Below are 286,193 nucleotides of genomic sequence, written 5' to 3'. Positions count from 1 at the left end.
GACATGGTGGCCATGGACTCTGAAAGGACAGGCTTCCCAATGGGAAGATGACAGGCTGGCAGCGCAAAACTCCCTGCAGCGACCTTCCAGCTCCGCCAAAACAGAGCAGGTTCCTGTTGATGTCAGCATGGCAGGAAGGTCTCCTGACGTCCTGAGGTGATTGCTTTGGGAGTGATTAAGCAGAGGACAAAACCACCACCTGCCTCTGAGCTTCTCATCCTTGGTGAACCCAACTGTTTTGTTTACTGGTGTACAAAGAAGAAACCAGTATTGGTACGAAGGGACACCTCAGCTGCTCATCCTACATGGCATGGTTATCTGCAGCTTAGAGTGGGCAGAGGATGCCATGGTTGGATGGTGCACAGGGCCTTCCCTTGGACCCTTCCTACAGCGTTTTCAGGGTGCGATGCGTTTATAACTGATCGGTCATTGCCTTAATTTCAGCCTGTGTCACATCAGCTTTTCAGTGTCAAACTTGTTGCTGCTGCAGCTCGTGCATCTCAAGTTTTCAGTTGTGCTTTCTCAAAAATTGGATGAGTACCAACAAGCAAATAACGACAACAAGGTACCACCCTACCACAAAAATACACCGCAATTTTGGGACCAGGTTTGGTAGGATTCTGTCAACAGCTCTGAGTTGAATTTTGCTCATTGTGAGAGCTAGTTGTTGGGGCTCGTTTCCTGTCTTTTTCCCTTTCTTGTTTGTTTATTTTTTTTTGTGGTGTGAACAAAAGTCTGTGAAGCGTAACTTTAGAAATGGGTTAGGACTTTACTGAACCATGCTTGGATGTTTTAAAGGCATTTTGGAGAACATCTTCTTGTATCATTCACTGAAAAAATGTAGTGAACTTAGTAAAATGTAGTTAAAATTCAGATGACTAAGCTTGTCTAGATATTAATCTAACAAGTCTTTGTGGGTAATACCTTATACCAACACATGCTTTCTGAATTTGTATACATGTATACAGGTGAAGGAGCTGTTTTCATCGCTGGAAGGGGAAAATATGACCTTTGTGAAATTCTGGAACTTCCCCTTGCTTTCTCAAAATAGAAAAAAATCCAATGAAGATGACTCTGAGAGATTTCTTTTGCAGATTAGGAAGGGATCTTTTCAGCTACAGTCAAGGGAAGCTCAAACTGTCTTCTGCGTGACTCCTCCGTAGTCCCTGCGGCAGGTGACAAATGATCCCTGGATGAGGTCTGAGGACTCAGCAGGACTCTGCAGTCAGGGTATGGGCCGCAAAATGATGAGGTTTTAAAACTTGTGAGCTCCTCCTGTTTGCCTCCTTGTTTCAGAGACTTAAAGGGTCAAAAAGACATTTTCAAACTTGCTCTTGCTCCCCTTGGTGTTAGAAACATAACGTTTTTCTTACCGACAGCTGAGATTTTTAGCTGGACTGCGTGGCTTCAGGCTGAGATTTTAGGAAACAGAGCAAATCCCCTGGCAGCCACTGGCTCTTGGCTAAAGCAGTGGAAATTTAGGGTGTGTCACGTCCTTCTCCAGGCACTGCCATGTGTGGCGCTTGGATCTTGAGATTTTGGGCAAGTTTGGTTGTGGTTGGGCTGGTACCTGAGCATCGTTGACATGAGTACTCATTCTGCTTGCACACCAGTTGGGGCTCACTGGGACGGATGTAGAGCAGCGTTGCAAGCAGGGAGCACCAGCCAAGCGGTGCAGCAGCCCAGCCTGGGCTCCTGCCATGTCCATGGGGCTGGCCACCCCCATGGTGCTGAAGTCGTGACTTTTTGGGAGTCTGCTGGTGTCACCTGAACCAACCAGCTGGCCCCAGGAACATCCTGTGGCTCTCTAGCCATGCCGCTGCAGGTGCCGTGAAGGTGAACCGGCCAGCTCATCTCACAACTGCTGTCATCGCAGTGCGGCGTTGGGAAACGAAGTGGTGCAGCGATAGAGATCAGAGGTGCTCGTGCTCCATGCCGCGCACCGCGAGAGGTGGGTGAGGAGTGGTTACTCCGCTCTGCAGCACCGGTTGCGACTACAAACATGTTCCTGCTATGGGCTGCGATGGAAACGTGGCTTTCTGACATTTCTCATGAGAGGTGAGACTCGCCCCTTCCAGCCCTTGGCGTGGCCGGTAGCCAGGCCGGCTCTTGCCGCTGCACCCGTGCTCTCTCCTGCCTCTCTCCACCCACCCCGGAGCAGATGCTCCTCATATGGTCCTTCCCCACATTCCCTGGGAGACTCCACACTTTCCAAAGTACAGTAATGTTGCCAAACACTCCAAAATAGAGTAATTAGGAGTTTTTCATTTGGCTCCACCTGGCCTGGTCTTGCTAAAATAGAAAGTCCTGATTTTGCATGTTTCCCCCATTTAAGAGCACGGCTGCTGCCATGCTCCTCCAACCTCAGATTGCTGCTGTGGCCAACTGTGCCACCACCTGTCTCTGGATGATGGCAATGCAGGGGCTGATGCCACGACCTACTGCAGAGCTGAGCTTCATTTTTACCTGTAAAATCAACCACACTTGTTTTTCTGCCTAGACAGGACTTATGAAGAGGTGGAATTAGCTAGTGAGGTACATCCCATTGGTGGAGGTGCTGTAAAATGTTACCCTCAACAGAGGAGAGGAGTGAGGGAAGAAGAAAGGGATGTTTAGTTTGCAGTGAAGCACCTCTTTGTTCATATGGACTTGAGCTGAAACGAGTCTGTAAGCTCTCCATGGCTGCAGAGATCTGCCTTAGCTGCTCATTTCCAAGCCCTGCTATGGCCCGTGAGAGCTCTGCTCCTGTGAGGACAGAGGTGTTTTGGGACCATTGACCCCTGTAGCACCTGTAGACACACCTGGAAGGGCTGGCAGGAGCCCCTCACTCTTTTTATGAGCAAAAGATGAGTCGGGTTGGTTGGGCATGCCCAAGCATCTGCCCTGCTCTGCTCCCGTGCAGACATGGGGGCTGTGGCAGGAGGCTCTGTGGCCCATGGTAGGCAGAGAGCAGGACAAGGGTTCCCCTGGCCATGGACACTGCCAGCCCATGAACAAGCCTTATGCTTTCACTGTGTCCCTCAGTAGGCACAGGGCGTGACAGGACGGCTGCTGAGGGGCAGAGACGTTCACTCTGCCTCAGCAGTACTAAAGGGTGGGATTTCCCACGGGTTTCTGTGGGTTTCCACTGGTAACCACAAGCAGGTCACTCTGCTGTCATTGAGAGATGTGTTGGATATGCAGAACAAAGGTTTTGGACCACTTTCCTCTGCCTTGCAATGCCAGGGAGAGCTCCCTGGCACCTGCCTGTGTTTTTTAGTAGCCTCCCCTTCCCCACCTGAGTTGGGGAAGAGGTGCGCAGGACACTGTACCTGCATGTCTCTTGGCCAAGGCTGGCTGAGATACTGCTGCAGACCTTGTGGGAAGTGCCTTTCTCCATAAGAAGGACCATGCAGTGCCCTAAGTAATTTTACTAAGTAATTAGTGGTGGAACACTGTCTGAGGTTGCCCAGAGAGGTGGTGGATGCCCCATCCCTGGAAACATTCAAGGCCAGGTTGGCCGGGGCTCTGAGCAACCTGATCTGGTTGGAGATGTCCCTGCTCCTGGCAGGGGGTTTGCACTGGATGGGCTTTAAAGGGCCCTTCCAACACAAACCATTCTGTGATTTGGGGACCACTGACCAAGCCAACCAGCGCCCACGTGGGAAACCCTCATTGCTCACCAAGGAGAAGGGGCAGAAGGTGACTTTTTCTCAAAAGCCCTGTGAAGACTTTTCCTCTTCCAGTCTTGGTCTTGAGTCTTGTGGCACAGTAAGACCTTTACTGCATTGCCATGGCCTGACACTGGGAAATGCAGTCATGCATCAAAGCTAGGAAACATGAAATAAAAAATGGTGTTTAAAAAATGGCTACTGAGGGAACAAAGCTTCCAGATTTTGTATAACCCCTCTTGTCTGGGCTGGCAGTGAGCTTTGGATCCCTGAACCACCATTTTTAAGTCATAGAAGAAAATGACGCATTACAAAATCAAAATGAAGTAGTGGCCCTTTCTTTGGGAGGGCTTAGCAAGGCCGTGGAGCCTGGGAAGGGGTGGCCGTTTTGCTGTGGAAATGTTTCGCTTTTCTTAGGCGATGTGCCCCAATTTGTCTGTATCACAACCCTTTGGAGAGACCTCATTTAGCGTACCCTCGGTAAGGGGGTCAGTAATAGTTTTGCATTTCCCATCTACGCTGGCCACAGCTGGGAGATGAGTTCCCCTGGGTGCTCCATGGCCCTGGCCCAAGTTCTGCGCAGGAGAGCTGGGCTGCAGCAGAAAAGCAGCCATGGGAAGGGGTCTACAACAGAGATCCCCAAACCTGTGAGGAGTTGGGGTGGAGCTGGGCAGGTAGGACATTGCTTGGCTGAGGGAGCTGTGGTTGGGGTAGGAGCGGTGCTGGCGTGGTTCGGTGAAATCCACGGCTTCCTTGGCAGAGGTCTGTGAAGTTTCCAGCCCTGCTAATAACTCACATGGGTGTGATTATCATGACAAAGGAAATAATTACTTCATTGTGTTTTCTTCTTAAGAAACTCATCTCGTCACACCCCGGTGCCCGTGAGCGGAGCAGCGAGGAGTTTGCAAGTCCGGAGCGTGGGAGTGAGTTCAGACTGATGGAGCACCACCAGCGCAGGAGAGCTACGGGTCCTGCGGGTTGAACGAGGTCATTCAGAAGTCAATGTAGGGCAAAAACCTGTCAGCCCAATCCTACCCGCTGCTCAGGCAGCTCTTCGTTGTGTCACTAATCCCAGATCACCCGCAAGTCAGCCGGCTGCCTGTGGAGACCTGCTGAGCACCCCGGGTCGGTGGGTTTTGGCCCTGAACACCTTTCGAAGCCCTCAGTGGGCCAGCAGTTTCACAGAGCGGGTCTGAGCCTGGCCGCTGTATAAGAAACGGCTTTATTCAGCACGTGTCTGCCTCAGCTCGCCGTTAGAAGGTAAAATCATTCCTTACTGATGGGGAAAAAACACAGCTTTGAAAAAAATGTATCCTGGTGATGGACTGTTTTGCATCCGTTTGTGACAAAAGTGATTAAACTGCTAAATCACAGCTGCTTTTCTCATAAAAAAGACAAAGCATCTTCAGATCCCTACCTCATTTCAAGAGTTGCAGTGAGCTCTAGGTAAACGGGAGTGATTTGATCTCTCTTGGTTTGATCGCTGTATCTCCTACACCCACAGGCTCCCGAGCAGGGTGTATTTGCTGTCTCATGGCTTCCTGTGTTACTCATAACTCAAACACCGAGAGAGAGATAAGGGATTGGGTTTGGTTTGTTTCCTTTAAGAAGAAATGAACATTAATAAATATCTCGTTACCAGAAAGTGTCATAGTGAAAGTACAGAGCTTTCTCCTGTTCCACACTTGGCTCTTTAATTTTCACCCTGGTTAAAGAGCAGCATGAAAACCCTGAAAAATTATCCCCAGGACACTCGGCTGAGTTTCCAATAACTGCTGGATCAGGTAGGGCTGAGCACCTATCGCAGGGGATGGTCAGATAGGGACAGCAAACTGCTGCAGCCTTTGCTCAGCACCGATTATTCCCCGCTGATGTCCGCTGGAACGGTGAAAATTTGCCATCATAGCACCTGTGATCTCTGGTATTTCAGAAAGCTCCTGAGCCCTCAGGCCCTGAGATTGGTCATGAGGAGCCCTGGTCCTGCTATGAACCAGCTCCTGTGGCACCTCCTGTCACAACCATTGCTGCAGCTCCAAAGAGCCGCTGATGAGGGTCCTCTCCACCAACCTCGTCTCAAGGAGAGGGAGACGTTGATACTACAAAAGCATGGGCTGGCTGTGGAGGTGAACAAAGGATCTCGAAGACACTTGAGGTGGCTGTCAGTCCGGTCTCTAATCTTCTGGCCATCAGGCTTCCTTCATGGTTGTCTCACAGGTGGGAGTGAAGATGCCTCTGCTGTGAAGGGCGGCTGAAAAGGGCACCAAGGAAGGCTGCCCAGAAATGAAGCTGGGGGAGGTAGAAAGAGACGGGACCACCAAGATTGGGGTGAGAAGGAGCAATGCAGAGGATGGGAGAGAAATAGTGGGTCAGGACTGACCCCAGCAAGGAAACTGTCTGCTGTCCTGGCTTCAGCCACACTTGGGATGCGAGTCTCTCTACATCTTTTCCCTGGAGTGGAGAATGGGAATCATCACCCAAATCACCCCACAGAGCCTCAAAAGATGGTGTAAGCCAAAGAGCTGTCCTGGATAAACCCCAACAAATCCACTGCTGATTGGAAAAAGCCGGTGACAAAGAGATGCTGGAGAGCATGGGCATCTGCGCTCGGTCCCCCACCGGGGAAGTGCGATACCAAATCCGACACGCAGCTCCACACTGGGCACTGGTGGCAGGGGTGGTTTGATGCCTGGGTGTGTATGACAAATGCTTTCGGGCAAACCATGTTCTCCAGCACCATGAGAACAGGAGAAGCAAATAAGAAGCATTCTGCTTGTCTTTGAAAGGTACAAGTACAGGAGTCGAGAGATCTCAGGGGAACACCAGCTTCCTTTAAAAAATATATATAGCACACAGCCAGGAGCGGGAAGTGGAGAGAAAAGCTTGGAAAATGGGCATGCAATCAAGAAAGGGTCAGAGAGCAGAGAAAGTTCCACCTCCTAAAACTTCTAGAAAGGAAAGATCTCATGACTTTTAGGCCAATCTCCTGACACATGACTCCAGGTTTTAGAACCTGTGGAGTTGGCAATACTGTGGATTATTTGTTACAAATGATTTACAAGGCCCTTCAGAGGGAAATAAATTTCACAAGACAGTGCCTCCAGGGAAAATAATGCATGTTTGGATGGGTGATTCATCATTCTGCGTTAAGCCCATAAGCTCAGCTGACATCGAAGTACACCTGATAATCTCTTATCTAAATAATTTCCCCTTGAAATCCTCCATCTGTGCAACTTTGTGCTGTTGATGTGAGGATAAACTGTTGGGCCAGAACTTCTGCTGGGGGAACTGGTCTTGTAACAGTTGAGATAGAGAGTTGCTGAGTCCTCCACAGAAGACCCCACACCATGTTAGGTTGTGTGGAAGGTACCAGTGGTGCCAGATAGCCACAGAGAGGTGGTGGAGGGTAGGAGTAGAGGCCTAGTCTGCATTTTTTTTTTTAAATCTGGGTCCCTTTAAGGCTTCTGGGGATGACCTACCTGGTCATCTCTTGGCTCATGTTCACCAGAGGAAGACTGACAGCTTTCTGCAGAGCCTTCATCTTGCTTGGCCAACAAGACATTTTCTTTAACTTCATCCTGACACAATTCACCCAATTTCTCCAGTCAGTCTGGGCCATCTTCGTTAGCCATCCTGGGATGAGGTCAGGCCCAAATTCTGAGTTCCCAAATCATCTTCTACAGGTGATGCTGAAAACATCAAACAAAGCCCAGCCCCCAGTAGTCTCCCCCAAACTCCTTTTTTTGCCTTCCTTTCAGCATCCTCTTTTTATTGCTGTGGCAGACACAGGGGTTTCTCCGTCACGGGGCTCCAGGGGCTTTTTTTTTTGTGTGGTATGCTGGCCACGTGTAGGTCGTCATTATTGTGTGCTGTGTGTTGGGGCAGGGCAGCTCCAGCTGTGATGGGAGTAGAGCCTGGAAAAACTGTCATGAGTTTGGAGATCATAGAATCATAGAATGGTTAGAGTTGGAAGGGACCTTCAAAGCCCACCCAGTCCAACCCCCCTGCAAGGAGCAGGGACATCTCCAACCGGATCAGGTTGCTCAGAGCCCTGTCCAACCTGGCCTGGAATGTTTCCAGGGATGGGGCATCCACCACCTCTCTGGGCAACCTGGGCCAGTGCTCCACCACCCTCAGTGTAAAAAATTTTTTCCTAATATCTGATCTAAGTCTACCTCCCTCTATTTTGAAATGATTATCTCTTGTCCTGTCACACCAGACCCTACTGAAGTCTCTCCCCATCTTTCCTGCAGCCCCCTTTAGGCACTGGGAGGCCGCTCTAAGGTCTCCCCGGAGCCTCCTCTGCTCCAGGCTGAACAGCCCCAGCTCTCTCAGATGGGCCCTTCGGAGATCCTCCAGCCCCATAGCACCATCCCATCCTGTGTCTTTACAGCTGTGCTGCAAACCAGAGACACTCACGGTGGGATGTTAAAGATCCAGCGTTTCCTCCGGCCAACCTGGCACGGACGGCTTGGACCTGGCTTGGCAGGGTGAAGTGATGCTTGTGCTACCGAATTCAAGAAATTAGTCACTAATTATAGCAGCCGCCCACAGTGTCCCCAATAATGTAGTATCTGAGAAGGTCGTGAACCTCGTGAATCACCTATGAATCCACGTATAACTGGTAAAATAACAGGAAATATAGGCATACTGAGATGTCACCCCGTTGCTGATTATGCTGATAGTATGTACCGTGCTTGTTCCTTTGCCATGGAAACAGGTTTGGAAGGGACCCAAAAGGGTGAATGCTCTGCAGCTACCTCTCGAGTTTAGGCTGCAGGTTTGCCTCCTCGCCTGGCTTGCAGGCTTAACCAGAGCCCCACAGCTCCCAGCCTGCTGCACCTCCGCGAGCCCTGAGCAGCAGAGAGGACACCCGCAGAAAAATTCCATCCAGCCCCAACAGTCATGGTCAGCACGGAGAGATGGAGGCGTGCAGCTGGGCTCTTCATCCCCATCCCTCTGGCTCGCCATGCGGGGTGGGCAAGGACCCATCCACCCTGGACCAGCTCTGGATGGGGAGCTGGGGAGCAGCTTCCCACAACGCCGGTGGCCGAGTCCCCTTCCCAGCGCGGTTCGCTGTCGCTGACACAGTTTCTGGCTTGGCGTGCGGCAGCAGGGCACGGCTGCCGGTAAGCAGTGTAACTAGAGCCTCTCAGATGTGGTTATTTTGTTTTTCTCCTGCCTTCTCCACAGGGGAAAGCTGCGAGCAGAGCTTGCTGCTGGTAGTTTTGATGCGTCAGGAGAAGGGGGTCACAACTCGGAGTGCGTGTCAAAGTGTCTGCGCAGCGTGGCTGGCGGCAGGGACGGGTCTTCCTCTTCCACCCTGCATCTGTCCTGCAGGTGATGGGCGTAAAAGCTGTGTCTGGCCCCATTTCAGGTGGGGTCCTCTGCCCATCAGCATCCGTGAAGCCTCTGTGCCCTCTCGTGAGCCCCACCACCTACATCCGTGAAGCTGCTCAGCTCCCAGGCTCCTCTCCATCCTTGCTGGGAGCCCTCTCCCAGCTCCTCCTCGTCTCCTCCTCACCATCCACCTGGATCCCCTCACTTTTCCCTCTCTGACTCCTCAGAATCCATCTTGATTCCCCCCATCCTCCCTGCCTCTTGCTCAACCTGTGCATCTCACCGTTAGTACGCAACTCAGCAAACCCAGGGCGTTTTGGAAGGGCTGAAGGGATCTGTGAATTTGCTTTGAATATAGCAACGCGTTTTGGCTAAAGGGAACAGGAGAACATTTTGAAAATGTCAAAATATTTTGTTTAGGCATTTTTTAAACAAAATGTTTCACTTGGAAGTTGACAAAAAATAAAAGAAAAAAAAGGAAAAAAAATTAGTTAAAAATCTCCAAAACAAAGCCTTCCCACTTTTGTTTTGAGATGGCACCTGCATGTCAGAATTCAAACTACAAAGGCACAAAAGCTGTTTTCGGTAGCAGATAATGTCCAGGCACCCATGGGAGTTTCTTTGGTGGAAGTCAAAATGTTTCAAAGGGAGTCAAAACATTTGCTGGTTTTATTTTTTGTCCTGTTTCACTTGGCTGGGAAAAAAAAAAAATCTGTCCTTGCTAGGCCTGGATCAAGGACTCCTGCTAATTTTTATGTTGACTGCTAAGTAGAAATATTTATGACAACACGTGTGGCTTGCTAGGGAGCTCAGAGGGAGGGAGTTAATGCTGAGGCCAGGCCCTCCGCGGTGACCCTCTCTTTCGCTGCCGTTCTACTCTGGCTTCTCAGCCCAGAGGATGGAGAGGCCAGAGAAAATATCTTTTCTCCAAGTCTATGTTTGCTCCAGCCCATGCTCTGCCCTGGAGATTCTGTAGCTTTTTCTCAAGTAAGGCTGCAATTTCTTTGTGTTTTTCAGAGTCTTTCTTATTTCTTAATGTATCTGGATGTCTGGCCCTTGTCATCTTGTCCTTCTCTCCTCTCATCTCTACCAGCTCTCCTTGGGCACCACCAGTGGGAGAGGAGCCCGGGGCCATGGTCTGTCTCCCCCCTCCCAGTGAACCCCTTCTGAAAAGCATTCAGACAACACACGTCCCATTTTTTTTCCCTGGTTTTCTAAGATGACAGCGTGCTGTGGTCGTGCCAGCTGCCTATTTGTCTTTCCACCATCTGTCTGTCAGTCCCCCGCAGAGCTTTTAGAGCCGATGACTAATTTTGAGTAAACTTGCCCGAAGACTCGGAGATGGGAAGTTCCTACAAGCACAGTGACAACCGGGCGCAGGGCTGGGGGCATCAAGTGGGAAGGGGCAATCCCATGGCGTTTTGCCTCCTGGTGGCACCTCCAAGGCTTGGATGGCCCTGCTCACCGTGAGCTGTCAGATGAAAGTATAGATGCAACAGAACTATTCAAAGACAAATATTTTTGGTTAAACAAACTGTCCGGGATCAGTACAAAGAAACTGTGGAGAAGAGGCCTAGGTAAGTCAGCCAGGCTGGTGGGTCTGTCTGTCTTCACACCAGGAGGGTCAAGGCTATGTTTCTGCCCATAATAACATTTTGCTTTTTCACCGCACGGTGGAAGGGTGGAAATCGGCCAGCCATAGGGTGTCCCCCAGCCAAATCCCCCAGCCTTGGGGCCGGGTGGGTGTACGGCTGCGGTGGCTCAGCTTTCTTTTGGAGTGAGAACCCAAGCCTCCGAGCAAAACCCACAGCCCTCCTTGCCTGTGATGTGAGTGCAGTTGTGAGTGTGAACTCCTAGGCATACAGCTCCATCTTTCCTATCTGTCTGTATACTTGATCCTTCGAATTCTTGAATTGCCAGGATTGTCCAGCAAGTCTTCATGATATCCAGTATTTTTCCTGTAGGTGCAGCTCCCGAAGCTGCACTTGTACCAAAAATTCATACACAGTTGGAAAAATATATTCCAGTAGAGCTTGGTGAATGTTTTTTGCGCAAAGCTCTCACGTGGTGAAATTTTCACTTTGTGAGAAGTGCAGCTGTTTTGTGAACCAGAACGGTTTGCTAAAGCAGCAGAGCTGACATGCACCACAAAGGTTCAGTTTTTATTCTGCATCACCTTTGTGTGTCCTGGCGTTTGCAGAGAAAAGTGCAGTGATGTGGATGTAGTTTGAAGGCTGGGAAACCAGAAGATGACCAGAAGAGACCCAAAGGATCTACAAGCATGAGAAATGTTAATGTGCATACCTCTACGCAGAAATCAGAGGTAGACCACATGAAGTTTGCCATAATTTTTGATTAATAAAGATAATTAATTGGCACAATGATATCCAAATAATCTGATGTGCTGTGGTCTGAAATAAATATTTTAATTTCTTAGGCCTGATGTGTGTCACCTCATCCTTAGTTTGGAGGATTTGGAGGGACACCAGTGATGAACTGAATGACACCAAGATCTTCCCTGTCATAGGAGCAGCTTTCAGACTGGGGGAATGATGTCTGCGATGACTGGGAGAGAAGGACTCACTGGGCCAGGACCAGGACTTGCCTGCCTGCTCAGCATCAGCCACATTTATTGCTGTTGGTCATGTCCAGCACCTCAAACCCTCCCTGCAGGCTGATCCCAACCCTGGTGAGCTTTCCTCAGGAGGAGCTGGGCCAAATGTCCAAGGTCAGCCTCAACGTTAGCCTCACCGTCCCCAAGAAGCTCACTCACACCCTTAATCCTGCACCCGCAGAGCGCCGAGCTTTGGCGATTTTTCACTCTCTGCCACTTTTCACACTGGGCCAAAGCAGAGGACAGGATGAGGTGCTCAGAAAACACCATCTCAGCACAGTGAGGAGGTGGCCAGGACACTTGTTAATCTGTGCACAATAACAGGAAGAAAAGTGCAAATGCAGCCCTTGCACCGCGGTGGAGGACCGGATACGGCGATGAAAGTAGAGCCTCCTTTGGTTTTGAAGTTGCGTGAGGAGCGCTACTGTCTTCACGCCAAAGGTAAAGGGAGAAAATGTACAGAGGAAATTTGGCCCAGAGATGATGTCTTCAATTCACATTTCAGGTCGCACAGTCCATGGTTGCAGGAAATAAGCAGTTGTGCCCAAAGCCTCCCTCTTTGCTGTCGTGTCCCTTACTGCAAGCTGGTGTTGAGGTTCGGGTGGGTTTTCCCGTGTGAGGACAGCCTAACAAATATCTGAGAGGGCCTCAGCATCCCTGCAGGAATTGAGCAAAACCATCTTAATGACAAGGAAAAAACTCATGGAAGAGGTTTTGAGATACAAGGTTTAGTACTCAGTGTGAGACCAAGGTCAGTGGGCTTGGAGGTCTTAGCATGACCCTGTCTCTCTGTGGTTTTAAACAGTAAAATACAGCTCAGCAATGGGAGCTCAAGGGTCTTTGTCAATTCAGTGCCATGACAAATGCGTTAGGAGAAGCAAGCCAGGAGCCCTGAGTCTTTCTCTCTGTGCTGAACAGAGGGCAGACCTGGGGGGCTCTGCCCTTGGCCCAACTCTCCTGGAGGTCCTGGATCCTGGCCTTGGTGGTGAAATACCCCAAAAGATTGTCTCCATTAACAAATACGACTGACGGCAGTGCTGGATGCCTGGGCAGAGAGGAGTCTTTGCAGGCTGGACTAGAAGACCCTCAGCAGTCCCTTCTAATCCAAATTATCCTCTCAGTTTATGAGATGGGGCTCAGTCAGCTGTTGGGCAATCAGACTCCCCAAGACCGTATCTCAAGGGTTTCTTCTCCGCGGGCAACACTGGCAGCTTTCCCCACTCACCCTTCTGCCTGCGCACACAGTTGCCAGCAAGAGGCTTTGGACACCCTGATGGAGCCAGTGTTCCCAGTTGTTCTGTGCCAAAACCAACTTTTCTCTGTCCTGAATTTTCAGATAAAAGCTGTTTTTTTTTCATCTTGAAGTCTCAAGCCATTTTTTCCCCCAGTTTTGACAGCCTTATTTCCAGATTTCAGCCAGAAATTGGTCGATTTGTGCCCAGTAGAGCAATCAGTCAACACATAGGGGCCATGGATGGCTTCCCCAAAGCATCACCAGGCCCCAGGGCTTGGCTGTCTTTTAGTTACGCTGCTCAACTTCGCTTCACAGAGAGCTGTTTTGTTTCTGCCAGAAAGGAGCAACAAGGAAACTCACGTAGTTCAAGTGGTGAGAGATTGCCTGCAAGGGTGCGTTGGTGTTGAGGAGGACATAGAGTAGCAGGTCATATATGCGTGTGTATATAAGTACATCAACAAACAGACATGTATATATCCAGTACCCAAAGGGGACCTACAGGAATGGTGGGGAAAAACTCTTCAGCAGGGCCTGTTGTGACAGGACGAGGGGTAATGGTTTTAAAATCGAGGGAGGTAGATTCAGATTAGTTATCAGGAATATTTTTTTTTACACTGAGGGTGGTGGAGCACTGGCCCAGGTTGCCCAGAGAGGTGGTGGATGCCCCATCCCTGGAAACATTCCAGGCCAGGTTGGCCGGGGCTGTGAGCAACCTGATCTGGTTGGAGATGTCCCTGCTCCTGGCAGGGGGGTTGGGCTGGGTGGGCTTTGAAGGTCCCTTCCAACCCAAACCATTCTATGATTCTATGATTCTATGATTCTATATATGTCTGTGTGTGTATTTATATCGACATTACCTGTGTAATTCTTGCTGTCTCCCATCCCTGCAACACAACTCCAGAGTTGATATCACAAAGGGTTTGGCTGTGCACCACTAGAGGCCAGTGTGCACCTTGAATAAGGAGGCCAACGCGCTCGTTAATAACTGCCTGATGGGAGGGCAATGCTTCTTGCAGGATGAGGTCTTGTTGCACAGGGGATGCTGACCAGGCCAGGGGAGGTGGCTGTCCACCACTAACAGCCTCCTGGGATGGGTAAAACTTTCCCACTATGAGCATAATCCTGGCAACTTTTTGCAAAATCCTGTTGGACCATGATGGCTTGAACATGGTCCTGCCCAGGGTGTAACGCAGCTGTTGCGTCCTCTCCTCCAACCCTGTCCAGCCAGGCAGTCACATCCACCGGGAGCCAGCCCTGTCCTCCGTGCTCTTCAGGGACCACTGGGACACGGTGGTGGCAGAACGGGTCCCACAGCTTCCCCTCCCCGTGCCACCGCTGCCCAGCCGCCAAGCTGGTGCAGCAGCAGGGCTCCAGGCTGGAGATAATGGCCTACCTGCTTCTCTGAGCTGCAGACAGTGAGTTTTGGATGGCCCTGAAAAGTGAAATCAATTTCTGAGAAAAAAAAAATGGAAGACCATTGCAACGCCTCATTTAACTAAAGATGGAGTGTTTCATGTTGTTTCACAGAAGTTTTCACCTCGACATCGGCGGCAGCAGCAGCAAATTGAGACGCCTTTCTCCGTACAAGATCGTTTTGACATGATAACAGCAGAACCTTTGTTTAGTGAATGTCAAAATGAAACATGCAGCCTTTTAAAATCTGTTCCAAAATGGGTACATTTTAGCTTAAATTGTTTGCCAGCCCCAGACCCGTGGGAGGGACCCCATTTGCAATGGGGAATGTAGGAGGAGATGGGGGTTGAGCCGGGGAGGGTGGCACTGGGGTGGGAAGCGGTGCAGGAGGGGCAGTGAGGAGGGAGGACTTTGCTGTGTGAGCTCCTCGATAACGCACCTGTATTTTGGGAAGTCTTCAGTTGATGTTGTTTCAAACCTTGTTTATTGCTTGGCTGCTTTTGTCTTTGGGAGATGGAGAACGAGACCAGAGCATTGCGTCGCTGTCCTTTGGCCTTCCTGAGGGAAACAATGAGGTGCAGAAGTTGGCTTCATGTCCTGTTGGAAACCCCAAACCTAATACTCAAACCTAAGTCAATTTTCTTTTTTTTTTTTTCCTGTGGAGCAGGAATAAAGACAAGAAAGAAAAGCAAAGTAATTTTTCCTCCAGAATCCTTCCAAAATCTATTCTTTCTGCCTCTGAGGTATGTACTGGCACCCCTGGTCACAACCTGGAAGAGCTGAGATTTACCTTGATATGACCTAAACCAAGTTAAGGTCCCAGGAATGACCCCCTGGGTTGAGACCGAGGGTCCACCCCAATGCTCCCAGGCAGACACCAAAGAAGCAAGAACGGAACAAGTATACATGATATCCCATCTCAACCTTCCATCTGTTTTCAGATCAGGGGATTCTCCTGCTTAAAAACATGTGTTTTCACTTGCCTCATGCTCCAGAGCAGCTACTGACAGAAAAAAACAGGGACTCGATACAGCCTGGTGCCACCACACCTCGCTCAGCATCACCCTGAGCAGCCTGGGGTCAGAGGAACTGCCAAAACACAGGAGAGCTGTCTCCTTGGAGTTCCCAGGAGGGAGATCTCCCCTCACTGTGTCCCTGGGGTGGTCACAGCCATTGCAGGAAGTGTGGCAGGCTCCAGACTGGCTGAAACATTGAGTTTTGTTGAAGTCTGATGTTGGTCAGAACAGGACAACCCCGCAAGCCAGGCTGGGGGTCGCTGCTGCCTGCAGTTTTGCTTGTTGGAGACCTCGAGGGAGCAGACAGTTTGTTTAACCCGGGACGCTTCAGCTGGGGAATGTCACGCTGAAGGGGCTGTCATGCCCTGTGGGACGTCGCTCCCCATGGCTCCGCTCCAGCGCGACAAGAGGAGGGTTGAGGAGTGAGGAAAGCTGCAGCCCTTAGCTCTGAGCAGCCCAGGGGGTGTGGCACAGCCGTCCTGGCATCCCCACGGCTGGGGTGCAGCATCCTCCTGTCCCTTTCTGGAGCTGGGCGCAGAGCTGCCCTGCCGGCATGGCTGCATCTCTTGAGGAAGCTTTATCGGGCGCCATGCGGGGCTTCTCATGCTGACCGACACAGCTGTGGAGAAGACCTGCAGGGATCTGGGGTCCCAGGGAGATCTGCAGATTTGCTGCACTGGTGTACACCATCTGAAGGCATCACGGTCTGCTGGGCTGGCCTTGCCATCCTGCTCTTCTCCTGGTGCGGAAGGTGCTGTGGTCTCTATCTGGCTGTAGGGCAGGAGCCTGAGGAGCATGTGGAAGATGCGTGTCTCACCTTACTCAATACGCATCCTCTTGCAGGACCTGCCATGGTGACGCTTCTGTGAGCAAAGAGCTCCTGATTATGGCCGTGTCACATGGATGGAACACAGAGCTTCATTGTCACATGAGAACCAGCATGGCAACAGCCTCTTCTTCCTCCTCCGGCGACCTGCCAGGGAAAGATGCCCCATGGCACCACGTGCGATGTGTGGACCACCGCGTTCCCAGTGATCCCTCCAGCCTGGGAGCACCAGAGCCCAGGGCCAGCCCAGCTGGGTGTCTGGAAAAAGCACAGTCACACAGGGGTTAACTGGGATCCTCTCTTCAAGCACCGCTCTCCTGCCAGTCTGCTGTAATCCACTAACAGAACTAGCACTGGAAATTTGTGCACTGTACTATGTTAAAAAAAAAAAAAAGCATGAAATACATTTAATCTCTCATTTCAGAATTGCATTTGACATCTAAGTTAAATAAAATGTTCCTGAGGTCATTAAAAAATCAGAAATAGTACAAGATTTGGGTTTACCATAGTTTCAGAATGAATCAGGTTTCTGAACTTGTTTTAATCTCTATATAATTGCTTTTCTGTATATGGTAACCTTTAGAAAATGAGTTTAATAATTAGTCATCTCAGACTAGTTAAAGACAACATCCTGCCCTCAGTTCAGTTTTATTTTCAACAAGAAACCAATGCCAAAGTAAAGTCTTCACTGTAGCTGGAAACACGGATTCAGGCTACATGTTTGGCAGGTGAAACTGCTTGTGTTGAGCCCCCTAAGAGCACGAAAGTTCAGCAATGCTCATTGTGATGGCTTTTCACTCTCCCTCTGCCAGAAGAACTGGAAGAGAAGTGGAAAACATCTCAAGAAGTGGTGCCAGCCATGGCCAGTCCCTCGGCTCTGCCCCTCCTGGACCCATGTGAGGAGAGGGTTTAACTGGACAGGGAAACAAGAGACCTTGTGTCTGGACCCCTTCTTTTCCCAGGACAGCAGGTCTGGGCAGAGTTTCCAATTCCTCTGGGCCCGTGCCCGGAGTCTGCGCTGCTGGCATGATCCCCACAGCTGGGGTATGCTCAGTGTTCTGGTCCTGGTCACGGCACCGTCTGCCCCGCTCCCTCAGCACCTCGCTCATCTGTATTCAAATCTCATCTGCTTTCCCTCTCCCCGCCACATTTCATGCCATCGTGCCAGTCGGGATCTCTCTTGTGTTAATAAACACTAATAAGTTTCCCAGTGCCCGTATGTTATCCTCCCTGGCGAGTCCCCGTCCTCCAGGTCAGCACCTCAGCGGTGTCGGTGGCCCCTCGGTCCCTCGCCACTCCTGCAGCGCGGGGGACAACCCCACACCTCCGGGACTGCAGTGAAGAACAAGGCAAAGCCCAGCCTGTGCTGACACCATGTGCCCATGTCCCACAGGGCTGTCCCTGCCCTTGGGAGACAGCGTTGCGTCCCAGCACGGCCATCAGCTCTCTGGCTCCTCTTCTGCCTTCCCTTCTGGCAGTCCAGTGCAAATCTGAACCGCAGGTTTCCTTCGCTGTTGCAGAAGGCGATGGAGGAGGAACATCCTCCTCCAGATTCCTTTCTTCATAACACTGGAACAGGCGTTGCAAATACATTCCTCTACATTGACTTGCACTTTGTTTAGTTTAAATTTCTAAAGGAATGAATCTGCCACCATGTCCCTGGAGTGATTATTCCAGTATCTGATAGACCTCACTCTGGGAGAGATTTCCTGCTACTATCTTACATTTTACTTTTCTTAGTTTCATCTCATTATTCCCAGCTCTAAACCCTTGTCTGGTAGCCATCCCTTTCCTTCCTGCTGACAGAGCCTCTGGTTGGATTTCTAGGAATGCTTGGCCAGGTCATTCCCACTGAAGCCAATTGTTTCCATGGTGCACGGGCTAAAGGCAAGTACTCCTGGCTTGGAGAGACCTTCTTGGTCCTCCTGTTCCCCTTGGAGGGACTCTGCTGCCGTCCTGTTCACCAGGTGTCTCCATAAATGGGTGAACCCCACCCTGGGGACCCCAGGTAACCCATCCAGTTCCCGGCCCATTGAAGTCAGTGGAAAAGCTCACATCAGGGCTGGGCTGAAGCTGTAGCCCCAGAAACGTGCTAATCTTTGGATCAGGAGCACTGGGTGCTTAAATGTCTCTCGCAGACGGCTGAGAGTGTGTTTTGCTAAAGCAAACTGCAATTACATTTAGTATCTTCAATTAAGCCTGACATGTTGCCTCTAGAAAGAAGAGATGTCTTGTATTAAGGGTTCAGCAGCACAGACAGTGTCTTTGACCCTCTCCTGTCTCCTCTTGCAGCTCCCCCAGACCCTCTTCCAGGCTGCACGACCAGGCCAGCAGAGATGATGGCAGCAGGCAGCCCTGGCCAGCATGAAGGAGGTATTTCTGTCACAGCGAGGAGCATGGTACAGCACCGACTGAGGAAAAGAAACCAGAGCCTGCGTGGAGGCCAGAGCACATCCAGGAGAAAAGGCCAGTAGGAACCAACTACCTCACTACAGAAACCAGAGAAAGCAGCTCACCAGAGCACAGTGATGGATCGAGGAGTCTTCCCAATCTGAGAGCCCACCTAGCAGTGATGAAGATGGATATGTTTTCACTGTCTTCATGGAGGCAAACACAGCACTTGGCAAGCATCTCCACAGCAGGGTGGCATCAGAGCATGGTTGGCTCCATCTCACACAGCCCCTGCTTTCCTGGAGAGCACTCTCCTGGGGGAGACAACTGGAGTGACAGCTGTCCAACAACAGTTTGGAACATTTCAAACCTGCTCCTCCTCTTAAGACTCAATGGCACAGCAACTGCTTGAAAGCACCATGTCTTACTGAGGTCTCACTGATCCTGCTGGCAAAGCACCCCTCCACCCTCATCCCCAGTCTTTTATATTGATGGTTGGACTTGATGATCTTGAAGGTCTTTTCCAACTTTAAAGATTCTGTGATTCCATGATTCTATATCGCTCTGCTCAGCAAGGCTCAAAGGTGCTTAGATGTGGAGGGTCCACGTGTCCTGGCTGTGACCAGGGCTACAGCAAAGCAACTTGGTGGGAAAATGAATGTGACTGCTGGGAAAGGATGTCTGGGAGAGGTAAGGGGGAAGGAGGAATGCCACTGTCCTTGGACTGTCATCACTCTGTCATCGTGGGCTGATATGTTTAAATAGATGCCGACAGGTTCCAAAGCTGTGGCTGGGATACACCCAGAGGAATTCGTCAAAGTCAGTGTCTAAATAAGGAAATACGGACTTGGAGAGCTGGTCCATGGCGTGTGTGTAAGCAATGTCAGCAGAAGAAGGTCCCTTCCCCCTCCCTCATTGCATTAACATTTGCTTTCATTTTACTGCTGAACAAATGAAGACAACAGCTGTGTTATTTGACAGCGTGCGTTTTACTACCAACAAAGAATGGTCCTTTAAAAGATGCAAAATGCTGTGCGCCATTCCAGGGAAAAGAGGAATTGCAGGTTTGGATGGAGTGACCTAAACAATCAAAGTGCAGCTGGAGCACTAAAAACATAGTTGGTGGCAAGGCTGGCTGGGTTTGGCTTGACTGATCTGGATGGCGATCAAAAGGACAATTATTCTGCTTTAGGAGCAGAGCTGTTTGCCACATATCACAGTAACAGCAAGTCTTCAGGTTTGGTGGGTATTCGAAGAAGTGATCCAGGGTAAAAGCTCATCTCTTTATTGCTACCATTTCCCTAATGGTCATTAAATACCATCACAGTTGCTTCTCAATTAAAACCTTGGATGCAATAAGTGTTGTGACAGGATGAGGGGTAATGGTTTCGAAATAGAGCGAGGTAGATTTAGATTGGATGTTAGGAAAAATTTTCTTACACTGAGGGTGGTAGAACACTGTCCCAGGTTGCCCAGAGAGGTGGTGGATGCCCCATCCCTGGAAACGTTCAAGGCCAGGTTGGCCGGGGCTGTGAGCAACCTGATCTGGTTGGAGATGTCCCTGCTCAGTGCAGGGGGGTTGGGCTGGGTGGGCTTTGAAGGTCCCTTCCAACACAAACCATCCTGTGATTCTATGATTCTATGCCTGAGCTGAGCAAAGGACATGAAAGCAGCTCTTGGGACCTAATCTGAGCTGGCCTGAAAACAGCTACAGTGGTACCAAAAGTGGTGAAACCATGGCAGCACACAACTCTCCAAGTGCTCGGTCAAAATATTTCCCCTGCTTTCAACTTTCTGCTAGGGTTTACCTCTTTGAGCTGCCTTGATCCCAAATTTGTAGCGTAGGCTAGCATTGAGTCTGGGGAAAAGTGAAAATTGAATATTCATGCTGTGATTGCCAGGCAAGTTGTGCAGAGAATAGCTCCCTAACACGAATGACACAACACATCCAACATCTTGTCTGAAGCACTCAGAAATTAAGCTTGAGCGTGCGAGGCGGTTTTGAAACCTAAACGGGAATGTTTGTGTAAGCTCAGGTGGCAGTCAAAGGAGATGTGATGCATCTTTGGGGCTCGTTGGATGCAAATAGGCACTTGAAAAGAAATGTGGTGGTTGGTTGGCCAAAGACAAGCAGTAATGTGTGCTAAAAAAGCTATTGTGTCGATTGAAATGTATCTAGAAAGCATCAGGCTGATGTAAAACATGAGTAATCAGCAGAAGCTAAAGGCTGTTTCATAGAGCTCAAGAACATGTGTTTTTGAACCACCTTCATTAATAAATCAATGAGATGTTCATGTTGGTAGAGGGTTCAAAGCAGCCTTTGGTGAGCTGCTAGAGGAGGTGGCTATATCTCAGGCTGCTGGAGGACGTGGCTGTGCCACCCAAAAGGATGATGGATGCCGGGGTGCGTAAGGACACCAAGGTCTTCACTGGCAAGTGACCAGCAGTCATGGAGGATGGCGGTCCTGGGATCTGTCAGGGAGAGGATGCCACAGAGCACTAATTGCAGAGCGAGGGATCTGCCTGCAGTGCCGGGGCTCAATCCAGACTCAACAATTCCTCCCGAGCTGTCAGACCCTGTAGTGGGGAATCCCTGCCCTCCGTCAGCGCGAAGGAAGATTTCAAAGAGTAAATCCATCACTCTCGTCCTGTATCCAGTGCAAAGGAGATCTCCAGTGGCCTCTTACAGAGGTCTCCGATCCTGGCAGCTCACAGACAGTCAGAGTGATGCTGTGGGTTGTGTGAGACAGAAATTTAGAATCACAGTTCAACCCCCCTGCAAGGAGCAGGGACATCTCCAACCAGATCAGGTTGCTCAGAGCCCCGTCCAGCCTGGCCTTGAACGTTTCCAGGGATGGGGCATCCACCACCTCTCTGGGAACCTGGGCCAGTGTCCTACCAAAGAAAAATTTAGAAGCTAAAAATTTAGCATGCCAGAGAGACCTGTGATGTGGTCCTTAAAAAGAGTATATTTTCTGATAAATAATTGAACTTTCACTGCCTCCTGTTGGTACCTCCATCCACCAGCCCGTCAACACTTCTGCTGCTGCTTACCTGACAGACTGTGTCCATCCGTGGGACCTTCTGTACATCCCAGGGACAGAAGGATGGTTTCCCTGAGTCCTCAAGGATGGACAGGACCCCTTCCTCTCCCCCACGCTGGGACCACACAAAACCCTTGTGAGGTTTCACCTCAGAACTGACAAGCTGCGTCTGTCCCAAGTCATGTGTGGGGTGCAGATCCCCTGCACTGGTGCAGACCCCATGTGATTTTTTTTTTTTTTTTTTTTGCACTGGGAGTGCTCCTCTTTCAGCTATTCCACATCTTTTTTTTTGACCCTGCAGCTTGACTTCTGCTCTCCCCCCACCCAATGAGGTGCCCTCAGAGCTGGCCTGGAGGTCTGTTTTTCCCCCATGGTCTCTTTCTCACTAAGTGATGTGTATAACATCCAACACATCTTTCTAGAGCTGGTTTTGGAGGGAGAGGCCACAAGTGAGTGATGGGACCAACTTCTTCCCCAGGGCATGGCCTACAGATTCATAGATCTTTGTCTGCGCGAGCTGGAAGCGGGGGTGGCCAAGGTCAGAAATAAAGGTGTTTTCTGGCTGCCCTCCCCTCCACAGCACCTACCACTTGCAGAGCAGGGCACCCTCTAAGCACTTCTCCGTGCTGTTGAACAGACCCTGTCCTGGTAGCAGTTTTAGCTACTGCATCCTTCGACTTTTGGGACTTTCAGCCTCTAAATGTGAGTTAAAATATGCAGTGGTGCGAACTGCAGCTCCCTGCTCCTGCGCCTGCCTGCCTGCATCTCCTGGATGCTCAGCTCCGAGGGGATCAAGGCTGGGAGCAGGCTGTGGTGGCGGCTTGAGAGAGGTTCTGGTGCAACAGCAGGGTAAATGGCTTTGGGATCTTGGGAAATATTGCTTTCTCTGTGCTGTTGGGTCATGTAGCATGAGCTGCACTCAAGCCTTCCCCCTCCTGATCGTAATGCAGGCTGATGGCCCTGTCACGGCGAGAGGCGGTGACCCCGGCTGACTTCACCGTGGCCCTGGGGTGTAACCATGCAGTGGGCGTGTGGCATGGCAGGGGTGTCACTGCACCATGACAGTGATGCTGTAGGACAGAGGGTCGTCACGGCAAGACAACGATGGGCTGTGACAGCTCCTTCACAGGGACTGGCAGCAGTGACTGAAGAGCTCTGCGACATGACGCTGATGGGGGAGGAGTGTGATGGCACTGCAGTGTCTGTCATCTGTGGTGGGTAAAGAAATAGATGTACCAGCTGTATTGGGTTGTGAGGACCAATCTCCTCCGTCAACGACCTCTCTGTGTGATCATGGGCACGGCCTCAACGTTCAGCAAATGATGAGGCCATAGGACCATGTCCATGCTGACCTTGCTTGAAGGAGCTTGAGCCACCCACCAAGCCCAGCTCTCCAGCAAAGGGCATAGCATGCATGCCATGCAAAACTCTTACGGCTGTGATCTCCCTGAGTTTGTATTCTAAAGCTTGATTTTCCTAACGATCCTAAAAATTAATGTGTAAATTCCAGTTTGGTGCTCATGGCTTCATGCCTCTGTGGTAAGCACACCATGCACTAAGGACTCGTGTCTGAGCAGAACATCTTTCTCCATGGTTTCATCCAGGCACAAGCCATACTGTCCAACAGAGGAGCCGTCTCCAAGCTCGGTTGGTCTTGGTTCAGTGCCACAGCCCACCTTGGTTTCCTTGAGAGGCGACTTCCCTCAAGAAGTGGTGTCCATGTCCCCGTTCATGGCAAAGACCCGACACCACCACCCCAGAGCACCTGCTGTAAAGGTAAAGCTGAAAACAAAGTTGTCCTGAACACCCACCGCTCCTGGCCAGCTCATGGCTCATTTTTGCACTCCTTGCCCAGGAGGGAACTGGGAGCCAATGGGAGCCCTGGGAGCGAGGTCGTGCCCACGTGCAAAACTCCAGTTTTCTGACATTTTGGACATGGAGAAGTTTAGGAGGGTGTTTTTTTTGGGAAGAGTTGCAGTTCAGTTGCACATGTCATGCCCCTTGCAGAAACCCCAAAAGCAAGATACTGAAAAATGAAGCAACCTGAGAATTCTTGGCCCTCTCCCTCCTTCTATCACCAATTTGTACAAATGGAGGTTTTACTTCAAGAACTATGCATTTTTAATAGATTTTATTTACATAATTTTTCTGTCTAACAATTTTAAATGCATTAACTGCAGCATAGTTCTCTCAGACCTTTGGAGAAAAGAAACGACAATAAAGATTCTTGTCTCCTAATGTTCTGGGTTTCAGGCAAAAATTATACTGTAAGATAGGAAAGCTTGAAAAAAACAGAGTTCCACTGAACAAGAAAATCCAGTTAGAAAAAAACTGCATTGGCAAACATCTATTTGCCCACAAAATAATGTAAAAATAATGAGTCCATATTCCTCTTTGATGTGTGTGGCACATGCTCCTTTAAGGAGAAATTCTGTATTTCAGAGATAGTGTGCATATCGTGGAATGAAACGGTTGTTATGGCAACAACTCTCAAAAGCAAGTACTTAACTGAGAAATGTGTTCCACATAGCCATAGAAAAATGAAAACATGAAAACAGAGACAGGAAGAATGGACAAACAGAAGCAGTATGAGACAGCAAAGCCATTTCTGATTTTCAAGTGCGGGGAGAAGCAGCACTGAGCTAGCTTTTGGGATTTTTATTTTTTTTAATTTAAAGTCAAAGTTAAAACTGCATCTGCTCCTAGAAGGTTTAATATATCTTCTATTTGATGTTGGTGGCCTAATAATTAAAAAGTGCCTTATTGTATTAGTCTACCCTTATTGTTGTGGACCAAAGGACAGGATGCAGTTGGGCTGGTGTTTGTTGCTGCCGTGTTCATCCAGCACACCCAGCCCAGAGGCACGAGGAGCTGGCATCTCCAGGGTCCCCAGGATTGCCGGATCCAACATCCTGTGACTCGGAGCCTGTGGGGCTGGGATCCGTGCTGGACAGGTCGCCCGGGGTGCTGTAACCATCAGCGCTTCACCACCTCACGTGGGCTTGTCGTGGGGCTGAACCCCAGACCCGTGGGCCAAGCCTGGTCCATGCCACGTGTGGCCTATCAAGAGACTGATCTAAAGCACTGTGAAGAAGGATGGAGAAGTGCAAAGTGTTGAATGCCCTTGGTATCGCTGCTGTCTTCTGCCATCCCATTGACGTAGTGTAGAAACCGGACCATTTCCCAGTGCTACAGAGAAATCCCCTCTGGCCTTTCTCTACCTGGGGAAAAAGTCACCCCTGAGCCCAAACCTAGTCATGGGTTTAGCCTAGAACAAGCAAGCAAGGCAGAAGATGCCGTGGCCAGACCCCATTTTATTTTGGTATCCATTTCAGCATTTCCATTATGGAAATTTGGATTCCCTCAGCACTGGCAATACCTCCTAACTTCATACCATCCCCCATTTCATAAGCACACACCTAACTTTTGCATGAAGACCCGGGCTGGTCCCTGAGCAGCGCCGTTCAGTACTGCTCTTAATGCTGGTAACTCGTTCTGTACAGCCTTCCCTTTAACTGGATCCACATCCCCTTTGTAACTCCTGTAACTCCCTCAATTCTTCCCAGAATCTCTACTGAAAGACTGATTTCCCATCAGACTCTGTATGTAATATTTTGTTTAAACCTAGATAGATTAGCTCCTCTGCTCCTCTCTGTTTTCCTATTAAAATGATATTAAATTAGTCTAATGTGATCTACTTTTGATAAAGCCTCCCTGATTTTTTTCCTCTCATTTTGCATTAGCCTCCATGTCCTCAGAGGTCCATGTCTCAGTAAAATTTTCTAGGATGAATGGAAGAGCCTGAAACCAGAGAGTGAAGCAGCACAGAAAAAAAAAAAAAGATTTAAAAACCCTCTAGTATTTGAGGTAACCCAAACTGATTTTCCTGATTTTCTTTAGCTACCCTTTTACACGCTGCTTGTCAGAGCACCTGTGGAAATGACAGAGCCATCGGCTGCGAAGCGAGATGCGTCGGTGCGCTGGGCTGAAGATTTTCACTTTGCGGTTGAGGGGAGCTAAACGCACGAGCAGTGACCGGCTACGCTGCTGCAGCTCAGCTGCTCTCCCTGCGCGCCCGTACCCATCCTTCCTTTACCTGCACAGCTGCCTCTTCCTGGCAAAAGATAAACCCCAGTGGAAGCCTGACTTTCTCGGGGAAAACCTGAGTTTGTGGTCTGCGTGACTTTGCCCAGCCTTGTTCTGGCTTTGCCTGGCCTCAGCTGGGTGTGGGTAGGGTCCAGGGTGGGATCTTGCTGGAGCGGTGTTGGCTGTGGCTGGTTGCTGCTGCACACCCTGCCATGACTGACTGCGCCAAAGCACCCAAGGAGGACGATGGGTCATCACTGGTGGGTGGCATCTTCTGTTTAGCAATGCCAGGTGCACCCACAGCTGGTGGGACCCGACTAGACCCACCTCCGAGAGGAAGAGCAGCAAAAAGACTGGAACAAGTGGGGATGGTATCACCTGGCTTCACCGCTCCCACCCCTCATTGACCTCCTCAGACCAAATTTCTGAAGGCATCGGTGATCCTCAGGTTCACAGCGAGGGCAGGGTGCATCTCACCCAAGCGCTCTCACTGTGCAACCTTTCCTCTGAGCTGCGTGTCCCTCTCCTTTTGCGATCAGTGGGTAGAGGAGGTGTCTCCAGAGCACGGACATCCCATGATGGTGTCTAAACTGGGAGGCTGACACCCCTACAGAGCATCCATCCCTTTCCATTGACTTTTCTGGAGCTCCTTACTAAGCCCAAACTTCATTTGGAGACAGATATAGACTGGCTGGATGAGGATTTATCCTCTGTTGTGTGTGACATGTGAAAAGAAGGATTTCTCAATCTAGCCCAGGTCTGCCAGATCCGTGTTTGCAAGTAAGTCACTTACATGTCCCAAAGGCAAAGCAAGAATTTGTAAATGAAAACTTTTTCAAATAAATCTTTGGTAGGATTTACAAACCTTCTGATCGGATTTGTGACTGCAGACACAGATTTGTATACTTGCTGCGAGATTTGAAGGATTTAAAAATCCATCTCTTGACTTGTGAAACAATCTAACGTTTCAGAAACCAGGTGAGCTAAACCTAAGACTAAAAGCACACAGCACTCGGGCCTGGAGGTTTAGTGACAGGATTTATACATTAGAACAGGGAGATAATGTAACTCAGGTGTATTAAATCCTGATTTATTAACAAACTCAGAAGTAATAGCTTTACAAATAACTCCCAAGACATTTAAAAGAGCTTAACCCTTCGAGTACTAGTATTTGTCAGGCTGCCACATCTGTGAATACCAAGTAATATCTTTAAATATACCAGGGGAAAATTCAACAGCACTGCGGACAAGCCCTGCAGCCCCTCTCCTTGGTGTTTCCCTCTCCCACGGGAGCCGGGAGCAACTCCGGAGGCTGTGAGAAGGGGCTTCCCCAGGCTCTGCAGACACCTCTGGCACGTTCTGGAGTGATTTTCTGTCCTGTTGTGCTCAGACGCTCACAGTAGCTGCATCTCTCTGCGCCGTTACAGCTCTCTCCTGGGATGCCCCGGTGCCACCATGGTCCCTCTGCCTTTGGGGAGGTGATGGTCGGGCTCAGAAACCTCTAACGGGGAGGGGGCTTTGGTGGGCTGTGACATGTGGGGAGAGGGCTGGGAGCGCATGGGGACCAGGATAACTTGTCTCCATTATTGAGGGCTCTCTGAAAAATGACTCCTTCTGGGGATGCTCTCCCTGCATCATCTCTTTCTCCTCTCCAGCAGTCTCAGGTTTTTTCCAGTTACCTCCTATCTAGGCTACCCGGCTTCGAGCTCCTCAGGGGGTGGAGATGGGGGACCTTGACTTTGGGATGATGAGGCAGGATTTCAAGCAGTCTGTAGGCTCTTGTAGATTTAATTCTCCTGGGCTGGGCAATAACCAGAAGCTGATTTCTTCCTGGTTGCAATCAATTCTGCAGTAATTCTCCCTTTGACAAACCTGTTCAAAGAGAAAGGTTTTCACCGCAGAACCAACTCTTCTCCGTCTGTGTTTGTGCCAAATGCACCAGCATCATAAAACGGCATTCCTGGACCAGTTGCAATTTTTAGATAGAAAAACCATAATTACCTGCAGGAGCCTGACAGGGCTGCTAATTCCTCTTTCCCCTTTCCTCTGGTGCCCTATTAGCTTTTGTTTAGCATAATTGAGTTCTCACGGCAGTGGCATGCCCCAGTGAGCAGCGTGTTTCGGGATTGCCCTGGGCATTTGACAAGCTCCACGGGTATCCAAACTCTCGTACGGAGAGAGAAGCCCAGGGTGTTTTCAGCTGGTGAAAGAACTGGATGCTGTTTGTGTCCAAACTTGCTTGGAAAGAAAATGACCATTCACAACAGCTCGCTCTGTTAATGGTATAAAGTGCACTAGAAAATTATTGTGAAAATAATAGCGACTCCTTAACAAGAGAGCCAAGAGCAGCAGGCAAAGGCTGGAGCGCCGCGTGCGGGAGGAACGGGAATGGAAAGGTACTTGACATCTCTCGTGGGTTCAGCCTGCACGAGCAATTAAACATTTTAAAACTTAACTCTTATTCCCTTTGGTGAGCTTTTCTCCCTTTCTTCCTCTTGGCTCTTCCACAAATGGCTGCTCATTATTTTTGGAACATTTTTCTATCCTACTTTGATCAGGACTGATTATACGTAGCACGGGAGCACCCAGAAACCAGCTGCTGAGTAAATGTGCATGAAGTCTTCTCTCCTGCTGAGTTGAATGTGCCAGTGCTCTGCCTGCAGTCACTGCAGCACTCCCAGGGTCTCTTCTTGACCTCTCTATGTTTTTGCAAATGTATTTAAGATCTGAAGTGTGCTAGCGATGAAGTATCTGCTGTGCTTCCCTTGATGTATTTAGCTTTGGCATTTTTCACTTTAGGCACTGAAAATCATCAGGAAAGGTTTTCAGTTTCTCTCCCAAGTTGGCTCAGGTTTGTGGTGGACAAAAGCCCTGGTTCCATAAAGCCTTCAGTCACCAGCTGAACTTTAACCACATCCTTTATCTCAACCTTATTCAGGAAAGCTCTTAAGCATGAGATAAAATCTGAAGAGTTTTCAGCGATTTGGTAAATCTCAAGTGAGGGGGTGTGCTGCTCCTTTGTCCTGCCAAAACGCTCAGCGAAGTTCTCACCAAAGGCAGGACTGGGGTTAGTGTCTCTCTGTGAGTACATTTTTCATGATGGCAGGATGCAGTTCCCAAGGGCACCGCGGTGGCTGATGCCTCACAGTGAGAGAGGAGAGTCTTCTCCTCCATCCATCCATCCATCCATCCATCCGTCCATCCATCCATCCATCCTTGGCCACTCTGTGTTGAGTCCTCCCCTGTACCACACAGACTTGAACACCATGGTTGCATGGGGCAAGCAGAGGGGCAGTTCCTCTAAACATGGCAGCAGGTATGGAGGAAGAAGAAGAGGTGGCGATGGCAATTATGGATTTAACTTGGAGCTGCTGAAGAGCCCTTGGGTGACCATGCACACCCGGCTCCATCTGGACCGTCTCCCAGTGGAGAATGTGCGAACATTTGGGTGGACGCAGTGGCTCTGCTGGGCACTGTCTGTGCTTCAGTCATCCTTCTCATTATTTAGGTGACCACAAGAAGGGAAAGGGTTAAAACCAGAGTAATTAATGTAAGAAGACTGTTCATTACTATAAGACATCTGTGTATCATTAAATTTCATTTGAGCTTTAATTAGACAATTTTTTTTTCATATAAAACTCTTTGTTGTGTCAATTAGTTGATTGACTATCATCTGGTTTCTGGGTTAGTGAAACCTGATCCATTGTGAATGAATTTGTTTATCAGGGCAAAGGGACCAGGGGATGGAAAAAAAATTCAATTAAATGTCAATGTGTGGAGTGACAAGCGGCATTCGATAGGGCTTTTAGTTTAATTGTTTGTATTTCATTAAGAGATGTATTTGTCAAGAGAATTCTTCGTTTTCAAAAGATCTTGAATGTCTTCTTGTTTGCTTCTGGCTTTTTAGGTACTCCTGTAGTGTTCAAAAACATAGATAATTCTTTTATTTTAATTAGAAAAAGCACTTTATTGTGACATATCCCGCCACTAGTACATCACTGACGTGTGGTGACAGCCTTTTGGTGGCATCCACATGTAAATTGCAGGGGACAGGGTGTACCTCCACATCATTTGGAGGGCTATCACCAAAGGTCTGCTGCTCCCTCTGCTCTTCCATGGTCTGTGACCACACTGAAAATGGTGTGTTAATCCCCAAAGTTTGTGTGAGGAGAGAATCATTGAGCTCCCAGCCTTGGGAACATTTTGGAAAGTCTGTTTTAAATCTTTTAAAGACTGTAAATCCCTTTGGGAGGAATGATTTTAATTTGTGTTTTATTTGGATTGCAGCTCATCACTTGTGAGCGATAAATAAAAATGAAACAGCCTTTGGTAGGGGGCTGGCAGGCACCCTCACAGTGCAGCCTGTTTGGCCTGAGCCAGTCTCGTTATCCAGCCTGGAGTATTTACAGTCACACCGGAATAACGTGCGGAGAGCACCGAGGTTTATTTTGATAACTTTCTGTTTATTTCTAATCCAGCCTAAAAACTGTGAGTAGATAAGCATGCAGCTGGGTTTGCTTGAGAAATGGCAACAGGATTCCAACAAAGCTTCCAAAATGTTAAATGAATGGTTATCTTCTTGTATGTCCGGGGAGGAGCGGGGAACCCCCGCTTGCAGGGCATGGCGAAGGGGGCTCACGCCAGCGGGATGCAGATGCGGTGGCACGTGGCCTGTTAGCATAGGACCTCCAGCAACTCTGCTCCAAGGGAGAGACACCAGAACCAAGCTTTACCCTTGTAGAGCACTGGGGACTGGATGAATTGGCCAGCAGCTTTTGTGGAAAGGTACATCTTTTGGCCTGGATGTAGGAAAACACCCAGCCCAGGGCTCAGTCTGTTGGGTATGGAGAACTGGAGCAAAGGAACCCCTGAGACACCCAGTCCTGCCCTCCGCTTGTGCAGGAAACCCTGCTGTGTACCTCTTCCGTAAGGGCACCAAGCTCCTCAACACTCTCTTAATTCCTTGCCCTTAGGAGATTTGCTTTCCCGATACCGAGACTTGGGAGCAGGGAGTCTCTCTCCGTGGATTTGCTCGGTGCCCAGCAGAAATCCTGGCAGGGCCTCTGGAAGCGTCTGTATGATAAGTAGCTCTAATGAGTACTAATTACACCCAGCGCATGGGTTATCAAGCTCTTTTCTGAAATGCCTCAGTACAGTTCAGCATTTTCTGCCATGTCTGTATCCTCTGCCCCCGTTTGCTTGGAAAGTACAGCCAGCACAAGGTCTGTTCTCAGAAACTCATTATTTCCCTTCTTCTGTGATGAAAATTCACTTTCAGAGAATTCAGATAAGATGTTGGGAGGCAACGCATGAAGCAACTGGCAATTATATCCTCCCTGAACATTTTGTCTGCAATGCTACACCAGCATCAAGACAACGACCAGTAAGCCAGGGCTTTTCCGTGAGCAAAACAGAACAGCACCGCACGGAGAAACGCTCCAGGTTGTTCTCTCTGGGGACAAACTATCACTTTACAGCACACTTGGAGAGACCCGAGGTTTGGGCAGAGCAGAGCTGACACGGGCTAAGAGTCTGTATTTCACCTGAACCTACTGAAGAAGGAAAAATAAAAACCAGACCAGCCTTTCCAAGAGGGCTTTGTAGCAGCAGCAGCAGGAGCAGAAGAAGAATAAAAAGAAGAAGAAGAAGAAACTGTACAGAATGAGGCAATACTGTGTGATGTTTGGGAATAATTATGAAGAATCCTGCTCTTCCAATGCTGGATGAGAGCCATGGAAGAGCAATGGGAGCGTGCTGTGAACATCATACACCTGCATCACATACTCCTTTGTGCTTCCAGCTGGGGTGGGATTGGCAAACCTGGCTTCATGTTGAAGGCTGAAGGAAGCATCTCAAGGTCTTCAGCTCTGGCCCTGCTCAGCATCTCCTTCCCTACATGGTGGGATGAGGCACACAGTGCTCATCTTCCTCATCTGCCCATGATTGTTGCTGGTTGCACAGCTGAGTTGTGCAGCCGTGCAGCCCAGGAGAACCCCCAAGGGGTTTCTTTGATGACTTTTTGGAGCATGTAGTCCTGCAAGGTACTTCCCTGTACCCAGCAGGAGCTGGATGTTCAGAGTCAGAGACTATAGGTTTTGATCCCTGGCTGGACAAGCCATGGTTCTCTTAGATACGTGTGTCTTCATGGATGTCCAGACATGGACAGGCTGTGCAAGGTGGGCCAGGGGAAGCAGAGGGGCTTGTTCTCATTTGTTTGTTACTGCAAACTGAGTTTTCATAAAAAAAAAAAAAGAAAGAAAAGAAAAAGAAATCTTGTGAAAAATGTCCTAACTGAGAAACAAATACACACCTGCTTACCTCCCCTGGAGTGAGACCTGCCTGGAGATGCCCATACGGTGTCCCGAGGAGAGGTCCCTAACCCAGGCAGGTGTCTCTGCGGTGTCACCCCCGGCGCCAGAGCAGCCTCTTTCCTCTTTCTCCAGCAGCACTAGCCAAGCTTCTGGGGTTAATGCCCAGGGGTTTTAGCTATTATGTTTTCCTGATGACTAAAACCACTCTGTTGGGAGACTATTCCATATGTTCTCCCATATCCATATACCCAGTCGGGCCTTCTCAGTGTCCCTGGTGAGCTGCCGGTTGTGTGCAGGAGATGGGGCCTTAATGTCACTCTGGAAATCCCTGGCCTGGTGGAGAGCCCAACGATGGCCTTGCAAGCTGACAGCCCCATGGCTTTGAACCAGGACCTCTGGCTCATCATTATCCAGGGAATGTCTGCACGTACCAGCCTTTGTGTCATGTCTTGACTCCCTTGACAACTCAGAGGTGTGCAAAGGTTCCCTGTCTCACCCCATCAGTTTTTGGGGTTTCCTTGGTCAGGGGAAGGAGGGACTGTGTCCCACGTGTCACCTACTAGGCGTTCTCATCCTGTCCTTTGCTCCACAGAAGCTCCTCTGCTGCAGATCCCGTTGAGCTGTCTCCACAGGCTCTGGCTGTGAGCCGGTGGTGGAGAGGACTGCTGGGAGGTGCTGCCGAGCAGCTCCAGCCCCTCAGCCAACAAACGTTTTGTTTTTGTCCCTAAGTAGCCGAAGAAGCATGTGCCTATCAGTAGATCTCCATCATCCCAACTGCAGCGTGTTTCCTCAGATAAGGGTGCCGCGTGATGGCAATTATGTTTTCATTTGTTGTGAGAAAACTTAATACGCAGAGTGGCAGGAATGTTATTCATCCTCTCTTAATTGTGAGCTCCTTACTGTAGGGAATCATGCAAAAACAAAAAAAAAAAGTGTAATCAAGTGAAATAAAGGGGAAGTGGCTTGTGCGCTTGCCTTCACGCCGGGTGGAATTGGCTCCCGCCACCAATTACCATTAATAATGCCATTTTCTCCCTGCAGGCTGCGGGGTGCACCGGGAAAGACCAGGATGCGGTCATGCTGGAGATGGCCATAGGTTGGTGAGCCCAGGAGCAGGACCAGCTGTCCATGCAGGTCCAGAGCCAAGTGGGTGGCACAGGCAGCTGTGGTCCCACATGGTCTAGCGGTCAGGATTCCTGGTTTTCACCCAGGCAGCCCGGGTTCGACTCCCGGTGTGGGAAAATGGTTGTGTTTCATATTCTGCCTGTTTTGGGGCTCCCCAGGACAAGCAAGATGCAGTCCAGCACAGGCTGCCGAGGTGACGGGTGATGGGAGGCTGGGACAGGGCTGGACCTGTTCAACCCAGAGAGAAGGCAAGGGGGAGATTTTATTGCTGCTGGGTGAGGAGGTGGGTGGAAGATGGGGCCAGGCTCTTCTGGGAGGATGAGAATCACCAGCTGGAGCAAGGGAGGTTCTCCTTAGTTATGAAGAATAACTGGGGCTCAGGGAAACTGCGGGGTCTCCATTCCTGGATATGTTTGAAACTCAACTGAACAAGGCCCTGAGGAACTTGCTCCAGCTGGACCTTCTGGGGCATTTAGGCTGGACTAGAGACTTTCAGAGCACACTTCTGACCTATAAAGTTCCTTCTTGGAAGGTGTCAGGATGGTTTTAATTTCCTCAGGAACAGGATGCTTGGTGGTTCCTCATCCTAGTTGAGCTGCCTGAGCTTTCTTCCCCTCTCTGGTGACTCAGGAGTTGGCTCCCTTGCCATGCTGGGTTGCCTTAGAAGTCAGTGAGACACAAAATCTGCCTTGGAAGGAGTGAGAATGACACAAAAACATTTATTTGAGATGGCAAGGAACAGACTGTCGAGGAGGCAAGGCTGAGCCACTGCTTCCCTGACGGAGCTGCTGCTCCAAGCGTGCTCACCTGCAGCGAGCACATCAGTTACACCAGGCCTGTGAAACACTCGTGTGTGGGGATAGATTTGTCCTGTGGGTAAGCAGAGGATGAAATAACCAGGGTGTGATGTGTACAACAGCTCAGCAGCTGATGAGGATTGTCAGTAACGCGTTCTTTGAGCACGGTAAGTTTAGCAGCTTGACATAACATAGCGAGCGCTTTAATTCCCAAACAACGATTCCTCTTCCCAGAAAGTAATAAATAGCAACTGTAACTTCTTTAAGGGAGATTTCACCGCAGATCTATACCATTCCTGCTGAGAAACTGCCTTCTGAGCTCATACCAGTATACATAAGGGGACAGACACTACCTACATTTCGCATCCCCTGTAAGCATCTCTACATAAAGGGCGATGCTTTTCCAGAGGTGCCCACCTAACACATCCCCAGGGTGTTACAAGACTTGGATTTTCCAGGGTTCAGTGCCACCACTGAATAACTTTGCCTTTCTCACAGAAGTATTCCAGTTGAGTTTCTCAGATTGTAGCAGGGAACTCATCAGATCTAAAACCCTGTGAATACATTCAAACCTTAAAATGGACACACGCTGCAAACAACGTTGAGTGGTTGGAATAATGGCTAAATTCTAAATTACTTGGATCTTTCCAGGAATGACCAGGAACAAAAAAAAAAAAAAAAAAAAAGAAGTGAGATTCATCATCTCAGCTCTCAGTTGTGAATTTTTGCTCGGCTCTGCTGCTGAGAGTGAGAGAGCAGATGCTTCCTTACTCTGCAGAAGCGCAGTGTGTGAAACAGTATTTTAACAGCTTTATCTGATATTTTATATCTCACTGTCAAACATAGCAATGATTCCACTTCTATTTGGGTAACTAATCTGAAAAGAAGGCAGCAATAATCTCTCAGGAGAGCCAGGCACGGGACTAATTACTCCGGCTAGAGATTTGTAAAGACACATTTTCAGTGCTGGGATTTTATCATTCCGCAGGGTAATTAAAAGACAGCCCTGTCAAAGGAAGTTTTGCAGTCTTAAATATTCTTTTTCCTCTATCAAGAATAACCCTTTCCAAGCTCAGCGTTGGGATGGCTTTATTTCCCGGTGATGCGTGAGGGCTACCCATGGTGCGTGCCTACCAGCCGGCCCAATGCCATGCTTGGGTGCTTGCCTGCGGCCCGGCAGAGCAGCGGCTGTTTCTGCGTCACCTCTGGATGTCAGGCATTGGGAAGGAGGGATGCTTTTGCAGGGGCACAAAGCCAGGAAGAAATTTAGGCACAGGTTTGCAAGTGTCGTGGAAGGCCATGTTACATTCAGGGCAAACTCTTTGGTTATCCAAGGCAGTTCAGGTCTCCAGTCAAAGAGCCAAACTGTCCCAGGTTGCCCAGAGAGGTGGTGGATGCCCCATCCCTGGAAACATTCCAGGCCAGGCTGTACGGGGCTGTGAGCAACCTGATCTGGTTGGAGATGTCCCTGCTTCTTGCAGGAGGTTGCATCCCTTCCAACTCTAACCATTCTATGATTCTTTAATGTCCACAGTCTCCTCCAAGGCAGATGCTGGGTTTTTGGAAGGGTACCACTGAGCCATTTGCTCTTTTGGCTACCTTGATCATTTGGATAACTTGGATAATTTGAAAATCCGAGTGTGGGCATTGAGCCAGGTCCCCGTGATTCCCCCGTGGCAGCAGGGATGCTTGTGCAGGATATGGCAACGATATGGGATGGTCCACACAGATGAAAGTGTGAGAAGCACTTCTGCACTGCCTGGTCCATGGGATGCCAGGTCACCCTGAGACCTCTGCTCCATGCCTGTGTCCCTTTTGGTGCATACTGGGGCCAGGGATATGGCAGGCCAGCGAGACTGATGTAGCATATGTAATGAGAAAGAAATAGTATAAAATAGTATAAAATAATAATAATAGTATATAAAAATAATAATAGTATAAAATGCAAAGTATCACAAAATTAACATCACCCAACTGCCCGTTCCTTGGCATCCTGGTATCCAGGTATTATTTAATTGACAAATTGTTATACTTTATTTATTTATTTTTATAATGAGCATCTAGAAAGGTAAATTTAGCATTAGAAGATCGCTTAACAAAGGATTCCTCTCCAGAGAGGTTGACTTCTCATATTTTTTTTCTGGGATGCTAGAACTTTAGGCTCCAGCTGTGCCAATTCCAGCCAGACCGCGGCAGATGGCAGGTAAACCCATGTGGCAAGGCTGGCGATGGCGGAGTGCGTCCGGTGCGTGGGGATGTGCATCACCGAGGTCTCCGTTTCCTTTCCACTGGCAGCGTGCTTTGCTCAGGGTCCTCTTTGCCCACTGCATGGACCATTTCTTAGCGTGAGGCTTCTTGCAGATGTGACAGTGGGAAAACCCGAGCATCAGAGAGCTGCTCAGACTGCAGAGACGGACTTTGTGGCATGAGTTTATTTAATTGGTGAAAACTGCAAAAAAAAAAAGATCCTTAAGGAACAGGACAATGTTCAGCTCTTGTGGTCTCTGGCCATGGAGACACACTTCACCGTCAGCCCTGGGCAGGGCATGTCTGCGCTCTTCATGTCCCAGCAGTCTCCAGATTTCCAGTCTGATTTTAGGACTGGTGAAAGAGGAGGAACTCCACGTTCCCGTGGGCAGGTCAGAGCCGCTGGAGGAACAGTAAAATAGCAAATTGAGATGTAATTTTTCCATTTACTCCATCCGACTCCAGCCATGGATCCCGCGTACAAATGGTATTAATCTATGTGCCATATAATCTATGTGGTTTTTTCCAAATCAGTATTTAGAAACTTTCTCATATTTCTATGAAGACCACTCCTTATCACTTTCTTTATCTGCCAGGAAGTGCTCTGATCAACAGGAACTGTATGGTGGGAATGACCTAATTAAGCAAAATTAGCATTTTATCATATAATACCAACATTTAATCCTACACTTCTGCAGCCTGCTTTAAATACACACCCTGCACATCCTTTCCTGGAAGTCTCTCATGCTATGCCAGCTCCTCTCTGTTTTTATCTGTACGGAATTGAGCTCCTACCTGTGACAGGTGCAGAGCGCGTTAAATCTTTTGATCGTCACGCAAACCACTCATCCTGATGTCCTTTAATCTAAGCCATGCAAAGGGAGTCCTGTGCAGCAGCTCTACGCTTCTTCTCTCTCCCCCAATTTAAGCAGGAGGCTCAGCAGCTACAGATCAATGGACCTAAATTGTTTGTCTTTAACTTCGGGGGGTTTAGAGGAAAGCTGCTCAGCCCAGCTGTCTGGAGGTTCACAAGATGGGAAGGGCTGTGTGCTGTCTAGTGATGAGGGAATCTGAGTTACCTTTGAAACCTGGTTGAGGTTTTACAGCAGTCGAGTAATTAAATAGGAGAAAAAAAATCACAGCGAATCACTTACTGCTACCTTTTCCACATATTTCGTGTTGTTATTCTGAAACGAATAGTGAAATTCTTTAATATCTCAATTATTAAGAACTTCTGTAATTCACAAATGTGGTTGAGAATTCTTTTATTTTTTTCCCCTCTGGGAATTATTCCTGAATAATTCGTGTGTAATAGCCGATATTCCAATATTGCTATTGGTTCACACGGGTGGCGTGAGCCATCTGTGCGTTCCTGCCTCTAGATTGGCTGGTTCTGGTACCCAGCCAGCGAGGCGTGAAGAGTGGGATGGCGGAGGATCCCGCTTTGTGTGATAAAACACATCTCCGGTTTTGGAAAGTGTCCGTTCTCACATTTTCTCTCCATTAAATGACTGAGTGTTGCAGGAAAAGAAGAGGATGGGGTGAGCGCCTTCAAGCGAGGACCAGGGGCCTGTTGTGATGCTCACGGGCGTTGGACGCAATCCCTGTGAAGCAGACGTGTTTCACAGGGAAGGGAGACACCGGTTCATTCCCAACCATCATTTTTTGCTCTTTGATGCTTTCCTGCAGCCTCAAGCTCATGGGCAGCAAAACATTGTCAGAAAAGCTTGAAGGGATCCCAAAAGAGAGGTGTGCAATGAGATAACTCCATACAATCATCTTATTGCGTGTGTGGAGAGCGAGTCCCCAGGAGACCCCCTGGACAGCCGAAAATGAGAGCCACTGTTTTATCTTACAGTTAACTAAAACGTTAATTTAAAGTATGAATATATTTCTGTGAGTGGGGAAAAAAGTTTCTCACTTTGAGACTAAAAATTCCTTCTCTAGACAAAATAGGTGTCATTCCCTTTAATACTGCCGTCAGGATGTTACCAGCAAAAAAAAAACCTCCCGAACACAAAAAACCCCTCCGTGCTATGCAAAATATCACAGAAACCTTTTTTCCGTTACAGTGGTCACAGGCCATTTTGCTCTCGGCTGGTGACAGGGGACCATTAGAACACAGTCCCTGATGCCTGTGCATCGTAATGAAAATCATATTTCTTCCTGAACCGGTGCATCGATTGTCTTTTTAGTAACCGAGGAAGTGCAGCTGTATGCAAACCGGGGAAGAGTCCTTCACTCCTAATCTGTTCTCCTACGAGATAAGTGATAACTTCTTAATGTAACTTTCCAGGCTGGTAAATAAGAAGCAGCTACAACACGATCCCGTGGTTTAAATGGAATCATCTTCCTGAGGCTGAATAGCTGCTTTCTGTCCTCCCCTGGGCAGGAAAACTGATTTTGATCAAATGGGAGCATTCCTCTCCGTCGCTCATTCTCCTTCCCTGGTGTCTGCCTGAAAATCTGCAGGCGGACCTATTTGCATTTCTGAAATCATGTGCTGGGGGACCTGTTCCTAAAAAAAAAAATTCAGTGATGGGACTGTCCCAGCTCCTTGCTGCAGCCCTGCATGCTGGGGGGAGGGATGGCATGAGGAGTTTGGGGCTGGTGTGGGAGAGAAGGCTGATCGAGATGATGATGGTGGGGGATGAAGGAGATGCAAGTCCTTGTGGGTCCCCCACTGCCACCCCTGCCACCAGGTACTGGTGCCACCAGTCTGTCCACATCAAGCAGCGCTAATTTCTTTACCCGTGACCTGTTTGCCTGCTAAACTCCCTGTGGTCCCTGCATCCACCCAGCCGCTGTCCATCACTGCTCCCAGCGCATCGGGCGCATCCCGAGTGGGAGGTGAGTGCAGGTCAGGGCTGGCTGGGTGTTCATGGGTGCCCAGCTCTTTGTGTGGGCTCTGGGATCCAGTGCTGCTGTGTTTTAGCAGTGTGGTACAACGGTTTGATCAACAGGAGCCAGCGTCAAAGGGAATTTCTGGCAGCAGCGGATGCTGAGATGCACTGTATGGAAGTGGTCCCCAGTCCAGTCTCTCCTGTGGGACGGGGACACCTGCCCAGCCGAGGAACAAAACTCACTCTGTACGTTACCCTCGTCTCACCCTGAGGCAAACCTGAGAAACCAGGGGAAGAAATTGGAATGAAAACACCAGAAGCATTTTATTGTGAACAGCACGGTACCTGGCTTTGGAAAGGTTTTCCTCCTGGAGGTTTGTTTTTTGTATTTCTACACTTTTATTGCCCCTGCAATTTTTTCATAGAAACGATAAGATCACTTTTTATGAAAACTTCCTTGGCTTCAGCAGCGAGCCCTCACGTCGTGCCAACCCCTCCCGGGAGAAGGAGCCAGCAGAGGAGCGGTGCCAGCACCACGCGTCCGCTCGGCTGCTCCCCAAGTGCCCCAGTTTCTTTAAATCCCTTTTGTGGGCACCTCGCTCTGCACCCAGCCGGGGGACGAGAGGACAGATCCCGGCTCGGGGTGGAAGCACGCTGGCCGTGGCTTTTTCTCTTTTCCCTTTTCCCCTCTCATTCATGTGTGCAGGGGAACCTCAAGGAGCAAATAATTCAATCTGCTGCTGGATTGCCAAAGCCTTTCATGAAAGCACTATTTATTTAGCGTCGTCTGATGCCGCGTCTATGGTGACAAGGCGGGAACTGAGTAATAACGGGTCTGGAAGCAAAGCGGGGAGCAGAGCGTGCCACCGGCATGGGAGCGTTCCAAAAATATATGATTTCAGTTTCCGCTTTAATTAGAATTTATTTTTTAAGTGGGTTTGCATCAACTAATGAAACAACTGTCATTGATGAACTGCTGCCGGGCAGGCTCAAGTAGATTTTAATCTGTAACCAGCAGCTCAGGCAGCGAGTGTAAGGGAAGCCTATTAGAGATAGATGCCAATTTAAAATTACTCAGTGTAAGGGAGTATCCGATGCAGAGAATTCTGTCATTCGGTAACTGAGCTGAATTCAGAGCTCACCTTAAAGACTAAATTATATTCTTGACAACTTGTTGCATTAACTGCTGAACGGAGGTTATTTCTTACCAGATCATCAGGCCTCCAAAGTTCACGCTGTGCGTGGGGAGGAGTTTTGGGGGTTGATGGCAAATGGCCATCCGCAGGCCAGATGTGTACCCCCAGGTCCCCCACAGCTGGTTTTGCAGGCAGTCCAGGGGAGCGGTACCCAAGGGAGGATTGAAAAATGCCATCCTGCTGATGGGGAAACTGAGGCACAGCAAAGATATGCGAGTTCCTTGTGGTTAACCCATCTATGGGAGACCACAAGAACAACCCAGTTGTGCTGAGGAATGCTCCTGCGGGCCAGCACCTGAGTTATCCTTCACCCTTCAGGAACCTTAGGCACTTTGCTCTGGCTATTTAGAAACAACTCGACACTCCCAAAATACTCCTGTGTGTTGGAAAAGGCCCTGATGTTTAGTTTTCTGACCTGAATCTGGCGATGTCCTGGGTGGGTGCTGACAACGGCTGATGCAGGGACTTTTGCCAGGCCAGTGGCCCCAGCAGCTGCCTGGGGAGATGGACAATTCAGCAAAGGTGTGAAATCACGGGGGAGAAGTGTCTAAATCACTGTGGGTCACTACGCTGCTGTTTCCCATCTCCTTTCACCAAGGCTTGGGGTGAAACTGTCCATCAGCCATCTGGACTGAGTTCTCAAAGGTGATGAGGGCTCCCCTGGGCTGGTCCTCGCTCCAGTGGCAATGGAGATGGGGGCTTTGTCCCAGGGAAGACCCAGAACCATTACATAGAAGCTTCTACAGCACATCCAGACAGAATCAGGGCAGGAGGGAAAACATCCAAAGGATGTTTGACACAGTAGAATTCGGTTTTACCTCTTTCCTTTAAAAAGCAAAGCAAAACAAAGCAAAACAAGCTAGGAAATTACACACATGCTTTTGGAATGAGACAGTAGCTCAGGGTCATCTGTGTTTATGCCCAACATTTTATCTTGTTTCCGTGTGCGCTTTTTCAAAACAAGGCTTTGGGGTTTTTCCTTTTCCCTTCCATTTAGCCTGCATGCCCAGCAGCCTGAGCTCTGAAAGGTGCCGAAAAAAATCCGAATAAACAGCCTGAAATCACACAGCAAACACATTCCCCCTTCCCTGCCACTGTCACGCTGCTGTCCACTTTCCCTTTCACCACTGACGGTCCTGGAGAAGAACAAGGATGCAAACACAGCCTGTGCTATTCAGGAGCACCGTGATGATGCCCGAGTTTAGATGACACTTTTCTTGTGATCAAAACAAGCGTTGACCTGGACATTGCTGAAATGGGCTGGAGCACTCTGGCCAGGGACAGCGGCAGCACAGCTGGGGTCCCAACGCCATGCTGGGCACCAGGGCTGGCGTCCTCTTCCCTGCATCCTAACGCCATGCTGGGCACCAGGGCTGGCGTCCTCTTCCCTGCATCCCAATTCCATGCTGGGCACCAGGGCTGGCGTCCTCTTCCCTGCATCCCAATTCCATGCTGGGCACCAGGGCTGGCGTCCTCTTCCCTGCATCCTAATGCTGTGCTGGGCACCAGGGCTGGCGTCCTCTTCCCTGCATCCCAATTCCATGCTGGGCACCAGGGCTGGCATCCTCCTCCCTGCACCAGCCTCTGAATCTGATGGAGATGCTCTCTCTAAGCCACCACACTGGGAGTCACCAGTCCAGCCCATACCTCCTCCAAACCTTGCAGCACATCTTGTGTGGGAACTTTAGCATCAGAGCTTTGGAAATCTTAATTTTCCATCTGAGCCAGTGCCTGGCCTGGCAGCTGCTGGAGGTTTCTGATGCAGCCCCCACTGTCCGAGCTCCCTCCCTGAGAAGGGATTTTGGAGGGGAAAAGAGTCGGGTGTTATTTATTTATTTATTTATTTCAGCAGCAAGAGGGGAGAATTTATGTTATATGTGGGTATTTTCTTTAATATTTTTTCTGGAATGAAATGGATTTTTTTGATATATTGAATATATTTAATATTCAAATGCTGAGAATTTGCAGGACGGAGCAGACAGAGAATGCCTCTTGCGATAAGAGACATTATTACTGTTGTGAAGAATTCCTTTAAGATTCCATCTTAATCGTTCTGCTATTGAAATGGAAGAATAAAGTAATAAAATTAGATATTTTGAAAAGACTTGATTAAAAAAGTAATTATCCTGCCAGCTCGTGGGTTCACACATCCTGTCGGGTTCCTCCGGCTTGGCCGAGTCCCTCCCTGGCTCCCCATGGGGACCGCAGCCCCTTCGTGGCCAGGCATCTCTGACCCCTGACCTTCCCTCCTTCCTCTGGACAATGCTTTGGGGCTGTCCCAGGGTGCAGCTCACCTGCTGGTCCCATCCCCCAACCCAAGCACCCTGAGCATCCTCTCCACGCACGGGATGGGTGCGGGGTCTGCCCAAGTGCCAGTGCTGGCAGCGACTGGCCGTGCTGGAGGGACAGACCTTCCCAAGGAGGAGAGGAGGGACGGCTGCACGCAGAGCTGAGCCGGGCCTCCCAGAACCTTGCAGCTGTAATTGTGGAGCTCATTCGTTCTGCATTTCTAATGGGGAAACACAGATGGTGACAGCTGAGTGCAAAATGCATCTATTAAAATCTGCTGCTGATTGTTCCTCCTAATGGGCTTTGGGTTTTTTTGAAACGTGCTGCAGAGAAACCACGTCCTCATTTGGGGATGTAGCAGGTTACGGGAGAATTATGCCTGTGTCTATCTTTGTCTCTTGTCCCTTGCTAGATGTTTTCTGGCCATTATTTATTATTTTCATAGCAGAATAACCAGGGACCCATCTCTTCTGGGGCCAAATGGGAGTTAGAGATGTCCTGGCTGAACAAGTTCTCCAACTGGAGAAATAAGGCCACCCAAGGAGGATACTCTTCCCAGGAGAAGGGCCAGCTGTACTCCAAGGATACTCTTTGAACAACTGGAGGCTCTGGAAGCAAGGCAGTGGACTAAGGTGGAAGGAAGCCATGCAATGAAAAGAAGGTGCAGCACCAGAAACTTGCTGTTTGAGAGCTGTTTGAGGTGCTGGGAAGCCAGGTCTCCCTTTGGAAAGCCTGGTGAAAATGGTGGACATCATCAGGAGCTGTGATCTCACCATAAGTGCAACGAGCAGGGTGGAGTGGATCTACTCAGACTGGCTGGTGAATGCAAGGTGTTTGCACTGTCCCTCCACACCACGCAGACCAGGGTGCTGTGCACCCCATGATCATGCCACTGAGGTCCTCAAGTACCTCAAGGAAGAGGAGTGAGATGTAAATGCTCACTGGGCCTGAAAAGTCAGGGTGAGGCCTTGTGCTGGACATCCTGAAAGCAAGGCCATTTAGTTTAGCAGATACTCTTGAGAAGGGAAGCTTTTCCTGTCACTGTGTGTGAGCTCCCCAGTTGGGGTGGATGCATTTTCGTGTGTCAAGCTGTTTGCCTTCAGATACAAAGGGCTGATCTCCTCTTTCATCTCTTCAGGACAGAAGTGGAAAGGTATTTGGTCACAGAGAGATTTGAGGAAGCCAGAAGTGTCCACGAGACCAGGCTTGTGTTAGCCAAGCCAGGCTCCTTCTGCTGGGGAGGAGCAGACCTTAGTGTGTAATATCCACCACTTTCTGCCTGGGGAGCTGGGGTGGCTGTGGAGAGGAGGGACAGTGCCGTTGGGTCTCTGACTCCAGCTGAGCGCAAGAGGCTGCTGAAGGCATGGAGGAAATGAAATGCTATCAAAGCCAAGCCTGGGAAGCCAGCTCAAAGCTATTTATCAGTGAAGCCCTTCCATCGTCCACTGTCTGTGTGTCAGAGGACTCATGAGACCAGCAGATCCGTGGAGGGACCAGAGTGAAACCTTGCAGAGGTGAGAAAATTTGATGCCAAATCCAGGCATCTCCACTTGTGCCCAGAGCAGGGAGCATGCCAGGCTCCCCACTGCCTGACTGGGATGACTCCACATCCTGGACACCGCTTACTCCAGCAGCCCTGCCCAGCACTGACAGCCGTGCGGCTCCATCCCAGGGCTTTGCTGACCCACCCATTCCCACAGCCCCGCACCACCTCGCTGCTCGGGACTGGCCTGCACCGCTCGCGCTCTGCTCTATCGCCATGGAAAGCCGCCACTTCGCCAGAAGAAATTTCCAAGCTGTCAAGATTTCTGCCAAGTCGGAGACTCAGCGAAGCTCCCACCGCTCCAGCAGTGACCTTATAATTAAGCGGTGTAGAGGACACTGCTCCCCGCCGGCTCCCTGAGTGCTTATATTTCAGTTTGGGCTACATCCAGCTCTAGTAAATCCATTAATTACACTTCATACAGTGGCATTTACTGACAAATGAAAGATTTCATTAAGTCCGCCTGCTTCCTAAAGCACGGTAGGACCTCAGACAAGCTCCCCTGAGCCCCGGCCCCCATTATTTAAGTGGCAGTGCTGTCCACAAGCCGTGCCTGTGGGGAGGATTTACCCCAAGATCTTCCCTCTGATCTCCACGGAGATGCTCAGTCCCAGGCAGGGAGAAGCGGGGCTGCGGGAAGCAGGACTGGCTCCATCCTTGCCAGCCGTGCAGCTTTGTTTTTGTTCTGCGCAGGGACAGAGAAGCCAGCTCACTTCCAGGGAGAGAGAGGAGACGCATTAAACTTTCATGAAAACAAGGCAGCGACAAAGGCAGAACATGAGCTCTTCCCACGGCGGCAGCTCAGCAGGGCTCTCCAGGCACCGGCCTCGCAGCACAGGCACCAGGCGCTGGCGCAAGGCAGGGCAGCTTCTTAAAAGGGCTCTGATCTGTGCTCCAGAGGATGTCTGTGTGTCCATGGCACCTCCACATCTGCTCTCTGAAACCTTCCTGTGCCCCACCAGCGGGCACAATATGCAGAGGCAGCCGAGAGATGAGACAGCTCGAAAGGATGGGGTGAGTTTGGGTTTAGGCTTCTTAACTCTTTAGGGTTTCACTGGAGGATGTTTCCTCCACAGCCAGGGATGCTGGTGCTCTTGCCTTTGGAGGATCTATGTGGATCCTCCCTGCATCAGCTCCAGCAGCACTTGACCAGCACGAGCAGTGAGCAGGGCCATTCCCGTCCTCTGCCTCTTACCTGGTAGCCATGCTGGAGCTGAGCAGGCCACCGAGCTGCAAGCAAGAAGGCAGGAATAAGATTTAGCGGCTACTTCCATCACAGCTGTCTTCAAGCACTGTTCACCTCCCGTATTTCTTCGGTGTCAGGACTGGAGTTGTCCCCCAAAGCAGGGCTGCTGCACTGCCTGGCCAAGTCCCACGTGCTCCTGGGCATGGTGGCTGTGAGAGACATGGCATAGGCCGCAGTTACGCACTGTCACCACCCCGCTGGCCATCACTGATTATAAGCTGAAACACTGATGAGTGGGAGAATGCCTAGGAAATGTTTATCTGTGAGCTCTTCTTTCAGGGCCTTGGTATCTCCAGGAGGTCCATTTCAAGCTTTTCTCCCCCAGCAGAAGGACCATTCTGGGAATGACAAAGCTGGGACTAAAGCCCAGAAATCTTGGAAACTTGCTGGCATCACTCTTTGCTTCAGCAGGCTCAAGGACTGAGAATCTTGTCATCGCCTCCCCTGCAGATCGTGTATTGAGATCAGAGGAGCTGCATCCTCTCCTCCCCGAAACGCGTAATCAGACTGGGAATGGACATTTCCTTCCCCATCTCAAGCTCTGTGCACACTTTCCTGTGGATATCGTTAACATCTATATGGCAGGTACTCACATCAGATGCTCACACAGAAAAGCATCATAGGTGAGACTTTCATGATTTCTTCACCAGTGCTTGGCTTGAGGAACAAATGCTGTTTCCTCTGCTCCACCTGCAAAGCAGTGACCATCTTCCAGGACGGGCTCCTTGTCTAAAGCCTGTCCTTCTCTCCTCTGCCTCACCCCAGAGGATGTGCTGCTCTCAGCTCTAACCATCCAAGCGGAGACGCTGTGGTGGGCGAGGAGAGGCGATGGGATGCAGAGCACAAATACCTGCTGAGAATTATGTCTGAGCAGCCTGTGTTTGAAGCAGCCTCCACAACAGCTTTGAACAGCCAGCCACCCAACCACCTTCAGACACTGCAGTTCAGACCAAATTTCGCTTTCAGACATTTCCCAGAAGGGTTTCTGCCTCTGCTCCTGCCAGCCCTGTCATGTCCCCTTCCCAAGGGTCCTACCACACTCAGCTTGACCCTGACCCTGTAGCAACCCCTCCAAGCAGAACTCACCCCACATCTTCTTGGGTTCACTTCTTGCCCTTCCCCAGAAGGGCCGGACCATCTCACACCACAGAGCATGAGGACGTGATTCTTGCCTGCGTCCTGCAAAGTTCCATGGTTGGGAGCTGCCACAAGCCCGAGTAGGACTTGAGTCAACGCTGAGGATGTAAATGTGCAGCTGGCAGAGCTGGTGTTTAAGCCATAAGACATGACAGCAGTTGGGTTTTGAAATTATTAACTCCTGTCTCAGGCATGTGGAGAGGCAGGAGGCTGAAGGTCAAGTGACTTGAAGTGCTCGTGGAGCATGGCAGTCGTCGCGGTGGGCACTTGAGAGCCCCGCACTGTCGGGAGCACGGCCACCGTGCCTGGGCAGACCCGAGTGCTTTCTGAGCATCCTTCACCCAGCAAGAACCTTGCCCATGGCCAGGCAAAATGAAGCTGTAGATGCGACCGGAGCTTGTCTGGTGTGGTTTGTACTGTGAGATACTGTGCTCCATTCCCCGTCTGCTGCTGCAGTACAGAGACCCACTCAAGGCAGCCAACGTACAAAATATCCCATGATGGGGTACATTCTAATTGGCCTCCTCCTCTCCTCTCAGGGTTAGAAAGCGTCGCCTAAATCCTGACTTCTCAGGTTGAACATCCCTGCCCCAGCCTCGGCATCAAGATGGCAGCGAGCTTTGTCATCAACTGACCCACTTCACAAGACGTCTCTGAGCTCAGCTTTAATCCCTCCTTAAAGGAGACACTGGAGGAGCCCAGGAGTCAGGGACGCGTTCCCCATGAGTGGGGACCACCCAACTTAGTGCACAGGGCACAGCGTGTCTGGTGACCTCCCTCTCTCCTGCACTTGTGTTCTCCTGCCACGAGAGAGGCTTATCAGGGAGCAGCTCCGACGCGGCGTCTGCGAGGATGTCACACCGCGGTCCCGGCTCCGCTGGGCCAGCCCCAGTGCTGCTGGGAAAGGTGTACGTACTGGAGAAGGAGGAAACCTGCTGGCAAGGGAGGATGTCAGGTAGCTGAGAGTTGTCCTTCAGGGTCTTCTTACGTTGAGTATGGTCCCGCAGCAGCGAGGTCAAGGACACACAAGTGGTGGTACTGGGAAATGCAATTATAGTGCCAGTCTGTGGTGTCAGACGGGACTCGCTGAGTATTTTTGTCTGCTGGGCACAAAAGGAGCAGACCTCAGGAGAGATCCAGGTATATTACTGGCACCATCCTGGGGCCAGCTGATAGTTCTGGTCCATACTGATACCAATGATGTAGGCAGGAATAAAAAGGCTGTCCTGGAGGTTAAGCACAGGCTGCTTGGTGGGGGCTGATTTCCAGGACGGCTGCTGTAGCATCCTTCAGTGATTCTGCGATGCCACAGCTGAGGTCTGAGGGGCAGGCAGGAGTTGGGAGGCTCAGTGTGAAGGTAAGGTGATGGTGCACAGAGGAGAGATTTAGCAGAGGTAGGAGCTCAGGATCCAGGACGGGGGGGACGGACTGCACCTTAATCATGGGCCGGGGTGATAGTTGGCATGGTCCAAAGGGTCCTAGGGTGATATTTAGGCTAGAGACTGGGGAGGGCTGGCAGCTGAGGAAGAGGACATGGTTCCGGCGACCTGTTCAGCGTGGTGGAGGTAGCTTAACGCAGCTCCAAAAGGACCAGTGGAACATGAGCACAACCATTGCCACAAACGAAGGTGGCAAACGAGGCCGCCTGTGATCCAGCTGAGCGACAGCCTCAGCACGAAGCAGCAGAGCCGTGGCAAAACTTTGACAAGCTCCTACACTGCCAGCAGAGCTCTGCGGTTAAAAGAGGGACCGAGGCTGCCTGGCATCAGCACCAGTCCCAGCTCCGCGGGCATCAAGGAGCCCTGGCGCAGGGAGGACAAGCCATGAAATGCAGTGTTGCTGCGTTACCGGCGTTATGGGAAAGGCGGGGCAGGGTAGTGGGAGGGCAGCAGGGCATGTGATGATATAAAGAAGAAAAGCATGAAAACACTAGGTGGAAAGAGGAGTCCTAGAGAATTCCTGTGGGTGGAAGAGCCAAGGTCTAATAATAAAAATGTGTTACAGGATGGTACTACACTGACAACAGTGGTGAGGAAATGTTAAGTGGGATGAGCAAATATGCAGATTTAGGTCAGGTAGCGACCGTGGGAAATGTCAGCTACCCACACACAGGCCAGGTCGGTGCCTCTCTGGGCCCAGATGAAGAGATTGCACTTTTGGACGTGACAGAAGCTGTGTCCTAGAGTGATCAGCCTTACGAGCCACACGAGAAGCGGTGCCGGTCTGATTGATTCTCGATTCAGAAATAAGCAGTGGGACATCCCCTCTACTTGGTGAGGCTTGGCACGTTTCATTTAAAAACGAGTCATTCATTTCACAGAGGACTTCTGGAGGTGCCTGCCGCAAGGAAGCAGGTGGCATCAACAGGGTCGGACAGGGCTGGCACAAAGTCATGGACAGCAAGGTGCTGAGTGGATAAAAAGGCAGGGCAATGTCGCTAACAGCCCCGTAACATCCCTAATCCGATGGCTGGACCACCCACCAGGGCTAGCGTGGATGCCACCACCCTCCTGAAGCAAAGCAGCCAACATTTGGTGGCCCCTCACACTGTTTCCTTGCCTTTTAGCACAGCCCTTTTCTTTGCAGAAAGTTTTTAGGATTTTAACCAAAAGCGGCTTTTTAAAACACGCGCTTGGAACCGATTTTTTTGTTGTTGTTGCTTTTCTCTCCACAACTTAAAAATATCTTCGATGAAAGCAAATAAGCCTGAGCAGGTCTGTCAAATCCTTTATGTGGGAAAAAAAAAAATAGTTACCTACCAGGTTTGTGGCAAACGGGGCCAAATAATGGGGAAATCCCCCAGTAAGAACAGGGATGGATGCACGGAGTTGCACAAAGTGCCCTGAGTGCAGAATTTGCAACTTGATCTCTGCTGTCAAAACAGAAAAAAAATTAGCAAAGGAAGAGCAAACCCCTCCCCTGGACACCCTCTGCTGTCACCTGCGTCACCCAGAGCCTCATTAGCCTCACAGATTTCCAAGGTGCTCGTTAAAACCTCCACCACTCCCACGGGAAGCAGCGGTCCGGCCGCCAGCGCGCCATGACACGGGTGGCCGTGGGCGTCACGCGCAGCCGGGGAAGGTCCCCCCGTGGGTCCTACTGATCCTGCACGCAGGTGTGGACCAGGAGGAGTCCTCTTGCCTATTTATTCAACAAGGAAAAACTATTTCCCTCGTGCTACAGCTCCTGGCACTCCGTCCCTCCTCGCTGCTCTTCCTCCTCTTCCTCCCCTCACGACGGTGAAAGCGGCAGCGATAACCAAGCCTCCATCCTTCAGCCCCGGCCTTTGCATGGAAGCTTATAAGGCTCTGACAGTAAAAAATGGTTTTTTATGTGCTGCAGGAGTTCATAACGTTCCAGCGTTGATGGGGATAGAGTGCAAAAGAAATAAAATCAATAAAATATTCAAAGCTTTCGCATTATAAGCTCGAGCAAAACTTTTTACCAAATGTTTACTGTATAATAAATTCTATTAAAAAGCCCAAGCTCGCACGGTGGAGAGGGGTGGAACGTTGTCACTTTAATTGCAATGGCATAAATATTTGATATTCAGTAAATTAGATCTGTAGCTCTGAAAACATTCTTGCAAATGGATTTTTACCTGTAGCACAGTGCCATTAGCAGGAGAAAGTCAACACAGCCCCAGGGCCTGTAATTAACTCAACCCAAGCAGAACTAAACATTTTTGACAGTTTTCCTGGTCTGGAATTAACTGTCATAGCAGAGAATGAAAGGAAGTGCATTGTCACATTATGTTTACGTAAAGTCTGTAAAATGCTGCGTTTTGTATTTTTGTTTTGTTAAGTCGGGGTTTCATGGCCCATTATTTTTTTCATCATTAGAGACAAGCTTAAAACCAACTAATGATGTATTTTATATCCTCAGACTCGTATCGAAGCTGCCTGAAAAAAAGGGGGAAGACATTAGCTTGTAATTCAGGTTTTGTTTGTTTTTTTTTTTCCCTATAATGAAGCACGGTACACTGTGTACTGGTATAAATCATAACGCTGTGACATTTGAAGACGTTAGAAACTCTGCTTTTCCTATCTGATGCAAGGTTCTCAGATAATAAGCAGTTGTCTAGCCCATGTCTGTCTATTTTACTGGGGCTGGGGGAAGGCATTGTGTATGGTTTTTTCCTTCTTTTCTTTCCGTATTTTTTTTTAAATGTATTTACAAAAATAACTGTCACACTGGTGAAATGCAAACCCTCGAGGGCAAATCTACTTAATGCTTCCCTGAAAGCTACTTATTGGCCAGCAGCTCGGAGGAAATCTGTCCAACAGTAATTGAAGGGATGCGCTGAGCTTCCCGACGTTTCATCCTAGAAATTGTCTTACCTGAAAAAGAAAGGAGTGTTTAGCAAGAGAGCTCCAGTGTGATTTGGAAAGGTGAGGATGCTCGTAAGCGAGCTGATTAAAATGGACGTGGCTTGCTACATCTCCAGTAATAACTTGGGAAAATGCGATCGTTTACAGGAAAGGGGAGAAACCAGCCTGTTTGGATGGCAAATTCACGGCTTTTGCGGAGAGCGGGGATCGGGTTATAATCTTGTCTCTCTTGACATACTGAGAAGACAAGCAAATAAAGAAACAAAAATGTCAAGATTTTTTTTTTTTTCCTAAAGATTGCCAGATAGGGAGAAAAAAATCAAGGCAAAATTAACACCAGTCTGGGCTCCTGCCTGTGCTGCTCTGCCTCGACGCTCGCTGAAATTAAAAGCTTTTATTTTGAATTTCTGAGTATCTCAGGGAAAGAAGAGAAAACCCTCTTTTCCCAAGACACATCATGCAAGAAATTACCTCAGCTAGATGTAATTTTTATTTTGCATTCCATTTCAGCATAGAAGTCCCTCTTGTTTTGCTACGCCGGTGCCGGTTGCAGAAGGGGTTTTAGCCGTTTCTAATCAGATCGCTGTTGCTGGTTAACTCCAGTCTCCTATTATGGCAGTTTCCACATCTTTATCCGTATCCAGAAACACTTCTTTGACGAGCACGCAACATTTTCATCCAGAGAGAGAGAAAAAGCAAGGAAGGCAGGGAAGTAGCTTCTGGAAGAGGGGAATCTCTGCAAACCCCCTTACTCCGGGAGCTTTCCGATCACGACGGGAAGGGGACCTTAACGCTGGGAAAATGAACCAGTGGGAGCCGATGAGGCTTTAACTGCTCTTGACAATCAGAGGCTCGGTTTCAAGCGACTTCATTCGGGTTAGAAACTGCAGCCTCTGCAATGAGGAATGTTTATTTTCATTTATTTATTTATTTTTATCTGTACCTCCTCAGGGGCTCGGCACAGCGTGGTCGTGAGCCTGCGACTGGTGCTGATGGGTCTGACGGGACCTGCACTGGAGGGTGCTCAGCCCCCGGCAGGACCAGCCCTGCTGGAAGATGATCCTTGCTGGCAGGACTTTCTGCTGCTGCCTCTCTTCTTACTGAATTAGGCAAATTACGGCGCACTGTATCTTTGCTAAATTAATTAGCTCAATTAGGCTGGGAGGGATGGAGAGGCGTGTGTGCGTGCTGCTTCTCGCTTTCCCTCTTTGATCACTTACCTGCTCCTGGAGGCCCTGACGTTTAGGAACAGCAGACACCAGCTCCTCGCTGTCCCCCATGGGATGGCCGCTCACGTGGCACAGCCCCCGGCCATCCCCGTCGGCACCCAGGGGTTTCCCCAGCAGCTTCACTTTGGGCTGGGGGGCTGAGATTTTTGGCAGTGGGGACACTTACCACAAGGGCCACAGCCCCCCCGGCTGCACGCGGGCTCCTGTGCCCTGAGTGCTGCTGTTGGGACCTCAGCCGAGCATCGCTGGTGCTGGCGTCTGCGGGAGGATCCACGCCACCACGGGCGGAGGGAGGGTGTCCCTGTCCTCTGGGATGGGGCACATTACATCTGCCCATCCTCTCAGATGTCCCTGCCTCTGGCTTCCCTTTGGCTGTGGGTTTGTCACAGGAAAGCAGAGTCTCATAATCTCCCAAACATGAGAAACATCACGGCCACTTCTGAAGCTTTTGTGTTGCCTCCTGCTCTAAGGACTGCAGGTGAAGCAGCCCTAACTTCAGCCTCCTGCCTTGGCAGGTGAAGAGGTGGTGAGATCTCCCTTTTGGGGTCAGCTTGTGCATCTACCAAGCCCTTTGCCTCCCATTCAGCAGCTGTGCAAAATACCAGCAGAAAAGCTTGAAATCCCATGAGTGAACAAGGAGCTTTGGGAATGTTGAGCGTGGCTGCCCAGGTCCCTCTGCCACCACAGAATCGTAGAATCACAGGTTTGGGTGGGAAGGAACCTTTAAAGCCCACCCAGTCCAACCCCCCTGCAAGGAGCAGGGACATCTCCAGCCAGATCAGGTTGCTCACAGCCCCGTCCAACCTGGCCTGGAATGTTTCCAGGGATGGGGCATCCACCACCTCTCTAGGCAACCTGGGCCAGTGCTCCACCACCCTCAGTGTAATAAATTTCTTCCTTATCTCCAGTCTGAATCTGCCTCCCTCTATTTTAAAACCATTACCCCTCATCCTGTCACACCAGGCCCTACTGAAGAGTCTCTCCCCACCTTTCCTGCAGCCCCCTTTAGGCACTGGGAGGCTGCTCTCAGGTCTCCCCGGAGCCTCCTCTTCTCCAGGCTGAACAGCCCCAGCTCTCCCAGCCTGCCTCACAGCAGCGCTGCTCCAGCCCTCTGATCATCTGTGGCCACCTCTGGACCCTCTCCAACAGTTCCACATCCTTCTGATGTTGGGGGCTCCAGGGCTGGTTGCAGTGCTGCAGGTGGGGTCTCACCAGAGCAGAGCAGAGGGGCAGAATCCCCTCCCTCGACCTGCTGCCCACGCTGCTGGGGATGCAGCCCAGGATGCGGTTGGCCTTCTGGGCTGCAAGGGCGCATTGCCAGCTCATGTTGAGCTTCTCATCCAGTAGCACGTCCAAGTCCTTCTCCTCAGGGCTGCTCTCAATCCATTCTCTGCCCAGCCTGGATTTGTGCCTGGGATTGCCCCGGCCCATGTGCAGGACCTTGCACTTGGCCCGGTCACACCTTGCTTCCACCACCAGAAAGGTGTTCAGGACCTCCTCCTCCAGCCCCATGTTGGACCATCACCAGGGTCCCCAGCCCCCTGCCCAGCTCCTCGGGGCTGCCTGCCAGGAAAACATCCCCAGGATGCTGCAATATCAAAAGCTTTTTTTTCTCGTATTTGTGCGTGATAAAGGATTCAGTACATGGAGAAGAAACCAAGTTCTGATGTTTTAGCAGCTGCTAAGTGGTAAGACACAGCGCAAGGTCTATCAATACTACTTATCAGTAAAGCCCAGTGTGATCCACTGCATGCTAAAATAATAAAGAATGTCACTTTTCATCGGATTCATCAGAAACAATACCACAATTCACAAACAATTGCTGCCCAGCATTAATGATCAAATGTAAAGAGACCTGAGCACAATTACTAAAGAAAACAATTATATGTCAGCAAATATATTCATCTTCATTTGAGTTAAGCACCCACCTTCTATGGCTATACAATGGGTCTGGATGGTAACTCAATTTGCAGGGCGGGAAATCGAGCCAGCGCAAAGCCGATTTCAGCGAGGTGGTGCGAAGGGAGGGGAGCAGGCATGTGGATGAGATGAAGGTCCAGGATGGTGTACCCATCTCAAGGCTCTACATGGGGATCCTTTCAAAGACCTGGCAGCTTCCCTTGTGCTGGGTGTGACTGCAGCTGCTCTGTTTCCAGACATTTTGTTCTTTTACCTCCCCTAAATCACAATTTTCCTCTAAAAGAGGACATGCTTGGCAAAAACTAATATGAATGGGAAACTGGTTTTACATCAAAAATAATCTCCATGAAAAATTTTCTCTTAACGCAAAGGATGGTAATTTTTTTTTTTTTTTTGTAAGCAAGAATAAGACAAGAGGATGAGAAGAATAAGAGAATAAGATAAGAATAAACAAGAATCGCCACTCTTTGTCCTGGCTACATCCTGTCAGAACCAGGGACTTTCTGGTCTTCCCTGAGGAAACCAGTTCCTGGGCTCTGATCCCCAAATACCTGCGTGTTTTGGGGTGTTGGCCAAATGCTGAGTTTCTGCCACCCCTCCAGTGTGCTGGCTGATACGTTCTCACTCCAGCTGATAGCATCAGCCCCAGTTGGGCTGCACGGCCGCAAGCCGCAGCGCTGTGCCTCTGCATCTGCCTGACCTGCTGGGCACACCGCCCCTTCCTGACCCACTTACCCAGCCGGGCAGAGGATGCTTTACCTCAGGTAAAGGTCTTGGGAAGAAAAGAGAAATGGTGGCGACTTATCTACCTGTTTTAGTTTTGGTCTCAAACACTTGTGATCAGGTTGAAAGGGAAAAGAAAGTAACACCAAAAGGGGAGAAAAGGTCAATTTTTTTTTTTTTTGTGGGACTATCACATTGAATCTCACACAGTTTGATTTATTTTGCTAATTTTGAATTCTTACCCTCTCCTAGTGACTAGCTCTACCTCACCCTGGCTCAATGGTCAGGTTTTTTACAAAATCCTGCAACAAATTGCATGTTAATACACTTTCCTGCTGCTTCTGCCTGTTCCCTGCCCCATCCCCCCAACACGTACCAGCACAATATTACCTTTCTGAATGCAGAGAGAAATGAAGAGAGACTCACAGAACATGTGAATCACAAGGAAGTGGTTTCCCTAGTGACAGTAACCACATGAAAGCTCTCACCGTTTACTCTCACGGGACCTTTTAGCACTTTGGATTGTGGGGAGAGCAAGAAAGCCGGTGAAAAATACTGTGGTTGGTAAAGGAGCAAGCTAACCCTGAAATGCTAAATGGCGTTGGCAACTTTGTGAGAAGACATCATCATCTCCTGGGGATTTTCATGAGGTTCACCCATTCCACATCAAACACCATGCCATGCACTGTGGCTCTCTGATCCCTTCTCCAAGACAATGCACTGGAGACTTCAGAAACACGCTCCAGAGCTTGCTCAGATCCTGGTCCGTGCCAGGATGAGAGGCAGCTCCCCAACACACACTTCATTTTACATCTTCTTCCTGTGTTGGCATTTTCCCTTTGTAGCATCATCTCGGAAGGTGGTGGGGAGTCTGAAGGTGATGGTGAGTAGGACAGTGGTGGCACTGGCACCAGTGCTTGGGACACCGTCTGGGTGTCCATGTGCTGGAGGCCAGTACAAACCCTGCTACGGAAATTTCAGGGTGCTTGGAAAGAGTACAGCAGTAGACTGAGAGACAGATGGAAAGGGTGAGCAGAGTTATCAGTGTCTTTAGCTCACACTCAAGAGTTTTTCCTCCTCTCTCTGAAAAGTCTTTAATTTTTTTTTTAAACATCTCTGCAAGCAAATGAGAGCGATGCCCAGAGCAGTCATACTGAGAGACCCCAGATAAGTGGTGTCCACATGGGAAACCAGAAGAAAGCATCCTTTACTGAAGCAGGATTGTCTTCCTCTTCTGTGTTGCCACCCTGGGCACATTAGCTTAATAACGAGCTTTTTAGCAGATTTCAGTGAACAAGAAGCAATTTATTTGTCGTCATGGCGACAAAGAAGACCTTCTGGAAAAGAGCATTGAATGAAGAGAAGAAGGTTCATTGTGCAGAGCAATGAGCCATTCACTTGGAACATTAGCATCACACAAAGCAGACCATACAAGAGGTCTTGCTAACTTCTGGACGCATGGTTGGATGAGTTTTGGGTCCTTGCTTTCCCTGGAAAGGCCAAGAGGAGACTGGCACTTGGTGTTTTATGCAGGATATTTAATGTCCAGCCCTGTTCCTCGATGACTCTCGGGGAGAGACAAAGGTTCCTTGTTGGTAGATGGCTGAACTTCACCAGTTGCATTTCTGGTGGGCATTTCCATGGACTGAATTCTGAGATTCAACTGCCAACTGAACAAACCCCAAATAAGCCAAGAGCATATATCTCAAAGTGCATTTTGTTCATTTATTTTGACAACCCTAGTGTTTCTTTAATTATTTATAACACTTCATACTATGCAGGAGTAGATTTTTGTAAAGTAAGGAAGCCTTAGTAGTATAGCATCAGATCTGCAGGGAAGGAGGAGATAGGCAGTCACTCTCTGACGTGAGCGGAAAGTAAAATGCATGTTGGAAGCAAATTCTTCACTAAGAAAAGTTTTAAAGCACCAAAGCAGAGAAGGACAGACCTGTGGACACAGCACTGCAAGGGTTAAAAGGAGACTTTGGGGGCGAGGATGAATTCCAGAAGACCAGTTTCCTTTCAGGAAATGATGAATCAATGAAATCTGGATTTTTGCCTATTGAATATTCATCTTTGGAAAGCTATCAGTGGGAAGTTGAGGTAGAGAAGGAAGCTGTACTGGGTGAAATGGGATACACTTCAGTAAGGTGCTCATGTTACTGCAGTTAGGTGAGAACGTTTTGTGCTGATGGGAAACCTGTCCTTTTTGCCCCAGTTCCTGGAGGTGCTTCCCCCAAGGGAGACGAGATCACCATGGGTCTCTCCTCCTTGCAGCACAACCCACCATGGGCCTCTGAACCCACTGGGGTTGCCCCAAAGAGCTGGTAGACAAGGGAAGATCCCGAAGGAGGTGATGCATCTTCCAGAGGTCAGAGCAGACTTCTGGTAGAAATCTGGCCCCAGGGCAGGGCAGAATATCGGCAGCACCTGGCTTCAGGTGAGGGGCTGCTGTTTCCTGCAAGCCCTCTCCCTGCCCCGAGCAGAGCATGGCAGAGGCCACCGAGGACTTGAACCTTGTTGCCAAGAGGGGTCTCTCCTTCCCACATGCGAGGCATGCGCTTATTGAAAAGAAAAGCTCGCTGTAACAGGCAAATGCTAGAAGAATGCAAAACCACAAAGAGTTTATATATTTAACCCACCCGAGGAATGTAATTATTCTTTTTAATCAAGTCTATTCAAACCATTTATTACTTTATTCTTCCATTTCAATAGTGGAATGATTAAGATGGAATCTTAAAGGAATTCTTCACAACAATAATAGTGTCTCTTATCGCAAGAGGCAGTCTCCGCTCTGTCCTGCAAATTCTCAGCATTTAAATATTAAATATATTCAATATATCAAAAAACTCCATTTCACTCCTCTAAAACAATTCAGAGGATGTGAGAAAGAACCAGAAAGGGTCCCATTACAGCCTGCAAACAAATTCAAAAAAGGAGAGGGGAAAATCTCCAGCATGCATAACGAGCTGTAAATGTAACTCCTGCTCCAGAAGTCCAGCCTCGCGGCAGAGCAGCCCGGGGGATAAGGACATTATAATTTTGAAAACTCATTTATTTCAGCACGTGCTCTACGTTATATAAGAGCCAGGCTTCTTTTAGCTCTCAATTTGTTGTTGTCTTGTTTTTCAATGCACCGTATATTGGTAAGAACAAAACTTGATCTGTGCCTTGTCCAGGATGCTTTTTCCAAGCTTTTCAGAGCATATAACAGAATAATCCAAAGGTAGAAAGCCGTGAGCCATGAACAAAATCTGTATCTTCTCCAACACAAGGGATATCTCGGCAGTAAAGTCGCAGATGGTGCAGTAAAGTGGAAGGCACACCTGGGCAAGTGCTGAGAGGCGACAGGAGCAGGTCTGGGTGTTTGGGTACCCCAGCCCTTTTGGGACAGCTCTCAGGACAAATGTCGTGTCGCTATTATACCTTTAGATTCTTAATATGCTTAGCTTGCAATATATGGGTCTTCTGGCTGAAGTGGAGGCATGGTGGGTATATTTTCTGGGCTAATTTTTCCTTCTGCTTTTGACTAGTCTGCAGAAAGATTTTGGATGGCATGGAATGTGACTTACATAACTCTAGAAAAGGTCTTTTGGAGGCTTCAGTTACCAACATTTTAGGTCAGATTACTTCGTGTGTCGTTGAAAAAGACCTGAGTATTACTGAGTAAATAATAAATAACATAGAAATGATCAGGGATTTCTCAGTCTCCAAATTTAATTTATTAAATAGGTCCTGGAACCAGCCTCCATCTATGGCTCAATGTCCTGGCAAAGAAGTTTCAAAGCTGCAGCAGGTTTCAAGAGGCTCAAAGTGTTTCACTTCATCCATGATTTGATGGGGGTCCCAAATGGGCATCAAACATGGGCAGTCATCTCATGGCGCGGGCGCAATGAGCCAAGGACCTGCCCCTCTTCCTGCAAAGCCACACTGAGAACATGGCTCTCTTTGGTTTACAGAGTAGTGCAACACTCGAGATCTCATCTAGAGAAGGGTGAGGGTGAAGAACTACAGGTTTAAGCTCTCCACCTTCATGTAGGTGTGCCTGAGCATCTCCTGAGCAAGTGCTGATCCAGCTCAGTTCCTCTCAACACGTGGGAGCAGAGAGACCTTCAGACCACAGTCTCTGCAGCATCCTCTATTCTCACCAATGACCCGGGGAAGGAAATGTTACAGTTTGTGGGTTCATACCTTTACTCGTGTTTGCCCTACACTTATTTATTTTTGTCTGGAGGCAAGAGTAAGAGGCTGGCCTGCCCATGCAGAGAGGGAAGAAACCTTGGGGGAGCAGTATGTAGAGCTCTGGGTGGGTGGCAGAGGCCCATGTGTGGTGTGCACCTCAGCTTTCGGCACAAACTTTGCACTCAAGCTTGCAATATCCCCATTAAAGTCTTCTCTGGGCAACTCCAGCCACCCACATTTCCTTGGGATGGGGTGATCCATTCAGAGAAGGGGCTTCCTGAGTGAGAGGGATGGCTGCTGAGAGCAGAGGGGGCCCCTGGAACCAGAACGTCTTTCAGTGCGTCAGTAACATGAACGATATCAAACCGAATCTGATGTAGCCACTCTAATCCACCCAGTGCACAGCCTGATTTTTTTTTGTGAACGATGCATCGGGTGCAAGAGCAGCACCTCCATGGAAGCACCCATGAATAAACCAATAACGGTCGGGTTAATAGGCAAACAGTGAGGTCATACATTCCACCTGGATGAGCAGAACTCTGAGTGAAACGAGAAATCAAACATTTCTTCAGCAGTCTCTGCCAGGCTCCTTCCCTTTCTGCTGTCATTATTGGTATTGATCTTTTGGATGATATTCAAGGTTAAACAAACTGTCCCCACTGTTCAGCCTTGCTGGGTTAGGTGTGAGGGACGCAAGCATGGAGACAGCCCTCCACGAGATGGAGATGCACTGCAAACTCCCTTTGCTCAGAAATCACCTCCTTTCAGTCCCAGCTCCAGCTGTGTCTTTGGAGAAGTTTGACTCCAGATCAGAAAGGCTCTGACTGAGGCTTTTGATATACTTAATCTTTATTCCTTCCCTTCTCGATCTGCTCTCTGCCTGAGAAATCTGGACCACAGTCATGGGTGATGTATGGGAGCAGCATCAACCCCCTTTCTCTGCACTCATGTCTGGGGATATTTTCCAGCAAGTTTTGCCCCAGAATGGTAGAAACTAAATGCAAATTTTTGTTCTGCCTCTCAAGAAACAGCAGGGATACGTCTGTGTAGGAGGGAGCTTTGAGAGGTACGTGAGAAGGAGCAGGGGGCTCACAGGCTTGGTGTGCCCACACTCTGAACGGTACTGCTTCTCACTGGTGGGAGAGGCAGAGGATTCAATGAAGAATTAAATTAGACCATAAAAAGGGCTGAAACCCTTCTTGATCCTGCTGGCATCAACGGGAGTTCTGGGTGTTTGACACTTCTGAAAGCCAGAAGAAGAGGTTCCAAAGTGCCTCCTAGGAGCCTAACTCCAGCCTGGAGCTTTCCCTGGTGAAAAGCCCGGACTTAGGCTCCGCACTCAGTCTCCATTGGTGTTGCTTTCCCGGGGGGGAAGGAGCCTTCTGTGGCTGTGATGTGGTCAGCTGGGAGCTGAAGGATGTTGGCTTCCTCCAGTCCATGGGATCAACGGAAATTGTGGAAATGAGCCCAGAGGGCCGGGATGGAGAAAAGTCCTTGTACCCATGCCTGCCACAGGGGCTCGAAATGAGCCTTATAGCAGGGGAAGCAGCACTGGACGCCTGCACACCCTTCCCCAGCCATGCTGGGTCGGCACATGGGCACGGCGGTGACCCAGGGCCCCTGCATCACCCCTTTCGCCAGCCCCCACAGACCCCAAAAGGGGCAGGGAACCTGTACACGTTCCAAGTGCTTGCCCATCTATACACACAAATACTCTATTATTATTAATGATCATAACGATAATTCAGCCTACTGCTGTTGTTACTGCTCCTGTGAAAAAAAAAGAACTCCCAAATCTGGATACAGTTAGGAAATTTTCTTTTGGCCTCCATAAAACATTTCCAAGTCATTATACCAAGAGCAGAGTTGAAAAGGAGCTGCGCACAATTGCCATAAAACGTAATTAATTTTGAGTAATTCACAATGGAGAAAAAGTAGAGAGCAAATTGGACAGGAGACTTCTGTGCTGGGGAGAGGAGGTTTTGAAAGGCTGCTGACTAATACAGCACTGACCTGAAAGCAAATCCTTACATTCATGCTGGACCGGCTGTTTCCATGACAACAGTTGTTATTAGTAACTGAAAATGTATTGCTGTTACGAGTGGCGGCATATTTTTTTTCAGTTGAATTCAAGAGCAGCTGGGTACTTTACTCGTGAAGATAAAGTGCTCAGATTGCTACAACACTAATGTTGTGTGCTGCACCTCTCAGAACACGAACCTCACACTCGCAGATGATACAAAGAGATGCGCGGATTGCTTTAGGGAAAAGATCGCAGAAGGCAGAGCGTAAATGGCAACTTGTATCAAAGAAATCAAAAGAAAATAACCACGGTCATCACTGTGCTTTAAATTAACTCTTTAGTGAAATTCCCTGGGGATTAGGGCTGACTGGAGTGTTCAAGTAACAGGTAAATCCTGTTAGGAAGTAAGCGAGCCAGCCTGACATCCGGAGATGTGATGCCTGCCTCCAGAGAGGCACTGAGGACATTTTACCCTTTAAATTAAACTACTTCTTATGCACTACCCCTCTTGTTCCTGTCCTGAGAGCAGCAACTGTTATGATCTTTGAGGAAACGAACTTGCAGAGAAAAGCTCTCACCCAGCTCAGACCTGTGCAGTGCCACTGACTGTATAGAATCATAGAATGGTTTGGGTTGGAAGGGACCCTCAAGGGTCATCCAGCCCAACCCCCCTGCAAGGAGCAGGGACATCTCCAACCAGATCAGGTTGCTCAGAGCCCATCCAACCTGGCCTGGAATGTTTCCAGGGATGGGGCATCCACCACCTCTCTGGGCAACCTGGGCCAGTGTTCCACCACCCTCAGGGTAATCAATTTCTTCCTTATCTCCAGTCTGAATCTGCCTCCCTGTATTTTAAAACCATTACCCCTCATCCCATCACAACAGGCCCTACTGAAGAGTCTCTCCCCACCTTTCCTGCAGCCCCCTTTTGGCACTGGGAGGCCGCTCTCAGCTCTCCCCGGAGCCTCCTCTTCTCCAGGCTGAACAGCCCCAGCTCTCTCAGCCTGGCCTCACAGCAGAGCTGCTCCAGCCCTCTCATCATCCGTGGCCTCCTCTGGACCCTCTCCAACAGCTCCACGTCCTTCTGATGCTGGGGGCTCCAGAGCTGGACGCAGTGCTGCAGGGGGGTCTCACCAGAGCAGAGCAGAGGGGCAGAATCCCCTCCCTCGCCCTGCTGCCCACGCCGCTGGGGATGCAGCCCAGGATGTGGTTGGCCTTCTGGGCTGCAAGGGCGCATTGCTGACTCATGTCAACATGTTTAATAGCATCCCTCCGATTTTTCCTGATGATGAACAAGACCTCAAGTCAAAGGGCTCGGGGCTGAGCCAGTGCCACCGCCCTCACGCGAGCTGGTTGTGCCGGTTGTCTTGGCCTTTCTGCAACTCACCACCCCTCGACAGTAACCAAAATGCTGTGGTTAGACACCAGTTGCAGCTAAACCAGTACAAGCTCCGTCAAGTTTGACTGCGGCTGTTGTGCTGGTATAGATTTCAGATGCCCCCCTCTGGGTCCTGTGAAGGGAGTGTAAATATTTACACCGGCGTAAGTGGGAGAGGAGTGTAACGCAGGAAAATACCAGTTGTCAAAGCTGCTCGTGTAGGCAAAAATATGTTGGTTACGTTGTATGAATGAGTCTGCGAACAGCAATAACATATTCAGGAAGCAAATAAATTACAATCCATAATCAAAAAATGTTGCAAATTACATCCTTAATAGATTACATTTATAATCTACTTGAAAGAGATCTTTAGGCACTTAATTGACGTATTCCAAGATAGCTATAACATATTGGCTAGTTAGATACCAATTGACATACTTATTAAATATCAATTAGCGCATTCCATAATGTGGTACCTAATTAGCTTGCTATAGCTATTCTATCAAATGCCAATTAAATGCTTGAAATTTCTTACAAGTTGGCTGTACTAAGATAATAATTAAGAATGCATTGCTTAAGTCATTTTTAGTTAATTACATGACAAACTAATTTTGGCTACACACATTAGACCTTTCAATAAATCCCTCTTTATCAATCAATTGGTATCTAATGAACTCATTACTCTTTTGCTACATCTGAATGACGGGATGCTTTGCCGTTCTCCTGGTAGTTGTGTTTCGATGTATCTCGGCATGGACTTGGGGCTCCGTCTGCCTCCTACCCCAAGGTCTCCAGCAGGGATGTGAAACGCCTCATTCCCAGCTGGGGGAGCAGTCCATGTCCCCCCATCCATGGAGGCAGGAGCCCTGTGGAGTTTTGGGAGGGGGTGGCTGTGCAGCCATCACTGTGGTTCCCCCTTTGCACTGCCACTGCTCCAACCAGCTACGACGTGGAGGGCTCGGCACCGACCCATCCTGCGGCTGCCCTGTGCAGGCTGGTGTGCAAGAGCTGTGGTGCCTGAGAATGGATTGAGCATTATGAGCTTGTGGTAGGAGGAAAGAGCCACTTCCCTGAGACATCTCTGTGGTGTGGGAAGTGAGAGGGTGGAGGAGCTTGGAGGTGCTGGAGCTCCTTCAGATGAGGTGGAAGAAAGTGGTAGCATGAACTTGTGCTGATCCAATACAGGGATACGTGTCCCTGAGCTCTTCATGTCCCCCATGGCAACACAGCATCACTCAAAAAATAAAAATAGCATGCTGTATTGATGTCTTCTCTCTGTTCCCCAACAGCTATGAGTCAGCTGCCTGATGAGGCTATTGCAGTATATGGAGCATCTTTTGTGTCAGAGGCTTTTATTGCATTAAGGCAGGCAAGTTTTACATGAACTCATGGATGTGATGACTGTCTGGATCCACCATTCTTTGTTGAAAGGAACTGTACAGTGCCCGCTCCCCCCGTTCCTGTGACTCACCGGGCTTAGTGGGACAGCTGTAGAGTCTGCTACAGCCAAACTGTCAGCATGGCCCTGGGAGATCACAGAGGGGGCTACAGGTTTTGAACAGCAGGTTGGACGTTTGGCTGTGAGCTGCACTGAATGGGAAGACTTAGGTGGTAAATGGCAACTAATGTTATTTGAAAAGAGTGCAAGTGGGTGGCTTCACACAGGCTGAGAAGATGCACAGGAGATACAGCCATGACTCTGCTGCATCAGCTAGTGTCCTCTGCTTGCTGGACCTTCTCTTTGTCTCTCATCTTTGACTGTAAATAAAAGGACCTTTAGTGCCCAGCATTTTGCCCATAGGTTCTAGCCTTCTTTTTAATTAGATTTAATACATATAATGAAAGACATGCCAAAAGTACCCATATTTCCCATTTTCCAGTTTTTGTTCACATGTGCGTTTGATGTGCACATGCTTAATTTAGCAAAGTGATTTCAGTGAAGTGGAGAGGGATTTTTCAAACCGTTATGGGATCTCTGAACATCCTTTAGGCACTCAGAGAGTGCGCTGCTTTCCACTCACCATGAAAACCAGCAGCGGGGTCTGTCCTGCCTCGAAGCATCCTGCTGGAGCTGTGCTGGCCATCGGAGGTGGCGTATAGATCGCCCCACCGGCCACAAGGCAGCGATGCTGGCTGAATGCAATATGCTGAGTGTACAGGAGGGATGGCTTTGCTCAATGCAGTCACGGTCTGTTTTAATTTCTAGTCACTGTATGGGCTGTGCCGTCGCCACCAGAGAAGGACAAGTCATCCGCACAACTTTGGTGAGCATGGTGCTCTAGCTGCTTCTGACCACTCAAACTCAGCACTGAGGAACATCGCCTTTCACTTTCTGCGGGGGCACGTGGCCTTGGGATCGGTGCAGAGAAAGAACACTATTCACCTGAGGGAGAGTTTATGCCAAACATTGAACAATTTAAAAAAAAAGAAAGAACGAAGGAGCTCATTGTTGCATGCTACCAAGTAATTCTGCTGCACACCTCAGGATGCTGGTGGACATGACCTGGGCCACAGAGAAAGGACACCTACAAGCCCAGGAGGACTGGAATGAGTTTTCTTCAGCACTGGATATGGTCAACCTTGGTATGCTCCTTCTTCTTCCCCATGCGCCATGGTGTTTGCTCTCCACACCAGAGCCCCACCCAAGCAGCGTTTCTGTGCAGTGAAAAGACTCATGCTCATTCGTCCCTGAGCAGAAGTGAGGAGTTGTGTGCTCATGCTAACAGGGTGGGGAAGAGCAATTCACTCTGTGGGGCTTGACAACTACATTTTTTACATCAAGCAAAGCCAGAAGCTTGAACAAATGCCTTTGTGGTGACAGAATGAAAGGGCTGCACAGTTTTTCCTTTGTTTTGACATAATGAAAAAAGGCTTTTGACAAAATCCATTCTGCCCTTTAAATGAAGTTATTTGTTTGACTAAATGCACTGACTCCATCCAAATTATTTATTAGACTTGCTTGATGTTGCAGGCAACCTGGATTCCCGCAGGGCTAGGGGCAAGAGGTGGGTTCTGGATTAATCTTATCGGCAGAAAACAAGGCAAACCTAGTAAAGAGTTACTTTTTGCTTAAAAAAAGGAGTGGTTCGGGGGGAGGGGGGGATTCAACTACTGCACATCTTGCAGGCTTGGTCTGGGACACTCAGGTTAGGCTATTTTCTTCCCACAGGTCCATGACACTGTCAATAAAACTCACCGCTGAGTATCTGTACTGCTGCACTTGTCATCATCAGTTTTTCAGAAGTTCCAGGAGATCAGGACTCAGGAAAAGAAGGACTGATGCACTGGAAGGATTCCAGCTCCTCTCCTTGTGGGCTTAGAAGAAGCAAAGAGGGGAGAAGAAATCTCTGCTGAAGACAGAGGAAGAGGAGAAACAGGAAATAAATAATTCGAGAACTTATAGTCGAACAGAAAGGAAAGTAAGAAAATTGAGAGAAAAGGGCTGTATAAAAGAAAAGAGCACAGTTAGCCAAAAGGATGCCACAATTACAATGGGGATTGGGAAGGGCCTCACAAAAAAGGTTAAATGAAACAGTTTAGAAGGTATGGAGAAGAGAGGGAAAAGACAGTAGGAGTGGGAGCCATGCTGAACATTACCGAGAAGTCCCTGTATCCCCCTGTTACGTTTGTGGAGGTGGTGTGAAGCCAAGCCAGTCTGTGCTCATGCTGGTTCTCCAGGCACCAGCACCATCTTCCCTCTCCTACAGTCCCTGCCATCCTCTTGATTTCAGCATCAAGACGACTCTGCCAGCTCTGTCGAGTGCCCTGAGTGGGTGGAACACGTGAGCCCACAAAGCATTTTGGGTGTATTTTAGGCAATTATTGCCTAGGTGGTAGTGTGCAAGAACCAAGAAAACCTGAAGAGACATAGGAGCTGAGGGCACTAAGAGCATGTACAGACAGAGTTCAGCAGTAATTCGTTAATCCAGAAGGATTGAGTCCTCCGACAAGTCCTCATTCCTGTATACCCATTAGACATCCCTGGGGTGGGATGTCCCCCTGTCCTGGGACTTCTCACCATGTGTGGGGCCACTGACCACAGGCCTCATGCTATTTAATGTACGGTCCTGGAGCATCTGTCGTGTCTGATGTGCCAGAGCCTGCCCTGCCAAGGGAGTTCATCAATACCCTCTCAACAGGCCAGCACACCAAGAAGGAAAACTGCCAATCCATAAAGCCTTGGCAAACACCGGGTGACTCATGAGTGCATGAGGTGAGGATGCTGAGATCCCAAGAACTGTTTTTATTTTTACACCTTGGCACAGCAATGCAAGTCGGTGAAGTTCTCGTTAAGACTGATGTTTCCTTCTTGGTAGGAAGAAAACCATTTAACCTGAATTGTTCAGGAGACGTGCCTGCTGTTCAGAGAAGCCAGTGGCCTCTGCTAGAAGCTGTTCTCTTGCTCTGGACTAATAGAAATCACTCCTCCAGCAAGACACAGCTACTTCTTCATTGCTTTTCTTCGTCTTCCAAAGCTTGAGCAAAGGATGTCCATAGAGAGGTGAGTTTTAAAACATACCTGGAGTATCCACTGATAATATGGGCTCAGCTTCAAAGAGCTGATTTTTGGAAGTCATGCACTAAAAAACTTCAAAACACGTAGAAACACAGCAAACCAGAGCCAAAATGCCACAGATTCCCTGTTCTCCTCCTTCCCTACTCCCCACCCTTTCAGAAAACAAGGGCAGCAATAGAAACATGATGTCTGTTACTGGGAGATTTCCATGTTCTCCCTGTATGGGTTTTTTTTTCAGCAGTGTGAAGCAGGGAATGACAGAGAACAAAAGAAGATAGTAATAATTTTCTTCACCTTTAGTTTTATTTAACATGTAAATATAGTAGCTCTTGTGGAGCAAGGATCAGAGAGGTCTGGAGCATCCTACAATCTCCAGATGGCCTCTATGAAAGTGAGTCATTTCTCACATCTGCTGGAGAATGAGGAGCGCAAAGCTCAGGGTCTCTCTGCATCTTTGGTCTGAAAGAATTTGGGATTTTTCTGTTAATGCTTGATACTGAAGAAATACAGCCCATATATGTGAAACTGTATAGAAGGGAGATCTGACCCCTGTGGCTGTCAGGGAGGTGGCTGAGACTTCAGCTAGAAGAGAAAGCCCTAGGCAAGGCAGGGGAGGTACAGAAACATTTATTCAGGATCTTTCACTATAGACATCCCTGATGATTCACTTCTTTCACATTTGTGTTTCCTCTTTCCCTGTGAAGCTTCCCCCTCTCTTCCTCCCTCCTTCTCTCCCTCCCTCCCTCAGGCGATGGTACTTCACTCCACGGGTTTGCGGGGTGGCCGTGGCTGGCCATGCTTAAATTGAACATCACTTCTAGCTGCCTGACCTCTCCTAGTAGAAGGGATACCTGAGACTATACAAGATGTGATTTCTCCTGGAGCTGAGGTGATAACGTATCACTCGCAGATGCACGATCCCTGTTCAACCACCAAGCTGATGGCATCTCTTTCCTAGCATGTAAGACCATCTGTTGGATTCCTTATAAGCAGACATTTAAAATTAATCCAAGTTTTAATAATGAATAAGGCAACGGGGAAGACCAACCAGCCTCGAGCAGAAGTCCTCCCACTGAGGCCCTGATGATGATCCCAGCAGGGCTCACGGTGCTCTGTGTAATAGGGTTGTGGGTGGAGAGCCCTCCCTTCAGCATTTCTTCCTTAACCCGAGGGTCAGTTAGTTTGCAGTCCTGTAGCTTAGGGATTCATTAATTTAAAACCGCTTTACTGGTCAAATTCCACCACTCTAGTGCTGTGCAAGGCTCTCCTGCGTGGCTCTCATCGGGGAGGGAGGGGAGCGCATGCCCTCCTCCAACACTTTGAACACATCCGTCAAACTGGGTCAGTTTGTCAGAGCTCAACATCAGAAAGGCAGATTTTTCATGGCAAATTGCTTTGTGCTTCCTGAGCAAAGCCGTGCCCAGGAGGAGGTGGATGACCAGAAAGCCCAGGAGTCCAGACCCAAACACTGGACTTGCCCAAGCAACAAGGTGTTTTAACACAATTTAGGCATCTGAGCCCAAACTGCCAGGTGGCAACTCTCCCCACTGCTCTTCCATGACTGCTGCCTACCATTGGAGCTGCCCATACTCTGCCACTTTTTTATGTGAAATTGTACCCATACCTGCCCGATTGGGACAAGACTGAAGAAGTCATGATGATGAAGCAACAAGCTGCTCCTCCACTGCCACTGAGTGCTCCACCAGCAGACGCTCCCAGCTCCGAGCACGGCTGGAGGATCGGCGTGGTGTTTAAGTCTTGGCAGCCATTGCAACAGCCAAACCCAAGTCTGCCTTTTCTTGGGCAAGACCCGTTCTGGCAGTCTATGTGAGAAAAGTGGGCTGGGTGGAGTGCTTGTTCATTTAGGTGGTTTTTCTCTTTAAAGTGACTTTTCCATCAACTGAGCATAAATTTTTACCCCTATTTATTTGGGTCCCTCACTGACTTGGCCTGAGCTCAGTCGCTGTCAATGGAAACTACTGACATCAGAAATGCTGACTCTGAGGTTACTGAAACTAAACTAATACAACCAGCCCTCTCCCCTTCTCACTCTTCCTCGTTGCTTGGTGCTTTTCTGATGCTTCTCAGCCGGGGTTTCACACTTTTGTGTTAACGGCTCCTCTACCCCTGTCTGGGGGTGGTGGGTGGCCGGGGCGGGCTGGGGTGGGCTTGTTCACTCATAGGTGATCTTGGAGTTGCTTTTTCTTGAAATTGAGGATGGTGCGTCAGAGGCAGTGGGACCTTCCATCTGCGTAAGGGGAAAAATGAAATCAGTTTTGTTTGCGGCTCCACAGTTACGGGAATGGGACGGCTCCTCTCCCCGCACCAAAAAAAAGCAGCCGTGCCGTGGCCCGGTGTCCCATTGACTAAACCTGAGAGAAAAAAAATGCAGAAAAACTGTGGAAATTACCAGGCAGAATGAAACTACCGGAGGAAAAGTGTGCAACTTTCCTTATTTGACTTCGGTGCAAGGATCCTGTGTTACGGGAAATATTTGCCACGGTGCTATTAATAAAACCTGCTGAACAAATATCGAGCTACTAAACAGTTCTCCTGCACATTAATAATCAGATACAGCATAATATTTAGTCTAACCATTTAGTCTGTAACATGACTAGCTGTTCCTCTGCTTTTAATTACAGCTTTCATTTTAAGCTAACTGTACAAATTGGCAAGATTTCTGAAGCATCACTGAACACCATACCTCTGCCTGCCTTGTGGCTCTACAATTAAAATGCTCACTTTTGAAAACTAGATTGGTTTAATCAGCCGAAGAACCCTTGAAGTCATTTGGACAAATATTTTAGCCTTCGTTCCTTTCTGAATGATCATGGGTGGACGGGAAATCGAAACCAGTTCAAAGTCAGAGCACTGCAATGGCTGCCGAGCTTTGCCTGACTCTTAAAGGGCAGCAAAGAGACCTTCAGTATTTGGCATGTGTTTGGGACAAGATGGGCGTTTCCCCTTGTTTTTCATTGATAAGTTCTAGTTTTGTCCCCATGAGCTTTTTGCTTCTGTAAGTAAGTGGTCTCAAATCCATGGCTAAGTAGCTGGACCATGAAGAAGAAAAAGACATCACGTTAGTGAGCGGGAAGCAAGACTCCTGTCCAGGCTGTCTGAAGACTCAAAGTTTTTCTGTATTGGTGCAGTGCTCATTGAAAGCTCTATTGCTGGAGCACTTCGCAAACATGGAATATGGACATTGTCTTTGCCTTACAAAAGAAATTATTCTCCATTACGAGAAACACCACTTCCTTAGGAGATCTGTGATAAAGACTCAGATCTTCCCCATCCCATCAGGAAAAAGCTCCATCCAAACCTCCACAGTGGGCAGTGAGTTATCCAGCCAAACCTGACTGTTGTCTTCTCCCTCTATCCTTACGTAGGACTCCGAAGTTGAAAGTTTTTACTTTTATTTTCTGCATTTTCCCAGTAATCCAATTGTGGAAATCAGCCACCCTGATGTCAGGGCTGCCTGGGTTTGCTGAACTCCTACCCAGCCTGGCTTTGTCTCCTCTGTGGTCTCTACATTTAGCTCTTTGTGGCACGGGGGTTGCTTGTGGGAAAGGAGATTGCAATGTAATCCTGATCAGGGCTCAGACTGAGTGATGTTGCCTTGGAACAAAGCAGAGCAAGAAGCTGCATCTCCTGGTACGGGCAACGGGAGACGATATGGCAGCCCTCCCGTGACACAGGCAAAGCAGGCAGTTGCCAAGGGCAGTGGCCTGAAGCACAGGCATAAGCACACATGGGATGCTCCAGGGTTTGTAAGAGCTACTCCACACTCATAACAGCCCCAAAGTGAAAACAGACTCAACCTCTCCAGCATTGCTTCCTGCAAAGACAGGTGGAGGGGAAGCTCTTCCTTTTCCAGCATCACCTCTCCACCCTTCCTAGAGCCCTCCTCTGCACTTGAAAACATCTTCCCTACATTTACCCTCTCCTCCAGAGCTGACTGGGAGCCCAGCCAGCCCCATGTGTTCTCCAGGGATGTGCCCACTTTGTGCATACCCTGCCCAGCCTCGTACGATCTGGCATTATGGCTCCTTGCATCTCAGGCAGCACTAGCATCTCTCTCTCTAAGTTTCGTTTCTGCACAGGGCAGCCTGTGTCTACGAGGAAATGAAAACTAGAAAGAGTGATTTCCAGTCCCAGCAGCCCCCTCGCACGGCTCTGTTCTCACCCAGCCCACCTCCTCCTCACCCTGGGAGGTGGGAGGCTGACTCAGCCTCCACCAGGCTCCTGCCGCCCGCAGGGTCCCTCCCGCCTGGGCTGGGGACTCGCAGGGGAAACCTCCCGGGGCAAGCGGCGGGGAAGTCATGCCTGCGGCCACCCAAGACCAGGCAGGGCTGCAAAAGCCATGTGTGCTTGTGCTGGGACTTCATGACGAGTGATGCCACCATCCCCAGCCAGCAGCATCAGTGCTGCCGCTGCGCTGCCCTTGCCCGTGCTGCCTGCTCTCCCGCACCCTGTCTGCTCCTCTCCCTTTCAGTCTTTGCTTTTTTCTGTCACTCCTGTTTTCAGTACTTTTAACCATCTATTTTTTTTTCTTTCTGTGCTCAGTTTCCTCCCGAGGAAGGGAGGAAAGTGTTGGGGAGGAAAGTGTTGGCCCTTAAAATGCCCCTTTCCCTGCTGACGAGGTGGTGCGTGTCCTGGGGGTGAGGGTCTGGATGGAGGATCCCACCATTCTTTTCACCTCTCTGCCATGAGCTGTCATGGGAAGGTGCGAAGCATGAGGAGAGCAGCCCCTGTGCCCTCTTCCCAAGCTGGAAGTCCTTCCAAGTCACGCGCTGTGGGCGGCAGTGGTTATCTTCACAGCAAAGTGCTGAGCTCTTCCAGTTCAGCTAACTCTGGGCCTCTGAGGTGGATTCCTATGTATCTTCTGTAAAGGACCCCAGGCTCCACCTGAAGACACCAAAAGTTGAAGGAACACCTCTTCCTTGGGAATTTGTCCCAGTGCTTTTAATTGCCATCTCTCCTGAAAATGTGTGCCTTGCTCCTAAGTTGGAAACACCCGCCCGCAGCTTCCAGCCTCCTCCTGTTCTGCCTTTCCCTGGCAGACGTGTAAGCTCTTAGTACCAGACATTTCTACTCCAAGTTAATTTTTATTCTTTGTTTTGCTAAAATAAACAATGAGTTCTATAAACCTCTCATTTCAAGACATTTTCTCTTTCCCTGTTATGATTTGGTTGCCTGTTTTCTGAATATTTCAACATCTGATTTAAGGCATGGATGCCAGAGCTCTGCACAGTTTGGCCGCACGAGTTTCAGCAGTGCAGGGAACAGAGATAAAAGCACAGCCTCCCTCTCCCTCCCTCCTCCACTGCGCATTGGAGACAACCCATGTGCTGCAGCAGAAACTCATGTTCAAGTGCCTGACCATCCTCCAAAGGGACTTGGCTTTGGGAAGATCCTGCTTGGAGCTCCTGTTTTCCAGGCTGGCTCTGTGCTCCTTTCTTCCTGTGGAGCTTTGCATTTGGCTGTATTAAAATCCTTTCCTTTCCTTTCTTTTTGATCAGGCCTGGTTTTCCAAGTAACCCAGGGGGCTCCATCTGATGATGTGCGGGACTGGGTCTCTGCTAGGGACCAGTTCACGAGCCTCTGTGTCATCTGCGGGTCTATTGGCAGGGCTCTTACCTTTACCTCCAGGCTTTGATGGAAGGACTGGAACCATAGCCACCAAACATCCTTCCATCTCACGTTCCCTGTGGTGACTCCTCTCTGGCAGTTGCTCAGCCCTTTACTCTGCCTGCTCTCCATTGCAAAGTCACAGAGTTGCAGCACCGAGAGTTTCAGTCCTGCAGTGCCTGGCACCTCAGCAGGCAGGTCAGCTACCTCAGCTACCTCCACACATGGGAGAAGACCCACTTTGGGCACAGGATGGAGGTTATTCTCCAGTTATTATCAGAAATCATCCTGGAGTCAGTCAATATCTGCAGACGTACATGGGGTGAGACAAAGAGCCTCCGAAAGCTGAAGGCAGTGGCATATCAGCTTGTATCTGACAGCACTGCCTAAGATAAAGAGTGTGAAATTAGCTATCGGGTGTAAAACACAGAAAGGAGGTTTTTGAAGCTGGTCATGACCTGGAGCAGAAAATCTTTTTTTCAGTTCTTTCCATAGATTTTGTTACGCTCATAAAAACCATCCTTCCTCTCTGTCCTGGAATAAGGACACTGACAGTGGCTGGCAAACTGCCTGAGTTCATGTCCGTTCTGGGATCACCCAGCTTTTCCCTGCTCAGGCAGGTGGAACTACAGCTACCTTCAGAGCATGTAGAACCTGAGGACTGCATGAGGTGAAGCAGGTTCAGACTGCTTCATGGTTAGCCTTGGGATGAACACAGCACAGTGTCACATCTTACCTTGCTCCTTGTCTCCACTGGCTTAGTCCAAGACTGTAAAACACTGATCATCCAGTTCATCTTCTTTGAACAAAGAACCATTCCTGAAGCACCATATGGATGTGGTGTCTGTTCCATGTGTTTATCGAGCTCCCCCATCAGCTCTACCTGTCTACTGGGGTTCCTTCTAGGTACTGAAGTCCTATCTGAATGGCTGTCCACCTTCACCCATCAAAAAAAAGATATTGGTTATAGATGCTCATGCTGGTTTAACTAAAACAGGATTTGGCCAGCACTCAAACCTACAGGGGCAGAAGTTAAAGCCCATGCATGCACGTCAATTTCAGCAGAAATATCTCCCAGTGACGGTCAGGAGAGAGGAATACCAGGCAAGATTATGTATCTAAATGGCCTATATGAATAGCTGGAAGTGTTCTTTAGGAAGGTAGGTTAATACAGGATTTGCAGCATAACAATAAGAATAAAACATAGTCGTAGGAGTAGGTAAGCCCTGGAGCTGAAAGACCTTTCAAGCTGAATGAATGTCTGACGCTGTCCATCTAAATCATGACTGGGGTACAAGCAGAAACAGAAAAAGTGGTTCCAGTTCTCCAGTGCTGGAACACACTGAGAGAGTCCTCCAGTGCTGATACAACATGCAATGCTCTCTCAAAGTGCTGGCTGTCAATTAAGGTTTCTGGAGAACATCTCAGAAGTTTGAGAGAAGTTGTGACAGGACTGAAAAGAAGCAATGAGGAAAAGGCTGAAACACTGGCGGGCCATGTTGCACCTTTAATGAGATCATTACGGCAACAAGTAGTTAGGCTAGATTCAGTGAATAAAACAACAGTATTGATGCATCCCTGCTCATTTTATTTGCATTCTTGTACTTTGATGACTTATCAGTGAGATTGAAGCTCTCCAAAATGGACTTTGTTGACCTGAGGGTGGGCTGATGGCGAAGAAGAAGCAACATGTGTACACAGTGTCGATTCGTCACTGAACCCAGAATGACAAAGAAAGCAGTGAAAAGGCCATATAAGTGTGTGGAAGAACGACCTTGTACAAGAGTTTCAGGGAAAATTCCCCTATTTTTAGGCTGATGTAGACCGGAGAAGGTAATTACATACTTAAGTCTGTGTTATTTCCATAAAGGAGTGATATGGCCAACAGAAATGTTGGAAAGAAAGCATAGTTATTCCGTTATTAAAAACCTCCCTTTTGTAAACAAGTAATTCTCTGAAAGAAGATGGTTTGGGCCACAAAAAGGAAGTAGTATACTGGAGGGAGAAGTAAGATTAAATTAAATTTCAGAACAACTTGAACATCTCTTCATATTGTGCGCAACTATTATAACACTGGCAGCAGTCTTGGAAGGTCTTGGTTTTCCTCCCTTCACTGCAAAAAATGCGCCATGTGATTTACAAGAGAAGTAAGTTACTCTGCTCTTTCGCCTTCTTCTGACTTTTTAATTTGGAAAGACCAGTGTTTTCTGCCTAACTTCACTGGGCCCCTCAAAAGGGGAAAAGTTTTTTTTTAAAAAAAAAACATTCTTCAAAGGTAAAAATTGTCTTCGTGGAGGCTGAGGATCAGTTTTGATGTATTTTGTGCATAAAAACTTCTTTTGGAGGAAATATAAGAAATATTTCTTGATAGTTTTCAAATAGACAGTTTGGTTTCAAATTTTAAAAGTATCATAATCATAAAGATTTTTATTAAGTATTAAAAATTAAAAAGAGTCACAAAGTACATTAAAAGTTGTAGCTAATCCAAACTGAACTTTTCAGATTCACAATATTCACGATTTTGACTTTTTAGTCAGTTCTGTAATCTGTGTGTCAGTAAGTCTTGGCTCAGCAAGGAGCCCTGACATCATCTAGGAATCTGAAAGCTCAAGGGCCAGCGATGGGACCTGCTCAAGAGTCATCCATCCCTGACTTTCCTCCAAAGCCTGTAAAAAGGGAAATCTACGGAGCCTTGACAGGAAGTAGATAAAGAGGCCGGAGAAGGGAAGAACAAGGACCAGATGAGCGTGTTGAGAAGGAGAGTGTTTTGAAGGCTCACAATAGAATTAAAAACTCCACCAAGCCAAAACCAAATCAGTAATAGGGGTGCAAACAGTCTCCCTTTGGATTGTGCTGTGCTCGTCTGACTGTACAATGGGACAAATGGAACAAAAAGGTGCGTGCCATCCCCTGCATCTCAACAGGGGGCTGAGGGAAATTGAGAGGTGTCTTGAATTAACTACCATCAGCATGACTTGCCTCTGTAAAATGTTTCTAAGTTGGAGGCATTTTTTTTCCCCAAACTGGTGGGAAAGCACAAGAAAGGCCCCCCAAAAGACACCTTTAAACACAATAGAGGTTTGAGTCTTTTTTTTTTTTTTTGCAAGACTCTGAGACATTTGCGTGGGATTCTGTTCTCAAGCACATAAAAGGGAGTAAAGACTTAAAATATGAGTGAGAGCAAAGACAGTGGAAAATAATAACATAGGCCAGTAGCCCACACAGACACAAGAAAGTATCACTGGTGTGTGCTGCAAACAAAAAAATGTCACTAATAAGTCATGCACAGATCCCACCATGGAGCTAGAAATTCTGTGTTTTCATCAAACTTTGCCATTGCTTCTTTCAGAAAGGCAAACTTTCCCCATCTCTGTGCTCCCCATGACCACTCTGATGGCCACCCCATCTCTGCTGCTGCAGGACCATCCCTAGCAAACCCCCCTCACACTTAAGCACGTAAGTGTCATCTAGAAGCTGTGCTGCAAATTGTAGAGATGATTTGCTTGTGCTTCATCTTCTGGATGGAAAACAGACAGCCCGTAAAATTGGCGTACTCCTTTCATTTCCTCTCTCACTTAAGCTCATTACGCCTGCGTGTCTCTCCCTGAAAACTGTAAATTAGCAAGTTGCCAAGGTGAAACACACAGCTCATACCATGAGAATGGAAGTGCTCCAGACAGCCCTGCTGTCACCATCTAGGGACTAGAATAGGACTCAGTTGCACTGAGATTTGATCTTTGAGATGGTTGATCCCAAGGTGGTCGCAGGCATCAGTGCCCTGGGATCTTCTGAAGTGCCTGTGCCAGAGTGCTTAGGATGGAAAAGTTTCTCTAGGTGAACATTAAAGCATGCAAATTTATGATGTCTGAGTTGGGGCAACTTGGAAATCCAGTGTTAAAGGAGGTTGAAGTCCGACACTACTGCAGAGACAGTCAGCTCAAGGCTTTAAAGGAGGTTTCAGAGGCTAGAGCCAAGAGGAGGTGTCAGAGGGAGCTGGATGCACCCCTTGAATTCCCTCCCCTACACACAGACATGAGCTGCCGGGGATGTGGTAGGAAACCTCCTTCCCTGTGCAGCACCTGAGCTGAGCTCCCAGACTCTCAGGGGTTGTAAATGCATCTTAAGACCATTTTGTCAACACTTTGGGAAGCAGGTTTGGTTTCATTTTTACAACTGTCCCTCCACCATCACCGTCTTGTTCACAGAAGCTTTGAAAGAAGGCATCCTGTTGCTAAAAAAAAAAAACCCAACAAGTTAAAAAGGGAGAAAAATAGTTAGAAAGGGTAGGAAATATGTATTTACTGAGTGGCTAAATCAATTATTTCAAAATAAAGTGGATTAAATATTTTGCTGGGTTGGGGTGGGTCTCAAGCGGAGGAGGAAACCAACAATAACAGAAGTGCCCTAACGAAAAACAAGGCATGCTGAAAGTCCCCAAGAGCTCTCTTACAACAAGTCTGGGTCATTTTATTTCCAGATCTGTGGCAAGAAAGAAGGATGCACAAGACCTAACCACTTTATAGACACACCTAACTCAATGCAGGGACACGATTGCCAGCACGCAGCAGCAGAGTGCTGTTGCAAGTAGCTCAAGCAACGCTATCTTCATAGCTTTTGTCTTCGAAGGAAGGACTTAGGATGTCTTGGACCCAGTTGAACAAAGTGATTTGTAATTAGCTCAAGTAAATCAGCCCTTGCTTTGAATTTTCTTCTGTAAACATATTAATTGTCCCAGCTTCCTCAGCTGCTTAACGTCCAGTTTTCCAGCACGGAGGTCAGCAGAACTTGCGGGCACAGGGACCCCATCCTGCTAAGCTTTACACAGAGGCTGAAGCAAACACAGTTGTTAATCCCAAGTGTTTTCCAGCCTTCCTGGGGAGAGCTCTGATTGAGCTCCCATTACAAAGATGTGCACGAAGGCTGCTCGTTTCAAAAGACTGTCTCTGGAGGGACAACATGCTGCAGCACCCCAATAAAAAAGGAAAATACAGCATGAGTCAGTGCTGAGCCCCCACGACTGATACTGACCACGAGCTACACCTCGTGCTTTTGTAAAGCTCTGTCCTGTAAGACTCAGGGGGACTCACTCCAGGCCACGTTACCCTTTGATGATCTTAGCAAGCTGGGATTCAAGGCTTGGTGAAGAAACGCTTTGTCTGTCATCAGCCCTGCTGCATGTCTGTGTGGAGTGGGTGTTTACTGCTGCTCGGCAAGAGACAGCGGCTCTCAGCCCCTGCTTGCTGCAGGAAAGTGCTTGCCCAAAGACTCCTCCATAGCATCTTCAATGCAGTGTTGGACCCACCATCAGAAGAGGCAAGCGAGCTGCCATGGGTGAGACAGGTCCTCATGGTCCAGCTGGGTTTGCTGGGCAAAGTCCCAACCAAAACCACCTCCAACCCATCCACCCCCTTGCCTGCCAATGGGGTTTGAAACACTGTTCAACAGCCCGGAGACACTGAGCTGAGACAAGCAGCACAGGCACAATGTGAAAAGGTCATTTGGTAATATAATGCTCACTTCCCACACACTGATTTTCACTTGACTAGAAGCTGCAGATAAGTTACACCCTGGCTAATATCAGCCCAGAGCAGCGCATGCAGAAGTGGCTAATTAATAGGGGTTTTCAGTATCGGTCTGAGATGAAAGTAGTCATCAGAAATAGGGATGCGTGCATTAGGAGTAAGAAGTAGGCGCCTTCACAAGAGCAGACTTCTAGCCTCAGAAATCTTGAGTTAACGGAAAGCCACAAGTGGCAGTTTCTGGAGCCGATGCATTTCAGACCTCGCTGAACCCAGCCTGGGGTTTCTTTCTGCACGGGTTAGTGAAGCAGGCCTGTAGGCAGCTCAGAAGAGAAGCGTACCACTGCTCCCACTGGAGGTTCCTCTGGATGGGGTACTGTGGGGCTGGTAACCATGTAGAACATGAACGGCCCACTTGGGATTAGGAGCAGCCTCACCAGCTATCAAGGAACTTATGATACATGTCATGAAACATCATCAAACCCAAGGTCATTCTTGTCCTGTGAATTCCAGACTGCAAAGAATGTGTGGACAGGAGAGCTGCTGCTTGATCTGGGAGAGGAAAGCTCCTTTCCAAGCTAAGGGATGCACCGGGGAGAGATGCAAGGGCCCAGGAGAAGACAGTGCTCTTGGTTCTCAGGGCTGGGTGAGTTCTTCTCATTCCCAGAGTGCTATTCAGGTGTTATTAGCTCATCTCACCTTTCTTCTTGATTGTACTTCCAACTACTGAGCAGACTGAGAATGTGATCCTTGGCCAGCCTGACACCAGCATTTAAAAAATATTTCTAAATTCCATGATGTTTTAAACCCAGGTTGGCAGGGTCGTCCAGAGTGTGAGCCATGATCACTTGATGTTGACAGAACCAGAGGTGATCATGCTAGCTGTGCTTTAGGAATTGTCCCACCGGCTCAGCTGTGAGGAAGAGGGCACGGCACTAAGAGTAAAAAAGGAAGGAAAGAAGGAAAGCAGACAGTCGGATGGCAGGGCCACAGCAGTATCCTTGGGAGAACAGAGGGTGCCTGTGATCTGTGAGTCCTCAAAGAAAAGGAAATGGCAGGAAATTCAAGGAGCAAACAGAATAAGGCGTTACGTCCACATTAGACAAAAGAATGCTGTCCCGGGTGTCCAGCCCTGTTTTGAAGGAGTCCCCATGGCGGCAGCACTGGGAGTGTGAAAGCAAAGGGATGGAGGGGATTCTCCATCCAGTGGCGGTTCCCACTCTGGGCAGGGATGTCCCACAGGGCACTGGCTCCTCCCTGCAGTGCTAGACCCTGCAGAGGGTATTTGGGGCAACTAGCAGAGTGAAGGCACGGTAGAGGCGGTGCGATGGCTGGGATGGGGTGGGAAAGGTGACAATGCTGTCAGGGTGGGCTGAAACCTTTCACACGGTCGCTGTAGTGTCCCGTCTGCAAGGAGGATCTCACTCCTGAGCTCCTTACCAGCTGGGTGGCAGAGCCCTGGCAATAGCCCGTCTGTGAGGGTATGAGGCTGTCCTGCCCCAGAGGTGCCCAGCAAGCTCTGTGCACAGGAGGAGCGGCTGCCCAGCTCAGCAGTCCATCACCACTTCGGGGCACTGGCCCAGCAACAGCCTACACTGGTACATGGTGACAATCTTGCCTTGGTTTTCAGATGTTGCTGTCTCACTGAGTTAATCTTTCTTCTTTCATTGGGTTTTATTTTTTTGGCCCCTTGCAGAAAGGTTTGTGGCGGATGGCTAGATTTGGTTCACAAACAATATTTCTCCCTCACCAAATCCTACCACCAGGATTTCCAGCCACAGCTATGAGCTATTGGCCTTCTGCTCACAGTAATTTTTTCCTCTTCAGAAACCAAATCAAAGATAAGGAAAAAATGAATTCAGGATGACCTCAGACATTGAAGTTCTGGCTCCCAGAGCATCTCCAGAAACTTTAGTTGGGATCACACAGTATGTAATTTTGATCCAAACCAGACTTAACAGCTTTTTAATGTTCCCATTACTTTTGTTGTTTACTAAGAGCAGTCTCCTGATATTCCTGTATTCCAGTCTTCTTCATGCACCTTCAATCCCCTTTGGCTCTAAACACTCAGCTTCTTATTTCCTTTTTTTTTTTTTTTTTTTTCTGATCATGCCAACTTAGCTCTTCTTTGGGCAGGCTTCACAGACAGATCTGGGAATCTCTGTTAAAAATTAAAGCCTCAGGAGTTCCAGTACCATGTGCATAAATCTCTCCTTTAAGAAAGTTTTCCAGGTCACCTCTTAAAATTCCAACTATTAGTAACAAAACATCATCCTTTTTGGTAATTGCAGTAAAGCAAATGTTCTTATGGGGTTTTTTGTGTCTCCACTGCAGGATTAGAGCCAAAGGGATAGCTGATGGGACCAAAATACTTACAGTCTTGAAAAAAACTCAATCAGAACATTCAATTTCAACAAGTATCTCAGTGACAGATGGGACTTCCCATTATGGCCACTTCCTCTGTGAGAAGGAATCCACTGATATTGGAAGCACAATGCACGGCCTGTACAGCCTCTCTGCGCTCATCTGCTCCCCTTAATACGTCGAATGTGAAATTCCATCTGGTAACCATGTGCCTTCGCAACACATTTGTGCGGAGACAAATTACGTAGCTGTGGGAGGCTTTTCAGAAGCTCCACTCATGATGCCATCAAAGACTGCGGGAAGCGGGTACAGAAAAGCCTCGCTTTTGAGATCATACCAGTTGCATCCTCTCTCATGGTTGGCAAATGGGGACTTTATCAGACTGTGAGAGATGGAGGTAGTGAAGGAACAAGGCTTTGGTTACCTGCTCCTTATTGAGTCTCACCATGTCCTGCTGTATTTGCAAGAAGGTCTTGGGCAGCAAAAGAGCAGCTGTCTTGCAGGCTCCTGTCTCGGGCAGCAAGCAGAGGTAGCAGTGGGAGTGGACAAGTGCTGAAAAACCTGGAGTATTTGTATTTTGTACGAATACCTGGCTCTTGGTTAGCTACCCTTTGATCTGATGTACTAAATATGATCCTTTTGGTCCGGCTGCCGCGCTTTGATTACAGGCTAAAAGCTGCGTGCGTACTTAAACGCGTGAGCAAATACAGCGAACTGTTTCTTGGAAAGCGAGCTCTCTCCGTTTAATTTATCTCACTTATCCCTCCAGTCTGACAGCTTATAAGTAACTGCTATGATCAGAGACAAGTTGTTTCCCGTTCTATCTGGAGGCAAATAATAGTTTCACAGAAAGGGATCTGACACGCTCTGTACCCAACTGTTTCTCACATACAGAACATTTGAAAATCACGATTCAAGTGCAGGGTGTCAGGCATGGAGTCAGCCTTTGCTCTTTGTGATGAACCTGCTACCTGGACTGGGGCACATACTGCGGTTAATGAGGCGGTGACAACACAACTACCATTGTGTTCTTCATATCTTCATAATGGGAACTAATGGGGCATTGCTGAGGAGTGAACGATGCCGTGTGTGTAATTGTTAGATGGATGTGTGAATTTAATGGGGAACAGATTAGAAAGTAATCAATAAGTCTGGACCATAGCCTTAGTGGAGCTGGTATGGTGGAGAAATACTGGGTAGCAGAACCATCTTTGCAAAACAGCTAAAATTCCCAAATGAGGGGGTGAGGAGGATGCCTTACCCCTCAGAATGCAGCCCATGGAGGAGGGATTTACAGATGCTCCTGAAAAGCTGGGTCTTCCTTAAGATGAGATACTCCCCTTGGACTCAGGGACTGAGATCTGTAGTGACACTGCACAAAAGTGACTCCCCTTCTTCACACCAGCTCTTTCCATGCTTGCTGGGATCCTCACGGTCAATTTGTGACCCACCTGGTCCGGTGTGCCTTTGCTCAGGAGCTGACAACCGAGCAAAAAGCATGTGTTGCATGGGACGAAAGTACAAGCTGTGTTTTTACAGACCAATGTATTGGCTACAAAAATACGTGGGCTTTGAGCAAAAGCTCAGCTCAAAGGGCTTTGAAAAACTCTCAGCTGAACACGCCTGCATGGGACATGTCTCCAGTGATACTCCTGGGCTGGAGGAGGGTTGCACCATGGCAGGGTATCTCCATCTTCTCTGGCCACCAAGCTAGAGTGGATCTGTCCCGCTGTGCATGAAGAACTCTTGGCAAAATGATGTGGAAGGAAGCACGTTACATCCTTTTAACTGAATGACACTAGCTTAGGTAACAGTATTTTACTCCCTGTGGTGCTAAGCAAGGCATAAATCCTTTGAGAACTGAAGTAACAGACATAAACCCTCCCCTCTCCTCTTCCCCCTGTGACTCCACTCTTCTCCACTCCTATATTAATGGATATTTTAAATCTGGAAGGAATTCAAGAGTCTGTAGAAGGTAGTTAAACATCCAGATGTATCAGTAATAATTATGCTCAGCTTGGGGAGGCGAGGCACTTGAATAACAGGCATGGTTTCCATGGATGGCTACAAGATTACAAACATAAAATTTATAAGTGGAATGGGAACATTTGGTTTATTTTCTCTTCTCTTTACAATCACTGTGGTTTAAATTGAAAACAGTGAAGGGTAGCAGAGCCAGGCAACAACCTGAAGACTGTAAACAAAATAATTCATGTCTTACTGATGGGATATGGTCATATAATCAGTAAATTAATTTAGCCTACTCTAGTTTCACTATTAACTTTCTATTTTCTCATTTCATTGGCATTTCCCTGCCCAGTTTATGTCTCTCCTCAATACATATTGTGCTATAAACCAGAAGAAAATCTCTGGAAGGGTAAATAAAGAGGTAACGAGTCTATGAAAAAGATGTTATTGAGGTACATTAATTCCTACTTATTGTCTTTTAAACTTTTCTTGATCCAAAATTTGTTTTTACTGTTTGATAGGTTTCCAATATAAAAATAAAATGCCAAGGCATTAGATTTTTACACTGTGTCCTTAGTACCTAACAGCACCAAATGGTTCCCTGAGACAAGACAGTATTTATGACCCAGAAGGGAAGGGAAGGCTTGCAAGCCTGAGGGTATGAAATCAGGGTGACTCAGAACAGAAGCTGGAAAATCACTTCAAAAGATCTCCCTAGCGATGTCTTGGACAGTCGTTGATCTAAGCCATGGCCTGGCAAGAGAGGAGCCAATAATTCATATTGATTTAAAGCCATCTTTGCTACAAAACAAAGCAGACACTTGATACCCATGTGCAAAACCTGTTTGTGCAATGGCACATCTGTGGACGTGGGCAATTAATGCAATTAGATAGCAATTTATATGTAAATACCCATCCAGTTAAATGTGTGTTTACTTAATTTGTGTATGCACTGGAATATAATTTCAGTGGGGTTTTCTGCATTTTCAAAATCTGCCCCTTAATAATTGAATGCAAGTGTTCTCGCAACGCAAACCAGATTTTAATCACCAGCGTGCAGCGCTCTGACATGGTGGGAGCAGGAGCCGGCAAGGTGTCAGGACAAGGAATTTGTCCCCGGGTGCAGTAGGGTGCAGTGCCGCTCCCCTGGGTCTGTGCCGGGGGGAGCAGGATTCGGCCAACAAGAGCCGATTTGCCCTCTGGCTGGGCTGCTCTCTTCCGCTAGCTCTTCAAGAAGCAAGGTCTATGAGATGAGCAAGCCCAACGCCATGGCCAGACCCTACCGACTGTCCAAACACCTGCTCCTCCTGCCTGTTCACAGGAAGGGTGCTCGGGGATCTCTCCCCAACTCCCGATGGGCTGGCCCAGCACTGAGGGACACCCAGGTACCTCCAACTGCTGCCCACGCCTGCCAGCTGCATCTGGCCATCGCTGTCACGTGTGCATTCAGGGTTGTTCCAGGAATCCCCACGATGTGGGGATAACCTGTCTGAGTGAAGTGTGATCTCCCACGGGCCAAAACCTGGGTTCAGTTTGGGCTCTGGTCTTCTCCAAGGATTAAGTCTGAGTGGTAAAACTGGGAGCTGGTGCAGAGAGAAGTGGCTTATAAGCCATTACTGTTCTGAGAGACCACCCAGAATTCAAAGTTTGGCTTTAACCCACTGTCCTTAGGTGACTGTCATCCTCATCGGCAAAAAAAATGACGTGGTAATACCCCTTTGTGTCTTTGACATGCACCTGAGGACAAGAGGACCACAGCCTCTCCGGGTACAGGAAAAACACAACCTCTTCGCTTGTCTCTGCCTTTAGCAGCTGAGGAATTGAGAGGGGTAAAACACGTAGCCCTGTGACAATCGGCAGTGTGTATTGAGAGTAGGTAAGATGACTACGGAGGTTAGGCCAGGCTGCTGAGGTCTGCGCACAGAGGGGATAAATAGCCGTTGAGTGTGTACAAAATACCTTATACACACACATTTACCAAAAAGAGAATAACTTTTAATAGCAGGACTATTTTAACTGTTCAACATGTAAACACCATTCTGGGCTGATCTGATCAATGCTGCTTTGCAGATCACATTTGGTATGGTGCTATATATAGTGTTCCCGGAGTTTTATTTAATGGGACGCTACATTTGATCCTAATGTGCCATCTCAGAAGTAATGAAGCAGAAAAGATCTTTATCTTCTGTGAAAGTTGCAGTTATTGGCAACCGTTCAGAAAAAAAAAAAAAAAAAAGTAATTGCACAATCTTTGGAGATATTGTATTGCTAACTGGCTTTAGTGGGAAACTGGGGTGGTTTTCATTCTGAGTTAATCAGGCAACGGACCATATATGTTGCAAATACACCACTTTCAGACACTCTCCACATATTGACAAATACAATTGCTGGGGCTGCTGCCTGAGCGAAAGCTTTCTGTATCTTTGGATCCCTCTTTTGGAGCAAAATAAATAAATAAATGAGCAGAAGAAGGAAGACTCCTAACAATGTGCTAAAAGCATACCCCTTTCTAGAGTACAGCATCATTTGCCATTCGGTTGCCTTATTTTTGAACAACTGATGCAGATGGCACAGGAACTGGTGTGTTTGTGATTGCTCAACGTGCTAAATTTAGAGCTGGGAGTGAAGACGGGGGCTTAAATTCAGAAGAAGGGCTCAGCAACACAGTGATTACATTTTAGTGCTGCTACCTGTAACACAGGAGCTGGACATCTTACTTATGGCACGAGGAGATGCCATTGCCTGCTAGCCCCAAAGCATGGGTGGGTCAAGTAGCTGCTTAATAGTTGTGTTTGTAAAAGAGCAAACCAGGAGCTGCTGAAATGACAGAAGGTGCTGGGGAGAGGTCTGCAGGGTTAGCTCTGGCCCCTGAAGATGTGTCTACATGACTCCAGGCCATCCATGCTGAGGGGAGGAGGCAGCGCCAAGGCTTGCAGCTGGGCAGAGAGTTTCCACTGCACCCTCAGTCTTGAGCCGGGTGAGCATGGGGAGGATGCTGCAGAGAATTTCAGGATTTTGAGAAGCTACATTTTGAGTTTATGCCTCAAAATGCTACTGCGGTTGCTTACATCCCTCTTGTGAATCTCGTTCCAAGCCCCCTTTGAGCAGTAGGTTCTCGTGGGCATCGGATGAGCTCACCCTTCTCTCTCCCTGAAGACTCTTAAGGTTCATTTTCTGAATGGCAGAAGCCCAGGATTACACATCCAAATATATGTGTAATTATGCACCATGCACACATGGATGTGTGACAGATGTGTGCATGGAAAAGCAGTGCCACAACACCTCCCTTTGATTTCCAGCCCTGGAGTCAGAAAGGCAGCTGTGGGGACAGCTGCATTTGTGTCACAAAATCAGCTGAGAAATAACCAGGAGGCACCAATGGATGGGTGGATTCCTCGTTGCTGGTAGCAGTAGCAGAAGCTGTTCTCCTCTGCTTTCTGGTAGAGTTGGATTCCCCACTATTCCTTCATTTTCTGCTACTATGTTCATTGCACTCAGGATTGTCCAGCCTGAAGATGCGAGGTACTCCTGACACATAGACATTGATGTGTTCTGGTTCAGGCCATGCCTTGTCCCACATGATCAGACTAGTATTTTTCACCTAGGAATGTTACCAATAATTCATTAGAAAGACAATGAACAGAGGTTGCGCAAAAGGAGCTGCAATCAAATGGTCACAAGAGCTCTGTCTCACAGGATCATGGGTAGAAAGTCCACCAATTTTCAACACTAATGCCTAAAAGATATTTGGAATCAACCTAAAACCCTTAACTCATTTGAGGGTCACCTCAATAGGTCTTAGAAGATAATGTGTTTTGGAAAGGCCCTCTGGAAGTCTCCTGTCCCATTTCCAGCTCAGACCAAGGCCCACCTCAAAGTGAGGTGAGGTTGCTCAGGGCCACATCCAGTCATGGTTTGAAAAATTTCTAAGGATGGAGATTCTTGGTGTCCAGCTTCCAGCTCATAGACAATGCGTGTAACGTGAAATACCACCTTGCACATTTACACTTCCTGACCTGCACAGCGTAGAATTTCACCCAGAATTTGGTAAATTGGCCTACTTAGTGGCTCTGCTGATGTTGCAAAAGCTGTGGGAGTAACCCTTCTCACAGAAACTACCAAAAAAAGTATCACAAAGACTACTTCTTCCCAGCATGCAAGAAGCCAAATGAACAGTGTGCTGTTGGCAAAGTTCAACTGGCAACACCCTCAAAGCACAGGCACAGCCAGCGTTGGCACTATGGTCAAGGGTCCAGCTTTGAAAATGAGACCACGACCTTCCGGGCAGGAATCTGCAGCGCCTTGTTCCTCCCCAGGCCCTATCACAACCTGGAAACACAGGGTTTGTACCTCTGCTTCACCATCCTTAGAAAGGATACAACAGCACCTGCAGATCTTTCCGTGAGTGGTGCCCTGCTGAGACACGTGAAGATGGAAAATAGTTTATTTTACAATGGAAACTTTATGTAATGAGAATGGTAAAGAACGGGCTATTTCCTAGCAACATCAAACCTCCAGGATTCTAACTGATGAGTTAACCGCCCTGCCTCCCTCTCTCAAAGATACGTCTGTCCAGCAGCATCACGACTCCCTTTGTGTACACTCCTAAAATCTTAAGATCCTAAAAGGGCAAATGATATCCCACGTACTAAATCTCTTCATATCGTCTTTCATGCTTTGTTAACTGCTTGGCTACAGGGATATTCACAGTCCTGGGTACCTGCACTCAGTATCCTTCACTAAGGGGAGTCCAGGATGAGCACGAATCCCATCCTGCATGGAGCTGGGAGGGGATGCTACTCTCTATGGCCTGCTCAAGTTCTTCTGACTTTTTGAGGGTATTTCCTGGGAGTTTTGAGGGCTGTGCTGGTTTGAATCATGTTACCGTGAAGCTCTCCGCAGACACTGTGATGAGTTCAGCAGCTCTCCCCCCTCCACTCCGTTTTGTCATGTAAATGTCAACATGAATCATCAGGACAGAAGCAAGAGTATCAAAATGGTTGGGTTTCCTGCCCCAGCAGTGACATTTAGAGCGTTATTCAAGCCAGCGATCTCAATAGCGGGGACTTGCAGGAGCTTGTCAGAGGATCCAAATCACTTGTGAGAAGCCTCATTGGAAGACGTGCAATAACGGACACCTGATAAACCAAACTGTGCCCAAATATGAGGGTGTTTCAGCCTGACTCACAACATGCACGTCTTCCCTGGGGTGTTTCCAGAGACCTCTTGCCATTTCCCTGCCCTGGGCTGCCACAACGTGTTGGGGAACCTTGGCTGCAGCTCCGGGTGTTTTGGGCTGCTCGTGTAGCATTTCGTGAGTGCTTGTGGAGAGCAGATACAAACCACACTTTCCATTGTACTCTCACCCCAGGGTCTCCAAACACCATCCCTGGTACAGCCCAGCCTCTGCCCATGTTCCCAAGCACCCAGCCGGGAAGACTCTGTCTCCCACCCCACTGTCACTGCCTTGCTCTTGAATTGTGGTGGTGGCTTGCTGATTTTTCCTTGGGAGAATGGCTGTCTCAGTCAACCCAAGTATTTATCAGGAAGGATGCTGCTGAACTGGGAGAGTTGTTTCCCTTTTTCTTTGGGTGAATTACATAAAGAGCTTCTGTGCTCCTACTCCCTGCTTCCAGCACTCAAGCTTTGGTTGCCATCTCAGTGGTCCCAGTGAAACCCATGTTTTTCAGGGGTTTATTATAAAGAATGACAAAACTTCCTTTGGGGCAGTAGCTCAGCAAACACTTCATCAACACAAAGGAGGAGACTAAGTTTTAAATGATCTGTTTTCAATCATCTTTTCCCTCAGACTCACTCCTGCTTCCAAGATTTAAATGAAGAAAGAATTTTTAGGGGAACTAAATTAAAAATAAAAAAAAATCCTTCCTCCAGCCCCCACACTGGCAATTATTTCTTCCATCCTAAAAAGCTGGTAGAGCCACTCACTGGAGTGAACTGAGCTGAGCAACGCAGTCTGAAATCAGTAAAAGCCCCCTTAGGCAACATCTTTTTAGGCTCGCTATTTTCTTCTCTGAAACTTCTCTCTCTGATTTGTGGCGAAGGAATCTTTCTCTATTTTTAATCACCTTCATCATCATCTCTGTGCTATCTTCCTCCTCCTGGCTTGGAGACTCCTTCCCGGGAGCTGCCGGACCGTCTGTCTGTCGGTCAGGGTGAGCTGGTGCGTTTTGAAGAGTGACAGATTGCCAGTTGGAAGGAAGGCACAGGCTGGGAGTGCAGTCTTTAGCTGATAATAACTATTTCATCAACATCAGTTCTGCTGTTTTACAAAGCATAATTCATAAAAAGAAAACCCTCTTGGAGATTCTCACAATACATAAAAGCATATAAATAAAATATAAATGAAGAAAACAAGACACGTTAATTACATACAGCAGAACAGGCTCATCTAAAAAGCTTTCTTGTCAGTTTTGATCTCAAGTTTGCTGGTGATTTACTGGTTTTTATGGCTGGTGGAAGCAAGTTGGAGAATAATTCTACCCAGTGATGAAAGGCCAGTGTGCTTTGAGCCTGAGCAACAGGGCCATCCAAAGGCTCTGGGGTTAGGTGGATGAGAAAGAAAGGAGAACAGAACTTGAGGACACGGGACTGCAGAGAAAGATGGACCATGGATCCCTTTCAAGGTGGGACGAAGACTTTTGAAATTCAATGGAGTCTGAGCACAGAGCCAGCAAAGGAGGGACGAAGCAGGGGAGATGGGATAAGCACGCCCGCAGGTAACCTAAAGCCAGACAGCCGCCTTTGTGTGCGGGGAGAAAAGGAACGTAAGGAAGGGGTCACGAGCGTAATTAAGTCTGGAAACACTGGCTTATGAATCAATGTCTCTATGACACATGGAGAACCTCTGACAACAGCCACAGGGCTCAGCAATAATTCATAAGCAGTACAAAACGAAGCTGGCCGTGCAACCAATACAGAGATAGAGCACACATCGACTCCAGAACACAATGCCATCAGTACAGAAAGCACAGATACAGACTGCCATGGTAAGCCCTCCAGCCCTGGGGACATACTGCTGGCCACCAAAAAGAGGATCTTCCACTGCACCCTTTCGCTCACACCCCCACCCCACAGTCCTGGGTGGCTCTAGCACTGCTGGCAGAGCAGTGCTTGCAAAAGGATGTGGAGTGGATGCCAAAAGAGAGTGGCAGGATGGGGAGGGTTGAAAGGCTCAGTAAAGGCAATGAAAGGGACCAGATATTAACAGAGTGGAGTTGTACGGCAGAGGACCGACTGTGGTAGGTGCCACCACTGTTTGGGTGATGGATGAAGTTCTTCTGAACCCTGAAGGTTGCTGCTGACTTGTTTGCATGACGTAGGACTGGAGAAGTACTGAGATATGGCTGCTTGGCAATGAGAGTGCTCAGCAATGACGGTTTGCAAAACATAGACTACCACACTGAAAGTGAATGTGAAGATAGCATCTGAGGAGAGCACTATTTGGCCACACAGGGAGAAGTGTTGTGGAGCACATCTGGACTAGACATTCACAAAGTGCAGACTTGACATGATTTCTAGCACAGCAAAGACAAAATTTAACCTATATTCTCTATGTCTTGGGTCCCAGCAACATTTGGAAGGGTCCTACACCATACAGAGAGGCCTTTGAAAAACATCGTGCCGCTGTTTACAAACCTTGTGTGCAGGCACAGGAATTCAGCTGCTCATCATTTGTGAGGGCAGACCCAGAGGCTATCGCTGTGACTATCAGTATGTGCAGGACATGTGGATAAACATATGATCAAAAGAGTGTCACAGCTCTCCGGTGTCATGCCAGAAAGCATCTGTGTCAGCTGCTGGCTGTGACTTCTGCAAACTTGCAGGGTCTCTCCATCCCTGGGTTTATCAGAGATCACAGAGCAGTCAACAGCCTATCGCAGCTTAAAGACCAAATAAATCTGCGGCTTGTCTCCCAAGGTCTTGCCTCTGGTGCTCTTATCTCTGCCAAGAGGAGCAGAGATGTAGGAGGGCAACAGGCTCACACACGTGTTGTTGCCTTGTACCCACACTCTGAACTGCCTGTCTCCTGGGCATGAAGATGGTACAAATGCCTGGCAAGGTCTGAGGAGTCAGCATGAGGTTCCACTTCTCCACAACAGCCACAGGAATCTCTGGGAGGGAGTTTTCCATGTTGGCAAAAAAGAAATGAGAGGGAGTATTTTCTGGGAATGGCTGGTGTGGAGGGACTGGGGACGAGCATCGCCCTACACAGACCTTGAGGACTCACTGGATGTAGGTTCAGCACTGGTTTTGCTTCATTCTTCTGGGTATTCTGGATGTAACTCCCCTGTTTGTATAGCTGTCAGGGGTATTTTGTGCATTTTCTTTCAACGTTAATACTACTGTGTCAGCAGCACCACTGGGGAGCATTTTCAGAGAAAGCCTTATTTGGGTGAAAAAATTGCAGGCATCTAGAAACATGAAATGCATTCACACTCATTATGGTTATGAAAGCTTTTTCACATTCTGAAAAATACGAAACATATCCCTTTTAAGATTTGAAGTTAATGGAGTTTTACTGAAAACTTTGTAAAAAATGAAGAAAAAATTGAAATTAACAATTCTATTTTGGGCCAAACAAAGCATTCAGTTTTCCACACAAAGATTTCTTCTTATGTTTACTGGTTGAACCACCACTGGGTGGCTTAGATCGTGGATCCCAGCCACTGTTTAGCAATGTCTGTTGGTACGTGGACCTTCTGGCTGTTCAGGATGTCAGTGGGCAGGGACCTGCACGGTGGGTACCAATGCAGCCGCAGAAGGACCACTCTGTGCACCCACGGCTGCAGGTATCCCTGCCAGGGCACCGGTACCCAACGCTGGGCATTGCATGGTGACTTTACGTCTCCAACAGTTGCCACATGAACTTCCCCTTCTGACAGATAATCCCAAGTGATATGAAAGCTGATAAAATGAATGTTCACACTTCGGGTTTCTGCAAAACCCACTAGCACAGGGCTTGCTATAAAATCCTGTGCATATGCACAAGGATTTGAAAATTATACCTGTTACAGAAAGACAATCAGGCTGAACAGGGAAAATTTCAGACACAATTGAGTTTCAGATACTTCCTATTTAAAACACAGAAAATTGCAGAAAATTACATAGAAATTTCAAGCTGAGATGTTGAAAATCTAATCCGTAGAAAGACAAAACAGACATTCCTGCCCATTCACAACTTGGTTTTGAAATGAAGCCCCGAACATCTCTTTGCTGGCAGCAGAACTGCCATTCCTTCAATCTTGAACTCCACAAATCCAGAAGTCCAGGGTGGGAAGGGTAGATTTCTCCTCCAAACTCGAGAAATATCAGCAGATGCTGAGATATGCTGTGGCCAGTATTGCACAATTTTAAACCAGGGGTTAAAAAGGAAGCAGCTAGATTTCATCATCTGTTTTTTTTTTTTTTTTCTTCCTGTGTCCCAGATCCTCTGATCTAAAGGACAAGCCCGAGCCGGGAAGCGCAGCTGAGCTGCGGATGGCACAAGCCCACCTGGGCCAGCAGCAGCCCCCGGCTGGGCTGCGTGTGGCAAAAGCCTGTTTAAATGCTGTTAAACTACTGCTAGTTTGAGAAACCCCCGTGGGTCTCGGGATGTGAAGTGCAGAGACTCCCTCAGCACTAACTGCTGTCAAATATTAATGCTGTTCCCCTTCCAGCTCTTTTTCACAACAAATTTTCATTGCAGCAGGAAATGTTGCTACCCACCAGCTAGTCTGAATAGCAAAAATGTGGGATTAATTGACAGCTGTAAGACTAAACAAGGAAGCTTCTAACTAAGAAGATACCATTCCCTGCCAGAGAAGATGCGATCAGTACCGACTTGAAGAGCAGTGAGGGACAGGGAAGATGCCTTCGAGGAGAGAGACGTCAGTATTATGGAAAAGACGCTTCTGGTCAGAAATCCCACAACCTCTTGACAAGATTTAACCTCTCCTGCCTGGGGGAGAGGCCACAGCCCACATGCCCCATCAGCACACTGTGTGCCCCTGCCTCAAGCAGCCAAGCTCCATTGGCCCACCTTGACCAGCCAAGCTCCATTGGCCCAGGCAGCGTGGTCCATCACCTTGGAGAGGCACCTGCAGAGCTGTGGGCATGGGGGAGACCCCTGGCCTGCTCCAGCCCCTCAGACAGCACTGCAGGTTGTCCTGGATAATGCAGAAATCCCCATGCCGCAGCCACCAAGCCCAAGGTGCATGCTCCAGCATCTTCTCCCCTCCCACACGTCCTCTGTATTTATACACAGGTGCATGCAGAGGGCATGAAGTGCTGATCAGGCCAAATCCTGGGGTTGCTCTTATTCTTGGACAGCCCCAACCTTGCACTGTACTGGTCTGTATTCCCTCTGGCTTGGCAGCCTTGTCTTGTTTTGAAGCCCAGGACCTGAGCCAAGCAAGGCTTGATAGCAACCCTTCGGATCAGGATCTGATTTCACTTACCTGAGCGCACAGCTGAGGTCTGTCTTGCTGAAAGTCTGGCTCATCCTGGAATGGAGGAGCAGTAGGTATCATTTCTCCAGCATCTCCCTTTTCCTGAGGATTCACCTCCTTTCACCTGCCCTCAGTGTGCATGCAACACTAATGCCCTTCTTTCAGCCCTCATGGAGGGACAGGGATGTGCAATGGGTACCAGTTTGCTGAAGGGAGAACAAATTGTGCTGGAATCCTACCTACATCAAGGACCTCTCCCTCCTGAAGAGCAGCTGCAGCTACCAAGCTGCTAGCATGCTGTAGGACATGGGCCAAGGCTGAGCAGATTGTGATGGGCAGACCTTTTCTGCAACCAAGCAAGCCCGAAATAACAGGGTGCATTAGTCCATTCTCCCTCTTTGTAGCAGCCTTCATTTTCTTGTGACTCATTCAGTCTGGGTAATGAATTTTCCTTATTAGTCAGAAATAAATTCCTCCTACTCCCGACCAGTAGACGATGCACTGTACCATGTTACGTTATCTGGACTTCCGTCTGGCCTGCCAGAGCACGCGGCAGTGACTGGAAACGTCGAGCTGAAGATGCTTGGGAGACAGTGAATGCAGAATGGCCTGAGAGCTCTCCTCCACAAACGTCAGAACTACCCATTTCATTATTTGACTGTAAATTTGAGATTTAATCCCACCTGCTTTCTCAGGGTGAAGCACTGTTAGAAATCATTGCCTGAGCAGAGAGGACCAGGTTGAGATATGTGTGTTTGCTTTAGGTACCCTGGAAAATGCATGGAAATCCTTTATTTTTTTAGTGGTAGTAGTAGCACATAAGTATTATCTTTGCCCATGTATCACTTCACTCCTCTTGCAACACTCAAAAAAAATCTAGTGTTACAGATTCTCCTTATAATGCGCATTTGCACTTCTCCATGAGTGTGCCTGCATCTAAACGTTACAGATATTCACAGTTAGGCTGTATGTGTAAACACTGCAATGTAAAAACATTATAAGATCCCGAGGAGAACCACAGTGGTTTGTTGAACACACACAATTGCAGTGTCCCAGGGCCTTGTACAATGCACCTACCCCAGCCCTGGAGAGCCATCCACCATCGACAGGCCAACACGTGCAACCAGCCCAGCTCCAGGAGTGATGCCTTCAGCTCTTCCCTGCTTTCTTTCTTTGTTACCTACAAAATATTTCTGGCTCCCACTGCCGAGTGTCAGGAAGGTTGCAATCACTGGGGACCAAACCCGGCAAATTCTGGAAGAGCTGGGTCTGCAAGGTAAATGTGGGTCTGCAAGGCCAACAGGTTCCTGCTGTTAAAAAACTAGTTTGAGGGCTTCCTTTGACCGCAGTGGAAACAGGGCTCAGGAAACAAGTTATAAACTTAGGGAGAGAAACGATAAACTCAGCTGGTCCTACTTATTGCTGTGTGCCTCTTCACAGTAAGAACTACAAACTTGTAAGATTTTCATATTTAAGGCACCTAAAATTCTTGTAGAAGCCAAGAAACAAAAGGATGGGTCCTACATACATATTGACTGTTCATTAGAGGGTTACACGCTTGAGACCTAAATAATGCAGCAGCTCTGCTGGGAAACCACAGCGATCTGGGCTATTGAGTCAGTAGAACGAGCCCCAAGGAGAGGTTCAGCTCTTCCTAACTGGGAACGTAGAAGTGGAGGAGGTATCAGTAGGGTGGCAAAAGGTGATTATTTGTACTGAATTTTTGATGCTTTTGAAGAAATGCACCTGAACAACTCTGTGAAGGATGAATGTAGACAGCCCAGCAGAATGGAGTAAAGGAAAACTCCCTTCTGCAAAAGAGGCAATTTTGGGGAAAAAAAAACCAAACCAAACAAACAAAATAGAAGGTCTAAATAGCTGGATCTGAATGAGACAGTGATATTTTTTTTTACAGGCACTAGTGAGGGGTCTATAAGCTTGTACTTCACAGTAGGGAAGAGAGAAATCACACCGTTCTGCAAACAGCAGCAAGTTTCCCAAAAAGCCCAGAAGAGCTCATAATCCTGGATGGCAGGTCGTTCCAGCACTGTCCCGCTGTGCCAGGGTAGCCAGGTGCCATTAAGGCATTAACAGAGCTGCGGATTATAAGGTTGGAGGGAACACCCTTATCAGAGCGAGATACTCGAGAAAATATTCGCCTTTCAAGGTGAACCACTCTCAAAAGAGAATTAATGTTAAGGAGGCACTGAAGACATCTGGCAGAAGTAATCTCCAGAAGCCTGGGGTAGTAAGCTGGAGAGCTGCGTGGAAGCAGTTTATTTACAGAGTTCAGCAGCTGGTGATTGATAATTTTACTAGTGTTTGTCTTTGCATATCATCCCATGTGTGAATGCATGTGAAAAATCTCATCCTGTTTTTGGGTTTGACAGGAGACACGCAGGGCCTTGCTGGAAGTGGTGAGATCCTGAGATCCAGGGAAAAGGAGCTATTTATCTCACAAACCTTCCTGCTGCTTGTGTCGGTGCCTGCCATGGCCCTGTTCTTGCATGTCCCAACTTGCTGTATGTCCTGCTGACAGGTCCTCTACCCTGTGGGTGTTCACGTACCAGCTGGCTGGCATTGAGGCAATGCTGGAGACCAGCAACTGCCATCGCACCACATAAATCTTAGCATCTCATGCCCTATGACTTCTCCATCATCCAGAGGTGACAGTTCCACTGAATGCAAAGTCCCAAGCCTGGAGGAACATCTTCCAACTCTTTGTAGACTCCACGCAATATAGACCTGGGCGCCTGCCAACGAGGAGGTGGCCAACTAAGCACGACAAAGCCATTCAGTGTGGGAAAAAGGATTGCCAGAACACTTGGAAGCTGGCAGCCCCGAGCTCTGCTGTACATGCTTGCCTGTCAGATGCCCCCACACGTAGGCAAGAATTTAAAATGTGACCCCGTGTGGGGTCTGACAGGTTGGGAGAGATGAAAGTGGATTCATCTGCATGCACAATGCAGTGGAGTTCATACCCTCATGTGTATACACACAGAGGAGCAGGAGATTGAAAACCATATTGCTGAAGATTTTCAGTGCTCACTTCCATCTCTGTGGCATTATTTTATTCCATCTAATCAGAGGAGATGTATTTTTGCTGCTGCAATAAATTGCCCAGGCTCTGATACATGTCTGAGAGATACACATAGATGTCTGACAGTGAATTCAGTTTTGAGTCTGCGTTAAGAATTACAGGCCTAAGGGTCTCCAGCACAGAAAATCATTCTTTCTGTAAGCTGGTTTTCTTATGTTCGATAATGGTCCAGGAAAGGTGATACATGGACACACAGTGGAGTTTTTGCCAAGGCAGGATGTATCATTATTTGGGCCACAAACTACCTTCAGATCCAACAAATCATACCAGCTTCTGAAAGAGACATCTTTAGAAATGGTCTAAAAAAATATTAAACATTTCATTTTATTCACACCTTGACTACAGGGTAGAGATTGAGTTTCCAGATCAGCTGTGGTTTAAGGTCAGATTGTGGGATCTCAGCCTTTCTTTCACCTGGTTTCATGAGGTTCCTGATTCAACAGGCACTAAATGGCATAATTCATTTTGCAAGATTTTTCAGAAGCCATCAGAGATTAAAACAGCGTTGACACACGAACGGCATCGCTTAGAACAGCTATAGTTTCTACCTAGCCTCCTGTGCAGGGATGCCAACATCTCAGAGATGGCTGAAGCCTGGGACCAGGCTGGATTGGGTGGTCAAAAATCCTTGAGAAATTTGTGGCAATGCTGGAAAACACCAAGAAGTCAAGTGGCTTTATATTTACATCTCTAACCTGACCAAGGCTTGCTCCTGAATCCCCATTCCCTGGCAGAAAACTGAATCTGACTTTTTGCTTTGACCAGAGCTGGATGAGCAGCTACAGGCAAGGGATTGCTCATGAAGACATTTTGTTTTTCTTTCACAAACTAGTTCCTGGTGCAGGTATTTAGGGAACAAACAGTCCTTTTGTAGACCAAACATAAGCGGACTGTCATTATCTTGAGAACAAACTGTTTGCTTCTACAGTTGTAAACACACTGAGGACAGCTCTTTAGTCCTGCCACTACAATTAATAGCAATTTAGGTCACTTTTGCAAGAAGTTAATGTCTTCTCGGTATATACTGGCTGTAGATCTAATGTCCCAGAGTTGGTAACTGGTAGCCAAAGGATAGAAGAAAAAAACCAATGTACCCACCGCTTCTCTAGAACATACAAGTTTTAAGACAAAATGCAGAGGAAATGTTGCAAACAAGCAGCTTCTTCATCTCCATGTGTACGTGTGTGTGTGTGTGTTACAGTGGCAGAAAATATATCCATGGTTTCCTGAGAAAACATTTCTTGTTAGACACCAGAGAGGCTCAGAGCTTATTTAACAGAACATAATAAGAGGAATTTGCAAAGCGTGTGTTTTTACCCCCCTACACACAGCAGTCTCACAAATGTAAACTCTTCTTTCTCCCAGCCCCTTCCCTCTCTGAAATCAGACACAGCATCATGTGCTCCATAACATTTTCCTCCTCTCAAAATGTTTTCCAGCAGGAGCCGTGTTTTTGCAGAAGAGAAAAAGTCCTCTTCTAAGTGGCAGTGATCTTACTGTCTTGCTATGTTTCTGGGTCATCAAGGATCTGACTTAGGCACTAAAAGAAGGAAATCAGTCAAATTCTCCCGTTAGGGACTGGAATTGCACATCCTGGCTTTCTTGGCCCAGGCGTTGGCCAGCCCATGAAGCGAACATGTGCCATGGGCCCGCAGTTTGGGTGCTTGATATTAGACCTCCAATTTCCTGACCTTTCCATTAGGAAAGGCCCTTTCGAGGTCTGCAGGTGGGTGTGTTTGTGCCAGAAAAGGAGAAATCCCTGGATTTAAACAACATAAGGCTGCAACATGGGCCCCGGCCCTCACTGTTCGCAGTTACGCAGGCTCAGCACTTCCATTCATCTCTCTGTTGATGTTTTTGGGGCTGTTTCTCTTTCCAATCAATCAGCTCTAAAAGACCGGTGATAATAGCAGCTGACATCCTGACCTTTGAGGGTGGAGAAGAGGTTATTGAGTTTGCACCCGTATCTCTCAGTCCGTTGCTTGCGAACCATCACCATTGCTCTTGAGAGCAATCCAAAGGGTGTGCGTTTACTTGGCTAATATTTGGCAGTTGGAGGATAATAAATACTCAGCTTTCAGACAAGAAAAATGTTATTGTTTTATAAAATCGTAATCTGAGTGTTGTAATTAAAAGCATTTTAATTAGACATTGCCAATCACGCCTACCAGTCAGCACTAACAACAACTTGTCATCTGCATGGGAACGCAGCCCAAAGAGGGAAAGGGACTCTTGAAGCGGTATTTCTCTATTATTTTTTAGACCATTTTCTCCTGTTCTCTGGACTAGCGATTGTCCACAAGTTTGCAGCTGAGTAAACCTGTATAAAGGGGGAAAATATAGGGGAAATGTCCTTAAATAGGAGAAGAGTTGTAAAGGCGAAAGTAGCCAACTATTCTCTGTCTGTGGTGAAGAGGACAGAAGTCGCGTTAGAAAGGGTCAGTGAAGTGGGCAAGGTATAAGGAAAAATGGCTTTTGGCTCTGAGGATACTGAAGCACTGGGGTAAATCAATCGGCAGGACCAGGGGGTGAGGGAAAGGGTGTGGCTGGAAATGTCTATCATTGAATTTCTAAAGAAATAGGTTAGATAGACTCCTGTCAGAAAAAAAAAACAAACCATACATGAAGCTCATCTGGTTTGGAATCAAGTTTGTGAGGCCCCTTCTAGCCCTATTCTTTAGGATTTTTGTTATTTGTCATACTTTATGCTAAATTGCGAACTTTGGAGGTGCCTTACCTGACCATGTCTCGGGTGCCTGACTGAGGGCCAGCTCATACAGATGACTCCTCACCTCACACTTTCTAGTCACATCCTTTGACATCGAATAGGCACGATCTGGATTCTAGGGTGATAAAAATCTGCTGAACCCTCTGGCTTTGCAATGTGCATGAGACTCCATAACCTGGAGCAGAGTCTGGTTCTACACCTTTAAAACGCGAGGAAATTGCATCTGGCACATCTGGCACCTCCCTTGCAGATTTGTGAGTGCGCTGGCAAGCACGTCGAAAAGGCAGCGAGCAGCAGGCAGCTGTACCACTGCATATGGAAGGGAGAAATCCCCGAGGGCTGGCTCACCGTATCACACAGTGCTGAGAGAAACACTTGCCATTTGGGTCTAATTTATGATTATCCCACTCACTTCAGAAAATCCTGTCTGTTTTTTCCAAGACATTATTTTTTTTTGGGCCTTAGAATAATTTTTAGCCTAGTTTGCAGTCAGGTGCCTGGAGCGACACTGCTGCCCACGGAGCTCACTGCCCCTGGCACACAGCTGGCACTCGTGGGAGGTGGGAGGATGAGGACACAAAGACAAGCTCCCGCCAGACCAGCTTTGTCGCAAGCCACCTGCTCACCTCTGTTCTCCCCGATAAATTCCTTACTGCAGCCCCCTCAGGGTGTCCGCCCCAAGTACATCCTATGTGAAAAATTTACCATACTAGGAAGAGCTTTCCATTAATCTCTGGTGCCTGACAGAACAGAGAGAGGACAGGTCACTGTCACTTGTCCACACAGAAGCTCTGACAGTACCGCTCTGGGCCTTCTGACCATCCTGTCCTGCTGTCAGTTAAAGCCATTGAGGACTTTGCCTTCCAGTGCAGTGGAAGTGGAGTGCTTCCATAAGGATGCTCCGGCAGGTACCATCTTGTTCTCAGGTTGCTGTGTTCATCCTGCACCAAGGGCAAGGCCAGAGGAGAAAGCTTGGGTTCACCACAAGCTTTTTGAAGCCAACCTGAAGAAGATTTTAAACTTCCTGGAGCAATACATTTTAGATTTTTGCTATGAAGAAGTTAGTATCAGTCCTGGACTGTTTTCCCCAATATGGATGAGATCACCATTACAACTTTCGTAAAATCAATGTATTCATACCAGGAGATGAGTGGAAGAGGTCACTTGTAGGTAACGTTCCCACTGTCATTTTCATATAGCAGACCGTGGGACTGAAACCAGCCCAGCACTGGAAACAGATTGCTAACCACCCCAAGTGTTCCCTGCTAATCAATTAATTTCTTTTAATTAAAGCAGAAAAAGATGAATCATCTAGCACCCATAACTTGCTTGGGAAGCATGTTTAAAAGATCTCTTCCATTCACTTTTTTTTGGCAATAGATGAGCTGATATACTTACAGATTTTAAGCTGGGAAGATCATACAGTTATACTCTACCTATGGCACCAGGTTAGGATTTTAATGAAAACTGGTTGAAATGCTCTCAGTACGGCCATGATTGCTATGTCAGTTTGCATCACTGGTGAAACTGAAGAGGATGACATTTTTTTCTGAGAAACACTATCTTGCAGCTAAATATTTTATTTCCAAAAGGAAATCATTTGACAAATCCACTGCTGCTGATACCAGTTTTGTGTTAACTGGAGAGAGCTGTTTTATTTTTCCATATTTAATAGATCAAGGAAGACGAACCAACAGCCTTTGAGTGCAGTTTCAGAAACACTTGGCGTTCACCCTCACCCTTTCCTGGCTCCTGCAGACGTGTGACCTACAAAGCAGGTCATCCTGATACACCATCTCCAGAGCAACTTATTAGGCTGGAAAATACCCAAGACAGGACCCTGTAGGGAGCTGCCTGGAATCTGGAATGGCTCTGTGCCAGGCTAAGGACAACCTAGGACAGTGGTTTAATCCATGGATTGTAATCCAGTCCTTCTGGGCACATTTGAGGACAGGACTCCTCCTCCACTGGGACTGGGGAGAGAGAGATACTACTGGCTTCCCCTCCTGCGATCGCAGATCTGGACACTGGGTACAGAGCTGCCCAGTACTTCTTTCCCTGCCAGAAAAGAGAAAATCTCCTAATTTCAGAGAGAGAGAATTATCCTTGATCGACCAGGTCCCCAGTCTCTAATCTGCAAACAGGTGCCGGCACATAATCACGCTCCTCGTTAAAAGTGACAACGCTCCTGCTCCCAGCTTCACCCACAACCTCTCCTCCTGTGCTTGCTTGACATTCCCTCCATCTCCTGCTTCTGACTGAGTGATCTGATCCCTTTCCAGCAGCTCATCCTGAGCACCACGGTAGAAAAGAAGTGGTTGATGGCTCTTCGTTCTGTGTACCTCTTCTGGCAAATTAAGGCAGAGCTGAACCCGTGAACCTGGGGTCAACGGTGGCTGCCCCTTGCTGCCGCTTGAACCCATTATCCTAATTCAGATCCAATTGCTCTCCTGTGTACAAATGCTCCTCATTTTATCTCAGTGCCAGAGATGTTATCGAGACTATGGTGATAAAAAGAAGTGGATGGTTTTGTGGATAACAAGAAAAGTCACTACAGGGGAATGAAGTTGTCCCAGCATTTAGGCTGGAGCATCAGTAGAGTGCTGAGAGCAGAAGCTTCTTGTCAGGGCCAGGAGGACCCGGGCTGTCTCAGTTGGTCTCAACTCTTCTTCCTTTGAACTTGCTCCTGCCAGACGTTGCTCAGAGACAGGATATGTGGTCACCTCTCCTCCTCTGCTTTTACTCAGCAGTGTCTAAAAAAGTTTCTCATCTGGGATATCTCCCAGCCTCTTATATCAGCATGGTTCCTGTCTAGCACAGCCTTAAATAACAGCAATCGCTGATGTCTCCCGATGGGTATTTGCCTGTCTAAATTGTCCTTTTTAGTTCACAAATGTTATTCTGAATTAAACGAGACACCCTTACCAGGTTTCTATTTGGAGCAGGCTGATGTCTCAAACTGCTGGCTCCTTTTGGGGCAGAAACCAGAAAAACCACTTGCTCGCTAGCGAAAGCCCTCATTCTGTCCGTGTCTCATCTTTCACGCCCATATGAAGTCTGTGTGCGTGTGTGCCTGTGTGTGTGTGTGTGGGAAGCTATTTGCACTCTCCTTGCCAAGGTGGAAATAGTGACAGAAAGAAAGTGAGAGGCCGGTCTCATTGGGTCTAAAATGTAAGACACTTGCACTACTTGAGCGTATTCCCGTGGGAACTGGGTTTTGAAGTCTCTGGGCTCAGTTTTAAAGTCTCATTTTGAAGCAGCTCCAGCCACGTGTGAGAAAGGTTGCTGGAACCAGCTCATGGTTAGCTGCCTGCTCTCCCTTGTCCCTTCTGGGGCCCGGCATCCTAATAGCTGCAAGATCCAGCTAATCCTATTGCGTGAGCGAAACAGCCCTAAATCATCCCTGTCTGATTCTTGACTCCAAAGAGACATTTCATGGGTGATTGTGAGTGATACAGTGTGCGGTAATGGATGTATTTAAATGGGATTTATGGGTGACACCTGTCACATAGACCCTTCCATCAGTGACAGGCTAGAGAGATTTACAGAGTGACACTGAGATGTGAGCTTGTTGTAATAGCTCCTTCAGTCACTGGCGGAGCATTCAAGCCTCACAGCTTTTGTCAGAGGCACGAACCGGGCTGCTTCGGCCACTGTACGACATGGCACTACGCAAAAATCTGTGGGAAACCATTGAGTGCGTCTGGGCATCCATCCACGGCAGATTGCTTTAAACCTCAAAGCCCTGCTCACCTTTTTGACAAACATTGTAGGAGGTGTTTGGATGAACCATTGGTCACAAGAACTTTGCAGGAGCAAGGAGCACTCAGTAAGGTCACTGCCACATGATTTCTCCTCTCTCGTGTCTGCTCCCTGCCTGTCCCTCATCCCCATTTCCCGGTGAGCCCAGCTACAGCTGTCACTCCAAGGGTCCCAGCTTGCCTCTACCCCCAGCTGTGCCATCAGGTTGTCTCCTCCATTCCTGCACAGGCCCTCCAGTTCAGGTTCCTCTTCTCCATTTCTCCAGGCAGCCAATCTTCTCCATGCATCTCCAAGCTGCAGTTCAAAACGCTCTCCCCTGCCTCCGTATTTACTTCGTCTGCAGGCTCCACAGCAGAGATTTCTCCCAGCCCCATCCAGAAAAGCCTTCCTGCCCCTTCCCGCTAGAGGATTAGCGAGGATATCTGCAATGAGATTATTTCTAGGAGACTACTTACGCTATCCTGATGCTAACTCGCAATGTCAGTTCCGCTCAGGCACAGCCAGGCTGCAGGGAGGTTCCAGGCATGATTTCTATTGTTTAAGATATTATTTGTGGGGGGCTGGTAGGTTGATTTAGTTTTTCCTCGTTGCTCTTTCCCCAGACATCTATCTTTCACTGTTTATGTGGAAGCAGCTTATATTGCAGCACGTGCAGACACACACATCCTCGTATCGAAGAACTGAAGTCACCCACCAGTCTAAACATGCACAGTGTACACAACATTTCCCTCCCTGGGCTATCAGAGGTGGCTGGATGCTCCCTTGAACCAACCTGTGGGAGCTGGCTCTGTGAGAACATTTTCTCACTAGCGACATGATACATTTCTCAGTTCTTGGGCTTTCTTTTTTAAATATATATCTTTGTAACTCTGCCATAAGGCAGCCATGGATTTGTAAAATTAGCCTGTCATAACAAATTCATGTCCTCATCAAAGGCTGCTGTTGTGCTTCCTCCCAGGCTGGAGCATTCGCAGACTAAAGCTGCATTATCACAGTAATTTCAAAGTTCAATAGTGTATTTTCAAAAGCAATTGCTTTTAAATACAGTTTGTTACATAACAGCCAAGTTAGACTCACACTTACCTCCACATGAAAATGCAATTCTTTAAACAACAAGCCAGCTCCTGTGCACTCTTGTCTTTGCTTTTTTTGTTCTAAAATCATCCAGTTGCCCTTGGTGCTCCTGAACGGTTAGAAGGACAATATAAACCCTTTTTATCACAAAGAGAGGGATTTTCAAACCCAGAGGAAAGTGGATTGTACATTTTTCATCTCTCAAAAGCTAGCCGTTCGCACGACTCTCAGGCCTGAATGAGAACATCTTCTGCAGAGAGGTGCAGGACAGGCTGGGACTGAGAGCTACGCCAGAGGCTAGGGTTTGAGGAGAGGCAGAAGCTGTAGGTTAGAAAGGATAAGGACATTGATGGAAACCTTTCTGATCAGTAAATCCCTATCACTAATCCAGAATACCTCCTCCTCCTCCTGATGCACGACACAATCTTTTTGCTCCTGGATTAATCAAGTCCCCCTCTTGGCAGGGCTGGACATGTTGTCCTCTTTGAAATTTTGTCTCCTTGCATTTCCTTGTCTCCTTGTTCTCCTGTTTTTCCTCCTGGCTCCACAATCGCTCTTTCATGAAGCTGATCAGAAAGCTGGCCTCCTCACCCAGGATATCGATGGGGATGTCCTCTCTGACCATTTCTTGCCCACAAAGAACAGCCTAGTCTCCCTTCCTACCCACGCTCTGCACATCCACCTCTCTACCCCAGATGGACTTGTCTGAGATTCTTCTCATTTTCTGGGAAGATGCACAGCTTGGACGTGTACAACTCAGCAAACAACGGTCAGCATTCTTGGCTGGCAAGAGAAAGGAAGACCTTGTTAAGCACAATTCATCTGACCTGTCTGAGATGTCTGCTTTATGTAGTTGACTTCATAAATATCCCCCAAGCCACCTCGATAGCACTCTGCAAATCCACCCTGAAGAACTTTCCCTTCCCCAGGCACCAACCCACAGGTCCTGGGTGCATCGTAACCACCATCTATCACATGAACCAATAAAGTCTGGCTGCTTGTTTGTACTCCCTCCTCTGTCTGCACTCCCTATTTTATTTTTCCTTGTTTTATTGTTACGCTATAAGTTTCAGACGCGCTGTCTTCTAATCAAATTCCTACATGCAATCAAAACATTAATAACAATGATATTGATGATACACATTTCCAATTATTTGTGACAGATTTTTGACGGGTGAATCTACACAGGAGGATGCTGGCTAATAAGTGCTTAGATTACTTCTCACTGGAATATCTAGGAGATTTTTCTTTGCTTTTCACAGGTGCTGGTTTGTCTTGTAATGTAATTTGGGGAAACAAACTCTGAGCCCTGTTACTGCTGAATCAACAGTGACAAGGCCTATTGGCTTTTGTGAGAGCTATGGTCAAAACGGTCAGGTTTGTGAGCCTAAAGGCGCTTTAACTCAAGATGCTGATCATCCCAAACTACCATCTATGTGCAAAGATGTGGAATAATTTATACGAACACGAGCTGAAAAGCTGCGGGAATTTGAGCCTGTAAGCCCATCGCTTACCCTGCGGTTAATTAAGGTTATCTCTTTATTCTTCTTCTCCCTTGTGTGGTCTCAGACAGCAACAGTCCAAGTGAATAGAAGATGCTCTTAAGTTAACCTTTCTTTTCTTGGCAGCTTGGGAAATTATAGCTTATTGATTGCAAATAAATTCCCCACCAACCAGTCCTCTAAGTTACAATGTCTAAAGAAAAAACTGGAACAGATATAGCACTCTCGGGTTCCCTTGCATTCTGGAGGTAGATTTTTTTATCCAGACCCTTTGCATAAAATATGCTCAATAACTAGCAGAAATAATGTTCGAAGGAGTAGTATATGAGATTTATGAACAGGGAAGCAGCATGACTGATGTGGTATATTTTGGGAAGGGTGGGTGCTGAGCATCATGGAAATGTATAGAAAGAGATACTGACGTTTGAATGGTAACTGGTGCATTTTTACCCCAGAGTTTGAAGGCACAGAGGTGTTGAGGTGCTTCTGGTTCTACTCAGGCTGTGAGAAGTACAGAATGTGTAAAGAAGTGGGGGGAAAACAGGCAAAATTGATTCCCAAGATCACCATCACCATCAGTGGCCTCTTGCACAGTGGTGCATCTCACCCAGAAATGTACTTTACACAGTGCTTACAAATAAAATAAAATTTCCCAGGAAGCTTGAGGTCCAAGAGAGAACATTGCTACTGTGGTTTGGAGATAGGAAAGGCTTTTTTCTGTGCTGGGCTGAGAGCACCCACAGACTTGCCAGTGGAGTCATCATGTTGGCTTTTCATGACAAGCTGACAGCTATTGGTCATTCAAAGAAAAGTTCAAGGCCTCCCAACTTTTATATCTTTGCTAAATGCTGATTCAATCACAGAAGAAACAAAATACGGGCTATTGGTTGCCAGTCCCTCCTTGCTTAGTCATTTCATCATCCGCTTATGGGGGAGGAGATGTAGTACATCACAGAGGTGAACCAAGACTAAATAGTGAGTAATAAGGAGCAAACAGGGAAAGCAAAAGGCTGAATGTTTCAGCATAAAGTTCACAGGATGAATTAATGAATGATTTTTATAGAGAAATAAGAACTATATTCTCAAAGGACATTGTTCACAATGAACAATTCGATCAGATCCAGCCTGAAGAAAGGAAAAGGGGAAGAATAAATAGTCCTTCTCCAAAAGGAAAGGCTATTAATACTGCAATGTCTTAATGGTTCACACGAGGACAGTTGTTATCAAGTGTATTTATTAATAACCCAGATGCCTGAGCATTCATTTCAATGCATGAGCAGTGAAAAGAAAATCTGTGGATAAATATGAAACTGAATGTAATGGTCAAGTCTTGAAAGCTCAGTTAGGAAAATCTGCAAGTTCTATGATGGGGCAGTGCAGTGGCTGAGCAAATTTGGTGCATAAAAGACAAAGTAATGGAAATGGAAAGGGACAATCTGAACTATTCATGCCCATTAATGGGTTCTAAACCGACTGTAACTGCTCAGTAAAAGTTCATCGTCAGTGTGAAAATGCAATGAAAGCCTCTGCTTGGTGTACAGGAGCAGTCAAAAAGTAAACAGAATATGTGAGCCAGAAAGAAATGCGATCAAACACAGTCTAGGAGGGTCACACTGGCAGAGACCTCTGGTTTTGGTGGCCCATCCCCAGCTCTCACAGCACCGTGCTGCAAAACCACTGTTGTCACCTCCCCTAGCTCATGTCAGCAGGACTTTGGAGAAGAGATTAGCCCCAAGAGAATGCTTTCCAGACCTCCATCCACCAATGGTTGGGAGAAGCCCTTGTTTTCCAACCTTGAAGCAAGTGCACCTAACTCTGTCACAAGGTCAGATGTCCTCCTGCACAGGGGAGATTATTCCGTGCCCTGTGCACTGCTAATGCCAAAATAACAGCTGCCACACAGGGAATGGTCCAAAAAGCTCTTCTAGAGTTGGCATCTCCTCCCTCAGCCTTGCTCTTGGCCTCAGGACCCAGAAATGTCCTTCAGCTAGCCAGGTGCTTTGTCATCCTTTCATAGTACTAATTGCCTGATTATCTGCTCAAGCACTGTGGTGAAGCATTTTAACGTTTTAATCTCCACTTCTCTGGGCTCCCTCCTTTGGAAAAGGAATGCCTGTGGCAGGGAGGTGAGTTTCTAAGTCTTGCATGGACAAAACTCTCACCATACAGCAGTGAATCCAAGGCAGCAGCACCAATCTTGTGTCTCACCCCTTTCCAGATGGATTCCTCCATCATTCTTTCTGCCTGCGTTGCCTGTAGAGCTGTCTAGGCTGGGCTTTCGGTGGTTTTCACAAGGCTTTTTTATTCCTCCTCCTCAGCCAACAATAAACTTCCCATTTTCTGTATAAGTAGAGGCTCTTACCTCACCTGCCCTGAACCCTGAATGCCCTAGAGTTGCCTCCACACCAGTACGACCTGTTTGAATTGGGTGTCTGTAGCTGTTTGATTTGGATTATAAAACTTTACATATGATTTCATCAGACCCTGAACTTCCATGCTGGCGTTCTGTGCTGGCTGTTAGAGCACCTGTCAGCAGACACTTACAAGGTCTCCAAGTTTCCTGCTCCAAAATCTTCCCTTATCCTAAGCCTACCGCTGTGGACATGGACCTTTGGCAGAATATTTTCCCTTGGAGTACAGCTTGTCTTCAATCACCTTTCACGCAGTGCAGCACTTAATACAAGTCCTGTCGCTCTCTTCCTTTTCAGCTGATACATGTAGCGAGTTAAAATGCAATCTCATGCCAATCCCATAAACAAGCTTCCAGCTAGCATCCTCTCCCTAATGTCCTCTACTCTCTGTTTGGGTTCTTAAAATCTTCCATTACTCTGCTCTTTCTACATATTTTATTGTTTGTTCAAAACACCTCCCAGTCCAGTCTTTTTCTCGCTTACAGAAAAGGAGAGATGCTTTTCCCCTCTTCCCACTGACTGCATACTTATAATGTATGTTGCTAAGCAGATACTTGTGGTAGAGTCCTTCATAAAACTGATGCATGTAAAATATTGTACAGGTAGCAGTGAGGAAGGTCCCAGTTTGGCACAGAATCATAGAATCACAGAACGGTTTGGGTGGGAAGGGACCTTTAAAGCCCACCCAGTCCAACCCCCCTGCAAGGAGCAGGGCCATCTCCAACCAGATCAGGTTGCTCAGAGCCCCGGCCAACCTGGCCTGGAACATTTCCAGGGATGGGGCATCCACCACCTCTCTGGGCAACCTGGGCCAGTGTTCCACCACCCTCAGTGCAAAAATTTATTTTTTTTTTATAATACCACTGGTTTCATTGGAGCAACTCTTCATACAAACTGGGGTAGATAGAAAGTGTTTCCAGCTCTACCAACATAAGAAGTTGTTATTTTCAGGTGCTTTTCACAGGTTTATAGAATGTTGTCCTTTGGGCTGAAATTGCCTCTAATCAGTACCTACCCCACAGTGATTTTTCCCTTGTTTTGAAAGTTTGAGCAGAATCAGGAGAGCTGCTTTTGAATACGGTGAAGAGGAGAAAATCTTTTTTTTTTTTTAAAAAAAATCTTTCTGACCTTTTTTTCTTGGCAGCTCTACAGCTGAATTGGCTGTGGTTTGAAAGATGCAATTTGGCAGGAAAATAGCCCTCATTGGGGAGTAGTGCAGGGCTTTGTATTGCAGGAAATTGGGTTTGATTTGCCCATGCTACAAGTATTCAAAAATTGCAATCTGGCCATATGCAGTGGAGGGTTTTGCTAAGCTTATTAGAGGACATGGAGACCAGGGAATATGACTCTGCCAAGCCAGAACAGAATTGATTTCCTGAGGGAAAGGAGACCCCAGTGTGGCAGAGTGGGATGCTCCGCTCCTTCCACCCCCAGCACCGCTGTCTGCGGAAGGCAGGGAGGGCTCCTTCGGGCAAGGCGAGGCCAGGGATGGGCATGAGGGAAGAGCCACCCACAACCTGTCTTTAAGTCCCAAAAAGCATTTTCCCCAAGCTGGTACCTATAGTTTGATTTTGCACGTTGAAAAGTCTGATCTCTGCACCCCGGTGCGTGTAAAACCATGCTATTGCCACACACGTGAACTATACCGCTATTTTTAATGGATTTTTTTTCTGGTTATTTAAGATCTTGCAGGATCAGATCCATGTGCATAACGAAATGAGACTTTTTGCTAGGCTGTCTCCAAGGCTGAACACTGGGAAAACTGAGTCCACAGCAATAAACAGGATCTGTATTTCCAATTCATTTTAAACCAGAAAAGAAATTTTTCGCAAACTTCCTCAACTGTAAGGATTCTGCAAATCCTCTTCACTCCCATTAAAAATTAAATCATTCTCATGCAGACACCAGGCATAGCCCTTTTCAAAAAGCAGTGCATAGAGCTGCAGCAATACTCCAAATCTTCTTCACATGCACATTCTTTGGAGTAGTTGTGGGACAAAAATGAGGATTTATTTTAAACTTTTTGGATGAACTGACTGAATTAATAGAACAGAATATTTGACTAAAATCAAAATATCTGGCAACTGGAGATCAGTTTGCAAGAGTGATTTCTGATAGACAGTTGTATTGCATGAGCAAATTCAATGCTTAGGGGAAAAAAAAGGATGAAGAGACAGGATGAATAAGAGATGTAGTTCATAACAACTACACATTGAAAAACATAGTCCTTCCGAAACACAGTGCTGGCCATCTTGGGCTGATGTGCTATGGCATTGTTATCTTTGTTACTAAACTGCATTTTCCTAAGAAAAGTAATTTTATTTTTTTTTATTCAGAGTTGGTTTCAAGAACCATGATTCACACTGGTTTGTAGCTTAGTCTGAAAATATCCCTGCTGAAACCAAAGTGGAGGGATAGACTAACTAGTATACACATAAATACATACACAGGGAGGGGGGGAGTTGATTAAATTGAGCTGTTTGCCTTACAAACACTTTCCACTCTGGTTTGCCAAGGAGATGAAGATGAGATGTTACCTCTGGTTTATCTGATCCGTACTCTACCTATGGCCTTTGTCATTCATGTCCACCCAGTCAGATGGGCAAGTCAGACATTTTTTCGTTCAGCTTGGACAATACTTTCCTCATTATTTGCAGCATGAAAGTACACAAAGCCTAAAAAGTGAGGCAGCGCTATTTCTGCCCTGCACTGGAGTAGAAAACCCATTAATTGCATTTTTGGCAATGAGGTAGATGCATATAGGACTTAAAGCTCTTTAAATATGCAGGAGATGTTCCCCCAACGAATAGCCTTGACTGCTTTGAAGCTGCTCCGTGAAGCAGCAGTGACACAGGCTCCACCCGACTCGGTGTAACTGGGATGGGTGGTCGTGCTTAGGGCAAAGGTGGGAGCAGCCGGCCAAGGTGTCTGAAATCTGGGGCTGCTTTTTAATTGGATTATCAGGAAATCCTGTACCTCCAGGAGTACTGGAGACAGTGGAAAGAAGGACAATATTTTGCAGCTCAATATAAGTTGTAATTCAATGAAAAAGCTACATCAGGGACCCTTACGATTACACAGGCAAATCATTGAGCCCCTTATGTTGATGCTCTGTGATGTGGGCTTTACTCTGTGGCTACACACTGCTTCTCCCATGATACAGTAAACTGTATCAGGTTTTTTCCCTATTTTCAGCCTGTTCATCCATGACAGTGGACACAGAGAGACAAAGGTATGGTATGATTTCCTGCGTCTCCACACGTCCTCTAATTTGGATCTAACATTACCCTTTACTGCCTGTCCTCAGTTCTTCCCAAGGCACGGATAAAGGCTGGGTTTCAGGGTGAAAAAAGGTTAATGGTGCTCACAGCAAGACACGTGTCTGCAGGGCAACAGGAGCTCAAGATGATCTGGCCCAGCTTCCCATGGTCCCGCTTTGGTGCTTTGGGATCCAAACGTGGTACAACTGAAGGTGGGTTTGGGAATGAAACAGCAACTAGCAGGACAACTAGTCCCGGTGGTTTTAAATTCAGAAATGGCTGCTGATCTAGAGGAACTGGGAAGAAGAGCCCTTAAAAGAGTGAATTTATATTCTCTGAGCTTTTACTTCTCACTCACAGCTGTTGGAAAAATGTCACTCCCCCACCCAGCTACTCAACGAGGAGAAGCGCATGAGGAGAAGGAACAGCTCAGATCTGGATGGGCTGTTTGTCAGGTATGAATTCTCTCATCCAGCCACTCTCACTTCTATTCAGCACATGTAATGAATGTCTGAAAAATCTGGAAATTTATGTTCAGATCAATGGGAGCTGATTAATTACCTAAGATGTATTCAGATAACAGAGTTGAGAGGAAAAGCAAAGGCAATGCTTTCAAAAATGCTCAATGAAGTAAACCAAGTACATTGAGAATATATTTAAAGGATAAGTGCAAAGACGACCCAGGCAAGCGGAGTATCAAAGAAAGGAGACATCCAAAAGCCAGTCTTACAATCAACAACATAGACATGAAGGAGAAAAGAAATCTCTAAAGCTATTAAAAATCTGGGAGCCTATTAAAAATGGATGAAAAAAGGTACAAGGAAATCAAATCAAGAGACATGGAGTGGCACTTATGAAAGAAACCTTTAACAGAGTGGAAAAATTACTCTGTGATCCAAGCAAATTTAAATAGTGGCTCCAGTGATGATGGAGAACGGCACTTTCTTATTTCACAAACCTGCTCCTGACGGATTAAATGTTGATGATCAGTCTATGGGGACGCACTGAGGGATTCACCCCATGTGTCCATCCACAGTGTCCCCACCTCAGCTGATCAATGACACAACCACCACTCTGCTCTGCTGCCTGCTTCAGCAACAGGACCAGCTCATCCTGTTTGTCTCTAGGTTCTGTATTTTGACTTGGGAAGACCATCGTGAAAGCTGGCAAGGGTAAAGTTAGTGCAAGTGAAGGGTGAATCTGCCTCTCAAACCGGCCCTGCACTAGTGACCCACTCAACGCCAGGATCTGCCAAGGGCCCTGCAGCGCTGCGGTGCTGAGCCCACGATGCTTGCCGCAGCTCGGCACTGTGCGGGTTTATGGTCTTTGCCAGGGGAGCCGACCCTGAGCCATGAAAGGGTGAGAAAGTTGAGGTAATGCTGTTACACAAGAGAAAGTTAACTTTTTATGTCCAGTCTCCAAGTACTGCCCTTCTGCAAAGGACTGACATTTTTTCCAAGAGCGACGGGAAGTCCCTTCCGCCCCAGTATCAGCTGCCTTCGAGAAGCACACCAGACTCAAGCACCAGTACCTTGGATGAAAGCAGTACCTGTGGAGGTGAGAAAGGCCTTGCCGACTCCTGTGCCTTCCAGGTGATGTTGTCCAGGTCTGGCTTCCTCTCCCTCAAACCCCATCTCTCCCAGGTTAAAATCTACTGGCACTTTCTTACTTTCAGCTTTATTTTGTCTGCAGAAGTACCGACACTAACACCCAAAACATGACTGCAGTGGTAAAGGAATTAAAAAGTTACCCCCAAACCAGGAGGTTTTTAGCAGAATCATGGGGCTTTTTAGGTGAAAAGTTGAACATGCGGAGACACCAGAGGCATTTGGGTGGTGACCATCATCGCTGCGTGTCAGGGCGAAGCAGCCAGGCAAGTCTGGCTGTGCTGCAGGAGCTGTGACCCACACCTTCCACCTCCTGCCCAGCCGCCTGTTTCACAGCCCCCTCCCCAGCTGTAAGACTGGAGGATGAGACAAGCCCTCCAGCATCCACAGCGTATAGCCCACCAAGAGAGTGTCCATCCCTCCTTTAGGCCTAGGCTTAATATCCTCCTTCCCCTCATCTTCAGGACACTGTTCCAGATCATTAAAACTCTTCTATTAAAAATCTTCTTATAACTTCCTAAATGCTTTCATGGCCAGCATGCTGCATTTATTCTTGTTCCAAGATAGTCCTTCACCTTAAATAGCTTTCTTCCTCCTCTCTGTCTGTTCCCCCTTCCCTCATGGCAGTTGAGTCTCCCTCGGCCGTCGTTTTTTCCTGTTCCCCCAGCCAAGCCCTTCCCCTCCCCAGGCAGACGAGCTCTTAGCCCATACGGCCCCTTCTGCAGCTTCCCATGCTCTGTCCTTCAACAGGGGTGGCGAGAGATGCGCAGCGGTCCTGGACGCGGCTGTGCCCGGGCGGGGACACTCGTGTTCACCCATTCCTAATGGGAAAGCCCTGCCTGCGATAGGCACATCTGCCTTTTTCAGAGCTGCACCACGCTGGCAGCTCACCATTCCCCTGTGACACACAAGTGGAAACAACTTTCTCTCCTGTTCTGCCATTTCCAAGTGATGAGGCCCAAGCTTCGAGCAGAAATTTCTGTTTCTAGTCCCAGCGTGCACAGCTCTGCACTTTGTACTGCTACATTTCATTCTGTGTCTGTTACTTCCCACGTCAGGATCATCGGAGTGTTTTATTTGTTATATTTGATCCGATTTTCCATTTACCTTCAGGTCTTTAATTATTCTTTCCTCACGAATTTATTCTAAGCTTTGCATGCTGTCGATGTCTCTAGATGCCTGCGTCCTTTCTTTCTTTTTTTAAACAGGAGAACTAGGCTTGCTATTTTCTCCTGCTCAATTCATGTATTAAAAATCCTTAAGAGTGGACTCGTGATTCATGTGCCAGTTCTTTTAGGAGTCTGGGCTGGATTATTTGTCCCCCCTGGCTTCAGTGCATTAAAGCTCTTTCAGTTTTGCTTTCACCTTGGATACCGAAATTTCCATTTTTATAAATCTTATGCCCATTAGCTATCAGCCCTGTGCCCTTGTGTCCTGAAGCAGCATCTTTATTGAAAACTGAAGCAAAGTACTCGTTTAGAATTTTTGCTGTAACTACATTTATTTATTTATTTCATCCATCTTGCTTTCTTTTTGTCTGTGTGACCCAAAATTTTTTACTTTTTTTTTTAAAAACAATATTTGCAAGCTGTAACTCGGCTTCAGTTTTGGCAAGCCGCATTTTAGTCTTGCATTTTCTGCCCTCTGTGGGAGTTCGTTCATCAATCTCTTCTGCCGTCCCTTTCAAGCTCTCTTTCTTGCAATCTCTCTTCCAGAAGACCAGCTGCATTTGCTCCCTTTGCCTGGAACGTGCCTTCCAGATCAGTTTTGCGCTTTTGACTTCCCCAGGTCTCCTCTGTTTCTCAAGGTCTGAACTTCCCAAATAAAGATCGGGTTTAGTTCATCTTTCTGTTTAAGCTGAACCAATCTGTGATCACCCCATCCCAGTCCTTCGCTACATCCAGCTCTTTCATAGTGTCCTCGCTGGTTTACTAAACCAGCTTTCCCTGCAGACTCCCCACCTCCTGGAGCGGAGCGGGGATGCGACTGGGGACAGGCTGAGAGAGCTGGGGCTGTTCAGCCTGGAGAAGAGGAGGCTCCGGGGAGACATGAGAGCGGCTCCCAGTGCCCAAAGGGGGCTGCAGGGAAGATGGGGAGAGACTGTTCAGTAGGGCCTGGTGTGACAGGATGAGGGGTGATGGTTTTAAAATAGAGGGGGGTAGATTCCGATTAGATATTAGGAAAAAAAATTTTACAATGAGAGTTGTAGAACACTGGAACAGGTTGACCAGAGAGGTGGTGGATGCCCCATCCCTGGAAATGTTCAAGGCCAGGCTGGATGAGGCTCTGAGCAACCTGATCTGGTTGGAGATGTCCCTGCTCCTTGCAGGGGGGTTGGACTAGATGACCTTTGAAGGTCCCTTCCAACCCAAACCATTCTATGATTCTATGAGCTGCAGCTCCAGCCGAGGAGTCAGGGGTTGAATCAGGCCAGAGCTCGCAGCTTGGCCAGCCTCAGGAACATCTGCCATAATGTTGATGGGACAAGCCAGGTTCATGGTCAGCTCATGGTCCCACCTGAGGACCACGCATGGCCAGGACAGGGGGTGGGAATCCAAGCTCTAGGAAGCACTGTTCGGAGTGTCTGTAGGTCACCTGGTTCCCTCTCCCACTGGGAATCCTCTGAACGTTGCTACCTTTGACACCACTGGATAGATAAAGAAAACGCAGTCAGATTATATTCTTCTGCTCTTGTTTTGTAACAATAAGAACAACCTCATGGTTCTGCTCATCCTACAAAAAAGTCTTTGGGCAAAAATACAATAAAAAAGGAAACAAGAGACTTTTCTAAGAAATTAGCAACCTTTCCCCTGCACACATGGTTCCTGTGGTTTGGTTAATGTTTAAAAGAGCTCGTGTTACTGATACTGCAATTCAGAGCTGATTAAAAAAAGACTCCTCTGTACAAAGCTGAGGTTTCTCATCTGCATTTCTTCTACTTGGAGACTTCTCACGTGTCTGCAAGTGCAGTGTCCCTGAGTGGTTTTCAGATGACCAAAACCAACCAAAGAAAAAGCAGTTTTAAGGTGGGTCAGTATTAGAGGAGAGACCCTCAAGAGTCTTGCTCCATGCTGAGATATTGTGCAGCAAAACAGGGCATCCTGCATCCTCTGTAGAAGGGGACAGGACAGAGTTGGAACATTGCAATTTTAATGTGTTTTCTTTTTTTTTTTTTTTAATGACGTTCACTATTTCACTGAAATGTTACGACTAGAGAGGGACAACAAGCTCCACTACTTGCCAGAGTCAAACAACTCTGGTGCCCAGAGATTTTCCTGCTATTGATTTTGCACATAGGGGATCCGTACGGATGAACCCCTCTGCCTGGGAGCCCAGTCTCACCACAGCAGTACTGGTGTAAATCTGCGGAGGAAGGATCCCCTCCTGCGTGTTCCTGCTGGTGTATGTGCTGCAGAGCTCATTTACGGCGTTACCCAACCCGTGGCATAAAGCAGGATGCTGTTAGAGTAACGACATAAATCTTCGTCTTTGAAACGAGAAGTCAGCTCCAATGCAAAAGGGAAGAAGGAGAGAGATAGCTTTTTAAAATGCATTTGGTCAATAAAGATTCCCAGTTTTCATTCAAACTGTTGACTTTCCTTGGAGTAAAATAATTCCTTTACTAATGAGATCCAGCCCAACTTAAGAAAAGAAAGTGAATTCATTCTGCAGATGCATCTTTGTTACTCCTCCAATTAAACAAAAACAGGATTTCTAGACACAGACTTTTTTTTCTATGTATGTGATCTCCCAGATCTAATTATCTGCCATGCAAAAAAAAAAAATTTCCAACGGAATCCAATGTGCGCTAATAAAGACTAGCTTGGCATTGACAGTGACACCTTTTGCTCCAATTCATGCCGACAGCACCAGAGAATCATTTTCCTAATAGCGCAGGGAAGTTTTGGTGAGTGTTGTTGATAGAGCCCGCGACGTCGCTTCTGCGCAGCAGCGTTTTCCGTAGGCTGCATTAGCGGGACGGAGCCAACACAAAGGCTCAATCTGAGAGCTCATCAGATACTAATTTGCTGCTAGCCCTGCTATAAATAATGCATGCCGGCGGGGAGCTGCAACGGCCCTTAGTGGAGTAATGCACTCAGGCTTTCTTCCTCCCACAGAGTCCAAACCTCACATCTGTGCTGGGACTGCAGGAAAACGTTTTCAAAACCACCTCAGTGACTTAGGGTCATTAGAGGAAAGTCACTGGGATTCAGGCATCTTCTATCTCAGTGAAGATATAAATATCTCCATCAGGCTATTTCTTCCTTTATTGGCATGAAGCACTGGCTGAAAAGCAGAAAGCAGGCAAAAGATCTATTGGGATTTTGCATGGGGATGAGGCATGGATTCCCTGAAGGGTTTTCCAGTCACTCCAGTGAGGGCCAGTCGGTCCCTGGAGTGCACTGGAGGATGAGAAGGGTCTCAGCTGCCCTGCCCCTAGCACTGCTGGAGGAGGTGGTCTGATGGTCTGAGAGACCCCCTAGAAGAAGCAGCGGGATGTTCCTGGCAGGGACAGGGAGAAGGACTCATCCTGACCCGTATCTGAGGTCTGGAACATGAGAAAATTTTGTGTCAAAATTCATTTTGAGAAATGCAGTCAAAAGATTTTCTGAAAATCCATTTGAATGTATTTTTTCCCTATCCAAGAGGAGTACCCCAGTCATCCAGCCATCCCACTACAACAATACCTCTGTAGTCAGCGTGGAACCCAGAGCTTCTCTTCCAGAGCTGTGCCGTCTGCGGCTCTCCAGGCTTTCAGCACAGGGGGTGGTTTTAGTGGCAGACCGGCTATTTTTGGTTTCTGTTCCACCTCTTCTTTCCAAAGGATCTTAAGACATCTTGGCTGACACCTTCCTTGCCTTGTGTGTTTTTTTTTTTTCCTTATTTCTTGAATTAACTCCTTCTTGTGTCCCTTTACAAAACCCTGGTGGAGCTTTGGCCTCTCTTCCCACAAACAGACCCCAGACTGCATGGAGCTCGTACTGTTTGTGATGAATGTAGCTTCCCTGTATTTTTCTTCCCTTTACTGGCATTTCAATGGTGCTGCAAATTTTCTCGCAGACTTCCAGTGCCTGATATAAGAAGATCTCTCACTGCCTGTTTCTCTGTGGGTATCTGTTTTGGCCGCAAGCCCCTCACCCCTCCCAACCTGAGTTTCAAACATACCTGTTGCCTGCCATCCTCAATGCTCCCTTTTATAGGATTAATTAAAGTTGGATTTTCATTTTCAGCAGAATGACTGTCGTTTAATAATCTCTTGAATTATCTCACTAAGCCGAACGGGGCTTGGTGTTTGTTTCCTCCCTTGTTTCTTTCTTGATTTTTTTCCACGAGAAGTTTAAGGATTTATGTTCTTTGAAATTCTTTTTTTTTTTTAATTATTTTTTAATTCCTCCGTAATGCAGCTCCTAGCACGGGGCTGGGGTACAGCCCTGCTCACCACACGGGCAGGTTTGAGCAGTTTGGGGGTAAGGATAATCTATATTGAGGGGACTGCACCCCCGTGCAAGGGGCTGTGCAGGTGGGAGCACCATCCATGGTGCCTATGAACTCTTCACCCAATACGTGGATTTTCAATCCCACATTTTCATGCATTTCCAACCCCCACATCCTTCACAAGGGTAGTTTGTTCCCTCCGTTCATGAAGTTTCCATGGGGCAGGAGAGGTCTTTTCCCGGGCCAGGGATCAGTGGTGAATGTGAGGCCCCCACCCCACCCAGGACTGCCATCCTCATCCCCTAAACATCGGCTTGCTATCACCGTCATGGAGTACCCAAGGCATGGAGGCTTCTTCTGAGGAGGAGTGTGAACTTAAAAAGCAAATAGCAAGAGTGTGGTGCTGCATCCCCCACTCTGCATTCATCCTGGGGGGATGTTGTGCATGTTCCTCTGCGTGGTGCAGGGATGTGCTGGTGTGGCTGAAGGTCCGAGGTGCCCAAGGATAGTGTTGGTGGGCTTTCTTGGGTAGGGATCCCCAAGCCAGGGTCACCCTGGTGCTCTGCTGTGCAATGGGCAGTGTCCGAGCCCCTTGTCACACCTTGGTGGCCAAAGGACCAAGTTGGATCTCCCAGACCTGAGCTGGGAGTAGTCCAGCACACACACAGTGAGGGCCAAGGGGGCTGAGCCCACGGTAGCATGGGATGGAGGGGGTGCAGTGGGGCCATGCCTACACCTAACGAGGCAGTGTCTGAAGATCATTTGAACATTCAGAAGCTGTTTTTCCTCCTGCAAAGCTAGTTGCTGTGAAGGAAACCCTTCAAGCTGTCATAAAAACTATCATACATTCGATACAGCTTCTCGGGACCCTTGAGATGTGCCTCCTGTTTGTATGACAGCATTGTTAATTAACGACACAACCAAAGGCTCTGAGAAACAGCCTTTGCTTGGTTTCTCTTGGGGTCTAGTTTGAGATGTAGACCTATCAGGAACACCCCAGCCCCAGCTGCCCTGGGACTCTGCCTGCACCCCTCGGCTCCATGTCTGGTCCAGCCCGCCTCATGGCTCATCCTACAAGCTCCTACAAGCTCCTTGTCCCCAAGGCTGAGCCCCACAGCAAGCACTTGGGCCACAGGGCCAGGAGGAACATGGGTTCCACACTGGACAGCAGTCACCACCAAGGGGTAGCAAAATTCAGCTGCCAAGAACTTGGGTTCAAGTCAAATTCCCAGTCACACCATGAGAGCCCCCAGTTTATTACCCACTGAAGCAGCCCAGCTTTGTTTGAGAGAGGATTTAGGAAATCTAGCAAGCTGTTTTGCTATTAGATGCTGAAAGGGGAAGAACAGAGCTGTAGGATTTTTTTTTTTTTGGTTGTTTTTTTTTTTTTTTTCTGAGTCCCTTTTTATCTTTTGGCAGCCCTTTGTACAATTAAATAGCTCCACGGGGATGCCATATGTTGCCAATAGTTTTACACTTCTCAGTAGTGGGAGGCTGGAACGCTTTCCAAATTGACATGATAGGAACCCATTACAAAATTCTTCTCTAAGAGGAACGGCTAAATGTTCTGTCAAGGAACTGAATTAAAAATAGACCAACTGGTATTGTTATCTCCCCAGAAGAATGCACTTGGCATCACGCACACCATGGTACATCTGGTGGTACATCTCTGAGTCTCTGAAGCCCCAACACTAGCCTGGTAGGGCTGTAAGCGGCAAGGTGCAGAGCTGGGTCTAGATCCCAGGTTCAGGGTTTGGGATCCATCTTCTGTTCCCCACTGCAGATGAACAACATCAGCTTGGTCCTGCCAAATCCATGGCCCTGGCTCTGTTCCTGCCTCCATGGAGCACAGCACAGGAGGACCTCATTGGACTGTCTTCACACCCCTAAGCTCCAGCACCTCCCAGATAAGCTTCTTGTTGAGCTGGAGCACAAATTCACCCAAGTGGTCCCCAGGTCAAAGCTACAAAGTGCCAAATCCACCTGCACCTCAGTGCAGTCCACCCGTGCACACAAAACTTGCTCCAGATGAATTTGTTTTCCCATAATTTGTTGTCTTCACGAAAACACAAACTTTTGCCCTGCCCCATCTCCACCTCATCTTTGATTGCCTTGTTCTTTACTTGTTTGCTCAGTGACTCCTCTCTGTGGGGCGGGTGCCTGGCTGCCGCGGGACCGGTGGTGACACGTCCAGTGCACAGGTGTGGGTGGTGGAAGGGGGATCTCGTAGCTTAATGGCTTGATAACAGCTATTAAGTAAATACCACATATAGGGGAAAAAAAATGCTTCACTTCCACCTCAAACAGGGTGGGGTTAACTATCAGAACAGAGCTGTTTACCTTGGGCTGAAACGCATGAATAGGGGGACTTTGTGGAAACCAGCAATTCATGGGAGCAGGTTTTCAAAAGCTTCTGTTATATGGCAGTGACAGCTGAAATAAGCAGAAATTTCGTGGAAGGATTTCTTTTTCATGTCAGTTATGGTTCTTCGGCAATCCCAGAGCATCATTCACAAAATCAAAAATTGCCGGGGTGCTGGGCACTGCAATTGCCACTTAGACCTGCCCCTTTAGTCACTCTGGTGCTGTGTTGGTGTTGAGTTGGTTTAAAAAAAAAAAACAAAGAAAAACCATGGCTGATTCTTACCTGAGTTTGAACTGAGGAACATAGTAAAACGGTAGGAGACTGAGGAGTCTACCTGGTGTTAATCTTTGGTCTGATTAGGAGTAGATCAGGACAAGTCTACTGGTTTCTGCGTGCCAATCCCCGGGGGTATGCCAGGACCCCAGGATGGACCTGCTCTGGGATGACGTTTGCTGGGCGCCAGGAAGCTCTGCTGAAAGGCAAGGTGCATTAACTCAGGCTGCACGACACGTTAATGGGTTTTGGACATCTCTGTGAGCCGAGTGAACATGTGTCTGTGCTTAGATACCCCTATGGGTTTCCCTGATGCCTGCATCAGCTGGCCAGATGCAGTAGGAGATCAGGAACGTGGAACACAGGCTGTGGCCTCTGCGTGGTTCAGACAGCTGGGCTGTTACAAGATCGGTTGCAAAACCAAGGGATTTCTGGTGCGTCTGCCAGAAAAACCTCAGAGAACAGTACCTAGTGAAATAGGTACCCGGAACTGTGCTATATAGGAAAGCCATTTTGGTGAGGAAATCAAAGGTTAGAGGATAATTGATTCCAATAATTTTTTTTTAACCTTTTTCCCCTTGGATAAAATGCACACAGCCGGCTGTGGAGGAGCAGCCCACCCCTGGCAACTCCCTCGTGCTCCTTCTCTTTCATGCATCCCACCACGATGGCTGTAGGGTGGACTGACACCCACCCCGTCCTCCCCCTGCACCCCACCACGGAGCCTCTGACCGCTTGAGCCCTGTGGGCCAAGGAAGCTTTTCCTTCACCCATTTCTGGGGGATGCTACAAAATGCATGACACCTACAAGCCATCCTGCAAGAAGAGAGACCCTTCACGCCTTTCCAGGGACGCGCAGAGCTGCTTGGCGCATGGAGGGGGCTGCGCGTGGGACCTGAGCTATTGCCATGCGGGAGCTCAGGCTGGATCATCCCGTCCTGTCTCCTCGGAAGCTCAATGAATCTAGAAAACCATCTCCCCTTGTCATCTGTGCTGAGAGATTCACAGCACCTGCACAAAAGTGCTTTTATGTCTGCTTCATGCATATTGAGAGTTGACATTAAAAGAGAGGGAAAGGAAGAACAATCCATTAGGCTCTGTGCACTAAATCCTACATTTCAAACTGACACATCTAAAAATACCTATGATATGAAAGCAGATACTGCATTATAATTATACACTGCAGATCTATTGTACTCTATATGGGATTCCTGCTCCAGCATCTACCGCAACCATTGCAAGAGACAGGAGCAAACCAGCCTGGCTAAAATGAAGAACCACGGATGGATTGGCATCAGCAGCAGCCTGAAATGCTCCAGACTAGGGTCCAGCGCTCTTCGGTGTGGAGTGCTGGGATTTGGCACCGGGTAGTTCTTCCTTGCCCAAGTTTGAGATATTTCTTTAAAGAGTTATTTGGTGGCTGACCTGAAAGCAGTTTCTTGTGTGAAGTGGTTAGCATCTACGCCTTCCCACTTTCTGGAGAGATTTCTCGTGTCCTTGGATGTGGTAGAAAGCATGCGTCACAAAAGTACTGACCTCAAGTTGGTACGGGGGGAGCCACCCAGGCTCTGAATCATTGAACTATGCGAAATGATGAATTTTGTGTGTTTCTGGCAATTTCCTGTCGTTACACACTCCAGTGAAGATTAAAATTAAACTGTAGTCTAATTAGTTAATGACCTGGTTTTATATAAATAAATCCAGTAAATCACGCTCATTATGGTATGAAGCTTGTGTTTAAGATGAGCTCCGTAACACGCTCCATCCATATCCGAGCGTACGGACCGTCCCCTGGCTTTCACACTCCAACTCAGTGGCTGCGAAAGCACGGGGCAGATTTGTTTAAAAACCAAGTCTGTTGCTAGAAGTCTGCTGCCTGCCCGAGAAAACACGTGATGTCCTCTTCATCCAGGCAAGACAGTGATGGGCTGGTTTGGAAGCAGCTATTTGAGGAGCACAGGGAGCAGGAAGAGGGACACGCACTGCGAAGTCCCCATGTGTCACCTGAGTGTCCCTGCCTCCTGTGTCTACATTGTGTTTTCCAGCTTTTGCGACAGCAAAAACTGGAAGATCCCAAAAGCGAGGATCCCACCATGCTTCGCCGAGGGCTGTCTGGGAGGTGCTGGCCGGCTCGGCGGCGGGGCTCTGCCGGCCCCATCTCACCTCGCGCTTTCAAGTGGACAGGACAGACGGGCTGCTGCGATGAGCTGGCGATATGTCTGGGGTTAGCTGGTGAAGCAGGCTGGGATCCTCCAGATGAAAGACTCTATAAAAAGGCAAGTTATTCCCTGTAATTTGAGAGAATTGCCAAATGCTAAAAAATTCTGAGGTTCCCAAACCACAGAACCGGCCAAACTGCCACGAGATTTTAATTTTTAATTGGAGTTCCTTCTTATTTTCCTTCTGGTTTTGAGCCGTTGGGTCGTGGTCTTATTTGCAGAGAAAAGTCACGATGAAGCACAAACTCTCTGCTTTTCAGAAGTGAAACCTGAACCTCTCGCACCATCACGTGTCTCCAGGAGATGGGGCTTCTGTTAAATGTCAAAAAGGGGGGAGAGCATCACCACAGTGGCACCGGAGTTGAGCAGGTGCCTTTTTTTCTTCATCTGAGCATGGCGGCGTGTGCCCACGCGTGTGCTGGCTGCTCCCGGAGCAGAGCGCGGCCCTCAAAATGCAATTTTGTCCTTCGCCAGGGAGAGCTGGGGCAGTGAGCTCCGCGGGAGGAAATCACTCCTCCTGCTCTTTGAGAAAACCACCTGCGCTCAAATGGGTCAAAGCAAGCTGTGAGGTTCGCACGTCCCTGCGGTGAGAGCTGGGGAGGTGGGACAGGGAGGGTGGGGCTGTCACCTTCGGCGCTGAGCCTCGCTGGCAGCAGCGGGGACCACGGCAGCAGCATCTGGGACAGGGTACGTGACTGCTATTGGTGCTGGCAGCCAAAATTGCTAGAAAAAAAAACACTAGGAAGAGCCCCAGAGGAAGACAATGAGGTTTTTTTGCTTATTTGCTACCCAACAGTGACGGTCTCGTGTGTGTCCATCCCACTCCCGGCAGTGCCCACCCTATGTTTCAAGGTACTACGAGCAAACACAGTCCAACCGCTGCATTTCAAGCCTGGGGTTTGCACCTGCGTCTCTTCCTGTGCTGATGCACAGCGCCCAACCCGCAGCTCTCGTGCTCTCAGCTGAGCTTCTGGAGGCACCGCAGCACCGTCAGAGCTTTGTACCACCACAGACCCACCAGCTGGAGCACACCATCAAACCTTACAGTCCCTTGCCAGGGAAACGAGCCCTGACTTAGGTCCCCTTTCTCAGGAAATGTGGGAAGTAGACCCCAGGTCTCCCAAATCCTTGGCTTGTGTTGAACAGCTCTAGAAGTAACTCCCGCACGAGGCATGGCCACATGTCCAGAACATTGAATGCTTGGTGGAGGCATGAGTTGGAAATGCAACCTCCCGAGGCTGAGATGGGCAGTGCCATACTCATAACGCTGAAGCTGATGGAATGGGATCCCCCAACCTGCTGTGAAATAAACTGTACCTCTGTGCCTCAGTTTCCTCATCTGTAAAATGGGCACGTGGACACTGCTTCCATTGGTGGGGTGCTTTGGCATGCATCCCTGTTAAACGCTGGATGAAAGGAAGGAGGAGCAAACCAGAGAGGGACAGAGCAAGCCCAAAGTTGCTCAGTACCACTCCCGGCAGTGCCAGGTTCTGCAGGCAGCACTCAGGTGTGGACAGGATGTGGCCAGTCCCCATGATGGCCCCGGACTGGAGCAAGGAGGCTCTTTTCCTCCGTGAAGACCCCTTCTCTTAGCGCTGAGCAAGACCCGAGCCCCTAAGGAGGAGAGAGGGAGCAAAAGGCCACAAGACAGTGAAACACAATTTCAGTGTCTGTGTCACCCTGGCTGTCTCCGTATGTGCTTTTTGTCACTATTCCTCCAAGCTTTCAAGGAGTCCATCTGTCACAACAGTTTTTCACCGCAATACCTATCCTGACAGAAACCATACTTTGGATACCATTATTTGCACAATTTCCCAAGAAAATATGCTACTGGAAGGACTTTTCTACTTGTACAAGGTCGCTCACCCTTCAGAGGTTGTTCATCTCTGTCTTTATTGGTACCAGGTGCATGTGTAAAGCAGAGAAATTCTCAGAAATCAGAGCTCTGAAATCAGTTCTACCAGGAAATTAGGACAAAGGGAGATATTACACCTTCCCTTTTTTTTTTTCCAGAGTAAGAAAAAGGTTGCAAAACAGGAAAGAGTGTTGTGCGAGGAGTGGAAAGAAAAAGAAGGAAAAATAGTAGCTAGGAAGAAGAAAGAGTGGAAGGAGATAGACAGCATATGTGCAAGGAGAAGGGGAAAAAAAGGGATAGAGGTGTGTAGGGGAAAGGCAGAGCCACCTGGCATAGCGGCAGCGATCAGTGCTCTGTTACTCAACGGGCTGGGCAGCCAGGTGCTGCTGATCCCCACATCCCGCCCTGCTCCTCAGATAACCGCCCGCCAGAGCTCTGACGAGAAAAGCGACCTCATCCCCTTGGGTTTATGGTTTCCTCCTGTCTCTGGAGGATCTCTGGGTGCGCGGTGCTGGGTTTGCATTGCTTGCACACCATCTGCCATGAGAGACGTTGTGTCCTGCCCCAGCCTTCTTGAAGAGGGGAGTTTGGGGGGGGGGGGGGCGTTGGCATTGGCACCCACCCTCAGTGATGAGATAGAAACACCCCATGGGTAACCTCCAGAAATCCTGGTCATCTTGGTTGGCTTTTTATGGGATTAGCTATTCCTCTGCATCATCACACGTGGAGAGATGTGTCAAAACACTGCTGGTTACCATCACTGCTGAGGTCACCTGCAGGAACTATAGGGATTCTCTGATAGCACAAAACCCAAGTCTCTTCAAGTAACACAAAAAAAAAGACTGGCTGTGACAAATTTGTAAGCTCCTTCCCCACTGCTTTTCCTGCTACAGCCACAAATTCCCGTCACGGGTGCGTTGAGCACGTGGAGCGGAGGCTGGCAGCGCGGGCAAGGGCTTGGCAGGCCAACATACGGGAAAACCAGGCGTCTCCAGTATTTGCCACCATGAATTGAAATTATATTTGTTTTCTGATAAGAGGTTGGTACTTTGCTCTTTCACAAGCTACTTGCAAAAGCAGTTACTCCAGGGAGTAATTTAACTCCTTCCCATAACCTCTGTCCCCACCCCTGCCAACGCATGGGTAGGAGCTGATGTAAAACTTCATGAAACTTCTGAGTACTCACAGATACCCAGGTCCCTTCGCTGAGCGAGAAAAGATCCATCCCAAATGGAAGATCGTATTGCTGGAACTTTTAAGAGTCTGGCAATTATAGTGTGTACATAGCATCTCACCCCTGACAGAAGTGCCTTCGGGTCTCCCACAGCTCACCCGTGGAAGAGGGGACCTGGAAGGGGCACCCAGGATGCAGTGGCTGCGTGGGTTCCCTGGTGATTCACATCCCACCCAAGGAGCGGTGGTGCCCAGAGCACTTCTTTCAGAGCAGGCACTACCCAGTTAATCTGAGAAAGTCAAGTAAGAGAAAATTATATTGGTGAATGCTATTCGCCTAGTGACAGAAAAAAATTCATGATTCATTTTTTGGGGGTAACTGTAGTTCAAACATCCTCAGAGAAGGTTAACTACTCGTGACAATATGCCCAGAAATAATTTATTTGGCAGTGGATGAGAAAAAAAAAAAGTTGAATAAACTATTTTTGGACAGTGCTAGTGAGCCAGGAACAAGGACCAGAATGTATTGAAACGCGGTCAGTGCAGCCGAGCCCCCATCACGCAGAGGGTCCCACGCACCTGCACCCACCAGCAGTTCAGGGGGTTGAGCAGGGAGCTGGTCCAGCTCAGCTGCCCGGACCCAGCACCCAGCTCTGCCCCCCTTCAGCCCCGCCATGGCCACTCCCATGCTGTGTGGTGGGCACAGGGCCAGCTCGCTGGAGGAGCCTTGCAGAAAGAAACCCTTGGTCAAGGGGTAAAATTACTCGGAAAATGAAAGCTGTTGTGTCAGGCAGCGGCAGAGCTGGAGGAAGAAATCCCTGATTAGTATTCCTGGAGCTCCGCACTTTTTTTTCGGAAGAAAAGCACCTACATTTAGTAGCTAGAGTAAATATCCTGCCGTAATATTGTGTGTTAATAGACTCGCTTTTCAGCTACTGATGACTGCAGTTTTGGAAAAATTATTGTTGCTATAAAACGAGTCTCTATCTCTCTCTCTCTATCCCTCTCCCTCTCTCTTCTGCTAATTGACAAAGAGGCCCAGTAATTAAAGGACAATAAAAGTTTTCCAGTAATTAGTTTCTGTTGTTTGGTTACAGGCCATCAATTGTTCTTTAATAATACCAATCGTTAGCATGCAGTAGTCAGTGGGCTCTCAAAGGCTTCTGGGGCACAACCACTTACCAACACTACACATTCCATTCCCATGAGGGCATCCCGCATCCAGCGGGAGATTAACCCTCTCCTAGGAGGGACTACTCCTACCCTGCCTTCATGTTTTGGGTAAACATCTCACATAACTAATGACGAGGAGCTGGTCATTAGGGGAAGGTAATTATGGGTACCTGAGGAGCGGGGAGGTGGATGGCTGGCAGTGACAGCGTGGGGTTGTACGTAGAGTCTTTAAGGTTGGAGAAGACCTGTGAGATCATCAAATCCATACCCACACCTCTGTCTCTTCAGCACGGCATGCCTTGCTAAAACTCCATTGCAAAACACTCTACAAGGATTAATTTTGCACAGGGGCATCCCGGTGATTTCCGCAGGATAAACTGAACACGTAGGCAAGCAAGCTTATGCCAGCTGATTGAACAACTTCATACTTGCCTGCCTGAACACCACATTTTATGCTTGAGGCTCAGTGTGTTTGCAGGATTTGGCACCCGTAGCGATGGCTGGAGATGGTCTTCCCTGTTGGCCCCTTTTCCCTTTTGCTGGACCCAGCTGAAGCCACAAGGAGAACAGATCTAGTGAGCCCATCTCCAGAGGTATCTCAGCAATGCAAAGATCTATAGCTTTCATGGTCCTACATAAAACTTTAACCACAAGAGCAGATCCTGATTTAAAATAGGGGCCTCAGATTCCCTAATGGTGGAAGGTACCACACACCCAAGATATTGCCTCTTGCAGCTCCTCCTCTCTACTGACTGCTGGGCTGGGGTCCCACCCAGCCGAGCTCCCTACCACCCTGATGTCAAGAAAGATGAATCTGAGGAAAGTATTTAATAAAGAAAGGAGAAATTCAATTCTTCCGCTCCACAAGATTTTTCACAGACATTTTATTCACACAGCTGACTTGGAATAAGTTTGGAGGTTCTACCTTAAGTGAAATCCCACGTTGGTTGCATGATTGCTAATAATCCCCAATGGCATTGCTTCATTACGGGTGTCCCTCAGAAGCTATGGCTCCTGCACCTAGTAACTGCCCAGCCGACTGAGACACCAATAAAAAAAAAAAAAAAAAGAAGAAATAAAATTGAGCCTCGGCATTGCAGAGAAAAGATTAAAAATACAGTCTTCAAAATTCAGACAGCAAATTAAAAACATCTCCCCATCCCTTACTCACAGAGAGATGTACATAAATACATATAGATGTTTCTGTAAGGCAGAGACCCAGTTTGAGGATATGACTCACAGTTTTTGAATCCTTAGGGTTGCAATGGAGGGGCGTCTTGCAGAACCTCTCAAGCTGCAGCCTTTCACTAACATTCGCTGCGCGGCTGAATTTAATATTTCATTTTCACGTTTCATTTTCTTCACCTCGCCTTCTGCAGCAGGTCTGACGTGAGGCAGGAGCAGTTCTCCAAGGGCATGGTCCTCAAATGCGCCTTCCTAATGGAGCTTTGATGGCAAACTTTTCTCAGGGCTAGGGTTGGACAACAATAGAAACCAGGCCTGGAGGAGCTTCTCTTCCACAGGCAGCTGCCTGCCCTGCCATTGCCTGTCTCTGCTTTCGATCAGAAATTCCTTACGTGCCGCTGCTGAACAGCCCGGTCCAGCCCCATGAAAAATTTTGATTTTGTCTAATCAGAATTTTCTGACATCTCCTGGAAGATTACCAAAGAGCACTTAAACACTTTTGTAGCCTGGATTCTGGATATGATTTCTGTCCATAAATAGCCAGGCTGAAGTTCAGTTAAATAATCACGGCATCCAACTGCATGACCCCTGCCAGAAGCTTGTCGTGTTCTTGTCACCCTGGGACAAGTGCAGTTGGGTTGTGCTGAGGTATTTGCAGCTTTCCCTCCTTCTCTTTGCCCACCTTGTCCACCCAGCACCTCTTCCCCTCAGTGTCCTCTGCACAGGCTCAGCCCGGGCATGCGTTTCCCCGGCAAGTTGTTTTGGGAGAGCTGCCCAGATCTCCCACCACGCTCCGATGCAACCGTGCTTGAGTAAGAGAAGAGATGTGGAGCTGCAGGTCCCAAGTTACCAGAGGAGACTGCATTTCACTGCTGTGTTTCACCACAGACCAGAGGCTGTTATTCCTCCGATCGTTTATCCTGACCTGTGGTGCACCACGGTCTCCAGGGAGGTGGACGCAGACAAGTGTCATGAAAGGCTCCTAAGGTTGGTTCCTCGTGCTTCAGGGCAGGAGGGAGAGGCTGCTCAGCACACAGAGAAGGACATCCTGGCCCAGCAAGGCCAAGGTTTTGGAGCAGGGGTGCGGCAGGCACTGTGCTGGGGTTTTGATAGAGACCAACTCTCCCCACTCTCCGTGATTAACCCTGTAAAGAGCTTTCCAATGGCTGGGCTTGGCCCCACTGCTGGAGTCGTATAAAAAGGCTGGGCGCATCTTCGGGCTGCAGGGATGGGGTGTACAGCCAGGGCAGGATTGGTTTTGGCAAAACCTGAGGCGCATCAGACAATTCATTTCTGAGACATGGGTCTTAGGGAAAAGAAGCATAATTCAGTGTTTGAAGCATCTCCTAATGCTTTTTCATGTCATATCTCAAAAATGGCTTGGCCTAGAAACTTCAGATTTGTTTAATTCAAGAGCCCTTGACGTAATCTAGCACAGATGAGGGCTTCTGAGAGGCTGCAGTGCTTATTTGGAGTTATTCTCCTCCAAATTACCAATATATTAGTGTTCTATCAGCAGCTGCGACAGTGAAAAGTTAAGACAGACTTTCCAGACTTTGTCAGAGCATCCTTGGAGCAGTTTTCCAGGATTTCTGTGTCAGACTTGTTTCACCTGCAACAATCCCAGGGCAAGGACTGCGGAGATGCCCCAGAACGCTCTCCCCCGGGAATGCCCACCGGCAGCACCGACCACTGCTGCCCCACCATCACCTGCCTCCAATTTCAGCCATACCTAAATAAAAAATAAAATTAAAAAGCATCAAACAACTCCCAGCAACAATTCGGCTCAGAGAAGGAGGAGGGAGCCAGCACAAAGTTTGGAAGAGCTCTATTTGCAGCAATAAAACTGAAAAACTTCTGAAATCCCTTTCCTCTCTAAAAACCAGGGTGAGTGTGGATTTTTTTAATAATTACCAGAGCTAAGGAGAGATGCTGTGGACAGGGTGTTAATTAGAGCTGATATACTCGGGTATATTGCATTTCATTAAGAGAGTAAATAACCCCAGCAGATTTTAATCCTGCTGGCAAATTGCCGAGCGCTGCGGAGAGATTATCTTTGAGGGTTAAAACTAGGCCAAAGAGCTAAAAGCAGCCTTTCATGAGAGAAGGCGGCCAAGGATCCAGGCTAGAAGTGGTTGGCCAAAGCCCTGGGATAATCAGATTGAAATCCTCGGCAGAAAGTACATTAAAAATGAGATAAATCACAATTGCCTGATTTCCGTGGGCAAACAGGCACACAGGAGGGAGTTGAATCCGGGCACTTTCTCCAACTGGAATGAAAACATAGCCTGATGTCGTTTGCTTTATCAGCCCCGTCACACTGAAACGTCTGACAGAGCTGCTTTGGCCGTCGAGCCTCAGGAGGGTGACCCGGCACCAATGCTAAGGAGGCTCAAGGGCAGCAGAGATCCCCTCGGCCCAGCCACGGCAGAGGGGACGACGGCCCCAGGGTGCCGGAATGCCGCCTTGTAGAGGGGGATGAGATGTCCTCCATGGTTGGGTCATCCAAAAAGCCTTCCAGTACCTCCCCAGTGCTCTCTCACGCTGTGACAGTAAGGAGACACTCAAGGGAGGTAAGCAGGGTGATCCTGGTTTGGTACGGGTGTGATTTTAGGTCAGCCTCATCCACCCGGCGACATTTGATGCACGAGGATTTAGTTAATTGTGGAATGAGCTTCTCTCCTAAACGCACAAGCGGAAATGAATCATAGAACCATAGAATGGTTTGGGTTGGAAGGGACCTTCAAAGCCCACCCAGTCCAACCCCCTGCAAGTAGCAGGGACATGTCCAACCAGATCAGATTGCTCAGAGCCCCGGCCAGCCTGGCCTTGAATGTTTCCAGGGATGGGGCATCCACCGCCTCTCTGGGCAACCTGGGCCAGTGCTCCACCACCTTCAGCATAAAATTTTTTTCCTAATATCTGATCTGAATCTCCCTCCCTCTATTTTGAAACCATTACCCCTGTTGTCCTGTCACAACAGGCCCTGCTGAAGGGTTTATAGGCCCTACTGAAGTTTCTCTGAAACCGAGAGGTACGGTTTCAAATTGATAGGAAACAGAATTCGCATGTAAATTTAACAGCTCCCACTTGAACCTGACACCAACGATGCAATTCCCCAGAAATCAGGGGAGCTGGTCCCCTGTTCTCCCAGGATTTCTTGCCGCTCCTCCTCAGAGGTCTCAGCCTTTTGCCAGGCGAGCGCAGTGAGCACTGTGCTCAGGCTTCGGGTAGCATCGGGGAAAGGGGACACGCTGGGACAGCAGGTCAGGAGAATCCTGACTCCTCTCCTGCTCTGTGACCCCGTTTTCAGAAAGGGGAGCTGGCTGCGAGATTACAGATGGGGCAGGTGGGAGGCAGCGGGCACGTGAGCGCTCATCTCTGCCTTCATCTTCCCCTCTGCTCCCAAACAAATCAGTCGGCAGGAGCAAGGCAAAGCATCGCGCTCTGCGATCGCAGGCACGAGGAAAATTAAGATCAACGTAAAAGGTGCAAATAAACGGAAATGATAAGCTCAAGCAGTAGAGCATGAGGAAGCAAAAAGCGCTGAAGGAGGTCAGGAGGGGCTGCGATTAGTGCGAATTTCCATGTTCTGCTCTTCACCTGACTCTCCACTGTCAGCAATTTTTGAATGGAGAAAATCACTCCTGAAAAATTCAAGTAGCAAAACTTTCCAGCCTGTAAATGAGAGAGAAATTAATTTTTGTCCTTTCTATGTGGGAGCACGAGTTGTAAATCGTGCCATGAGCTATTTCAGGGCAGGGCTGGGGTGTGATTCTACAGCGGCTGGATTACTTTGACATAGCTCAATTCAATGAAAATGCAGTTGCTCTATCCTCTGGTATCCTGAGGAGGAACCCAGATCCCTCGCCAGTGACTGCACAGAGAGGTGCACTGAAGAAACCACAGGAGTGAACAACGCTGTTTTATGGTCTGAGCTCCCAGTAAAGACTGTCCAACCATCCAGCGTTCACGAGTCATGCCATTAGTGCCAGTCCCACAAGAGCACCTTGCAATCAGCAGATTTTTGGTTGGAGGAACCTTGGGAAAACCAGAGTTCACTGAACAAATCAAAGAGCTGGAGAAGAGCACACAGTCACATAAATATCTCAATCCACCCTGCTGCAGCAGATCCAGAAAGACTCAGAACTCACTGGAGGACGAGGCTCAGCAGCATCTTTGGTGCCTGTGGTTACTGTTGTCATTAATTTTGCTGGAAATCCTGCTCATTTGTCCTTAACTTGAATTTGAAATGAGTACTTCTCGTTTGGATCTTCCCCTACATCTTTGATGCAGTGGTCCTTTGGAAATGAGAGGGGAATGAAGCCAACCCGAAGGGAGGAGTAGGTATCAGGGATGATTTTTTTTGCATTTATTGAGAGATCAAGCCTAGGAAATTGTTTCCTTCCCACATGGCTGCTTTTGAGTCCCCTTCAGAGATGCTACTCATTAATGCCTGAGAGGCTTCAGTGCCGTAGGTGGATATGAAATAACAGGAGAGCATCTGTTAGTAGGTCTCAAAATACCTTATGCTTTGACATAATAATTACTTCTAAAGCTGAACGGGGATTTGGTATGTTAAAATTCAGGAAAATAAATTAATACAAGCTTCAGCTGTGGGAAAGGCCAAACTGCAATGGGAAAGGACTCCTGCGCTGTGCCTAAGACCACGGCCAGATCCATCCATGAGGTATCCGGTACTAATATGTGGGTGATGTTTGTTCTCAGAGTATTGCTAGAAACAAAGGATCAGCTTCTTTCCTAGCACACCTATCAGCCCTCACATTCAGGATAGCAGTCCTATGTGGAACCTAATCTTCATGATAGAATTTCTTGAAATCAGCATGATTTAAACACAACCTTAAAATTAAGGGACCAACTCTTGGTTGCTCCAAAGGGAGCAACTCTTGGTGTTAGGTGGGGATAAAGATGAGAAAGCAGCACAGCTGAAATGACCAAATCTTTGTAATTAGGTACAAGGGATGAAACTTTATAACATAACACAGTTCCTAAAAGCACCAAACTGAAGTGAAAGGGCAATGGATAACAAGCACAGGAAAGAATAGGAAAGAAACAGCAAGAAGGGATTTTTAACAGCTTTTATCACTTTATTACTCAAAACTTTCACCTGTGAGCCGTGGCGCACCTGCTGCTGGGGAGCACTGGGATGGTATTTAACAGCCGTGGGCAGCCAGTGCTGAGGAGATCTTGTAAGGGAGGGTTACAGCATGGAGTGTGCATGGTGGGCCAAAGTGTTTTATCAAACAGTGTTTTGAAAGGACTCCATCATCTAAAAGAAAGAAGAGCTGAAGAATACACAGTGTTAAAATAGCTAATTCTCCGATTTTGGCAGATGCGTGTGGCTCTCTCTCAGATACCAGGCAGGTGCAAGCCATTGATTTTCTGTTGTTCTGGGGCTGTTTTATGTCTTCTGGGTTTGAGGTCAGTTGATGATGCCTAGTACAGAGAAGGGGAAATCAGGCTAGCATATACAGTTAAAACAAACAGAAAAAAAAGGATGGAGCAGTAAGTTTGGAAATGGGGAGCTGAGGGGATAACTTTGTTAATAAAAAAGTCAAGCCTCGTGGAAGGGAAGAGGTCTCTGAGGAATACCAGGGATATTTATTCCCTGAAGTGTCTGGATTGGAAGAATTCCCCCAGCCATAGTGCTGCTCTTACTAGTCACACAATAGACTAATATTGAACCATTAAGACTGTTTGCCAGTAATTTAAGAGTGGAAAAAGTTCTCCTGAGTAAGAAATTTGGGGAACCTAATTGGAGACTAAACCAAATTCCATGTGATTGAGCTGTCCAGCCATAAGGCTCTCAGAAGCATCCAGAAAAGCTCTACCTGCTGAGGCTGGCTGGCCAGCCTGACAGTTTGGTTCATGGACCCATCAGTCTGGCTGTCCAAAGGACTTCTGACCTCAGTTCATCCCATCTTTTAGTGCCCAGCTTTGCTCAGTACCAAGCAATTCTGCTTTGCCTCCATTAATTTCAGGATGTGAATTAAGAAAAAGAACTCAGCTTCCAGGTTACTGGAGACAGATGACGTTCCCTCAGCCTGGCAGTTAGCTATTTCTGTTGTTTATATTTGATGCCTCTTAAAAATACACTACTTGTGATTAAGAAGGAATCTTTTTCTAAAGGTTTGCTTAATTTTTCACTTCAAAGTCAATCTTTAGAAACCCCTCTGCCATTATCAAGACTGCAATGGTTTCATCCTAATCCCTCTTACGCTCTCCATTCTTATCCTTTGCTGAGGGGAAATGATAAAATTTTTTCTGACACAGAACTCGGATCCAGTGCTGAAAGATAAGCTGTTTCAAAATAAAATGATGAATTTCAATTTCAAGCATTGGTTAATATTGCCATTTTAATAGATATTTTCCTGGTGCAAATTGAACAACGCATACTAGCTAAAAGGTCTTCTCCTGGAAAAGTAGCTCGACTTCTCTAAGACTCCTTCATTCTAAAGTTTCTACTTTTAAGTATTGTCTTTCTATAGTAGCTAACAGCCAGACGTCAAAACCGTCTTTATAATTAAAATTTGATCAAAACTAGGTCTTGGAAACTTCCAGTAGGTGAGAAAGCTGTAGGTGAACTTAGGCTTAAGACTGCTAGCTGGTTTTATCGTAAGGCTATTTACAGATTCTTGAAGTTTCCCTGTTTTAAAGACTCGCATTCAGACTTTGTGGGATATGCTCACCGGCAGATTGAATAAGGATGCACAAGTGGTGTTGAACACCTGACTTTGCAAATTCCCTAGGCTTTGGGGCAACTTGCATTGGAGTAATGGCTGTGTATGGTTACAGTTAGGATCTGAAAAGGTCTGTTCAAGGGTTTGGAAGAAACTGGCACATCTAATGGGAGGAACTGGCCTAGTGTAATTTTCTTGGTGGGTATAAATTGGAGCAGTGTCTCTAGAGTCAGTAGCTGCGTCAGCATCACCAGCTGGAGATTCCTGACTCAAAATCATAGGAACCTGTGTGCATGGATAAATTTGTGTGTTGGGTGGAAGTTCTGCTCTGCTTATTCTCTGGCTATTTTAGTTATTTCTAGGGTGAAACAGAGCATCCATGCTAGTGTGTACACACATCCCACCAGCCCCCAACCGTGAGCTGTGCACACAGAGGGGGATGTGTTGATTAATACAAAATATTGAGTTTGTAGCATCTTTGCTGTCAATGGGGGAGTATTAACCTGAGGTGACAGTGGTGGTTCAGGGGGTTCAGCTTTCCTTCTCCCTACCTCTCCATTCCCTGCTGAACACTAATCGGGAATTAGTGTCTGCAAACCACCAGTAGACAAACCCACTGCCCACAGCTCAGTGAGGAACATCCCTGTTACGTGAAACCTTCCAATGTCTCCAGAATGAGATGAGTAAGAGGCCTTTACTACCGTTTTGGGGTTTAGCAACACTGAGGAAGATGGACTGACCCTCACACCCCTGAAATGGCACGTAGTCATTTGTAAGCTATGTGACAGCTCAGTTCAAGTGTATTTCTGACCAGCTGGCCAGGATCTTTAACCCTAGTGATGCACAGAGCAGCTGCACAATTGACTGTGGGGCTGCTGGGTGCAACTTTTCACATAAAACTTAACATTTTGTTGAGGTGCATTGGTGGAGGCTGGATGCCAATAGTCAGGACTTCCAGCCTTTGAGGAAAAGGAAACACAAAGTCAGCAAGTCAAGGAAGGCTTTATATTTACCATGTGGAGGTGCTTCAACAGGAGATCTGGGGAGAACCGTGTGTCAGGAGCTCCTGTGTCCTGTACTCAAGTGTTGGTCTCCTCCCAGCTCTCGGATAGTTTGTGCTGTATGTTCCCAGCTTCAATCTGAAGTGTCATCGCTGACCAGAGACATGTCTTCTCAAGCAAATTTTGGCAGAATCAATACAATCCCATCACCTGGATGAATCCTAAATATCTGATTTTGAAAGTGTCATCCAAAAAACCAACTCAAACCACCCCACCATCCCAGCCTGATGTTAATGAGATCTGAAGCACTGTGTTCAAAGCATGAAATTGGCAGTGATATCTTAAGCCTGAAAATGCAGGAAGTGGGACCTGCTTAGTTTGTGAGAGAGGGCGTGTTTCACAGCATCAACATATCTGTTTTGGTTTTTTGTACATAAAACCGCTCTACTAATGGCACAATGAAGCACACGTCTACATTGGAGATTTTTTTTTTCTTAGGCATTATAACCACAAGTTCTTCTCCATCTCTGCAATGCTCTATTTTCTAGTAACCTTTGGAAATTGTTCATTTCAATTTTATTCACCAGAAACAGAATGCTAATACCCTGGCACTTCAGATGGTGAGGGGAGAAGGAGGGGAAGGAAGGAAGACCTGTGTGATCCGCTCATTCATTATTCCGTGGTGCATGGGAAGTCATCTCTTTACATGATTGACCTGCCTGGATTTGATTACAACACACAGCTAACCTTTTCCAAATCTGGTTGTGTCATACAAGAAAAGGGTTGAAGGCTGTTGCCATGGCGTTAAGGTATCTCTTGAGAAAGAAGGAAAAAGAGAGAGAGGGAGGAAATGATGCTGCCACACTTCCTAGCCAAGTATAAACAAGAAACACAGGCACATGTTTTTGTTTTGGAAGAGCTTTCAGCTTCTTATCGAATCTCATCTATCAATGCGTTTCCTGGGGAAGGGAAGGAGGAATTGTCTGCTTTGCAGATCAGTGTCTCTTCAGCGGGTGGGGAAGGGGGGGAGATGACAATTGGAGGGAGGAAAAAAAAGAATAAATCAGTCTTGCCACTGTTCATGACTTATTCATGAGACACGTGAGTTTTGCATTTAAATGTGACATTCTCATGATCTCAATATTGTATATGCAAATCTAAAGATTTCTGCATCTCCCCACATGCCCAGCTTAAGTCTCCTCTCAGCTCTGTAAATGTAAAACCGGCGAGGTTCGCGCGGCTTCTGCTTCACTCCCTGTTTATTCTGTGACTCAAAGGCTGTAAGCAATGCTGAACTGCTCTTAATATTAGAGGGATAATTTAGATGTCATCTTTTTTTTTTTATGATAGTGAATTCTCACGGTGGGGAAATTACCTGTAGATTTATTCATGGTTTAACTTTGAGGTCTGGCCTTCCCTTTCTCTGCAAAGGCAAGCAGTGAGCGCTCAGGACTGCGTCCCAGGGTTAACACAGAGTAAATGGCATGCAGCTCCAAATAAGAATTTGCACCTTGGGCCGTGCCTGCTTCACCACTTTCAGCACAGATGTTGAAGCTGTCACTCAATAAATAAGGGGGATGATCTTGTTTGTTGGCTTTTAATTATGATTTTATTGATATATTAAAGCAAAAGTACCAGATACACTGGTGTTGAGAGGAGAGGCTTCCCACAACAGTGATGCTCAGTTCAGGAGACAACCCAAACCTGGGTAAAATCTGCTGGGTTTTGTCCCTGGCCAAGGCTCTCACTTCAGGGACACTCAGCAAAACGAGACGTGAAGGCGTGACTGCAAAGTAACGCAAACCCTGCTCCGAGGTAAACCCATATATATAAAACTCCTGCACAGGAGAGACCTTTGTCCCAGTATTTGGAAAAGGGGATTGTGCAGGGAAAACGCTGGTCTTGCGGTTTTGCCTGATCCCTGTGGCTGCGAATTAGTTATGGGATCTTGTTGGTACTTAGCGAATAAATTGGAGCATAAATAATTTTTATATGTTATTGGGTCAGTTCTGTCACTAGGCTCATGCAAATATTCCTCAAATCTGTTATTGACAACCAACCATCACCTTGATCCATAACATTTGCAGGTTTCATAGCGCTTTCCCCCATTCAACGCTTGCCTTCTGTTTTCTTGCCGGATTGAAGTTAGAACTTGCAACTGATCCCCTCGTACTCACTCGTGGTCAGGGCCCATGTCAGCAAAACCCTTCCTATGGGTTCTGTGATTTTTAAAGCCATAAATGTTTCCCAAATATCCATATAACCTGCTATCCCATCTCTACCAGTGGCTGCTGAAGGAAAGTGTAAGAGACAAAGCCTGTATTGAATGACACTTCCCCAGGGTATTACCTCAGATTTGGAAAACATGAGTGCAGAGAGCTCCTGGTGTTCTATATTCAGGTCATCTCAACTAATTGCTGTAAAGAACTTGTGTCTCTCAAACCCACCCGCATGTTTGGTCCCATAGAACCCTACTGCAATAAGTCCCACGATTTAATTTCTTACGGGGTAGACAACTACTTTCTTTCAGGTAATTTAATACGGGTCCCACTGGTTTTCCATTACAAGAGATAATAAATTATTGCCCCTGAGCATCTTTCTCCACACCGCTCATGTTTTTCCACAACGCCTTTCCTCCAGCAGCAAAGCTGGCCTAAGAAAAATAGGTGACCACTTTTCTTCTGTGCAAACGTCTTCATCGTGTTAATTGCTCTCTTTTCCAGGTCGCTGATGAAGATGCTGAACTGCACTGGCCCCAGCCCACGTCCCGGTGGGGCTCTGCTGGCAGCCTCCCTGCCCAGGTGAGACCATCCCTACTTTCCTGCCCTTTGTTTCCCGTCTCAGAACTGATTATCCGGCTCCACAAGGGAACCTTCTTTCGGCCCACGACGCTGGCCAGGAGCCCACAGTGCGAGTGTGTGTTTGCCTCTCACAGTGACCTAGGAAACCTGCATTCAGCTGAAAGACAGGGAAAGATTACTGGGAGGGAAAAAAAACCCAACTGACTGGAATTAAATATTCAAAAAATAATTTACAGACAGTTTTTCCATCTTTCTTACATCCTCTTTTGCCATGTCTCCAGTACTTTGAAAGGCCTGTACTGATACAAGCCCCTGAAACAGCACACTTAATAGCTGGCCAGACTGGGAGCCCAGGAAAATCTCACCCAGGGCTCGCGTTGTTATTTAAAGATAGGCTATCAGCTCCTTTTAGCTGCCATTTAAAATCCGAGAGAGATAAACATTTCCTTGCCTTAAAAAAACATGCAAGCACGTACTAAATTCAAAGACTCGGAGAAGGCAGAGTGTGTTGGGCTTTCCTCGTTTACTTGTTTTAATACGGATTTAGTGGCTGGTGTTTGCACCATGCTCAGAGGCACTGAAACAAAGCAGCTTACGCCCGCGAATGCCGCGGTGATGGGCTTGCTCTTGCCCAGAGCTCCCACACGACAGCTCTGCCTCCAAACCGAGCACCCTTGGGTGTCATTTGGGGCTGCATTTCCGAAAGAAGGGGCCAAGGGGAACAAGCAGGCACTCAGACGTGATTTCATGGTGTGTTTCACCGTGTTGAAGTCTGCCTGTGTTCGCGTGGAGCAGGGGTGTATTCTTCACACGAGCGAAGAACGCGTGCCCTCGCAGACCTCGGTTTCTGCAAACGTGGCCCCTGTGAATGTAATCAGTGTTGTGCAGAGCTGTTGAAACCAAAAACAAAGCCAGAACGCTCATTGTGCTAAGTTTGGGTTCCTCATTGTTCATTGAATTACATCAGTGTTTTCTTTAGTTGCACAGTCAGCTGGCAAAGGTTTGTTTGAAATCTCGAGGCTCTCCCCTTTCAGGGGAAAACATGAATTTCCGGGAGATGTGGGCTCTGCTCTGCATCACGGCGTTTGTTCTGCTGCGGCCCGGGACGCGACACCACGGCCGAGCCAGCCCAGGGCCCGTCAGCAAAGGCTGCAATGCATCCACAGGGGGAAAAAAAAAAGCTTTCTTTTTTTACTTTTAACTTTGTATTCAACTTGCAGAAACTATTTTATCTGCTTTAAAAAAAAAAAAAAGAACCATTAAAACTTAAGTTTGTAGAGAATCCCTCTCCCCAGCTCATGACCGTAATGAAGTATTGGCATTTTATTAAGGTGATCCTATGTGGCAAAAATCTTGCTTTTCCCAAAGACTTCTTGGACACAGAGAGTGAGCAGCGACCGGCACAACCGCACTCCTTGGGTGCTTTTCCCCGAAGTGATGGTGATGGAGAAACGGTTGTTGTGCCAGTGTAATGTGGGACCCCTTGAAATTCCGCTTGGAATATCAGGATGGGGTAAATCCTTCTCTCCCCTGCTGCGCTCCCCTACACAGTGGTCCAGCAGCTGTGGGACGAGGGGTGAGTGGATGCTCCAGATCCTCAGTGTGGATCAAACTTGGTGTGTGGTTGCATGCCAGCGAGCACACACATGGTGCTGAATGGGACCCATTGCTCACTGGAGTTTAATTTCCCTCTAAAAGTCTGGTTTTCATCACCCACCTTTGAACTGAAGGGGTCAGATCATGAGGTGTAGAGCAGTGGGGTTTGGAGTTTTGGATGTTTTTCTTTTTTTTTTTTTTTTTGTTTGTTTGATCTGGAACTTGAGGATCTTGGAGGTCTCTTCCAACCTTGAAGATTCCACGTATGGAGTGGCTGAGCCTGCACAGCCCACACAGATTTCACGTTGATGGCATCGCCTGGGGACTGGGTTTCTGTCCTTTTTTTTTTTTTTTTAACTGTGTAGAGGAAAATAGTGCAAAAAGGCAGAATCTGGGATGACGTTTATTAAGAGTCAAATTAAAAATCTCAGCATGGAAGAAGCCGTGCAACATCCATGTTGTACAAGTTTCCTCACAAGCCTGCAGAACTTAGGAAACTAAGAAAAAGAAGCTTTGCCAAGTCTTGTGATACTTGCTGCTTTTATTTAGGGGGGAAGGTCTCCTGTAGCTATGCAGAGAAGCTGGCCAAAGTGAAACCCAAACCCAGAAGACTGAGGAGAGGAGGCAGGAGTAAAAGGCACGATGGAGAAAGGGGCAGTGAGGAACCACTGGGGCAGGGGAGGAGGCATGGGGGCAGAGACTAAAAGGAGGAAGAGCGTGGATTGTGGTTGGGGGTGTTCTACCAGGGTGTCCAGAGCTGAGACCCAAGGTCTCTGCAGCTGGGCCTGAAGCAGACAGGGCTTGTCCTTGGATGTTGACGCAAGGAGGTATCTTTTTGGTGAAAACTTAGTGTTTCGGGGTTAAATTATTTGTGGTTTCTGTTAATTTTGCAACTTCTTTTCTCCAAGAGAAAGAGGAGAGGGGGGAACATTAAAAATATTCAAAATATCTCCCTTCAGCATTTTCGAACATGAGACATTTTCAGCTTTCGCTCTGAAAAAGAGGCTCTGTTTCCTGAGTAATGCCATTATCTGAAGATACAGAGAGCAGGAAGTAACCTGACACTGGGCTGGAAGTTCTGTTTCAGACGGGGGACGTTTTGGGGGTTAACTCATGCTAAATGCCCTGCACCCTCCCTGACATAGCTGGAGTCTTTAGCTCTGCCAGTGAAATGAAAATCCATTATTGGTCTGGCTCAGCTAATAACACCGACTGGCATTTCCACAGGCAACAGAAACCTGGGAAGAAGGCTGCCAAAAGCCCGAGGAGTGAGAGCTCCTCTTCACCTTCAAAGCTTCGGCCTCTCAAACGCTTTAGTGATGCTATTGCAGATGCCTAATGTCAGACTCGTGTCGAACCCCTCCTCTTCCTCGCTCCATCGGCCCCGCAAGGACGACGGGAAGCCATCTGAGGAAGCAGGAGTCACCCCAGGTCAGGCTGAAAGCTAGAAACCACTGATAATCTCCAGGTTCATTAACATTTTTGTTTTAAAAAGGTAACTTTCTTACGGCGATAATATTTTGGGTTGCCAAGTAGAGGTGTGGTGTGTGTTGATGCAACACATGCAAAAACGTTTTTAAAGCGTAGTACACATACCTAACTTCAGATTAGAGGTTGTCCTGAGAAATTCCCACCTTGCCATGAAGTGCCTGGCAATAGCATGTTGGGTGCAAGCAAAAGCCTGGAAACATTGAAAAAAAATTGCGGCAATGAAAGTGAGCTGAAATGAATCTTGAAGTTTAATCCTAGATCACTTGGCAAATCTCACAATAGATAATTTTTGTCACCCTGGGAAAGCAGAGCCATATGAAACTGTTTTAGGAAAAAAAAAATAAATAATTGATTTCTAGATCACCACCAATCTCCTCACTGGGCTAAGGGGTGAGTGCAGGAGCTCCCTCACACCGCCGAAATATTGAGTAAGTTTAGAGAAAGAAGCCAACTACTGCAAGCTCAGGAGAGTATTTGTAAAACAAAAATCACTCTTCTGCATTGAAAAACCTGAGAGATGCTCTCAGGAAGATTAATTTTCTGGGTAAAGGAGAGGAGCACCGGCTTCACTCCTCAAAATGAAGGGGGGAGATGATTCAATCGCATCGCTTTCGGAGCGTGGGCCCGAGATGTTAATTCAAAGCGTCGTTACCAGAAACAACTCCTTTACTTTAGGAGGAAGAATACTGAAGAAACTGTTAAATTCAGTCACAGTATATGACATCCTTGAAATCCAGAGCAATACTTCTCAGTGACTGCACAGTAAAATTAAAGATGGGAAGCCAAATTCATCTCTGCTGCCAGTGGCCCGGGAAGCACCCGGGATTAATTTCCTCCATTACACAAGTGGCACAAGATCCTGAAAAACTGTTTCAAATGGGGTTTTTTTGGGTTTTTTTTGTTTGTTTGTTTGGTTGGGTTTTTTTTGTAGCACTGAGAGAAAGCTTATTCACCAAGCGTCCCGTGTGTGTGAAATTGAGTGGCTCCAAGCTCTGCCCTGCTGAGGATGCGATGCTGGGCTAATTGTAGCCGCCGGGGACGACTGCCACCCGTTCATGTGGGTGAAAGGTGGGAAGTCTCTGGAATTTACTGGGGTTGTCCTGTGACACCTTCCCCAGATGGCAGCTGAGCAAGCTCGCCTCTGTTTCCACAGGCCTTCTCTTTTTCTTCAGGGTAAAGCTTGTAAACTCAATCTAGGAGAGACAACAGGTTGAGTTTATGATCTGTGGAAAGCTCATGTTTTCCTGGAGGAACCATGGTGCTGCTGCTTGCTGTGCCCAGGGGAGACCTGGGGTAGCACTGACCCAAACCCCTCAAGATGGATCCGGTGCTCAACTCCAACCACCCTAGGCCCTTGCTCCTCTTTCTTCTGTAGCCACCTTCATCTTGCTGCCCCAAATTTGCACAAGCATTGCTGGCCAGGTTGGGTTTAAGCAAGCCCTCATCACTCAGTCTTGTCCTCCCATGCAGCAGCACTAGGGATGAGGGCACGCTGTCACAGTTCCCTGTGAAACAAGGATGCTAGGCACCCAAGCAGCCAAATAATGTCCAAAGGCCAATGCGAAGCTGGGACAGATGTGAGCACAGACCCTGTGGTCAGGGCTTTTCAGTCAAGCAGCCTACAGCTGGCTTCCTGAGTCTGCATCTGGTGCATAAATTCATTTTCTACAGTGCTGCCTCGCATCTTGGAGGAGGGGGTCTGCTGGGTCACTTGATGTCTTTCGGTATGGATTTAAGGAGATGAGGTTCAGGACCGGGCGCTCTCTGCCTTTATTAGTGAAAGGATTTCACCACACTTGATGAAACTTCTGGCCAGCAGAAACAATACATATGATCTTTGAGAGGACAGATTTGCCAACAAGTCATAAAATATCCTTATTCTGCTACACCACCTATTTGCTAAACTGAGACCAGCTCGCCATGGCACTCCAAAACACTGACTATTGATACAGTCCTGGGCTGGCCCTGCAAGTCATCGGCCATCATCCCCCAGCCAAAGCGTTGGTGTTGCTCCAAAGAGCAGATTCACCCAGAAAACTCAGGAAGAGGTGGCCTCGCACAAAGCCTCATGCCTCCGAGCACTGTTGCCGTCTCCCCGTGACGCCGAGCCGGCCATCTGGCACTCTGCCGGCACGTGGCATCTTCACCTCACCCGTGCTGCTCTGAGGTTTTTGGTGTTTGCTGCCAACAGCCTGCATAAAATGTGTTAAACCTGAGCTTTGTTTTATTTTCATTTTGTAAAAAGAAAGTCAGATGAGGATCTTATGGGTTCCACATACCGACAGCTCCATTTGGGCAACACCCTAAAGGTTGGAAGGGAGCACCGAGCCTGGGTTGGATGTATCAAGGTGTCCCAGTGCTTTTGTCACCTTGAACACGAGAAGCAACTTGCTGATGTGTTTTACAGTATTGGGACCTTTTGTCTTCACCTTATTCACATTAATGGAGATTTTTTGGGGGGGAAAATTTGCTCATAAGCATCAGCCAGTTTGGTATTTGACCAAAGAGGAGCAGATATTTGACCAAAGGAGAGCAGATGCTTTCACTTGGGAGGAAGAGCAACATAAGTTGACATGTGAGCATCCTTACTGCTTCTTTGTCATGTTTCAGCTTGCTTTTGTTTTGTTATATTTGGGTTTCTGGAATGTTTTATCCTATCAATGACATTAATTACGGAGTAATTGCCTTAGTAGCATGTAACAACTCGCCTCTTTTTTTAAAATAGATTTTCACACAATGTGTAAACTTTGCTGTATATGTGCTGCGTTTCTTGTGTCATGAAATAACGTGTAGACAAAATAATGTTTTTCCTGTCAGAAATTCAATGGGCATCTAAAGCAAAGTGACAGGTGGTTAAATAGCTGCATTTAAAGGATGTCAAGAAGATTTTTTGGACAGGTACCAAAACCCAATGCCAAAAGGAAGGCCTAATACCATCTGTTTTGTTAGCGGAGAGATGCAATTTTACATTATATTTTAAATGACATGAAATGCCAAATTCATAACCTTGATTTGTGGGTCAAATCTAGCTTATCTAGATTGCGGATGTTTTTATTTACCCGCACGGTTCCTGACCCAGAGCCCACGCAGGTAAACGAATGCACTCTCAATCAGATCCATTTTAAAGTAATAGGAAGCTCTTCAGTTGCATTTAATTTTAGGTTGTATTACATGTAAATCCAGATGCAATGTGGATTTAATTAATCCAATTTCATTGCATTTTAATGTACACATTTGCATTGTGTTTATTGGCAATTGGCTTTATCCATTTGTTCAGCGTTTTTATGACCAATGAAGCTACTGAATATTTAGAGATCTCTGTGCTTCCTAGCAGGAATGAGCTCTGAATTAAGTAGTTCTCAGACATAAACTGGGGATAAGACTAAAATGTCAAAATATAGCTGCATAATACAGTGGAAAAATCATACCAGTATTTTAAAGTAATAAATGACATTGTGCTAAATTATTTTAAAAATCATTTCAGCAGGCACTGTAGATGGTATGTTGAGAGGAGGAGGACTACTCGGAAATAAATAATGAAACTGATAGATTCAGACAACTTTTCCTGCTTCTCAAAGGTGCCTTTGAAACTATGATTGTTCAGGTTTAGTCTAATATTTAGAAATACTCTCTGTAGAGTTTTCTCTTCTTTGTGAGGACTTCATGTGGCTTCAATGGGATTGCTGAGATAACCACACTCTGCTGCTCCTGCTCCAGGGCTAACACTGGGCACAAAGCGTCAGTTGTCACGATTGGAGCTCCTCTCTCAACCACCCGGCCAAAGTGCCTACAAACATTCTGGGGTTTGTGAGGAGCTGGTTGTGAAAAGAAGGAGAAAACCCAGCATCTTTCCATTTCTGTGTCTATACGCTCGGCTCTGCTGTGAATGCCAGGGCTTGGGTGGTATCGCTGTCTCTACAGCCATCCTGGACCCTCCCTCTCGCCTTTTGACCAAAAACGCAAGGTCTTGACTCTTTTTTTTTTTTGTTTTTTTCCTCTATTTGTAGATCCAGGGGATGTTTTGCTGATCCATTGAGCCAAGTGAAAGCTGCTTCTCTGTTGAGGGGCTGTTTTCCAGGGATGCTCAACCTTCTTTCTGCTCTCCCCAGCTCTGAAAAAGGAGAGGTTGCTTTCTCTGCTGGGAAAGACTGAGATAAGATAGATCCAGAAAGGGGGATCTGGGTGGAATTTAGACACCTGCATTCAAATCCATGCACAGGAAACCCTCCCACTTGGGAAAAACCTTGTAGGTGCCTGAATTCATTCAACTCCCTTCACTTGAAGAACAACAAAGATCCCAGAGAGAGACCTTCCAGGTGCACTGGTGCACCTTGCTCCTTCCCAAGCTCCGCTGTGATCCAGGTGTGGCACATCTGCTGCATGCACACACTGTCTGGCATAGAGCTTGGAAGACGCGGTCATCCTCGTTGGAAACTTGGCCCGTGCTGGTTGTACCCTCATATTCCCCACAGGGCAGCCCAGCAAGCCAAGGTAAGAGGTACCACAGGTCCCATGTTTGCCAGGAATTCCTGGAATAGCATTATTCCCTCTGCCTTGGTGGGGACAGGTCATATAATGTTGGCCCTATGTAGAGAGGGACATCAAAGTGCTAGAGGAAAGATCTGCATCTCCTGGTAGACCCTCACTTGCTCCATATGGCAGATGCTAAACTGCTGTGAGGGACAAAATATGGCCAACCATGGGTAAAAACAGGCTTTAGCAGCAGCTTGGAGACCTCCTGAGCACACGGCGAGCCCTGGCAGGTCCCCATGGCGCAGTGCGAGCTGCCGACATGAGGGCAGAGCACAGCAGAGGCTGGAGGCCGTTCTCCAGGCCCGGGGCAGGGGTGGCACTCGGAAGATGACCGATGCTCAGCTCCACCAGGTTGTCTTCTGCTGGGGGTCTGACGAATGGAAACGCTGATGATGCGAGGTGAGTTGTAAGAACATTTGTTTGATGAGCAGCGTTTCCTCTGCCAGCTTCCCTTGGTGTATATTGGGAGAAAAAAAAATATGGATATTAATAGCAATAACACTTTGTGACAACGGGTTTTTCAGATCAGACAGACGAACGTGCAAAGCTTGACGGGGTGATTGTCATAAATCTGGTACCCTGGGGATCCGAGCAGGCACTAAGAAGACGGAGCTTCATTTGGGAAAGACGAGCTCTCAAACCAGTTTGAATGGGAGCGTTGTGGTGTCGCAGGCACTGAAAAGAAGCTGGGTTGCAAGTTTGGTGATGAAATGTGTTAATTTTGGTAGGAAACAAAAGGATTAAATTCAGCCAACTCAGTCTTAACCGTAAAGCTGCTAGTAATGACTCCACAATATACAAAATATAATAATTATGATAATTAATAAAGTTAATAATACAGTAAAACCTTGCTAATTCATACTAATGACTCAGAGGCTCCTTACTAATTACTGAATTTTGTGGATAAACAAGCCAGAATAATGCATCATATAATACACTTTGTTCCATTATTTTGACAACTCTGACTTAGTTTTAATTATTTATCCTTCGTAATATACAAGTCACTGTGCTTGGGAGGGTTTTACAGAAATAATGAAGCTCTAATAATTTGACATGTCTGTTCAGTATTTGCTGAAAGAGGGAGGAAACCAGCCCTTTCTGCATGCGTGCAAACCTGGCAGAGCACAGATCACTCGAACGCAGGCCTTCAAAGTTGCGATGGAAAAATATTCCACGTCTCTATAACGCGCCTGTGACGGGGAGCCCTCGGAGCAGCTCACCTCGCAGAGAGCTCCCACAAGCCGGCCCCGCTTCGCGGCTAAACACAGAAGGGTGGATGCTGATTCTCCAGAAAAATTATGTTTGAAAAATAATCATAAATGGGAAGTAGGTTTTGTGCTCAAATCAATTTTTTTTTTATCCTCAGAACAATTTTTTTTTTCTGCCATCACAAGACTAAAAGCTTGTTTTTAATTTAAATGAGAGCTATGATTTTTACATAATCACCCGATTCCTGGAGCTGGCATTCCCTCGAAACCCCAGCCTGCCTTCCCCTTCCCGCGTTTGGCAGGAGCTGGCCATGCTCTTGCAGTGAAGAGGCTTGAGGAAGAACTTGGCATTTATTTAGCTCAGCTTTCCGGCTACAGAGAGTCCTGTAGGGTGCATGTTCTAACTGTGTCTTGGTAGTTATGACTATTGGGTTTGGTTTTTTTTTTTTTAAAAAAAGTCTTTGCTATTGGAGATTTGCCAGAAAACTGACTCTGTCAGCCCTGTCCTAGCTGTTGGTGAGCACAGGGATGGGTTGCGGTCACTCGCTGTATCTGGGAATGGAATAACACACTGCAAAAACGCTCCGTATAGAACAATGTCTTCCACGGGGACGGATTCTAGAAGGGCCTGTGGTGGGACACGCAGGGAAGCGGGAGAGCGCCCGGACTGCAGTGGCATGGTGGAAGGAGGTAACCCCCACGCCCGGGGCTTGGCCTGCCTGCCAGGGAACATCCTCCATCCCCACCTCAGAGAGTCCTCCATCTCCACTTTGGAGCATCCTCCATCCTTGTCCCCTCTATTTGGGCTTTCCATGCCCATCTGCCCTGTGAGCCCATGGGCAGTCAGGTGGGATGAACTGGGAGGGAATGCTGCTGGCAGCCCATGGATGAACGCTGCCTTTCCAACAGCGAGGGCTGGAAAGCTGGGTGATGAAGAGCGTTTCAAAAGAAGGTGATGGAGGTTGGGGGTCTCCAGGCCTTGGGGAGCAGGAGGTGAATGCCAGTGTCGGAGGCCCACAAGGACTTTTTGTCCCCGGGGTGGGAGAGCGTGCAGGGAGGCCCACGCCTTCGCGAAGCGAGGTCTCAGGTGATGTTTAGGGTGGATCACGAGGAGGAAAGCACCCCTCTTCGTGGGGTGGGGGGGGGGGAGGAGTTTATTTAGCATCGTCCTGTACGGGGAGGGAGGCAAAACCGGGCCCGGCGTTGCGGTGAGGGCAGACGGGACGTGACCGTTCTCCGTCCGGGCGCAGGAACCGGTGCCGCAGCCTCCCCGGTTCTGCTGGGGCCGGGCCCGTCCCGCCCACCCGGAGGGGGCTCCAGCCCCGCTGCCCCGAGGTGCCCCCCGCACCGGGGCTGGGGGGGGCGGGGGGGTGGAAACTGCGAACAATAGCGGCCCCGGCGCGGGGCGGTGCGGAGCGGGGCGGGCCGGGGGCCGGCCCCCCCCCCACCCACACCCCCCCCTCCGCCCGCCCTCTCCCCGCCCCCCGCGCCAGAGGCACCGCCGCCGCCGCAGCCGGGTCCATGCCCGCTGGAGCCCCCGCCTGCCGCCGCCCGCAGCCCCGGCATGGACGTTCGGTTTTACCCCTCCGCCCCCACCGCCGTGGGCTCCTTGCCCGGCGCCGACCCCACTTGCCTGGGGCCGCTGGATTATTATCACTGCAACAAGGTACGGGGGGGAGTGAGGGGGGGGGGATGCGGGGCTCGTCCCGCAACTTCTCCGCGGTGCGGGGTGGGGAAGGAGGGGGGAAGGAAGGAAGAAAAGCGACGGAGCTGGCGGGGTGGGGGGGGGCCGCAGCGGGAGGGAATTTTGAAAGCGGCCCGGGAGCGGAGCGGGCAGAGCCGGCGGGTCCCGGCGGGGCCGCGCTGGGAGCGATCGCGGCCGGGAGCGGAGCGCTGGTGGGGAGCGCGGCTCGGGGGCCGTTCGTTCCCCCGGCCCTTTCGAGCGGGGCGATTCTTTAATAATTATTTTCCCTTAGCGGAGCGTTTGGCCCGAAGAGATGTGCGTGGGGTTTGTTTTGGGTTTTTTTTTTTGTTGTTGTTTTTTGGGTTTTTTTTCGTGGCGGTGGTTGTTGTCGGGCACTTTTTGTTGTTGTTTGCCGTGTTGGTTTGCATCTTCTTGGCAAAGGCTAGGGTCGCTGGCACCTCCCGAGCCCCATCCCTGACACCCTCCCCCCACCCCCAGCACCCACCTACCCGCGCTCCCACCCGGCGCCGATGCTCCCGTGAACTGGGGCACCCAGCCCCAGGTTTTGGGTGGGGGGGGATGCTCCCCAAGACCCACAGCAGGGTGCGGAGAGCTCCCCAACCTACATTTGCCCCGCTCGCTGCATCTGCAAGGCAAAGCATCCTCCTCTCAAGGAGAGGGGGATGCGCAGGGCGATATTTGAGAGCGCCGGAGCTGCTGCAGGAAATTTCCTTCATCCCAGAGAAGCCGAAGCGAAGGGGATAGAGATGCTGCGCTTCAGGGACAGAGAGTTCTCGGCGAGTATCGCCTTCCTCGCGCGGAGGCGAAGAGCAGTGACGGTTCGGTAGTGAAGCTGGAGGAAGCAGACCCGTTTGGGGAGAGGCAGGATCACCACAATCAGCCCCGAGATGTAACCCTGGCTGCGTCCTCCTGGGCAAAATTTGGGTAATTGCATTGGGAAAAAGTTAATAAAGGGAGAAAACGCTCTCCCACAGCTCAGGGTGCCCTCGGCTCATCTCGCTGCTATGATACTTTGGGACCAAACTCTTAAGAAAGAAGCAAAGGGCAACCTGGTGCATCTGGCAAATTAATCTTTATGTATCAATATCTGTATTTAACTGTTTTTCATCATTTGGGTTATTTATCTCTTTTTTTCATTAAGTTGTGGCAAACCTAATAGCTCTCATTTTTTTTTGAGACGCCTGATTATGCTGAAAGGAAACAACTTATATTGATTTCTTCTGTGTCCACGTACTGCTGGTTTCAAACAGTTTTATTATCATTGCCGTTGCTCTGAAAATGCTAAATATCCTCTTAAAATACTACCAAGAGCCGGCTCACCTGGGAGCAGGTCACTCATGCCGCTGAAACGTCAGCCGATGGAGTGTGCAAAAGCTGGAAGCCTGGGATCTCACAAGCGCGTGCCGCTGGGAACTGCGGCGACTGCTGGCTTTAGGAACTCGGTTTCACCGAGAAGTTGTTAGATGTGAACATGATTTAGTTTGCCTTCCAGTTTTCCGTGCGGGAGCCGGTGCTCGCAGGCCCTTGCCGTGGGGCTGTGCAGTCCCGGCTTGCCCCCCCGGCAGCGCCCACCCCAGCCTTGGGGCGCGCGGGGCCCCACGTCGTCGGCTCATCCCTGGCCTGAATCCCTGAGATTAGTCCCGGATTAGGCGGTGGCAATTGATCCGCGGGTCCTTGCTGTTGCGGCCGGAGGAAATCGCTGCTTCTGGGTCTCCAGCGAGCACGGCTTGGGAGAACGAGTGGGTGCTGGTGCTGGTGCTGGCCGGGGTGGATGGGACACCAGAGAGGAGCACCCCAGGTCCTGACCACTGCCACCAGATGCTGCTGTTGTCGCTGCTACGGAGGAGCCTCCGCAGCAGGAGGAAGAAAGGAAGCCACTTACCCTTTTCTGAAATTCAGGGCTTCACTTTTATTTTTTTTTCTTCTTCTCTTTTTCTTTTCCGAGTTACCAAATGTCACTTGCTTGTGCACAGCAGTGCACATTTGTCGGTGGGATGAGGCTGCTGAGCAAAGCCCGAGATGAAATGGGCTGACTTTGTTTTCCTGGTCGAATGCAACGGTCGTAACTTCAGCATCACGACGTGGCCCAGTGCGGAGCGGGCGACACTACCGCCCGCTGCCTTTGCTTCCAAGAACTCCTCCGGCCGGTGTGGGGTGGATGGCCACCGGCACGCCGTTATCTTGTGCCCGCTAAGAAGAGTGCTGTCTGAGCCCACCCGCTTCTTGGAGCTGCGTGGGACCCTCTGGGAAACTCCAAAAACTCATCCTGGTCCCGACCCCATCGCTCCTGCCCGGTGCTGGTGGCTCAGACCAGAGCCAGACTAAGCCAGTGTCCATCTCGAAACATTTCCACTTTAAAAAGCTACAGAAGAGGATAGGGTGGTCTGGAAAAATAAGAAGTTCTCCTGCTATCGCATGCAGATATCCCGGATGAAATCCAGCTCTGGGAAGGACCTGGGCAGGGAGCTCTTTGCTGTCCTCCTGCTTCGCTGGGTTTATGGAGGGGCTTTAAAGCCCTGCGATTTAAATGGCTTGTTTTGTTCAGGTTGGGCTTTTATCTCCCAACGGGCTGCTTCGTTTGTTTATTTATTTATTTAGACGGAAGGAGTGCACGGTGTCACAGCGTATAAATAACTCGCCCGTTGCCGGCCAGCTTGCCGGAGAGATGCGCTTGAGCCCAAAGCATCCTGCAACACTCATGTGATTGTTCTGTGCGCTTACCGAACGTGATATTGTTACCGCCAGCTCTCCCATCTCGCCGGCGCGCTGCAGTGTGCCGCGATTTCTCTTTGCAGCTACAGAGGTGCCTCTTGTCTGTAAGCAGTTCCATTTTTGAAAGGAGAAGGGATGTTTGGAGGGGTGATGAAATGGGAGCGGGAGGGCGTTTGCAGCCTTTCGTTACCTGCTGCGGAGCATCCCTGTTTTCCCCCGAAGGGCTGGCCACTGGCAGATAGCGGTGAGGGGGAGCGAGGGGCACCCATGGGGGGAGGACGGGGTCCTTCATGCAGGCAGGGTGAGAAGAAGGAGCCTCCCCCTCTGCTGATGGCACTCGGCAAGGAGTTTTGATGCGTTGAGCGTGCCGGTGGCATCAGAGCAGGGGAAAAAGGGCTCCCCACATAAACCAGTGCCCGTCATGGGTGATCCTGCACGGAGAAGCTTGCCGTGGCCACTGGGAAGCGGAGCCAACCCCAAACTTCCCAGTGCCCGGGGAGCTGTTGCTCATGGCCTGGAGCACCGATGCTCCTTGGCAGGGTTTTTAGGGTTGCGGTGGGCTCAGCCTGAGGTGCGAGCGTGACAAGGAGCAATGCCTTCCCGGAGCCACCCGAAAGCCTCCCCGGGGCACGCCGCAGCAAGCATTCCACACGCCGGGGTGCAGTCCCTCTCCTCCTTCCTGTGGGCCGGATCCAGGACCTGCTCCATCGCTGGGACTGCGCAGGAGGAACAGCTCTTCTGCGTCCGGTTGCGTCTGCGCAGCGGCTGTGAGGGACTGGGGAGCCCTGCAAGGAGCCCTTGTTCAAACTGTGACACCCCTCATCGGCCGCCTGAGCCCCGCTGAAGGGAGCACCTACCTCCGTTTCAGATTCCTCTTTTACTTCCTGAAAACTTGGGGATTTTTCCCACTTAAACTCTAGGAAGACCGTTTGCGTTTCACAATAATTAAGCGTGCGCTTTCACGCAGCGATGCCGTGCGGTGGTGCAGGAGGAGTGGTCCTGCTCCCGACTCCCTGGGGACAAATTTGGGGAGTGAATTAACATCTCTCTATCCTTCCTGCAGAAATAAATTCAAATCTAAATTCTTCTTAGTTGCTTCTGGTGTTCTGATGATCAGACTGGGTTAGCAGGACGCCTCTGTGGTCCTGGGGAACCTCCGGCGTCGCCGGCCGTGAACGGGAGATCCGTGCTGGGGAGCCCTGTTAGCCCTGTAGCGTTTCTGTAGGGTTCAGCAGCGCCGTGAAAACTTGTCCCGAATCTTTCCGTGGCTCTGCATCTCCAAGCACACCCTGTGTCATGCCTCTTAGGCTGATAAATTGACCAAAAACTGTTTCTCCAATACACCATCGTAAATTATGGATAATTAAGATCTACTAGTCATGAGATGAGTATTTATCTGCGACCAATGCTCTCTTCTCCTCTTAAGAACCCTTCAGAAAGGGGACCTGAGCTGCTGGTACGAGCCCAGGTCAGCGCAGCGAGTGCGTCTTCGTGGAACATTCTGTTTTGTTTTGACTTTTGCCATAAATTGTACATTGCACTGATAAACACAGTCCCTTTCTCATCGTTCCAGAACTCTTTGCCATTCTGTAAGATAAAATATATTCTCCTTTCTACTTGCTAAGCCAACTCTGGTTTGAAGTGGCATAAATCTTTCTGTGGAGACGGAGGATTTTGGATGGAGAACAAAGTCCAGCAGATTTTTAATTTGGGGCCCATTTTGTTCTCATTTGGCAGGCAGCTCCTGTTGGTTTGCAAATGTGGAGATACATATATATATTTTTTCAGGCCCTGAATATGGGCGAGGGCTTCCTCTGAGAAGTGTTTGAGCTACTTCGTGGGATAACCCTGTGTTCTCCAGAGCGATCTTTGATGGGCTGCAAGGCAGAAAGCGTTTGAATTTTGCCTTGGGCTTTAAGTCAGGGGCTGGGGGCTACGTAACGAATGGCCACCCATTCCCAGCAGTTGTTGTTCTCTCTGTATGCGCAGAGGGAAGACTTTCATCTGGTTGGGTTTGGAACCACGGGAGATATTTTGAAGACTGGTCTGATGTATATATATAGCGACGTGTTTGTTGGGGCCGGCTATGAATGTTGAGGGCCCGATCCATGAATGTCCCTATGGTAGGGGAGGCATCAAGAGACCAAAAGTTCAGGATCAAAGTCTTGCAAGTTTCTCTGATTTATCCATTTAATTGATTTATGAATTATAAATGTTGTGCCCTAAATGAGTGGTCCAAAGCCCGTTGCGTGTCACACCGCCGCAAGCATGGGGTTGGTCCATGAGCAGCTCTGGAGCTTGCAACAGGCATCGGGATCGCTTTGTGCATCTGTAATGGAGCAAACATTCTGTTGATAAATTGCATTTTGCTTGGAACAGACCGGAGCATCCTATAGCTTGCGTAGAGCACGGCTGCTGCTGTCTCCGGGGCGGTGGGGAGGGCGCCCATGGCTCTTGCAGAGCTCTCTCAGGGCCCCGCTGTTGCGAGTTCGTGAGAACGGGCTCTCCTTTCCTGGTCGTTGTCGTCGGCAGCATGGTATTTCTGCAGCATTTGAAGAAAACCCTCCGTTCTCGTTCTGCCTTCACGTTGTGTCTCTCTGCTGCTGGGTCCGAGAAGTCGAGGTGAGGACCTCTCTGCTGCTGCGTGCGGGCTGTGGTAGGTGGCCGGTTTCCCATCCAGGTGCCCAGTTTCTCCCTATTACCTTTGTGCTCATCCTTTTTTTTTTTTTTTTTTTACAAAACGAGCTCTAAATGCTTTTCTTGCAAGTTGGGTTATATCTTTCCGTAGAAATGAAGCACATAATTGTGTTTTCCTAACAGCTCTACGTTAGCAATAAGTTATAGCGCTGCTGATGTGTTTTCCCTGACAATTTTCCACCCAGCAAGTCAAGGCTTCTGGCAGAAGCTCGTGTGCCGTGTTCTCTGCCTCTTCCTTATATTTTATTCTGCGTTTCTGAAGTTGGAGTGAAGTGTTAGCACGATTCCAGCTTTGATACCATTAACTCAGAGCTCTGATGTTCCACCTTCGTGATTTTACACACGCGTTTCCGTGTAATGAAAGCTTGTACGTGGGGATGCGCAGTTCAGCTGGCGGGGGGGTGGGGGGCAGAAATCTCGCAGCAAAACTTACTGAAACAAGCACTAACCATTCCTAAAAAAAAAAAAAGGTGATTGAAAACAGTATTAAATTGCCTGGTTTTGCACTTATATGACCAAATTTAAATATTTTAATCATCTGCACACCCCCCCCCCCCCCCCGCCCCTTGCTATTGTTTCCCTCCGTGGTTTTGTTCTGATGGATGCTGTTTCTTCTTTGAAAAATGGCATTGGCTGCCGCGTCGCCTGGAGGCGAAATCTTCCCATTCTGCCATGGAATCTCTCTCCTCCGACGTAATCTTTTGCATAGACGGGTTGATGACCTCTGCAGATATAATTAAATCTCTTCTTGACAACTGTGCGATTTCAGTTTGGCTTTATCTGTTAGGTAAGTGTTTAAATTCGGACCATAATTGTTGTTAGGGAAAGATGGCTTGGGCATCAGTTTATGCCGAGTGCCGTGCGCGGCTCGTGGGGAACCTCATCTGCAGAAATTGGTTGAGTCTTGGTCTGAGGCGGTTTCTTGACCTCTAATTACAGCCTGGACACAGGAGCCTGGATTGTGCGCGCATTTAAAATGTAGATATTTAATTTTTTTTTTTTTTCTGTTGGTTGAAGGACCCAGCCTCTTGCTTTCACGGTGAATTTTTTTATTTTTCTGTGTTTCTAAGGATCTCATCACCTAGGAGCCAGAAAAGGGGGGTGGCAGCACGGGGACCTCTTCCCAAGTGGAGTGGGTGGCAAAACTTGCCGTGGCTCTGCCCTGAGCCTCTCCTCCCCGCTCCCAACGTGCAGCTTTGCTTCCACACGGCCGCAGCCGCCAGCCCTGTTCCGGGACGGGCAGCCCCAGCACCGCGGGGCTCGGGGGCGATGGAGGAGCGGGCACTGGGCACACTGGCACATGCCACCTTCGCCTCTGGTGACCTGCCGCCCTCCTCTCTGTCACCCAGGTTGTATTTTCCCCCGGAACCAGGCTTCCCCATGGATCCTGTTCCACCTCGGCGGCGGCGAGGAGTGCTTTTTTTTTATCGGATTAGCTGGATCACATTAGCAGGTTTTTCTTCCCACAAAACCTACTGATGACTCAGAGTTTCCATTCCCATCTGGACTCGTCAGGGAGGCTCCATCCTCTTTTTCCCGGCTGTCTGCCTGCACGCCGTGCTCCTCCTCTCTTCTCTGCTTTAGAGAAAACCGTCGTCTTCCTCTTCATCTCCTTCTGTTTGCAGAGTGGAGCCTGCGCTCGCCTGGGGTCAGAGTTGGGAGTTAAAGGCTGTGCTGTGGCTCTGCCATTTATCCTCCTCGTGAAGGTCTAGGACCTTCCTAGGTCTAGGACCCAGGCCTGGCCTAGGTCTCCATCTCCAGAAGCAGCAGGTTCATTTTGGGATACCCCAGGAATTTGGCGGTTATTTTTATGAACAACTTGAGCCATCTTGAGCACTGAGCATCCGTTACAGGAGACCTGTACCTGGGGAGGTGCAAGCAGAGCCCAGGGCATCCCGAAAGGCATCTCTCTTCTGAAGACGTGGATCTCCACGTCTATATCCACAGAAGAGTTTCACCCTTCCAGCCTGATTTACCCAGCGGTTTATTCCCTGAGCATCTCCTCCCTCCTCCTGGGAATGTGGTAGAGCTGTACAGCTCATTAGGAGTTGTTATAGCTGTTTGAAAACCTTCAAATGCAAGGTTAATTAATGTGAAGGATGACCCTGTGTAGGGCAGGTGGTGGGGCAGGTGGTGGTGACTGGTGGCCCCTGGTCCTGTTCGTAGCAGCGTGCAGGTTGAGCTCCTTCCTCCCCCCAAAAGCTGATCTCTGGGGCGCTGAAGAGCTCTTTTGTTCCATCTCTGCCGTCACCGTTCCTTTACACCATGGGGCAGATGCTGCCAAGGACCTTGGAGGCAGGATGTCGTGGGCTTCAGGTCTCCCTGTCTGATGCCACTTGCTGCTTGATTCATCACTTACATTTATTGAACCCTCAGCTAAAGATTTTTTGGGTTTTTTTCCTCTGTCAAAAAATAACCATTCAGATCCATCCCACATTTCTCATTTTTCATGGATACTTCTTTGAACAGTGGGTTTTTATACGGTGAGCCCTCTCGGCACAGCATGTTTGCCGTGGAAGAATGACGTCCCTTCCAACCCTGACTATTCTAGGATTCTATAATTCTATGTATTTTTGGGGAATTATATTTCTAGTCCCTAGTGTCAGAAGAGGGGCAGCATGCCCCAGAGTCCTCAGTGAAAAGGAAAGAAATTTTGACAGCAAGGAAATTAAATTTATGAAAACTTTAGAGGAAGTTTTTATGGAAACACTTGAATTATCAGTTAACACTAGTGAATTATCCTGGTTTGTCCCAGCTTATGGAGTGGGCACAAAAAAAGTGTTTGGTTGTCATCTGAAGAGGAAAAAGTGGAAATACTGGAGGGGGAAACATGAACCACAGCGGCTGTGGGAAATACGTGTTCCTCCTGGTGGGATCCTGCTCTGCTTGTCCACGTTCAACCCAGGGAGGCAGCTTTTCCCCTGCCAAATGGCGTTCGAAGGGGAAGAAGAATGTGCTGTTAAAAATATCAAACTTTTGGGAATGGCTGGCAGACTTTACCCCCGATAAGCGTTGTTGATTGAAGATCAAACAGCCCTCGAAAGCAGAAGAAAAACCTTCCTGCGAGCGCCACGGATCTCGCCCCGCAGCCAGACAGCGAGGTCGCGTGGCTTCCATCTGTGTACATTTAGGGACTTGCACTGGAATGGCAGTCTGGTCTCCTCCGCCCTAGACGGGGGCTGGCGACGTGGTGCTTTTAAACCTGATAAATCTGCTAAAGCTGAAAACAACATTTATTAGGTGCCAAGAAAACCAGAGTCATGTTTTCATTATTAGGTGGTAGTTTTATATTTCTCCCCCTTAAGATAAAGAGCCTGCCGAGGAGGAAGGGCTGCCGGTCACAAAGCAAACTGAAGACGAGTGGCATGTGTTGTTTAATTAATTGACGACCTGCATTTCTCTATCAAGGTGGCAAATTAATTGTGGATGGCCGTCTGTTTTTGCAAGCCAGATAGTTGTGTCGTGGCTGTGCTGAACGGTCTGTGTGGAGTTACTTGATTTAAATCGAACCAGAGCGTGGGTTTTATGAAAACTGTATTAAATCGGGTTTTCCGCTTAAGAGTTGGGCTTTGAAAAGGGGGAAAAATATGAATGAAACGCTCTTTTTAGCTTCATAACCTTGCAACCCTGGAAGTAAGGTGGTTAGCTTGGTCTTCTTCTGGGGGAGGCTAAACCCTGTGGGAATAACGACGTGTGACTCCATCCGTCTGTGGAAGTGGGGTGCCAGATCTGTGTGAGAAGGCAAATGAAGCAAATGCATCCTCAAAACCGCGTAGGCTGGAAGGGACCTCTGGAAGTGTGTTTACAATAATTCCAGCGGCACCTTCTGGCATTGAGATGGCAGGAGAGAAAAATATCAACGTGCAGCCCGCACTGACTGCGAGCCGTGGGTTTTCTGCTCGGATATGGGGAAAGTCTCGGTGGTGACGGCGGCAATCAAATGCTAAATAGGGAATTTGTAATAAAAAGGGCTTTAGTCAGAATTAATAAAATGTGAAAGGCCTCATTCCTTGGAAAACATGCGGTATTGACTGAGATTTAGAAACACATCCTGTTGGAGCAGGGATCCCGATTGCTGGCTCCGGCATCCTTTCCCTGCCTGTGTTACTGTTCCTGTCGGAGTGCAGGGCTTCACTTATTTTAATTTTTGGCTGGAAAGGTCACAGTGTGTAAGTTTGGGAGGAGATTAGTGAAGAGCCGGAAACAAGGGCAGCCTCATACAAAATTTCAGGGAAAATAGGCAGGATCTAAATGTAGACATGTGAAAGTTATCATCAAATAGGATGCTCATATAACAGGCAAATCCAGGGTTATAATGGAAACATTTCTGATTTGGGCAAAGTTTGAGTCATTTTAAGTCCTTCTACCCAGAGCTGTCCTCCACGAGCTGCACGTGGAGCCATGGATGCAGTTTCCATTTGCAGGAAAGCCCTGCTCTAAGTTAACTGGGAAATGTGGACTTCAGCGTCCTCTTGTCTTGTGGAATCGTCTTGTGATGTTCTGAAGCTCAAATGGAGCTTCCCATTTTCCCCCAGAGCTGGAGATCTTGGCTAGCTCGGAGGCAGGAAGAGCGTGCTGCTGGATCTGGGGCTTTAGCTTGTGTCACTGTCGTCATGCCACGAGCACGGGGATGGTGCCAGCTTGGAAGGGCTCCTCTACTTGGCAAAAAAAAAAGGTCTGGAGAGCAGGCTGCCTCCTTCCTTAGCACAGTTGTAGCAGGAAGGCTGAGGGAACTGGAGGTTTCTGAAGAGCTGCTACGGCTCTTCCCATCACTAGGTCACCAGGCCACAGTGCCGAGGGACCAGGCGTCCTCAGACGCTGTGAAACAGGGCTGGCGGTTGGCGTCCTGCTCTCTGAACGTGGGCGTGCGCGTCACGGCTGCTCCCGGCGGCAGCGTGGCACGCAGAGCAGGACAAGGGCTGGCTGGGCCACATGAAATGGGTGTCTTCATCCCTTCAGCCAGAGCTGGAGCCACCAGAGAGGCCAAGGGGGAGATCCAGCCACCTTTGGGGTCTCTGGTCTATTTGTTTGGGGATAAACACGACCTCCAGTACTACTCACTCAGCAATGGCCAGGCTGACTTGGCTTAAAAACTCCAATGTGAAGTTTGTGCGATGGAACGTTTCCCGGCGCAACGCCCAGCACTGCTTCGCCCGATGCGATGGCGGAGCCGGGCACGATGGGGCTGGTTAGCCCAGGCGGTCGGTGCCTTGGGTCCTTGCCCGGGCCATCGTTGAGCTCTGCGATCAGCGTCCCCACGGCCGGAGGCGGCGCGGCAGGAGCTGCTCAGACCTCACGGCTCGGAGGCCTGCGCGAGACGGCTTTCCCTTCGCTGCGTTTGAGCGGCGCGGGCTTGACTGGAGGGCTTTAATAAGGCGGAAAGCTTAGTCTGACAGGGGTGAGAAGGAGGTGAAAAAGAAAAGCTTAATCCCCTGCTCATCTCAGCTGCGATTTGGGTTTCGTTTCCCCTCTTCCTTGCTGTTGCCCGAGTGTTGCTTCCACGGCATTTGTTATTTATGTTCATTTTAGCCTGGGGGCTGCCGCAAGAGGTGTCTCTCTGCTCTGCCGGCTGTTCCTGATGCTTCGTTTTCTCCTTGCTAATACCAATTGTTTCTGCCAAAATCATTTGGTGGTGTTATGTAAACCTAGAATCGCACGCTAACGCTCTCATCCGGGCGCTCCGAAACGCGCCGAATCGGGTTCGCCCCCACGCCGACTCCGCTACCGTCAGGCACGTTGTGTCGGGGGGGTCCCCTCGGCTCAGCTGCTGCCGGGGGTGGGATGCGGAGTCACGACACGCGCAGCCGTCGGAGCCGGTATCCCTGTTGTTGCTGGGAGGTTTAGTGGGAGGCACGAAAAAGCCCTGCGAGTCGCTCAGGGCGGGGATTTAAGCTGGTGGTAGAGGGTGGTACCCGCTCAGCAAAGCTCTGGGTTTTGGCACCGGGGTCTGAGTTTCTGCGGTTGGGTTTGCAGCTGCGTTGGTGGATGCTGCGTGCGCGGTTCCACGCTAGCACCAAAAAGCTGCATCTCCACCCTGGAGATGGTCCAGGGCAAAGCCTGCCGTGCCAGCCGATGGGATCCGAGCTCCTGGAGCATCTTCGTGGAGACGCTGTGTTCCTGCAGAGGCTGCTGGATGGGGGCCTCTTCTCTGCGCCAAATATCTGGGCCCTCCCCTGAAGTCTGCACGCTCTCTCGGTGGCAACCGGTTGTTTACCTGGAAAGTTATATTTGCAAAGATCTTAATGAATTTCCAAACGCTGCTTAATGTGATTTGGCAGCCAGAATTATTTAATGCCCCACCTCTTCCCCATCTACTCCACTGTTTTTAGGAGATTAAAGAGAGATTACATCCTGCTGAGCTGGCAGGTGATGCTGATGAGTGTTCGGAGGGGATTAGGGTAAATCCATCCCTCCTCCTGATTTAGCTCAAGATTTGAATTCATTGATAAAATTTGCCCAGGTTACATCTCTGAAACCTCCTCTGAGCTGGTGAGGTGTAAATGAAGGCAGAACTTGTTTCTGGAGCGGAAAGGCTAATGAATTAACCTTTATAAGGTTGATGAATGCTTGAGATAGCTGTACATCTCTTCTGGCCCTCAAACCAGAGGTGAGGTGGAATGGGTGCATTGGGGTTCAGGGCCTAGATCCAGCCAAAGCTGTGTCCTGGCCGCTGTTTTTTTTCTCTGTGGTGGCATCGCAGTGGGATTGGAGGTTAAAGAGGATGTTCTTGGCAGCCTCCAGCAGCTGTTGGACCTTCTGGTATGTCTGCATGCGTCCTATGGTGCAAGCACAGGGATGGCAGGACTCCAGAGCGTGCTCCTGTAAGATGCCCCAGCACCAAAAAAGTTGTCTTCAGAGAAGCATTGAGACCTGCAGATTGTCACTGAGAAGTGACAATAGCCTTTACTGCTTCTTCTCTGTTGTGTGTAGTCAAATGAAGTTCCTGAGGACCAAAAGGACCCACTGGGAGCACAGGGGGTGCAGCAGCAGAGCCTCCACCCAGGAAGAGCTTTACAAACTGGGTCTGCAGCAGGGTGGTTGCTGCTGGAGAGCTGTGCTACCTGTGGCATCTGCAGGAGCTGGCGAGGCAGAAAGAGGAAAAAAGCTTTGTGCAAAGCAACTTTGGCGTTTTTGGCTTTTGGAGAAGAGGAGCTGCGGCCACAGCCCTGTGCGGAACCCTTACCCTGGAACTGCTGATGCAGGAGGGCTGTGTGGTGGGGTTTCATACCTCCTGCAAACCCGCACCCACCTCGGCTCCGAGTTTTCCTGCAAAGAAGTGACCATGGAAGTAGTCACAGCAGTGGCTTTGGGGTGCTTCAGAGAGGGTGAGCCTGCAAGCAGCAGGTGTCTGCATGCTGCATAGCAAAGCTGACATGTAGAGATCACCTGGATGCGTGTAAACTGAGAGAGCTGGGGCTGTTCAGCCTGGAGAAGAGGAGGCTCCAAGGAGACCTGAGAGCGGCTCCCAGTGCCTAAAGGGGGCTGCAGGAAAGATGGGGAGAGACTCTTCAGCAGGGTCTGGTGTGACAGGACGAGGGGTGATGGTTTCAAAATAGAGGGAGGGAGATTCAGATTAGACATTAGGAAAAAAATTTTTCCACTGAGGGTGGTGGCACACTGGCCCAGGTTGCCCAGAGAGGTGGTGGATGCCCCATCCCTGGAAACATTCAAGGCCAGGCTGGACGGGGCTCTGAGCAACCTGATCTGGTTGGAGATGTCCCTGCTCCTTGCAGGGGGGTTGGACTGAGTGGGCTTTAAAGGTCCCTTCCAACCCAAACTGTTCTGTGATTCTATGAAGTTGCACATAGACCTTTTTGACCAAAGAGATCAAACATGCTCATGCAAAGCCTGTCCTGGAAGCTTGCAGAACCTTGGAGTGGGGTGAACCCAACATGAATTCAGAGTAGTTGCTCGATGAATTTGTGATAACTCTGGAGGTGTAAGAGGCAGTTGGTGTGTGTCTGATGTCTCTGCTCACTTCAAAGCCCATTAGGCTGCAGCTGCTACAGGAATCCAGTAGAAGTTGGCTGCTGCTATGGGGCTCTGTGCTCTCTGTAATTTGATGACTTCTACGTCTCATGGAAGAGAGCATTGTTAATGCCGGCGTGGGCCAGGTGCACTTCTCCTGAAGTTCCAGGCTCCGTAAACTAGGACCTAAGTCAGAGATGGTCTGAACAAGTAGTATCATGGCGTGGAGGATATAAAGATCAGGCTTGCTGCCTGTGGAGCAAATCCGTTTGCTTCCTCGGCGTTGCGTTGGGTTTGTACAGCTGTGGCAATAAACACAGTCCCCTCTCAATCATTGTAGATGCTGATGGGACGGGTAGGAAAGATGGATCCCAATGGTAGGTCCCAGGCAACTAGGAATACGTTCAAGAACTTCATACTTGGGAATAATTTAGAAATCATGTGGGTTTTTTTCCAGTGGGTCATTGGAATATATACTTTTTTAGAAAGTAGGGGGAAAGAGAGCTTGAAATTAAATATATTGGTAAACAGAGCTTTTTAAACTGTCATTAAGTAAGAGGATTTTGAGAGAAGTGTTGCTGCAGAAGCTGGTGTTTGCCAATGAGCGCGTCTCCTTCAAGAAGAGCAAAAAATGAAGTTAAATTCACCATGTGGTGGAGGAGGTTATTTGGTATCCGTTTTTTGTGATGATGGTCGTTTGTTTAAAATAAAGTTACCGCTGTGTCTGCTTAGTTTAACTCTAAACAGGAAAATAATGGCTGGTTTAATGTCTCTATTAGAGGAATATTGTTTTAAAGCACTTTGCAGTTACATTAGTTGAGCGCAAAATGAATTCCTCCTCAGGAGCAAACAAACCCCGACGGGGCTGGATGCTGGGAGCTGACAGCCTGATGTGGGGATGCACGTCACAGAGGGGTCTCTGGGGGCCGGTTCTGGATGTCATTCTTCATGCTGCTTCTGTTCCCTCCTCCCTTTGCTCGCCGTGGTGAAGCGGCATCTCGCCCCAGCAAATCGGTTAAAGCAATCACTTCTGGAACTGGAAGGCACTGGGTGGCACTGGGGGGTGGACCAGCAGCCCTAACCAGAGGTGTAGGGAGCCAAGAAAGTTTTAAATGTTTTAAATGTAGCCTCCTCGTATGTCAGCGCAGGAGTAATCAGACTTTGATGAAATATCTTTTTTTTTTCTCATCCAAACACCAACTTGGTTGGTGCCAACCCCCCCCCCCAGTGTCTGGGGGTTTTCTTGTTTTTCTTTTTTCCTGACTATAGCCGAGGCTGGCAGCGTGCGATGGGATGCGGTAGGCACACGCTGGTTGCTGAGGCTCTGTGTGTGTCCGTGTCCCCGTCGCTGCATAAATAGCTCTGGGGTGCACGAGGTGGGTTGCGCCAACAGCAGCCCATCCGCGCGGCCAGCCCGAGCACAAAAAGGCGTCTGCGTGCCCAGATCTGAGCCACGTCTAAGAGCCAGCTAGCTCATCACACACGTACAGCGTGAGCTGAGGCCTGGGAAAACTTGGCACAGGTTGGTTTCCCAGCAGCATCCGGTGATGTCATATAGCAAATATTAGGAGAACATCTGGTAGCTCTGCTGCCTACATGCCCCTTGCAAACAATTTTTCAGATGTGTGTAAGTGCTCGGTTTAGCAACTTAACAGCGTGGTAAGAGACTCATGCAGCCAAGGCCACCTGCTCGCCTCTTTTCCTTTCTCCTAAAATAATAGGATTGTTTTGTTTTTGTTTTTTTTTTAGTGTGCCCATAGGATTATTTTTTAGCTGAATCTCAGTGATGCAAGTTGTGCATTACCAGCATGTCTGGTCCGTGGTACCCGAGACCGTGGTCCTGCGCTGTGTGTGCTGAGAGAGGCTGGTGTCTGACACAAGACTGGTCCTTCCCGGTCTGCTGCTGGGGAAATCCTCATTCTTGCAAGTCATAAGCTTGGTGAGATTGCTGCTGGGTTGTGGCTTCTTCCTCCACTTTGCTGGGGAGTTTGCGCTCTGGGAAATCATTAGATGGTCATAAGAAAGTACAGGTGTGATGCAAGGGAGAAAGTGTGGTGTAAGCTCATCTTTAGCTCCGGAAGACCTCTGGAGACATAGATACCATCAGCATCCAATGACTATATGTGATCCAGGCACCAGCGGTTGACTTCAGGAGAGGCTCTGAAGCAAATAGGACTGGTCAGGCATCCCTGGTAGGCTGCAAAGATGGGACTTCAGACATCGAATAATCAATTCCACCTCTGAATTCCCTGGGCTCTGTGGTCAATTAATTTGTAATACAGTCTCCTGAAGCGTGAGGCACGTGGTTTACGGTTTTACCAAAATCATCAAAGCCAAAAAATTCATCAGTCCTACTCCTTCCTCCCAGTGACCACACACTTGGCAAAATTTTCACATTATTCCTTCCCCTTTCTCTCTGTGGGAAGTGTCCCAGCTTCTCATACAAAATGCCACAGAGAGCGCGTGGCTGCCTGTGGTACGGGAGCCCCGGGCGCTGCTCTGGGCTGTGACGGAGTGTAGCTGCGGCTCTCCAGCCTTGCAAGATGCTGCCTGTTTAGCGTGCCATCTTGTTTCTGTTGCTTTTGAAAAACTGGGGGGAAAAATGATAAGAGAAGAGCTCGTCCAGTTCCATGCTCATCTCCTTGCTACAGTGATGACAGGGTGGATAGGAGAGGTGACTGTTGGACTGGTAACCACTGTATGGGATTTGCCGTGTTCCTAATGCATGAACTTCAGAGCTGGAGCGAGATCCGTGTCGTTGGTGAAGATCATGAATTGCATTTCTGTCCTGTGTACCTAAAAGCTGGGGGAAGGATAGCGCTGATAGAGGCAATTTCCCCCACCCAGTGAATGGACAAGCAGTGGTATCAGAGGAGAGTTCCCCCAGTCCCCAACAGGGACCAGCACGTAGGTGTTGGCTTGGGTTGGGGCTTCTGCATCTGCCTGGGGATGAGGGGGCTGTGGTGGAGAGGAAGGGGTTAAAATGAAGCAGGCTGTCCAACAGGCATAAGCAGCAGGTGTGAAGGAAGACAGACTTTTCTGTTGTGTTGTGCAGTCTTCATTCAAAGGGTTGCAAAGCTCAGCAGCTCTGGAGCAACGCAGAGACCCCACTTCTCTGCCCCATCAGCACCTGGTGGAGAATTCCTCCCCAGCACAGAGAGGAGACCCCGTTTCCATCCCCAGGGCTGTGCCTTGGGCAACTTCAATGGCATGAAGCCTCCTCTGATGCTCTAGGACTTCAGTTTGTGTTGCCATTTTCATCAATCTTGGGTACCAATGTGTGAATGGGAAAGAAGGGCAGTTCCAGTTTGCCCACATTTGTTAAATTTGATATGAGCTGACTTCAGTTTTAAAAATAAACAAACACCTTGGGCTGTGGAGCCCCATCTCTTGGTAGCGACGGGTACCTGATTTCTCCCTTCTCTTTGCTCCATGAGCCCTGCAAGCCCATCCACGGAGACAGGAGGGACAGTTGCCCCGAGATGTCCATGCTTTGGTCAAGAAGCAACCCACTGTTCAACACAGCTGGCGCCTCGCAGCCCCAAAACTCTCCATACTGGGGGCAAAACACCTCCTGGCACTGCCTGTGTGGGTGCCACGAGGCCGGGGTGAGGGGCCTCACCTGGAGGGTATTTGCTTTCAAGCTTTAGTTTGACCCCTTTGCAGCCCTTACCACAGAGCCTTGATGGCGGTGAGTGCTTCTCTCCACTGAGTCACTTCTGGTGGTGAAATTAATCATTACATGATTTTTTTTTTTCCCTCCAGTGTTCCGCGTTCTGAGCTAAATTAGAATCGAAGCCTTTTCAAGCTGTTCCTTTAATAAAGTATTTAGTTAATAGATGATGCACAGCTCACAAAGCTCTCAAGAATCTGACACGGGGTATCACAATATTATGATATTTAACAGCAAAACCTGCTGCATTATCAACTTACCTCCATAGCACGGAGGAGGCAACAGCTGAGGCATGAAAACCAACGCTCCAGTATGACGGAGCTAAAATTGAACTTGGCAATTACCGCGCGCGTGATTCGCCGTATTGTGAAGCGAAGCTACTCTATAAATCAGCTTCAGTAATCACAGGGTTTAAAATTAGTCGGTTACTATTAACTCTGCCAGTGGTAGCGTGTGTTGAGGAATTATAAAAGTGAAAGGTACGGAATATCTGAAGTGTGGGTTTAAAGTAAACCGCTTGAACGAGCTCCCGGTGGGAGGATTTTAAGTTCCTGCAGAAGGAAAGGTTTGGGTACTCTGAGAAAGGTTTGTGGAACACGTTTAATTGCACATTGCAGCCTAATCTTTTGAATGCTTAACATCCTTTAGAAAGCACCTTTTCATGTTCCCAAGACTTTCACAGTTCACAGAGGGTAGAGTGATGATTGAATTTAATTTTTTTTCTCCCTTACAGAATTTTTTTTTTTTTCCAAAGCAGTGCTATTCAAATAGTTTGCAGAGCTCTTCAATGCCAGGCGTAGAAAAAAAGGAAACAGCAGGATAATGTTTTAAAATCATTATCGGGAAGTGAAAGGCTGCTCCAAGCACAGCACAGAAATTAGCAGCTGCTATGATTGCTAAATTTTTATTCAATGCAAAATTCATGGAATTTGCTGCTATGAAAAATGCGGGAGTCGAGTTATTTAATAGGATTCTAAATTATGGAGGATGCACAAATATTTCATATGGGGCACAGCGCTGTGTGCGTTTCTGTAGGAGAGCAGGAGCTGGCGCAGCTCTGCTGGGGCCGGGTGGCTGCGGTGTTGTCTGGTCCTTGCTCCTCTGGTTCATGTTAATGTTTTCAACTTGATTTTTGAAATAACGCTGTTTTGGTCTTTGTGACGCGTGTCTGTGATGAATGTACGTGGGTTTATAACCTCCAAAAGCTTTTGAGGAAGGGTGAGGACATGCGGCCTACTGGCTGCAGGGTCTGTGCCCCTTGCTCCAGCCTCACCACGTCAGGAGCACACGTCACCCCACAGCACCTTGGGTGCTTGCAGGGGCATTGTGCTTACGGCGTTTGCTGTCCACGAGTAATTATCATAGAATAGAATCACAGAACGGTTTGAGTTGGAAGGGACCTTTAAAGTCCATCCAGTCCAACCCCTTGCAAGGAGCAGGGACATCTCCAACCAGATCAGGTTGCTCAGAGGTCCAACCTGGCCTTGAATGTTCTCACCTGGCCTTGAACGTTTCCATTCTGACATGAATAATTCCGTAGTTCTGAATGAGTTGCATCCAGTGTTGGAGCGATGGAGGAGGAGATGGCACGGTCCTCTCGGACCCTTCAGTCCCTGGCTTATCCCTTCCTGCGTCCTCTCCGGGGCAGGTGGGCTGTGCTCTGTGGGAGTTTCCTAGCCAGGTGCTTCTCCCACCAGTGAATGGAAAATCATCTTTCCTGACCTTCATCCGTAGCTCAAGTTGGGCCCCTTGCACCCTGCAGCCCTGCCTCGCCCAGGCAGCATCCCTGTGCTCCTGCAAGCTGGTTCCCATCCCTCTCTCGTCTCTTCCCATGTCTGACCTTCAGATTCTAATATAAGTCATGATGACTTTTGTGCGCGTTCCTTTTCCCTGCTCGCCTCCCGTCCTGACCGTGCCGTTTTGTTCAGTTACAGCCAGGTCTGCTCCAGAACAGGCAACTTGTGTCTTGTTTCTGACTCCAGCAAAGTGCAAGTGCAGCGAAACCATGCTTTGCTCTTTCTTTACTTTTAGTCCCCCCATGTGTCCTAATTATTTAGTGCAGCTCGTTCCGCCAGTGTTTTTCAAGATGCTCGTGCCCTGGCAGGGGGAAGGATTGGGTGAGACTTTTTTCTCTCTTTCTCTCTCTTTTTTTTTTTCCTTCTCTCTTGTTTTTTAAAATAGAGAAATGGGAGGCGTGGTGTACACCAAGACCATGCTATGCTCCTGGATAACGTGTGCGCGGCACCTTGAAAATGGTTTGTAAATAAAGTGCAGCCAGATGGGATGGAGGGATGGAAAATTTAACCCCCAAAGGCTGTTTGGGTGCTGCTCGGGGGCAGCGTCCGCCGGCGATCACAGAGCTCGTTGCCGTACTCCGCGATAATGAAGACTGTGAAGGTCACTGTGCGTAGATGAGCCTATTTGCCGTCGTGTTGGGGGCTTTGTATTTTGGAAATAGGTTTTGTTATTTGTCTCGGCAGTAGCAAGGCGTTACCTTATCAGTTGGAGATAAACCTTGCTGCGTTCCGTTAAAGGATTTTGAAATGTATAATTTTCAATTGGCTGATGCAGGGTAAATTGCCCCCATTCTCTCTGCCAGTAGCTTTAAGATTCACGAAGAATTTATCAGTACATTTAACACTTCCATTGAAAGTATGTTTCTGAGGTTATGGAAATGAGCCGCAAATGAAAGTCACAACTCAGAAAGCAGGAAACGTGCCTGTAAGCGAGGAAAAAGCTGTCACTGGCATTGTGAAGAAAGAGAGGTATAAATAGGGCATTGGGTTAGAAAGCAGGAAATCTGCGTGCTGTGGGTTTTACTTGGAATTTCTTCTGGTGACCCTAGATAAGACTGTTAACCCTTGTCTCTGCAGGCTGTTGTGTGTGCTCATTTACGGGCTCCGTTTCTGGCTTTTGGGATTGTCTGCACGAGCAGGCTGTTGGGAAGTGCGGCCGCCCCATCAATCATGGGTGTGTGGTTGTCGCGCTTCGGAAGGATCGCTTTACCAAAGAGACTGGATTTCTCAATGTTTCCTGTAGAGCATAATTTAGTCCTGGCCCCACACTACATGGCCCGGGGAGAGGTGATCTCATGGCAAAGGGTCTGTCCCTCTGAGGGGACTGTGGGCATCACCAATACAGCGGCAATTCCTACACAGATGGACTTAACACAGTTGATCACGACAACATCATGTTTGGTTTTGTATTTGTAGAGAAGATAAAATAAATAGCATCAATCAGGAGGGACATTTTCTTAGCTCCACGGTAGACCCAAGAAAACCCTTCCATGTGAGCCAGCGCCGTGGGAGTCCGTGCGGGTCGGTCCTTGCTCGCCACCTGCGCAGGACCGCAAGTGAAATGGCTCCCGTCATGACACAAGGCTGTGACCTGGGAGGCGTAACCTGCCAGAAAAGGGCAGGTTTCTGCCCAAAACATGCTGTGGTCTTTCAGCCTCCTATCGGCACTGCTGAGTGCATGCCATATTGGCAGAACATGAACTGGTATTTGTCATCCTCTTCTATATAAATTGGTTTTGGTTTTTTTTTTACCAATGCACCAGATACGACGATAGGCTGGGGGGCAACCATCCAGGTGGACAGTTGCAATGGGAAAGCCAAAGAGACAGGACAGAACATTACCGCTAAACGGGGCGCTGTGCAGCATCCCGCCCGTGATAAGATGTGGGGATATGCGAAACATCATCTCCGCGGCTGAAGATGCTGGCGTTGGAGATGTGGTGTCCCGTTTCTGGGAATGAACCTGTTAGGGTTGGGGTTAGGGTTAGGTTGGGCTGCTCCACCAGCCAGCCAGGGGAATGCCACTGTGGAGAAGAGCCTTTAGTGACTTAAAAACCATACTGAGACAAAACCAATACTGTGAGAAGGGGGCAGAGCCTCTCCAACACTGATGCTTTTGGTTCCCAGGCTGACAGCCCCAGAGCGGGTGTCAGTCGTGGGGTCATGTGGGTCTTTAATAAAATGACAAGCGGCTGTGATGGTTCTGACTGTTACAAGTCATAAATTTGGCCTAGGGAGTTATTTCAGGCTTGTGCGGTCTAAAATTGTCTCACAGCCTGAAATCCCATCTCAAATAGAAATAATAACCCCGATCTCGCCGATCCCTGCGTGCTCTATAATAAACGAATGGTGACTTCCCCAGAGGTGTCACCTCAGCAGCAGCACAGCCGCTTCCCGGGAGCGCTGGCGTTGAGGAGCACTCGTCTCACGGATGAGATGCGGGGATCGGGATGTTTCCCACACAGCTTGTGACTCTGTAAAAGTTGGTAGTAGTAATTTTTTGTGTGTGATGTCTTGGCTCCGATTTCTCAAGATGTTTTAAAAATTAAGAATAAATAGGTGATTGTGCCTGGGCAGGGGAGACTGATGAGCTCTTGCAAGCTGAACCTGAGTCCTTCAGAGGAAACCATGAAAGATTCCCCGTGTTTCTCATCCTTTGATGTCCCTTGTCCACGTGCACCCTCGACTTTTCTGCCTTTGACTACAACTTCAACCCCTAAAGTTGAGGATATTTGGAAAAGATTTTGCAGGCCTTTGCAGATGCCGTAGCTGAAATTGGTGGGGACAGAGCGGTCACACCCCCTTGTAAGCACAAACAGAACTTGTCCCATCCCTGGAGCAGGCAAACGCGTGCTCTGCGGGCCGTGCTGCGGCACGGCTCTTCTCTTCGTACAGGTTGTTTTGTTTCCGGTGGTGTCTGTGTCCCACGAACCTCCTGTTTCTCCCAGGGCTGTTTGCCTGGCAGGTGTTTGCCGTCATAAAATATTGACGGTGAGGAGGAAGGAAGGCTTCGTTCCCTGTCCCTGCCCTATCTCTCGTTGTTTTTCAGGTGGGAGGTTCAAAGACAGCCACATTGTTATTTTAAAATCACCCAAGGTCACGATAGACAATCTAGAGAATTTCTAGAATGTGAACATAACAGAGTTTTGCTGCAGCTTGAGATAACCCGGTTAAATCGCTGCCTTTGCTGGAATCTGGAGCTGGATGCTGTCCGGTCTGTTTGGGCACAGAGGAGGAGAGCGGGAGATGCAGCGGGCAGTGAGGTGTCCCGCGCGGCGTTGTGCATATGGCAGCGGGCTGGATGTCCCAGCAGCAGAAGGAGCCATACGTGTCCTGTGCTGCCCCGCCAACGCTGCTGGTCTTCAGCTGCCCCAAAACGCAGCGTGTTCCTGCTCACGTTGTCTTTGCTGATGTCCTCAAACTGCAAAAAAAAACCTGAAAAAGCATCATAAAAACCTCTGAACCCTTTGATGAGTAGAGCTGCCCGCTGACCTCCGGACTGCCCGGATCCTTCCAGCACAGGGTGGGACCCCGACGCAATGCCTGCCCGTTGCATGCAGCGGCCGCGGGCTGAGCCCCGAGCCCTGGGAGCCTGCCCATGAAAAAGGACGGGCAGATGTTCGGGATGTCAGAGCGTCACCCATCTGGCATCTGGGCTGGGCGAGGGAGCTGGTTTGCAGCCCCGTAGGACAGGGTCTCCAAAAGCCCAGCGTGCAGCAGGCATGAGATAGATGGGTAAGAGGAGCAGGCAGCGTCGAGGAGGAAAGACGGTGAAGGGAGACTGGGGGGGCTGGGACAATAAGCTGCGTTTACTTTCATTTTTAGACTCCTTGCATTGCTGCTCTTGTGCTTTTGCCCAACTCTCTCCTGTCTCTTCGTCCTGCCTGGTCTTTCTGCCGGTCCTGATTTTCTGCCCCAGCAGGCTAAGGCTTTCCCAGGTGTAACTGAAGATGGAGAATCATGTGTATAAGGTGATTTTGTATTCTCCAGAGATGCTGAGTGTTTAATACCAACCTGTAACCTGCAAGCAAGAGAGCTTCTCCCCTGATGTTGTAGGTGGCAGGTTGGGAAGCCAGGACGTTGCTCCATCATATTTCTGTTCTTCTTCCTGCAAAGAAATATGTTGGATACTCCTTACCCCTTCCCAAAAAAAAAGAATAAACCCTGATGCTTCTGGACCGAGCAGCATCCGTGTGACCATGGTGACATCGGGAATGAAGGGGAGAAAAACAGATAAGAGGAGTACGGGTGTTGAGGCTCTCCTATAGCAGGGAAGAAGGAGCCTTGCTGCAACAAATGCAAGGTTGAATGGGTTTTGAGGAGCACCATGGAAGGGAGACACTGGGTTGCGCAGATGAGGATGGCCTCCAGTGAGACCAGTAAAGCTGACTGGGTGGCTGTGCCTCCTCAGGTGAGCCATGTGCTGCAGGCTCAGGGCCCTGGGTTGGCCTTTGGTAATTTATTTTTTAGGACAGAAACTGAAAAAAAAACCCGCCCTGCTTTTGTCTTAATTGAAACAAAGACAGGAGGTGAGTGCCCCAGGAACTTCACTGTACATAGGCTTTAGGTGACTGTGGTTTTTGTTTCTAGCTAGCTGTAACATCTGATGAACCATCTCTGTTGGTTTCTCTTTTCTACTTTTTTTTTCTTTTTCTATTTTCCCTGTTTGAAGGAAGACAGAAATTGTTTCTGGGCAGTTTGTAACTCTGCCGTTCCCAGCTCTTGCTGTTCGCAGCCACGTTCAGGCTCGGTGTAACCGAGTGGACTCCAAATCCATATGCACGCGCCCGGTCTGAATGTGACCTCCAGCAAGGAGATTAAATAACTTTAAAAGCCATTCTGCAGCAGTGTGTGTGTAACACCCCTCGGGTTTGGCTGTAGCATTGGCTGATAGCGATAACCTGAGCTGCGGGGTGGGAATTGCAGGTTGTCGTGCCTGGTCGGCCAGGCTGGGGTTGCCAAGTGCCCGTGGGAGTCATCTCCCTCCAGTCTGGGCAGAAGGTGCCATCCAGGCTTCTGCTCAGAGCTAAATGTCTGCTAAGAGTTAAATAAACCTTCAGTCACTATGCTGAAGAGAGATGGCTATGCTCAATTCAGAGGGACAAACCAGTAACCAATACACAGGTTTGGGGTTTGGTTTTGGTCGTCACAATGAACGCTGCTGCTACTTTTTTCCTCGTTTCTTTGTACCTTTTGAGTTGCTGTTTCTGTTCAGCGTGGCTCTGAGCAACCCTGCAAGGAGCAGGGACATCTTCGACTAGATCAGGTTGCTAAAGTCCTTGTGCATCAGACCAGTAGAGATGTGAACTGAAGGATGTTCATGTGCCAGGAGGACGGGCCAAATCTGTAATTGTGAATGAGGTTCCCGTGCGACTGCAGTTCCTCGGCCTGTTCACAAATTGGGTGTTGACCTCGTTACATTTTACCAAATGTGTTTGCCTGGAGGTATTGTTTAAGCAGTAGTTGTGTGTGAGGGAATTCCAACCTGTTGGATGTTTGCAAGCACTCGGTGTGGTTATTTATTGGTTTTCCTGTGACTGGCGTGCAGCTGAGTAAACGAATGCTGGTTCCTTCGAGCCTTTGCAAGGAGCGGCTCGGAGCCAGCGTGAAGGAGCAGCCTCAAGCATTGCCCTGCATCCCAAGGGCCGTCCTGAGCTGCGTCAGGAGAGGTGAAAGCAAAGTCAGTTCCTGGAAAGGAGAGAGGAAAAAAACACTTGGGTCATTAATAAGTCTTATTGGCAATTTTATATGTTGTTTTACTTTATTTTAAGGCTCCTGACACAGCTTACCACTTCTGGGGCCTTGTCTGGGGATGCTGGCTGCGGTCAGGGGTGTGCGGCTGCCCGGTGCCCCAGGCTGGATGGTGACTGTCCTGCCTGCGCGCCCAGGGTGTTGGGGTCACCCTGGCCAGGTCCAACGTGGTGCATCGTTGCAGTTGCTTCTCCTGGGAGTGGTGACGGCACGTGCTGGCCCCATGAAACTTCTCCTAATGGGAGTATTATTTATTACAGCAAAAATACATGTTAAAGACATTTAGTAATAACGAGACCATCACCTTCTGCGTATGCCCATCCTGGTCTTGCTTACCAAATATTTGACCATCCTACCAAAGAGGTCCCATCTTCCCGACAGTCGCCAAGATCTGTGTCTGACCGGCACAACCCTGATCCCTTCCCTCACTAATGACTTGCCCTCCTGGCCACGGGAGCTGGATCCAGTTCAAAGCTACACATGCTGATCTCTGCCCTCTTCCTGGGACAGTGGCACATCCTAATTCTCTGTAGCCCTCTGAGGTGTATTAGCCCTGGTACAGCTCTGTGTCCCTTCAGCTCGTGATGCTGAAGCACGCCGTTGCATCGCAGTTGATTCCTTACGTGCTATCTCTTGAAGCCGGAAGGATGCAACCCTGCGAGAGCGACTGGGGCGGCAGCACCCTCATTGTTTTGGCCACCACACACACAAAACACTTGAAGTCATCACTCGCAGATCGTTATCCTGCAGTTCCGTCACGTTCCATAACCACCACCTTCCTCTTCCGATAGCGATCTCAAACAAAATGCAAGATCTGATGGTACAGGGCTGTGAATTCCCAATCAGAGAGGATTTGAGAGTTTAAAGACAATTAGGTTTTATGTTTCTGTGTATGGCACGTGGCTCTGGACCAGCACAGGACTTGGAGGGCAGCAGCCTCCCCAGCTAGGCCGCGTTTCGGTGTTGATTGAAGCGTTTCCATGAAGCGTGAGGTGTTCGCGATGATACCGGTAATTTAGCAAACCTTTGGAGTGACTGCCGCCCTGTGATCCCTCTTCGTAGAACTTCATACCCTCAGGCAAGCAGATCAGCATCCACATCAGGGGGTTTCAGTGGAAGCAGGGCATCCGTATCTAAACAGAGATGAACAAAACAATGTGAAAAACCACTGTGAGAGGAAGGCAAATGCCGGTTCCAGGTGAGCTCGCGGCACAGCCGACTGGCGGGGACGCGGTCGACGCTGGATGGGGTGGGATGAGCGAGGCTCTGTCTCAGTTAGCAAAGAGTACAAAGAGCAGATGTATTACTTATTTATGCAGCCTGGATCCCGGAGTGCTGCACAAAAGCTAAAATGACAGTAATTAGAACGGATCCGCACTCAGTGATCCAGAGAAAAGTGAAAACCCGGGAAGATAATAATGAGCGAAAGAGGCAACACAAACCAGAAAATGGGGGCGGTTACAATTTGAATGAGAAAACGAGCTCCTAAAGCAAACTAGCTCCTGGAAATCCCATTAACACTGACAAATATCCAGCTCCGGGGTTTGGTGAGTATCGCAGGGAACATCTGTTCAGGTAAATAACGAGGACGGATCCAGTTGCTGTTTGAAAACGCTGCCTGCTCCTCTGTTTGAGGTGAGGCTGTTAATGAAGGCCACCCGTTAAAGTGGCTCGCTGTCATTACAGTGCTAACAATTATCGTATTCTCTGTGGTGGGGGATTATTGAACACCTGGCTCCCCGGCATGAACTGTGGCATGGCACCGCGGCTGCTCCCGCCGCAGCAGCTCTGAGGACAACCCGCGTTCTCGGCTTTGAGGATGATGGATTACTGAAGAGCTGTTTTGTTTCAGCCGTCTAAAATGGGCGAGATTCCAGTCAATTCAAGTCTGGACTCTGTTATAATTTGCTCACTGCTCCATACGGCTATTTCTGATAGAGTTTTAAATCTGAACAAATTTTGATGTTTCTTGAAACTATTTTGGTTTTGATTGGTTTTAACAAGGAGGCCCAGCTCATGAGCCGAAAAAAGACCTCAAAGCCCCTGTCTGAAGACAGCTTTGATTGGACTTAGTTCAGTGGTGGGACTGATTCAACACCTCCATCTTGTAGTCATTGGGTACAAACAATTTATAGCTGTAAAAATAACCCTGAGGAGGAGCCCTGCTCGTCCAGGAGAGCTGGGAGGATCGAGCTGGCTTTGGGCTTTTTGTGTTTATGAGATCTTCTGGTTGGCTTTGACTTTTGTGAAGATAACTGGAGGTGGATTGGAGACCCGACTCCTCCAGGGACACATGGGAGCTTGTATGTGTTTGGAGGAGAGGCTGGCCTCTTGCGTCCCTCGTGATATATCCCATAGGGCAAGCTAGAAAAGGTAAAGTTTGGCACTGTCATGCCTGCTTGGGTACAGGGAAAACGATGACAATTTGGTCTGAGTTGCATCTCGGCTGGAAAACAAAGCTGTGTCATGAGTCCAAAGGCATCGCCGGGCTGTCACTGCGTGGGGAGGAGATCACAGGCTGATCCATGTGTGCAGGGGATGGCAGTTTTTCATGGCTGAGTCGGATGCTTTTCCAGAGCTTTATTCATGTGTGAGGCCCATTCATGTGTAAAGGGAAATGGTGTTGCGCTGGAAGTGATGCGCATGAGTCGAACGCCCCAATGCAGCCGTCCCTTTGCCTCTGCTCGCTGGAGCCATCTTCTGAACGAGAGCTCAGGTGGTCCTGTTCTCACCGGCACCCTGAGAAGCAGCAGCTTTTGTCCTCAAAATGCTTGCAGTTCCTGCAGGGATGGGGGCATGCCTCAGTGTGGGAAGTGAGAGGAAGGTTTCGAGCCATGGTGGATGTTTCTCCCAGCAGCTGGCGTGGATTGGATACGTGAGACAAAGCAGGACCCAGAGGTGGGCTTCAGCCAGGCACCAAAAGCAATGCCATCTGGTTGAAAAGGACCGCGGCAATAAAAAATTCAAGCAACTCTGGTATGCTCCAGGAGGCCATGAGTGCTCATGGGGATTTCCTGGGGATTTGAAGACAGGTTTAAGTTCAGGGGTTAGTCTGGTGGGCTTTTGATGGCAGGAGGTGAAGTGAACAGCGCAGCCCTGTCACCTCTAATGATTGGGAGTGGCAGCAGCTATGTGGTGAAGCTTGATTCATGCGGGGTGTGAGCCCCTCCACTAACGATGGAGAAAATGAAACAGGAACTCTGCCTCCGGAGATGTCACACATCTTGTAGTGCATCTCTGGATCTGCTGAGAACCAGGGCCCTGCAAGCTGTGGTGGCCATCCCTGGTAGCCCCAGAGTCTCTGGCATGGTGGCACACTGTGGCATCTCTTGGAGAGGTCTGGACATGATGAGCAACCCAACGGCGATGGTCATGGGTCTCAACAAACCGGGATGAGAAATTGCGTTAGAAGTACCTGAGTGTGAGGAGTTGTAAGCTCTTCTCCAAAAGCCTACAACGTGTGTTAGGAAAGAGAGACAGTGAGCAGAAGAGAGTGTAAACTGCGAGAGACAGTTGGGGGGTTTTAACTGGAACATGTTGTGCAGAAAGCAGCTCAGAGCGAGCAAGATCTGATCACTTTCCTCCCCGGAGCAGTGTGGGCCGTGTTTTCTGGACCTGATGCCATCCTGGCACAGGCAGAGCGTGCCTACCATCCTCCATGGGAATTTTTGCCTGCAAGGGGGCTTCAGGATTTTTCTCTTGGCTCTAGTTGCTAACCTAAGGTGGTGGGTGCAGGAGGACAAACCTGCAAAAGGGAGAGCTGGAAGAGATCCTAATTCTTCTCTATTTTCATTATAGTAGGGGTTTTTTTTGTTGTTGTTGTTTTAACGTAAAGGACGTTAAATGTTTCAGAAGTGCCAGGGCTGGGGTGGGACGCAGCTCACGTGAAGAACAAAGCACGTCAGCGAGTCCCTTGTCCCCAGGCTGGCTGACAACCCTCTGTTCTGGCTAATTTTTGGTGTCATCAATGACAGGTACCTAGACGGCAGCCTCGTGATGCCCTGTGTGCACCGCGGAGTTCATTGAGTGACCTACTAGTGCTTTCAGTTAATTCTGCTGACATATTTATGGCATGGAGATCTACAGCCCCAATTTCCTACAGGACACATCATGGTTTGACATCAGATTAAGTTATGGAGTACCCTTTCCTGGCTGGATCAATGGGTACAGTCAAACGGAGCCTCGTCTACATGCAGATGAGGAGGATTAGATTTAAATCGGCGAATGTCGGTAATGGCTGTTTTTCCAACCAAGGGAAGAATAGGCAGGGAAAAATTTCTGTCATTAATAATTGAAGTTTATAGAGGGGGACAAAAAAATGAATGTATCATATACCGCTCCCGGAGACAACAGGGCCCCGCTTTTGCTGATAATTCTCTCTGGCAGACAAGTGCTAAAAAATTATTATGATTATCACTGGGTTTGTGAATCTGTTATGAATCTTGTGCAGACATGGAATATTTTAACAAATGCCCTTTTGTAGCAGAGCTGAAAATACTATTGCTAGCACCAAAATGTCCGTAGAAAAATACAGACAAAATAGTTGGAAGTGGGAGTTGGTATAATTTGCCAAAATGAGGAGAATAACTGATTCTGAGGTGGGCTTTGTAGGGCAGGGTGATGGAGTGGGTGGCCTTTGCCCTCGTCTGCGGGTGTTGGGGATGTGGAAGGGTACCAGCGAGCGCTCCCTCACCAGCCCCGTGGCAACGTGGTTTGGGCTGGCGGGGCGTCACGGCGGTGGTGTCCCAAGAGGCTGAGGGTGCCCGGGGCTCAGTGACAGACCTCCAGAAGCAGTTAGAAAGGAGCTTTTTAAAGCTGTTTGCAATACAACATGGGAAAATGCAAAAGCTATGTTTCTACAGGCTTGAGGAAGAGTTTTCTGGGGTTTTTTTCTGTTTTCATTGGTAGCATATGGTTTACACATGCGAGCCGTACCTGCTAGGCTTGCAGGCACGGGACCACTTTCCTGTCATACGTCCCTAAAATGTTTTGGTCGCTCTTCGTTGCTCATACTCTTTACGTTACCGATGATTTCTCTGGGCTGCACAGTGCTACAGGTCGTGGTGCTCTGCAGCAAAGGTCCGCGTGTCGTGCTGGCGCGGCGTCCGAGAGCCTTCATCCCAGCGAGCGTTCAAATAACAACAGCTCATGTAAATCAAGCAGGAAATAATACACGAAAAGAAGCCAGCATGAATTTCTAATTAACTAAATTTGCAACTGGTATGCACAAGTTAAAGGGCGTGTGATTTATCACCTGTCAGTAAAGATCCTGGTTATAGCTCATGCTTTCCGTACCCTAGCGTGTGCGTAGCTCAGCTGTGGAGCTAAAGGGCATCTGATTTATCAGCTGACACCAGCCATACTGGTTAGAGCCATCACAGCCAGCATGGCAGGGACACCACGTTCCCGTTTTTGCCACAGAGCGATTTGCTCGGTTGTACCTGCAGCAGAGAGACGTGCGAAGGACTTTGTTACAATAAATACATAAATAGAGGAAAGTTACGGTAAGGGCTGCTTTTCCCCAGTTGAGATGGAGGTCTGGAGCAGAGGAGAGCCGCCAGTTTGGCTAGCACATGGTGAGGCACGATGAGGCTGGTGGTTCCTTGAGCGTTGGTGGGTGCGAGCCCTTCTGATATTGGCCAGAAGCGCAATGCTGGCCTCACTTTTGATTTTTGCCGTTCACAGCCTTGACCTGAGCGTTTGATTTGCAGTAGCATTGAGGCCCTCTAGTAGGGTTCAGTGATACTTCTTCGGACCTGCAAGTGGTCATGGAGGCACAGTTGGCTTAACTCCTCTTTGTGCCTGGAGGTTTAAGTGGGTATGCTGAGACCAGGCTTTAGGAAACTCCTCTAGTTCCAGGCCCTTTCCTAGATGTTAGGAACTTTGGCCGTGCTCGTTGGCCTCAGTGGAGCTTCAGTTTTTAGCACTTATGAAAACTAGATCATTCTTATTGCCAGCAAAAAGATGAGCAACTTTGCACAAGCTGCATATTGTAGCGTAGCTAAAACTGGCCCATGCCCTGTTGGACAGCAAAGTCCGTGGTGTTGATGCGGAAAGTTCAGTGCAATTTAAGCATGCCCACATCGGCCCAGGTATCTCCTTATGTCAGATGCTGGTTTCCAGGAGGCCATGTAGAAATCTGTGGCAGCTGAGTGCTCGTTGTACGTAGAAAGGCTGGCAAAACTGAATTCCACCATATGGTATCAACAGATACTTGCGTTTGTTACCCCATATTTTTGTGTTGCTGTTCTCCTCTTTTGTGACCTGGCAGACTCAAGGAAAGTTTTAAGTTTTACATGCTTTCCTCAAGTCTTCGGTGCTTTCTGAGAAACAGCAGCTGTTGGTAAAAGTGGAGTAGATGAGTTTCTACTCTTCTGGGTCCACCAGAACATAAACTTGTGCTCTGATCATTTCAGCCTTGGCTTGCCATTAAATGTTAAGGTAGTTTGTGTTTTTGTGGTTTTTGTGTGTGTGTGATGTGACAGGTTTTGGAGTATCTAGTGTAAAATATTGAAAACTTTTCTATAAATGTTTGCGCGTGTAGTCATTGCTGCTGGCTGCGTCAGCAAGAGAATTGGTAAGAAAGCTCTATGGACCACAGAAACCTCATTACATAATGTCTGGAAATACAAGACATACATGAGCTCAAGTAAGAGATACAGTAAATCATGAGACTCTTGAGGATGGAGGAAACTCTTTTAAGTGGGCTATAATTACCAAGCTTGAAAAATCTCCTAACCCAGTGCTGAGTAGAAATCAGTGCTGACTGGAAGGGCTGGGTGCTGAAGCTGATGTTTTCAGCTGAATGGGTTCCGGGATGAGGCCTCCAAAAAGCGCGCAGAGGACACGTAGAGGCTCAGGGTGGTGGGAAGCCGTGTTCCTCACCTCGCTGCTCCCCTTCCTGCAGCTGTGGATGGGTTAGAGCAGCACCGAAAGGTCCCATGAAGGGCAGGGACTGAAGCCCTGCCTCCAGCTCATCACCTGGCTCTTCTCCTGGGCTCTCTGGTGCAGTCTTGCCCTGTTTGTTTCACTTTTTTTCATGTGCACATCTGATTATTGGGTTTGGTCCTCCCACTCCCCAGGACGCATGGGTCAAGGTTTAGTTACTACAGGGTTTTTAGAAGTTTTTTATCTTCCTTCTCTTCTTTCCTTGTACTCCTCTCTGGAGCAAATCTGGGCAATTATCAGGGCAATCAAGTAAAAAATATTCCATCAGCTCTGTTTCTTTTCTACATAAAAATGAAAGTCCAGTAGGGCCGTTCAACGTAGCAAGGGTCTCGGAGAGGGCGAAGGAATGAAAAATGGGGAATGTGGTAGCATTTTGCTACTACCTCTGCTGAAGGATGAAAGGGATCAAGGTAACACGTTTATTTGACAGGGAATACTTGGTGTACTTGTGTAATCTGTTGATCTGAAACTTAAATCACTTTCTTCCTCATCTTCCATGCCATTGATCTTGGAGTCATTAGTGAAGGTACAAGCCGACACGCTGACACGTCCCCCTGCCTTGCACAGCCCTCGCGGAGGAGAACGTGCATCAGCAGATGCTTTTATTCGTGTGAGTCGAACACAGGTTGTGCTTGTCCCCAGGCCACGTTAACTGTAGGGGAAGAAGAGAGAGGAGCTGGAAAACTCTTACAAATTTCATTTATTTTTCCAAATAGTTACCTGTTCCCTTGGTTTTTTTTGCGGCTGGCTCCCATGCAGTAGGGTCTGCTCTGCTGCCTGCCACCCAGGTTTCGTGGCTCCAGGCGGTTGGGTTAGCTATATGTGTGGACATATGTGGAATATGTAAGTATATTATAATAAGTATATTATAATAAGTATATAATAATAATGTAAGTATATAATAATAATAATAATAATAATACTGCATATTTTAGCGTTTTTAGCTCTGGTCAACCTCACTCACTGCGTTTTCTAATTGGGACGGTGCTACCAAAGCACCCCACAGGCAGCCCTGCGCACAGCGGCTGTTCCTGGACCCCTCTGCGCTTCTCTCCACGCAGATCCCTCCATCTCTGCAGGGAAAGCACGAGCTGTAGAAAAGTGAGACGTAATGCTGAATTATAAGCTCCCAGTCAAGAGGGACGTGATTTTCGGAGAAAGCATCCTGGCCTCGCCATCCGTTGTGAGAGGAGTGGCCGCGGGCACTGTGCCACCACCCCTTCCCAGGGCTGGCACCCTCTCCCAGTGTGTCCACTCCCTGCTCTCCAGAGAGGAGCTTTTGTGCTTCTGGGGCTGTTATTTCGAGCCCTCTGTTGCTGGTTTCTTCCCACTGGGAGCAGTCCCTTAGCAAACCTAGTCTGCTATTTGGGATGAAGGCGGCGTGAGACCTGAGCGTGGCCAGGGAGCGATGCGCCATAGAGTGGACCGGAGAAAAGGAAGGTGGGTCCTGAAAACATTGGCCAAAATATCACAGCACATGGTATTTAGGGTTGAACCTTGCAGCAGCCTTTCAGCTGCTTTGTCACATTTAACAATTGTGCCATAGGGATGGACGCAGTACCAAAACCCGCGAGCGAGCTCGCAGCCATGCCTGCAGCGCCGCTTCCCTGACAGCATCCCCTCGACCTGAACCCCCGGCTGGTATTCCTCTGTTGAGCAGGGAATTGCCAAAAAATCAGCTCTGGCACAGAGCATTGCCCTGGGAAGCGAGGCAGGCAGCGAGCGCATCCCGTGCCTTGCGCGTGGAGCTCGGGGTCTCCCACTGCCGGGAGGGATAAAGAGCAGGGAAGATGAGAGAAACAATAATATTTTTACACTTGCTGTAACTCAGATTCAGTTTTGTATTTCATTAATTATTGTTTTGTCATGTTAGGAGCCTGGGGAGGAAAATATTAATCACAGGTTTGCTGAGTGCTCTTTCAGTAAGCAAATTAATTTCAGACGGGAAACTTTTTTGTGTGGATATTTGGCTCCTTCTCGCTGTCGGCAGGCGAGCTCGCTGCGCTTGCTGGCACCCCGCTGAGCCTCGGGCTGTCCCCGGCCCGCCAGGCTTTTGGACACGGTTTGGTTGCGGCATTCGCCCTCGCCACAGCGAGCAGAGCTTGCAGGTCCTGCTGGGTTTTCTTTGGCTTGTTTCTGTTTTCTTTTTGTTCTTTAGTAACTTCTGGCAAAAGCCAAGGCAAAGAGATGCCTTTGGGGCTGGGGCGGGAGGTGATGGAGGTGGTAGCAGCCATGGGATGCTGCAAAGATCCAAACTGGCCCGTGCCACAGCTGGGCGAGAGGAATGGGAGAGCAGGCAGGGAAGAGCACAGCCCCATCACTCCTATCCCTCCTTCCATCCTCTCCAGCCCAGATCGCTGCTCCCCAGCCACCCGGCTGTATCCCAGGGCACAGGGCTGCACCAGGGCCGTTTCCTCCTGCGCACCATCATCTTTGTTTGCCCAGTCTTGGCACTGGGGAAATTCCAATGACACGTTTGCATCTTTTTTTTTTTTTGGAAATCACAGCCAGAGTTTCTTTATCAAGGAAGAGAGCCTTGAGGTAGATCTGATTAACGGCACGCAGCGTCCTCCCCCCAACCAGGGATATTCCCTCCCTGTCTGAAAAGCAAGGAGCTGCGTTGGTTGTGGATGATCAGAGCAGTTACATCTCAGCAACCCCCCCACCCCGGCTGCTTCTTTTGGGAGAGGGCTTTGCATCCTTTCTCACTTCTGAAGTCCGTGACCCCAGACAAAAATAAATACCGTCTAACTGCTCCTGCTCCGGGTTATTTCTGGCAGCATCACCAAGTAACTGAATTTCAGAGGGCTGGGAGTGTGTGTGTGTATACAACAGCAGATCGCAGTGAGATAATCAATTATATGCAAGAGGAAACCAGAACTTTTTCCACTGGTTTTATCAGATATTGTGGTCAGTCGAGGCAATTCAAAGCGACGCGGAACCCTGTTACCTTCATTCTTGCTGTAATCGCTCCATCTCTGTTTACCATATTCAGTTAAAGTGGCTTGTTTGCTACATCCGCCCCGCTGCCAAAATAACCTCATTTACTCCTGCAAACGGCTTCGGGGGCCGCCGCTGCTGTGTTCCTGCCTCGCAAATACGTTCCTGGCCGCAGCGCTGAGGTTTGGATAGATTGTTCTTTGAATCCTGCCGTGGAGTTGATTGGCTGGCATTCTCATTCACTTTCAAATACCATTTGAATGACAGGAGGTTTGGGTTTTTTTGGGTTTTTTTTTTTTTTTGGAAACATGGGCTTTGCTTTCACCTGCCGCGGAGCTGAGCAGCCTCTGAGCTCGGGGCCGCTTCGTTGGGGTGTTGGTGCCTTGTTGCTTTTTTGCGGGTTTTTTTGGGTTTTTTTTGTTTTTTTTGTTTTTTTTTTTGCAAATTGCATCTTTAAGCAGAAGAGTCTGTTAAAAATCCTTGGTGCTTAATGGAAAGCCGGACTCGAAGTTGGCAAAGGGAGGGTTTGCGGAGCACACAGCCATGAGTACCCAGCAGCCTGGGCTCGGCGGAGCTGTGTCGCTCAGCTCGTTTCCTCCTGCCCCTTGTTTTTGCTGTTGTCACGTGCGCCAAGCCCTGCTGCGACGGCTCGGATTGGTGCAAGGTGTTGGAAGAGCTGTCCTGTTTGCAGAAGTGGGGAGGAGGGGAGGGAAACCTGGTGAAAATGGCCAAAATCTGGGGTTTTTTTGCCTTGCGTTCTCTCTTTGCTATGGCTCATCCCTTGCTCCTTGCCCTGCTGAGTTGTGTGAGCCCAGCCGAGCATCGCCCGGCCCCGTGGCCACCAGCGCTGGTGCTGAATGGGTCCAAGGAGGGAGCAGCAGTCAATGGCCCTTGCCCGTGGTGTCAGCGATGCGCGGAGGCCTGGCCTGGCCTGTCCCATGGGCTGGGGCAGCGGTGGAGCTGGCGTTTTGGCAAACAGCTTCGGTAGCATTGTGACCTGTGCCATCCCTTTCGAAGGAAAACATTTCTGCTGCTGGTTATTTCACCCATGATGGATGATGCTAAGACAAGGAATGACGTGACACGCCCAGCTTTTCTGCTTATCTTTTGGGCATTGGTGGTGCAACCACAATTGCCTCGTCCTGGCTGGAAAAACCATCCCGATGAGCAGCAGCACCCTGGTCCCCAAGGAACATGGGCTACTCCGTTGCTTGTAACCACACCCGGGATGGGGGGAGACGCCGGTGCTGAGCACCAGGATGCTGGACCTCGCAGTGGGATTCCATCCCTCCTCACTGGGTGCCCGGATTTGCTCTCCTCCCTCCCAGCCAGGCTTTGGCCCCTGGGTGGGGCGGTTGAGGTGCACCATTGCTTGGTGGAAAGGAAGAGCTTTGTCTTCTTGAAGCTCAGGAAACAACTGTGGAAACAAAGCCCCCAGAACAACCCGAAGCAGGGGTGGGTTTCTCATGCTTATGAGTTTCTCATGCTCCTTGGCTCAGAACAAGATTTTAATGCTCTGAACTGATCCATCTTGAAAACACTGTGGGGATTTTTTGATTGTTTAGATGGGGGGAGTGAAACTTCTAAGTATAAATCTAAAGCCAGAGGTGAATTTGTCCCCTTTTGTTTTCCTAGAAGTATTATCATCTGAGATAAATAAGTATTTTTTTTTACCCCGGCATGCTGTGAAACTTTGCTTTCAGCAATGAAAGCCTTGATTTGTTTCACTATGAATCGCACCGCTGACCCAGCCCCGAGCGGGAGCTGCATCTGCGTTACCAAACTTGTTATTTGGAGATCCCAAACTGGAATGGCAGGACACGGGTTTGTTGGCAGAGGGTTTCTCCTTCCAGCAGGCGTGCATACTTTGCTCCTCGCAGGCGCATCGCGAAACGTCTTGCTGCTGTGCTGGTGATGAGCATGATTGTCCCTGTTTTCCATGTGAGGAAGCTGGTAACCTCTGAAAGAGCCTGTTTTGGGTGAGATTGGAGCAATTTTTCCCTGTGCACTGGGGGTCCCAGCCAGCACCCACTGCCGCGCTTTCCCGGGGGAAACAGCCCCTATGCTGGGGACTCGCATCCAAAAATCACATTTTTGCCAAAATTAATTATTTTGTACATCGCCAACAGGTCTCTATCCACTTCCTTTTTGACAATTTCTCTTTTCCATTTCTCTTCCATGAAATAGCGCTGCGTTTCAGATGTCCTCTCTTGCCCCAGGGCCTTGGTTGCCCAGCTTCCTACCTTTCTTTTCCCATTTCTGCCCTTGGAGAAGGGAGTGAGTGGAGCTGAATTCAGCACCTGAAGCAGGTGTGTGCTGACAGATTGTACAACAACATTGTATTATTTTCTCTGTTATTTTCTGATCTGTTATTTTTGCACTCTATCATTTCGGTATGGCTGTTCTTTCAGTAGAGGTTTGCACGGAGCAGTTGACATGATAGCTGATCTCATCGCTTGATGTTCAGTTAATTTAAACCCTGCTCAAGCCCAGGAGGATTTCAGACTGCTCCTTCCTGCATGGACTGTTCTGCGTTTGTCAGCGTAGGGTTTCTCCTGCTCTGATGTTGCCCTCTGCTTGGTCAGGTGGCTCTGAAATTCCCAAGACCTCCTCATTTGTAATTAACCTAAATAATGTTCTTTTCATCTGCAAACTTTGTTTCGCCGTGCAGCCTAGTTTCCACATCGTTAATAAAGATATTAAGCAACAGGAGACCTGGTTAAATACTTCTGTCGGTGTGTTGTTAATTATTTCTGTCTTGAAAAAGGAGCCGCGTGCTTCGTCTTGTCGTGGCCCTCGGCAGCGCAGGGTCTGCATACAGCGTCGCCCACATCTACACCCCAGTTTGATCAAGCCAAAGCACAGCTCAGTATGGGAACTTTTCATGCCGTTGAGATCAGTCTTGTATTAATTTAAGCTTAAGTCAGTTCCTCACAGAACAACTCAATGAAATTTCAGTTGAGAGCATCCATGCCAGTGGAAGTTGGTGCAAAGAAAATGTGCCTTTGTTGAAATGGGTTGAACCTCACGTTGAGGTAGGTTCAAAGCTTTACATCTTTCTTTGTAGAGAGCTCTGAGAAGAAACCTTGGAAAGCATCAGCACGCCCGAGCCGCCAGTTCCTCCGTAACCCTTGGTCGCTGAGGGCGGGCTGCGGGAGAGGTGCTGTTTCCCCTCTCAGAAGCACTGTGCTGGTTTGCTGCAGTACGGGACCATCCTGATCTCTTACAGCCTCTGGGTCTGTTTGGTTGGCACCGGTCTTCCTCGCCCTGCCATGAGGCTTAAGTTATCCCAGTTTGCAGGTTTGCTTTCCAAGTCTCTCTTAGGGACAGATGTAGCATTTGCCAACCCAGACCTCACTGCAGAGCCTCTGATTTTGCTGGTGACTTCGTGCCTATGGTGTTTCGCAGGTTCCTTTGGGTCTGTTAGGCAGTAACATTCATGGGTTTCAACTTCTAGCGACAGGACTCTGCTTTGTCTTTGCCTTCGTCAGGTGAAGGAGCCAATGTCCTAACCCTCATGCATCTGCAGGCTGAACAAATCGTTCCTCACCTTCTCTGGGGGAAGACAGACCGACCTCAGCAGTTCTGGTGCCTACTGTGTTTTACCCTATTCTTGAGCTGTTGTTTGAGATCATCCATGAGTTGTGCTTGCAGGAACCTCACTCCATGCTTGTTGCTGGGCCTGATACACAGATAATGCCCACTAGAAATTTTTTCTTTATTTCTCACTGGCTCAGGCCCTCCTGGGCTGTTGAGGCTGAGCGTCATGCGAAGAACACATCAGCTGTTGTGGTCCCAGCAGTAAGTGGGGACACGTATCCTTGGGAATTGCCCAATCCATCCCTCCTTCTGCTGTCTCATCCCTGACTATCTCTTTAGCACTTAAAAAGAAGTTAATACAGGTATCTTCTCCATGCTCTTGGAGGCGGGGGGAGAAGGCTGCTGCAAACAAACTCATTCAGTCTGTTTCCATTCCTTGTGCCTCCTGCGGTCCCACCGAGGTCTTCTGTGAAAGCTTCCTCCTCCTGGCATGCGTCCCACATGCCCGGGTTGTGCTTCTCTATCACCCAGCTCTCGGTCCTCCCACTCTCCTGCTCATGGTGGACGTGTTACAGCGCATGCTTTTTTCTCCAGGCTGAAGTTTCCAGTATTTCATAGCAGGGCTTGGCTCTGGTTTGTGCCTTGGGCTGGAGAAGATGGCACGGGTGTTTCCCTGTTGCTTTGACCCAGTAGCTCGAGGGCTGTGCTTGGAGAGGAGAAGCTAAAAATTATGTCCTGGGGCATAAGCTGGAGTTTAAGCTGTTGATAAAATGTTTCCATACGTCTTGTCCTGATGGGATGGTTAGGGTGGCTGGCCTGAATTCAGGATCCTGGGCCCCAGGGCTGTGTGGGGTGTGCCCTGGTCCTTCTCCCCCAACATCACTGGAGACCCCAGTTGGGAAGCCTCAGAGAAGGGCAGAGCAGCACAACTGATGCTGTCCTCTTTGCTGGCTGGCTGCACCCCAGTTTAGCAGTGGTGGGAGAGCAGAAACTCCCCAGGAGGGAGACAGTGAGCCTGATTTCTGAAATCAGAGGAAAATAATTAAATTCTGTTGGGTGTCATGCTGGGTTGGGGGCTGTCAGGTGCAGGCAGGGATTGGTGGGCAGCGTGTCCCAGGCTGCTCTGAGACCCAAGAGATGGATGGATGGATGGATGGATGGATGGATGGATGGATGGATGGATGGAAGGGATGTAGCAGAGTGAGGGTTTCTGTGCTGCCTGCAGTAAATATCTCTGCGCAGACTGAAACCACAGCCCGGGCGGGCAGCAAAAGTGAATGCGATTTGCACGTAAAGTGTTTGCTTGGGGGTTGTCTGCATCAGCACTTGCAGTGTCCTTCAGAGCTGACCATGTTGTTTCCACTATGACTTGCAAAGATTTATATAGAGATTTTTACACTTAATATATTAATACACTTTTTTTTTTTCAAGAAATACAAGCTATGAGCTTTCTGCCCTCTGGGAGATTCATTGTGTTTTGTCTAAAGGAACCAAACTTGTTTTCCTTTCCAATGAGTACACAAGTGTCTGGTCCCACTTACCAACTCGAGAAGGTGATTAATTCTTCTGTGTTTGTAGGCAGCAGCAAAACGCTGGCTGGCGATACGTAACCACCCTGCAGCCTTGCTGGGGCTGAATTATCTGGCACAATGGAGCCTATAATTAGCAGGTGGAGAAGATGCCACACGTGTAGCATTAGAGGATTGCAAGGGGACAGGTGGCAGGGCAACCGAGGGAAACAAGAGATTATGGCCAGGCAGTAAAAAAATTAACTGTTTTCATCTCTCCAGGATGCTTAAATCTTTATAATAGAAACTCAAACAAAGAAAACCTTCACTGAGTTTAACTGAAGCAGAGTCTGCGGCTGTTGTACCACGTAGCACGTGGCACTGGTGCAATTCCTGCTGCTCCCCTGTGGGTGCAAAACAAGGAGAATTCTCTCTCTTAAGTTATGAAAAATTTGAAAGTGGGAAAAAAACTCAAATCTTTTATAGAGGTGTGGCTAAAATACCGATGAAACATATCCACTGGAGGGCCTCAAATCTCAGGGTGGCTTCCAGAACTGGGATGCAGAGTGTTTGATAGAAATTACTTTCCCCCACTAAATGGTTTTGGAGAATTATGGCCTCAAGTTGCGGCAGAGGAGGTTTAGGTTGGACATTAGGAAACACTTCTGTGCTGAAAGAGTGGTCAGGCACTGGAACAGGCTGCCCAGGGAAGTGGTGGAGCCACCGTCCCTGGAGGTGTTCAAGGAATGTGTAGATGTGGCACTTCAGGACATGGTTTAGTGGACATGGGGGTGTTGGGTTGATGGTTGGACTTGATGATCTTGGAGGTCTCTTCCAACATTAAAGATTCTGTGATTCTATGAGAGAATAATCTTGTTAGCTAGTAAATTTTATTTTTCAGGTGTCTGATTTAGGCACCGTGGAACCCCTCGCAAGGCTTGAGCAGCGCAGTTGGGCTGGGGAGGCCTATGAGGTGGTACCCATCCTTCCTGTGTCCTTGACGTGCATGACAATGGTTCGGGAAGCAGCCAGGCTAGGTTGTCCCCGTCGGCACGATCCTACCTCTGCATTCACACACTGTGAGGTGGTATGTTTGAGAAGGTCCGTCTCCTCCTGCGCAGCTATGGCGAGGAAAGAAACATGGCTTCTCCCACCCATGCCTTGACCTTGTGGGCAACTTCTTGCCCAAGGAATCGTGACGGCCAGCCAGAGCAGGCAGGTGATCACAGGTACCACTCCCAAGGCGCATCTCCTCTGTGCATCCCAGCGGGCCCGGCACGAGTTTTTCCTTCTCTTGTATTGTCCGTGTTGGACTCCTCAGGGCCATTCTGGTGGTGGCTCCAGTGTCACTGCCGCGCCCGTGGCTTCGCAGGAGGAATGCAGGGTGCTGGAGCACCAGGATCGTGATAGAGGCCTACGTTTCACTTTGCTTCGTTAGTGCAGCTGTGCTGATTAGGCTGCGCCCATCCAAACAAGAAGGGCCAGGCCTTTGGGGTTCCCGCCCCATGGCAAAGCCAGCAGCAGGCCAGTTTGGGGAATTTTGGTGGAAGAGGGAGCGCAGCCATAAATCCTGCGTGATTTGAGGGTGAAGGCTGTGCAAGGGAGATGGGAGCTCAGCTTGTCAGGGGAGCTTTTGCATTTTCCCTTTGTCAGCATGAGTTAATGTTGAACAGGGCAAATACTTCCCTACCACAAGGAGCCTAGCGAGACCCTATTTGTGAATATATGAATAGCGGCTTTGTAAATAGTGCGTCTGAATTTATGAATGATCTGACACCGACAGGTTGAAAGGAACTCTGTAATTTTATTGTGTTAGATTTAGTAGATCAGACATATACATGCCAAGTCAAAATGACCTAGAAAACCTTTCTAGGTCAAACTATTGCTTGAAAAGTTGCCTTTTTAAAAGGCAAGGCCGTAAGATTTCATACTTGCTCTGACACATTTTCCTTCTAATGGGACAACGTGAGTCTTTGGGCCATGGCAGAGAATTTGTCATCTCCAACATTGAGAAGAGAGAAAGAAATGTGAAGAAGGGGGATACTAATTTATTAATGTGACAAGGCCATAGGGCCATGAAGATGATCAGAGGGCTGGAGCCCCTCTGCTGTGAGGCCAGGCTGGGAGAGCTGGGGCTGTTCAGCCTGGAGAAGAGGAGGCTCCGGGGAGACCTGAGAGCGGCTCCCAGTGCCTAAAGGGGGCTGCAGGAAAGGTGGGGAGAGACTCTTCAGCAGGGCCTGGTGTGACAGGACGAGGGGTCATGGTTTTAAAATAGAGGGAGGCAGATTCAGACTGGACATAAGGAGGACATTTTTTATGCTGAGGGTGGTGGAGCACTGTCCCAGGTTGCCCAGAGAGGCGGTGGATGCCCCATCCCTGGAAACATTCCAGGCCAGGTTGGACGGGGCTCTGAGCAACCTGATCTGGCTGGAGATGTCCCTGCTCCTTGCCCAGTCCATCCTGGGCTGGATGGACTTTAAAGGTCCCTTCCCACTCAAACCGTTCTGCGATTCTGTGAGTCTGTGATTTCTGGCCACCTCTCTTGTCCCAAAGTAGTATGTTGGATACCTGGCAGGATTTTAGGCTAGAAGGTGCAACACCAATTGTATTACCACCTTGCTGTTTCCATCAGTGCTAAGACCTGCCAGCCTCCTTGGTCTGGCAGGAACCAGCACCTCCAGCCTACTTTTGGAGCCCTGACCTTTAATTAGATGGGAAATTATTGATTAGAAAGAGCCTTTCCTCCCCTAAAGAGGCTTGAGGGAGGCTGGTGAGGTTTGCAGGCGATGACTCTCTTTGGGATGGGGCGAAATGGTTTGTCCAGCCGAGCTGTGACCCACTTGCAAGTAGGTTTTGCCATCCCAGGGAAGTGGGGAATGGGAGTCTGTGGTGCCTTCTGAACAATTACAGCTCACAGCAGTCCAAATGAAAATGTTTGTTGAAAACAACATGTGCATAATTAAGGCTTAATGAGCCCTTGTCTGTTTGGAATCTGCAATTAGATTTATAATAGAAAATACTAGCAAATGCCAAAATAGCTTTAAAAGAAGCCGAGATAAAAGATAATTTTGCTGCAAATCTCTAGTAATACTGTAATTTAATGAGCTGGAAGTGGTGCAGAGAGACTGTGAAAGCTTTGGAGAAGTTTGCATTGTGCGTGTTTATCTTATCTGCCCGTTTCCCTATCTATAAAGCTGTCAGTCTTGCTTTTAACTGCTTAGAAAAAGGCAGGACTTGGGTAAAATCAGGAAGACTCCCTTTGTTTGTTTTTATTTAAGTCATTAATTAGTTGGGCAAAGCTGCTTTCCCTCCTTCTCATCAACATGCTTTAAACTTCTTGTTAGGGTTAATAATAGTAATAATTGTAATAATAGTATCTCTATTCGATTATTTACAGTGAGCAGGGGCGTAGTAATAATCAGAGGTGCTTCCTTCTGATTAGTTTCATTAATTTTAATGAGTTTTCAACTGCCTTTTTAAGAGGTTGAGAATTTTCAGCACTCAGGTGTGAGGGTTAACAAGTAAACCTGAGGCCGGCTTGGCTGCGGTAGGCACTGACTAGCTTCTGCTAAGTCCTAATGAAAAAAAAAGAGCTGAAAATAGAAGTTCTTGGAAGGGCTGGTTTGGTGGTGGTGGTTTTTCATAACCAGGAGTTGAGGTTGGGATGAAGCGGTACCGGCATTGGATACAGCGCGTGGAGCTGGTAGGGGATGGAGGCCGGGGCGGCGCGGTGCCGGGCGTGTTACAGGCAGGACCCCTGGAAATGCAGCCCAACAGCTTTGCTCGACAAACCTAACCCAGCACTTCATAAAACAGGACGCACGAGGATGTGGTAACGCTGCCTGTGGAGGTACTGTTCCGATGTGATTTTATTGCCGGTGTGAAACGTCGCTGAGCTTCGGCTTCTGTAAAGCCCTGGCTTTGCGTGCCTCCAGTCTCCGCCGCGTGAAGTCGCAAACACCGGTGCTGCGTTCGCAGCTCCGCGCGTGCAGCTTTCTGCAAAGCTCTGGGTTGCCTCCCTGCAACCTTTCGGCCGGCACGTTTTGGCTTCGAGCCTCTGCAGCGACGAGCACCCGTGCACCCAGCACGTCTGCACCCTCACGACCCCGCGTCTGACCCGCCGCAACTGCCGCTTCGCAGGGTCTGGCTGTTCTCACGGACGTGGGACAGCACAGTCAGAGCTGCCCCGGAGCTGAGTGATTTAACCCAACCGTGCAGCACCCTGCTCAGGTCTGCGTCGACGGCAGAGCTCCCCCTCCCAGCCCTGCGGCTGCGGATTTTAACTGCTCCTCGCACCAAGCCTCGGGTAAAATTGCTTTTTCTGCAGAGGCCAGGATTTGAAGGCTTTTGGGGTATTTTCCCCCAATGGCTTGCTTGGCTTGCGGCCTTTCAGGCGATGCTTGGCTGCGCAGCCCCCATCTGCTTGGTCTCACGATGGTGCCTCCATAGCAAATCCTCTGGTGATGAAAATCATGGAATCATCATAGAACCGTGTGGGTTGGAAGGGACCTTCAAAGTCCATCCAGTCCAACCCCCCTGCCAGGAGCAGGGACATCTCCAACCAGATCAGGTTGCTCAGAGCCCCGTCCAACCTGGCCTTGAATGTTTCCAGGGATGGGGCATCCACCACCTCTCTGGGCAATCTGGGCTAGCACCTCATCACCCCAAAATCCTGTTTTTCTTTTGCTCCCACCACCGGAGGGGTGGTAGATGGGGGCTGTGGGTGGCAGTGGGGTCCCTTGGGTGCAGCGCAGGCTGCTGGAAGGGCTTGAGGGGCTTGTTGCTTTATGTTTAAGAGGATAATTGCAATTTTTGTTAAAAGGCAGCATGTCAGTGTAGTCAAAAGGAGGTTCATGTGCTGGAGACGATGCTCTTTGTGGCAGAGCAGGGATCTGAAGTCTGGCCACCTTCGAGCCTGTGAGAGCCTTTCATCTGAAGAGTGAGGAGGTTTGGGTGAACTTGAATTTGACAGGCTGAGAGAGCTGGGGCTGTTCAGCCCTGGAGAAGAGGAGGCTCCAGGGAGACCTGAGAGCGGCCTCCCAGTGCCTAAAGGGGGCTGCAGGAAAGGTGGGGAGAGACTCTTCAGCAGGGCCTGGTGTGACAGGACAAGGTGTAACAGTGTCAAAATAGAGGGAGGCAGATTCAGACTGGACATCAGGAAGAAGTTTTTTACACTGAGGGTGGTGGAGCACTGGCCCAGGTTGCCCAGAGAGGCGGTGGATGCCCCATCCCTGGAAACATTCCAGGCCAGGCTGGCCGGGGCTCTGAGCAACCTGATCTGGTTGGAGATGTCCCTGCTCCTTGCAGGGGTGTTGGACTGGGTGGGCTTTGAAGATCCCTTCCAACCCAAACTGTTCTGTGATTCTATGAACTCTCCCTGCTCCCCCATGGTCCCTGCATGGGGGTTCGGGCTCCCCCATGCATCCTTCCCATGGCACGGCAACCAAGCGTGCCAGGACGAGCCCACCATTGTCCTGTGTACCTCAAAATATGCATCGAGGTGGTGAGTGGTCCCCGTAGGTTTGGTTGCATGGTTTTAGAAGGAATGACGGGGTTGTGATGCTGGGGGGATGAAAGCCAGTTCTCTGATGTGGAAAGCTGTGTGCTGCGTTATTCTTTATTGTTTGTTTACATTGGACTTTCCCGACTCTCCCAAGGATTAGGTGATGTAAAAACACTTAGTGAAGATGCACGTGGAGTCTATGATTTAAATGAGAGAGGGAAAAATGCAGAGCTATAGTGCTGTATGAAAAGTGGGCAGTGAAATGCTCCCAGACTTCCAGGGTGTAATTTCAGAAATTTCCTTGCTGTCATTCTTGGCTTCGTGGGTTTTTTTTTCCTTTTTTTCCTTTAAAGGAGATTTCACTTTTCATCAGGTTTGTTTTTTTTCTTTTTGTTTTTCAGTCACGAGAGTGTCCAAACGCCTAAGGTAAAATTGTGAAATGGATTGTACTTTGTCAGCCCATTTTTTTTTTTGCAAGTCATGCTCCACGCTGCTGCAAGAGCTGTTTGCATACACAGTTGAGTGCAGAACCGCAGAAGGCAGGTTTTCACCGGGGCCAAATATTTGTGTGATGGAAACTGTTCTCTAAATGACTAGCATGGAGGCTTTCTGATTATTTTTTTCCCCCTCCTGACTAGCTGGTTTTGCATAATGCTCCCCATTCTCACCAAGTTGTCTTGAAAAATCGAGTATTCTTCTCCCTTATGCTCTGCATAAGAAAAGAAGACATGAAAAGAAGAAAAAACCCATGATCTTGAATTCTGGGGGCAGAGATGTGCTTTTGCTCTCGCTCGTGGGGCAAAGCTTCAGGTGACGGAAGCGTTTAGCGAAGTACCTGGCTGTGCGTACGGGTAATAGCGGGTGCGCTCTGGGCCGCGCTTCAGATTGGCTTTGCTGAAGGAACAGTGGCTGTAGAGAGAATTAAAGTTCCTATTTTTCTTCTTGAATGGCAATTGAGTAGCACCTAGGATTTTTGTGAATTGTTGGGGTGAGTTAGGAGATATTTGGGAGCCAGGCTGTTAAAGAGGATGGCATCAGGACCAGAAGCACAGTACATGGTCTTAAAAAGTTAATGGCTTTAACCAATCTTTGCATCGCTCCTCTGACAGCTCTCTTCCTCTCTGCACCGTGCACCCGTGTGCTTATTTATTTATTTACTCTGCAGATGAGAAGAGATAAATAGAGATCTCCGACATCATTCCCCGCACCGTGCGCGTACGTCAAGCCCAGCGTAACCGCAGCGACTGCTTGCGCGGGGCTGCTGCGGCAGCAGCTGCTTCCTGTGCTTGTTCACACCGCGCTTCTGTCAGCGACTTGCTTTTATTCAGTCCGAGCGTTCGCTTCAGCCCCGGCCTTGGGTGCGCGTCCAGCCGTCATTGGTCTCACAGAGCTCTGCTCGATGCCTGGGCCATTACGACGAACCCTCCTCGAAATTATCGATGGGAAAACTTTCTGCTTTAGGGTTTCTTTCTTCCCGGCCACTTCCTTAGATATTTGGCTGCCGGTGGGCCCGTAGCCCCTCTCCAGTGATACCTCTGGTTGCGGCGAGGGTGGTTGTTTTTGCATCGACATCCCCACCTCCCCAGCAGACTTCCAGAGCAGAGCCGCGCTGGTAGCTGCTTCCCAGGCAGCCAGGTATGAGCTCTATTTTTATCTCAACCCTGAGGTTTTATCTTGCAAAACCCAATGTTTCTAGGTGCCTTTGACGCTGGCGCAGATCCTTGCACAGAGCCTACGCGCCTTCTTTTAGCTCTGCGTGCATTTTCTGCCTCCCTTGGTTTCCTGTGGATTACGAGTGTTGCCGGTGAAGCAGGGTGCAGTGGGGTCTCATTAGCACCTACTGTATTTGTTTCAGGCTGTCTACACCCCAGCCCGGTGCCAGGAAACGTGCTGCCTTCGTTTACCTTCCTCCCTCCCCGGCGATGCGCGGGGCACCCGGCATTTGCAGCGCGAGCTGATGCCTTCAGCTCTCCTGGTTGTTCAGCTGCTAACGGGAGAAGGACCAGCTTAGCAAGGGCTTGGTGTTTGTTTTTATTTTTCTTTTTTTTTTTTTTTTTGCAGATAAACTCCTCGAGCACCTGCGTAAGCATGATAAACAACGCAGGATGTGCTTGTTGTTGGTTTCGAAAAGGAAGTGATGTGTGTGCCCAAGCCTTGCAGCTACCTCGCTGCGATCGTATCTTGCAGAATAAAAACAGCGTTGAGCATGGTCAGGGCCAGGTTGGCCGGGGCTCTGAGCAACCTGGTCTGGTTGGAGATGTCCCTGCTCCTTGCAGGGGGCTTGGACTGGATGGGCTTTAAAGGTCCCTTCCCACCCAAACCATTCTGTGATTCTACGGTCAGCGATGAACTGGAGAGGTGGACGCAGGGCTGTGCTGGGGGGTGGGTGTTGGGTGCTGCTCACCTCTCAGGCAGCCTGTTTGCTTTATCTGTGCCCAAACTTTGAGAGAAATTGGGAAGGGTTGGGTCTGGCTGAAGCTTTGGTGAGCGCGGGAGAGGAGGAGGAGGAGGAGGATGGAGATCTCCCCTGCACCCAGTGCACCAGGGCGGCTGGAAGCATCACCTCCCAGCCAGCTTTACATCGAGGTGTTTGGCGGACTGAAGGCTAAAAAATAACACAATCATCTGAATATGATCAAAGATCTGCCCTCAGGGGCAAAACCTGCTAAGTTGAAAAAAAAAAAAACAGCGTCCATGCACTGCAAAGGTTAAGTGGGAGCAACTTTGGCCTTTCAATTAATAGTGCATTTCTCTGAGCATCGTTCTTCTCCCTCGCCGTGGCCGGGAGAAGGAGAGGAGGCTGGATGGAGGATTAGCTGGTCTCTGCCGCTTTCGCTTCTTTTCGGAGCTGCGCGCGAAAGGGTTAAGCAGAATTTTGATCTCGGCAATATTTTCATGCTTATACATTCTGTTTCTCATTTCCATGACAAAGATGGAGGAAGAGCAGAATAAGGTACAGAATTTGCAGAGCAATTTTAAGACTGTAATGAGAACAGAAAATAGTAGGGGGAGAAGAATTGTAATTAGAATATGAAATGGGAAAAAAAATTAATCTATTTCCATGTCAGTCTTAAGACTGAATTCGGCTGTTCCCTGTAGCTTTCAGTGGATGGATTTTTGTGTGTGTGTGTACGTGAAAAGCTTGAAACCCTTTGCCGGCTCTAAAAGGCCCAGGTAAATGAGTTTAAGTCCTCATTCCCCCCAAATAATGCAATAACAGTAATTTTGTGTGCGGCATTCGCAGAGAGCCAGCCAGTCTCTTAGATAAATGAATGCTGTCACTCCAATAGCGGTGGCGTTCCAGACCTTTCCAGCCTCAAGTGCAGGAGGATAAAAGGGGATGTGGAGTTGCTCTTGGGGTGGAGGTGGCCTGGGTACGCGTTGTGCGATCACCTATCACACCTCTGTCACCTCTTGTCCTCGCCCGCCTATGCCGTTCCGCAGCTGTTGCTGCCCTCTCTCCTTCTCCTGACCATACAGATGGTAAAACAATGTTTGCTTTTTATTCTCTGCATTTTTTTTTCCTCAATTGCTCCTAAAACTTGAACGGCGCTTTTGGCAGCTGCCTAGGGCCAAGCAAAAGTTGGAAGTGAACTCTCCGGAGCAAATGCAGTCTCTCTCCTGGACAGTAACAGCTATTTTAAGGCCCGCTGCCGTGTCTGTGTGGTTAGCATTGCCTTTCTCTGGTGCGTTACTTTGCATTTATTGACATTAAATTTAATCTTCCATTTTCTCACTGCCACTTAGTGCTGCAAAGCTCTTAATGCCATTCCAAGTGGCTTTCAGTTTTGGCTAGCCTGAATAATTTTTATCTCATTAATAAACCTGAATCCTTCCAGATCACTTATATTATGAACAGGATAGATTTTAGTGCGGACAGATCATGGATCGTGATCCTCCTCTTGGTAAAAGCTCATGAGTATCCTTCCACTGGCAAGAGGAGCTTCCCTTTTGTCCCATGACAAGTTGGGTTTGGTTTCTTGTCTTGTGGCAGGTCTCTGCCGCCTCGGAGGTGTGCTGCAGCTCCGGATGGTTTCACGCTGGAGTCAGATCTGCTGGGCCTGCACCTTCTCGTTGCCACCACTGTGCATTTTGGAGCAGAGGCAGCACGCTGCATGCCGCATTTGTTGCCTGGCATTGCTTCGGAGCAGATGGGTGAATGCTGCTTGGCCATGGGGGCTCCGTAGGACTTTTGGTGGATGAGAAGTTCAACGTGAGCTGACAATGTGCGCTTGCAGCCCAGAAACCAACCGCATCCTGGGCTGCACCCCAGCAGCGTGGGCAGCAGGTCGAGGGAGGGGATTCTGCCCCTCTGCTCCGCTCTGGTCAGACCCCCGCCTGCAGCACTGCGTCCAGCTCTGGAGCCCCCAACATCAGGACGTGGAACTGTTGGAGAGGGTCCAGAGGAGGCCACGCAGATGATGAGAGGGCTGGAGCAGCTCTGCTGTGAGGCCAGGCTGAGAGAGCTGGGGCTGTTCAGCCTGGAGAAGAGGAGGCTCCGGGGAGAGCTGAGAGCGGCCTCCCAGTGCCTAAAGGGAGCTGCAGGAAAGGTGGGGAGAGACTCTTCAGCAGGGCCTGGTGTGACAGGACAAGTGGTAATGGTTTTAAAATAGAGGGAGGCAGATTCCGATTAGATATTACAAAAAAAAATTTATGCTGAGGGTGGTGGAACACTGTCCCAGGTTGCCCAGAGAGGTGGTGGGTGCCCCATCCCTGGAAACATTCCAGGCCAGGTTGGACGGGGCTCTGAGCAACCTGATCTGGTTGGAGATGCCCCTGCTCCTTGCAGGGAGGTTGGACTGGATGAGCTTTACAGGTCCCTTCCATCCAAACCATTCTGTGATTCTACGATTTTGTTGGTTTGTTTTGTATTTTTTCCTGCTGGCCACCCCAGTGAGAGCTGCTCGGATGGGTCTCTCCAAGGAAGATGTACCCCTTGGGAAGGGGTTTGGAACCACTGAAAACTCTTTTCAGAGTACAAGCCAGTGCAGATCGTTCCTGTCTTTCCCACCTGGTTTGAGGTTCTTGACTGTCTCTGTTGTACCTCGGCCAGCCCTTGGCACCCCAGCTGCGCGGCAGGTTTCCTGCTTCTGGTGCATCCTATTTGTGATTTGCTCTTAAAGCAAACACCAACCAAACCACTTTTTTACTGTATGGTTTTAAGCTTTAAGGCTTCACCTGTCTCGATCTGATTTTACCCTAGGATAATAGATGAGGATATTGACCGTGTGCGGAAAACCCCCATGAAGCCCAGGTGCCTCTTGCAGATGCTCAGCCCTGCAGCCCGTTAATAGATGTACAGCCACAGACACCTGCTGTGGCATCAGGCTTTCGCGTAGCGACACTTGTCCTGGAGCAAACAGCGGCGCGTGGCCAGCCGGGCGGCTGCGCGGCGGCTGGGACGGAGACGCAGAGCTTCCTTCGCAGGAGGGTCCTGGGAGGGGGTCATAAATCCATTGCTGAACTGTTGACCCTCTTTGACAGGATCAACGGAGGGGCTATCCGAGCGTTTCGGCAGACAAATAAATAATGCTAAGTAGATCACTTTGGGCCAGAGGTTGTGTAAAGACCTTAATGGGCAACCTGCGGTTAAAGAGATTAAGCTAACCTCAGCGATGTATTCCCCAAAGAGGTGCGATGCTAAATTGCTCCTGGAGGAAATCACAGCGGCAGCTCTGCAGGCAGCAGCGCCGACAAGGGCAGGGCTGAAGCGAGTATTTCACATCCCAGGGACGCGCACTGGCAAAGACGATCCTTTTCGGGGTCGTTGGGTTCGGTGTCGGTGCCCGTAGGGCTGAGCCTGGTGCGCGGGGATGCCTCACGCTCTGTGGGATGCAGGGCTGGAAGTACCATGGCCAAAATGCAGTTACAGCAGGGTGGGGTTACGCCACTCAAATAATGCTTGCCTGATAAAAATTAATTCTGAAAAAACTTGACTTTTGTAAAACTTTCAAAAGCAGAGTTATGTTTTCGTGTAGTGAGTAGGGTGCCATCGGAGGCAGCTAACTAAGCCCCAGAAAAACATGAGCTACAATAATTTTTTTATTTTTATTTTTTTTAGTGGGAAGCATTTAGTAGCATTGACTATTGTGCACATTTTATTGTATTCTGACTTTTATTCACTAAAAATTTGAAGTTATTTGTTGCATGGCATTATTCTGGGTCAGTCCATGTCGTGATACGAGTGGTGGCTGAGGTGTAGCTGGCTGGACACCAAAATGGGCCTCATCCCAAGCGTCTCCTGTGAAAGGTGGTATCCCCAGTAGGAATCACTGGAAGGATCCAATTTGTTCCTCCCGTGGTGTTTAATAGCACCTTGGTGATGGTGGCTTTTAATTACCCCTGGATTTGCATTGACAGGCCACTTTTTAGAAGCTCCAGATCCTCAGTGGGCTTGCAGTTAAGGTGCTTTTCTCTAGTATGGCCAACAACAACTGCTAAAACCTTTTGGAAAGAAAAAGAACCACAACAAACCCCAAACCCACCACAGTTAAAAAAAAAAAAAAAAAAAAAAAAAGAAAATTAAATAAGAAGTTTGGAAGATTTTTGAGATCTTGCAGGTGTCATTGAAGCTGTTCCTGGTAGGAGAGCTGCCAACGTATTTCTTATAAAGTTGGAGTTTTGGTCTCAGCTCCTGACTCTCAGGAAATAAAAGGATGCGATGAGATTCGTAATAAAACTACAGGCTGGCAGTGCCATCCATGAGAAAGTAACACCTTCCCTGAATCTTGGCAGGAGGTTGTGTTTCTTTCCACCGGGTCCTTCCCAGTTAACAAACATTTATTCTCTGTGTTTGCACAGAGCTGGAGATCGCACAGCTGCTGTGCTCTGGGGTCTGTCCCAGCTTGCAGCACGCTTTTGTTTTTCTGATTCATTTTTGTCTTACGAGCAGGGGACCCGTATGACCTCTGGGCACATTTACAGGTTTGAAAATGATGTTGTGTCGCAAAAATAACAAAGCAAAGTGAGTCTAGGGAAGCAATGAAAATTTAAAAAGTGCTTCTTAGAGCATCATCTGAATAAAGCCAGCGCTCGGCTCCCTGCATGGGCTGGTGGACACACGTCCATCACCCCAATTTCCTTGGGACTCCCTGTCTGAACAGGGCTGGCAGCATCCATCCACGGGTCCATCGGTGCCAGGCAAAGTCACCTCCTCCTGTGGCATGAGATGGGGTCACACCTGTGCTCCCCTTCCCTTGGGCGGGAGTTGACATCACCCGCAGACGAAGGCGGCTCGTTGGCGTTTGTTGGACAACATGCCTTTGTGTCCAGGGTTGGTAGGAATTTGGGCAATTTCCTCTGAGGAGTCTGGGTTTTGTTTGGTTGGGTTTTTTTTCAAATTGGGTGAGTGGAGTTGTTTCTGTGCTGAATGTGTTATGTGAGACGAGTTTGGGTTGGGATTTGGCAAAGTGGGGCTTTTTGGGTCCTTCTTTTCCAAAATTAAAGGTTCTTTTGAAGTAGAGGTCCCTGGTTCTGGTTGTGCTTATAGGCAACCCTCACTAACGTCAGTCAGTGCAAGTCAGATAAAAATGGGTCCAAGTCTCAGAGGAAGGAAAAGCAATTAATCACGTCTTCTTCCCACCTCTCCCAGTTTCCCAGCTTCACTACGCAGGGTTTGAATTTCCCAGATTTTCAAGCAAACATGATGTCTTGGATGCTAAGTGCTACGAGCAGAGGGTGATCCCAGCTCACCTCTGCCGTGTGCTCATTTCACGCGGCAGAGGGTGAGGATTATCCGCAGCCACTGGGTTGTTTAGTAGGCCGCTTTCATTAGCCAAAGAATAACAAAAATTAAATAATTACAAAAGAGCAAAAGGATGATTAAGGCGACTGCACGAGAGTAGGTTCCTTTCAAATTAGGACTTGAAAACGCTAGCTGCTGCTCCGCGTGGGCACATCGCATGGTAGAGGTTTGATCAATTTTGGAGGGCACCAAGGGTGATGAATGGATGCGCCCAGGTCTGGAACTGCCTGGGAGGCTTGGCAGGCACCGGGAGTCAGACCAAAGCGAAGCGGGAGGAAGTGTCCGTAGCAAAAGGGAAATATTAAAATGTCTCTTTCTGCTGTAAATCTACCTGGAGTGACGGGGCTGATCATTTTGAAGTGCATTCTGTAGTGAAACAATAATGAGAAGAGGGAGAGCACATTACTTATCTACTCTACCTGGCTGCTGTATAAGTGGCAAATGTCTAATTGAAAAAATATCCTGATGGGAGAATTTCTAATAAATTTGTTTGCACCCTCATTGCCTGGAGGAGAGGAAAAAAAAAAAAATCCAATCAGCAGTGGGGAAGTTCCAAAGTTTCCATTGCATTTTGAGTCTTGATTTTCAGGCTGGCTGCTCAGGCTGGCAATCAGAGGCACGGTAATTTGGAAGGCAGGGTTCATTACAGTTGTTATGAAGGCATCAAGGGCAGAAGGAAGTGCAAGGCGGAGGTAGGGGAATAGCAGAAAGCCGTAAAAAAATGCATTCTAACAAACAGCATGATTCAGAGGAAGCAGAGCGCTTGGCCTGCCCTTGTGAAAGATGCTTTTTGTTTTCTGAATGTAGATTTCCAGGTGACTTCTGTTCTCTGGAGAAGAGATGTTTCAAGCAGGTCTTAGTATGGATCTGCAAAGCACTGCGCTGGGCAGGACCAGAGTGATGCGCTTGTGTGCGGGGATGGATGGGTGCATGTGGATTTAAATCTCTATTTAAATCTCTCCAGTCCCAAAAAGAGCTTGGGAGTGGGACCTCAGGACTATAAATTTAAAAGATTGACTCCCCAAAACCACGCTGCTGCCCGCGCCAAGTCAGAGACCGGTGTCTCTCGTAGAGCCCCGGTCCCGCTGCCGCAGGGCTGAGCATCTCCACCAAACCGTGTCGCCTCTCCGGCAAATTCAGCCTTCTCCGCTGGGTTGGCAGTGGGTATTTAGGCCGTAGAGCTGATGGAGTTCCCCGTGCCTGGAAACACGGTAGCTCCAGCTGGAACTGTGTTAACAGGAGCCAGCTACGGCAGTGATCGTTTTACAGGGGGGGTGGGGGAGAATTAGGTTTGAAGTGGTTAGCACCCAGCTGGCTTGTGGGAGAGCCGCTCGTCCCAGTGAGCCCGTAGGGCTGGTGATCCTCGCTGCGTCCTGCGGCTCCTGCCTCCCCGATGGGTTTAACGAAATCCCTTTGCGCCGGGATCCCCTTCCACCCTGCCGCGGCTGCTCTCAGTATTAGTTAATGACTGTCACAATACCGCTCTAATTTTGCTGCTTTTAATTGGTTCGCTCTGCTATCCCGGAGGATAATTTGGCAATTAGAGAGCGTCTGTGCACTCTGATGCCGAGCAGAGCTGTGTCACCCCCGCTTGACTTTACGAACTCCTCTGCCTTTAACAGCTCATCCTGTAGCACTCTGAGAAATGGAAGTGTAATTAATAATCTACACTGAACATCTTCACCTGGTTTTATTTAGATTTATCCTTTATTGTTCTTAATATGACCCGGTTCTATTAAGGCATAATGGGTATCAGCTTCGTGTCGGAAAGCGAGAGGATGCGCGAGGGGTGAACGATCTTCAATTCATCATCGGGCTTGTAAGGGCAAGAGGGCTGGCTCTTCCCTCGTTAAGTCGATGGTGCCGTTCGCAGCCAGTACCTTCATCCTTGTCTCGGGGGGTGTTTTGTGGCACAGCCCATTTTATTGCCGTAATTAATTTGTGAACTCAGCCTTGAGAGCTGCCCCAGCCGCACTCCAAGCCAGAGACGATCCTGGAGGGCTTATTTTTCCTTCATTTGGAATTGGAGCAAGCGACAAGCTCCCGTTGTAGCTAATTAATGAGAAGAGTTTTGCAGATCTCCATGGGGGTTTTGTAGCCTAATAAGTGGATTAGCAGTTCAGAACCAGGCGAAGGGGTGACCTTCTGCATTGCTGGTGGAGGGTTGCTGTGGTGGGTAAGGGGTACATAGTTGTCGGGAAGGGGATTGAATGGACCTGCCTGTCTTGGAAATTGATGGAAATTGGGTTTTTAAAGCTGGTTGATTGACCTAGTGGGACTTTTAGCAAGAACTTCATTTGGATGACCTTTGCTGCTGGGTAGATCTGTGGTTTTGCACAGGTTTGGTTGGTTTGAACTGGAGTGATTTGTTCATTATTTTCCTGAAAAATCAACAGAAATATGCTACGTTACCACGGGCCATTGCAGTACCAGTGGGGTGTGTGTGCTCGTACATGCTTGAAAGTTTTAAAGGACCAACTCAGGATTTCTTCTGGGAATCTTGGCATAAAGAGCCATGAAAGTGTTTGGGACGCACATAACCCTGGCATGCAGACGACATTTCACTAACTCTACCTTTCTTTTCTCTTTCTAGTTTGATGGGGAGAACATGTACGTGGGAATGAACGACAACCCCCAGGAGTTTCTATCAGCAAATCAGGTAAGCGTTGATTTGCTTGAGTGGGCAGTGTTGATAGATTTTCTAGGGAACTTAAGCTTTGCCTAAGCACAAATTCTAGGAGCTCTCTGTGAACCTGCACTCCTGGGACATCAGGAAGATCCATGGAGGAGGTCAGAGTTGGCTGCTGACCCGGTTGCTGCCAGGGAGCATCGATGTACGCACTCAGTGCGGGGAGAGGGATGCGCTTGCGTGCCCGTGCTGCTGCCTATTGCCGGAGCCCAGCTTAGCCACAGCTCTCCAACAAGACATCCTTCACTTAAAATGGAGGTGCAATTGGTGGTTCTGGATGCGGTGAGGTTTCCAAGTATTGTGTGTAGTTCAGGTGTCTCCTTCCCTCACGTAGAGTATTTCCTGTAGCTAAATAGATTAACAGTTAGCCAGCTCGGGGAGAAAAAGAAATCAAAGATTTCCTGTTTTGGAGCTGTAAACCCACATGTGGAGGACCAGAATAGACATGCTCATGTCTCACAGGTGCCTGAGCCTTCAGGGCTCTCACTCGGCTTGGGTACATGTGAAACAGAAGTGTCCAATTCAGTGGAGCCCTAAACATATAGAAAGTTAAGCCTGTGCTTAGGTCCAGCTGGGAGGTGAGGACTTCAGCATGTGCTTACCTGTCTTCCTGACAAGGAGATGAGAGCTGGTCCCATCTGCGTCCCCCTGCGATGGCCTGGCATGGCTAGAGCGTGCTGGGGACTGATGCTGCAAAGCATCTCATCACACCCAGCTGCCTTGTGAGGGGAAGTGCAAGTCCATTGCTAATATTTTTCAGCATCCCATTTTTGGGCTGTGTAGGCAGTTTTGTTGCGAGGCCCTGTTGACCGCCGCCGCGTGCTTCGTGGGCTGTTCAGGGTTACGTCATGTGAAGGTGATGCGTTGCAAAATTTGAAAGGCGACTGTGTGATGATTTCCATCCAGCCCAAGATGTTGCTGGCTTCGCGTTGCCCTGGACCTGGGCAGGGGCAGGGATACGCTGTGCTCCCGCTGCTGCCGTTGAGTATGTACCGCAGCGTCGCTACAGGTTAGGTGGCTACTGAGTCATCCATGATGTATCTAACTCAGGTATCGGCGGTGATTAAAATATATGCATATTAAACTGAAAACAGGATTTAGAACCTGTTGTTCGCCTTCTTAGAGTGCGGCAGTGTGTTGGCTCGTTGCTCAGGAGAGTTGTTCCTGCTCTGGCTTTCAACGACGCGAAGGCGCCGAGGATGGGGCGAGGGCTGTTCTTACACTAGGAGCGTTTCCAGAGGGCGGGGAAGGAACCACAAACTTTGTGCTGTTGAGTGATTCAGCAGAAGCAAATATATAGTCGATCAATAACGGCGTGTGCTTGATCATTAGAGCCAGGTTGAGTAAACGCAGAAAGGAACGGGGTGACCCCAAGCCACCCTGTGATGCGCCTGTGGGATCAGACCACAGCCAACGGGAACCATTTGTCTTTCCTCCGCGGCATGGACAGAAATCACCTCGCAGCCTCCGTTGCATCGCGACTGGAGGGAAATCAGAAGTGATGCTGCGGGGCGGGGAATGATTTTCTGCACCACGACTGAGGAGGAGGAGGGCTGGCTTCTGAAAAAAAAAGTGGAGGCTGTAATGCGATGGAGGTTTCACTGTTTGAAGGAGAAGGATAAACCACACCGGCGTAAATCCCCGTAACCTGGGAAATAGAAGTTTACTCTTCATTTGTTGGCAGTGGGACCAAGGGGTGCCAGGGCGCGGGGTGGCTCCTGGGGCTGTGCTGGGGTGGGTGCCCCCGTGGGGTGCTGGAGTGGCCCCCCACAACCTCGCCCGGGGCGGCAGGAAGGGAGGGCGAGGATCCCAGTCCATGGGACATTAGTGGTGGTTCGCACCCAGCATGAGCTTTAGCCGAGGAGGACGAGGAGCCTTCCTCCCTCCCCCTCCTTAGTTCCTCATCTCCCTTTATTTACCTCCTTGTTTACCAGCGAGCACTTTATGGCAGCGGTCATGACTTTATTGCTAATAACACAACTCCTCTGTTCAGATGGGGGTTCCAGATGTTTTTTATTGTTTGCTAAACCTGCTGTAACCTCAACGAGTACATTAAACAGCGGGAACGTGGTTTCACAACCTCACGTGGGAGGCTGCTAAATCACCGGCCCCAGGACACCCGTGTAGCACACACGGGATGTCGCTCAGTCCTTGGGATCCCTGGGGACAACGACAAATCATACATGCTAATTACTGAAGCCATCACACTGTAATAGATGAGCCTGAGGGTTTTATTTCCCCCCATTTTTGTCTTGAACTGGTTGCACTGGGACCTTTAGGCATCTGCAGCTCTGGGCAGCAGACACAGCTTTGTGCTCAGCCTAGCTCGGGCACAGGGGGCTGGGACATTCGGCGTTAACGGTGGGAAGTCTTAGCTTCACATCGCCTGGTTTAGGGCATCCCTTGCTTATTTACCCCACAGCGAGCTCCCCTGGTTCCAGCACGCTTGCGGTGGCCTGGGGTGAGACCGTTACGATGAAATCCCCTGGATTTGCGCGAGGGCTTCTGGCCCCTCTGTGCTTCGAGGTGGGTGGGAAGGGCTGAGAGAGAAAGAAATTCATCTCTATGTGAGGCCTCATTTCAGGCAGAAAATTTTTAGGGGTCCAGAGATGGAAGAAGTTCAACAGTCTTTGTTATAGGAAATTCTGTATTGCCTCACAATTTTATTTTTTTTTTCAAAATACCTAGAAGGAGTTTGGTGTAAAGCAGAATTCAGTTTATCACCTCTCCCCTCACCCTCGTTTAAACCCGGAGGGGTTTAAATGGCTCCTGCCTGTCAGTGCAACGCTTTACACGTTCTGCCTGGAGACCCAGGAACTGCTTAAGCTCCTGAGTCATCCTTTCCCATCACGCTGATAGGATTATTCTCATTCTACAACTGGAGCTGCAGAGCTGGTGCAGTTAGGGCCGCTCCTTGGACACCATCATGATCCTGCAGCACCCTGACATCAGCCTTATCTCAGCCTCTTGTAGGGTTTTGGATCCTAAGGAGCTTCTACAGTATCTCATGGCAAGAGGTAAAGCCAGGACCAGGGTCCGCTTGCGTCTCCCTCAGCATTCCCTACCCTGCAGAGCTGCCAACTTGGGTGGATGAAGGAAAAAAAAATTTTAAAATTTTAAAAAACCAAATAAACATCCAAAACCCCAGGAAAAACACTGTCCAAACCATCTGAGGACCAACTGGTCTGCTCCTTCCCCTCATCTTATGGAACTGCTTATGCACTATCGTCGACTGTGTTTCTCCTCAACCCAAAAAGGGTTTGTCTTCGCTAAGAACGAAACACAGAAGTACAGGAGCTAAAAACATAATGGGAGTGCTGACAGATCCAGGCTCACGCCGGCACAGCCTGCTTGGGGAAAATAATTCCTATTGTTCCTTCAGATAGGAGGGACATCTGACCCCAGAAGTTGAGTCAAATGTGAAATGTAATTCAACCCCAACAGGGGCCAGAGTATAAATGCAACCTGACATCTGATCAAACCATGGTGGACATTTGACCCCCGAGATGAGTGAAGTGTCTGTGATGTATCACGAGGTCGGCAGAGCATCATTCCTCACGCCTGTTGATTTTCTTTCTTTCTCTGCTCTCTCCCCCTCCCCGCCCCGCCCCAACGAAGACAAGAAATTAAGTAATGCAAAAATCCCAAGGAACGGACAGATTACCAGCCAGATGATGTGCCCTGAAAGAGGAGTAAAAATGCAGTGCTGCTGTTAAAAGAAAGAGAACCACCCACAAAATCAGTAAGAAAAGGCATTTATGGAGGTCTTTGTGATAGGGAGAGTAACCCCAGGAAAGGGAAAGACTGGGAAATTCCTCGTGTAGCGGGACAGGAATGCGGTTGGGTTTGTTTGGCATTGAGACTTATAAACGTGAATTAACTGTGCCTGGGAACATCCAGAAGGTATCATTATCCCATGTTACGGGTGGGATAACGCAGGAAATACCTTGTGGGGAGCTGGGGATCGTGTGATGCAGGGTTCTGGGTTTGGGACCAGTTGTACCTCACTGGGAGCAGGGATGTGCCCCTGTGCCTGGTCCGTGAAGGAATGCTGTGGAGAGCCTTGAGGCGGTGTTTGCCACGTTTCTCCTCTCTCTGTCGCGTGTCTCTGGCTGCGGGTGGGGCGGTGGGCAGGTTTGAGGGGGAAAAGAGCTGATTCCTTACAGCAGGGCATTTTCGATCCTGCGCTCTGCACGGCTTCTTCCAGCTGAGCAACATGCCCGTTTCCGTACCAACAAGTTAATTGCTGTGGCTCCTCATGCAGATGCTGTTACACATTGGTATGGTTTGTTCAGGCCGGGGAGATGCGTCGGCGTAAGCGACTTTTTTCTTTTGTAACCGAAAGCGCAGGTAGGACCCCGCTGCTTTAACTGTGAGTGTTGAAAATATGATTGTTAAATTGACAGAAAGTTGATTGCCCACCATTTCTTCCTCCTAATTCTTCTATAATGCTCTTGCTGGCACACTCGTGCTGCCCATCCATGTATCAAAAATGTCAGGTCTTGGCCGCCAGGAGCCACACGTGTCCTGCAGACGTGCGTGGGGGCTGCAGGATTGCACACCAGGGATTTCACGTCTGGTGAGACGCCTGATGTCGATGGCCCTGCAGAGCCGCAGAGAGGGGTTTAGCTTGGGCTGTGTGCGTTGAGGTGACACTGGGAGGTTCTATTTGTCTTTTGCACACGCAGGTGTATACAGCATCTCTCTTCAAACGGGTTCCTGTATAAATGTTAACATGGGGCTATACGTGCCTGCCCCTTCCCGTGTGCGTGGAATCCACCTGTGTACATATCCATTGCCTGGGATGTGTACAAATCAACATTTATCTACTGTACCTGCTGCCCTTTATCTGTTTATCTCCCTACATCCTCCAGCTCAGGTCTGTCTTAGCCATAATAGATACAGTAAGTCGCTGATCTGGTGGGTCAAATGGTCAGGGCTCTTTGACCGGCCGTCAGGATACATTACCACCACGGCCTCCGGTGGGGCTGGAATTACAACTTACATTTGACTCATTTCTGGGGTCAAAACGTCCCTCTTATTTGATCGACTGACAGAAATTGTATAATTTGTGTATATCCCTGAGCCATATGTGCTCTGAGTGCCACTCTAATGTGTTTTATAAAGGCACAGCTGTCTTGGTGACTTATTCAAAATGGGATTTGGAAGTAGTGTTCTTGCCATTTAATGTCCTCATTCAGGGTTACACAAGGTTTATCAAATAATAAATAACATTTAGAACATTCGTTTTAGCATAACAATGGGTTTGCTAGTTATAAGGAACTGAATGGTACAATAAAGCCGTGTTTGGTAAATAAGCAATAATGTATAAAGCAAGAGATAGCGTAATTAGAAATTAATGACGGTGCGGGAAGCTGCGGACACCTTTCTTGCATTCTGCTGATGCTCCAGACTAGAGAGAACTCATCTTGGCAGCCTCTGCTACAAAATGTGCCATCAAACCTTGTCGTAATACTGGCAGACGCATTGTCCTCCCACCTCCTGGGCCTCCCACCAATCTCAACAGAATTGCAGCAAAGTGTCAACAGTTGATAAAAAAACAAACAGGTCTGGAACAGATCCACGCCGTGCGAGTGCAGGGGTTCCCCTTCCCCACTGGGGACCACGGAGCCATGACGACTGCGGTCCTGAAGTGGCCCTGGAGCCCCGGGCACCATGAGGGCAATTTGGAGCTGCTAATGAAGGCGCAGGTCATTGTCCCTTCATTCTTGCTCCTTCCTCCCTAGTAGGAAGCCGTAAAACAGGACCAATATGGACTTTGGTTTTCCCTCCATCAGTGGCTTTGGTAGAGATGCTCTGTGGCTGGCAGTGAAGCGACAGTGTGCAATTGCTGGGGCACAAGATGTTTGTGAATGTTGTGGAGGACTTGTGAATTGGAGGAGTTTCCAGCAGTTCGTTTGTCCCTGAAGCTCATAAGGTGCAGCAGGTTGCTTACGGTCACCACACTCACTGTCTCAGACCGGGGTTTGCTCCAGAAGAAAGGCTGGAAGAAACCAGGAGACCATACAGGTGGCTGAGCAATACCTTAGAGCTATCCTTCTTGAGTCTTGTCGTAGTAAAAACTGTACAGCAAAGTGGTGGAGGAAAAATTAGAGCCGACCGTGAGGTTATTCTTGGTGCAATTTCCACTCAAGTCCCCTAATGAAGTTTTGTGTTTCTAGGCAGTCTGATCCATCTTTGCATACGAAGAAACTTGTGTTTGTTTTAACTTTGAGGAGACATGTCTCGATGTCTTAAAAATCTTTTGATTTTGGCTACTGATTGGCTTGATCTATTGATCACAGGACGGTCAGGGGATGGTCATGGATGCTAGAGAAAATCACTGATGTGAGTCGAAGGGTTTCAAAGAGTCCTTCAGGCCTGGAGAGCTCTGATGCTCCTGGATTTCCAGCAGGATTGTGCTTCTTGGGTTTGACTCTCTTGCCTCTGTATAGCATCCTGGCCTCTTCCAATCCACAGATAGTCTGTGTTTTTGAAGTCTAGAGCCAACGGAATAGGAGCAGAGTACACCTTAAAGTAAAATACTGGTGACTCCCTGACCCTTTTATGACGATATATTGCAAATATTGCTGGAAGATATGTAGAAGGCCCCTGGTGAGGAGAAGTGAGAACTTTATATGAACTCGAAGGTGAAAGAGAGGATTAAACAGAGTGCTAAGATACAGCTTTTGCTCTTTCCCTGCTGTTCTTTGAGTAATTCTGTATAATTTCATATGTTGTGCTGGTGAATAAAAAAATAGAGGGAAGACATTGATAGATATTAAATGCCTTTCTCAGCAGACGATTCAGGAAGAATCTCATGTACTATTTTAGAATGAACAATAGAGTGTTACGTGTCGTTTATTATAATCAGCAGCTAATGGAAACCCTTCCAGGCAGGATTTTGGAGGTGAGCACGACTGCGGCTGATGATCCAGGCTTGTGAATTTTGCATGAACTACTACATGACAGTGAAATTTTTGAAAGGTGGAGTCAGGAAGAGATTCCTGTAACTTAGTCTTAGCAAGAGAAGCTTCTATTGCTGGTGGAGGGTCAGCTGCAGTGCTTAAATAAAATAATAATTTAAAAATCCTTTGGTACTACAAGAGAACAAACATCTTCAGCCTTGGTCTCAGAGGACTCCTAAGTTGTTAACAGCAGGGTGTTTGAAAAACAGCCACCGAGCGTCACAGAGCGAAAAGCTAATGTGACTGAGCAGTTCCTAGACCAAAATGGATAGGCTCTGTTTCTATTGCATTTACAGTGGGGAAAAAAAAAAAAAAGGAAATAACAGATTGTACAGTTGGAGATGCCTGTCAGGTGACACAGAGCGCCTTGTAGGGAAAAAAGACTCTGAAATTGTTGTGATGGTTGAATTTCATGAATAGATGTTTCCTCAAGGAACTGAGGGTCCTGAATAGATTTAGGTTTAGGGGCAAAGGCAGGAGGGAGAAGGAGCTCCTTGGGTGGATCGGAGGAGTGGTCGGACAGCAGAGGAGTGGCACGCACTGCAGCTGGCAGCCTGAGGGCTTGGCACCGCATCCACCACTCCACCAAGCTCTTCCAGGTGACCACAGCCAGCTATTCCCTTGGGTCAGTCCGAGCAGTTATTTTCCCTTCTCTTTCCAGAGTCTTTCCCAGGTTTTCTGGGATCTGAATCAGCTCAGAGATTGGTTTTGACCCAATGGTAAAGAGCATCTGCGTTAAGCAGCATGCCTGGCTCAGCCTTCGAGCTGTGTGATCAAAATGTCCATGAGGATGTTCAAACACAGCTCTGATTTCTTTTGCGATGAAGGAGTCTGTAAGCAGGGAAACATTTTGAAAAATAATAATAGAAAGCCAATCAGTGGAGGAGAGTGGTCCAGGGCTGGAGGCAGCACATCTCCAGTCGGTGGTCTGGCTGTGCAGGGGTGGGGAGGTGGTGGGTACCTGGGGGTTGGCATAGAGAGGGCAGCAGCAGGGTGATGCATATCCCGCAGAGAAACAGCATTGCTGCTGCTGCGTCTTGATCCAAGGTTTTACATATGGAAAATATTGATACCAAGACAAGTTCTGACAGAGGGTTGGACATGGGTGTTTCTTGGAGCCAAAATTCCATGACACCCACCATTGGGGCTGAAGGAAATATGGACCTGAGATTCCAAAAATGTTCCCTGTGCACTGGAGGGTGAAGGAGATGGAGTAACTGGGACTGCTTCAGAGCACCGTGGGGCGCAGCTGAGGTCCAGTCAGAACTCATAACGCTGCAGGGGACCTGCTGGTGTGCTTCTGCCTTCAGATCCTCCAGCTCCTCACACCGTGCTAACTCCTAGCCGCTTGTCTCTCGAATTACCCGCCGTGACATAGTGCAATTGGGACCAGGGTCTTCACAAGCTAACAGTCGATGCTGGGCTCTGATAATGCAATGACCTGGCTATGGGTTAGCTGTGAGGAGCAAGATTTTCTGCCGTGTCCTTCCGAGGGTTTTGGTTTTGGCTCCTGCAGAGGTTGGTTTGCTTCTGTAATGGACCTCTGGGGAGTGGTGTTGGAAAATTGTGGTTATTTGTGGAAATGTAGCACTGTGGGCTGCAGGAATATGAAAAAAAAAACCCACAAAAAAAAAAAACAACCCTCCAGCTTGTTGCGCCTTGGATTTCCTTTCCCAACTGATTGATTACTTCTTCTCTTCTCATGGGAGCCCCAGCCCAAGCTGCTGTTTGGGCCTGCCGTCACAGCAGAGTGATTAACTGGGGAGCCACTTAGAGCAGGAAAGCGTTACTTTCCACTTCAGAGTTTGGATGAAGGCCTGTGCAGAAAAGAAGACCCCTCCGTCGCCTCAGCCGGCTGCAGAATGAGCCCTTCGCTCCATGTTGGCTCTGGGCCGCATGCGGGGTTGGGCTCCACTCCAGCCCCACCATGGCCTGACCCGCTCAGCAGAGCATCTCGGGGCTCAGGATTACGTATCCCTGATCGGCCATCCAGCGCTTTACGCTTGGAGTGAGGCATTCGCTCCAACCTCTACTCGTGGGGTTGGGCAGAGCAGTGGACCCGACCTGGTGTCCAGCTCTGGTGGCTTCCCTGCAAGCGTGAAGTGGTACCCGACCCCTCAGCGCTCCAGGGAAGTGGTGAGACCTCACAGCATCCCCGTATCGCGGTTCTGCCGAGGACCAGGCCAGGTCTGGCTGGTCGGTGACACCGCTTTCAGCAGCAGCCTCGCAGCAAGCCCACGTCAGATTTGTCTCCAAGCAGAAAATCCATCATCAGCTGTCAAAAGTGCCTGAGCTGGTGCTGTGTAGCTCAGGTCTATACATCTGCATACACTGTAAAGGGCAAAATAGGACTTGGCTTTTATGACTTTAATTAAAACATGAGTGAAGAGGATGAGATTCATATTAAATTGTATTTTCCTGGCTACTGTGTGAAGGAGCTAACTGATCTGATTACCATGAAGATTACAAACTATCAAAGTGAAAAAGAGCTTTTTGCAAGTATTTCATATTAAACCTTCAAACATAACACTTTAAGAATAATTATAGTTGTATTACTGGAAAATGATTCATGAATCCTGAATAAATATAAGACCCTTAAAGGGAAATGTTCCAAGACCACAGTTTTCGTTCCAATCTGATGAAATTTAGTATCATTTTGCAGCTGTAGAATAAAATGAAAAAAAAAATATGTACATAGACTGTATTGAGTATATGTCAGTCTAAACTAATGAGATTTTTTTTTTCATCGACTCTGAGCACGCACACAGACAAATGGAATAGCCATCCTCATTTTCTGTAATAGAAAGCACCGAAAGAGACGGCAGAAAGGATCTTGCTGCTCACAAGTCTTTATTCTGCCCTTGATTGTTAAATAATATATTTTAAGTTCTCATATCTCGACCGCAGAATGTTTGAACTGACATTAATGGGTATATAAGATAAAAGAGTGAGCTTAAAAAAAAAAAAAAAAAAGTAAGGAAGGGCTAGGATTGGGAATTTTATTAGTATTCCCAGTGGGCTGTAATAAAGATCCTTTTCACACAATACAGGGAATGTTTACAGCAGACAATTTAGTTTCCTTCCAACAATTATGAGAGAAATTGAATCTCAGGAAATGTTCGTTTTCTCTAAAATTAGACATAACAATAAAGATACCCCTGAAAGTTTATTAAGGAGGGAAGGGAAAAAAAAAAGAAAAAGCCATCAGTCTCTGAAAGACAATTTAGCAAATTTATTTTAAGAATTCCAGATGACTTCTAAACAAAACCAGACTCCTACGTGGCGCTGTGGGCTGGTGCTCCCCACGCTGGGCTCAAAGCCGGGGGCTGCTTTTCTCTCGAGCTTTTTTTTTCCCCAGATTTCAGAAATTCTTAGTGAGTTTTGGAAGCAAATACCCAAAAAAGGCGTTTGTTTCCACCCTGGACCCAGCTGGAGGAGGATGCCCGTCGCTCCTGCAAGCAGATGGGGCACGAGGTGGCAGTGGGCCATACTCTTCCGCATACGGGTCAGGATGCCGCAAGGCTGGTAGCCCGAGCTGCTGCGCAAAGAAAGGTGTTTGGTCCTCACCTGCCCACCTCTCATCCCAGCGCGGGTTTCCCTGCGCCGAACACGTGGAAGGGAAACATCATTATTTGCAGCAAAGCTGTAGGAGCCCCGTTTCATAAAGTCAGCATGGTGTTTGCTCGCCTGCGCGCTGGAAGGTTGAAAGCTGTGTGTTTTTGCGTGAAGATTTGCATGCCTGCTTGCAGGGGCAGCTAACGGCGATGCTTGTGCAACAGCCACGTTTCATCCGCCCGCCCTGCGCAAGCGCAGAGCTCTACGTGCAGTCATGTGGGGGTTTGCGTGGACAAAAGACTAGTTAGCAAAACGCTGTGAGCTCAGGCCTTTACGTTTTTCCCAAGAAAATTGGTCATGAAATGTCAAGAGAGGAAAAGATGGGAATTATTGAGCTCTTGAATGCAACTTCAGGAGTGAATTTATCATGCCCATAGAGGGATGCTGGAGATTAAAAAGGGAAAGCCGCTCTGTAAAACGCAGAAAACTCTGGAGCTCTTTGAGCAGCTTGTGCAAAGCTGTTTAATTTTTGAAACACTGCAATTGGAACATGCGGTGTAGCTCATCTACTTGCCCTGGTTTCCAGACTTTTGCCTCGAGAATTGCCACAACATCCCTGTCTGTCACATCTCCTATCTTCTACTTGTGTGTTTTTCCTTTTTTTTTCTGTGCAATCCTTGATTGTCCACTTCTGCCTCACTTTGCTCTGTTCTGGAAAGAGATTCTCATTATTTGATATCAAGGATAGGGATGGGAGGACAAATGCTGAAAGCTGATGCAGCTTAGCTTGCAGCCAAACTGCTCCAGTAATCTTCCTCGAGAGGATCTGTCCTATTTTGAGCATATTTGGGGCTAGACTGGGGTGATGCTTTTGGGGTAACACCAAGTAGGCCTCTGGAGGAACCTGGTTTGGTACCAGTATTAGCAATAGAAGCACTTGGCTCTGAGTCCTTACAGCTTTGTGGAAATGTCTGGGCATTGTGTGGGCTTCCATTTGAAAGATGGCAGCTGAAGCCCTTGAGTACACTGCAAATGCAAGCCTTGAGTACACTGCAAATGCAAATTTTTGCCGTAGGATCAATGTTTTGGCTTTGTTGGCTGCAACCCTGTTGTGCTCAGAGCCTCCCCTGCCTCTCCGTTAGCATCTCTCTCTCATTTTGGCTCTTCCACTTCTTCCCATGTCCCTTGGAACAAGTCAAGTTCTATCTAGCTTGCTGTAAACTAGTAAAAATAATAGAAAACCCTCTTCAGCTACTTAATAAGTGAAGTGTTTTGGTGGTTGTGGCCTCCAGATAGCCGGGCCAGGTTTTCTTTGAATGTAGCTGCTAACGGAGTGCCCCCCACTTCATGCCTTGTGTGTTGGGTTCGGTCCTTCGTGGTCATGAGATGAAGGTCATGCTGGTGTTGATGCGAGCCCTCTTGCACCTTCATTTCCTCTGCAAAGCTCTTCTCTATGTCAACAAATGCTTTCTGTTGCCTCTGGAGCTTCCAGTGCCTACGGCAGTCCTTTCTCACCGCCAGCGTTGGGGCTGATCACTGCTGCAGGCTCCTGGCTGTGACCAGCAGCTTATTGTCCCAGCTGCCCTTCTAGATGGACAGTTGTCATTATTTTAGGGAAACATTGCTATTTTGGTTGTTAATTTGATGTTTATTTTTGCCTTCCTCCTGAAAGGACGATATCTACTCTAGCTATTCATTTTGTCCAGGTTGCTTAATGCTTTAGAAGGCATTTGATGGGTGTCTGTGATTTAGGACGTAGATGAGCCCCTCACAGCAATGTGTGTGGTTCAGCCTTTTTTTTAGATACCATACATAAGCCTGTTTTTATTAAAGAAAAAAAAATTGTTAAAGATAAAATCTGTTCACATATTGGAGGCTTGAGGCTGAGATTTTCACACCTATGCTGGGGATTTGGATACTTGGCCATGTACCATGTTGCAGTTCGCACAATTTTGTCATGAGTCTCTTGGTGCTTCTTGCTTTCCCTAACAGCCCAGCACCTTTGTGCTCTTGTGACATGACAGCTTCTGCTTTGGATAAGAGAGTAAATGAATCAAATTCCTGCACTTGTGGTGGTGGAAGGCTTTTACATGTGGCGCTCAGAAGCTCGGTAAATGTGAAGGAGATCGCGGGTGATTGTCCTTACATCTCCTCCTCTGGGAGGACTAACGCCTTGATGGGTTTTGCATATTTAGGGTCTGCAAGGAGTGAGGCATCCACATCGCATAGGTAATCTTTAATATCTCCTTTGACCAATCAAAGCCAGGCCATGCTTAGCTGCAGACGAATGTTGCCTCCCCTGGCTTTGGAGGCAGCACCCGCCCAAACCCAATCACGGAGGTTGAAATCATAGAATCATAGAATGGTTTGGGTTGGAAGGGACCTTCAAAGGTCATCTAGTCCAACCCCCCTGCCAGGAGCAGGGACATCTCCAACCAGATCAGGTTGCTCAGAGCCCCGTCCAACCTGGCCTGGAATGTTTCCAGGGATGGGGCATCCACCACCTCTCCGGGCAACCTGTTCCAGTGTTCTACAACTCGCATTGTAAAAAATTTTTTCCTAATGTCTAATCTGAATCTACCTCCCTCTATTTTAAAACCATCACCCTTTGTCCTTTCACACCAGGCCCTGCTGAAGAGTCTCTCCCCATCTTTCCTGCAGCCCCCTTTGGGCACTGGGAGGCCGCTCTCGGGTCTCCCTGGAGCCTCCTCTTCTCCAGGCTGAACAGCCCCAGCTCTCAGGTAGATGCTCTTGCTGGCTCATCTCAGGGTTTACTTTGGCCAAGCGGATTCGGAGGTATCTGGCTTTGGCACTTCTCCTGCGTGCTGTAGCCAGATTCTGGGGCTGAGGGTCTTCAGGATAACACAGGAGGTTGATTTATTGCGCTGGTGGTTTCAGTTCATTTCCTTTTCCCATTTCGGCAACTTCCTGGCAGTCTGAAATGTTTTGCAGCTGACGGACGGGTGAAGGATTTCAAGCTCCTCTTGAGGATAAAGAGGAGAGAAGGGAGGGAAGAAGGTGGCATTTTACAAAGCATTGATATGTTCTTAATTTTAATAAATAAAAAAAAAAATGTAAGCAGCACCTTAGCTGTTAAGGCGACAGGCGCTTAAGAAGCACTGAATAAATACATAAAACATATTTGCTGAAGGCATTTGTCATTGGAAGTTTAAACATTAAACATGCCTGTTTCGTCTGATCCCGTAATAAACCAGAGATGTTCAAAGAGCCATTAGCGGTGCTCCAACTACGGCTTTACATCTTCACTATATGTACCAAGGAAGCCGCATTATATCAGCCATGCCTCAGTGAGTTTTGCCCCCAGAAAGGAAAGTAAGTGAATTCTGGGAGGGATTTCGATGCTTCTTGGACTTTTTTTTGTGGCGCATTTTCCCTTTCATATTGATGGAGGTGGACGTTTTGGTATTGTTCCCTTGTGAAGAGCTGGGGCAGGTCCTGGGAGGCAGCAGCTCTGCCATTGTCCTGGTATCCCCAGGCTTAATAAGAGCTGGCACGGGGCCTGACGAGACAAATAAACAGGTTTGTGTATTTAGTTTTTTAAATTACAGGATAAGGAGGAACACAGATACTCAATCCATTAAGAAATAACTAGGAGGGTGATTCACTACCATTTGTGTAAATGGCACTAACTCTGGTCTGCCTGCACAATTTATTAATACTTCACGGGAGGAAAAAAATTATTTTAATCTCATAATGGATGATGAGCTGTGAAATTGCTTCTGCAGCAGCTGGGCACCCTGGGGGAGGTGCTGGGTTGCACCACATTACGCAAGCTCTCCCCACATCTCTGCCTTCCTCCGCTAAATCAGACACGTCGAATCGGGGTGATGGGGAAAGGGGCTGCCGCTGCTTCTGTTGGATTTTATTACTTTAAAAAAAAAATATAAATAGTTTTCTTGTCAATTTGCCTTGGGGTCCCAAGTCTGACTCTGGCCGTCCAACCAGATCAGGTTGCTCAGAGCCTCGTCCAACCTGGCCTTGAACGTTTCCAGGGATGGGGCATCTGGCCATGTGCAGTGGGCTAGCCCGTATCCTTTGAGAGAAAACTCTGAAAAACAAAGCGTCCATGCAAAGTGTGGCACAAAGACTTTCTTTAATCTTTTAACCCCACACCTTCAGTTTTGAGCATAAGGGAAATGCTCTCTAAGACAAAAACCAAAGGGGGACCAGTATGGTTCAGAATCCAGTTTCCTTCCTGCTCCGGGTCCTTCTTGCTCAACTGAAGCCGGGTTGAATTAATTTCTTAGAGTGCTTTTTACTAATTCTTCCTTGTGCGCCCTCCATTACTGTTTTCAGGCCGCCTTATCTCTTGACCTGCTTACAGTGCATTATACATCGTTATATAACGTACCCTTGGCTCAACGCGAAATACCAAATCCGTACAGTCCAACAATGACTTTCTGTGAAGTGCACTGATCTAATTATGCAAGTTCAGTATGCCATGAGACAAAAAAGGCAATTATGTAAAAGCTGTGCTCCTCAACTAATTCCCAGAAATGCATTATATTCTTCAGTAGAATATTATCATATTCCTTGTATTCGCTTCCAGGCAAGGTACTAGGAAAGAAAAGAAAAGGGTTTATGTTTGTTTGGCCCAGTCGGTTTAATTTGAGATCTCCATTGGCTCCTCTCTCACTGGATCTCCAGTCCCTTCAGTACATTTTAAAAGCAGGCAAAAATCATTATAAACAATTTTAAGGAGGCTGATTGTGAGACAGATGACAGAGGCCACACTTCGCCAACGTGGAGTGGAGCTCGCACATCTCCTAGCTTTCCCTGGAGTGTTGCCACGTCTGCTTGGGAAGACCAGGGAAGACGAACCGCAAAAATACGCGGTGAAACGGAACGTCAGTGTGGGCAGGTAACCGAAACATAGGTGAAGCCAGATGTTATTGTGAGTGAGCCAGGAGCAAGTGCGCATCAAACATACCTTGCGGTACCATCCCCGCTTATGAAGATACACAAAGAGTTTCCAGGAGCTCTGGTTATTGCTGACGTTTGTATAGAATCATAGAATCATAGAATGGTTAGGGTTGGAAGGGACCTTCAGAGGTCATCTAGTCCAACCCCCCTGCAAGGAGCAGGGACATCCCTGACTAGATCAGGTTGCTCAGAGCCTCATCCAGCCTGGCCTTGAACGATTCCAGGGATGGGGCCTCCACCACCTTTCTGGGCAACCTGTTCCAGTGTTCTATAACTCGCATCATAAAAATTTTTTTCCTAATTTCTAATCTAAATCTACATCTACCTCCCTCTATTTTAAAACCATTACCTCTAGTCCTATCGCAACAGGCCCTACTAAACAGCCTTTCCCCATCTTTCTTGTAGGCCCCCTTGAGGTACTGGAAGATCGCTATCAGATCTCCCTGGAGCCTCCTCTTCTCCAGGCTGAACAGCCCCAACTCTCTCAGCCTGTCCTCATAAGAGAGGTGCTCCAGCCCTTTTATCATCTTCGTGGCCCTCCTCTGGACCTTCTCCAACTGGTCCATGTCCTTCTTGTGTTGGGGGCTCCAGAACTGGACACAGTACTGCAGGTGGGGTCTCACCAGGGCAGAGTAGAGGAGGAGAATCACCTCCCTCGAGGTATAAGCCAAAGCTCGAGGTATAACCAAATATTGGTATAAGCCAATAATTTGGTATAAGCCAATACTGAATGCTTCTGAAAATGCTGTCAGCAGACTTTGGGCCTTAATATCCCATCTGCTTCTTTGGAAGCTGAAGGTCTTTGTTAGAGAGACATGGTGTCACTGTCCAGAGTTCAGCCTCCAGAGCTGGAGATCGGGGGTCCGTGATGTGCATACCCCAGCGTGGATCTGGAGAGCGCGGGCAGAGGAAGGCGATGCCTGGACATGCTCTGTCTCCTGAAAGTGGCGTTTCAGAGAAGTAACAACAGCAAATCTGCAAAGGGGCAGTTTTGTAAGGAACCTGGGGAACTCCCTGCTGCTACGTAGAATCACAGAATAGTTAGGGTTGGAAGGGACCATTAAAGCCCACCCAGCCCAACCCCCCTGCCAGGAGCAGGGACATCTCCAACCAGATCAGGTTGCTCGGAGCCCCGTCCAGCCTGGCCTTGAATATTTCCAGGGGTGGGGCATCCACCGCCTCTCTGGGCAACCTGGGACAGTGTTCTACATGTTGATGTCAAGAGCTTAGTAGAGATGGAAGGAAAATAAAAGGAGATGAGGCTGGTGAAAGCGAGGGATGAACTGTTCTGTTCTCCAAGGAGCTTGCATAATTGTTCATTAACGGTTATTATATCTCCCCCAAAATGCTGGCTAGTATTGGCCAATTTTTAGGTCAGCATGTTGACGAACTACTGCTCTGATTGCTTAAGTGGGTCTTGAGTTCTCGGGACGACAATATGTGGTTGTGGGTTTCCATTCCTCCCTGCAAGTGGTTTGGAGACCTTTTCTCTCCAGGATGTGCTGGGTGGCATGAGAAGGTGGATCTGGAGGGACAGTTGCCCCAGCAGGTTCAAGTGTAGCTCTCGTGGTGGCTCTCTGCCTCTGACAGGGTCCTTCCCCACGCTCTCCACCAAGGCAATTGCTGCCTTGCCATGAAAAGAGGAAAGGCTGAGATATCTGAGGTGAATTACATTTTTCTTCCTCTTTGTTCCTGGGGGTAACTGCTTCCAAAACTCATTTTTGTCCATGTCACTGGGGAATGAGAGGTCTGTTTCTCCCTCTTCCTTCAGAAGGATGAACACAGCCATTACTAATCCTTTATATACTATTGCATGCTGCGTTGCTGCTTCCACGCATGTATATCTGCCTTTATGGTAACTGTAACCTTTTCTTGAACCAGTGATTTTCCTGAGCAAGAGCCCTTTGGGATCTGTGTGGGCTTTCCTGGAGACATTTTTAATAAACACAATAATTTGACTGCAAGCCTATTACCTATCCCCTCTTTGTTCCATGGGATAGTCATTTCCATGCCTGCAAAAAGCACTAACTCATAGGGCAATCAAAGGAAGAATGACACCCAGGACACAATTGGTATGTGTCGTGATAAACCGGTCCATCTTCAGCATCATGCACTGCAGCTTTATATATTGCCTGTAAATAATGGCCTGGAAAAGATCTTAAATCTTTAGAAAAAAATCAAGCCTAATTGTAACTATATTTTTGTTTTCCATTTTGGTTTACGTACAGTATATGATTTTTGCAGACATTTTTATTCTGGGAAAATGACAGGCCAACAAGAAGCCATAATTGCACTGATTTTTAGAAGTGCCTGCATTACTACAGATCTGATGTACTGCAAGACATGAATCAGAAAAATTCTATTAAAAAATCTCTTGAATGGCTGACACAGGAGTATTATCCACGATGATTAATTTGACTTGGTCATTATGAACACAGACAAGTCTGACAAAATTGCATTTCATTCCCCACTGAATTCGTAAAATCTCTGTACACATAATAAGAAGTTATAGTTCTCCGCTATCCACTATTCTTGACAGGATTCCAGTTCTGGATAAGATACTGATTTAAAATTTTTTAAAAAGTGGAGAGAGAGAGGGAGTTGGAAGCTTTTTTAAAAGCCTACAATAGGGCTGATTTCTTTTGCTATAAATTGTTGGTAGAACTCCATTATTTCCAGCTTTTTCTGGTGAAGTGGTGATGCGGGTCAGCCGCAGTTTGGCCAATATAAAACTGACTGCAAGCTTTTATTTACGTTGAAGGGGACGCAGCAGAATTGCCAGCACACGTTTCACATCATGAATCCCAAGAAGCCGTGGTGGGCTGTGCCTGAGGGTGTGGGGCAGCGACCCTCACCACTGTTCAGCTGCAAACGAGCCCTTACCCAGAGCGAATCTCAGGGATTGTCCATCATACAGGTGGTTGTTAACAACTCATGTCCTGTTCTTCAGTTCCTACCTGCATAAACGTGGTGCCAGTGGACAGGTCGAGGCCAGAGAGTCCCAAGGATGTTGTTTCTGGCTTCAGTAGCATGTAAAATGAAAAAAAAAAAAAAATTTTTGAAAAAAACACCTCTCCTGGTGGTAGTGGAATTGGGTACATGCCTCCCAAAACTTTATATTTCTGAGTGACCGGGGATTTTCTGTTCCCTCTGAATATTGCTGGCTGGTTCCCATCCTGCTGAGCACCATGGCACCACATCACACGTCCCCATGGCTGTAGCCACTGGCCAAGGAGGTCAAAGATTATTTGGGCAAGCAGGAATATTTAGGACTCTGGTTTTTCCCTTCCATGCATATATGGTTTGATGAAAGTTGTAGAGAAGAGACTCTTTTTGCACTGTCAGATTTGGTTGAACCCATCTGGCAGTCTCAGCTTTTGGAAGACCCATGGCTCTGTGATGGCATGGGATTTGCGGCTGTAGGAGCTGGGACAAAGTCAGCTCATGTTGAGAGGTAAATGTCCAGCTCCGTTTCAAGTCGAAGCCATCTGGTAGCGCTGCGATGAGTGGGAAGCCAGTTTTCTGCTGTGGGTTGCACTGGAGCAAAGCCTGTGTGGTAGGAGGAAACAGTGTGAAACAGGGAACATGGAGGTGCATGCGTGCTCCTTGGGTGATCCAACATTTGCCTGGGATTTAAAAACTTACTATCACAGGTATGGAAGACAAGCACAAAGGCAGGCAGGACCCAGCTTTCCGGCACGTTGCCTGTGCCCTGCTGTGCTCCCAGCCTCCCCGGTGCGGCTGCTGTGACTGCAGATTGTGCAGATGCTTCCCACGCACGTTTGTGTTCGTGCAAGAACTCATTTTTCTCTTTTCAACCGCGTTCCTGTAGTCAAAAACCTGAGCACGTGAAAATGAATGTAAAAGGGGCTGGGAACACTTCAAAGCCAATTTGTAGATTGTATGTGACTGACTGTTAATAAATACTGCTTCACATACTCATCCAGCTCTACCCAAGTAATTCATCGGCCCCGCTATTCACACGCTGGATCTCCGTGCGCGAAGACGAGGCGAAGCAATTTCCATTCCTAAGACCCAGAGCTGCTGACGCGGAAAATCAGCGCTCCTTCACTTCTTGGCGTGGGGGTTTGGGGAATCCCAGGTGCTAGCACAGCCCTCCAGCATCCCCCCCGCCCCGGAGAAGCGGTGCCAAAGGAGTCCGCACCCCTGCCCGCAGCCTCTCAGGTCACCCCGCGGTGAGCACAGTGGCATTTCCCTTACTGGCCCCAGAGCATTTCTCTGGAGTTTGCCATGTCCAAGGGGCTTCCACCTTTTCCTGCTACCTGAGCTGTTGTTTCTGTCCCCCGTGTCCTGGTTCCGGCTAGGACAGAGTTAATTTTCACCAGAGCTGGAGCTGGTGGCACCTCTGGCTGAGGGACACAGCTGAGATAGGTTACTAATTAGCCAACAGCTGGGATAGTTTACTAATTAGCCAAAGGGCTGTCCCATCCCTTGTGACATCATGCTTAGATAAAAAGTGGGGAGAGGGCTGAGGGGCAGGTTTTGCTACCTGGGAGGGAGCTGGGTATCAGGATCTGCTGTGAGCTATGGTACTGGAAATTACGTGCTTGAGTATATTCTGTTGTTGGTTTTGTTTCCTGTCTCTGTTTTCTTTTTCCTCTGTTGTTCTATTAAACTGCTTTTATCTCAGCCCAGGAGTTTTGCCTTCTTTTCTTTCCCCTGTCCAACTGGGGGTGGAGTGAGTGAGTGACTGTGTGGTATTTTAGCTGCTGAGTGGGGCTAAACCATGACACCATGGATTCGGTGCTTTGTGCTGAGCAGAAGACCCCTGTGGTTCATGCACTGGAGAAACATATCAAAATCCCCTTCTTGTAAAATGATGTGATCGTGCCTGCGCTGAGTAATGTGTGTGGTGGGAGAACAATTTGGAGGCTTTCAAGGAAATGCAGGGTAGCTTGCCTTCATTAAGCTTTGGGTTTCACTTTTTTTTTTTCACTTGTGTTTGGACTCTCTTTGTCTTTGTATGGCCCAAGATCTCTCAGCCTGGTGTGCCCTGCAGCTTTTGTAAATGCTGGCACACAGCAAATGTTTTTGTATGTGTGTAAGAGAAGTAGGGAAGGTGTCAGTGTAGCCCTTGGTTGTACCTCTCAGCCTCACAAATAGCAATGTTTTCCTCACTTTGCAGACCTGCCAGGCTGATTTTGGTCTGCTTAGGCCCATCTAATCTCTAGAGTGTCCAGAGGGTCACGTTTCTGCGGCGGTAAGCTCTTACGTTAGCTGCAGGAAAAACCTAGTTAGTAGATGGAGGGATGGTGCAGAGTCCATGGTGTTTTGTGTCATCTGAATGATTAGGGTGGGATGGATCACCCCAGCCTACATATTTCCTTGTACCTTACCAGGAATAAATGTTCTCTCCTGGGCTCATATTTACTGTTGAATGTTATTTGACAGGGCAAATATTTACCTGCAATAATACTGCAAATCTCCATCCTTCTCGCTGTGAATAATATTTCTCTGAATCAATGCTTGGCTGCAACTCCTGGGTCCTGGTGGATAATCACACAGAACGTGACTCAGTGGAGAATTGGGGTTACTGGACATTGGCCATGCTGCTGAGGAGCACGGTTTCCCAGGTCCTTGGTCAAGTCATGTTCTCTGTGATTAATACCAACGAACGGTGAGGTTGGTGCTGGCCTGCTGTAGTGTTTTGTAAAGAACGACAGCACTTTCCTCCCCTCCCAAGAGGGGAAAGGCTTAATTTGTAGACGTGCTCAATGCTTGTAGTTCCATCACGAGTCACCTGCATGGCGCGTTCTTGGTATCGTTTAAAACATGGCTGTGGCCATGGCTTGGGCTGACTCACGGCCGGTCCCTCAAGGGCTGTGCTGCGTTAAGGCATCTTGGCCATCCTGTAGCCTCAGATCAACTGGATGTGTAGAGCCACCTGGCCACTGCACAGGGGTGGGAGGATGGGTCCCAAACAACCCCTCTTCACTGCGGTCGCTGGGAACGCTCCCCTGGGCTGCGGTCCACAGTTAGGCAGGGTGGTTTTGTTACTGGGTGGCTGGTGGGACCCGCTGGGGCTTGTCTTTATTTGCCAGTTCAAGAGGATGCATGGCGTAGGAGCGAAAGAGGAAGCAGCAGCAACGCTGAGTGTGGTTCTGAGACCAGTGGCAGGGTCACCATGCCCACTTGGACATCCTGGGCATGCTGATAACCCACTGATGTGTTCCGTGTTGGCAGCAGCAACGAGCTGCTTGCCATCCACAGACCAGTCCCCAAAGCCACGTCCCGCCTGAGAGCCTTTTCCTGCACTGGGCTCTGCGTCCTGCCAGGCAGAGAAATGTCTGGGCTCAGTGTACATAAGCTAGAAGTGGAAATCTGGCCCAATGCTTTGAACAGACCAAAGTGAGAGCTGTGAATGAACATCTCCATCCCACTGCGGGCAGAAGCAGGGCTTTGCCACTCCGAGCGGCACCCATCTGCCCCACAGCGCGAGCCAAGAGAGGGTTTGCAAGAGGAGGCTTTCTCTTTCAGCTGATTTTGGTGTTTTAATTGGAAGAGGACTAATGCGTAATTGCAACAGCTGTCATCTGTTTGATGGTGGAAGATCCTAGCCCTTCCATGGTTTGTTAGGTACCATCATGGGCAGCCTTTCTGCGCTCGCGTTTGGGGTCCAGGTGGATTCAGACCAGCTCGCTAGTCTAATTTGTAATGTATCCTTATAACGCATAATTGGCTGCTTAATTTAATTCAAATTAACGTAAGAATAGCAAATATAATCTGCAGCGTTAGCCCACATGGCAGTGGGAAGGGGTGTTGGGTGTTGCTGGTTCGAGATGACGGCTGTTGAGCACGCGATGAGACCACTCTTGGCAGGGACGGAGACGTCACCTCGGACGCGCCAACAGGCACAGTGCGTGACGATAAATCGCCCCCCTTTCCCACTCTTCTGAGTGGCTATCTGTCTCATCTCCCTTCTTTACCTTTCTAGCCATCTATTTAACACACAGGTAGAAGAAACGCGGCGTGCTCTGGAAAATTGTTCATAGCGATAGGGCGTGAGAGCTGGCAGGCGCCCGTCTGGTTACGCTGATTGGATATTGTCTAATCTGATTTTGATTGTGTACGGCTTTGATTGTCATTTCGATATGTCTGCACAACACTGTAGCTATTCGGAAAGCTTTGTGATTTAACAGGTCTTTTTTTTTTTTTTTTTCTTTCTTTTTTTTTTCCTCTCCCAGATGAATAGAGCAAAGGTAGAAACGTGCAGGGGGGTGAGGAGGGCGACAAGGCTCTCGCGCCTCTTACAAAACCGCCTCAAAGCCCTTCGGCGAGCCGCTCTGCAGCGGCACGAGGAACTTGTCGTTTTGAAGAGAGCTTTAGGAAACTTTGAGTGGGTTTTACATAATTTTGTTAAGTACAGCAAAGCCACTTGCTTAGGTACCTGATACCAAAATAAACCAGTTGGAGGAACAGGTTTGCTGGGCAATGATTTATTTAAATCCCTTTCTGGAAAGCACGGAGCGAAATCCTCTTAAATAACTGGGAAAGAGTCGGTGTACCTGGAAGTGCGTAGCCCGAACAGAAACCTAACTACTGGATGTATTCTCTGGGATTTATCCATCTGCTGTTGCATACATCCTCTCAGCCCCTGCCTTCCCAGTATGATACCGCTGCCAGGCAGGAGCCGGCTGGAAAAATAGCTGGGCTTGAGTTTCCCCCGAACAATAGCTGTTGGTACAGTGCTATCGCAGCCCGGGCTCTGTCTTGGATTTCGTGCGTGCTCGTATTTCCCCACCGCCAGTGGGAATCTGCGGCGAAAGCGAAGGGGATGTGCAATACCTGCTCTTCTCTCTGTCTCTTTTGGCAATGGGATGAGGGGAGGTGAGAGGTGGGGGTCCAGCCGAGGATAAGCCGCATCCATCCCAGCTGGGGGGTGACAACCCCCCACTCTGACATCCCACAGATGCGTCTCTGGGAGAGCCTTTCCAGCTCTCCACAGTACCTCCTTCATTCCTGCTGCCTCTCCCACTGACTCCTCTCTTCTGGTTAAACACAGGTTTTATTTTATCTCATTAAGGCTTTTCTCCCCGCAGTCTGGGGTGATGGAGAGCACAAATCCGAGCGTGAGCTCTGGGGCAGTGGGTTAACACAGCCTGCAGTGCTTAACTGGTTCTGCACACATCTAGAGTTTTGCTCTTAAATCAAGTATTAAGTCAAAATCCAACCATGAAACTAGGTGATCTGGGAAATTTAGCTTAAAATTCGTGTGTATAATGCTATAGCTAATCAGAATTTCGTATGCTATGATCATACGTGAAACAGTGGATGTTTAGAATAAGCCTCCTCTGCCAGAGACTCGTTACATTCTGCTTTGATAATTAATAATTTTGGATAGGTTCACGCTTACATTATGAACTAAATATGGTTATGTCTGAAGCTAAAACAGTTGCACAGGTGCTGGAACATAGTCTTTCTCCATCTAAATGGGAATGCTTAGAAGTAAAGCCACCAGAAAGCAGGGGAAGCTCAAGGAGAACCAACATCTCTGCGCACTCGTGGTCACCTTGAGGGAGCGTTGGCAGGGAGGTGAGGGAGCCCGTGGCCAAATACAGTTGGGATGAGGATATAAGGAAGGACAAACCTCCGTGTGTAGTGGAGTTGTGCAGACTTTCTTTAAAGGATTTAAAATACATGATGGCTGTGTTTGCAAATCTCTCTCCTCGGCTGTAGCTTCTGTGCTGGAGTTTGTGAGGAATCAAGGGGAATTTTGTTCCCAAGTACCAGTTATTTTTATGGAGCTAATTCTCATAAAAACCCTTGAAAATATGAACTGTAGATACTGTAAGAGCTGAGCTGGGTGGCCAGAGAAGGTCTTTGTCTCAAAAATGCAGCAAGCGGTTGGGAAACGGCCGTGCTCTTCCATGGCTGTGGGTTCTGTGAGCATCACTCGCCTGGCTCTGATCTGGGTGTGGAGGTTTCTGCGGAGCTGAAGACGTGCTAGAGGGATGCAGCGTGGGAGAGGGGAGCAGCGTGGATGCTGCAGGTGGATCTGAGGCGTGCGACGACCTGTGGTGTCTCTGATGGACGGGGTCCAGGGCTGCCACGCTCACTGCCCGGTTCCTACGTAGTTATGACCTGCTGGTGTCCGGGGGTGGAGATGTCTTTTTTCTTTTTATTAAAACAAAAGAATTTCCACTGGAATGTCCTTTTGTATTTCTTATACAAATGATGGTTTTTCTTTGCTAAAGCAACAAGGCAGTGACATGTTGCTAAATGTCTTTTTCATGTTTTAGACGTATAACAGTCAGAATGAGAATAACGAAGACTATGAGATCCCTCCCATAACGCCGCCTAATCTTCCCGACCCTTCCCTCCTGCACTTGGTGGACCACGAAACTGGATATCACTCCCTGTGCCACAGCCTCCCTCCGAACAGCCTGATACCAGCGTACCCCTACCAGAACATGGACCTGCCGGCCATCATGGTCTCCAACATGTTGAGTCAGGATGGGCATCTTCTCTCCAGCCAGTTACCCACGGTCAGTGACTTTCCCCTCTTTCTATCTTTCGTCAAAGCCACTCTGTGTGTTGCGTTATGAATTCAGTTGAACGTAGAAGGATGTTAACGATGAGGTGTTATAGGAGCTGGTGACACAGCCCTGCCTTGCTATACTGCTGCTTGCCAAGGTCGGGGAGCGGTAGCAGATGCTGCAGTCACCTGCGTGACCGTGCTTGTGGTGTCAATTTTATGTTTCCAGTTTGGTGTCTTCCTAAGCCTTATTCACCACTCAGGAGCAGGGGGGAAGGTTGTTTTCCTCTGCGTATGTAATATCCTCACTGAACCGAGCAATGTGCGTGTGCTCCAACCTCCAACCCCGTGTGATGATGACCAGCCAGAGCCCCTAGTTCATAGCCCCGATGCCCTGCATCCTTTCCTGGGAAAAGCCCCCGGCCCATCAGACCCATGTCCTGCTTCTGGGTGGCCCTGGTGGCATCAGCAGGAGGAGCACGGACACTGCGTGAGGCCTTCCTGTTGATCTCAAGGGGAACAAGATCCCTCTTGCACTTGCAGACTCAAATTGCCTCTTGGCTCGCACCGTGGCAAAGGGATACCTCGCAAAGGTTCAAATGACTCTTCTGGAGGAATAAATTAAGGCAGGGATAATGAAGTAAAGTGCAGCTCTGGGAAGAAACTTCAGGGCTAATTAGACCTTATGATGCTTCTGTGTCAGCAGCACCGAGGAGAGGTTATACCTTGGTTTTGACAATGGTATTGAATGAATCCTGTTGCTGTTTAATGATATTTTCCTCTTTAGTGGATCTAGCCCTGTGTTTCATTTTCTACATTGTTTCTCTCAAAGATCATTGATTTTCCTGGGTACCATCGGAAGGCATCAATATCAGAGTTCATTTTACCTGAATAGCATGCCTGCGAGTCTGGCACTGCGCTAGCTGGAGAACGCTGGGTGTTGATTGCTTGAACAGATAACGCTCTGAAAGGTGGTGATATTTAAATATTTAGATGGGATGTTATCTCTGAGTCTAGGAAAATCCCACGGCTTTCTAAAGTCTTGATGCATCTCCAAGTTTCATTGTTAGTGTGTTTAAGAAAAATATCATGTTCTGCCCATCGATATTGAGCATGGGCGTATTTCTATGGAACTAAATATTCCTTAGTGTTATATATATATATATATATATTCCTTAAATATTCCTCGGTGTTAGCCTTTAGGTTCTTAGGTGATTAAAACATTCATTTCTGAGACAAAAAGAATCCATTTCCAAGGAAATATTTTTCCCTGGTTTAATTTAAAGCACAGCCCCTTTGTCTGACCCCTATTTTCATAACATGATAATTTTATCCTGTGTTGATTGTCTCATTTTTGAGAGGGGATATTGCACTTATAAATCAATTTCTAAAATACCTGGAGAAACAAGAATAGTGGGATTTATTAAGCAGCTTCTGTACGTCTGAGATAATTTATTTTGGAGTAGTCCTTGGGAAATGTTCTCTTTCTTACTTTATGGTACTGTTTTACAAATGCAGCATCGTGACAGTAAATCAGGACTGAGCCAGGGAAGATAAGAAGGGGGCTTAGTGGGCTGTAAACATAGAATAGAGAGATTAAGATTTGTTTGCCCTTTACCACGAAAATAAAAAATCCAATGAACCCTGAATTTTCCAGCCGATGGAAGCTGTTGAGTTTTGAGCGGAAACCCCTGGAGCTGTAATACTTCGTCGGAGGTCCCAGCAGCGAAGGGAGTAGATCAGGGAGTGAGCTGTGTTGCAGTTTTTGGTCAAAATTAAATCCAGCGTTACTTTTTTCCACGCCGTCAGACTTCTCCCACCAAACGGTAACACCTATTGGGATGCTATTCAGTTTGTTAGATGAAAACAGATTATTTGAAAAATATTAAAAATCTCCAGTGATGAAAAGCACATTCATGGTGTAAAAAGGTCAAATTTCCAGTTAGCTGTGGAACCTGTTTATGTGAAGGAGAGAGAGAGAATAGTAAAGGAGGAGTGAATTGTAGTGCAGCCCTGAAATTCCTGAAGAGCTAGTTGATTGACTTTGCAATCTGAACAGCGGTTTCCCAACGCTGTGGGGTTTGCTGTGGAACAGAAAGGAAAACAGTAAAACAGCTCTGCGGTAATCCACCTGCCTGTCTCCCATGTGGGAAATGGGAAGGAAAAGTAGCCTCTCCCAGAGCTGGGGTGTGCATGCCCAGGCTGGAGGGATGGGACAGGGCTCTGAGGAGAAGCATCCTCTCTGGTGCCCACCAGAAGACCTCGAGCGAGGTCTTCCTGCAGGCAGGTTGCAACACCCCCAGCCAGCTCTCCTGGCTCTGCAGGTCTCTCCCCAGCTCCCATCCTTCCCCAGACTGCTGGTTCTTGTCAAAGTGTTGGAGCAAGACCAGAGGAGGCCACGAAGATGGTGAGAGGGCCTCTCCTGTGAGGCCAGGCTGAGAGAGTTGGGGCTGTTCAGCCTGGAGAAGAGGAGGCTCCGGGGAGACCTTAGAGCGGCCTCCCAGTGCCTAAAGGGGGCTGCAGGAAAGGTGGGGAGAGACTCTTCAGCAGGGCCTGTTGTGACAGGATGAGGAGTACTGGCCTTAACTAGAAGAGGGTAGGTTTAGATTAGACATAAGGAAGACATTTTCTGTGCTGAGGGTGGTGGAGCACTGGCCCAGGTTGCCCAGAGAGGCGGTGGATGCCCCATCCCTGGAAACATGCCAGGCCAGGTTGGCCGGGGCTCTGAGCAACCTGATGTGGTTGGAGATGTCCCTGCTTCTTGCAGGGGGTTGGACTGGATGGGCTTTAGGTCCCTTCCAACCCAAACCATTCTCTGATACAATTCTATGAATCACAGCAGTTTCTTATTTACAACCTGAGCCAGAGGAACGGCAGCAGTTTTCTCTGGATGGCCTGGGGTGCAGCCCTAGGAAGGTGGTCATGGCACTCAGTGGTAGGCATCACATTTGGACATGGCTGTACAGAGCCCATGAGGGTTAAAAGTTTTCCAGAAACCAGTTAGGTGTTGCCACGGAAGTTGAGTAAGAAAGCCAGTCTTTTATCGATGTCATTGGAAATACTTGATCCCAGTAGGCAATACAGCTTACCTGTTGTCGGTAAGTACTTCCAGTACATAAATACTTCAATAATTATAAATCACTGCCTGTTAAAGTAAGTTAAAGTAACCTATATCCCGATGCAATATACATGCAGTGGTGCCCTGTTGAGCAAGCTCACGCTCATCAGAGGAGCCCTAATAAAGAGGCGAACGAGCGAGAGCGGCAGTCGGGCAATGCTCCACCAGCGCCGTCAAACCGCGGGCTGGCAGCCTGTCCCCAGGAGCAGCAGAGTGCATCAGTTTGCACTTGGCAATTTTGTGTTGTGGGCTTTCGCTTTCTGACTAATTTGTCTTTCTGCTTATTAATGGTTCAGTATTTAAAAACTAAACTCCCGAACACGAGCCCTCGGTGGGAAACAGCAATAACGCGACCGTCCATGAAGGGTTCTTTGTATTAAACACAGCCCTGTTTGCAATTCCCTGCTAGTGTTTTTCTCAGAGGCAATAAATGAAAGAAATATGTCTTTTTAAATTTTATAAAACTCAGAAAAATGGTTTTAAACAGCTTTTCTTCACCTCCTGTAATTATTTATTTTCAAACAGTCCTTCAGGGTAATGTTCCGTTTTCTTATTTCACACTCCTTTTTCTCATAAATGAACCATCACTTCAATAAATCATTATGAAAACAGAGACTAACACAAACCCTGAAAGGTTGAAAGATTTATGTAACACATTTATGTTTTCCATTTTCTCATTCTGGTACTCCACTGCTAAAGCTAAGCTAATAAAAGCTGCTATTAATATTTCTTGTTGCCTAGCAACCGCAGAGAGGGAGTAATAGCTTTAGCTAGAAAAATAGATGACCGATAAGGAAAAATTCAATTCTTTTATTATCTCAAGGGAAAATGGGCTTTTACTGGAACATTATGATGTACGAGTGTGAAGTTGAATACAAAGGATATTTTTTCAGTTGTTTTTCTATTTTTAATGAACGTTATTTTACCTTCGCAAACTCGTTTAAGGCATTTGCCCCACCTACTTGCGAGCTTAATTTAGCAACACCCACACACGCTTCTGGCTTGGAGTGTCTGCTGGCATTTTCATTTGAAAGCCCCCTTCCTTCTGCGCCTCCCCCCAAGCTTTATCACTCAGTCATAAAATTTCACTCCAGGTCGGAACCTGGGAGACAAAATTCCCGATCAAGGAGTAAATTGTTCTTGTACGTATTTAAAACCGGCTTTCTGGGAGGAAGGGCCGTGTATTGGCAGTTACTTTCTGAAGTTTTTGCTGCCGTGGCCGAAGTCTCTGTTCTAAGAGAGCGGGAGCCTGGCTTTTCACGTAGCTGGTGCAGGGTCTGAGTGGTCCCTGCCAAGTGCTGCTGGTGATGGGGGTCATGGTCAGGTCCCAGCTCCATGGGTGCTTGGACAGCAGCAGAGCGTACAAGGACTGGGCCAATCATGAGAAGAAATGAACCTGAGGGACCAAGCTCCCACCAGCACGCTTGCGTGGCTGGTCCTTGGGTTCACCCGTGGGTATCCCGTTTCTGAGACAGGCAGAAGGAAGGTGTCACAATACGCTTTTCACACAAGTGAACCGGTGTGATAGCTGAGGAGCAAAGCAGATGTGGATTTTGCTCGGTGATGCAAGGTTTACTCCCCAAACAAGTGAAAGGAAGAAGGCAAGGCGTCACCTTGGCTTGCAGGGTCTGGAAGGGTGATGATCTTGTGTGGGAACCTGCCTTTTTTCCTGCAAACCTGGTGTTGCACTCATAGGGAAATGGCCAACGGGTTTTGGAGAAGTGATTTTCCAAAAGGCAGGTACGTACCCAGCCTGGGGAGGAGGACGCTGCTCCTGTTCATGTCACTGTGCATCTCCTCCTCGGTGCTTTATGAAGCGGGTTTGCCCCCTGCAGACAGTCGTCTCCTAACAGCCCGAATCCTCCGAGAGAAAAGGCTTGACTGCAGCCTGCAAATTTTATGGGTGGCTGCAGGGTCTGGCTGACAGTCAGCACCTCTCGGGCCCAGTTTCCCTTTGGCACATCTGTACGGAGGTGGGCTCTGAGACCTGCGATACGCACAGTGCTTGGTGTTTCCTGGCAGGTAGGAGGGGTCTTCCTGAGCTTTGCGGGCTTCCGCCAGCCATGCCAGATTTTTGCCTGGGGGGTCCTGCCTCGACGTGACAAATTCCACCTGGCACCTCTCAAAGGATGAGTCACAGGAGGTCTCACCCTTAGGAGATTTTCCATGATATCCACCTATAAATTGCTTATGCTCTAGATTATTGCATCACTATTATTATCTTTATTATGATTATTATTACAGTTAGCTGCTGTTTCAATTGCAATGTCATGTATGTTATACATACCTAGGCCAGAGCCACAGATGCTTGACATGGTGCCAGACCTTCAGGGAGGAGACACCTTGGAGAACTTACTACCTAGAGACACAAGACAGAAAAATAATATGCAGGCGCAAAATAACAGCCAGAGGTGCACAGGAGATCTGCAGCCCGTAAAACACAGTGCTCATGCACCCACCCACCCTATTCATTGTGCCCTGGTCTAGATTTCTTCTTCTCCATCTACAGGAAGATCTGGTTGCGCTGCACCTTTTCACTCTTCCATAGAAATTCCTCCTCCTAATCTTTCCTCTCCTTGAGCTGGTTGCTATCTTTCCGAGAAGCCGGTGGCTCCAGTTGCCTCGACCGTAGAACAACCCGGCCGTAACTGCGGGGAGGGTGTGCGGGTTGTCCCTAGAACATACGTCAAACAAGATGGTCCGTCTTGTTCATGCCATGCTGCGTGTCACCAGCCGCTAAGCCTGTGAGAAATTATGCAGTTTGCTTTTTTATAGCAATTTAAAATATTACCGATAGTTTGTGTTTAAGGAAACTTCTTTGGAACAGTGATCAGCAGTGTGAATAGGCAGTTTGTGTAACAACGAGGAGGCTCATTGTGAACAGCATGTATGTATTAGTACTGTAATTAAAATATCAATTACGCCGTGTTGACAGTTTGCCAAATAACTGGCTTTTGTGCGCAGTAAACTTAATCACGCCGAAGTCTACTCACAAGGCCTGATGCAATCTTGGTGCCAAACGAGTACGACATAAATACAGCGTTTGCTAGAGCAACAGCTTCGATATTGCTTTGCGTAATGGTGCTGCGCTCCGTAGCTGGTATCATGTTCTGAAAATTATCTTTTAATGTTCAATTTGTGTTGCTGAGAAATGTCACTTACTTTGCAGAACGTCTCGCCAACATAAAACCTAAGATTTATTTCTGTCAGTTTTTGTCTCCTCTGCCATGTTGATAAGAAGAAGTCTACTTTAAGTGTGTAATGCTCACGTCAGTTTTGAAAGTTGGGGTTTCATAAAAGACAGTTGTCTAAATAAAACGTGATATAAATTAGAAATATAGTGAAAAAGAAAATCTGTGAATTACAGTAGCAGATAAGATTAATATGGCATGAAGGAGTTTTCAGAACAATATCAAATAACTGGAGTAAATATGTTCAAGGTACGGGATGCATCTTTTTTTAAGAACTGATCTGATCTTAAAATATGTTTGTCCCTAGTGTGTGTGCAGACACGTGGATGGATGCCCGTTACTGATCCTAGGTTTAAACCTTTAGATTTAGGTTGTGTACTCCTACAGGATGACATTTTTCCCCTTCTTACCATGCAACCCCGCCTCGACAGTTTTTTTCTGGATGAGGTTAAAAATTCATTGTACCAGCATCGAAAAATCCAGCAAATGAGAATACGAACTCTCTGTGTTCTGAAAGATGAACGGGAGATTTGGAACAGGGTTTCTTTGGAGTCTGGGATGTGGCTTTGGGGAAAGAGTCCCCCAACGTGGCCCGTTCCCCATCTTCTCGTGGAGGATCTGTCACCTTGGCCCTGGGAGCTGGGCTTTCCCCAGCTGCTCCGGCTCTGGCGTACTTGTGGGACCATCTCTGCCACCTCCTTCCCTCCTATCACAACTTGTAAAAATGTAGGAAATTATGTCAAAAGTTATCGTTAGAAAAGATAAAAGGATTGACCAGTCAGCTAATAGTCAAAGTGTCAGAATTACCCATGCCCATGCAAACTTACTTGGGGTGTTACGAATGTCTCTGCCTTCAATCGCAGTATGAGATAAACCTTGTTAGCTGGCTTTGCTTAAAGGTTGGTGGTCTTCAGTGCAAAGGTTTTAGGTCCTGTTTGGACCCGGGAGATCCCAGCCACTTTGGGAACAGTAAAGTCAACACGGATGTGTTTCCGGGGACTCGCTGCTGACCGAGGCCTGTGCGTCCCGGCAGCCTAGGCTAGACGTACGTGCCAGCACTGCAGGAAGTTTGCATGAGAGATGCTGGTTTTTTACTTCTTCTGTGCCCCTTATTGGGTGTGCTCAACCCTCTTGCAGCTGGTCAACCAGAATCTGCTTCCACTCTCCCCAAAATACTGCTTATTTTGCGCGTCTGGGTCAATGGTGCAGGTTTTTGGAGAACTTATTTTTGTTTGAGTCCCGCATAGGAGAGCAGAGGAATTTCCAGGCAGCAATAATCCCCGAAGCATGTGTCTCTGTGCCAGGCCCCGCGTCCCATTCCTGCTCACTGCTTGTCGCTTCTGTCAATGTTGGGGTGCGAAATGAAGCTGAGCTTTCACTGCCACCTCTCTGGAGTGACAATAACGGTCTAACGCAGGGAAGGTGGCTTGGCCTAAGAGGCAGAACTCCGTCCATCCCACCGGCTTGTGCCGTATATTCCCCTCATTTGCCGTCCTGTGCTACGCTCCCCTCTTTGCGAGGTGCCCTTGTTTCCATGGGAATCACGAGGAGATGTGGTGGGTGCGGGTCTGTGCCACGCAAAAAGGCTCCAAAAGGCAAGTGAAGGTTTTTAATTTGCGTCACAACCTCTGCTGCACTGTCAAGTCTTCGTGTTCCTGTACGTGTTTACACCCCACGTAGTAATGCAACATAAAGTCTTTTTTGAAGTGCTTCAGGCAGCTGTAAATAGAATAATTTTGCACCAGTTTTTAACCAGCAGCAACTTGGATGCAGGAAAAACTCTGTGCTGTCAGTTATCCCACTAAATTAGCGTGTCTGGCAACTCTTTGCCATCCATCTTGCACATTTTGATCAATGTTGCAGCCCATCTCTAATTGCCCTTATCCCTCAGATCAATCATGTTTATCTCTGAGCTGTCATTTGCCTCCTCTTTGCATGTTACCGGGTTGCATCAATCTGCTCTAGCAATTACTCATTGCTCCGGATTTCCCTTGCTGACGAGGAGGGTCCGTGAAATTTTGAGGCTCAATTCCAATCGACACACGTGCTGCATTACATGGCTTGCTTTGTGTTGCCTTTCCAGAAGTTTCACACTCCAACAGCCCTGCAGTGCCTGGTTTCGGAGGCAGGGTCAGTGCCATCCCCGCGACTCGCCTGCCACCAGCGCACGCCCGGAGAGGGAGAGCACAAAGGGCTGGAAATTTCCACAGCTTTTGTTTCAGCTGTGGAGGTTATTATGACTGTTCACTGCTGTAGGTGTGCGCGCGTTGAGTAAGGCTTTTTTTGTTATTTAAATGGCGGCTGGTTTTAGAGGCAAATAACAGAAAGTGCTTACAATAAAAATAACGGGCTGTAACGGGCTTTGTTATGCAATGAGGAGATCAAAGAGCTACATCAGCCGCTGGGCTGGTCGCTCTGAGTGATGGGAGAAATGGTTTCTAATGGGTAGGTGAGATTTCCTCAGCTGGTAAATGTGAAGGGTGATCCCAGACTTTTCAGAGGAGTTTTCTCCCACCTGTGGACTCAGTGGGCTTTGCTGTCGGCGTGAATGATGGTGGAGAGCAAGGGAGAATGCAAACGTGACTCTTGAGTCAGACTTCCCTTTCTTCAACGATCACCCCAAATCTCTACCTGTGTTTTACCAGTGGGGTTGGTCTGGATCTGGATAGGTCCAGCTGCCAAATTCAGACCCCCCAGGAGACCAAAAGTGTTGAGCCTCTGAAGCACACCCTGAAAAGCACAGCTCCTAGCAGTCCTCTCCTCTGCCTTGGTGGTACAGGCTGAAACACTCCGCATCCCCACGGCCCAGAAAAATCACAGTTACCGTTTCAGTGAAGAATGCTCCTTGAGTCCTGCCTTGGTGAAGAGGTGTGGGATGCAGTGTCAAGAGAAATTATGATGATTGCTACAGATGCAGCTTGTCACAAAAAGAGAAAAATGTTTCTGCATTTGATGCATGGCAGCGAGCCAGTCGGTAATGTTATATGTCCGAGTGTTTCTCTTCTGCTCTGCCGGCTGGAAAGCATTCCTTAATGCTCTGCGTGGCTGTTAGATTTGTCTCCCAGCTCTGCAGAAGCCCATTAGGAACCTTCTGTTTACACCATGGAAATTGTTTGGTCTCTCCGAACGGCCACGCAAGGCAGGGAGAAGTGTATTGCTGCAATTCTTCAACATCCGTAGAAATTGCTGGCGTTATACTTCTCACTTACCCCTCTTGCGGTGGGTGTTTCTCGTTAGGGATCGAGATGTCCTGTAACCTGTGGTAGGCAGCTGTTAAACACCGTGGTGTGACCAGCACCAAGTGGAGAGACGCTGATGTTGTTTTGTCTGAAGCTTGCTGCTTTTGTGTTGGATATTGCTTTGGAGTTGGAGTCCAAAGTGGCCAACGTGGGTGACCCCATGATGGACATCCTGCTCTTGCAGCTTGGGGTTGCGCTGGACATGGTTCCCCCCTGCTGACCAATACCCCTCCCATCTGCTTTCTGCAGAAATTGGGTGGCAGAGCAAGTGGACATCATGGGGTGACTGGCAAGCTGGGAAGAACATACCATCTCCTTGCATGAGGCGGCTGAATTTGGGTGATTTGAGGTGTTGCAGCAAGAACAGGAATAGCGAAGAGTGGGGTCAGTCAGGGAGTGGCTGTCCTGACCCGGGACGTTTTCTGTAGAGGGGAAGCGCATTTTGCCAGTCTCTCCCATTCTTTATTATGTTGTTGTCTGGCTAACAGGAGAAAAAGCAGATCATGATTTGCAGGGGTCTCTCAAGGTTTTGTCGTTGCCCTGGATGCGATGTTTATGCTTTTTTTATTAATGATGCTGGATGTAAGCGGCGAGGAATAAAATTTGAGGGCAACACAAAGAAATTGGACGTATTTGGGACAGGAGAAAGGGAATTCAGAGAGATTTAAACATAGGAGGGAAAGGCACTGCAGGGTTGCTAGACAGTTTGTTCAGCGTTGATAAGTGTGAATTAGTGCATGTTGGGGAGAAAAATATTCACTACTCATAAAGCCTGCAATGTTTTAAATTAAATTCCGGAAAGCATATGGGCTGCTCCCCAAAAATCCTGCGCAGGAACAAGGTGTTAGAAGACAGGAGAAATTAATGGGTGTTTTTTGGAGAGTTGTATGCTGTGTACAGTGCTGGTCAGCCTGTCTCAGGCAAGAATGAGAAGGGAAAAAAAAGAAGCTCAGAGAATACAAACAGAAATTATCATGGGCCTGAAAAGCTCCTCTATGATGGCAGATGGTAAGCTGAAGAAGGAGGTGAATAAAATAACAGAAATTATAAAAATGCATAGAACAAACAAGCCAGAGCAGCTAGATCAGGAATATCCCTTAAAAAGGAAACTTCACAGGAATTGCAATTTGGAAGTTCTGAGCAATAAAAGGGAATACTTTTTTCCACACAGGCCAATTCTGGGACTCACTGGCCCAGAGAGGTGACAATGAAAGCACCAATAAGCTGGGTTTTAAGTGTTCTTGGAAATAACAAAAGATGGATAGTTGCTGTAGTAAATGTTAAAATACATGTTGGTGGCGAGGAGGCGAGTTGTTACAATAAATCCAAAGCTAATTTCTTACTGGAATTTAGTCTGAAGCTGAGGAGCACCAGGTCCCGTCTCACCCATATGGTGTCTCATTTGGGGTGAAGTGCGGTGGGATTGGATGATGTCAGCTTTGGGCTTTGGTGACACTTTGCACCTACTGATTTTGGCGTAGACCATTGTTAAAAAAAATTACTGAATCCATACTGAATTTGCTGTCCTTGCTATGTAGCAACCCGAGCCAGATCTGTGTAGTTTCCCTCTGTATCCACAGCCTAGATCCCCTTTACCTTGACAGAACAGGGATGGAGATTTGGGCACATTCCTAAATCAAACCTCGGAGCATTAATAACTTGTTATTACTTCAAACGTTTTCCATGCGTCTCATCAGCATCATTTTTTCTAATGCAAAGAGAAGGTCTGTCCCATTGCTCTTCTCCAATTTGTGCTAATGCCAACCCATTGAGATAGACCACCTTCGAAGGTGCATTTTTCACACGCGCATGCATTTCATGTGCGCGTTGTTTGCATGTGCAGAAATGGTCTCTGGAGGAGCCGAGCTCCAGTTGTTAACACAGCACAGGTTTTGTATTCTTGGTGCAAAACATCCGTCTGCCATGGCCAGTCCACCTGCTTTATCGCAGAAGGTTTCTGCCCAGTGCTGGAGACAATCCTGCGCACAGCTCCAAGTTTCTCGCTAGTTGGGCTTTTGAGTGGCACGTTTCCAGTTCTATATCAGTTTTCTGTGTCTATCCTAGAGACTCTGATCATTTCAGCCTGTGTTTTTTAGCAACAGTCTACAGACAGTTGGCCATCTGGTTAGCATTAATCTGAAGGAGGAGGTGGCATGCGTACCTGCAGTAAAATCACTTTCCTTTCAAGATGAGTCCTGTTAGCTTTCATGTTCATGTTGAGCTGAACTGAGGACATCCAGCTCTGGCAAGAGGGGAAAAGAGGTGAAAGTGGAATAGCAAGGACACATTCCCTTCCCAGCTGTCCCTTGTGAAACCCAAAGCTGCCATCAGCAACTGAAGTTGAGTTCTTGCTTTGATTTCTATGTCTCGGCGAGTGCGGTGAGATAGAAGGTACCTGCCTTCTCACCCAGCATGATGGGGCAGGCCACCACTCAGCTTCCACAGCTAGCTGGTTTTGATTTGGTTGGTAGCATTGGCTAAGTTCTCTCTTTTGGGAAATCCATTCCTTTCTGAGCTTACATTTCATGATAGGATTTGTGGGTTCCACAGTTCCCATTGCAACTGTCAAGAACGTAGATTTGGGTTCATTTCCTGTAACAGAGCTGAGGGTACGGTCAGGGCTCTCTGAGGGATGTAGGAGGTCTGGAGGTCCATGAGAAATGTTCAGAAATTACCCACACCGTAGAGCTCGGAGATGGTCTGGGCAGATGTCTCCTAGAGACAGAATGGTCTTTACGGCCCCAGAGGTGACTACGGGGCTCTCACTGGGGTGTCTTAGGTGCCAGGCAGCTGTAGCTGCGGAGGCAGATTAATTTGAATGCATCTGCACTGCAGAATGAAGGACATGAAGATCTGTACTTATGGGTCCTCCTATTGTCTCCATCCCATCAGCTCGCTGAGAGCACCAAGCACTTCGTGCTTCTTCAGCGGCTGTCCTTTGCTGGCAGAAATTCATCCCTTCCATGGTGGCCAGTAGATGCTCTACAGCATCTACAGAGCATATGAGTTGCCCTGAAAATGAAATCCAAACAGTAGAGGCCAAGACAGAAAGAAAAAGGGGTTTTAATTCCTCCATAAGAGCAAAGACTGAACCAGTGGATTCCTGGTTGTGTGAGGGACCCGTACAAACTGTGTCAGGGAGCTGGCAAGGCAGATTAGAGATCCCCGACCCACCCAGATCAGAGGTACAGCCGATTTTGAACGTCCTCCTTTTACAATTCAGCATCTGTGGCACTGCCACGCTGTTCTACAAGGCAGACAGCCAATTCCTGAAGGGACGAGAGCCAGAGTTCAGCACGCAGTGTTACGCCCTGATGGGGGTGTTGTATGAACGCCAAGTGGAAGAGCAATACCACTGCTGATTTATGGGATGCGTGCGCGTGCGGCTAAGCAGCATGGGTCCGTAAACATTTCCTCCGCTAGCCCAGCAGATATTTGTTTTGCAGTAAAGATCTGTAACATGAAGCTGGTTGTGGAAAAGACCGTCGTGTGGAACAGTACAAGGTCCACCAAAAGTAGTTTTTCTCTGGCTTCTTCCAGTCTCAGAGCATTGATGCGATGTGACCTGATAGAGCTTCCCTGCTGTGAATTTTGAAAGAATTTGAGGAGAAAAAGCTGGAATCTGCGAGGATCACACAGAGCTGCATTTCCAAGCTCCTTGCATGAGCAAGGAACGGTTTGTGTGTGCATGCCCGTACGCGCTGCTGTTGGGCACTAACTTCAGGTCTGCACAGGAAAACTTTTGTCTGGGACGATCCTGCCTTTTGATTTTGTGCTTTGGGGCTTACACCTCAAAAATCCAGCACTAAATTGAAGCCCCGTTGAAAATTTGGATTTCCTGATCCGTAACGGTTGATTGGAGCTGGAATTCTCCTGAGTGACAGTTTGCTTCATTCCCTTTTGCTTTGCTTCCTCACTGAAGTAGAAAAGTCATGTACAGTACAATGAATTTAGTTCAGTCAGCAACAATTCAGCCACGCTGATTTATTTGAGCTATTCACCGAGAAGTACCGTGCTCCTCTGGAAGTGCTGGTGCCCATGAATTTCATGTTGATTTTTACTGTTGCCTATGAACGGTCAAAGGTTTTTGTTATTACAACCCAATTTTTTGCTCTTGTGTCCTCTGGGTGATGCTGAGCTCCGTTATTCAGCTGTCCCTGGAGGATGGGTGCGTGGAAGCGGAGCTGGCTCTCCAGCCGGAGGTCGCTGTGAGGAGTCAGGAGTGGGGTTCTTGTGAGAATTTTAAATCGTGTTCCATTGTATTTACATTCTTGCAGTGTGTGCGTTGTGTGGGAAGTTGGCCATGTGACTGCAATAAATAGGTGTGAGGAAGCGCCCAGTAACATTTTTAACACCCAGTCAATCGCTTGGCACACTCTGATGGCGTGTACACCATGAATAGTAATAACTGGACTTCAGTTATAGCTTACATTGAGGGCTCGCTGGGGGAAAATTAGACAAATAACTACAATTATAGCTGTAGCGAGATGGCTCCTTTGTAGTACATAATCTACAGTAATTAAAAAACATGGCTCATTAAAATCAATACATATTGCAACCAGACTTTATGAGCTTGATTCTCCCTTGAATGGAGACATAGGATCATAGGATGGTTTGGGTTGGAAGGGACCTTCAAAGGTCATCCAGTCCAACCCCCCTGCAAGAAGTAGGGACATCTCCAACCAGATCAGGTTGCTCAGATCCTCATCCAACCTGGCCTTGAACATTTCCAGGGATGGGGCATCCACCACCTCTCTGGGCAACCTGTTCCAGTTTTCTACCACCCTCAGTGTAAAAAATTTTTTCCTAATCTAAATCTATCTCCCTCTATTTTAAAACCATTACCCCTCGTCCTATCACAACAGGCCCTGCTGAAGAGTCTCTCCCCATCTTTCCTGTAGGCTCCCCTGAGGTACTGGAAGACCGATATAAGGTCTCCCCTTGTCAGTCTTGTCAAGAGCTGAGAACCAAATTATGGAAAAAAAGCATTGGCTCAAGGAAGGTTGGATTTACTGTTTCCTCCAAGAGACCTTTTCCTAATCACTTCTTCCTTGTTTTCATTACTGAATAGAAATGCAGGTGTTTAACACGACCAGAGTGGACTTCTCAGCCCCTTTGAGTTTGGCACGAAAACAGTGTAGCCAACAGTGCTGCTAAGCAGACAAGACTTGAGGATGCGTCTGGTTTATGGGATTGTAAGGCTTGGCTCTGTGAGCCCTTTCCTTTGGGGCCAGTGCTGTGAAGTTCCGTTTTCTGGGAAGCGGGACCTGCAGGATGGTGCTTTGATCAGCAGAGAAACACCGTGTGATATCAGGAGTTCAAGGCACCTGGTATGGGGCATTTTTGAGGTCGACAGAGTTGGTTTTATTGAAAAAAGACGTTGCCTTTGAGTTGACTGCTCTAAGCCTGCATACCACAACATCTGAATAGCCCACCGTGGGGAAAACAGAGAGAACCCAGCCATACTACAAATAGACTTTAGGTGACCTCAAAGCCAAAAAGGCCAAGAACATGGAGGTAGAGAGAAGAAGGAGAAATCCCCTGCCCTGGTGGAGATTGGGCCAGAGGCATTGAGTATAGACAGCACCCTTCTTGCTGGAGGGTCTGATAAGGGAATTATGGAAAGTCCTTAAGACTCTCTTAAGTAGCTTACAGAGTCCTTAGCAAAAAATAAATGTTTATGAAAAACCAGATTTTCCAGCCGAAGCCGAGAACAAGATTGCCAAGTGCAAGGCAGTGTCAGTGTTAGGTCATGAGTATAAAAAGTACTGAGCGTTGAGCCTGGCCATTTTGTTAAAAATACTGCAAATGTGGAAAATGCCTGCATCAATAAGCCAACGTCGTGGAGTAACACCAGTGTGGGAGTCACTCACCAAGACTGAATTAGTCACCCAGATTTCTTTGACAGTGAAGAGGCTCTTCTGGAGTGTGAGTCATTGGACCTGTCTGAAATCCCTACCTTGGGATGGAGCAAATGTCTCTGGGGGGATTCGAGGAGGACCAGACACCCAGCTTAGGTGCATTAGCCCACATTTTAGGTGCCTGTGTTTGCACAGCTGTTAATTTTTCCAGCTATTCAGTGGAAAGGAACAGTTGCATGTTGAAAGTGAAGTTTAATAAAATAATTCATGTTCTGTCTTTGCAACACACTGAAGAGACATTAGTAGACGTGAACATAACAAGGAGCAGCTGAAGTTAAGAGTGAGATCCTGTTGTGGGCAAGCAGTCCTGGTCCTCAGTGGAGAGCACTGATGCTGAGGGATGAGCAGTGGCTGAGATGCAGGAGGGAAGGACTGGAGGGATGGGGGACAGCTGCAGTTTGCAACCTCTTCACCCAGTACATGAGAAAGGAGCATGGCAGCATTCCTGCTGGTATGGTAGGAAAGGATATTCCTTGGTGCATCGTTCCCCTCCAAACCTTGACTCCAAAGGCAAAGCAACAGGATAAGACCCTGCAGTTGTTCATCGAGGGAAGTTTCTCGTCTTCAGCTTGTGTTTCTGAAGGGGTGAGGCAGCCAAGTGCCTAGTCTGTACCACGGTACTGCAGCTCAGCCCTGCATGGGTTGGCCATGTAGGAGAGCTGCATGTTCACAGAGTGGGTGTAACCTCTGGTGACGTACAAACGGGAGCCGTGAATACTCACAGTGTATATCCTGCCCTCTGAGACAGTCACTGTGGTCAAGGTATTTAGAAGAGTGGCAAAACATCCTAGCAAGTAGCATCACCGATGTGAGTAGGTTTGTTCATGTACAGCGATGGAGGATAAGGGACGTCTTGCATTCTGCGTCAACCTTAGGGAGATAAGCAAGGATTTTAAAAGGAAAAATTGGCACTTGCCCACAAAACCTGGTGTTTGCTGAAATGGCAAGAACCAAATTCTTCCATAGGTTAGGAGTGTCTTTCCCACTTGCTCTTCTATCTGCAGTCTGCCAAACTTCACTCTCTCAATGGACTATCTGTCCTGCCTCTGCAGACTTGGCTTCTGGGCTGGAGGAAGCCCTGGGAGCCATCAGTCTCACGGGGTCCATGAGGCCAGGAGATCCTGCAAAAGGGGACACCAGTTACGATCCATCCCATTCAGGGTGCTGGATACCAGGATCTACCCATTGTGGTTCCTCACGGCTTCGGGGAGAGGACACTTAAAGCTGAACAAAGTGGCAGTTTCCAGTTTACGTGAATGCAAATTGCAGGGCTGGGTGAATTGTGACGGAGTTTGTAGGAGCTCAGGCAACTCCTCCCTTCGCAGAGAGGCAGAATGGGCCCTGGGTCTGGCAGGATAAAGGAAAGCGTGGCTGAATCACGCATTGCCATCACCGGGAGCACTGCAGCAGACTCGCATCAGAGCTGAATTGATATAGTTACAGGAGGCTGCGTGGCTTTGAATATTCTGGGAGAGCTGCTACAGTGGCAGAAAAAAAATTATTCATGGATCAAAAAAAAAGAAAGGCATTAGCAGTACAAAGTGTCATGATTGTCTCTGTTCTATGGCAAGGATGAAACAATATGCCAGCTGCGGTACATGAGAAGTAGCTCGAAGAAACACCAACAAAAACCCGCTGATTATTCCTGAAAGACCCTTGCAGTTCAAGCCAAGGTATCGCTTACTAATTCATGGGGAAGTGCAACGGGTGCACAACCCTCTGCCGACTCACAGGCGGTCGATCTGGAACAAGAGACGTCGCAACAGAAAAACGTAGCAGTCCCGTCCTTTATATCGCTGGAAATAAAGGTTGAGGTGAACAGAGGAGCTGCCAGCCACAAAGCCGTCATTAAGAGATGCCCAACCAGCTTTTTGTCCTAGAGGGGGGACAAAAAAAGGAATATGAAGTTCATGGAGGAGACGGTGGGTCCTGCTGTGCACACAGGGCAATAGAGGAGGAATAATCTTCCCCCTCGAATTCAGATACCAACGAGCGAACGCCACACTGAGCGTTGAGTCGTGTGGTGGAAGCACATTGTTAAAAAAGGAGCAGATACAAAATTACCTGAATGCTTTTACCAGGGTCTGTTCAATATTGAGTGTCAAGATTTTAGCAAGATGAGTATTGTCAATGAAGCCATGGGTGGTAGCAACGGTCCGCTGTCTCCAGTGGTGGAAGAAGGTTGAAATGTGTATGAAACACTTGTAGGTGTCTGCTGGAGGTACTGCAAGTGCCTTTTGGAGTTATGAAAATCTGAGTAGGTTGCTGTAGGAGAAGGATGTATGGAAGTTGCTTTTCTTGACACTGGGTTTAACATCCTTCAAATGACCCCAAGCCAACTAAAATGTGTGGACTCAGAAATAACTTTATAATAATGTTGTTTCATTGAACTTTGGCATTTTTGAAGTTGTTCACTCAGCTGATCCGTTTGTAATTAGTGTTTAAACACTTTATGAATATTCATTAGCCTTGCCACCCCTCCACGCTGAAGAACATCGCTCTTGGTACCGAGGTGCCGAGGGGCCAAGGTGCTTGCCGGGGGCATCTCAGGAGTGAGCTGTGAGATGATGGGGGACCCTCAGCCTGGCTCTCCCTGCAGTGTTACACTCACCTTGGGACATGAGAGCCTCGGAGCGGCTCGTGGTCACGCCAGCAGTCGGCCAAATCCCCTACTGAGATAAACTGCTTGGCCTTTGGTCTTTTCGTTCATCCACGTGCTAATAAGATTACCCCCCGGAACAGAGGGACAGCGATATTATCCCCTAAGTCAGCAGGCAGGCTGTGTTGTGAACATGAGAATGTCCTGGCGGGGTGTTTGCTCAAAAAAAAAAAAAAAAAGAAAAAAAAAAAAAATCAGTGCTATTTCTCACCCAGCAGCCGTGATCTGTGCTGGTGAAAGTCAGCACCCATGAGGGTGCATGAGAGCATCAGGGATTTTCTTGAGTCTGGTGGCATTGCTGGAAATATTTCTCAGCCCTGTGTGATGCTGGATCTCAGCTACCAAGGCTCTGCTACTTTCAGCCTCCCTGTTTGTGAGGATGGCAGTTGAGGGAGGAAATATTTTAATTTCTGAACTAAGGCACCGTTATGCGGAGCTGCTGAAAAGCCGCAGATGCAGGGTCCCATAATGCCGGTTTTACAGTCTTTTCTCAGAGCAGGACCTTGCTTTTAAATGAAAAAATTCAGTTTTAAAATAGAAAACCGCACTGAATTGTACAGCCACTTGATAATTATTTTTTAGTGCTGCTGCTGAAAATGCTCCATTAAAAGACTATAAGTCATCACAGAGTGCTGTCAGGCTACCACACACGAGGATTTTATTTCCAGCTGCGTTTTATTTCCTCCTTTTGGCGGGCCAAAGTCTTGAGACCGGAGAGTAAATATTTACATCCATCTCTGTTTATCTCTGTATTTTTGTTTTCTGCGTGGCGGGAGCAGAGCGCGGTGCGGGTGGCTTGGACCGGGATGCCAGGTCTCCGCAGGCTGCGGGGTGCGGGTGGAGCATCACTCAGGGGCACCCCGAGGGCGTCACCCCGGGATTTGGCCGGGACGGCTGGGAAAGCTGCGGTGCCAAAGCTGCGGCGTGGGGAGACGTGCCAGGCTTTGAGAGCGCGCCCGGCCGCGCATTCCGAGGCAAACAGGAGGGAAAGGATATCCGCCCGATATTAATTATGACTTTTGAAGCTTTGCCTAATTACGTTGTCTCTCTTAAGACGACGACACAAATATTTATGAGTGGGACTTTTTATTCTCATTGTGATCAGTGGCATAAATAGGTAACACCTTTATGAAGAGTTAATAAAAATGTGTCAACACAAGCTCCAGCACAAACTATCGAGCAGTGTGCAGTAAAACACTCCAGTGTTTATTGTATTAATTGAATATTCATGAGATGCCAATTTAAATTACGGTTCACAACTGTTGCTATGTCTAATGAATAATTTAAACAAGTGTGGCCAAAGAGATTTCAACGCCGCATTAGCAAACTGCAAGGGATTAAGCAACAGAGAATTTATAATTAGCTCTGTATATCCTATAATAAATTCATTGGAAATATGGTTTTAATTATCCCACATGTTAATTCGGAATTCAGTGCATTAATTCTCGATCGAAAACTAACCCTTTCTTCCCAGATAATATATTTGTCTCTTCTTCGTCTCCTGCGTGTCAGGAACAGGAAATTGCAAGGTGGAACGGTCCGATCGTTGCAAACCTCCTCCGTCATGACACAGCACTCCTGTCCATCCGCCTCGGGTCTGGAATAATTGGGTTGTACATTTCCAGCTGGGGAAGCTGAGTCAAGTGAGGTCAAATCCCTTCCTACAAATCTGGATCGCAGAATCCTGCTGCAGCTTCTCCCAGGTCGATCTTCTGTCGCACGTCCGTTTTGGTGCTCTTCTGGCTGCTTGGGAAACATTGTCTGTTCCTGGAAAGCCAGGCTGCGAAAGTGATAAGCGTTTGGCAGTCGTCTCCTGTAAGCAGCTTTAAGCTTTTATTTAAAACCCAAGGATGTGCGTAAATAACAGTCTACACCCCAAAGTTCGAGCTGAGATTGCTGCATTTTTTTAGAGCAGAACAGGAATAGGTTTTTTTTCTCTATTTGGTGTTTTTCTGTGCTTTTTCTGCGGGAGATGGACCCCTTTGCTGTAGCAACAGGGGCTGCGCAGTCCCTGCTGCTCGCCCCTCTCCAGGGCGAGGAGGGTGGCCCCGTGCCATGGCCCCCGTAGGGGGGAGCACGGTAGCTGACATCGGTGGGAAAAAGGGGACAGCGATGTCCTCAACAGCTGAGGAGGTCCTCATGGGTTGTGAGCCTGCCGTGGAGATGCTACGCCCTTCAGAGACGCGAATATTTCCCCTCCCCTAACCTACCGCCTTTGCCGTGCTCTTCAGCTATAAAGCCCGTTCGTATGTATAGAGACAGACGTAACTCTTGAAGAACCTGAATGCTTGTGCTGAAACTTGTTGGATAGAAAAAAAAAAAACAACTGGGAAGTATTCCAGGGAACACAAATCCTTACACCTACGTGAAGCTGCCCGTGCTCAAAGCGTGGCTGGCAAACTCGGAAGGTGTCTTTGGGTGTGCATCGTGGAGGAGAGCTCTTCCTTTCCAGGTGGGTTTGTTTAATTCCAGGTCAGCAGGTTAACAAGATCTCTGGGATATGCTATTTGATCTGGAATGTAAACACTCCCTTGGCATGTGTTCTTGATGTCTGATCAGATGGAAATGCAAATGCAGCGCTGAGCATGGCACGCTATCCAAAATGTTTTGGTGGCACAATGTGTAAGGCAAAATAGTGACCAGATTTTTAAAGAGCCTAATTGAAATGTTTTCCGTTGCCTTTGAGTCCTGCCATATCTATCGAACCAACAGCTTGGCACCAAGGGTAACGTGCCTGACGCTGAGGTGGAAGTTCCTTCGGCTTGCTGGGGAGCACCGAAAACCTAGGCCTGTCCCAGCAGCCGCCGGCGTGGCAGAGGCAGCGCTCAGACTTCCCCTAAGACTGTAATTGCTGGTTTAGTGCCTCTGTCTTTTGGGTGAGTGGAGTTATTTAAGTTGATAAATGGAGAGCATCACTGTAACGCAGTATGTTGTCGTTGACACTTATTGATTCAACCTCGGGACTCAATTGATCAAGCTTCCCAGTGCCAGCGTGTAATCCCAGTGGAAAAAATCAAACCTTTAATGGGGTCATGCGTTACTCTTGGTTTTCCACTTGAGGTTATACATTTTGGGAGGGAAGGAAGTGGGTTTGATGGCCTGAATCCCCACTGATACCTGTGTTAAATAAAGTCTGGCAGTAGGAATACTGGTTTTTGTGGCAATCCAGTCTTGGGCAGACCCAAGCCTCATTAAAGATGGCATGTTTCACCTCCAGGAACTGAGTGTCGTGATGTTAGAAGGAAAGAACGGAATCTCTCGGATGTCTGTTATGCATCATGTAGAAGCCCAAGAGGACAGAGATGCTGCTGGCCTAAATATTCTTTCACCAGTCCTTAATACACTACAGCTAATCTAATAACTCAGGTTAACGTTGCTGCTGGAACCTATGTAAGCACTTCCTGAAGTTGTATGGCTTCAATTCTGTGTTTATTGTAGGGTTTTTTCGTGTCTGTAATTTGCGTTGGAATGGCACCTGCAGTTATATTCGCTCGTTAAGAAATGAGAATGGTTTGTCGCGGTTGGGAGCCAGAACAGAAATTACGGCATCTGGCTCTTGTGGCAGGAGTTGGTGCTCGACTTTCTCTTCTCTGTTCCTCCAGCAATTAGTTTTGTACATACAGAGTCATTTGGGCTTTTCGCACCTATTTTAAAAGTGTTTGGCATTTGCTGTAATTAAAGATGGAAGATAATAGACTGCGCCTTCTGTTTTCAGTTTATGTGATGCAGCAAACTCACCGCACACCTTGCAGCTCCCAGAGGTTCCCCTGTGGAGAGCGGGTGGACTCCGTGATCATTATTTCACTGGTGGGGAACTGGTGTGCGGGAGATTCAGTTCCCTGTCTCGGATTGCTCTGGCGGAGCTGGGTTTGGAAACTCAGTTTCTCAACAAATATTTGGCCACAGAACCATCCTTCTTCCCTGGATGCTCATGTTCCCAGGAATAGGAGACTCTTGTGAAACACTTATTACAAACCAACGCAATAATCCCAGCAATACCTGGCCACAGAGGGGTAAAAAAAGGTGGGGGCAAAAAAGGGGCCAGCTCGTTGTAGATGTGTAAGAGTAGTGATGTGGTTTGTGTGCAGATGTGGTATCAACACTGGGGAGCCCAACGCTTTCTAATACTGCAGGCATCTCTTATGGTACTTCAGAAGCAGGCTGTTAAACTTTGCAATAAAAAAAAAAAACACTTTTAAAATTAATTCACAGAGTTTAATCCCACAGGGACGATTTTTCTATGTGGTCTTCCCGTTTTCCTGTTGAGTTCTAAAATTACTCCTTTTCTTCTTCTTCTCCTTTAATGCTCCGTGCAATAAAACTTGGAGGCCTGTCATTACGTTTGACTCGATTGCTTTATGTGAATGCAATATCTAAAACGTCTGAGAAGGGCCAGGAGAGACAGAAACCGAAACGAACTGGGCTGTGCAGAGAGGCTTCCAGAAGCTGCAGGAGCTCATAGGGAGGGGCCAGTAAATGCTGTGGGAGATGACAGGGCCAACGTGGCTGCCGGTCCAGCCCGTGGGGGATAGGGTGGGTGGGCGTACAGCGGTAGGTGAGGTGGCGGTGGGAAGTCCCATGGGAGCTGAAGGTGCTCTTGCCAACGTTTTTATCCCCCAAGTCTCCTGAGAAGGAAACATCACGATTCACACAGTACTCGCGTTGCCCAGCTTCTTCTCCATCAAAAGTGTCTCCCACTGGGGTACTGGTTCCTTGGTGGTAGAAGGGTGTTCTCCATTACTCATTTTTCCCCTTTCTTCTATTTTGCTCATCTTGTCATTTTTTGTTTTTTTGGCATTGTCCTTTGTTGCATGGGGAATGGAAGTGGTTGTCACATCCATTGCATTTTCTGAGAAATCAAATTCTTCCTTTCCAGCTGGCCCTGCTCCTGGGAGTGCCGGGAGTGCCAAAGTGTTTGTGGGAGCGGAGCTCGTAGAGGAGGACTTCTGTCCATCCCAGCAGTTCAAAATCTTGTAAAAAGGAGGCTGAGCTGTAACTCAGGGTGTTAAACGTATAATAACATCAAGGATCTGGTAAAACCACCAGGAAAAGCAAACTCCTCCAAGGAGTCTCTGTAGAGCTGGAGGTGTGAAGTGAAAAACTTCATCTCTAGCATTTTCCTGCTTTCCCTTTTTTTCATCCCTGAGGTTACTTGCAGGAAACCAGATCTCTGCTTCTCGGGAATCCATTAGTGTGTCTCAAATCCTGTCTTTGACCTGCGGGACAGCTTTGCTGCGCAGGCGACGGTCCCCTGGATCAGATCAGTGTCCAGAGGGGACCTGGGAAGTGTGGCCAAGGACCACCCGCAGCACCGCTTAATGTGTGGTCTTGCATCCCAGCCCTGGGATGCACGCAGCAAGATCCTTATTTTCGTAGGAGGTTTTAACACTGGCTTCTGAATCCGTCTCCCCGCCAGTACCTTTGGGATTAAAAAGTGAAAGACAAAAATTAAAGAAAATCTGATGTATAAACCGGTCTGACGCTGAAGAGGTTTTTCCCCGTGCTTCCCGTGGGGATAGCTTTGCCTTACCGTTAGACCCCTATAATGCAACAAAAGTACTCCCCGAGACAGTTTGTCCTCTTCTACATCCATCTCAAGCACGGAGACAGAAATCTGGAGTAGGAAATCATTCTGAGTGGGCTTCAGGGCCGGTGCAGACCCTTCCCTGCTCCCGGGACCATCTTGGCCCCCTCGGTCCCCGCACCCGCAGGTATTTCTCGTCTACCCCCTTGCTTCTTTTCCCCTACGTAGCTGGTTCTCACCGGCTCTCCTCCTCTCGCCAACACACACAAAGGGGATGTGACGGTTTTATTAAGTTTTATACCTCCACATGGGTCGGTGGGAGGCTCAGGGTCTGGTGCTCTTTAATTAACACCCACTGCCTGCTACAGGGGAATTCTGGCCCCAGCTTTTGGGCCGTGGTGGTTTTATGCCTGGATGAGTGGCAATTGCCTTCATCTACAAATGGTTCTTACAAAATTGCTAAATAATGTATTCAGGAAACATGCTGGAAATTAATGGGATAGATTATTTGCAAACATGTTCACTGAATTATTAGGCTTGTTCTTTATCTGTAAGATAATGTACTTTAAAAAAAAAAAAAAGTTTATTGTTTTCCAGCTGAGAGCTGCAGGAACACCGACGGAGCGCACGCACGGCACGGCTGCCACCGCTCCTCCTCCAGACAGATGCATGGTCCAGGACGTTGCTTGCATTTTGCTGGGCCATTTTGCTCATCCTTGACCTTGAGAGAGTGAGTTTGGAGAGGGACACGTGCTGGCCCTCCCCTGCTCCCCATGGGAATGGCACCTCCAATGCAAGCAGCAGCGTTTATCCCTCACTCAAGTCAAAGGAACGCTGTGTGACACTGATGTACAGGGACGGTGTCACCTGTCCACTGGTGATGAGGCAGCTCAGGAGCGTGAAAGAAGGCCAAGTTGGCCCTGGGATCTCCATAGTGCAGGTGATGGGGGGGGCTGCGGGGCTGCAGGACACGTTTCATGTGCAGTCCAGGTCCCCAACTCCTTTCTCCATCGTAACACAGCTGGTGGGATTTGGGACGAGGATGGGCCAAGACCTTACAGTACTTTGGTCTTCTCCTTAAGAAGCAATGTCCCAGCTAGAGGTGCAGCTCTGCAGCGGTGCTGAGGCTGAGGACAGGTCTGGAGGTCCAGCTAGCTTGGGGTTGGCTTTTGACATCTCAAGGTGCTTTAAAACCATAATCTTTTGCAGTCAGTAGAATAACTCCACTAGCCCAAGAGAGAGAGAGAAGAGCATGACTTCTATCTCGTTGGCACTCGCTGGGGGTGGGAGTTACTGGATTTGGGACCATCATGGACATCTCTGCTGTACAAGTCCACAATAATGCTCTTACTGGCATATGGCCACGGTGGGGGGTTATATCATAGGATGCAGAGGTGGTTGAGGCTGGAAAAGACATGGAGCAATTTATATAGGAACAGAAATGATCAAAAAATGCCCCGCGGGTGAGTAGACAGAGGTAAACACAACGGAACTGGGAGAAGCCCTGGGAGCCTTGTCTGGAGTCAGCTGTGCGGCATTACGGTGAAGCTTCATGTTCAAAAACATCGCGTTTGAAACTGCTGATATTAATTAGGAAGGTCAGGATTTCAAATTATGTAGCATTTGGGCAGACTGTAAAAGTTTCTTTTCTCATGTATGTCTGCTCAAATCCTCTGTAAGTCATCAGGCTGAGCTGGCTTGTCTGCCCATGGCTTGAAACAGCTGACTGAGGAGCCCTCGGCACCGCTGATGCCAGCGTTTAGTAATTCTTGGGATATTGGGGGAGCTCTGGAGGACTAGAAAAGAGCTAATGTGCAAATATTTAAAAAGGGAAGCAGAACAGCCCAGGTAATTACAGCCCTGTCAGTCTGTCATCAATCCTCAGCAAAATAACGGAGTGGCAGATCCAGGCCTCAATTAATAAAGAATTAAGGGAAGGTAATATAATTAATGCCAATCAACGTGGGCTGATGAAAAACAAATCTTGTCAAACTAACTTGATATCTTTTTTGATGAGATTACGGGTTTGGGTGGTAAAGGTAACAGTGTTAACATAACACACTTAGACATCTGCAAGACATTTGACTTGGAAGCACAATGGATATTGAGAAAGTTGAACAATACAAAAACAGTGTTACACAAGTTTGGTGGATCAGCTGTCACTCCATCTTCCCAGACTTTGTCATATTTGTGCCAAAGAAAGCATTAAATAATTGCCAGTGACGTTTGTAAATGATGCAGTGAGTAGGCAAGCGGCAGAAGATAGAGATGCAGAGCTTTTAGCGTGGCCCAGTAAACTGATCACCAATAATGAACAGGCATTTGGAGAACCAATGTTGTCCCACCTGCAGGAGCAAAAAAAATAAAATCTTTGAAGATGAGGACTCTTCTCCTTAGAGATGGTGGCTCTGGAAAAGCGATGTGAGATGTGGGAGTGGGTGGTGGCTGATGAGGAAGTCCAAAAGGCATCCATGGGAAGCTTGGAGAGAGCGCGGAGGACGGCTCTGCGTCTTTAGCCAAAGCTGGAAGCTGGAAGCTGGATTATGATCTGCAAGTGCTTTGGTGAAGGGCAGGCTGGTGAGAGCTCTCTGATCTGGCCAGTGGTGGGATGTGGAGCTCCAGGGGCTGGTACCATGGGCTGGCCATGGAGGCTGCACATGGGGCTCGCTCCCGGCGTCACTCACTGGGCGACTGAGCAAGTGGATCCATCCTTAGGGGCAGCTTCTGAACCATGCTCGGCAGGCAGGGTTTAGGCAGCAGGAGCACCTGTCCTCCTCCGCTGCCTCCTGCCCGTCACCCATTCTCTGTCCCGCGCTGTCCCCTCCGCTGTCCCAGCCACCGGGACAAAAGTAAGACGGTTCATCAAACTGAGGGCCAGGGAAAGCTCTGCCTTCAGATCTGCCCTGGGACAGGTCTGTGGGTCAGAAACACTCTTCTTAACTCGTGAACGTGGATTCTTTCTCTTTGCTGCCTGGCTCTGAAGTTGGAGATGCTCCTTCGGATGGCATTTGCAAACTTGAGTCTGTGAAACCTTTTTTTCACTGTGTTTGATGAAGAAATAATATCAATTATATTGAAATATAATTTTTGGGAATTATATTTCAATATAATTCCCCAAAATTTCCATGTACCCAAACCCTGAAAGCCGGCACCACCGGTTCCCTTGAGCTCTTGTGCTGGTGCCACCAAGCCACCCTGTGGCAGCCTGATGTGGGTTATGGATCCTTGTTATTTGACCCTTGAAGGTCCTTTCCAACCCTAACCATTCTATGATTCTGTGATCCCTGGGACCTGGCAGGGGGATGCTCGGCCCCTCGGGGGACCGGGAGCATCCGGGAGGGGAACCCCGCTGCGCACAGAGAGCCTCTGCCGTATGACAAATGCCCCCCACCCCACTAAAATAAATTCCTTCCTTTTTAAATCCTTTCCTACCATTCCCCTCGTGTTCGTAACAGGATGATCGGTGGAAGCAAAGATGTGGCTGTTACTTTAAAGGATAAATTAGTTTGACTCTTAACTCAATAATTAAAACTGTTATGGCTATGAGCCTGCAGGGATAATGTACTATTATTATAGTCATTTGTTTCAATTAAATGCTTACTGATTTTACAATAGCAGCTGGGCACCTGTGCGAGATAGCTATTACTCTGAACAAGACATCTCAAATTCCAGCAGAAATTTGTCACCGCACTAAAGCGTTTTACACAGACCATGAAAGTTTATTAGGAGCAGTTACAAACTGGGAAGAGGAGGGGTGGTAATTGGGGACATATTTTCTTATTAGCTTCTCTCTCTCCTGCTCTCTCCCCTTTTTTAAGTAAATCATCGTTAAGCGTTTCAGCTATGGTGATGCGTTTGCATTTAAACTTCAATACGGAAAAAGCCTGCTGGGAAAACTTTGCTTCAAAGCTGTTCCGCAGATAATTTCTCTCCCTGGTTGATTGTGATTGTAACGGCACATTCTCAGGAGCAAAGCTAAGGAGAGGTAAGCTGTGCCGCCGAAGAGCCTTGTCAGCTGCTCCCCTCGCCCGGGGAGGAAGACTCCAGCTGGGGAAGGCTCCAGAAGCTCTGCTCAGCCCCCTCATGTGGGCTCAGCTTGGAAAGGGTGGCAGTTGTAGCCCACCCAGTCCAACCCCCTGCAAGGAGCAGGGACATCTCCAACCAGATCAGGTTGCTCAGAGCCCCGGCCAACCTGGCCTGGGATGTTTCCAGGGATGGGGCATCCACCACCTCTCTGGGCAACCTGGGACAGTGCTCCACCACCCTCAGTGTTAAAAAATGTCTTCCTTATGTCCCGTCTGAATCTGCCTCCCTCTGTTTTAAAACCATTACCCCTCGTCCTGTCGCACCAGACCCTGCTGAACGGTCTCTCCCCATCTTTCCTGCAGCCCCCTGTAGGCACTGGAAGGCTGCTCTAAGGTCTCCCCGGAGCCTCCTCTTCTCCAGGCTGAACAGCCCCAACTCTCTCAGCCGGGCCTCACAGCAGAGCTGCTCCAGCCCTCTGATCATCTTCATGGTCTCCTCTGGACCCTCTCCAACTGGTTCATGTCCTTCTGATGTTGGGGACTCCAGAGCTGGACGCAGCGCTGCAGGTGGGGTCTCACCAGAGCAGAGCAGAGGGGCAGAATCCCCTCCCTTGACCTGCTGCCCACGCTCCTCTTGATGCAGCTCTGGGTGCAGTTGGCCTTCTGGGCTGCAAGTGTGCATTGCCAGCTTGTGTTGAGCTTCTCATCCACTAGTACCCTCAAGCCCTTCTCCATAGTGAAGCCTGGTGGTCCCCGTGTCCTGGTCTCCCTGGCATGTGAGGCAATGCCCTTGGGCCGGGGCTGTGCCCTCTGCCCTGTCTCACTGGTCTTGACCATCATCTTCTACACATCCCACTTTACACAACTCCTCTTTAGCTTAGGGGCTGTGGTGCAGCGGGGGTCAGCCAACGCCGTACAGCAAGCTCCAGGCAAATTTCTTCCTTTCCTGCTGGGTACTGCGTGCACTTTGGCACAGGTCCCACACAGGATCGCAGCCCAGCCCTGTAAGCAGCAAGGCCAAAACACACCAGGGGGGAATAACATAGAACCTCTGAATTTGTACTTCTGCCACCAAAACATGGTGATATCTTCAAGGTGTGGCTGAGACCAAGGGAAGGGGGCGAATGAGGAGAAAAATCCCATGCAAAGCGAAGGCGGTAGGTGATTATGGGGGTGCGACCTGCCTCAGGGCTTCAGTTGGGAATTGGGATTTTGCAGGAGAGGACATTCAATAACAGCAACCACCCCGGCCTGAGCCTTGGAGCAGAGCCCCAGGTCTGCTGGCTGGTGCCGTAAAGAGCTACCTTTTACCTATGAATTTTGGGGGGCAGTTGACTTGAAACTCTGTTTCACGTGTTTTGAAACATTATCTTTACGTGCAAAGCGCCCAGGTCCCCAGCCAGGCTCTTCCTCGCGGCATTTTGTCGCTTGCGTTGGATTGTCCTTCTCCCCAGAAGCAAGGAGAATGGAGAATGTGCTGCTCTCAGCCTGTTTTCTCTCCTCCTTAGGATTAGCTGGAGTGTTTATAGGCCTGATATGCATATTCATTAAAAAATTTGAAATATTGTGGGAAAAAAAAAAGAAGCTGTCTTTGAGTTAGCACAGCCTTTGGGAATCTGCTAAGTAAGATGCACTTAATTACTTTAGCTATGACTACATCACATTTCACTTGTGTTTCCTCCGAGATGCAAAACATCTTTTCAGCGGAGGCTGCGAACGCGTCCTGAGCCTTTCGCAGCACCTCACGGCCAGCTCGTTGCGCTGAACGCCCGGGATGGAGACAGGATCTGACCTAGCTCTCGGAGTCACCCCTCCCGGTGATGGAGCTAATTATGTTTGCAGGGCAGTTATTTAATTAGGCGCCAGGCTTGGCCGGGCTCGGCCGGGATGCTGAATGCGTCGCGGAAGGGAAAGGCGCAGGTGGAGGCCCAGTCAGCCCACGGCAGGGCTCGCATCCCGCAGAAGCGGCATGCCGCGGGAGAAGAGGTTGTTTGCTTTCATAGAGGGAACGTTGCATTCGTTGCCTTCTCTCACTTTGGTTTGCCATCATCGCAATTTCATTCATCGTTTACTCACCTAGTTAAGCAGTTTGCTGCAGGGGAGCATCTCTGAATCCTGCTCCTGGGTCTCTCTTTCCTTGGTTCTTTCTTGCAGGGGGGGATATCATCTACTTTGGGTGCGCAACTACGGCCCTTGAAATAGCTCATTGTCCTCAGCGTCTCGCAGCGGAGAGCAGGACTCACCCTGTCCCTAGCTTGAGCAAAGGCCATCGTCACCCCAAAGCCTGCTGGGGCTGCATGCCAGCTGCTCGCTTTCGTTTTCACCCCAAATGTTTTACATCTGGAGAACACAAATGGCTCTTCCACCGCTCGCCCTCTCGGGTCCTGAGGACATCGGGAGCCGTGCGCAGGGTCTATGGGGACGTGGTGGCTATGAGAGAAACCTAGAGCCGCTTTCTCACTTGTGAGGAAGGAAAGGGTCCAGATATTCATCAAAGATTTTAAGTAAAACCACCAACTTTTGATGTTGTGAAGAAATAGGCAGCTGCTTGGAAGGAGATCTCTGGGCCAAGATATCCTTCAGGAGAGGATGTCCCAGGAAAAATGCCAGTGTCTCTGGTTTTTAAGAGAGGGCTGTGGTTGGGTTGCTGTCAGGAGGAGGTGTCTGCATGGATTCTGTGAGCCAGGGCTCAGGTTTCTGGTTTTTCCTACGAATTTTCATAAGCATTTGCAGCACGTGGCCCACATCCGTAATTGCACTCCTGGACTTGTTCTGCTCTGATGCATAAATAACATGCACCATAAAGAAAAAGTGTATAATTACATAATTAATGGATAAACGGAGCCGTTGTGGTCTATCAGTCACATAATAGAAGTTTCAAAAAAATTGTCTTAATACAGTATTTACTTAAGAGACTGCCATGGCTGCAAACGTGAAGGAGCAATTTTAAATTTTAAAATTTTCTAAGCCACGTGTCGTAGCCTTCCCCGTTTCTAAAACACCCATCTTCTAAACTTTTTCTTCATTTAAATTTGAAATAAGGACAATAAATTATTCTTTTCCTTAGCAGCTGGCAGATCTTCTCCAACATGAAAGGTCTGGATTAAACTGACAAAATCCAAGACAAATACACCTTTCTCACTGGAATTTGGGAAGGAGCTTGCCAATCGCGTAGCGGATGCTGACCTGTCTCCCCACCTTGCCGGCTCACTGCCTGTTTCACCCTTGGCCGTTCCCACGAAGTTTGTAAATTTGGTCGAAAATGCAAAAATTGCCTCTCCGATGCCTCCCCTGCTGCCCAAACACGTTGTCCATCCCCATCTTGCTTGAGGGGATGCATGCCCTTCATGTCTTTTTGGCCAGGATTTCCCGTACAGCAGCGCGTGGCAAGGAGAGGCCAAACCTCGGCAGTAACGTGGGTTTTAAGGGCACGTTAAGATTTGCCGTAGTTGAAGCAGCAGCGAGTTTTCTCAGCTCCGCGACGGAGCAAGGCCAGCCCTCTGTGAGCTGGTGTTTCCTCGCAACCGCCAAAGCTGAGGACAGTGATTCAGCCTCGGTCAGACTCCTCGTGCTGTTGAAATGTAAGATGTTATTTTCTTCCTGCTCATTAAATCCCTGCACTTCGTAATTAATACAGAAAAAAAGGCAGATATGGGAAAATCTGTTCCCCCGTCGCGCACTCCTCTACTGACAGAGAAACCGAACGAGAGCCGAACACGCTGCCGGGCGTTGTGTAAAGCTCTTGGTTCTTGACCTGCAGGAGTAAATCTGGTTTTGCATTTGGATTTATTTCCTCTGAAGCCCACCGAACCCGTGCAGGTCTTCCCTGGGTTTCTTGCTGCTAAAGGAGTTGGCAAGCCTCCCCTGGTAACGAGATCGCGCCTCAGCGGGCTTATCGGAAATGAAGATTGTTAATAAATAAAACCTGGGTCTTTCAACTCATGTTAACATTAATCAGATTAATATAAAAGGGAAAAAGTCTGGAAAATGTTTCAGGCAGGGTTTGCTATCCCTCCTGCTGGCTTCCTCAGTGGCGGGATGAGGCTGTGCGGCAGGACACAGCTTGGCTCTGCCGCGGGGGCCGTGGTGGGGGGTAGCCGGGCAGGGGTGGATTCTGGGGGCAAAAATGGGGTTTTCAGGGAAAATGGTACAAACTGGAAATGGGGTCTTGGCTCAGCAGAGAGCAGAGCAGCCTCAAAACCTTCCATGTGCCTACAAGGTGGCCGGGTTTGTCCTCATCTCATGTTCCCTCCTTGGCCAGGACGGGGGTTGGTGCTGCTCCTGCCTGACCCGGCCACCTGAACTTTGGTTTATGCCATGACATGGGGGTGTATACTCCACAAAATGTTTTTATATCAGGTGCTCGCTGCCTCTGAGGCTCAGGGACGTACAAACCTCTGGCGTGATGGTAATGTCATGGCTTTGAGGAGGCCAATGTGGTGGGAGCAGGGACATGGGGCTTGTCAAAACCTGACTGCTTTTGTCCTTCTGTGCAAAACCTGACTGTTTTGTACTTCTAGGGTTAACCCCAGTAGCACTAGCGACCCAGCATCCCTCCAGATGATGCAGAAGGGTTGGTTCTGGTACCTTCAGAAACTCAGACAGATATTTTTTCATCTATGCAGTCACTAAATGTCAACACTCAGTAGTGCTCAGAAAGAGCACGTTTATGATCTGCAGGCTGTAACGCTGCATCGCTGATGTACCAGGGCTGGACTGTCAGCCATGGGCCCCAAGCACCCTGACACAACACGTGCTGGTGCTCAGCGATGCCCTCACGTGCGCGGCAGCAAGGCTTGGACCCAGAAATGCCTGGGACATTGCAACGCCCTCACTTCTCCTGGTCATTTGGCCAAAAATTGCTCATTTCTGAATTTTTCTTCTACCCTTGGTAGGTACCAGACACCGCTGGTCCCTGAGGCAGGCAGGGCACCTCCTGGGCACACAGATCTGTGTACAAACACGATTTTGCACCTCTCTGCTGTCCCCGTGGGCAGGGCAATGGCAGGAGCAGAGTCACGGGTGCATGGTGCTCATTTCTTGCTCTTGGCTGTTTTGGAAGGGGGCACGAGGAAGACTTTACTGGCTGTGTAAAATAAATTTAAATCAGTCAATAAGAGTTCATCGTAACGTGATTTGACAGTATGATAAATAAATAAATACCTTTTTTAATTACAAAGTGCTATTCTCCTAACTCAGATCCAGGAGATAGTCCACTCGGACACCGCGTCCTATGAGTCCAACCGGCAAGTGCCCCTGCTCAATCGCCCCGGGATGTTAGCCGGCCCAATGAGCGCGCTCAGCCAGTCACAGCTGATTTCTCAGATGGGGATGCGGAGCGGTGTAACCCACGGTTCCCCATCGCCCCCGGGAAGTAAGTCTGCTACGCCATCTCCCTCCAGTTCTACTCAGGAAGAGGAGACAGAGTCACATTATAAGGTACGTGCCGTCACACCTGTTTAACAGACAGCAAGAGAATGGCAGAGGATGTTTTTCAGTGAGGGATAAATTGTGCGAAATAAGAGTACAGACTTTTGGTCTTTTTTTAAAAAATGCATATATATATAGTGGGAGGTGGTCCCAAGGTTGGGGAGATTGAGGTCCAGCATGGCAGATAGCACGCATGCCTGGGTTGGGCATGCAGCAAGGTTGGCAATGAGCGTTGGGCTTTTCCCTCCAGGGTTTACCAGGTCCATCAAGCTGCGGTTTCCTCCAATGAGGGTTTTGATGGACAAAGCATGTTCAGGGCTAAGGTTCTGCTAATGCTTGGGTGCAAAGTTAGATTTCTGGTGGCAGGTAGAGGAGACTAAAACAAGGGAGGAGAATAATGTAGGGTGCGATTTAACTGAGCTCACCAGACACGGCTTGATAAGGAAAAAAAAAATAGAAATCAAAAGAGGAAGTGTCTTCTTTTTAATTCAGCCGGGCAGTGATTTAGGTAGTCAACAATGTCTTAGTGACACAAAGCCTGCCTCCACAGCCAACCCAACTGCTGTGTTGGCATCAAGGCTTTCCTAGGGCTTTTGGGACATCTTGGTCATTGCCCATCTTTCTCAAAAATGCAGCAGCAAAGCAAACTGTTCGCGCTGTGTTCTGCGAGTCTTCAGGCTGTTATTCACTGAGGACAAATTGCAGCAATCACAGGGTTGCTGCCTCAACACCCGGTGGGTGTCCATGCCGGCAGTCAATCACTGGGCTGCCTGGGGGACTTTGATTAAAGCCTTTCTTGGAAAACCTTCTCCTGGAAGGTGCTGATCCGAGGATGACACCAGAAGCACTGGATTTGTAACCTTGTCCCACGAAAATAGTCAGTTGTGACAGGATTTGAATGTATAACCAGAGCAGCAAACAGGAAAACTAGGAAAACACTAGGATGTAGTTTTTCATCTGTTGGTAGCTTTCACTTCAGATCAGGGCATTTGAAAGTAGGGTGGACACAAAAACTGAATTTCAGTGGAATAAAACTTTCAGCATTACCCAGCTTTCCTCCCGGCCAGGCGGGGCCACCGGAGTCACTGGGGAGGACACGGCTTTGGGGTTGGATCTTCTGTTCTCGTTGAGCCAGTGATACCTGTGGGGGTAGGAAGAATTTGGAGATGTCCAAATTATGGCAACTTGCAGAGATTTGTATTTTTTCTAATCCTAAGTGCATGCCTCCTCATTTTTCTGCCCTGTATACTACCCAGCAAGACAGGTAGAACAGGAGCGATGTATTTGATGGAGGAAGAAGACCATAAGTGTAAGGAAAGCAGCAGAGCTGTGGTGTGGCCTGCAGGTTTCTGTTTGCCTTCTCTGAACACACAGCTTCTGTATTCACCCATCAGTCATTTTTTGTACGGCCATTAAGGGACTTTCTGCAAGAAGTCATCAAAGCAACGTCCAGCGAGCAGAAATGAATCTCATGACCATGGAAGCCACATGTTAAAGAAATGGGTCTGATGCCAGCGGGTGGTTCGGGTCCAGGAGGTCCTCAGAGCCAGGGAGCTTGTGATTTTAGGAGGTCTCCCGGCCTCGCTGATGCATTTACCTGCTTCATTGCTTCGTGGGGGTGTACGTATGCATGGGAGGGAGAGGTGGTTATAGCCCTGTGGTTGCGTCCTATGGCCTTTAGCTGTGAACGTGGTGCTTAGGTTCTTCAAGCATCTTCTGCAGTCCAGGGCTGGGCTGTTGTCTCATCCCGTGCTGCATCGCACCTGGCAAACCCCAGCAAAACCAGGCCGTACCAGCCGTCACACTGTCCCCGTGGCTCCGGTTGCGTCCTGCCTGTTCCCAGCTCCTTCGCTTGGTCGACGGCAGTGAGGAGAGCAGGTCCTCCCCGCAGTGCTTAAGTGAATCAAACAGGATTAGTTGGTTAAAATACCATCTCACTTGCTAATGGGCTGAAGCCCTGTCATACATTTTTTTTTCCTCCTAATAAGCTGGCCTTTCACCTCCAGGCCTCCCATTCAAGCCCAATTGGGCAATTTTAAATTAAATGCCATTTTTTGGGTCTCTCTGCTCATTCACTAATGGTCACTGTCTGTTTGACAAATGCCACTGCACTGATACTGAACTTAATGACCAGTCAAGAGCCGCTGGGCGGAGGACAGGAGCGCTGCTGCCCTTTCCTCCCGGTGCCGGCCCTGTGCCAGCTGAAGTGAAGCCTCTCATAACCCAAGCACGCCATCAAATCGGCAAATCCATCAGGAGAAAAGGCCTCTTGCTCCCGGCGTGCACAGTTTTTGCAACAGCTTGGTGTTTAGACCTGTGTCAATTGATTTTTCTTTTTTTAATTTTTTTTTTTTTAGACCTTTAAGTGACAACTTGGGCAACTTTCTAAGTAATACCAGTAGCCCACACGCCCGGTAGAGCAGGGACCGCTGAAGTCAGGGAGTGGCTGAGCGCTTGGTGCCCTGCTGCTGAGGTCCAGGCTGCGGCAGCCAGCTGGCAGCACACGGTTTTATTCTCCGCCGTGTTTAAACCTGGGGTGTGTTTGGTTTTTCCTCCCATATATTCATCACACTGCCAGGGACATCCCAGCAGAGGCTCAGTCATAGGATCTTCTTTCTCTGGAAGCATCCCTGGAAGCATCCCTGTTTCCGCCTTCCTGTTTTACTTCCCAGCCCGATGCCAGTGTCTCGTGCTGAGCACCCACAAAGTCCAGCTGCTGTTGTCGGTGTCCTGCTCCTCTTGGTTCAACCACCCACAGGGCACTGAGCAGGGATGCAGACAGACCTGTTAGCAGGGGGAAAAAAATTTTGGATGGCCTCAGTGCGATGGCTAATGTGAGCTGCCAGCACACGTGCAGGAGAGGAAAGTCTGGCAAAAGGGGGATTATTGGGCTGGAAATCGGAAACCGTGTAGAAGCAGAGTTTGGAAAAATTCCTGGACTGCTAACGGGATCTGGCTGGGAAGCAAGATGTTTGGAGAGGTCTCGGGAGAGGATGAAGGGGAAGGCGAGCTTGTGATGCTGGGGAGGGAGGTGCCTGGAAAGCTCCAGCTTTGGAGCAGGGACCACCGGAGCAGCAAGCGGTGACCCAAGCTGTGAACCGGGCACCCAAGCCAGGCTCAGGCATCCACCAGCAGTTTGTGTCGTGGTCCTGGAGGCTCCTGGGGGCCAAAGAGGCCCCTACGGCTGCTGCCCTCCTCACCACACTGGGAGCCCTTCTCCGCTCTCGTCCCTTTTGCTGGGAAGCTCTGGCAGGGCCCATGTCAGACTACTCCCAGCTAAGGGACATCTCTTGGTTTTGCAGGTTACTGGAGAGAAAAGACCATCAACAGACCTGGGCAAAAAGCCCAAAAGCCAAAAGAAGAAGAAAAAGAAGGATCCCAATGAGCCCCAGAAGCCCGTGTCGGCCTACGCCCTGTTTTTCAGAGACACACAAGCAGCCATCAAAGGGCAGAACCCCAACGCTACCTTTGGAGACGTATCAAAAATTGTTGCGTCAATGTGGGACAGTTTGGGAGAAGAACAGAAACAAGTGAGTTACTGATTTTTTTTTTAACTCTTTAAATACATTTTTCTGCGGGATCATCAGGCATGTTAGGAGCGTAGCCAGGGGCTTAAACAGGCTGAGTGTAGGCAGAGAACGTGAGGCCGTTTTCAGGAGTGGTGGCCTTTGCCACCCGCATGCCCGGGGAGGGAGAGTCTGACCCAGGCGACAGGGCTGGAGAAGGATGCACTACGTTTGCTTTCCCTCTGCCTCTTTTTTAGAAAAATCTCTTGTTACATGGGGAAGAGCAAATTCTTCTGGCAGCTAATTATTTTTTATAAGATCATGCTTTGTGAAAACATCAGTGGCGTTTCCCTGACACGGAGTTTTTACAGCCTTAGATGGGATACAGATTTGTATTTCCTTATTTATTTACAAGGAGTGACGGCAAACTGGCTAAAAACTATTAACTCTCTGCACTGCTGGCCTGAAATCCAACGTGAAGGCTTTCAAAGCTTGGGAAGGAGGTGTCTGAAGTGGCCTCGCAGGAAACCTTGCTGCCCCAAAGCTGCCAGCCACTGTCAGCCTGCTTCAGACGGAGACTTCTAGGTCCTGCTCTAACTGTTTTGTGAAAGCGCCTCGTCTCCCGGTGGGTGTCCACGGACAGCACCCAGGGCAGCAGGGAAGAAAATATCATGTAAATGGAAGCCCTGGTAGAAAATAGCCTTGCTCTCCACCCCACACCGAGCTGGACCTAAGAGCAAGGCGCCTTCTGGGATCCGGAGTCTCTGTACTGCACAAACTGTGGCTTTGATGATTCCACAATCCTCCTTTTTCTTCTCTTGGGACGGATGGCTGGGATCACCCAGGAACATCTCCTGCTGAGGAAGGGGAGAAGGTCCCCTCCTTGCACAGCCCTGCTGGGCTTCGGGCTGTTGGTGCAAGGTGCGGGAGGTTCAGGAGCATGGAAAAGCTTTTCTGTCCCCTCTGCCTCCTGCTTTCATCCCTTGCAGCGTCTCGGTCTGCCTCTCCCTCACTTCACCCGGTTACAAACAGCTCCGTACGCTGGGCGCTGAGCTTGGCCGCAGATGTGGTTTCTACAGCGGAAATGCTGGAGCGACCCCGACTCAGCGCAGCGCAAATGCTCGGCTCTTAAATAACAGCAGGGATTAGAGCAGTCCGTTTATCTTCCCTGCTAACTCTCCCTTCTCCTCCTTTACGAGGTAGTAGCAGCCTTGCCGGCTCTTTCCACGCGCTTTCTAAGTGGCTCCATTTCTGCCTCCGTAATTGATTTAATTAAGTCATTTGTTCCTTGTCTGAATGCTTAAATATTAACTTCCCGGCTTTGTCTCCAGCTGTACGCTGTTCTCCCACGACAGCTACCTCCCTGCCCGGGACTCCGGCTGGAGGGACGCTATTTATCTTTGGCTCTGGCGTTGTGTTGCTGGCTTGTGCGATGGGGCACGTTCGCTCTCCAAGTGTTTGGCTGGAGGGGAGTTTATTTAGTCCCTGTTTGCTTTCCCCTGCCACCATCCCCAGTCAAGTTTGTTTAGACTCATAAGGCAGTGCAATGGGAAGGGAAAAAGGAAAAAGAAAAAAAAAAAAGCATTAATAAATTGTCTTTAATACGTAAAAACAAGAGCCTGGGATGTCCTGCGGATCTTTTCTCCCGAGGACTGCAGGACATGATGCATGAATTCACGGTGAAGGCAAGCAGCCCCCGCCAAGCACTCTCTTGGCACGTCTCAGGAGGGGACGGTGACCGAGCAGGGCAGCTACGCCGTGATGCCATCGCTGGCCAAAATCCTGTTGGGACCCGAGGGTGCAGGCTGCCACGTGGCTGCGCCGGACCGTGGTTCAGCTCATCGCCGGGCGAGAGCATCATGCTCTGGGCAGGGGTGGAAAGGTGAAAAAAGGAAGTATTTCACCCGGTGTGCTGCTTCTAGCTCTAGTGATGACCATGTTTTTGGATATCTTCACATCCTCACTGCAGAAAGCAGTGCAGAAGGCAGCCCAGGTGAAAGCCAACACAGCGATGGCAAAGCAGGCAGGCAAGAGGTCAAGTCTGGACGTTCTTGCTCAATTAGGACCAAGGTTTTAGGTAAAGAAAGCTTCGCCTCTTCCTGGCATGAGACAAGAGGGTGGATTTGAGGCTGGAAGGTGTGATTTTGGGCTGGGATCCCTCACAGCCAGAGACGTTGAGCTACGTAGAGCGTGGGGTGGCCACTGAAGGGAGGAGGAAAGCCCAGTGCCAGTGGCTCGGAGCCATGCCATGCGACACAGCCAGTGCCTCAGGCTGGGAAGGGGGGTCCCGTGCCCCCCTCAAAGCACACAGACCCTCAGCCCCACTCCAGTTGCGCTCAGCCCCAGCTACCTGGAGCATTTTTGAGGCAGAAACCAGATCCCTCCCTTCGCCAGGTAGCTCAGGCCAGCACGCGGAGGGTTAATCCTGTGCCGTTCGCGCTGCTAATGATGATCTGCACTGTAATATCCAAGCTGGAGCTATTTATTTGCCATTGAGCAGGTGCTGCTGCTCCCACAAAGCAAATTTGCTTTCTCCTCCTGATGAAACAAGCAAAATAAAGGTTGCTGGCGTCCCATTTCAGATACAGTTTTTTCCCAGCGCGCTGGCTGAAAGACAAACACTGAGCAGGAACCAGAATGCATATTATGCAAGAAACCGTATAATCTAGGAGCATCTTTGATTTGGCTGCTGCTGTCACAGACGTGTGTTTCACAGAGAGGGGTTTTTTCACACCCCCCCCTTCCTTTCATTCTTACTGGTTTATCATTTGTGCCTTTGTCATTTTGTTCCTTCTTCTTCTTCTCTTCTCAGCCTCTTCACAATGAATCTTCATTTTCCCTCTGACACACTTGTATCTAAATTTCCTTATTTCCTGCCTTTTTTTATTTATATCTGTTGCCTGGTGATTTGATCATGCTGTGGAATACAGGATTAGCAATCTCCGTGTCCTTGGGTACTGCTCAAGGACACCTGTTCGCCAAAGCGCCGCTTTCTTCCCCATTTTAACCCCTTCCAGGGTGGCCGTGCGTGCGGAATGGCAATAAATCACAATACCTTTAAATATCTCCAGCACTGCCTTAGCAGGATGTTGTAATCTTCGTTCTTCAACAGCTGGCGTGACTCTTTCTAAGAAGCTTACACGGGAATCTGAAGAATGCGACTCGGGGAGAAAAAAAAATATTAATACGTACTCTTTGAACTTTGCAAATAGTTTAGCAGCTGTTCCTGGAGAGATAGCTGAGACTTTGGTGGAGAGCAAAACGCTAATTCAGCCGTTATCACCAAATGGGGTACCTGGCGTAGGAACCTGCCTGCAGCTCCAGGTCCCTGCTCGAGGTGCGCAGAGTCCCGCACCTCAGTGTTATTTTTTCTCATTAGCAGATATAGACCAGCGTTATCCAGCAAGGTTTAAAAGAGCAGCCTGATTTGACAGAAATTAGCAGAATTTGGAGATGTCCCTGCTCCTTGCAGGGGAGTTGGACTGGATGGCCTTTGAAGGTCCCTTCCAACCCAAACCATTCTATGATTCTAATTTGAGCACAAGATTGGAGCAAACTCTGCGAGTCCTCTGGGAAGGATTTTCCCCCAGTGTGGACGGGATGCTCACAGCCCAGTCCCAGTCATGCCACCCGGCGGGGCTGCAGCCGCCTCCCCTCTTTCCACGGGGCCACCAGCCCCGCCACGGGCAACCTCTGCTCGGGGGATTTCATTCTGGTGACAGGCCTGGAAACTTTCCAGAACATATCAGGAAGTCACCGGTGGGATTCACTCTTTTATTCCCTCTCTGAGCACCTTCCCGTTGCCCGCTGTATTTTGGGGGAAAAGGGTGCTGGTTTGGAGCTGGTGATGATGGAGCACGGGGAACACTGCCAAGCTGGCAGCTGCAGATGTCTCTGGAACCTGCTTCTTTTTGCTAGGAAATCCAGCAACAAATTCAAAGCATGGGGTCGATGTTTTCCTAGACCTTGGACACTCAGAGCAGAGGCATCAAGAAGTTCCCGAGCAAACTGCTGAGTGAACCTGAGGCTAAGCCAGGACTTCCCGTCCCACCTGAGCAGAAGAAAAGTCAGACAAAATCAGCATTTTCAGTTGAGTTTGTGAGTCTGGGGACTCACAGGGGCCACAAAGGGACCGGAGATGGGTTCTTCAGGCAACAGCCCTGCTTCACTAGGACCAGGTCTGTAACCCTAGGTGACTCCACGGCCAAATGCTTTGTGATTTTCCCATCCAAATGCGCAGCCTGGAGAGTAACACAGCGTTCACGTTCCAGGGATAAATTACCCAGCAGAAAAATTACTCACTCAGCAGAAAATAATAGATCACCCATCTAACCAGATCCATCTGCTCATTGACCCTGATACATCACCTGGTGACAGGGCGCTCTCATGCCTGCAGTGGGGCAGAGGCACCTCAAGCCAGCTGTAAAGCTGGATTTCGGCAGAGCCATCACAGGGGAGAGATCCCATGGGAACCACATGCAGCAGGCGCTGCCTGACAGCGTGGCCATCGAAGTGCCCGTTTCCAGCATTGTCACGCAGAGCTGTCAGCGGTGGAGCCACCACTGGTTGCGGTTTCCTGCTGCCACCCCAGAGCCCTGGCAGTGAGAGGCTGGAAGGGTCCAACCAGTTGCCCTGGCCTGGAAGGAGGTTTCAGCATCTTCTGAGTGTTTCAGCATCTTCTAAGCCATAAGTTATGATGATCCCAAGAGATATCTTGCAGGAAAGTGTATAATAATTACAAGAAAAACCCTCCAGATTTACAAGCAGAATAAAATAAAAATTTATACATTTGGGGAGAAAAAAAACCCCAGTCATGGGATCATAGAAAGGAGGGCAAGGAGAGACTTAAGAGGTCAACCAGACCATACTGCTGCTTCACAACAGCCAGGTGCCAGGGAGGGATGAGAGCACCAATCCCAAAAGAGGTTTCAAGAGACATCTAGTGGAGACCAGGATAAGGATAGGGGAGATGTGAAGGGTCAAAACTACTCTTAAAAGCAGCTCCAAGAGTGTGACTTCTCTTCTTGGAGAGCAAGATCAGACGTGTGGAAGTTGAGTGTTGTGTGCTTTTCATTGGAGGTTAGGGGTTGGCTTTGTCTGTTCTGCTCTGTTTCATTTGGAGTCTACTGTGAGTTGTCCTGGGAGCGCACTTGTGCCCTCACATGGAGTGACAGATGACTTACAGCTGGGTGGCACCGTGAAGTCAAGGCAGAGGAAAGCAGGATTCTTTCGGGATGCTTTAATCAATGGTAATTGCTGCTCGATTGCGGGTTAATCCGTTCATTCTCCAAAGGACAGCTTCACAACACTGTGTCTCCACCAGCGTAAAGGAGGAGCTCTCCTGAAACCATGCAAATAGTTCCCATCGCCAGAGCCTTCTACATAGCTGTCCTCAGGGAGGGCAGATGTTCAACAGCTCCCATGCTGTAGCCTGGGGGAACTGGAGCACCGCTCAACCAGCAACACCATAGGCATCATTGACAGATGCCTCCTGTGTCCTGGTTTGCTGACCTCAGGACTTAGCAATCTAGACTACAGGTTTTAGTCCAAAGGAGATGTGTTGAGATTTACACGGAGGAGGGTGCAAGGAGGTGAGGAAGAGCTGGGAAGGAATAAGGATGACGTGGCCATGTTTGCTATATGCATTTCCAATGGCCGTGTGGAGGCCACGTGCAAAGAGAGGAGTGGTGTGGCAGATACCGCCATGCAGGGAGGAAGTACTTTAGAGTCATCTTATGAATAAGCCATAAGTTATGGTGATCCCAAGAGATATCTTGCAGGAAAGTGTATAATAATTACAAGAAAAACCCTCCAGATTTACAAGCAGAATAAAATAAAAATTTATACATTTGGGGAGGAAAAAAAAACCCAGTCATGGGATCATAGAAAGGAGGGCAAGGAGAGACTTAAGAGGTCAACCAGACCATACTGCTGCCTGAAGTCAGGATCATCTCCACTTAAGCCATTCTTGATGGATGTGTGCCTAATCTGTTCTTAAACCTTCAGTGGTGGAGATTACACATCTCCCTAGGCAATCTCTTACCGTGCTTAATTATCCTTACTGTTAGGAACGCTTTCTCTTGCTTAGCCAACATTTCTCTCACTACAATTTAAGCCTATTGCCTCTTTTCCTATCTGCAGGAGATGCAGAGGATCATTCATAGAGCCACAGAACGGTTTGGGTGGGAAGTGACCTTCAAAGCTCATCCAGCCCAACCCCCCTGCCAGGAGCAGGGACATCTCCAACCAGATCAGGTTGCTCAGAGCCCCAGCCAACCTGGCCTGGAATGTTCCCAGGGATGGGGCATCCACCACCTCTCTGGGCAACCTGGGCCAGGGTTCCACCACCCTCAGTGTAAAAAATGTCTTCCTTATATCAAGTTTGAATCTGCCTCCCTCCATTTTAAAACCATTACCCCCCGTCCTATCAGTTGCCTCCGTTGCCTAGTCATTGCGTCTTTCTTTGCTGCGTCACATTTGGAGGCTGTGGCTCCTCTTGGTCTTCTCTCCTGGCTAGATAAACGGAGTCCTTCAGCCCTCCTCCTGGAGACCTTTGCTGCACTTGTCATCTCTTCTCTCCTGATAGTCTCTCTCTTATTTGAAGAAAAATGCCCCAAACTCCATGTAGGATTGCAGCAGAGACCTTTTCACTTGGGATCAGTGGACCCCTTGATTTTTTTGGGGGAGAGTTTGGGTTCTTTCCATCCTTCCCCAGGCTTGGGAAGCAGCGTTTCTGCTGAAGCAGGCGGGCTGGGATGCAGAGGTTACCAATAACAGCTCTGGCTGTCAGTCAGTGCCTGCGCGACACGGAGCCGCTCGTGGGCGTCAGCAGGGTTTGGAATAATTGTCTTCTCTAATTAACTGGTTATCAAACAAGAACATTTCATTACGGTACAATTACTAGCTGCTTTTCTGAGCCACAGAGGTGTCAGGATTACGATCCCAACATATGCTTCTTACAGCTCTGATTTTTTGTTTTCATAATCACTAACCATTTTTGCTCCCCCCTCAACCCACCCACTCGCTTAATGACTAATGAATCCTCCTGCTAACGAACAAGGAAAATAAATCAGCGGGCAAGGCAGGTTAGAAAGGAAAACATGCAAAATGTTTTGAGGATCCTTAAATCTGATAAATTACTTTGAAATTAAAATCCCTGGGAGAAAATGTGATTTAATTAGAAAGTAACATGGTTTTGTCAATGTTTAAATTAAAATTTTAAAGGTTATAAATACTACGCTGGAGCTGCCATTACACAGAGGATTCGTGAGAAGTTTTGTTCGGATCCGCTCTGCCCACGTCAGTGCGGCGTTTCCTCGGTGGCAGGTCCTCAGCAGAGCGCCATGTGGGTGCAGAAAGTCCTCGGCGTGCAGGACAGGGCTGCAGGAGACCCTTGGGGATGGTTTTTTACAATGAGAGTGGTGGAGCACTGTCCCAGGTTGCCCAGAGAGGCGGTGGATGCCCCATCCCTGGAAACATTCCAGGCCAGGTTGGCCGGGGCTCTGAGCAACCTGATCTGGTTGGAGATGTCCCTGCTCCTTGCAGGGGAGTTGGGCTGGGTGGGCTTTAAAGGTCACTTCCCACCCAAACCATCTGTGACTCTATGGTCACAAACCAGATAATCCACCAGGAACCTTCCAGAGCTGGAGAGGACATCAGAGGACACGCTGCCACGCTCGCCCTCTTACACTTCTCTGTAACCCTGCTCGTGGTCAGGGCTGGAGCCGCAGATCCCCCTCTCCCTTCAGGCGGACACGCTGCTGGGCTGCCCCTTCCCGGTCTTGCTGCATCAGACCCCATCCAACAGCGCTTTCCAGACACGAGTGAGGCACAGCACTGTCCAACCCAGACAAGGACGGATGAAGAGTGGAGAAAAAGAAGAGTGTAGCAGAAAAAAACAAGTGATGGAGATTAAGACAGGCACAGAGTGTATTGGTTATTCATTTATTTGCATTTAGGATAAGGAAGTCTCATTCACCTGCCCTCTCACTGCCCATAAATTGCAGGTTTTTCTCCAGACAAGTCTTCCTAATCATTTCATTCGTCTCCCTGTAGCTGTCCCAGATTTAAAAAAAAAAAAACAACAACAACAAAAACGCTTTTGGTATTTTACTGCAACCGAGGAAAAATATAAATATGTTTTCAAAACATCAGCACCCAGCTCTGTTACACCAGCCTGAGACACGGGAATTGGCATTTCACGGCTGCGCAGGCATCAGGCACCGCGTTCGAGGGCGGTGTTGGAGCGGAGCTGGTGGACGCGGTGGGCTGCGAGCGCAGGAGAGGCGAGGGCTGCAGAGAAGGGAATAGCTTCTATTCGGGGAACTGAGGGTTTGAGGAAATAGTTGCTTTTCACAGACAAACTCTTCTTCAGGCTGACATTTTGAAATGTAATTTCGCTCCGAACGGGGCAAATGTAATCCTTCCCGGATGCCGTAAAGCCAAAGACAAACTTAGGAAAACGTGCCGTTTCGGAAAATTACCGTCTGAGACTCCAGTGTGTCACGTCGGAACATTTTGTTACAGGGATCTCTCTGATTTAGCAATGAAAATAAGGTTTTCATATTGTTTTTAATAGAATTTCTCTGCACTGCCTTTACATTGCAATTCAAATAGCGGGCTAGTTGAGCAGCCGGGAGGTTGTTTTCCCTCCGGAGGTCGGTGTTAGAAGGGAGGCTGGGGGGCTGCTGTGGCCCTGGAAATTGGCAGGGGAAAGGAACTAAATATCCCCGTTAGGCTTCAGCATCTTGGTTGCTGAAAGCTGACATTGTTCCAAAAGCAGAATTAAATGTATGCAAATCTGCTCCAATTGAAATCAACTTCGGGTGCACCGCACTTTGGGTGCACTGCTTGAGGAGGGCTTGGAGTTTCCAGCACAGGAAGGGGCTGACAGGTATTTTTCTCAGGATTTCCTGCCTTTTTGCTCAAGTTTTTATTCCGTTTTAAAAATTCTTCTTTTAGTTTAATCTATTTGACCCCATGGGGACTGATGCTGCTTGAGACAGGCTGGATTGCGCTGTTATTTTTATATACGTGAAGGGCCAAACTGGGCAGCAAGGGGCCCAGCACTGTGAAACGATCGCGAAACACAACTCATTACGGGGAGAGAAGGAAGAATAAACAATAATTCACTCTTACAAAGCTGTGTTATTTTTTTTTCTTGGGGTAGCAAACTCTCCTGATGCTTGCTGGTTCCCAGCAAGCAAGGCCCAGCTCCCCAGGTTGTAAAATTAGGCAAAAAATCTCAGCTTTTATATGATGAGAAAGCACTTCCCAGCTGTCAGGACTGCAGGGAAGAGCTGGAGTTTTGAGCTCTAAAGGTTTAATAGCAGAAGAGCCAAGAAAACGAATGCGTAGTTTAGGATTTCTGAATGTCTCACCGTTTTTAAGTTAGTCCTGTCATTTGGGGACTTTGGCTCTTGCCTCGCCTTTCCCAGAGCCTGGATCGCTCTTTCCCCTGGTTCCTGTTGGGAAGCGCATTCGCCGAGTTCACCCGGTGAAATCAGGCCGTCTCGTACGGCAGACGTGCAAAAATATCTGCCTGGGCCGTGGCCCGCATCGCCTCCAGAAATCCCAGCGTGGTCCAGTCCAGGGGCTTTATAGGCTTGATCTGGGGTGAATCCCTCTCCAGCAGAAATTCCTTTCATGCATGTTTTTGGAAGGTGCAGCCGAGCCCAGCAGCCCCCTATTCTGCTTTATTAATTGTTATCCATTGTTTGCTCCTTCCAGGCGTACAAGAGGAAAACAGAAGCCGCCAAGAAGGAGTACCTGAAGGCGCTGGCAGCGTACCGGGCCAGCCTCGTCTCCAAGGTACCACAGCTCAGGAAATGCTCTGGGGCGGGCGCCGGGCTGCCTTCTGCCCTCAGCACCCCGAAAGAAGACCCTGCGTTGGGTTGTCTTCATCAGCAAGGCAGGAGTGTGCTTGCTTGGGGACGATGGGGTCCCTGCGGTCTGGCCCTACCGCCAGCTCCTCGCTCCGGCTCTCAGGGTGCGAGCGCGGCAAACGAGGGTTGACGAGCGTGTGGGCATATACGTGTCTAATGCCAAACCCAGAGGGCCCAGTTCAGCACCCAGTAGTGAACTTCCAGGGATTTCAGGTTCATACGGGAACTCACAGTGCTGCAAGGCTGCTCCTGGAGCAGCAACAATCGGCCAAGCGCCTGCCCGTCCCAGTCCTCCAAACGTGGCCGCCCGTCGCATGTGCCCTTGCACCTCGCCCTCCTCCACGCCTTTGGAGATCGGACACAGGCACTTGGTACCTGTGAATTTGGGGTGGCTCCTGCAGATTTTGTGGGCTTAGCGGCTCAAAGGGGTGTACTGCCCTTGGGTTGTGAGTATGTGTTTTAGGTTTTTCTTCTCTTCTAAGCTTCTCCTTGGAACTAGACCACACCCTTAGTATATAATCATCGCATTCAGGCGTGGGTAGAAATGTGGTGTCCCAAATCAACCATCATCTGCGTAATGCACGTGATTGTGGTGGTGGGCTGGAAAGGCTCAAAGCTCTGTTAGCTGTCTTAACTTGTAAACAGAACAGTAGCAAGGACAGAAAAAGTGAATGGAAAGGCCTGTCTGGGGGTTTCTTCTTGGTCTCCTTGGTCATCTTAGTTTCTTCAAAGCTCTTCTTGGTCCCTCTGGAAACCTCTGAGGGTCTTAGCTGGAGTGTGCCTAGCACTGTGGGGCAGGTAGCATGGAGGGCATGGAGTGACCATGCTCTGTGGTTTCATTTTTTTCCAGTTTCCCCAATGGCTAGTTCTTTGCAGAAGAGCAACTTTGGTTTGAGTAAAACAGCACAGTATGATCTTGGCTGCTGGGTGAGAAAGGATCTGGAGTATCATCACAGAGCCCATCGCAGGACAAAAACCTCATTGGTCCAAGCCAGAAAATGTCCTGTTGTTCTGTTTTTCCTGCAGAGATGAGGCCACCATTGTCCTGTGCATTATGGGCCCCATCAGGGCTGCAGGAATGCATGGGGGTAGGAAAGCAGAGTTTTTACAGTCCCATTCCTTTGTTGGAAGCAAAAGCGATTTTGTCACCCACCTGTGTGGAACTTAGGGGTGAGCCGCGGGCGGGCAGTTTGCCTCCGCGCCAGTTCATGTCCCTCCGGTGCTCCAGGCTCTGCTGAAGGCATGATTGAGTTCCTGGACTTGAATTTCCCAGATGTGTACACTGCACGCAACCTGCGGTCACCCAGGAGCCGGGGGGAGCCCGGGTAGCTTGACTGGATGGACGGACGTCTCGAGACACGTAACGCTATTTCCTCCCTTCCTCCCTCATCACTCTCCGTTCTGTTTTCCCACAGAGCTCTGCCGACCAGGGGGAGACGAAAAGCGCCCAGAGCAATCCACCTTCCAAAATGATCCCCCCCAAGCAGCCCATGTACCCCATGCCGCCGCAGGCTTCCTCGCCCTACCCCGGCCTGGGCTCCTTCCTGTCCCCGTCAGACCTGCAGAACTACCGTGGCCATCCCGGCCTCTCCAGGACCCTCAGCTCCAAACCCCTGCTGCCCAGCATCAGTGCCTCCCCGCCGCCCTCCTTCCAGATCAGCCCCCCGCTCCACCAGCAGCTCTCCTTGCACCACCCGCAGAGCTCCCTCCTCAGCCAGCCCCTCAGCATGCAGCAGGTCCCCCAGCAGCCCCTCCTGTCCCCCCCCATGGCACTACAGGTACAGCCCCCCATGAACGCCTCGCCTCCCGGGCAGCAGGTAAGGCGTTCCGAAGGGAGAGCGGCTTGGCGGCACGAACCGCGCCATTTCCCCGTTTGCCGTCGGGTCTGGGGGTTTCTGGGTGGTTTGGGGATGCTGGGTGTCGATGTCGTCCCCCGGGGGTGGGAGGTGGTCTTCTCCTGGCTCCATCAGCCTGCAGATCTCATGGTTTGGGGGTGGCATTTGCAAAAGTGCTGAGCTGGGAGCACGGGCACCCCCACGAATGGGCCGGATTTGTGTCATGTAGCACTGAAGGCTCCTTCAGCGGGGGAAGATGCGGGAATGGGGGGTGTCGCTGGTAACAGCTCCTTGTGCACCTGGGCCCCCAGCCTTCTCTGGGCATCGGAAGCAATGGGTCGGAGAGTCAGTGAGAAACCCCTCGCCTGGTGTTGCTGAGAGAAGGGGGACTGGACGGGCAGGGGATAATAGCGGGGTTCCAGGGCCAGGAGGAGGAGAAAAAGGTTTATTGATTTTCTATTTTGCTTGTGACAATATAAGTCCCCTCCTTAAACCTGCTCTTAAGGAAATGTATCAGGAGGAAAAATTGGCTGCAGCAAAAAAAAAAAAAAATTTCCTATATGTCATAGAGAACTTGCCAATATACAAAGGAGACAAGTGGTTTCCAGAGCTTCTCCATCTGGAATATGAACTGGACGAGCTATGCGCAGCAGGGGACGTATGCTGTGAATTCACAGCTGCTGCCGTTTACTCAATGATACTTTGACTGTAGTGTTCACCCAGCTGGCTGAATCGTTTTGTTTCACATATTTGCTATATATCACAGAATTCGTACAGAATGTATCACGAAATTCATACAGTACTTTAGCAAAGACCAAAGCTTTTTTTTTTCCCCCATAATGTGACCTGTTCAGTTTGGGGCTAACTTTGAGAAAAAACAGAAATATTTAGTTTGAGAACAGATATTGCGGTGGGAGAAAATGAGAGGGGAGCAGGCATGTGGGAGCGGGCATGTAGGAGCAGAGTTATCCCTGACCGTAATGCCCCACGTGTGGGAAGGTCAGATCCTCAGTCAGATTTTCATTTCCAGCCTGCTGACGGTGTCCTGAGTAACTTCGCCAGCACGGAGACCGGGGGCGAAAGCGGCTTCTGTAATTTGGTGGTAGTCCAGAAACGAGCAGAAAAGGGGATCCCCATCATCACTTTAATTGGGGTAGTTGCTGTTGCTCAGGGCAGCATTTTGTGAAGCTTCATTCCCCATATGTTTGCTGATAAAAAATTAAAGTAAAAAAAAAAAAAAAAAAGCCCACTGCCCAAATTTGGATGTTTTGGAGAAAATCATGCCCGTGGTCAGGTAACTGCTGTGACTCTTGTTTATGTACATTGCCTACTGTTACCTAATTAAGCCAACCCCCCAAAATCAGGAAAGCTGATCAGTTTTAGATAAAACAGCCCTGCAGCATCCTTGTCAAATTGCCAGCAGCGACAGCTGATGGAGAGAGTGTCGCTTATCTGGATGCTCCTCCCCTTGTTCCTGTACATTACAGTGGGGTAACGCCGTTCTGCAAAGGGAGCGGCGCTTGACATGGAGAAACGCTTTTCATGGCCAGCCTGCTGCTGCGGAGGCTTTCATGGCCGTGCATCTTCCACAGCCGTTCGCAGACCCGTTTCGGGTCCTGGACCCACTGCCGTCTCTGTGGCGTTTTTGGGGCCGTGCGTGTCCACATGTCTATGTAATATTATCAGAGCTGCTGTTTCTCCTGCTGTGGATGCTCCTGTAACCCCTTCCTTTCCTTTCCACCCTGCAGGACTTCTCACATATTTCATCCGAGTTTCCAAACAGTGTTGGACCCCGTTCGCCCGGCGCATCGAACCCTCCCGGAAGCACTGAGTGGGACAACGACTACCCCAGCAGAGAGTGTGGGATTAACCACTGCAGGCCAGTAGACAAATGCCCTTTCTGTTACCTGAACCGTGAGAGCGTACGACAGCTGAGAATCTGCCCTGAAATGTTCAGCGAGTTGGTAGGCTAGTTACGGTCAATGAAGTGCAAGGTTTCCTCTTCTCTCTGGGCTCACTGAAGTGGAGCTATGGAAGCAGGGAGCTTAAAAATCACAGATAAATTCTTCATTGGGCATGAAGAGGTTCCTTTTTTGTGTCCCCTCCCATTCGCCATGGATGAGTTTGACGTGTTTCCTTCTAGAGCAGGACAGGTGAGCCCGGTCTCCCAAGCAGAGCCTCTGGAGGTTTGGGGGTGGCATGTCCGTAAGCAATGTCCCTCTGTTCCTGAAGCAATTGCCCCTGTGGCTGAGACCACAACCTCCCCTAGTTGTCTCCAGCAATGGTTCCCTTATTGCTCCTGGGCTTTATAGGGTACAAAGCCTCGTCCTCCCAAGAGCCGCACAATGTTCTGGTCCCCTGCACCATCTTCTGCACAGATCTTCCACCTTACGCCCTACAAGTTCTGAAGGTCTGCTCAAATCCCCCAATAAATATAAACATCGGGATAGTTTTAAAGCTGGAGAACAGCGAGGGTGTGAAAGCCATCTCCACCTCTGCCTAATGCCCTGCTCTCGGCTCAGCAGCAATGGTTTGGAGATTGCTATTGTGCCCTGTAAAACAGGTACGTGGTTTGCTGGGGGAGCAGGTAGGGAAGAAGGTTTGGTGGCTTCCGAGTATTCTTTGATTTGCGTCGAGTACTGGAGCACAGTCTTTCACTGGAGATAACAGCCAGCTCCCAGCCTCTCCAGAGCACGGCTCCTGCGTGTGCCAGCAGTGCACTTACAGTTGCTGGGCTGGGCACAGACTGTGCAGACATTTATTTCTTTCAGGGCAATAAATAACTCCCTGAGCTGTTAGAGTATCGCTGCTGCCTGCCTGCCCGAGGGTGCTCAGCTATGTGGGTTGTGCTGGGCTCCGCCAGCGGCCTTTGGGTGGTCATACTTCGAGTCAGACAGCCCGAAAGAAGAAACCTGTTTGGGACTCAATGATAAAAGTCACTTTAGATGCTGTGGGCAAAATGCTAAAGCTGCTTAAGAGGGCTATGGCGCATGGATCACAGTCTCCAGAGGTGCTGAGCAGAGGCAGCTCCCACAGAAATTACCCCCCGTAGAAATAAACATCATTCCTTAGCAGATCAGTTGGGACAACACGTGATTCCCTCTGCGAATCCCACTGCCGGGCCCTGTGGAGAAAACTCAGGGCACTCTAGGAACAGGTGAAACGCTGCTGGAGTAGTCAGGGTTGAGTTGTGTGTTGCTAAAACAAGCCCTGTGACGTCTGGCTGGAGTGCCATGGTGTGGGCAGAGGGCCTATGCAATTCATGATCAAAGCCTATGCATTTCATGTCTTTGTCACCGCAGAAATATTGAATTTCATGGGTTTATCGCAGCTTCCTGGAAAAAAAAAAGTCATTCGAAAGCCAGACAGATTATGCAAAGACTTCCAGATAATTAGTAGAGTAGGTTATAGCAATGAACTCAGATGGATATAGATCAGTACTGCACACAGCGCTTAGCGCTCCGAAAAAACGTCGTCGTCTCTGTTCAGGGAGGAGCCCATCTCCGGCGGCCGGAGACACGCGAGCTTCTAGGAGCCCCACTCCCACAGCTGCCTTGTTCTCATGTCATGGCAAAGCCTGCTGCGCCAGCAGCGCCGTGCCCTCCTGCTCCTGCCGCCCCCGGTATTTGCTGCCGTAAGCTCCTGCACCGCTCGGAGCATCCGCACGCGTCTGTAGGGCTGCAGCCCCGCTGTGCCTTGAGGTGTGTGCCAGAAAAGAGACAATCTGGTCCTTCTCATCTTCCTGTCCAGATTGCTTTCTCCAAAGGACTTTGCACGAATTTGAAAGCCACGCTTGAAGCTGGGCTCCCCGGCGGCACCTTGCCGTAAGCTGGGCGTGAGCTGCACGGCCGAGCGGCCCTGGCAATCGGCAGGACCTAGGCAAAGCGGAGGCAAAGGGCAGGAACATCTCGTTGGGTTTGGTTCATCGGCACAGTTTTTGGTGTAATCTGGAAGGCTCTGGATCATAGAATCATAGAATCACATAATCACAGAATCGTTAGGGTAGGAAGGGACTTTTAAAGCCCACCCAGCCCAACCCCCTGCAAGGAGCAGAGCCATCCCCAACCAGATCAGGTTGCTCAGAGCCCCAGCCAACCTGGCCTGGAATGTTTCCAGGGATGGGGCACCCACCACCTCTCTGGGCAACCTGGGACAGTGCTCCACCACCCTCAGAGTAAAAAATTTCTTCCTAATACCTAATGTAAATCTACCTCCCTCTTTTTAAAACCATGACCCTTCGTTCTGTCACACCAGACCCGGCTGATGTCTCTCCCCATCTTTCCTGCAGCCCCCTTTAGGCACTGGGAGGCCGCTTTCAGGTCTCCCCGGAGCCTCCTCTTCTCCAGGCTGAACAGCCCCAGCTCTCTCAGCCTGGCCTCACAGTAGAGCTGCTCCAGCCCTCTCATCATCTGCGTGGCCTCCTCTGGACCCTCTCCAACAGGTCCACGTCCTTCTGATGTTGGGGGCTCCAGAACTGGACACAGTACTCCAGGTGGGGTCTCACCAGGGCAGAGCAGAGGGGCAGAATCCCCTCCCTCGACCTGCTGCACACACTGCTGGAGATGCAGCCCAGGATGCGGTTGGCCTTCTGGGCCACAAGCGCACATTGCTGGATCATGTCCAGCATCTCATCCACCAGCACTCCCAAGTCCTTCTCCTCAGGGCTGGTCTCAATCCATTCTCCGCCCAGCCTGGATTTATGCCTGGGATTGCCCCGACCCAGGTGCAGGACCTTGCACTTGGCCTGGTTGAACTTCATGAGGTTGGCACGGGCCCACCTCTCCAGCCTGTCAAGGTCCCTCTGGGTGGCATCCCTCCCTTTTCCAGATTCACAAAACTGTATACAGCCACTTCATCTGGACACTTATAACCCCACTACTTCCTGCTAAAGATGAAACAATCCCCTCCAAAAGGGTTTTTTTTTCCAAATCGGAAACTAAATGAGCAAGCGGTGTAAAAAGGCGAGGGTAAACCATCAGAAATGCACTTCGCTTGGATTCAATTATTTATAGTCATACTTTGTAATGAACTGGGAAATGTTCTGTAGCATGTTTTGTAAAATTAATGAAGGTTAGTACTTGAGTACCTCGCTGCTGCTCACTGGCATTCAATCTGTGCTGAGTGCAGTAGGGAGGGCTCTGCATTTTAAATGCAGATTATAAAACGTGGAGATTAACAGAGTGCGGACTCCTCTGCGCTCCGTCAGTAGACAGCTCCACCAACAACGGCATTACCACGCTGTCTGAAGTTTCCCTGTTACTCCACTCAGAAGCACACCCACACCAGCAACTCCCAAAGTTTTGTAATGTTCTTCACCACCTTTTAAGGCCAAAATGTCTTTTTGGAGCCAATGGTGGTTCCATCATGTCTGTGTAGATGATAAAACCCATTAAAATGCCAGGGTTTCAGGGCAAAACCCCCACAGGACGTCAGCCAGGGGAGAGGGGTTTCAGGAACTCCTCAGTGGCATAAGCTGGCTTCCCTCTCCAGGACACACCTGGATCTCTTGAAATCAAAGTCATTGCTTCAACAGCGTGATGGATTCGAAATCTGGAGGGCCAGGGCACTGCAGAGCGCACAGCCTGACTGCTGTCCCACCAGCCTCCTCCATAGCCTCCTGTGAGTAAGGCAGCACCGCAGGCTTCCTTGGATTCCTTGTACCTCCTGCTGTCTTCATCAGACCCATGGGAGAAACAGCTAATCCTGCTGTCTCAAATCATTTTTTTCCCCACACTTCCTAATCATGAATTTTTCTGGTTGTAGTTATTTTGGGAAAGAAGGAGAGAGGCATTGAGCAGGTGATGTCTCCTGCTCCCGTGTTCCTCAGTCATCAGACTTCTGTGAATCCCCCTGGACACCCACAAGCATCTTCTGGCATCACCCCCCCAGTCATATTTTTGAGACCCCCCTACTCCTTATGCATTGTCAGGGTGACACGTTTTATCCACAAGCAAGCATACATTTTCTAAATCTCCATGGCTTAGCCTAAGGACAATGTGTGATGAAGAAGGGGACCAGTGGCCAAGGGCACAGGGCTCCATAGCACAACGGCGGAGCTGGTATCGGCATCACATTCCTGAGATTTGTGGGGAAATCCAGAGTCGGTCCTCCTCTTACTTACGTCTTGGCCCTTATTGTTGAAATTCAGGAAGAACTAAAATTGCACCAGGCTCTTACTATAAAGTGCCTTCTGCTTGGCTCATGTCCGCACACCCGCCCCTCGGTGCAGACCACTTCACACCCTGCGTTACGGCGTGCCACCAAAACCATGGCGCGGCTGAAAACGGGCGTGCCGCCGGGCCTGCAAACGCGGATTTCGGCTCCCCCGAGCAACTTCCCACCTCACCTTCTGCCTCTCCTTTCTCTTACAGCATGCTGCCAAGGGACAAGGCACTCTACCTCACCTAAAACTCAACATCTCTTTTCGAGGAGGCTGAGATGAAAGACACTTGAGAGGGTCTACCTTACAGACTACGCGGAGAGGCACCGAGCAAGTCGCACAGACGGGAGAGCTACCACTGCACCTCGTCGCTGGCTTCGTTCCCAGGCTCTAAGAGCAGTTTTCTTTTCTTACTTTGGAACTCTAAAGTCTACTTTCCGTGGAAGCCCAAAACCTCATAAATGATGAAGAACAAAAAAAAATTTTAAAAAAATTTAAAAAATAAAATAAACACAAAACCAACAAAAAAAAAAACCCAAACCCGTAAGGACATCATTTTTCTGCTTGCCATCAGCTTAGCTACAGACTGTTTTCCTAGCGAACTGCTTTTAGATGCGGCGTAGGCCCAGGTCTGGTGTCCTACACCATTAGGCCAGCTCAGTAGGAGGATGCACTCTTTTGACTTGCTAACAGCACTAAACTTTGTGCGAGAAAAAATGTGAAGTTTGTGTGAATATTGTACATGCAAAGGCCTTGGATGTCTGGCGAAAAAAAAAATACAAAAAATAAATAAAAACTATTGCTGGGTAGGTGGGGGGAGAGAGCAGAAGGCAAAATACGGGAGGAAAAATGTGAAAAAGATCATGAAAATATAATTTGTTGGATAGTTGTAAGTAGTTTACTAAGTGTTTTAGAGCTGTGCTAAAGACATCTTTAAGATTTTTTTTTGTGAAAAAAAAATTAGTAGTTTACTTTATAGTAAAAGCATTTTATATTAATTGTAGCACATTTTTTAGTTATACATAGAAGGGAGATGTGTATAAAAACCAACAAAAAAAGCCTGCCAAACTTGTTTCTATTATTTGTACAGCAAGAAATGGACAGTTTATATCCATGTTGTATGGCATTATTATATTTTTTCTGCCATATGTCCATCTATTTAAAAATTGCTGACAATGATTTTTGTCTATTTATGAAAAATTAGAGAGCATAATGACAGTTTCTCATAAGGTGCATTTTTGGGTTTTTTTTTTATTTTTTATTTTGTTTGATGGCGCTGCTTTTGCAGTGCCTGGCACATTTGGTTCACAATGCTTATCTTACCTTTCTTTATAATAAAACATCTGAAAAGTAGAACTGCACTGGTCTCTCCTTATTCTGGGGACACACCCTGGAAATGTCCTGGCCAGCGAAGTCCATGCCTTCTCCTTGTCATAGAATCACAGAACGGTTTGGGTGGGAAGGGATCTTCAAAGCCCACCCAGTCCAACCCCCCTGCAAGGAGCAGGGACATCTCCAACCAGATCAGGTTGCTCAGAGCCCCGGCCAACCTGGCCTGGGATGTTTCCAGGGATGGGGCATCCACCGCCTCTCTGGGCACCCTGGGCCAGTGCTCCACTCCCTTCAGTGTAAAACATTTCTTCCTTATATCCAGCCGGAATCTGCCTCCCTCTATTTTGAAACCATTACCACTTGTCCTGTCACACCAGGCCCTGCTGAAGAGTCTCTCCCCATCTTTCCTGTAGCCCCCTTTGAGGTTCTGGAAGACCACTATAAGGTCTCCCCAGAGCCTCCTCTTCTCCAGGCTGAACAGCCCCAGCTCTCTCAACCTGGCCTCACAGCAGAGCTTCTCCAGCCCTCTCATCATCTGCGTGGCCTTCTCTGGACCCTCTCCAACAGCTCCACGTCCTTCTGATGTCGGGGGCTCCAGAGCTGGACGCAGTGCTACAGGTGGGGTCTCACCAGAGCAGAGCAGAGGGGCAGAATCCCCTCCCTCGACCTGCTGGCCACACTGCTGGGGATGCAGCCCAGGATGCGGTTGGCCTTCCGGGCTGCAAGCACACATTGCCAGCTTGTGTTGAGCTTCTCTTCCACCATCACTCCTAAGTCCTTCTCCTCAGGGCTGCTCTCGATGTCCTCCTCTCAATGCTCTCCTTGTCCTCCTCAGCTTTCCCATCCTTCGCTCCTCTCCCATCATGTTCTCACTTGCTTTTTCTTTCTCATCCCTTGCTCTGGGCCAACACTACTTAATTAAATATATCTGCGACCACCCCAGCAATGAAAGCTGTCACTGAGGAATGGCAGACAGCCGAGCATTTTTCCTTCATTTTCTTGGAAAATGCCAACTTTACATGTAGCAGAGGGTACATGTAGCAATAACTTGTTGCCTTATGCATTTGCTTACAAAGCTATCCCATGCCCCAGCCCTCTCGAACTTCCTCCCTTCTGCCAACCCTTGAGCAGACAGAAAATGTCCTCAGAGACTTGAAGGCCACCAAGCCGCCTGGTGGCCACCAGTAGACGCTCACAAGAGCCC

General features: G+C 48.6%; 1 protein-coding gene, 1 long non-coding RNA gene and 1 other non-coding gene across 3 annotated transcripts; 2 read left to right on the top strand and 1 right to left on the bottom strand.

Moving 5' to 3' along the window:
- The first annotated feature begins 33,091 nt into the window (after window positions 1-33,091).
- TRNAE-UUC (transfer RNA glutamic acid (anticodon UUC)) lies at window positions 33,092-33,163 on the top strand. Its single transcript has one exon. It is a non-coding gene; the product is annotated as a tRNA-Glu (tRNA).
- A 94,216-nt stretch (window positions 33,164-127,379) lies between these two features.
- LOC147598689 (uncharacterized) lies at window positions 127,380-128,036 on the bottom strand. The gene is made up of 2 exons (XR_015260283.1): window positions 127,753-128,036; window positions 127,380-127,551 (listed from the first exon to the last, which is right to left on the bottom strand). It is a non-coding gene; the product is annotated as an uncharacterized LOC147598689 (long non-coding RNA).
- A 20,487-nt stretch (window positions 128,037-148,523) lies between these two features.
- TOX2 (TOX high mobility group box family member 2) lies at window positions 148,524-285,013 on the top strand. The gene is made up of 9 exons (XM_086760569.1): window positions 148,524-148,694; window positions 204,107-204,172; window positions 228,930-229,175; window positions 262,042-262,281; window positions 265,575-265,802; window positions 275,508-275,588; window positions 277,078-277,479; window positions 279,246-279,376; window positions 283,869-285,013. Exons 1-9 carry the CDS (start codon window positions 148,593-148,595, stop codon window positions 283,903-283,905), a joined length of 1,533 nt encoding a protein of 510 aa, XP_086616695.1. The 5' UTR covers window positions 148,524-148,592; the 3' UTR covers window positions 283,906-285,013.
- Window positions 285,014-286,193: the final 1,180 nt, after the last annotated feature.

The sequence above is a fragment of the Chlamydotis macqueenii genome, chromosome 16 (assembly GCF_036417535.1).
Source record: "Chlamydotis macqueenii isolate bChlMac1 chromosome 16, bChlMac1.mat, whole genome shotgun sequence".
NCBI classification, from domain to species: Eukaryota; Metazoa; Chordata; class Aves; order Otidiformes; family Otididae; genus Chlamydotis; species Chlamydotis macqueenii.
Note: the sequence above shows the minus strand (reverse complement) of the source record. Positions and strands in the feature narration are given on the sequence as shown.

Excerpts from the sequence above, each read along its gene's own strand:
- TOX2 (XM_086760569.1), top strand. The coding sequence starts at position 148,593 with ATGGACGTTCGGTTTTACCCCTCCGCCCCCACCGCCGTGGGCTCCTTG. Across the intron at positions 229,176-262,041 it reads TCTCCAGCCAGTTACCCACG|ATCCAGGAGATAGTCCACTC; the intron begins GTCAGTGACTTT and ends CTCCTAACTCAG. Across the intron at positions 275,589-277,077 it reads GGGCCAGCCTCGTCTCCAAG|AGCTCTGCCGACCAGGGGGA; the intron begins GTACCACAGCTC and ends GTTTTCCCACAG.